Raw genomic sequence first — 234,664 nt, forward strand, 5'->3', positions numbered from 1 at the left:
CTCCTCCGCTGACCGAAAAAAAAAACAAAAACCCCTTCCCCCTCCCCTCCGCCTTTTCTGCTTCGCTTCGAGCTCCCCCCGCTCCTTCTCCTCCTCCTCCTCCTCCTCCTCCTCCCGCCGCGTCCGCCGTCACCAGCGACAACGGCCAATGGGGGCCGAGGGGGCGGGGACAGGGGAGGCCACGCCCACCCGGGGCGGGAGGCCACGCCCCCTCCCCGCCAGGGGAGACCGAGGGCTCGTCTGCATGGACACGCCCCCCGACGGCGGCCACGGCGGGCGAGGGCGCGCGGGGGATGATGGGAGTTGTAGTTCTGAGGGGGGAGAGGGAGGAGGGGAGAGAGGGGAAGGGGGGGGCCGAGAGGGGCACGCGCAAGGCACACCCGATGCACGCGCAATGCACACACAATGCACACACAATGCACGCACAATGCAAGCATAATGCACACCCAATGCACACCCGGTGCACACCCAATGCACAACCAATGCACACGCGGTGCACACCCATTGAACACACAATGCACACACAATGCACACGTAGTGCACACCCAATGCACGCGCAAGGCACACCCAATACACACCAAATGCACACGCGGTGCAGACCCAATGCACGCGCAATGTACACTTGGTGCACACCCAATGCACACCCATTGCACGCGTAATGCACACGTGGTGCACAAGCAATGCAAAAAAATGCACACCCAATGCACACGCATTGTACACCCAATACACTCGTGGTGCACACCCAATGCAACCCATTACACGTGTAATGCACGCGTGCTGCACGAACAATGCAAGAAAATGCACATCCAATGTACACACAGTGCAAGAGCAGTGCACGAGCCCAATGCACCAGCAATGCACACGTGGTGCACACACAATGAACGCGCAATGCACACGCAGTGCACACCCTGTGCACACCCTGTGCACACCCAATGCAGACCCAATGCACACCCAATGCACAGCCAGTGCACATGCAATGCACGCGCAATGCACACGCGGTGCACAACCAATCCACACCCAATGCAGACCCAATGCAGACCCCATGCACGCGCAATGCACACGCGGTGCACACCCAATGCACACGTGGCGCACACCCAATGCATGCGCAATGCACACACAACGCACACGCAACGCACACCCAATGCACACCCAATGCATACCTAATGCACACCTAATGCACTGTTAGTGCACACCCAATGCACACGTGGTGCACACGCAGTGCACACCCAATGCACACAAAATGCATGTGCAATGCACACGCAGTGCACACCCAATGCACGCTCAGTGCGCACGCGGTGCACACCCTATGCACATGCAATGCACACGCAGTGCACACGCAATGCATGTGCAAATCACACACGGTGCACACCCAACGCACGTGCAATCCACACCCAATGCACGCATTATGAACACACGGTGCACGCCCAATGCACACCCAATGCACGTGCAATGCATACCTAATGCACACCCAATGCACAAGTAGTGCACATCCAATGCACACCCAATGCACACGCAGTGCACACCCTATGCACACACAATGCATGCGAGACGCACATGCGGTGCACACCCAAAGCACGCACAATGCACACCCAATGCACACCCAATGCACACATAATGCACGCGCAATGCGCACCCAATGCACGCTCAATGCACACGCAGTGCACACCCAATGCACACCCAATGCACGCGCAATACGCACGCGGTGCACACCCAATGCACACCCAATGCACGTTCAATGCACACACAGTGCACACCCTATGCACATGCAATGCACGCACAGTGCACACGCAATGCACGTGGTCCACACCCAATGCATGCGCAGTGCGCACGTGCTGCACACCCAATGTATGTGCCGTGCACACGCAATGCACTCGCGGTGCACACGCAATGCACGCACAATGCACGCGCAATGCACATCCAACGCACACCCAATGAACGCACAATGCACACGCGGTGTACACGCAATGCACATGCAATGCAAATCAATGCACACGCAGTGCAAATCAATGCACGTGCAATGCACACGCAATGAACACCCAAAGCACATGTGGTGAAAACGCGATGTGCGTGCAATGTGCATGCGGTTCACGTGTGATGCACGTGCAACATACATGTGATGCATGCGTGATGTATGTGCAATGCACACGCAATGCACACGCGATGCAAATCAATGCACACGCAGTGCACGTGCGATACACACGCACACATACAGCACAAGCAGCGCCCACACAGTGCATGCACGGTGCACACGTGATTCACGTGCAATGCCACGCGGTGTGCACTCTATGCACAGGCGGTGCAAGTGTGGAGCAAAAGCACAAGTGGTGCTCGTGCAATGCACTCTCAATGCAGACGCAATGCAAATCAATGCACATGCGGTGCACATGGTGCACACGTACATGCAAGGCACGAGCGGTGCACGCACAATGCACGCACGGTGTACATGCAGTGCACGTGCATTGCACACGTGGGGCACAGGAAACACAGACGCAGTGCACGCACGGTGCACACTCGATGTACACGCAATGCAAACCCAAGCACACACGGTGCACATGCAATGTACGTGCAATGCGAGTGTGATGCACGCACAATGCATACATGGTGCACACGCAATGCACACACAATGCATGTGTGATGCAGGTGTGATGCTCATGCAATGCACACACAGTGCACGTGCAATGCACACGCGATGCAAATCAATGTTCGTGTAACGCACACACGATGCATGCACAATCCAAACCGATGCACACGCAGTGCACACATGATGCACACACAGTGCACACGTGGTGAACACGCAAGGCGGGTGCAATGCACATGCAGTGCACACGCAACGCACATGTGGTGCACGCTGGTTGCACAAGCAATGCACATGCAATGCAAATCAATTCACATGTGGTGCACGTGCAGTGCGCACGCAATGAACAGGCGGTGCACAAGCAATGCAAATCAATCCATGTGCGATGCACACACGATGAACACGGCAGGTACACGACATGCACACGCGATGCATGCAGCGCAGGCAATTCACGCACGACGCACGTGTGATGCACCCGCTGCGCAAAATCCATGATGATGCGATGCACGCACGACGCACGCACGACGCTCACGGAGCGCACACGATGAACACGCCCCGCACACACAATGCACAATGCTGTGTGCACACAGCGAACACGCGATGCACATCCCGTGCACATGGGGTGCACACACATTTAACACACAGGGCACGCACACTGCCCGTGCGATGCACATGCTGTGTGGATGAGATGCACGTGTGAGATGTGTTGAGACCAATGGCTGAGGTTAACGGGGCCAAACACCGGGTCCTGCACTTGGGGATCAACAACCCTGAGCAGCTCCAGAGCAGGGGAAGTCTGGCTGGAAACTGCCTGGAGGAGAAGGACGTGGGGGGTTGGTTGAACAGGAGCCAGCAGGGGCCCAGGTGGCCAAGAAGGCCAAGGGCATCTTGGCTTAGAGCAGACCCGGCGTGGCCAGCAGGTCCAGGAAGGTTCTTCTCCCTCTGGACTCGGCACTGGTGAGACCGCTCCTCGAATCCTGTGTTCAGTTCTGGGTCCCTCACCACAAGAAGGATGTTGAGGCTCTGGAGAGAGTCCAGAGAAGAGCAACGAAGCTGGTGAGGGGGCTGGAGAACACCAGGAGCATGTGAGGAACCTGGGGGTGTTGAGCCTGGAGAAGAGGAGGCTGAGGGGAGACCTCATTGCTCTCTCCAACTACCTGAAAGGAGGTTGTAGAGAGGAGGGAGCTGGCCTCTTCTCCCAAGTGACAGGGGACAGGACGAGAGGGAATGGCCTCAAGCTCCGCCAGGGGAGATTTAGGCTGGACATTAGGAAAAAATTCTTTACAGAAAGGGTCATTGGGCACTGGAACAGGCTGCCCAGGGAGGGGGTTGAGTCACCTTCCCTGGAGGGGTTTAAGGGGCCGGGTGGATGTGATGCTGAGGGACATGGGTTAGTGACTGATGAGAACGGTTCGACCTGATGATCCAGTGTTCATCATGTGCGCTCCGTGAGCGTCGTGCGTCCATCGTGTCGTCATTGATTTTGCGCAGCGGGTGCATCACGCGTGTGTCGTGCGTGAATTGCCTGCGCTGCATGTGTTGCGTGCGCGTGTTGGGCACCTGCCGTGTTCATCACGTGTGCATCGCACATGGATTGATTTGCATTGCGTGTGCACCGCCTGTTCATTGCGTGTGCACTGCACGTGCACCACGTGTGAATTGATTTGCATTGTGTGTGCACTGCTTGTGCAACCGGCGTGCACTGAATGTGCATAGCGCGTGCACTGCATGTGCATTGCACCTGCCTTGAGTGTTTACCACGTGTGCACTGTGTGTGCATCGTGTGTGCACTGCGTGTGCATCGGTTTGGATTGTGCATGCATCGTGTGTGCATTACATGAGCATTGATTTGCATCGCGTGTGCATTGCACGTGCACTGTGTGTGCATTGCACGAGCATCACGCCTGCATCACACATGCATTGTGTGTGCATTGCGTGTGCACCATGTATGCATTGTGCGTGCATCACACTCGCATTGCACGTACATTGCATGTGCACCGCGTGTGCTTGGGTTTGCATTGCGTGTACATCGAGTGTGCACCGTGCGTGCACTGCATCTGCGTTTCCTGTGCCCCACGTGTGCAATGCACGTGCACCGCGTGTACACCGTGCGTGCATTGTGCGTGCACCGCTCGTGCCTTGCATGTACGTGTGCACCATGTGCACCGCATGGGCATTGATTTGCATTGCGTCTGCATTGAGAGTGCATTGCACGTGCACCAGTTGTGCTTTTGCTCCACACTTGCACCGCCTGTGCATAGAGTGTACACCGCGTGTGCATTGCACGTGAATCACGTGTGCACCGTGCATGCACTGTGTGGGCGCTGCTTGTGCCGTATGTGTGTGTGCATCGCACGTGCACTGCGTGTGCATTGATTTGCATCGCGTGTGCATCGCGTGTGCATTGCACATACATCACGCGTGCATCACATGTATGTTGCGCGTGCATCACACGTGAACCGCATGCACATTGCACGCACATCGCGTTTTCACCACACGTGCTTTGGGTGTTCATCATGTGTGCGTTGCACGTGCATTGATTTGCACTGCGTGTGCATTGATTTGCATTGCATGTGCATTGCGTGTACACCGCGTGTGCATTGTGCGTTCATTGGGTGTGCGTTGGATGTGCATTGCGCGTGCATTGTGCGTGCATTGGGTGTGCACTGCGAGTGCATTGCGCGTGCACGGCGCGTACATTGGGTGTGCAGCACGTGTGCACTGCGCATGCATTGGGTGTGGACCACGTGTGCATTGCATGTGCATAGGGTGTGCACCACGTGTGCATTGCACGTGCATTGGGTGTGCATTGGGTGTGCACCGCGTGTGCATTGTGTGTGGACCGCATGTGCATTGCACGTGCATAGGGTGTGCATTGCACGTGCATAGGTTTTGCACCGCGTGTGCATTGCTCGTGCATGGCGTGTGCATTGCTCGTGCATTGGGCGTGGATTTGGTGTGCATTGGATGTGCACCGCGCGTGCATTGTGTGTGCACCGCATGTGCAGTGTGCGTGCAACGCGTGTGCCTTGCGAGTGCATTGCGTGTGCTTTGGGTGCGCACTGCGTGTGCATTGGGTTTGCATTTGGTGTGCACCACATGTGCATTGTATGTTCATTAGGTGTGCATTCTGTGTGCATTGCGAGTGCCTTGGGTGTTCAACGTGTGTGCATTGCATGTGCATTGATTTGCATCGTGCGTGCACTGCGTGTGCTCTGCGTGTGCATTCCATGTGCATCATGCGTCCACTGCGTGTGCATTGATTTGCATTGCGTGAGCATTATGCATGCATTGCGCGTGCGTTGGGTGTGCACCGCGTGTGATTTGCGCGTGCATTGGGTGTGCATTGCGTGTGCATAGGGTGTGCAATGCATGTACACCGTGTGTGCATTGGGTGTGCACTACTTGTGCATTGGGTGTGCATTAGGTATGCATTGCACGTGCATTGGGTGTGCATTGGGCGTGCACCGGGTGTGCATTGCACGTGCGTTGGGTGTGCACCGCGTGTGATTTGCGCGTGCATTGGGTGTGCAACGCGTGAGCATTGCGCGTGCATTGGGTGCACATTGCACGTGCATTGCGTGTGCACCGCGAGTGCATTGGGTGTGCACTAATAGTGCATTGGGTGTGCATTGCGCGTGCATTGGGTGTGCACTACTAGTGCATTGGGTGTGCATTAGGTATACATTGCACGTGCATTGGGTGTGCATTGGGCGTGCACCGTGTGTGCATTATGCGTGCATTGGGTGTGCATTGCACGTGCGTTGGGTGTGCACCGCGTGTGATTTGCGCGTGCATTGCGTGTGCATTGCGTGTGCATAGGGTGTGCACTGCGTGTGCACTGAGCGTGCATTGGGTGTGAATTGGGTGTGCACTGCGTGTGCACCGTGTGTGCATTGGGTGTGCACTAACAGTGCATTGGGTGTGCATTGCGCATGCATTGGGTGTGCACCGCGTGTGCATTGCACGTGCATGGGGTCTGCATTGGGTCTGCATTGGGTGTGGATTGGTTGTGCACCGCGTGTGCATTGCACGTGCATTGGGTGTGCACTGGCTGTGCATTGGGTGTGCATTGGGTGTGCACAGGGTGTGCACTGCGTGTGCACTGCGCGTGCATTGCGCGTTCATTGCCTGTGCACCACGTGTGCATCGCTCGTGCATTGCTGGTGCATTGGGCTCGTGCACTGCTCTTGCACTGCGTGTACATTGGATGTGCATTTTTTTGCATTGCTCGTGCACCACGCATGCATTACACGTGCAATGAATGTGCATTGGGTGTGCACCACGTGTGTATTGGGTGTGCATCGCGTGTGTATTGGGTGTGCAACACGTGTGCATTGGGTGTGCATAGGGTGTTCATCGCGTGTGCATTGCGTGTGCATTTTTTTGCATTGCTTGTGCACCACGTGTGCATTACGCGTGCAATGGGTGTGCATTGGGTGTGCACCAAGTGTACATCGCGCGTGCATTGGGTCTGCACCGCGTGTGCATTTGGTGTGTATTGGGTGTGCCTTGCGCGTGCATTGGGTGTGCACTACGTGTGCATTGTGCGTGCATTGTGTGTTCAATGGGTGTGCACCGCGTGTGCATTGGTTGTGCATTGGGTGTGCACCGGGTGTGCATTGGGTGTGCATTATGCGTGCATTGGGCGTGCATTGGGCGTGCATCGGGTGTGCCTTGCGCGTGCCCCTCGCCCCCCCTCAGAACTACAACTCCCATCATCCCCCGCGCGCCCTCGCCCGCCGTGGCCGCCGTCGGGGGGCGTGTCCATGCAGACGAGCCCTCGGTGTCCCCTGGCGGGGAGGGGGCGTGGCCTCCCGCCCGGGTGGGCGTGGCCTCCCCTGTCCCCGCCCCCTCGGCCCCCATTGGCCGTTGTCGCTGGTGACGGCGGACGCGGCGGCGCCGCGCGCGAGCGATCGCTCCGCTCGCAGCCGGGGGTGGAGGAGGCGGCGGCGGGAGGAGGAGGAGGAGGAGGAGAAGGAGGTGGGGGGAGCTCGAAGCGAAGCAGAAAAGGCGGAGGGGAGGGGGAAGGGTTTTTTTTTTTTTTTTCGGTCACCGGAGGAGCCATGGGAGGCCGAACCGGGACCGGCGCCGCTCCCCAGCGGTGAGGGGACCCGCCGGGAACATGGCGGAGAGGTGAGAGCCGGCCCCGCGGGGGGGGGGGGGGGGCTGAGGGGGGGATGCTCCCCCTGTTTTAAGCGGCCCAGACCCCTCTCAGGACATGAGGGAGGTCTGGGTCCTCGTTTATTCCCCCCCAACCCCTCTTGGGGAGGGGGGGGAGGGGTCCCCACCCTGGTTAGCGGGGGGGGGCGATGGGAAAGGCGGAGGGGGCGGTGGATCCCGTCCTCTTCGCCTTCGGAGGGGCTGGATCCCTCCCTGCTCCCCCCCTGGAAGGGCTGGATCGAGCCCTGGTCCGTGTGGAGGGGCTGGATCCCTCGCTGATGCTTGTGGAAGGGCTGGATCTTACCGTGCACCCCATGGAGAGGGGTTTGGAAGGGCTGGATCCCTCCCTGGTCCCCCTGGAAGGGCTGGATCCCTCCCTGCTCCCCACAGAGTGGGGTTTGGAAGGACTGGATCCCTCCCTGGTCCCCCTGGAAGGGCTGGATCCCTCCCTGCTCCCCATAGAGTGGGGTTTGGAAGGGCTGGATCCCTCCCTGCTCCCCATGATGGAGAGACTGGATCCTTCCCTGCCCCCCCTGGAGTGTCTGGATCCGACCCTGCTCCCGGTGGGGGCTGAGGGGCGGCTGGATGCCTCCCTGCTCCCCATGGAGTGGGGTTTAGGAGGACTGGATGTCACCCTGCTCCCCATGGAAGGGCTGGATCCCTCTCTGCTCCCCCTGAGGGAGGTTTTAGAAGGGCTGGATCCCACCCTGCTCTCCCTTAAGGGGGTTTTGGAGGGGCTAGATCCCACCCTGTTGCCCATGATGGAGGGTTTTGGAAGGGCTGGATCCCACCAAACTCCCCCTGGAAGGGCTGGATCCCACCCTGCTCCTCATGGAAGAGCTGGATCCCACCTTGTTGCCCATGGTGGGGGGTTTGGATAGGCTGGATCCCACCCTGCTCCCCCTGAGGGGGGTTTTGGAGGGTCTGGATCCCACCCTGCTGCCCCTGGAAGGGCTGGATCCCATCCTCTCCCCCTGAGGGGGGTTTTGGAGGGGCTGGATCCCACCCTGCTGCCCCTGGAAGGGCTGGATCCCACCCTGCTCCCTCTGAGGGGGGTTTTGGAGGGGCTGGATCCCACCCTGCTGCCCCTGGAAGGGCTGGATCCCACCCTGCTCCCCCTGAGGGGGGTTTTGGAGGGTCTGGATCCCACCCTGCTGCCCCTGGAAGGGCTGGATCCCACCCTGCTCCCCCTGAGGGGGGTTTTGGAGGGGCTGGATCCCACCCTGCTGCCTCGTGTGGCTACGAAGGGGCTGGATCCCACCCCATCCAGCTCCCTGTGAATGCTGTGCGGGAGATTATGGCTCGGGATGGATCCCTTCCCCTTGGGATGCAGCCAGGGAAGGTATTTTGATGGAGGTGTGAGGTGTGGCACAGCGAAAGGGGGGGACAGGGTGGCGTGCGAGTGGGTGTGGATGCAGGGATGCGGGTTGGGATTCGGGCTGGAGAGGCTGCAGCGTGGAGGGGGGGGATGCGCTGATGTTGGAGATATTGGAGGGAGGGGGACGAAAGGGCCGAGCTGTGGTGTCGATGCTGGACTCGGATGTATTTATTCCGCATCTGCGATGGATGTGGAGCCACCGGTTGGGTTTTCTTCCCCCTCCTGCGTTTTCCCAACCCTGCATTCTCCAGCTGCAAAAAAACCTGCAGGATGGGAGGTTTTCCCCCCCCTCCTTCCTTGGCGATCGCAGTTTAATCAACCCTTGGGTGACCTCTGCGGAGAAACCCGCAGCCGCTCCACTTTGGCACACGAAGACGGTGGGGCTAAAGGGAAAAAAAAAGAAAAAGGCTTTTAAGACTAAAATTAATGGCATTTTGGGAGCGTGGCAGGAGGTGTCGGGTACCTGCAAGCAGCAGGTGTCTTGGGCAGGGCTGTGCCTTGCGTTCGGGTGGATCTGGACGCGGCGTAAGGGAGATGTTCGTGCCACCGGGCCAGCATCCATCGGTGGCCGTGCTGTTGCCATCCCTGGATGGTTGGTTGATCTCCTGCATGGAGCGGGAGCTGCGGCTGAATGTTAATGCACCCCGCGCCGGTTAAAATCCGGCGTGATTGCACCTCGCTGGAAAATCTGTCGCGTTGAGGATGGGTTTCTGCGGTGCTAGGGGGAACCAACACCCTGGCGATTCCGGATTCCAAAGCGACTGGCTCTGGGGAGGAGAAGAGGGAGGCTGGTGGTGCATGGGATTTGGTCCTCACGGATCTGAATTAGTCTGGATGCTCTAGCACGATGCGATCTTCGGTTGGCCGACAAATCTCTCTCATAGTTCTCTTCCCAAGTATCATTCCATGCCGTGTTCCTCTTTTTTGGGGCAAGGGAGAAGCTCTGTGTTCTTTCCCCATCCCCATTCCCCATCCCCATCTCCCATGGGGTTTCTTAGATCTTTGCCCGCTGGTGGCTTCCTCCAGTGTCTCTGGGTGTCTTCACAGCCAAGCATTTGGGTTAATCAAGCTCTCCTGGAGTGGGACTCACTGAGATCCACCATTCCACCCCCTCATTTCTACCTGGGGTGGCTTTCAAGTCCAAATGACTCTTTAATGTTAATCCCAAGGACTTGTGTTATGCAAATACCCTTTAGAAAGGCAATTCCAGTGCTCTTCCTTTGGGAAGAAAAGCAGGGGGTGAGGCCCTTGGTTTCTAGGGAAGCTTTTGCTCTGCTGCTGAGGGAGCCACTGCCAGGGTAAATCAGGGAATCATGGAATGGTTTTGGGCTGGAAAGGACCTTAAAGATCATCCAGTTCCAACCCCCTTGCCATGGGCAGGGTAAATCCATGGTTTCTGTGTTCTCCCTGCTACAAATCAAGCCGAAAGCAAGATCTGGGATGTCTGTGAGCCAGACAGGTCTTCACATAGCTCCCTTCCAAAGGAACTGGAGTTGGTCTAGAGGACCTTTCCAAAGGAGGTTGCTAGCAAGGCATCAGGATTCAGCTTAAAAGGAGGAGAGGGAGGAAACTTGCTGTCCTGGTAAAATGAATATTTACTGATGTCGAGGTGCTGGAAAAGGGCTCGCAGCTGGGTTTCTGTGATTTGAGGAGCTGTCATTCCTAGTTATATATAGTATGGCTTAAATTAGGTCGTTAAGTGTCCTAATAAGAGGAGCAGAAATGCCAGTTTCCTGTAACCTGCAGCTCCAAGGTGCAGTCGGTTGGCCAAGAGCCCGGAGCTTCGCAGCTGAGTCCAAAGTGGGCAAATCAGGAGGATAAACGTGGCTAAATCCAGGATGGGGGCTCCCACCACTGCGTCCTGTGGGACTTCCCTCCAGGCTGGGCTGGTTGGAGCAAGGAAGGGGTCAGAGAATCGTTTAGGTTGGAAAAAGACCCTTAGGGTCATCAAGTCCAATCTGACAAGGTTGGCAGGAGAGGGAGTTGGCTGAAGGTTTTCCAAATCCCACCGTTGTGTTTCATGGAGGGTTTTCCCGATAGCCAGCAGCACCGAGCGTGGGGCTGGTGGGCATGTGTGGTTTGGGTTGGGAATTTTCCTTGGCTGCTGCTGTCCTGGTGGGACAGGAGCCACTTTCTACCCACAAAGTGGTTTTATGGCTGGTCCCAGAGGGCTGCTGCAGCTCTGGAGTTAAGCAGCTGTGCTGGGCTTGCTCTTGAAGAAGATTAATAGGTTGTGCTAATGAACATGGCAACAGGAGAGCCGTGAGGTGCTACAGGTTGAGTGAAGGCTTTTCAGTCTGGTTTAGAGGTCAGACCCTTCCGTCTCGTTCTTCTGAGCCTACATTGGGCATTTTGGACTGATGATTGTGGGTTAAAACTGTAGAGTGGTAACACGGCATTGTCTGACCGGCTGCTTTGCAGAGCTGCTCCTCCATCTCTTCCATACCGAAACCCTGGTAGGATCTGAGTCTCCAAGATCCTTAAGCCAGTCCTGGCAGGATCATGGAATCCCATGGTGGTTTGGGTTGGAAGGGACCTCAAAGCTCATGTGGTTCCAACCCCTTGCCATGGGCAGGGCCACCTCCCACTGGATCAGGTTGCTCCAAGCCCCATCCAACCTGGCCTTGAAAACCTCCAGGGACGGGGCTTCCACGACTTCTCTGGGCAACCTGGGCCAGGGCCTCACCACCTTCACAGGGGAGAACTTCTTCCTAATGTCTCATCCAAATTTCCCCTCTTTCAGCTTAAAACCATTCCCCCTCATGCTATCTCTGTGCTCTCTGATCAAGGGCCCCTCCCCAGCTTTCCTGTAGGCTCCCTTTAAGCACTAGGAGGCTGCTTTAAAGACATCATGGAGCCTTTTCTTCTCCAAGCTGAACAACTCCAACTCTCCCAGCCTGTTGGGGCTTCTCCTTCATCAGTCCAACTGCCCTGACCGTTGTTTCTCCTGGGTCAGGCTGCTCTGACTGTTCAACCTGCATTTAGGTTGGAGAAGTCAGAAATCCAGGTCTGGTTTTTCCAGGCAGGTTTCTATGTACGTTGTAATCAAGGCAGCAGACATCGTGTCTTGGGAGTAGGTGTCTTGGTTCAGGCCAGGCTCAAATCGTAGAATCACGGAATGGGTTGGGTTGGAAGGGACCTTAAAGCTTATCCAGTTCCCACCCCCTTGTCATGGGAAGGGACAACTTGCACTGGATCAGGTTGTTCAAAGTGCCACCCAACCTGGCCTCAAACACCTCCAGGGATGGGGCAGCCACGACTTCTCCTCGAACCATTTTAAGACCGAAGACTTGTGGTGTGGTGTTCCCCTTCTGGAGGGTGAAAGGCTTAGCAGCTCCACTCTAGTAGCTTGGAAATAGGTGTGGGAACGAGATCACTAACCACAACCATGACGTCTCTAGGGCCTGGGCTGACTCCAGGAGAGGAGTTTGTGGATGATCCATCCGGGCTGAGGGGACCCTGAGGAGCCCAGCTCCAGGGCTGCACTGGAGGTAGGAGGTTTAGGCTGGGCTGTCACCACTCTCGCTGCACAGCAGTGGTTTTACCTTTACAAACCGATTCCTTGTCCCTTGCCGTGCTCTCCCTCCTGCTTTTTGCTTCACTGGTTATTTCCTTACATGCTCCAGATAGCGCATTGAACCCAGACCTTCCCTCTTCCCTCTCCATCTCCAAAATAAACACTCCTGCCGCGATGCTCCCTTCACTTTACACCTAATCCAGGCTGGCTATTTTTAATTCCAGTTGCCAAGAAGCGAGCGAAGAATAAATGCGCTCCAGGTGTTGAGAGGGAAGAAGCGGAGCTCTCCCTCGACAGCATCTGTGCTGTGCCCTTGGAATTAGTCCTTACCCTTTGAATTCTTCACAGGAACCCCCAGCGCTGGTTTTCTCGGTTTACCAGCTCCTGGCTAGCAGTGAAAGAACCACATTGTGCTGTTACAATGGGAGGTGCCTTGTTTCCCACATTCTTCATCCCTCACTGTTTCTCCAGCCTTAGTAGATCTGATAATTAGATTTATTTTGCTCCTCTGGCTGCTGGGGTTGCTCCTGCCCTTCAGGCATTCCCAGAAGCAGCTCCGTGAGAGGCGGTCCTCATGGACACCTGTTTGTAAGGAGCCAAATGCATCACTCGGGCTATTGGTGTTGTCCCAGATGGTTGGCAGGCAATGGATAACCTCATCTCCATGCTCTCAGATGATCAGAGATTCATGGAATGCTTTGAGTCAGAAAGGACCTTAAAGCTTATGCAGTTCCAACTCCTCTTCCAATGAATCAGATTGCTGAAAGCCCCATCCCACCCGACCTTGAACGTCTCCAGCTTTTGGGGTATCAAGGACTCCTCTGGACAACATGAATCAGAGATGGTTAGAGGTCCAGAAACACGGTGGAAAGGACTGACTGGATTTTAGGGGCAGTGCTACCATTTGGGGTGCCGTGCTGTCATAAACTCTCTTGCTTGGTCTTACCGGAATATGGATTAATTTTCCATCAGCTCTTGCTCGTGCACCACCACAGGCACCATTGTTCTGTTCCTCAAGTGTGTTACTGTGGTAAATCCATCACTGAGTTTGGGTTGGAGGGGACCTCAAAGCCCATCCAGTTCCAACCCCACTGCTATGGGCAGGGCCATCTTCTGCTAGATCAGGTTGCTCAAAGCCTCATCCAACCTGGTCTTGAGCACCTCTAGAGATGGGGCAGCCTCAACTTCTCAGGGCAACCTGTGCCAGTGACTCCCCACCCTCCCAGGAAAACAATTTTTTCGTTGTAGCTGACCAAAATCTCTCCTCTTTCAGCTTAAAATCATTCCTCCTCATTAAAAGGGACCTTAAAGCCCATCCAGTTCCAACCTCCTGCCATGGGAAAGGGCACCTTCCGCTAGATCAGGTTGCTCAAAGCCTCATCCAACCTGGTTTTGAACAGCTCCAGGTATGGGGCATCCACAGCTTCTCTGAGCAACCTCTTCCAATGCCTCCCCACAAACATAAACCAAAATTTTTTTTTTTCAAGTATTTTAAAACAAGAAATGGGGAGGAGATGGAAATGGGCAGAGGGGGGCTTGTTAACTGTGACGTGGAGGAACCCAAGGGTGCAATTTGGAGAGCAGGAACCACAATTACTGCAGGGAAAGATGTGGAAATTTTTGATCGTTGATTAACATCTCATAAAACTCATAGCAAATGAGCCCTGAAATAGACTGTCAGAGGGAGAAGGATTCGCTCGTGTTTTATGGACAGCGGGATCCTAGCAGGTTTTGTTCCTTGATTGGACGTGGATTGGAAGTTGTGTTTCTGGGACAGAGCAGAGCTTTTTGCCTCCGGGTTAATGTTGAAATTTGTTCTTTACTGCTGATATTAAAAATGGTTTAAGGGGGAAGTAAGCCCCTGTTGGATGGGAATGAGGGGTGGAAAGGATGGAGGGGGTGGTATCTTGGCTTGAATGTGGCATAGGACATTGAGGTCCTGGAGTGGTTCCAGAGAAGAGCAACGAAGCTGGTGAAGGGGCTGGAGAACAAGGGTTCTGAGAGGTGGCTGAGGGACCTGGGTTTGTTTAGCCTGGAGAAAAGGAGGCTGAGGGGAGACCTCATCACTGTCTACAACTGCCTGAAAGGAGATTGTAGAGAGGAGGGGTGCTGGTCTCTTCTCCCAAGTGATAGGTGATAGGACGAGAGGGGATGGTCTCACGTTGCACTAGGGAAGGTTTAGATTGGATATTAGGAGGCATTTCATCACCGTAAGGGTTCTCAGGCACTGACAGAAGCTGCTCTGGGAGGTGGTAGAGTCCCCACCCCGGGAGTATTTAAAAGATGGGGAGATGAAGCGCTTAGGGGTACGATATAGTAGTGGACAGGTACGGTTGGGCTTGTGATCTCAAACATCTTTTCTAACCTAGTGATTCTGTGATTCTATTTTCTGATTCTATAAAGGATGAGTGCGGGTGGCTTGCCGGTGTTCCAGCTGCTGGTGGCTTCTCCAGCCATGGATTGATTGATACTTGGCCTAGCGGAGTCTCGCAGGCTGCTCTGGTGGCCATGGGCAGGGTCACCTCTCACTGGGTCAGGTTGCTCAAAGCCCCATCCAACTCGGCCTTGAACCCTTCCAGGAACGGGGCAGCCCCGACTTCTCTGGGCAACCTGTGCCAGTGGTTTCCCACCTTCACGGGGAAGAATTTCTTGCTAATATCTGATCTGAATCCCCCTTCTTTCAGCTTAAAACCGTTCCCCCTCAACCTGTCTCTATATTCCCTGATCAAGAGCCCCTTCCCAGCTTTCCTGGAGCCCCTTTCCATACTGGAAGCTGCTCTATGGTCTCCCTGGAGCCTTCTCTTCTCTGGGCCAAACACTCGCAACATTGTCCCCATTCTACAGATGGGAAGAGAAAAGACCTTGTTGTGGTGCAATAAAATATTCCTGGAGACAGGGATCACTGCTCTCGGGGTTTGATTGTGGCTGTGGGGTCTCCTTCTTCCTCATGACCAAGAGGGGTAGGAAGATCACCAGGCTACCACTGGGTTCTTCCTTATCGTATAGCTCCTCCAGCACACCAGCCTGGAGAAGAGAAGGCTTTGAGGAGACCTTATAGAGACCTTCCAGTACCTGAAGGGGGCTACAAGAAAGCTGTGGAGGGGCATTTCACAAAGGCATGGAGTGATGGGACAAGGGGGAATGGTTATATCCTGGAGAGCAGCAGATTTAGACTAGACATAAGGAGGAATTTCTTCACTATGAGAGTGGTGAGGCACTGGGGCAGGTTGCCCAGGGAAACTGGGGCTGCCCCGTCCTTGGGGGTGTTCAAGGCCAGGATGGATGAGGCCTTGGCCAACCTTATCTAGTGAGATGTGTCCCTGCCCATCGCAGAGTTTTGGGTCTTTAAGGTCCCTTCCAACCTGAACTGTTCTATGATTCTGTGAAACACACACGTGTCTGGCCCATTTGGACTCTAGTCAGAGGCATGCGGTCCCTGGGCTGCCTCTTCCCGAGGTGCTGACATTTCTCTGTCTGCCTCGTTGCGTTTTTATTGATCTTCCCTCTCTGCTCCTCGCCCTGCTTGAATGTAAATGACTTCCACGGGCGACATGTTTGGAAACCCAAGCTTTTTACTATCCAAAACCGTTACTTACTCTGCGAATCGAAGCCGTAGGATTATGATTTTTATTGATCTTTCCATAGCGTTTCTTCCAAGCTGAAGAGCTCTTCGCTTGTCACTGGGAGAGATGATCACATTAGATGGAAAAGTGCAATCGCTTATCGACTGCGAAGTGGCAGGTGCCTTTCTGGAAGAGAAGGATTGACCGTAGAGTGGAATTCAGGTTACAAGAGTGAACCCACGGTCTGTCTAGGGTGTTTAGTCCCTCTTTGGAAGTCCAAATCCTTTAAAAGACTTCAAATTAAACCGTGTCCTAGGCAGCATGCTGAGATGTGGAGCTACACGTGGACTCGAAAGGGAAAAAACTGCTTCCAAAGAGCTGTTCTTGCTTCTTTTTGGGTCGGGTTTTTTGGTGTCCCTCTTAAATTACTCACATTGAAGACGGCGTCTCAAGCCAACCAAGAGAACACGCACAAGGCTTTGGAGGATACATGGATGTATCCCTGTTTTTATTAGTAATTAAACTATCTCTTAAGTGCTTTCTGAATCCTGTTGGAAGTCAGCTCGCTGCATGCTGTTGTTTCTGCTTCCTAAGCTGCTTTGCTCCCTTTAATCTAACGTGTGCATCTGTGAATCCGCGTCCCCTCAAAGGCGGAATCCTGCGGAGCCTTCTCCGCGTGCCGGGTGCGCGGTGGTGGCTGAGGCCTTAAAAAACCCCAATGTAACAAAAACACAAACAACTCTTCCTCCGAAAACCTTTAATGTGGTCAGGAACATTTGGGATGAATTAGGAAACTCACTGTTTGGAGTGAAGAGTTGAGGGATTTGCGCGTCCGCATCTCTGACCGGATCAGCAGGCTCTCGGCGAGGCTTGTGGTTTTCTTCTGCTTCCCAATCCAAAGGGATTTGGGTGAAGCAAGCACAGAGGAGGTTTTTTTACCGAGGCTGCTGGGCTCTGATTCCCTGCTTTGCATCTGCTTGGCTGAGCGTGACCTCTGCTGCTTGCAGTTTAGGAGTTGGGATCATGTTTCAGCCCGCACTGGAGTTCAATCCAGTTGCTGCGCGGAGAAGGGAGCAGGTTCCTGGCAGCCAGAAGGGGAACATGGGCATGGAGAAGAGGTTGCTCGAGCCGCAGTAGCTACCTCAGGCTCCTGGGGGTTGTCCTCGGGGCTGTGGGCAGTGCTGGTGGCTGGACACCTGAAGGGACCCTTCCCACTGCCAGTGCAGTTTTCCTTTCCGGGGTGGGAAGGAAACTGAGGTCTGGGTGATAGGAAACTCATCCTTTTTGCAACACCCCTGTTGGGTTTCCTGCCTCTCCTCTTCACAGCGATCTATGGAATCATGGAATGGGTTGGGTTGGAAGGGACCTTGAATCCCATCCAGTTCCAAGCCCCTGCCACGGGCCGGGACACCTCAACCTGGATCAGGCTGCTCAAAGCCTCCTCCAACCTGGCCCTGAACACCTCCAGGGATGGGACATCCATGAGTTCTCTGGCAATATGCCCCAGTGCCACAATGCCTCTTTGAAGGCGATGGATGCTTCCTCGACCTCTCCAGTTCCTAAGAAACCTTCCCTTCAACTTCTTGACCTCTACGTAGGGCCTGCTCTGGGAAATAAGAGCAGGCATGATGCAAGATGCCGGGCTACAGCCAGGATTGGAGCACTGGGCCAGGGAGAGCTCTCTGGTTTTGGCTTCTGCCTGCCTTTGGGGAGAGCAGGAGAACACTGCTTTGCTTCCGCTGTGCAGGTCTTGCCCCTTGGAAGGATCTCCCTCCAGAATTACACTGGGACTTGTTATGTAGAATGATGAAGTGGTTTGGGTGAGAAGGGACCTTTCAAGCCCGTCCAGTCCAACTCCCGGCCACGAGGAGGGACATCTCCAACCAGCTCAGGTTGCTCAGAGCCCTGTCTAACCTGACCTTGAGTGTTTCCAGGGGTGGGGCATCTCCCACCTCTCTGGGCCAGGGGTTCACCACCCTCAGCATGAAAAATTCCTTCCTTCTATCCAGCCTGAATCTCCCCTCTTCCCGTTTAAAACCGTTCCCCCTCGTCCTGTCTCTCCAGGCCCTGCTGAAAAGTCCATCCCCATCTTCCTAATCAGCCCCCTTTAACTGCTGAAGGTTCTCCACCTCCGGTTGTGCACTGGGACTGCCTGAGAAGCTCCAGATCTGCCCCTGGAGAAGGCTACAAGCAGATATTCGCTCTCCTTGTGCTCTGAGCTGCTTCAATGATGCTTCAGCTCTGCTATAGGAGTCTTGCAGCACCGATGAGGAGGTGCTGGACCTGGACAGACCTTCCTGATGCTGCCTGTGCTGTGCACGTGCGAGAAACTCTGCTTGCTGAGCCACAGCTGGGGTGGAGGTCTAGCATTGCTGACTTGCAGTCTTCCATGTGGATGATGCAGGAGTGGAGCAGCTTCCATCATGAGTGTGTCCCTAATTAAGCTTGGCTTGGTGGAATCGAGCAAGACCAGGCAGGAGGCTTCTGAATTTTGGATTAAAAGGGTTTTTATTACATGCAGCCCCCCTCCACCCCCCCCAGGGCTGCAGGGAGCATTCAGTTCCCTACTCCCACCTTCCGTGCCGTTTTTCAGATGTCGCTGGAGCTCTCCGAGCTCCCGGCAGTGCTGCTGCAAGAAATAATTGCGAATCACTCCATCAGCGCTGCTTTCCTTCGGAAGCTTTTTCTTTTCCCCTTCTAGTTCTGCATCTCCAGCGTCTCCTTAAATGTCACCTTGAGGAATCTGCACGTGCGGTGGCTCTTTCAGTGCAGGATTTGTGGAAGTTGGTGGAGAATGTGCTCAAAAAACACCCCCTTTTGTAAAAACTTAGAGGTTTAGAGACCCTCAGCACGTTTTCTGGCTTAGACTTCTATTTTTTTTTTTTAATAGGAAGCTCTCTAGGTTTTTATTCAAGGTAAATAACGTGCCCGGAGCTCCAAACCCTGACGAGTGCCTCTGCAGTGATTATTTCCCTGTCAGACCTGAGCTCTTGCTGAAACAGCACTCTGTTCTTCTTCAGCTGGAAGGGAGAAGATGCATGGATAGGGCTTTCTATTAGAAACAGAGGTGGGAATGAGCTCTGTAAGCACACACATGCTCTAAGTGGACTTCTAAAGCCACTTGGCTTGAGGAGATGCAATTCCTGACTCAGAATCCATCCTAAGAATTCAACCACTTGACCCTTATGGCTTTTAAAATGATTTCTTGGTAAATCCTTGCACCTCTGGATCACCATGGCTGGTATTCTCCACCGCTCCTGGTTGTTACCATGCGATGGACTTCCAAGCTGAAGCAAGGCTCCAAACAAACCAGCTCTTCTGGCTGCTCCTGGCTTGGACAGGTGTACTCATCGCTGGGTTCAAAACTGGCTGGATGACCAAGCACAAAGTGTTGTTGTGCATAGAGTTAAATCCAGTGGGCATCTCGTCATGGATTCATAGAATGGTTTGGGTTGGAAGGGACCTTAAAGATCATCCAGTTCCAACCTGCTTCCATGTGCAGGGACACCTCCCGCTGGATCAGGTTGCTCAAAGCCTCATCCAACCTGGCCTTCAGCACCTCCAGCTTCTTGGGGTACCCTGTTCCAGTGTTTCACCACCCTCATGGTGAAGAATTTTTTCCTAATATCTGGTCTAAATCTTCTCCTCTTCAATTTGTAGCCATTATGAAATCACAAGTGGTCTTCCCCAGGTGGGGCTCAGTGGTGGAGTTGGTTCTTTTTAGTATCTTTATCAATGATCTGGACGAGGGGATCGAGTGCTCCTTCAGGGAGTTTGTAGATGACAACAAATTGTGTGGGAGTGTTGATGGGCTTGAGGTTCTGCAGAGGAATCTGCCAGGTTGGATCCATGGGCTGGAGGGCAGGAAGGGTCTGCAGAGGGATCTTCCAGGCTGGATCCACGGGCTGGAGGGCAGGAAGGGTCTGCAGAGGGATCTGGCCAGGCTGGACCTATGGGATGGGGCCAGTGGGGTGGAGTTCAACAAGACCACATGCTGGGTCCTGCACCTGGGTCACAACAACCCCGTGCAGCTCCAGGCTTGGGAAAGATGGAGAAGAACCTGGCGATGTTGGTTAACAACAGCTGAATGTGAGCCAGCAGTAGCCCAGGTGGCCAAAAAGGCCAACAGCATCCAGGCTTGGATCAGCCATGGTGTGGCCAGCAGGACCACAGAAGCGATTGTCCCCTTAGACTTGGTATCGGTAAGGCCGCACCATGAATCTTGGATTCAGTTTTGGACCCCTCACTCCAAGAAACACCTCGGGGGGGCTAGAACTCATCCAGAGAAGGGGAACAGACGTGGGGAACGGTCTGGAGCACAGGGGTTATGGGGAACGGCTGAGGGACTTGGGGTGGTTGAGCCTGGAGAAGAGGAGGCTGAGGGGAGACCTCATTGCCCTCTACAGCTCCCTGAAAGGAGGTTGTAGCAAGATGGATGTTGGTTTCTTCTCCCAAGTAACAAGGATTAGGATGGGAGGAAATGGCTTCAAGTTGTGCCAGGGGATGTTTAGGTTGGATATCAGGAAAAAATCCTTCCTGGAAAGAGTGGTGAAGCCCTGGAAGAGGCTGCCCAGGGCAGTGGTAGAGTCTCCATCCCTAGAGGTGCTCAGGAAACGTGTAACCGTAGCATTTTGGGAGCATGGTGATGTTGGGCTGATGGTTGAACGGCATGATCTTAGAGGTCTCTTCCAACCTTAAGGACTCCATGATTCTGTTATCACTGCAGTGTGTTCTACTCCCATCCCAAGTGAGGCCTTGGGCTTTAGCGTCTCCATGGCAGGAAAGCAGCTGCCACGTAACTACTTTCATCTTGTCTCCAGTCACTCAACCCAATTTCGTGTGGCTGCGGGGATCTTGCCTAGCAGCAGAATCTTCTTTTATAACAAATTCTCTCTCAGCTCTAGAATATTGCTTTTTTTCCCCTTGATTCCTCACTATATTGACAAATTAACACTCAAAGCGCTGATCTACGGTTCTCAATACCAGCACAGGATTTATCCCAAAGTGGTGGGAAACCTAGAATCGTAGAATCGTTAGGTGGGAAAAGACCTTTGAGATCATCAATTCCAACTGTACCTACCCACTCCTTATCCCTAAGGACTTCATCTCCTCATCTCTTAAATACCTCCATGTATGGGGACTCCACCACCTCCCTGCGCAGCCTCTGCCAGTGCCCGAGAACCCTTTCTGTGAAGAAATTTTCCCTAGTGTCCAATCTAAAGTTTCCCTGATGCAGCTTGAGGCCATTCTCTCTTGTCCTATCACCTCTCACTTGGGAGAAGAGATCAATACCCATCCCTCTACAACCTTCTTTTAGATAGTTGTGGAGAGCAATAAGGTCTCCCCTCAGCCTCCTCTTCTCCAGGCTAAGCAACCCCAGTTGCCTCAGCTGCTCCTCATAAGACCTGTTCTCCAGACTCTTCACTGGGAGGGGATTATCATGCTCTACTCTGCTCTTATGGTTGGGCTTCATGATCTCAAAGGTCTTTTCCAGCCTAGTGATTCTATGATTCTGGTGAAACCTCACTTGGAGCCCTGTGTTCCGTTCTGGAGTCCTCAAAACTCATCCAATTCAAGCCCCCCGATGGAAGCAGGGACACCTTCCACTGGATCAGGTTGCTCAAAGCCTCATCCAACCTGGCCTCGAACACCTCCAGGGATGGAGCATCCATGACTTCTCAGGGCAACGTGTGCCAGGGCCTCACCACCATCACAGGGAAGAATTTCTCCCTAAGATCTCATCTCAATCTCCCCTCTTCCAGCTTAAAACCCTTCCCCCTCATCCTATCCCTGATCAAGAGACCCTCCCCAGCTTTCCTGGAGCCCCTTTCTGTATTGGAAGCTGCTCTAAGGTCTCCTCGAAGTCTTCTCCCGGCTGAACAGCCCCAACCATCCCAGCCTGTCCTCATACGGGAGATGCTCCAGCCCTTGGAGCATCTTTGTGGCTCTAATGATTCTGAGCCCTGTGTAGGTAATAAGTAGGGACAAGGTGGTGCGCAGAGAGACTGGGTTGATTGACAAAGTGGAAGTGTGGGAGGAAAACCAGCACAACCGTGGTGTTAATCCTGAGGGACGTAAACTACCGAGCAGAAAAAAGGATGTGAAGGAGGGAGAGGACGCTCCAGGCTACACGTCAGAGTTGTGTGAAACGAGAGGGACATGGAGGCTTTTTGACAGTGCTTAGGGAATGAAGTGGAGTGCGGGCTCGGGGATCACGGTGACGTTCAAGGTAGTCGCGATGAGGATGTGGACAGCACTTCAGCTCTGAAGTGACTGCTGGGTTCCTAAATGATTCTGGTATTTAGTGCCTTGTCTTTGCCTCTGTTGGGCAACCTGGAGAGAAACCTGGAGAGAAACCATTTGGGCAAAAGAGCAAAAGCAGGGAACGTAAAAATATTCCATCAACCTTAATTCAGGGAGAGTGAATGTCTCTTCTGGGGTTTTTTAGCCAACGTTGTCCTGGAAAGTCCTACATTTAGGTATTCAGTTGGCAGTGTGGAAATAGATGAGCTTAAGGATTGCTACCCTGGAGATTTGCCTGAAGTAGTTGGGACTTTCACTCCAAGAAGGACATTGAGGTCCTGGAGCGTGTCCAGAGAAAGGCAATGAAGCTGGTGAAGGGGCTGAAGAACAAGGGTTCTGAGAGGCAGCTGAGGGACCTGTTTTTGTTTAGCCTGGAGAAGAGGAAGCTGAAGGGAGACCTTATCACTGTCTCCAACTACCTAAAAGGGGTTTGCAGAGAGGTGGATGTTGGTCTCTTCTCCCGAGGAACAAGTGAAATGGCCTCAAGTTGCACCAGGGAAGGTTTAGATTGGATATTAGGAGGCATTTCTTCACCAAAAGGGTTATTGGGTGCTGGCAGAGGCTGCCCAGGGAGGTGGTGGAGTCTCCATCCCTTTAGGGATTTTAGATGGGTAGGTGAGGTGCTCATGGATGTGGTTTAGTGGTGGACAGGTACTGTTGAAATCAATGATCTCAAAGGTCTTTTCCAACCAAGCAGTTCTCTTCTATTCTATGATTCTGTGACTAGAGTGGACTGGACAATCTTTGGAATCCCAGAATCCAGGAGCGGAGGGATGGGAAGGGACCTCTGGAGCTCACCCAGTCCAATCCAGTTCCTGGACTCAGGAACTGGATTCAGGCAAGTGTGGATCCTGGATCAGGGGCAATAGGACAGGCAAGATCCATATTTGACTCTGGTCATCAAAGAAGAAGGTTTGATCCTCATGATCCAGGTTGAATGAGGCTTTGAGCAACCTGGCCTAGTGGGAGGTGTCCCTGCCCGTGACAGGGGAGTTGGAACTGGATGGGCTTTAAGGTCCCTTCCAACCCATTCTATGATTCTATGAAACTGCTTCATCGGGTAAAAATGTTTGGAGATAATTTTTTACATCCAACTCAGGATCTTGTATGTCAGCCGGAGACGGAGAAAGAATTGAAAATGTTCAATATTTCATGAGCCGCAGTCCAAGAAAATCTCTAATGCCTCTGTAATATGATTTGGGTTTTAGAGCTCTCTGTATTGATTCGTGATTTAAAGTCTGCTGTGCTCTCTGTCTGTCATAGGAGGAGGGAGGAAGAAGAAAATGCTTTATAAATACATTTCTGAGGACACAGAGGGCATTCAAAGAAAGGGCTGGACGATTGTAGCATTGCCCGTTTGCTCTTACATCGTGTTAATGGTGTGTAAATTATATTCCTGTTTAGAACCACCACAGGTCTTAAGTTTTCATGGTTCAAGTGCAGGAGTGGGCAGGATCTCCTTGGGGCTCCTGATTTAGGGTTTGTCTCACAGAATCACAGAATCACTAGGTTGGAAAAGACCCACTGGATCATCGAGTCCAACCATCGTTGGTTGGTTGGACAACCATAGTCTCAGTGGATTACTGCCTGAATCATAGAATCACAGAATAGTTTGGGTTGGAAGAGACCTCAAAGCCCATCCAGTTCCAACCTTCTGCCATGGAAAGGGAAATCTTCCACTGGATCAGGTTGCTCCAAGCCCCATCTAACTTGGCCTTCAACACCTCCAGGGATGGGGCAGGGATGAGTTCTCTGGGCACCTTGCACCAGTGCCTCACCACCCTCACAGGGAAGAATTTCTTCCTAAGATCTCATCTCAATCTCCCCTCTTTCAGCTTAAAATCATTCCCTTAGTCCTATCTCTGCACTCCCTGATAAAGAGACCCTCCCAGCTTTCCTGGAGTCCATTTCTGTACTGGAAGCTGCTCTATGGTTTCCCCAGAGCCTTCTCTTCTCCAGGCTGAACAAAGCCAACTCTCTCAGGCTGTCCTTCAGTAGGAGTTGCTCCAGCCCTTGGATCATCTCCGTGGCTCCGTCTGGACCCGCTCCAACATTTTCATCTCCTTCTTATGTTGGGGATTCCAGAACAGGACACAGGACTCCAGGTGGGGTCTCACCAGAGCGGAATATAGGAGCAGAATCCTCACCCTCACCCTGCTATTCCCACTGCTTTGGATGCAGTCCAGGGGACAGCTGGCTGCAAGCACACATTGCTGGCTCACGCTGAGCTTCTCATCCACCAGCCCCCTACATCCTTCTCCTCAGAGCTGCCCTCAATCCATTCTCCATCCAGCCTCTACTTGTGCTTGCGGTTGCACCAACCCAGGTGCAGGACTTTGCCTTTGGCCATGTTGAACCTCATTACGCTGATGAAGGGCTTCATGAAGCTTCCCATTTTGCAGCACAAGGTCCAGCCCTTGGATCATCTTCATGGCCTCCTTTAGACTCTCTCCAACGGTTCCATATCCTTCCTGTGCTGAGGCCTCCAGAACTGGACCCAGGACTCCAGGTGGGTCTCACCAGAGCAGAGTAGAGGGGCAGAATTCCCTCCCTCGCGCTGCTGGTCCCACTGCTTTGGTTGCAGCCTACGTTCTGGTTGGCTTTGTGGGCTGTGAGCACACGTTGCTGGCTCATGTTGAGCTTCTCATCCACCAGCATCGCAAGTCCTTTTCTTCAGGGCTGCTCCCAAGCCATTCCAGCCTTCCTTGCGGTGAACGAGCTTGTTTTATCCAAAACCCGGGTCTCACACTCACTTCTGGTTACAGCACTTGGTGCTGGTGTCATTTATCAGCCTACGTAGCGATAAATTATAAATGGACCAGAAACAAACCTTGATGTTTAGGAGGTTTTCTTTCTGTTTTCATGATCTCATCTCATTTTTAGCTACAATTTGGCCTGTGTGACTCTGGCTTTTAAGAGTGCGGGTCATTGACTTTTAGATTGGCAGGCAGGCTCGCTTCCAGCTCTGATGTTGCTTCGAGCAGTTGGTGTCTGGAAAGGCTGAATTGAGAAGATCGGGCGCGTTGGGTGAAGCGTTCGCAGATACCGAGTGGGCTTTGGCTGTGTGGTAGTTGCCTTCAACCCATTTCAAGCGTGTCGGGAACTTCCTATCACACCCTTGTTGCCCAGCCAGCTGGAATAGCCTTTCCTCAGGTCTCAAAACTGATCTTCAGTGGAATTCCAATTCCTGGGGTATCCATCTTTAGACAGAGCTCTTCCATGTGCTTCAAATCCACCAATCTGAGCAGGGACTTGCCTGGTTCTTGATGGGTTTTGACTCTTTTCAGCCAAAGCATTTATGGTATCTTGCTTGTGATGGTGTTGAGGGTCAGGATTAGTTTTCCTTCCCCTCAAAAGCGTGGATTGTGTTGGAATTTCGAGTCCATATATTCCGTGGGGTAGAGGGTCCAAGCAAAATGTCCAACGTGCTTGTAGAAGACCACCAGAGCCATCTGTGCTGTTGTTTAGCAAAGGTGCAAGGTCTGAGGTGTCCAGCTTCTGAAGGCCCATGCCACCCAGTAGCTGAGCTGTGAAGCTTTCGTAGATTCATAGAATGGTTTGGTTGAAAGGGATTTTAAAGCCCATCCTGCCATGGCCAGGGACACCTCCCACTGCATCAGGTTGCTCAAAGCCCTATCCAACCTGACCTTGAACACCTCTAGGAATGGGACATCCATAACCTCTCTGGGTAACCCATGCCAGTGCCTCGCCACCCTCATCATGAACAATATCCTCCTAAGATCTCATCTTGGTCTCCCTCCTTTCAGCTTAAACCCATTCCCTCTCATCCTATCCCTGTGATAAAGAGACCTTCTCCAGCTTTTCTGTAGGCCCCTTTCAGTACTGGAAGGCTGCTAGAAGGTCTCCCCAGAGCATTCTCTTCTCCAGGCTGAACAACCACAACTTTCTCAGCTTGTCCTCCTACAGGAGGTGCTCCAGCCCTCAGATCATCTCCATTGCCTCCTCTGGACTTGCTCCAACAGATCCTGTGCTGAGGACTCCAGAACTGAACGCAGGGTTCCAAGCGAGGTCTCACAAGAGCAGAATTGTCTTTCGTTGCCTTTCTTTTTGGGGTTGCAGATAAAATGCCATTTTCCCCTTTTTCAGGGCACGTGTTTGGTGTTAAGATGTGATGGTGGGAGCATAAAAGTTGTGTTTGGGGAAGCTTTTTCTCTCCTAAATCCAGCCAAGGCATCTCTCTCTTTGTAGGCAGAGGCAGACAGAGGCTGAAAGAGTTGGGCTTGTTCAGCCTGGAGAAGAGAAAGCTTCGAGGAGACCCTAGAGTGACCTTCCAGTACTTGAAGGTGGCCTACAAGAAAGCTGGGGAGGGACTTTTCACAAAGGCTTGGAGTGATAGGATGAGAGGGAATGGCTTTAAATTGGAGAGGAGGTGATTTAGACTAGACCTTAGGAGGAAATTCTCCACAATGAGGGTGCCCAGGCAAGTTGTGGATGCCCCATCCCTAGAAGTGTTCAAGACCAGATTGAGTGGGGCCTCGAGCAGCCTGATCCAGTGGAAAAGACCAGACCGTGGCAGTGGGGTTGGAATTAGATGATCTTTATGGTCTCTTCCAGCTCAAACCATTCTATGATAACTGGTGGCAGAGCTTTCTTTGGAAGGATGACTCTTGGAGGGCGACCTGTAACGAGAGCATCCCTTGGATCGCGGTCTGAGCCGTATCCTGGCATCCATCCTGGCAGCTGCCGACATCCGCGCTATGTCGATGAGGCCAAAGGGAAACTCTCATCGCCCAACACAGAGCCAATCCCTTGAACCAATGGAAAGGCTCTTCATTGATTGACATTGATCTGTCTGGGGCAGCAGAGCCACCACAACCAGGCCAAATCTCCCATCAGGTCTGGGAATGCTCCTGCTTCTGGCTCCTCACCAGCTTTTGGGTCGTAGAATCATTGAACGCTTTGGGTTGGAAGGCACCTTTAAAGCCCACCCAGTCCAACTCCCCTGCCATGAGCAGGGACATCTCCAAAGGGATCAGGATGCTCAGAGCCCCGTCCAACACGGCTTGGAATGTTTCCAGGGATGAAGCATCTCCCACCTCTCTAGGAAACCTCATCCAATATTTCCTCACCTTCAGTATGAACAATTCCTTCCTTCTATCCAGCCTGAATCCCCCTTTGTCCTGTCACTCCAGACCCTGATGAAATGTCCTGGGCATGGAACTCTACCATCAAATTCCCCAGTTTCTGCAGGTTTTTGTCTCTGGCTGCTGCCACTTCTTTAGAACTTGTGTGTTGTCAGCCTGTTGATGACGCTTGGGCTGCGGGTGAAGAGCAGATAACAAGGTTTGCTCTGAACTCAATGCTCAGTTTAATCATAGAATCATGGAATCATGAAGGTTGGAAAAGACCTCTAAGCTCATCCAGTCCAACTGTCAGCCCAACCCCACCATGCCAACTAAACCGTGTCCCCAAGCGCCCCATCTACATGTTTTTTTTAACCCCTCCAGGGATGGGGCCTCCACCACTGCTCTGGGCAGCCTCTTCCAATGCTTCACCACTCTTTGAGTAAAGACATTTTTCCTAATGTCCAATCTAAACCTTTGCTGGCATGACTGGAGGCCATTTCTTCTCATCCTATCACTAGTTCCTCAGGAGAAGACATGAAAACCCACCTCACCTCAACCTCCTTTCCAATTAGAGAGTGACTTGTAGTCCCATTTGTTGTGATCAGCCCTTGTATGTGTGGAGAACCGAGTCAATAACAGGAGCTGAGGGGCTGACCTGAAGGCCCAGGAGGTCCAGGACTTGAAAGAAAACGCACCAGAGCAGAAGGGACTTTTCACTCTGTCATGACTTCAAAGGGTTTTTAGCTGGATTTTTTCCAGAAGAGCCTTTTAGATCTACAGAGTCAAGCTCTTTGCTTTTCAGTGTTGGCAAGCGGCAGCAGATTTTTCATTTGATTGTTTTTCTAAGCTGTGTGTTCTTTGATTGCCTCCGCATGAGATAAACTTCCTCTCAAACATCTCAGAACCGAAACTGTGGCCTTTGCGTGGCCAATGCAAGCTGACCTTCTCCAGAGACACTTCAAATCTTGCTTTACTGACTTGGAGGACATCCAGAGCAGTTCAGACGTTGGAAGTACCGCTGGTTTCTAGTGGGTAAATGTTTCTGCTGAGCTGTGTGAGGGGTGAATGCAAAGAGAACTTTCAGATTGTGGGTTGTGAGCAGTGTGCGAGACAGGCAAAGCGAGTTCTGAAGATGACAATGTCTTGTTCATGCCTAAATAACAACTGTTGTCCCTCAAGAGTAAGGTTCTGTGTCTGGGTCGGCGCAATCCCATGCATAAATCCAAGGTGGGTGGAGAATGGATTGGGATCAGCCCCTGAGGAGAAGGACTTGGGGGTGAGAAGCTCGATATGAGCCAACAAAGTGGACTCGCAACTATTTCCTGGGCTGCAAGCAAAGAAGTGGGACTGGCAGGGTAAGGAAGGGGATTCTCCCCCTCTACTCTGCTCTGGTGAGACCCTACCTGGAGCTCTGTGTCCGTCTCTGGAGACCTCGGCACAGGAAGAACATGGATTTGTTAGAGGGAGTCCAGAGGAGGCCACAAACATGACCCCAGGGCTGCAGCACCTCCCGTGCAAGGGCAGGCTGAGAGAGTTGGGATTGTTCAGCCTGGAGAAGTGAAGGCTCTGGGGAGACCTCAGAGCAGCTTCCAGTACCTAAAGGGGCTCTAGGAAAGCTGGGGAGGGACTTTTCCTCAGGGACTGCAGGGATAGGATGAGAGGGGATGTTTTTAAGCTGAAAGAGGGGAGATTTGCATTAGACGTTAGGAAGAAAATCTTCATGATGAGGGTGGTGAGGCTCTGGCCCAGGTTACCCAGAGAAGTCATGTCTGCCCCATCCCTGGAGGTGTTGAAAACCAGGTTGGACAGGGCTTCGAACGCCCTGATCCAATGGGAGGTCTCTGCCCATGGCAGGGTTTTGGAACTGGACGGGCTTTGAGGTCCCTTCCAACCCAAACCCTTCTATGATTCAATGAACTGGATGATCTTTCAAGTTCTTTCCAACCCAAACCATTCCAGGATTCTATGATTCCATGACTGCATAATTCCATGCACCAGAAAACATGATAGTATCATCCTGAAAGGCAGCAAACAGCCAGGGTTTCATCTCCAAGTGTCTGGGAGATGTTTTGACTGCTTTTCCTGCCGCAGCGCCCTGCTTGAGGGAATCTCATCAGCGAGCAAATTGCAGGTCTGGCTGATCCTGCAGCCCATGCCCTTATCTCACTGTCTTGCCCTTGGGGTTCAAGGGACCTGTTTGGCTTTGTCATTGTAAAGCAAGCTCCCAAACTTCTTTTTGGGTGGATTAAAGGCTTTCCTGTGAGGCTGGTGCACACAATAGCTGCCGGTTTAAGTCGCTGCTCCGTAAAAGCTGCTCTGCAGCAGCGTGAACGCGGGATTTCTGACGGCGGAGCACTGCGACGTTGTTTAGCTGCAGGAAGCTTGTTGGGCTCATTGCATCACCACGGTGGTGCAGTAGAATCATAGAATCACCAGGTTGGAAGAGACCCACCAGATCATCGAGTCCAACCATTCCTATCAAACACTAAACCATGCCCCTCAGCGCCTCGTCCACCCGTCCCTTAAACACCTCCAGGGAAGGTGACTCAACCACCTCCCTGGGCAGCCTGTTCCAGTGACCAATGACTCTTTCCCTGAAAAATTTTTTCCTAATGTTCAGCCTAAACCTCCCCTGGCGGAGCTTGAGGCCATTCCCTCTCATCCTCTCCCCTGTCACTTGGTTGAAGAGGCCAGCTCCCTCCTCTCTACAACCTCCTTTCAGGTAGTTGTAGAGAGCAATGAGGTCTCCCCTCAGCCTCCTCTTCTCCAGGCTAAACAACCCCAGCTCTCTCAGCCGTTCCTCATAAGACCTGCTCTCCAGCCCCTTCCCCAGCTTCGTTGCTCTTCTCTGGACTCGTTCCAGAGCCTCAACATCCTTCTTGTGGTGAGGGGCCCAGAACTGACCCCAGGATTCGAGGAGCGGTCTCACCAGTGCTGAGTCCAGAGGGAGAATAACCTCCCTGGACCTGCTGGTCACGCCGTTTCTGATCCAAGCCAAGATGCCATTGGCCTTCTTGGTAGGCTAAGAGCCTTTTCATGGAGAAGGCCTTGTGACTCCCCCACTGCCTGGTGGCAGCCAGCTTGGCCAGTTTTCCTTGGCCATGTCTTTTGCAAAGATGACACGGATAGAAGAGAAACTATTGCTCTTCCAGAGAGAAAGGAGTCTGATTTCTTCATGTAAAGCATCGCTTGTGTAATCCATCCCTTCCAATCCTTTGTTCCAGGCATCTGTTATTGGAGGAAGAGGATGCTTTAAGTTGCTGAGGACTCTTACAAAGAGCTAGGAAGGTTTGAATAAGAAAGTAGCATGTTCAGAAGGATTTGGAAGCCCGTAGTCTTTGCTTTCTCGCCATGTGGGAGCTGGAACTCAGGTCGTTTGTCCATCCTACGGAGTGAAAATGAATCCTAATTTCTAGCAGTCCTTGGCCGTGTTGTACCAGGATTGCTGTACTGGTTAACAATTTTCGATGCTGTCATTCATAGAATCATGGAACGGGTTGGCTTGGAAGGGACCTTAAAGATCATTCAGTTCATAGAATCATGGGATGGTTTGGGTTGGAAGGGTCCTCAAAACCCATCCTCTTCTGACCCCCCCTACCATGAGCAGGGGCACCTTCCACTGGATCAGGTTGCTCCAAGCCTCATCCAGCCTGGCCTTGAACACCTCCAGGGATGGAGCATCCATGACTTCTCTTGGCAACCTGTCCCAGTGCCTCACCACCCTCACAGGGAAGAATTTCTCCCTAAGATCCCAACTCAATCTCTCCTTTTTCAGCTTAAAACCATTCCCTTTGTCTTGTCCCCGCAGCCCCTGTTAAACAACCCCTCCTTATCTTTCCTGTAGGCCCCAAAATTCCAAAAATGAGAGTAGAGAACATTAATCATTTCCGTAACAATAACTTCTCTGTTTCTCTAGTCCAGAGCTCCATATCTTCATAGATGTGGGCGATGGGTGGGAGTCTTTCAGTTCAACAGTGGCTCCTCTCTGTGTTTGCTCTCTGGAGTCGTGGAACTTTTGCATCTTTGAGCGTTTATTTCGGGACTTTAGACCTTCTGAGAACCTGGAGAAACATGCCAGGAATGACTTTTCCTTAAAATCAAGCTGCTGGCTTTTGGGTTGGGAGTAACTCCATGTTAAATGGCGCAAGGGCGAGGGAGGTGGGCTCTGTAGGAAGCTCATCGGTGAACAAGTTGGCTCTGTAGGAAGCTGATGGGTGGGGAGGTGGTCTCTGTAGAAACCTTATTGCTTTGCTGTGGAGTAGCTCACCACCACCTGGTTTACTAAAAGTGTTTTATCTATTGGATCTTCTTTATGAGCACCTCCAGCTTCTGTGTTGGCCTGGTCTTCCTTCTAAAACCCAACCACCAGTGTTGATGCTGTCTTGACTTTGCTCTCTGTTGGTCCAACTCGATTTTCTGCTCTGATGAGCCACCTTAAAATCTGCTTCGAAGCCTGAAGTCTTAAAAATACCTATTTACATATTCCTTATGCAAAACCAGGTTCCTGGCTTGACTGGTACTGCTGGTATTTCAATGACTACTTTGCCTTGCTCCACAGCTTGGTTATCCCACAGCAGTCTAGCTTCCAACCACAAATCCCAAAGTCTTGAGTCAGCTCCTCATCTCCAGCAGCTCCAGAACATTTCTCCCCGCCATGACTCCTCTTCGCTTGGCTTCCCCACTTGCCAGCGGTGATCGTTACCCACTCTGGCACTGAACAAACAGGAATTACTCATCCTGACAGCTCTGCAATGGCTTCCAGGGCACCTACTCGTAAATGAAATAAGACCGGATCTTATTAAACCGTCAGCCGGTTGGCTGCTCTTCCACCTTTCCTTTCTTGTCCATGTACTCTACTTCTGTCTAATCCATGTGTTTTTCCTGTTGCTGTAGTGTAGAATCGTAGAACCATGGAATGGGTTGGGTTGGAAGGGGCCTTAAAGACCCAATTCCACCCCTCCTGCCATGGGCAGGGACACCTCCCACTGGATCAAGTTGCTCAAAGCCCCATCCAGCCTGGCCTTCAACACCTCCAGGGATGGAACAGCCACGACTTCTCTGGGCAACGTGTGCCAGGGCCTCACAGGAAAGAATTTCTCTCTAAGATCTCATCTCAATCTCCCCTCTTTCACCTTAAAACCATCCCCACACCGCCCCATCCTATCCCTGCACTCCTTGATCAAGAGTCCCTCCCTAGCTTCTCCATAGCTCCCTATCAGTACCGGAAGGTCTCACCAGATCTTTCTCTTCTCCAGGCTGAACACCTCCAGGTATCATAGAATCATGAAATCATTCAGGTTGGAAAAGTCCTCTAAGCTCATCCAGTCCAACCATCGGACCAACCCCACCGTGCTGACTAAACTGTGTCCCAAAGTGCCCCGTCTACATGCATTTTAACATCATTTATTGTCTTTATTCATGATCTGGATGAGGGTATTGAGTGCTCACTCAGTCAGTTTAGAGATGACACCTAGTCAGGTGGGAGTGTTGATCTGCTTGAGGGCAGGAAGGGTCTGCAGAGGGATCTGGCCAGGCTGGATCCATGGGCTGGAGGGCAGGAAGGGTCTGCAGAGGGATCTGGCCAGGCTGGATCCATGGGACAAGGCCAACAGGATGGGGCTCAACAAGGATGAGTGCCAGCTCCTTCTCCTAGGTCACAACAACCCCGTGCAGCTCCAGGCTTGGGGAGGAGTGGCTGGAAAGCTGCCTGGAGGAAAACAACCTGTTGGTGTTGGTCAGAAGTGGCTGAACATGAGCCAGCAGAGGCCCAGGTGGCCAAGAAGGCCAACTCCATCTTGGCTTGGATCAGAAATGGTGTGACCAGCAGGACCAGGGAAATGATTGTGCCCCTGGACTTGGCGCTGGTGAGGCTGCATCTCAAATCCTGGGTTCAGTTTTAGGCCCCTCACTCCAAGAAGGACACTGTGAGGCTGGAATGCGTCCAGAGATGTGCAATGGACATGGCAAAGGGTCTGGACCACAGGATTGTGAGGAGCAGCTGAAGGACCTGAGGCTGTGGAACAGGTCACTCATCAACATCAACAAGGTGTGGAAAATCTCTGATGTCGCATCTGGCTGCCGTGTAGGGTTGCCCTCTTAGGGATACGAGTTTCTGGTGGTGGTTGGCTCAGCCTTGCTCCATCAGGAGGTATCACAAATGCCACCCATGATACATTTCTCTTAAACTCCTTACCATTGCTGGACTCTTTCTCCCTGGAGACCTTGTTCTGCCTCACTAGGTTTGTTTTTTCCCTCTTCATCTCACTCCTTCGGAGACTTTAGCATCCAGCATTCCGTTCCACCTCTCCTCCCTGCTGGTATGTGACCACTAAGCTGGGATTTACTGGATTGTCCCTGTGGTTCCGACAACCCAGTGAGCTTTGAGAAACCTCCTGGGCAGCCTCATAGGCTTTGCTGGAAAATTTACCCCTTTCTGCTTTATTTCTCACTTCTTTCTTCCGCTCCATTTCTACTCGCTTGCATTTTCACACCTTTTCATCGTCCTTCTCAGCTCAAGCAGAAACATCTCAAGTGTTTTCATCTCTGGGTTGAGAGATGTGGGATTCTGGCAGAAAGCTACAGAAACAGCAATAAAATAACACCTTCTGGCTGGTTTTTCTGCATCTGCTGGAGTCCAGTGGCACGTGGAGGGGGGGGAACTTGGTCTGCAGATCATAAAGTCGTAGACTGATGGAATTGGTTCCTGTCAAACATCAAGTCTCCAGCTGTGGAGAGGGCATAATCGTAGAAACATGGAATGGTTTGAGTTGGAAGGGACATGAAAGCACGTGTAGTTCCAACCCCTCAAAGCCTCATCCAGCCTGGTCTTGAACACCTCCAGGGATGGGACATCCACGATGCCCCTGGGCAACCTGGGCCTCACCACCCTCATCATGAAGAATTTCTCCCTAAGATCTCTTCTCAATCTCCCCTCTTTCAGCTTAAAACCGTCCCCCCTCATCCCATCCCTGCACTCCCTGATCAAGAGCCCCTCCCCAGCTTTCCTGGAGCCCCTTTCCATACTGGAAGCTGCTCTAAGATCTCCCTGGAGCCTTCTCTCCTCCAGGCTGAACAACTCCAACTCTCTCAGCCTGTCCTCATATGAGAGGTGCTCCAGCTCTCAGATCATCTTCATGGTCTCCTCTGGCTTTGCTTTACCAGATCCATGTCCTTCCTATGTTGAGGACTCCACAACTGAACACAGGACTTCAAATGAGGTCTCATGAGAGTTGAGTAGAGGGACAGAATTCTCCCCTGGCCCTGCTGGCCACGCTGCTTTGGATGCAGCCCAGGACACAGTTGACTTTCTGGGCTGTGAGCGCAAGCTGAATCCATTCTCCACCCAGCCTGGATTTGTGCTTGTGATTGCCCCAAGCCAGTTGCAAGACCTTGCCCTTGGCCTTGTTGAACCTCATTGAGGCTGATGAAGGGCTTCATGAAGCTTATGCGGCTCGAGGTCCTCTGCCCCGCTCCCTTGGGAACAACCAGCGTTCGTTTTCCTTCCCATCATTTTTTGTTCATTCTCTGTCTTGCATCCTGCTGCAGATGCCTGCACGTCGTTCTTCATGATGCTCTTGGCGGTACTGCTGTCTTCTACCCACGTTGCCATTTCTACTGTTCTCTTCACTTGATTTGTCCCTGACTGTTGAGCTGCTGCTACGCTCACACTTTTTGTCTTTATTCCTTCTTTCTTTTCTCCTGTCCTCCCACCTCTGCTGGCCTCGCTGCCGTTCCTTCAATATCTTGTAGGGAAAAGATGTTTTCACACTTCAGGACCCATGAAATCTTTGATGTTCGCATACGCAAACCTATTTACATCCTTGTTCTGCTGGTACCTCACTGTGTCTTTCAGGTGGTGGCTTGTTGCTGTAGCTCTGCTGTATCCCAGTGGGAATTAACCATCGTAGAATCATGGAATGGTTTGGGTTGGAAGTGACCTTCAAAGTCATCCAGATCCAACTCCCCTATCATGGGCAGGGATGCCTTCTTCTGAAGAAGGTTGCTCAAAGCTACGTCCAACCTGCTTTGAAGGATGAGGACTCCACCACAGCCCTGGGCAGCCTTTTCCAGGGCTTCACCACTCTTTCAGTAAAGAAATTTGTCCTCATGTCCAATCTAAACCTCCCCTGGCACAACTGGAGGCCATTTCCTCTCATCCTATCGCTGGTTCCTTGGAAGAAGAGACCAGAGGCCACCTCACCGCAACCTCTTTCAGGTGGTTGTAGGCAGTGATGAGATCTGTCCTCAGCCTCCTTTTCTCTAGGCTAAACACCCCCAATTCCCTCAGCTGCTCTGCTAAGAATTGTGCTCCAGACCCTTCCCCAGCTCCAATCCCTTCTCCGGACGTGCTCCAGCCCCTCAAGGTCCTTCTTAGAGTGAGGAGCCCAAAACTGAACCCAGGATTCAAAGTGTGGCCTCACCAGTGCCCGGTTCAGGGACACAAACCTTGCCCTGGTCCTGCTGACCTCACCATCTCTGATCCAAGCCATGATGCTGTTGGCCTTCTTGGCCACCTGAGTCACTGCTGGCTCATGTTTAGCTGCTGTTGACCAACAGCCCGAGATCCTTCTCCTCCAGGCAGCTTTCCAACCGCTCTTCCCCAGCTGTGGAGCGCTGGATGGGGTTGTTATGACACAAGAGCAGGACCCAGCATGTGACCTTGTTGAAGCCCATCCCAACTGGAAACTCCAAATAAATAGTATGGAGTTGGAAGAGGCAGATTTTGACGTGGTAGGGAGCAAAGACCAGAGTGAGCTGCTGTGGAGTTGCTTTGAGCCTTGAAGGTAGGAGGACTTTAACCTGGCTTCTTCTGCTGAAGCTGAAGACGAGTGGCCTGTTTGCTCGGGGGGTGTTGATGGGCATCGTTCTTTTGCAGTGCTACCTGCTCTCTTTTTTTGGTGGGATTCTTCAGTATCATGGAGTCATGGAATGGTGTGAGTTGCAAGGGACCTTAAAGATCATCTGGTTCTAACCCCGCTGCCATGGGCAGGGACACCTCCCACTGGATCAGGAACGCCTTCCAACTTGGCCTTGAACACCTCCAGGGATGGGGCAGCCAGAACATCCCTGGGTGACCTCTTCCAGTGTCTCGCCACACTCATTGTGAAGAATTTCTTCTTAATGTCTAATCTAAATCTTTCCCCTTCCAATTTAACCATTCCCCCTCGTCCCATCATTCCATGCCCTTGGGAAAGGTCCCTCCCCAGCTTTCCCGGAGCCTCTTCAGGTGCTGAAAGCTCCTCTAAGGTCTCCCTGGAGCCTTTTTTTCTCCAGGCTGAACAACCCCAACTCTCGGCTTGTCCTCATAGCAGAGGGGCTCCAGCCCTCGGATCATCTTTGTGGCCTCCCCTGGACCCGTTCCAACAGTTCCATATCCTTCTTCTGTTGGGGATTCTGGAACTGGACACAGGACTCCATGAGAGTGGAATAGAGGGGGAGAACCTCACTCTGTTAGTCGTGCTTCTTTTGATGGAGCCCAGGACATGGTTGGCCTGCTGGGTTGTGACCATACAATACCAGCTCCTGTTGACCTTCTCATCAATCAGCAGGTTGATGATTGATAATGGAACTGCACGCCAAGAGGAAAGATTTGGTGCCAAAGTCTTAGGATCATAGAGTGGGGTTGGGTTGGAAGGGACCTTAAAGCTCATCCAGTTCCACCTTCCATGTCATGGGCCAAAATGGGATCGTGCTTGTGATCCCACACGGTCCTGCGTTTCAGGGAGACCACAAACCATGCACAGTGACAGATCCACGCGGAGCGTTTTGAGGTGACCTGAACTCACCCTCGGCGACCGCTCTAGCGGGATTTTCGGCTCGGAAGCAAAACCTGGTTTATGCTCCCACTCCATAGGTACGTTACGAAGCTGATAATGGATCTTAGGGAGCGTTGTGGCAATTAAACACCGCTAATGATGAAGTGTCCTCCCTGGGGATTGCAGAGGGAGGCTTTTGGTGCAGCTCCCTCACGCTGCAGCCATTTCACGAGCATCTTCAAACCCAGTTATGCAGCAATAAAAAGAAATACAATGTGCATATCCGAAGGAGACAGATTGCTGCCTTCATCTGTCTCCCTGATCCGATGCCAGCGCTGCGCTGTGCTGCAGTAACTCCATTCTTTTCCTTTTCCTCTTATATCCCCCCTTTTTTATTGAAATATATCAATCTGCTGGGTGATTTTGACCATCTAGAAAGACTCAGTGCTGCAGGGAGGAACCCAGTTGCTGTCTTGCTGCTGAGCTTGGGAAAACCTCGGGGCGTTCAAGCCCAAAGGTGACCTGCAAAGCAGCAGGAGGACAAGGGAACGGGAAGACTGTGTGCTTGGCTCTGAGAAACCCTGATTTAAAGCAAAAAAAACTTCTGCTTGTTTTCCTGTCATGTTCTTCATCCAAATCTGAATTGTTAATGTTGTTTTCAAAGGTTTCTAAGCAACCCTGTTTGGTTTGACTTGGCGGGATCTCAGCATCTTTTTGGGTTGTCATCAGCCAGGAAGCTTCCTGCTGACTTGAAGTGGTAGGAGATGGCCATTGTAGCATCACAGAATGGTTTGGGTTGCAAGGGATCTTAAAGATCATCCAGTTCTAACCCCTCTACCATCAGCAGGGACACCTCCCACTAGATCAGGCTGCTCAAGGCCCCATCCAACCTGGCCTTGAACGCCTCCAGGGAGGAGGCAGCCACAACTTCCCTGGGCAACCTGTTCCAATGTCTCACCGCCCTCATCGTGAGGAATTTCTTTCTAATGTCTAGTCTAAATCTTCCTCCTTCGAATTTAAAGCCATTCCCCCTCGTCCTTATCACTACGTCCTCCGCTTTGGATGTAGCCAGTTGTGTGGAGGTCTGCATGGTCACGCTGATGTTAAAGGTTCAAGTGGTTGTGTTACCCCTGCAGGTCTGCACAGTAGATATGGGTTCAGGCTCTTCTGAGATGATGTGCAGAGCGTGGTTGGCTGAGCATAACTCCCTTGACCTTGTCAGTGAAGGGCAGTTCACCCGCATCTCCAGCACCATCACCATAGGGATGGGTAGCTGCCATCAATCAACCATCCATAGTGGTGTCTAAATGGTTTCCTCTGCCATCATCTTTTACACGCTGCTGTGGTTTTTTTTTTTCATGTCCCGTATTCAACTGCATCTCCACGGTCCAAATTTTTGAGTGCTTACCTCTGCTTTTTCTCCTTCCTCTTCCTTCCTCCTAGCCTGTTGCAAATCATGAAGTCATGGAATGATTTGGGTTGGAAGGGACCTCAAAGCCCATCCAATTCCAACCCCCCTGACATGGACTGGGACACCTCCCACTGGATCCAGTTGCTCAAAGCCCCATCCAACCTGGCCTGGAACATCTCCAGGGAAGGGACAGCCATGACTTCTCTGGGTAACCTGGGCCAGTGCCTCACCACCCCCACAATAAAGAATTTCATCATTATATTGAAGCTAAATCTCCCCTCTTTCAGCTTAAAACCATCCCCTCCCATCCTATCCCTGCACTCCCTGATGAAGAACCCTTCCTGGCTTTCTTGGAGCCCCCTTGAAGTACTGCAAGGCTTCTCTAAGGTCTCCCTGGAGCCTTCTCTTCTCAAGGCTGAACTTCCTCAGCCTGTCTTTGTACAGGAGGCGCTCCAGCCCTCAGATCATCTCCTTTGGGCTCACTCGAACAGATCTATGTGCTGCGGCCTCCAGAACTGAATGCAGGGCTCCAGATGGGGTCTCACCAAAGTGGAGTAGAGGAGGAGAATCATCTCCTTGCTGGTCCTGCTGCTTTGGGTGTAGCCCAGGACATGGTTTGCTTTCTGGGCTATGAGCACAGATTGCTGGCTCACGTTGAATTTCTCATCCCAAGACCTTCTCCTCAGGGCTGCTCTCAATCCATTCTCCACCCAGCCTGTAGTTGTGCATGGGATTCACCTGACCCAGGGGCAGGACCTCGATGACCTAAATGTCATCATTTGGTGTGGTGCCTTCTCTTCGTTCCTCCTAGCCTATTGCAAATCCAACCTTAAAGAATGAAGATGGAAAACAAGACTTATGGTGGACTGGGTAGCACTTATTTTGGAGATGGACTTCTTTCTGGATCAGTGGACCTTTATTTCTGGCTCTCCTGCTGTTGCACGTGATGCGGAATAGGTTCTGTCCGCACGTAATATCCCAATTCATGTTTGCGTGTCTTCTTAGAAAGGTGACCCTGTGTCACAGCGAATGGTGCAATGTTGTTGTTGTTCCAGCTGTACGCAGCAACCGGAGGAGTTGAGGTGCTCTTCAAGAAGTCGTCTTGTGTAATACAGCATTTAGAGAAACGCAAAGATAATTCATGCCATTGGGAACAGGTATTTAGGTCCTCCACTGGTTCTCAACTTGGTTTCTTAAGCAATTGTCCTAGGTAATAAAAAAAAAAAAAAAAATTGGGGCAAACCCCAGATTGTCCTTCTTTATAGAATCATGGAATGGTTTGGTTTGGAAGGGACCTTAAAGCAGTTCCAACCCTCCTGCCATGGGCACCAACACTTTCCACTGGATCAGGTTCCTCAAAGTCCCATCCAACTTGGCCTTGAAGACCCGCAGGGATGGGGCAGCCACAACTCCTCTGGGCGACCTGGGCCAGGGCGTCCCCACCCTCAGAAGAAAACATTTCTTCCTAAGATCTCGTTTCAATCTTCCCTCTTTCAGCTTAAAACCATTCCTCCTCGTCCTGCCCCTGCACTCCCTGATCGAGAGCCCCTCCCCAGCTTTCCTGGAGGCCCTTTCAGTACTGGAAGCTGCTCTAAGGTCTCCCCAGAGCTTTCTCTTCTCCAGGCTGAACAACCCCAACTCTCTCAGCCTGTCCTCATACAGGAGGTGCTCCAGCCCTCAGGTCATCTCTGTGGCCTCTTCTGGTCTCACTCCAACAGATCCATATTGGTCTTGTGCAAGGATGGCCTTGAGGACATCTGAACAACTGCACGACCTTTCTTATATTTAAAAAGCGGTCCATGGCCAGGGCCACCACGAGATGACAAGCTCCTTCATGCCAAGCAAAGCAGAAGAGCTGCAGTAGGCATCCGGCATAATGGGGATGTTCAACTATTCCTAGCAACTGTCCCCATCGTGGCATATGACCTAACTCTCCAAGCAGAGCTGCCATGGCAACCATAAAGGTCAGGATGCTTCCGAGCTCATATTTAAGGTGGGTGGATGATGGGTTTCTGCCTTGGGCAAATGAGTGTCTCTTTGGTTTGAAGCTTGGGAGAAGAAGCCTGGTCTGGGTTGTCGGAGCTTTTCTTGAACTTACAGGACTCCAGGTGGCCCTGAGAGGAGAGGGGGTTGTTCAGCTGTCGTAATGGATTACTAGGAGATAATTAAAATTGCTCTTCAGCAGCTTGTGATCATCCCTTGCATTTGTTCACTCCTTGAAACACAGTTTGGCTTGGAAGGGACCTCAAAGCCCATCCAGTTCCAACCCCTGTGCCATGAGCAGGGACACCTCTCACTGGGTCAGGTTGCTCCAAGCCCCATCCAACTTGACCTTGAACACCTGCAAGGATAGCAAGACACTGCTTCTCTGGGCAACCTTGGCCAGTGCCTCACCACCCTCACAAGGAAGAAGTTCTTCCTTAGATCTCATCTCAATCTCCCCTTTTTCAGCTTAAAACCATTCCCCATTTGCGTGTCTCTCCACTCCCTGATCCAGAGCTCCTCCCTGGCTTTCCTGGAGACCATCAGACAAAATCAACAGACAGTAGCTGTGAATTTCCAAGTGAGATGAGGTCAGAAAGGGCTCCTGGTGATGAAGAGAATACGAGGAGGGAGGTGACAATCATTAGGCTGCTCTTCTGTTGCCTTGAGGTGACCAGGTGACATGGTAGCTCTCATGGCTGGGTAAAGCCTCTTCTGACAATGCTGAAGGAATGATTGAGGAGGCCTTCGTTGATTCTTCTGGCAAGGGCAGAGGTCTTTGTTATGGACTGTAAGGTGAATCATACAATCATAAGGGATGGAGAAGATCACCAAGTCCAACTGTCAGCCCAACAGCACCGTGCCAACTACATATTTTTTGAGCACCTCCAAGGATGAGGACTCCACCACTGCCCTGAGCAGCCTCTTCCAATGCTTGACCACTCTTTCAGTGAAGAATTTTTTCCCAATATCCAATCTAAACCTTCCCTGGCACAATTTGAGGCCATTTCCTCTCGTCCTATCACTTGGTTCTTGGGAGAGGAGACCAACACCCACCTGTCTCCGGCTTCCTTTCAGGGAGCTGTGGAGAGCAATAAGGTCTCTTCTCAGCCTCCTCTTCTCCAGGCTAAACACCCCGAGGTCCCTCAGCTGCTTCCATAACCCCTGTGCTCCAGACCCTCCCCCATCTCCATTGCCTTGGAAACTCAACTACTGAAGCCAGGTCTGTGCACAAAACACCTGGATGGCTGGTGGCCTCAGCCCTTTGGTCCAAGAAGTTGCATTTCCATTTTTATCCAACACAAATGGAAAGAACATCTCCCAGTACCCTTTTTATGAGGTAGAGGAGCAAATATAAACTGATTTTATTAAATAGAATTAGCAGAGTGAAATCCTAATTAAGAAAGGTTTGCAATAATCTCTTGGAGTAAGTGAAGTCGTGGTGTCCCTGGTTTTTGGGTGGTTTTGTAACATGGCTTTTGTAATTCTGTTTTGTGAAGCGTTTGTGTCTCTTTCTGACTAAGGGTTTACTTACCAAGCTGTCCCTCCCAGAGGATGACCAAGAAACAGGCTGGGGGAGCGTGGTCGGGTAATCTTCTGTTGACTGTTGGGGTGCTGGTTGATGAGAAGCTCGATATGAGCCAGCAACGTGTGCTCATAGTCCAGAAGGTCAACCATATCCTGGGATGCATCAAAAGAAGCGCGGCCAGCGGGGTGAGGGAGGGGGTTCTGCCCCTCTACTCCGTGCTCGTATGACTCCACCTGGAGTCCTGTGTCCAGTTCTGGAATCCCCAACAGAAAAAGGAGGTGGATCTGTTGGAGTGGGACCGGAGGAGGCCACAGAGATGATTCGAGGGCTGGAGTACCTCTGCTATGAAGACAGGCTGAGAGAGTTGAGGTTCCTCAGCCTGGAGAAGATTAGGCTTTGAGGAAACCTTAGAGCAGCTTCCAGTACCTGAAGGGGCTCCAGGAAAGCTGGGAAGGGACCCTTTCCAAGGCCATGGAATGATAGGATGAGGAGGAATGTCTTTCAGTTGGAAGGGGGAAGATTTAGATTAGACATTAGGAAGAAATTCTTCATGCTGAGGATGATGAGGTCCTGGCCCAGGTTGCCCAGAGAAGTTGCTCCATCCCTTTAGGTGTTGAAGGCCTGGTTGGATGAGGCTTTGAGCAACCTGATCCAGTGGGAGGTGTCCCTGCCTATGACAGGGGGTTGGAACTTGGTGATTTAAGGTCCCTTCCAACCCAAACCATTCTATGATTCTATGACTTCTTAGTTAAATATTTTGGTTTGGCTTTTTTGAGTCGCCTATTTTTTTTTTGCTGTAGGTGAAGTCAATGGCACTTTCCCAACCTGAAATCACCACCTTCACTCAGATTAATTCACTCGCGTCATCGGAGAAGTGGTCAGTGAACATCAAAAAGCGACCCAACAGGCTGTTATTGTTGTGGAAGGAGCAGGCTTTGAATGTGAAAGTCATGAATGTAAACTTTAACCTTTTCCCTGCTGTCCTACGCTTTCCCAGAATCAACCGGAGAAGTGGGTTTCCTGCCCTGTCAACCTACAGAGATGAATATTCTCTTTGTTGTGCCATCTTTCTTACCCTGTGACATCCACCCCACAGGGCGATATCGGAGAAGATTAAATGCTACAGGGTAGCCAACCAACATTGTGAAGTTGAGAACAACGGTGGGGAGTTTCACAGCAGTGGAACCAGCAGGGGCCCGGGTGGCCAAGAAGGCCAATGGCATCTTGGCTTTGATCAGAAACGGCGTGACCAGCAGGTCCAGGGAGGTTCTTCTCCTTCTGGACTTGGCACTGGTGAGACCGCTCCTCGAATCCTGGGGTCAGTTGTGGGCCCCTCACCACAAGAAGGATGTTGAGGCTCTGGAGCGAGTCCAGAGAAGAGCAACGAAGATGGGGAAGGGGCTGGAGAACAAGAGGAGTGTGTGAGGAACCTGGGGGTGTTCAGCCTGGAGAAGAGGAGGCTGAGGGGAGACCTCATTGCTCTCTCCAACTCCCTGAGAGGAGGTTGTGGAGAGGAGGGAGCTGGCCTCTTCTCCCCAGTGACAGGGGACAGGATGAGAGGGAATGGCCTCAAGCTCCGCCAGGGGCGGTTTAGGCTGGACATTAGGAAAAAATTCTTCACAGAAAGGGTCATTGGGCACTGGGACAGGCTACCCAGGGAGGTGGTTGAGTCACCTTCCCTGGAGGTGTTTAAGGTGCGGGTGAATGAGGTGCTAAGGGGCATGGTTTAGTGTTTGATAGGAATGATTGGACTCGATGATCTGGTGGGTCTCTTCCAACCTGGTTATTCTATGATTCTATGATTCAATATGTCTTAATATCCATTCTGAACCTCCCCTGGTACAACTTGAGGCCATTCCCTCTTGTCCTATCACTTGTCACTTGGGCAAAGAGACCAGTACCCACCTCTCTACAACCTCCTTTCAGGTAGTTGTAGAGAGCAATGAGGTCTCCCCTCAGCCTCCTCTTCTCCAGGCCAAACAACCCCTGTTCCCTCAGCTGCTCCTCACAAGACTTGTTCTCCAGCCCCTTCATCAGCTTTGTTTCCATTCTCTGGATGCACTCCATGACCTCAATGTCCTTCTTAGAGTGAGGAGCCCAAAACTCAACCCAGGATTCAAGGTGCGGCCACACCAGGGCTGGGTACAGAGGCAGAATCACTTCCCTGGTCCTGCTGGCCGTGCTGTTTCTGATAAATGGTGAGTTGAGATGTTTTTGATACAAGCCGAGATGTGAAGGTGAGAGGCTTTGAAGGACAACGGGAATCTGAGAGTGCTCTTGTGGTGTGATTGCCGGTTAGCATAGAATCATGGAATAGTTGTGCTGGAAGGAACCTCAAAGCCCATCCAGTTCCAACCCTCTGTGGTGGAAAGGGACACCTTCCACTGCATCAGGTTGCTCAAAGCCCTGTCCAACCTGGCCTTCAACATCTCTAGGGACGGAGCATCCATGACCTCTCTGGGCAACCTCTTTCACCCTCACAGTAAATAATTTCTTCCTAGTATCTCATCTCAATTTCCCCTCTTTCAGCTTAAAACTGTTCCCCCTCGTCCTATCCCACCACTCCTTGATCAAGAGCCCCTCCCCAGCTTTCCTGGAGCTCCATTTAATACTGAAAGGTTGTTATAAAGTCTTCTCAGAGATTTCTCTTCTCCAGGCTGAACAACCCTAACTCTCTCAATCCTCATAGCAGAGGTTCTCCAGCCCTCAGATCATCTCCATGGCCTCCTCTGGACTCGCTTTAACAGATCCATGTTGTAGCAGTGCCGAGGGCTCCAGAACCGGACTCAGGGCTCCAGGTGAGGTCTCCCCAGAGCAGAGCAAAGAGGCAGAATGCCCTTCCTGGCCCTGCTGGTCTCCATCTTTGACTGCAGCCCAGGACAAGTTTGGCTTTGTGGGCTGCGAGCACACGTTGCTGGCTCATGTTGAGCTTCTCATCCTCCAGCACCCCAAGGCCTTCTCTTCAAGGTTGCACTCAATTTCTGTCCAGTCTGTATTTGTGCTTGAGGTTGCCCTGACCCAGGAGGAACCTTTCTCCTCAGGAGGAACCTTTCTCCTCAAACCCACTCAGTGCTTCATGGCCTCCTCTGGACTCACGCTAACAGATCCATGCCCTGGAGTACATGTCCTTATTCTTCTGTAGCATCTGATTAGTGTTTGATAGGAATGGTTGGATTTGGTGATCTGGTGGGTCTTTCACAACCTGGTGATTCTGTGATTCTATATGTTTTAGAGACTGATTCTTTGAAGAGCGTATTTCCATGATAAAGTACAGTCCAACATCTTGGTAGTTCTGACAAGCACCGTAGGAAGAATTAAGCAATGAGATCTTCATGAACATGTTGTCCTAGACATGCGAGAACAGGAAGGAAACTTAAGTTGCCTTTCTAGAAGGATGAGCGTGAATCACTCGGGTTTGTGTCCTTTGTGAGTAATGCTGTAAATCTGTGGTGCTTGCAGTGATGCTTTCACAACCCGCCCATGCCACGCTGCGTGCACACAGCCTTCTGTGGAGCAGCATCTCTTAGCTGTGCCTCCAGCTGGGTCAACTAAAGTTTAAAATAGAGTTTCAAAGAAGTCTTGATGTCCTCGTGCTTTCTAAAAATACGAGCACGCTTCCCTGTATGTGGTACTTGCATGGTTAAACTCTCATCGTTGGCATCATGAGGAGCCAGGCAGGAACATGTTTGGAAGAGGATTTGTCATAGCGTCATGGAATGGGTTGGGTTGGAAGAGACCTTAAAGCCCATCCAGTTCCAACCCTCCTGTCATGGGCAGGGACACTTCCCACTGGATCAGGTTGCTCAAAGCCCCATCTAACCTGGCCTTGAACACCTCCAGAGGTGGGGCATCCACAACTTCTCTGGACAACCTGTGCCAGGACCTCCCCAGCCTCCCAGGGACGAATTCCTTCCTAAGATCTCATCTCAATCGCTCTTCTTTCAGCTTAAAACATTCCTCCTCATCCTGTTCCTGCACTCTGTAATAAAGAGTCCTTCCCCAGTCCTTCACTCCAAGAAAGACCTGGAGGGGCTGGAGCATGTCCAGGGTAGGGGAACGGAGCTATGGAAGGGGCTGGAGCACGAGTATTGTGGGGAGCAGCCAAGGGCCCTGGGGTTTTATAGTCTGGAGAAGAGCAGGCCAAAGGAAGACCTCATCAGTCTCTACAGCTCCCTGAAAGGAGGTTGGAGTGGGGTGGGTGTTGGTCTCTGCTCTCAAGTAACAAGTGATAGGATGAGAGGAAATGACCTCAAGTTGAGCCATGGGAGGTTTTGATTGGATATTAGGAAAAAATTCTTTACTGGAAGAGTGTAGAATCATTGGAAGAGGCTTCCCAGGAAAGTGGAGGAGTCTTCATCCATGGACGAGCTCAGAAAACGTGTAGAAGTGGTATTTTGGGACGTGGTATAGTAAGCATGGTGGTGTTGTGTTGATAGTTGTACTGAATGAGCTAAGACGTCTCTTCCAACTTTAACAATTCTGTGATTCTATGATTCTATGAACCTTCTTTCCACCCTTGCTGGCTTGCAATGATGCTCAGTGTCAAGGACCTTGTTGAATGAGCCCAGGTAAATCCTGAGGATCGGTAGTGGTAGAGGGTTCATGGATTTCTCAGTGACGTAGCCTCATCTCACTCTTTTGGTGTTGAAATTAATTGTTCTTGAAAGCCAAAACCTGCTCTTGTGAACAGATTGATTTGCCTTATTTGTCCTCTCCTTGCTCCTGGCGTGCTGTGGAGCTCCAAGGTGGTCCTGGTTGTGGTGTGGAATAGCAGAAACCATCCCATGTGGGTTTATTATTATCCTTCCTGTTCCACCTCGGTGCTCTAAAGTGGTGTGGGAGCGCTGCTTGCTGGATGGAGCCCGGGTGCTTCACCAGTGATCTGCCAAGATGATGTCACGGTGCGAGGCAGCTGGTATTTAGAGTCAGCAAGCTGGAAGGAGAGAGGAATCCTTTGGAGAGACGAGGAGACCTCTCAAGTGGTGACTTGTGCTCGGCCCTGGCATCGCTAAACCCTGCTGCTCCAGATCCCTGGCCCAAGGACACGCAATGCAGTTTGACCTTGGGTTTAGTGACTAAGCCTCACTCTTGGGTATTTACGGCGTGCGGGCGTGTTCTGCGGCTCTCGGATATAGTAGAAATGGAAAGGAATTGAACAGATGTCCTAACTAATGATCCCTGCATCCTAGGTTCTAAAGAAATGTGGCCAGCAAGGTGAGGGAAGGGATTCTGCCCCTCTTCTCCACTTTGGTGAGACCTCCCCTGGAGCCCCGTGTCCAGTTCTGGAGTCCTCAGCACAGGAAGGACATGGATCTGTTGGAACAGGTCCAGGGGATGCCACAAAGATGATCCAAATGCTGGAGCACCTCCCATATGAGGACACGCTTGGGGTTGTTCAACCTGGAGAAAAGAAGGCTGCAGGGAGACCTTACAGTGGAGAAGCACTGGAAGAGGCTTCTGAGGGCAGTGGTGGAGTCCCCATCCCTAGAGGTTCAAAAAATGCGTAGGGTTGGCACTTCAGGACATGATTTAGCTGACACGGTGGTGTTGAGGTGACGGTACGACTGGATGAGCTGCGAGGTCATTTCCAACCGTAGTGATTCCATGATTCTATGAATTTGGAAGGATATTCTCACTGCTGCTGGAGGTGGGTGAAATTGGAGAGCACCATGCCGCTTAAATTCCACCCATCAATGTGTCCAAACAAAGGTCTAAATGAGTTTATCTCAAAACAAAGAGGTGGTGTCAAGCAGCAGTGGTAACTCCAGCCCCCGTGTGCCCACGGTGCGGCTCTCCTTTCATGGAACGGGTATTTTCCAGCTGGTGGAGAGAAGACACCACACTGGCTTCTTTTACCCGTGTGGTGATGATTAACAGCACACGGTGACAGGAGGGAGGAGACAAAAGGCCCTCCTGGATATTTGATTCCTCGTCCTTTAAACTGAAAGGTTAGGTGGAGATCAAAACCAAATAGAATCACAGAATTGTGAAGGTTGAGAAAGACCTCTAAGCTCAGCCAGTCCAACCATCAGCCCAACACCACTGTGCCTCCTAAACCATGTCCAGAGGTGCCATGGCCACACATTTTCTGAACCCCTCCAGAGATGGGGACTTCACCACTCACCTGGGCAGCTTCTTCCAATGCTTCTCTACTCTTTCAGTGAAGAAGCTTTCCCAATATCCAATCTAAACCTCCCCTGGCACAACTAGAGGCCGTTTTCTCTCATCTTATCACTTATTACTTGGGAGAAGAGATGAAAACCCACCTCCCCACAACCTCCTTTCCAGGAGTTGTGGAGAGTGGTGAGGTCTCCCCTCAGCCTCCTTTTCTCCAGGCAAAAGAACCCCAGGTCCCTCAGCTGCTCCCCATAACCCTTGTGCTCCAGACCCTTCCCCATCTCAGCTGCTCTTTTCAGGACTTGCTCCAGCTGCAATACTTGAGAGCTTCTCCAGCCCTCTGGGAGGCACTGTGGAAAGGTTAAAATCTGCAGCTGAAATGTTAGCTGTGAGCTCGCTGGAGCGAGCGTCTCCAAATATATCTCGCGTCTTGTGAAATGAAAGCTTAGACGCCTTTCTGAGATGAGAGGCAGCGGGGCTGAAGGACACTGCGACCGAGGAACCTCTACGGTATTGCCTCACCCCCTTGGAATGGCTCGTCATGCAGCCTGGACCGCAGAGCATGATGTGGCGGGTGAAACAAGGGGGTTATTGAAGGAGTGGGTGCCCAGCCAGATGTTTTCAGGGTCCTTCACAATAGGTCTTTCATTTCCTACGCCTGAGATCCTGTCAAAATCCACTGTGGCTTTGCCAGGAGGGAGGTTTATTGTGGTAGGTGTTGCTGCCATCTGGGACGAGAGGTTTGTCAGTGGAGGGAATGTCCCAGGAAAGGATAAAAGAAGGTGGACAGAGGCTGTTTCTGAACTATGGAACCACTCTGGAAGGGGGAAACGGCATCCTGGATCTGTCACAAATGCAAAGTGGAGATGAGAAGAAAGGAAAGACAGTTCTGACTTGTTATCTCTGGGGGCTCGAGGGGAAATGCTCCATGGGTTGGAATTCTGAGACCCTTAAATTTGATGTTTGTATCAAATGCTTCGTACCAAGCCTGGTCTTGGGTTTTTTTAGTTAAATTGATGTCATAAATTTGGTCCAGCTTTTGGAGATCTACACCTGTTAAAGTGCTACACGTGGAGGTGTTTAAGGCACGGGTGGACGAGGTGCTAAGGGACATGGTTTAGTGTTTGATAGGAATGGTTGGACGTGATGATCCGGTGGGTCTCTTCCAACCTGGTTATTCTATGATTCTATGATCTCCTTCCCAGAAACCTAAAAAACTTGTCTTGAAGGTCTCTGTGAAGCTGTTACGGGCACTTTAAAGCTTAAGGTTGCAGATATGGAGTTACATAATCCTCATCCGTGTTATCCATCGGTGGAGAAACACGTGGAAGGTTTAGAATCATGGAATGGTTTAGGCTGGAAGGGACCTTAAAGCCCATCTAGTTCCAAACCCCTTCCATGGGCAGGGACGCCTCCCACTGGATCATGTGGCTCAAGTCCCTTCCAGCCTGGCCTTCAACACCTTGAGGGATGGGGCAGCCACAGCTTCTCTGGGCAACTGGGCCAGGGCCTCCCCACCGTCATCGTGAAGAATTTCTTTCTAATGCCCCTTCTAAATCTTCTCCCTTCCAATTTAAAGCCATTCCGCCTCATCCTATCACTCCATGGCCTTGGAAAAAGTCCCTCCTCAGCTTTCCTGGAGCCCCTTCAGGTACTGGAAGCTACTCTAAGGTCTCCCTGGAGCCTTCTCTTCTCAAGGCTGAACAACCCTAACTCTCCCAAGTCTTCAGTAGGTGACTCCATCTCATCCCATCCGGTATCTTTGGCGAGATCTGCTTCCAAAAGGGAAAAGAACAATGCTGAGGATCTATTTGAATGTTCTCCTGAGAACCATTTGAGTATTTCCTTCAAGCTCCAAGCAGGGATTTGAAGGTAACGCTGACAATAAAGTAATTGGCTTGGAGGCTGGTGATGTTTTGAGTTCCGGATGAAATGCGTTGTGGAGCTGCAGGTGGTAGAGCCGGAATATCCTTGTCTACCTCGGGATTGATCTGAATTCTTATTCATAGCATTCAAGGAGCTGCAGGGGAAGGCGTTTGATGTTAACTGTGTCAGCGAAGGATGTGTCTGGCAGTGGAGCGTGTACAATTTTGTAGAGCAACTGATGCATCCTGCTCTGAAGAACCGGCTGCTTGAATGGAGAGGGTCAAGAAAGTGGGGATAAACTAAGCAAAATTGCAGTTATTGTGTTTTCTGGGATGCTCACCTTGTAGAATTGTTGAATGGATTGGGTTGGAAGGGACCTTAAACATCACCCAGGTCATAGAATCACAGAATCATGGAATGGTTTGGATTGGAAAGGACCGCAAAGCCCACCCAGTTCCAACCCCCTGCCATGGGCAGGGACTCCTCCCTCTAGATCACGTTGCTCTAAGCCTCATCCAACCTGGCCTTGAACACCTTGAGGGATGGGGCAGCCACAACACCTCTGGGCAACCTGGTCCAATGTGTCACCACCCTCACAGGGAATAATTTCGTCATTACATCTGACCTAAATCTCCCCTCTTTCAACTTCAAACCATTCCCCTTTGTCCTGTCTCCTCACTCCCTGATCAAGAGCCCCTCCTTAGCTTTCCTGGAGCCCCTTTCAGTACTGGAAGCTGCTCTAAGGTCTCGCTGGAGCCTTCTCTTCTCCAGCCAATTCTCTCAGCCTCATAGCAGCCCTCAGATCATCTCCATGGCCTCCTCAGGACTTGCTTTAACAGATCCATGTTCTATCAGTGCTGAGGGCTCCAGAACTGGACACAGAGCTCCAGGCGAGGTCTTATTCTGTCCTCATACAGGAGGTTCTCCAGCCCTCAGATCATTTTCGTGGCCTCCTCTGGACTTGCTCCAACAGATCCATGACCTTCCTGTGCTGAGGACTCCAGAACTGGACGTAGCGCTCTGGATAAAGAATATTTGTCTTAATAAATCTACCTGAAGGAAGAGGAAATGATGGGAGAGAGGGTTTAGTGTGGGTAGAGGAAGCGTATTCAAAGCAGCAGTCGGCTCTCTAAAGCCAAAGGCAAGACTCTCAATGCAGTTCTTGTGGCTGGTCCAACCGGCTGGAGTTTCTGGGTGGCTTCTCTCTTTTCCGAGAGCTCTGTGATAGTGTGGGACAGCAGCGCTGTGTGTGGGTGGAGGTGGCGTGCGCTGGGAATGGAGGTGATGCTATGGAAGATACAGGAGGATAAAACCATAACTGGAGTTGGAAACATGCAGGATCGTGGCCCTTAAGGTTGTGCTGGGTAGAAAGCTGTTCAAGATTTTAAGATTTTGATGATCTTAAAGGTTTTCTCCAAATTAAATGATTCCATGGTTTCTATGTTTTGTTTTTTTTTTTTGTTCCAGCTCGATGGTCACAGCAAAAATCCAACTTTTGGTAGCAAGCTCCCAACTACTTCATATAGGGACCTCCAGGAAAGCTGGGGAGGGGCTCTTTATCAGGGAGTGCAGGGATGGCATGAGAGGGAATGGTTTTAAGGTGAAAGAGGGGAGATTTAAATGAGATCTTAGTCAGAAATTATTCACTATGAGGGTGGTGAGGCACTGGACCAGGTTGCCCAGGGAAGTTGTGGCTGCCCCATCCCTGGAGATGTTCAAGGCCAGGTTGGATGGAGCTTAGAGCCCCTGATCCAATGGAAAATGTCCCAGTCCGTGGAACAGTGGTGGAACTGGATGGGCTTTGAGGTCCTTTCCAATCCAAACCATTCCGTGATTCCATGATTCTGTGCCTTTTTTCAGAATGGTGGGTCTTGGAAGGGGCCTCTGGGGATCACCCAGTCCAGCCCCCCTGCTGAAGCATGACGCACTTCAGTCTTTGGTGGTTGTGGAGCATCTTTCCCTGCAGAAGTTCTGAGGAAGAACTGTATTCACAGATGACGCAGCCCCTGAGGAAATCAATCTTTTATTAACACCCATCTCAGCATCACTGAGCACATCTTTTAAGTTTTAATATGCAAAAATGCCTCATACTCAAACACCACAGGGGTTTGGCTTCTCCATGGCAGAGTTTACCGGTTTCATAACCCTATTTCCAATTTAGAAACGAGAATTAAACACATTCTCTATGAATTAGAAAGACAAAATGTTGATAGGAAGCAGGTTTTAGAGGAATTAAAGCAGTAACTAAGCACTAGGCCTGAGGAACCCCAACTTTCTTCTGCATCCTAAGGGAGCTCCAGCTTCATTGAGGGACATGAAGAGGTAGAAAATCATTCCAGCCATGCTCCTGACAGAGGCTGTTCCAGTAGATGGTTGAGTCCCCATCCTTAGAGGGACATAGACAGGTGGATGAGGTGCTCAGGGACAGCTTAGTAGTGGACAGGTATGGTTGGACTTCATGGACTTCAAGGTACCTCCAGTTGTGAATGGCAGCTGCTCTGCTATTCCAGCAGGTCCTGGTGCTATCTGGGATTGAAATATCTACAGAGGGTTTGGCGATCCTGATTTCTTTCCTAGAATCATTTAATTGGAAAAGTCTTCCAAGATCATCAAGCTCAACCGTACTTTCTCCAGCTCTGGAGCACAAGTGTTGTGAGTGTGGCTGAGGGACCTGGGATCTTTTAGTCTGGAGAAGAGAAAGCTGAGAGGAGACCTCATTGCATGCTACATCTCCGTGAAAAGAGGTTAGAGAGGCAGGTGTTTGTCTCTTCTCCCAATTTACACATGTTAGGATGAGAGGAAGTGGCTTCAAGTTGTGCCAGGTGAGGTTTAGGTTGGATATTAGGAAAAATATTTTCTCTGAAAGAGTGGTGAAGCATTGGAAGAGGCTGCCCAGTTGAGTAGTGGAGTCCCCATCCCTGGAGGGGTTCAGAAAATGTGTGGCCATGGCACTTTTGGACATGGTTTAGGAGACACAGTGGTGTTGAGCTGATGGTTGGACTGGCTGAGCTTCAAGGTCTTTTCCAACCTTAGTGATTCTACGGTGGTTACATGAACGCGACTCCAGGTTTAGCTTCTTGCAGGGCCTGGTGAGGAGCTCAAAAAGAGCTCTTTGTGATGACAGCCAGTGGAGGAGCTGGTCATATCTCATTATGCCAGCAAAAGCGCTCCATAAAAAAAAAAAGAACCAAGCTGATGCCATCAAGCTATCAGGTATTCAAGGTGAACTGATGTCAGGACAACGAACTGGAGGTGTCATCACATCGTCTCAATCTCTCTTTCGGGAGGTGATTATCAAACCCAAAGCTGCCAGACAGGAACTAACTGCTGGTTCCAGTCCTGGTGAGGAGGCAGGGAGGTCTAAAACAACCCCGTCCCATTTTCTAGTGGCTCAGCAGGTCATTCATTACCAATCCAGGTCCAGAAGAGCGGCAGTTCTGGTGCTGCAGTAAAGCCGCAGACTTGTTTTGATGCGATAAATCCCTTGAATGAAAGAAAAAACAACTTTGGCTGGGAACTAATCTGCTTTGATAAGAATCAGCGTGGGAACTGGAAGCTCCAGTAATAACTAGGCGAAGTCTATTTATACAAGAGATCCCCGCCAGGGATCTGACGTTGGAAAGAGTGCACAGAGAAGATCTCCACTAATGAATTCATCTCAGGAAATGAAAAGCTGGAAAACACAGTTTCAACTCCATGAGCCACTATCTAGAAACTGTTCCCTCAAACCAGTCCAAACCAGGGAGACCTTAGAACAACCTTCCAGTACTGAGAAGGGGCCTACAGGAAAGCTGGAGAAGGTCTCTTTATCACGGAGATAGGACAAGGGGTAGCAGTTTTAAGCTGAAATGCAGGAGATTGAGATGAGAACTAAGGAAGAAATTCTTCCCTGTGAGGGTGGGGAGGCACTGGCCCAGGTTGCCCAGAGAGGTTGTAGATGCCCCATCCCTGGAGGTGTTGAAGGCCAAGTTGGATGGAGCTTGGAGCAACCTGATCCAGTGGAAGGTATTGGTGCCCATGGATGGGGCGTTGGAACTGGATGGGCTTTGAGGTCCCTTCCAACCCCAACCATTCTGTGATTCTATGAATTTCTCATTGAACTAAGACTTCCAGATCACAATGGGCTTAGTGTCAGGGAGGCCAAAATCTGTACCTGGCACTAGTGAGGTGACACCTCAAATCCTGGATTCAGTTTTGAGCCCCTCATCCTAAGAAAGACATGGAGGGGCTGGAGTGCATCCCGAGAAGGGAACGGAGCTGGGGAAGGGTCTGGAGCACAGAGCTTCTTGGAGTGGCTGTGGGACCTGGGGTTGTTTGGGCTGGAGAATAGGAGGCTGAGAGGAGACTTCATCACCTTCTACAGTTCCCTGAAAGGAGGTTGGAGCAAGGTGAGTGTTGGTCTCTTCTCCCAAGGAACAAGTGATAGGATGAGAGGAAATGACCTCAAGTTGTGCCAGGGGAGGGTTAGATTGGATATTGGGAAAAATTTCTTTCCTGAAAGAGTGGTGAAACACTGCCCACATCAGTGGTGGCATCCTCATCCCTGGAGGGGTTCAAAAAATGTGTCTACATGGCGCTTCAGGACATGCTTTAGTTGGCGCAGTGATGTTGGGCTGACGGTTGGACTGAGTGATCTTAGAAGTCTTTTCCAACCTTAATAATTCCATAATTCTATGATTCTTTGATCTCATTATTCAGAAACAGGACGAGTTTCACAGCCAAGTCCAGGTCTCGTGCTGGGCTTCCATCCAAGGCTTTGTCGTCACCTTTGGATGCACTCCAGGCACTCGCTCACTGCTTCACGCTCAGTTCCTCACCTGTAGACCAATGCCACCCACCTTCCCACCATGTTTCAGAGAGAAGGTCCAGTTGGAAACAAAAATGGTCCAGCCCTTCAAATTAAAACCAAAGGTAGAAGAGGACTTAGCAGCAATTGAATGTCAGAACCCTCTTAGTTGGCTCATTTAGGAGACAATACCAGCAGGAGCGAGGATAAGCATCTTTGACTCAGTTAATTAGGTACAGGGTTGGAGGTTGACCATTTAAATGGAGAAACAGAGACAGGTTTGAGTTTCTACATGGAATCATGGAAATATTGGGGTTGGAAGGAACCTCAAAGCTCATCCAGTTCCAACCCCCTTGCCAAGGGCAGAGACTCCTCCCACTGGATCAGGTTGCTCCAAGCCCCATCCAACCTGGCCTTGAACACCTCCAGGGATGGGGCATCTACCAGCCTTTTGGGAAACCTGGGCCAGGGTTTCACCACCATCGCAGTGAAGAATTTCTTCCCAAGATCCCATCTAAATTTCCCCTCTTTCAGCTCAAAACCCTTCCCCCTCGTCCTATCCCTGTGCCCTATGATCAAGAGCCCCTCCCCAGCTTTTCTGGAGACCCTTTCAGTACTGGAACCTGCTCTAAGGTCTCCCTGGAGCCTTCTCTCCTCCAGGCTGAACAACCGCAACTCTCTCAGCCTGTCCTCATATAGAAGGTGCTCCAGCCCTCACATCATCTTCATGGCCTCCTCTGGGCTTGCTCTACCAGATCCTTTCTGTGTTGAGGACTCCACAACTGAACGCAGGACTTCAAATGAGGTCTCATGAGAGTGGAGTAGAGGGACAGATTTCCCCTCTGGCCCTGCTGGCCACGCTGCTTTGGATGCAGCCCAGGACACAGTTGACTTTCTGGGCTGTGAGCATGTGTTGACAGCTCATGTTGAGCTTCTCCTCCCCCAGCACCCTAAGTCCTTCTCCTCAGGGCTGCTCTCAAACCGTGTCCATGCTCTGCTGAGGACTCCAGAACTGGATGCAGAGCTCCAGATGAGATCTCAGGACCTACTGAGATCCTGGCGTCCTCCAGTAAACTGTTCATGCCATCCAGTCCTTGACTGGAGAACGGTGAACAGTTGGGAGAGATTTAATCCCGTTATCTCTCGCTCGCATGTGCTCAGGGAGCTGCAATAAAAGCTCAGGAAATTACAAAGCGCTGACCCCATCTTGCAGTGCAGAATCCTTTTGGTGTCCTCATGGTTTGAGCTTCTGAGGGTGAAGGATGATGCTTCAGACTGAATAACACAAAAGAGCGATGCGGAAAGCAGCCGTTGCGAGCAAATATAGCCCTGTTCGTCAAAGGGAAAGTCAGCTGCCTGCAGCTAATTACAGAGATGTCAGGGAGGTTTGGATTTGTCAGCTGAATTTAAGGTGGTAGAACATTGCTTGGCGAAGCAATTGTCTCTATTGAAAACAAAGAACAATCTCTCAAAGAACAAGGATTTCTGGGGTTCTGGCCCGTGATTTTATTCCGGTGGCTGTGCCGGAAGCTGCTGAGGGAATTATGAAGGGACAGCGGGTGGTGGAAGGGTGAGCAGTAGGTCAAGGAGCTTCAAGGCAGCAAGTGCCCAGCTTGGCAAGAGCTCCATGATCAGCTAGTGGCCACTTCCCTGGTCAAGAGCAGAATCGTTACCCATCCTTGAAGTCTCCAGTGCTGACACTGTGGCTCATCACAGGCTCTGTAAAGGTGGGTGGAATCTACCAGGTGTATTTGAGACCCCTCCTGGAGCCTTACGTCCAAATCTGGGGTCCTCAGCACAGGAAAGACGTGAAGCTGTTGGGATGAGGCTAGAGGAGAGCATGGAAATGGTCTGAGGGGTGGAGCAGCTGTGCTGGGAGTTGAGCTTCTTCAGCTTGGAGAAGAGAAGGCTCTGGGGAGACCTGGGAGCAGCTTCCAGTATGGAAAGGGGCTCCAGGAAAGCTGGGGAGGGATCAGGGAGTGCAGGAATAGGATGAGAGAGAATGGTTTTGGGCTGAAACAGGGGAAATTTAGATGAGATCTTGGGAAGAAATTCTTTCCTGTGAGGGTGGTAAAAGCCTGGCCTAGGTTGCCAGAGGCGTGGTGGATGCCCCATCCCTAGAGGTGTTGAAGGCCAGGTTGGATGAGGCCTTGAGTAACACGATCCAGTGGGAGGTGTCCCTGCCCATGGAAGGGTCGTTGGAACTGGATGGGCTTTAAGGTGTCTTCCAAACCAAACCATTCCATCATTTTATGATTCTATGAATGCAAGTTGAAACAGGATGCCTCAAATCTTCCCTCTTGTTTGGAACCTTTTCCCCCCGCCCCATGGATTTGTCAGCAGACGCTGGGCAGATGTTCAGCGCAGTGAACTTTCCAAGTCACGAGAACGTGCACTTGCCACCGTTCCCTAGAGCGAGGTCAGTCTGTAACATCATTACGTGGGCACCAGTGACGAGCCGGCGGCTTTGGCTCAGCCTTTGTCTCTGTGGAGAAGGTCCAGCCCTGAAACCGAACGCCATCGTTACGTGGGAACAATCAGCCCTTTTTCCAGAGGGAGAGACGCCTTCCCAGTGTGGACAGTGGAGGGCTCAGCCATCCAGCGTGTGGGACAAGGAGGAGAGGTAGCGATAGCGAGCTGCAAGCCTCAGCCACTGCCCTGGGTGGTGGAGGAGATGGAGCAAAACTCAATCTCAGTGCAGTGTGCGAGCAGGCTCAGTTCCGCTCTTGAGAAATGAGCAGAAACACAGAATGACTAGGTTGGAAAAGACCCACTGGATCATCGAGTCCAACCATTCCTATCAAACACTAAACCATGTCCCTCAGCACAGCATCCACCCATCCTTTAAACACCTTCAGGGATGGTGACTCAACCACCTCCCCGGGCAGCCTGTTCCAGTGACCAATGACCCTTTCCGTGAAATATTTGTTCCTGATGTCAAGCCTGAACCTCCCCTAGACGAGCTTGAGGCCATTCCCTCTCATCCTGTCCCCTGTCACTTGGGAGAAGAGCCCAGCTCCCTCCTTTCAGGTAGTTGTAGAGAGCAATGAGGTCTCCCCTCCGCCTCCTCTTCTCCAGGCTAAACAACCCCAGCGCTCTCAGCCACTCCTCATGAAGGACCTCATGAAGTCCTACACTGTTGTAGGACCAGGGTTTTATTGAGCACAAATTCATTTCTGATCGTTAGTTGTGATTGGTTTGGACTGGTGATCCTTGTAGGTCACTTTCAACTGAAAATGTCCCGTCCCATCCCGTCCCATCCCATCCCATCCCATCCCATCCCATCCCATCCCATCCCATCCCATCCCATCCCATCCCATCCCATCCCATCCCATCCCTACTTTCAATACTTAATGGAGGCTGGTAAGAGAGATGAGGACAAGCTCTTCATCATAGCCTGTGATGAAAAGCTTTGGACTCCTCAGCACAGGAAAGACATGGACCTGTTGGGGCAGGGCTAGAGGAGGGCACAGAAATGGTCCAAGGGCTGGAACTGCTCTTCTGTGAGGAAAAAGTGAGAGAGTTGGACTTATTCAACCTAGAGAAGAAAAGGCTCCAGGGAGACCTGACTGGGTCCTTTCAGTGCCCAAAGGAGGCTGATAAGAAAGGTGGAGATGAAATTCTCAGCGTAGCCTGGAGTAACAGGACAAAGGGGGATGGTTTTAAACTGGAAGAGGGGAGATTCAGGCTGGGTAGAAGGAAGTTCATGATGAGGATGGTGAAACCCTGGCCCAGGTTACCCAGAGAGGTGGGAGATACCCATCCCTGGAAACACTCAAGGGCAGGATGAATGGGTCTCTGAACAACCTGATCCGGTTGGAGATGTCCCTGCTCACGGCAGGAGAGTTGGACTGGATGGACTTTAAAGATCCTTTCCAACCAAATGAGGTGTCTGGAGCACAAGTCTTACGAAGAGCAGCTGAGGGGCTTGGAGCTGTTTAGTCCGGAGGAGACTGAGAGGAGACCTCATCCCACTCTACTAGTCCCTGAAAGGAGTGTGGAGCAAGGTTGGCGTCAGTCTCTTCTTCCAAGGAACAAGCAGCAGGATGAGAGGAAATTGCCTCAAGTTGTGCCAGGGGAGGGTTAGATTGGATATTGGGAAAAATTTCTTTCCTGAAAGGGCGGTGAAGCACTGAAAGAGGCTGCCCAGGGCTGTGGCGGAGTCCCCATCCCTGGAGGGGTTCAGAAAATGTGTAGATGTGACATTTTAGGACATGGTTCATTTAGCACGGTGTTGTTGGGCTGACAGTTGGACTTTTCTTACCCTGAGATGGTCTGCTGTGCTCACGCCCTCTTCATGGCAGCTCCTTATTTAGGGCACTTGAAGGTTGTCTGGATGCTTCAACTATTTTTACGTGTAGAAACACCATCTAGATGATCTTTAAGGCCCCTCCCAACCCAAATCATTCGATGATTCTGTGAGGAGAGGAGAGGCGTGAGGGTCCACCTCCATTTCCCAACATGGTTCAATTCAGGATCTGTGACCTTCATCTGAAAAAAACAACCACTTTCTTCTACTTTTGGGCCACGTTGGCTGGTAAATCCTCATCTTCTTTCTCCTACAGGTTGCAGTAGGAGCCTCTTTCCTTCAGAGCCTTCTCCTTGTTGGCAAAGCTCATTTTGGCAACCATCAAAGCACGATGTAAAGTTTGTTTGATTTGGCTTTTGGGCAAATTAATAGAGAGATTTTGGCTTACAGGGAAAATTCTGATAAGTAGCTTTCAAGCTGTCCCTCTGGTGCTCTGTTAATGACTTTGTGGAGTTCCCTCCTCTCCAGTGCCTCGCGTTTGAGTTGTCTTAAATCATTAAAAAAGGGGGGAAAAAAAGCACTGGCTCTTCACACTGTTGCCAAGTAGGTCAGGGTTTTCCCAGTTGTACAGTTTGGGAAATGAAGACATTATTCAGAGTGACTTTCTCCAAGCTGAAGACAATTAGAACCACAATAGTGGGTTCCGGCGTTGGTTCAAGACGCGTCTTTGAGTGATAATGAGTCATTTGGCCTCATCAGAGCCCGGTTCAAATAAATCTTGGTGAAACCTGGCAAAATAAATGGGAGATTCTTGAATTCTGAGGTGCTGGAGAAGCTGTGGGAGCTGAAGCGTGGTCCTAAGGAAGTCCTAGAGAAGAGGGGGTGAGGGGAGACCTCATTGCCCTCTACAACTCCATGAAAGGAGGTTGTAGGAAGGTGGGTATTGGGTTCTTCTCCCAAGGAACAAGTGATGGGATGAGAGAAAGTGGCCCCCAGTTGTGCCAGGGAAAGTCTAGGTTGGAGAGTAGGAAAAATGTCTTTACTGGAAAGGTGGTGAAGCATTGGAAGAGGCTGCCCAGGTCAGTGGTGGAGTCCCCATCCCTGGAAAGGTTCAAAAAACATGTAGACACTTTAGGACACGCTTTGTAATCACAGTGGTGTTGGGCTGATGGTTGGACTGGATGAACTTAGAGGTCTTTTCCAACTCCAGTGATTCCGTGATTCTATAATTCCATTATTCTAAGTAAAGATGGACAATTGGTGCTACCTGAAATGAGACAAACTGACTTCCATGCTTTTCAAGCTGGTCAAAAAGCCACCTGATTCTTCCCATAGGAGAAAATAAGCCAAAAAGCCATAGTGGTTGTCCCACCAGTGCTGGGTTGCAGGTTTTTTGTCTGATCACAGTGGAAAACACAGCAAGTCGGGAGTATTCCCATGGTATCACTGTGATCTCCAACTTTAGACTCAAGAGTTGATAAACTGCTGTCTACAGAGTTAAATTATGGATTGATGGTGCGTGGAGATCATAGAATCCTTCACAGGGTAGGACAAGATAGAATCATGGAATCATCTCGGTTGGAAAGGACCTTTAAAGCCCATCAATTCCAACTGCCTTGCCATGGGAAGGAACATCTCCAACCGGATCAGGGTGCTCAGAGCCCAGTTCTACCTCCACCTGACCTTGAGGGTTTCCAGGGATGGGGCATCTCACACCTCTCTGGGCAACCTGGGCCAGTGTCCCACCACCTTCAGTGTGAAGAATTCATTCCTTATATCTTCATGCGTCTGCCTCGAGAGGAGAAAAGAACCTCTTTCAGCAGCCCCAAAGCCATCAGGAGAAGATATCTCATTTATGGAATGGGCACTTCTAGCTGGGAGAATCATTTCACTCTGAACTCCTCCTCTGTTTTACTTCGGTAATAAACTACTCAGGATAAATTGTTGCTCAGGAAACATTTTAGGCAGAAAATGACATCAGGGAGAAGACTCAAGAGCATTAAAAATGGATTATACAGTGTCATTTCTGGACTGCTTGCCCGAGACATTAAATATGTAGGATTTAAAGCTCAGATCTTGTGCTGATTACAGCATCTCAGGCTGTTTAGGTCTCCTCCGAGCTGCTTCTGCCTGGGCAAAACGGGGTTCGGTCTTGTCCAGAGTTCAGCTTCTGGCTTGAGAGAAGGAACTCTTCCTGCGTCGGGTCTCTTTTTCTCTTCCTTTTATACTCGAGGACCATTGTTCATCCCCTTTGCAAGCCATCTGCTGCAGCTGCGAGGTCAAAACTAATGGGTGGTGAGGTCAGGCTGCTTTATTTTATTTAAATTCCCCTTTTTTTCAAAGAATGCAGCAGATCTGAGGCCAGCCCTGTTGTCCTAAAGCATCCGGATTAGGGAAATCATAGAATCATGGAATGGGTTGGGTTGGAAGGGACCTTAAAGCAGTTCCACCCCCCTGCTATGGGCAGGGGCACCTCCCACTGGATCAGGTTGCTCAAAGCTTCATCCAATCTGGCCTTGAACACCTCCAGGGATGGGGTAGCCACAATTGCTCTGGGCAACCTGGTCTACCCATCTTTTAAACACCTCCAGGGATGGAGACTCCAGCCTGGGCAGCTCTTCCAGTTCTTGATAACCCTTTCAGTGAAGAAGTTTTTCCTGATGTCCCATCTGAACCTCTACTGGCTCAGCTTGAGACAATTTCCTCTCCTCCTATCACCTATTTACTTGAGCAAAGAGACCAACACCCAGTTCTCTGGGCAACGTCATCCAGTGCCTCAATACCCTGACAGGAAAACCTTTCTCCCTAAGATCTCATCTCAATCTCCCATCTTTCAGCTTCAAACCCTTCCCCCTCGTCCTGTCCTGGGACTCCCTGTGTCAGTGTCTGTTGCTAGAAATGATAACGCTTAAAATTTATGATTATTACCAAAGTAACGAGGCATTGGAATGCAGAAAGGCCACTGGTTGCATTTGTCCTTCTGGAGGTGAAGGTCAACATCAAGTTGATGGAACGTTGTAAGTAAAAGAGGTGGAAAAGGTTGGCACCTGCAGGAAGGAGCGGCCAGGACAGGGGACCCAAAACTGACTAACAGAATATTCCATCCCATACGCGTCACGTATCCCAGGAGGATTGACCCTTGCGTTCCCTCAGGGTTGGTATAAATAGAATCGCGGAATGGTTTGGGTTGGAAGGGACCTCAAAGCTCATCCAGTTCCAACCCCCCTGCCATGGATCCAACACCTCCCACTGGATCAGGTTGCTCAAAGCCTCATCCAGCCTGGCTTTGAACACCTCCAGGGATGGGTATCCACAACTACTCTGTGCAACCTGTGCCAGTGGGTCATCACCCTCACAGGAAAGAGTTTCTTCCTAAGATCTCATCTCAATCTCCTCTCTTCCAGCTCAAACCCATTCCCCTTCGTCCTCTCCCTGCACTCCCTGATAAACAACTCGTAGGGCTGCTGGGCAGGCTCCTCCTGTTTATAATCGCTTCATTCGAGTTCTCGGAGCAGCCGAATTATCATGAATGGGCTCTGAAGTAGGTTGGTTGCCAACTTTCTGAAACAAGAAATGCCCAAACTGAAAAAAAAAGCAAAAAAAAAAAAAGCAACCCCTTGTTTCCCGTCACGTCTTTAGGAGCCCAACTAATTAAGCTCTTCTGAAAGAGCCGTCTGGCTCCAGCAGACAGCTCCTCTGTGGTTCTTTTCTGTTGCAAAACCCCGGGGGAGGCTGGGTTGGAAGGGCAGTGCCGTCACCCACACGGCTTGGGAGGGGAGGGCGCTCTGCCAAGCCCTCTGGAGCTCACCAGCCCGCTCGCTCTCCTCGAGGAGGCACGTAACGACTCGCTTTCGCAGCCTTGTTGGAGAAGCACCCCAAATTAGACCCCTTTGGGTGGATGTGTCCTCAACCAAAAAGAAGAAGGAGGTGGCCCTGAAGCCTCGTCTCTTGAACAGCCTGGAGGGATGCAGCGAGATGGCAGATGAGGGGATGACGGGACGTCCTTGTGGAAGGAGGTGGGCACGGGGCTTATGGATACGACGGCTTTTACGTCGCTGGTGGCTCTAATAGCAGGTTTGGATTGAACGCGGTTCGTGGAGGTGACTTTGCTTCACTGGGTTCGGTCACAATTCTGGATGCGAAAACGTAGGTAATAAAATATCCTCCTGAAACTCATCTTCTCTTGGCTTCATGCTGTCCCAAAGGCTACTTGGTGCCACGCTGCTTGCAGCAAGAGCAGGTTGAGGGGCCTACAGGAAAGCTGAGGGGATCCTATCAGTGGTAGGATGGGGGGGAGTGGTTTTAAGCTGAAAGAGGGGAGATTGAGATGAGATTTTAGGAAGAAATGTTTTCCTGTGACGGGGGGAGGCGCTGGCCCAGGTTGCCCAGGGAAATCGTGGCTGCCCCATCCCTGGAGGTGTTGAAGTCAGGTTGATGGGGCTTGGAGCAACCAGATCTAGTGAAAGGTGTCCCTGCCTCGGGCATGGGGGTTGGAACCGGATGAACTTTAAGATCCCTTCCAACGCAAACCATTCCATGATTCTATGATTCACCAGCTTCCCTCTGTGAAGCTGTCAACAACCGAGCACTAAAGCCCTGGGGAGAGCAGCGACGATGGAGTGAGGGGATGTCCGGAGCCTCTTTTTCCAGGCAGATGAAGATCTCACAGCATTTTTGACAGTGGAGGCTGATAGACTTCTGGACTGAGCTTTGCTGCAGAGCTTAAACTCTTGCAGAGCAGAAGTCGCCTGCTGTTGCTGATTCTTTGCCTTGCGTGGGGGTTTCAGTGTTTTCTTTAGGCATTTGTGCTTAAAGGGATGTAACACAACATCACATTCTCCTCCAAACACCTTGCTGCTCATTAAATAGAATGATAGAGTGATTTGAGTTGGAAGGGATCTTAAATTTATCCAGTTCCAACTCCCTGACATGGGCAGGGGCACCTTCTGCTGGATCAGGTTGCTCAAAGCCTCATCCAGCCTGGCTTTGAACACCTCCAGAGATGGGGCAGCCACAACTTCTCTGGGCAGCCTGGGATGGTTTCTGGATGCCTTTTTGAAGGAATGAAATGACAGCAGATAGAGAGAAAGCTGAATCATAGAAAGGTTTGGGTTGGAAGGGATCTTAAAGCTCATCCAGTTCCCTCCTGCCATGGGCAGGGACACCTCCTACTTGATCATGTTGCTCGAAGCCCCATCCAACCTGGCCTTCAACACCTCTAGGGATGGGGCAGCCACGTCTTCTTGAGCAACCTGGTCCTGTGCCTCACCACCCTCACAAGAGAACATTTCTTCCTAAGATCTCCTCTCAATCTCCCCTCTTTCAGCTTAAAGCTTAAAAAATACTCGCGTTGATGTGGTCACCTCCTCTGTACGGTCGCTGTCGACAGCTTCAGGAGTCGTTATGGTCTATTGGGAGCGAGCATTCCCTGGCAGCGGGACAGCCTTGCCCTTTAGTGCTTTTTTCCATCCTCACTTGCTGCGACTGCCCTCAAAAGGGCTCGGCAAAACACTGCCTGCTCTGTTTCCATCCCGTGTCCTGCGTAGACGGCGGATGCGGTCAAGGGCCGTGGTCTATGCAGGCGCGGGGCATTCGGGACGGTCCTGGAGGCGTTGTGCCACGGAAGCCCGTCACACGTGATCTTCTCAAAAGGGCTTTACAGCTCTGTCCAGCTATTGTAGCGCAGCCTGCACCATCCAGAGCTGCCCCAGGTCCTCCACGGCACTGCTAAATCTGCTAATTTATCCTAACGAGGCGAGCTTTTGTCTCATATCCCATCTCTGCCAGGGCTGAGCGTATGTCATCATCTGGGACCAGGCATCCTTCGCTTCAGATAGAAATGTTTTCTCAGTGAACTGCTCTGCTTCAGGACTCGAGGAATGAGCTTTTTTGTGCTCTAATTTCAGAGTCGATGGGGTTTTGTACTCTAATCAACGGGGTTTGATGCCGTAATTAAAAACACGGACTTAATGAATGGGCATTCTGCGGAATGTAAATTCACGGGAAAAACACAAGTCCAACTTTCGAGACCAAAGCACTTTTGCGCTCGCTTAGTCTATTGTAATTAGGGGTGCGGCACTTAAGGAATATTAATTAGCCCCTGTGGGTGAGACTGGGGAGCCAGAAAAATGCTGCCTCCACCCATGTTCCCCATGGAAGTTTAGGTGAGTCTCATCCTCACCCCCCATGAGAGCGGGATGCTGAGCTAAGCATGGAGACGGCAACCCTTGTTGGGGGAGGAAGGGCATCCCTCAACCTCCTTCTTCCAAAACAAACCAAAATCGACCAAAGCACTTTCAGCGGTTGGGCAGAACTTTCTTTAGGAGCTGGTTTTGCCAAACGAGTTTGAGTCTCCGCCATCGTTCCCTGAGGGCAGCGATTGCTGCTTGAATTGCAAGAGTAAATTTAGAAACGTGGATGGGTTTGGGTTGGAAGGGACGTCAAAGCCCATCTAGTTCCAGCCCACTTGCTATGGGCGGGGACACCTCCCACCGGATCAGGTTGCTCCAAGCCCCATCCCACCTGGCCTTCAACACCTCCAGGGATGGGACACCCGTGATGTCTCTGGGCAACCTGGGCTTCACCACCCTCATAGAGAAGAATATCTTCCTAAGATCTCATCTAAATCTCTCTTTCAGCTCAAAACTGTTCCCCCTTATTGTATCCCTGCACTCCCCAATCAAGAGCCCCTCCCCAGCTTTCCTGGAGCCCCTTTCAGGACTGGAAGGCTGCACTAAGATCTCAGAGCCTTCTCTTCTCTGGGCTGAACAACCCCAACTCTCTCAGCCTGTCCTCATATGGGAGGTGCTCCAGCCTTTGAATCACCTTCATGCTTAAATATGACTTGTAGCAAATGTTGGGAAGGGGTTTGGTTAATCCGAGTTAATCTATAGATGGGCAAGTGTCCTAACGAAGTGTTTACTTCTCAGTCTTCTGTGGGATTCGGAGCCTTGGAAGAAACCTGTCCTATCCAGAGCATGCAGGCAAATGTCTTCTATTGCCACATCCCCAAGGATGTGCCAAAATGCATCTTGTTATCCTTCGAATATCTAAATTAGAGCTAAATGTGTCCCTGGGAATCCTGTAAGACTTCCTCTGGCTGGATAATGAGGCAGGAACCGATCAGTTAATGAGTAGTTGCTTGGGTGCCAGTGACCCAGAGCTACTTGGGTGTTTCACAGAATCGTGGAATGGTTTGGGTTGGAAGGGACCTCAAAGCCCATCCAGTTCCAACCCTTCTGCCATGGCCAGGGCCACCTCCCACTGGATCAGGTTCCTCAAGGCGCCATCCAACCTGGCCTTGAACACCTAGAGGGATGGGGCAGCCACAACTTCTCTGGGCAGCGTGGGCCAGAGCCTCATCACCCTCAGCATGAAGAATTTCTTCCTAATGTCCAATCTAAATCTCCCCCTCTCCAATTTAAAGCTGTTCCCCTTCATCCTATCACTCCACGCCCTTGAAAAAAGTCCCTCCCCAGCTTTCCTGGAGCTACTTCAGGTTGTGGCAGCTGCTCTAAGATCTCCTTGGAGCCTTCTCCAGGCTGAACAACCCCAACTTTCTCAAGCTGTCCTCATACCAGAGGTGCTCCAGCCCTCAAATCATCTCCATGGCCACCTCTGGACCTATTCATAGAATCATAGAATCATAGAATAACCAGGTTGGAAGAGACCCACCGGATCATCGAGTCCAACCATTCCAACAGTTCCATGTCCTTCTTCTGTTGGGGATTCCAGAACTGGGTGAGGGCTCCGGGTGGGGTCTCAGAAGAGTGGAGTAGAGGGGCAGAATCACCTCCCTCAACATGCTGGGCTCAGTATTTTGTAAACAAGGCCAACAGGCAGCAGGTTGGGTTTCGGTTGGGCGACTGTGACAGTTGGAGCAGAAAAATGGGTTTAAATCTTTAAAAGACAAGGCTGCGACAGAAAAAAAAAAAAACCACCCTGAAAAAAGAAGAAGGAAAAGAGCCGTGTTAATTATGTAGCGGTCAGGAAGATGGGAAAAAATGATAGGGCAGATTTATCTCTTACGTACTGAGTCAGAAGATGAAAATGGCCAAGGGAGAAATTAGTGCTGAAGAGCCGGCGATGTGGCCTGACTGCGCGTGGAGAACTTGGTCTTCACAGTTGTATGTGATTGATATTCGATCCAAGGGATGGTCTTGTCGGAAAAGCTGTGCTTGCAGCCCGGAAAATCAACCGTGTCCTGGGCTGCATCCAAAGCAGAGCCAGGAAAGGGATTCTGCTCCTCTCTGGTGAGACCTCGCCTGGATTTCTGCATCCAGTTCTGCGTCCTCAGCCCAGGAAGGACATGGAGCTGTTGGAGCAAGTCCAGAGGAGGCCACGGAGATGATCTGAGGGCTGGAGCACCTCCCGTACGAGGACAATCTGAGAGGGTTGGAGTTGTTCAGCCTGGAGAGGAGCAGGCTGCAGGGAGACCTTAGAGCAGCTTCTGGTCCTGAAAGGGGCTCCAGGAAAGCTGGGGAGGGAATTTTGATCAGGGAGTGCAGGGATAGGATGAGAGGGAATGGTTTTAAGCTGAAAGAGGGGAGATTGAGATGAGATGAAGAAGAAATGCTTTACTGTGAGGGTGGAGGAGGTTGCTCAGAGGAGTCGTGGTTGCCCCATCCCTGGAGGTGTTCAAGGCCAGGTTGGACAGGGCTTGGAGCAACCAGATCCAATGGGAGGTGTCCCTGCCCATGGCAGTGGGTTTGGAACTGGATGGGCTCTAAGGTCACCTCCCCAGCTTTCCCGGAGCCCCATTTAAGTACTGGAAGCTGCTCTGAGGTCTCCACGGAGCCTCCTCTCCTCCAGGCTGAACAACCCCAACTCTCTCAGCCTGTCCTCATACGGGAGGTGCCCCAGCCCTCAGATCATCTCTGTGGTCTCCTCTGGCCGCACTCCAACAGATCCAGGCCCTTCTTGTGCTGAGGACTCGAGAGCTGGACACAGGGCTCCAGGTGAGGTCCACAGGAGCAGAGTAGAGGGTCAGAATCCCCTCCTTCAACCTGCTGGTCACTAATTTGACAACCTAAGATATCCGAAAGGTCAGAGAAATAGGTTTTACATTTTTCCGGTTATGCCACGTGAGATGACTCTTCTTTCAAACGATTCATTTCCCCAGCAGCTGCTCGCTCTTTTCCTTTGAGATCTGGTTAACCCAGTTTCTCCTCCTGCAGTGTCTGCAGTAATGAGATAAACGTCAGGCTGGTACCGGGCACGTTGCTGCGACATGTGGTGTTGGGGCTTCCTTACAGGACTGGTGAGAAATCATGGAAGGGAACCAGGGGAACAGGAGATGTACATGCTGCTGCCACTGTGTCTCTCCTCAGCTCACTGGTTCCTGCACTAGATCTAAATTTGGCTGCGACGTCTCCTGCCTCACAGCATCTGAGGTTCATGGCTTGAGCCTGGACCTCTGCCATGCTTGGTGCTGTGCAGACACGGTGGTTTTAGTCTGTTTAGATAGAGCAGAGGAGATCAGAGAATCATGGAGTGGTTTGGGTTGGAAGGGATCTCAAAGCCCATCCAGTTCCAACCCCCCCTGCCACGGGCAGGGACACCTCCCACTGGATCAGGTTGCTCAAAGCCTCATCCAACTTGGCCTTGAACACCTAGAGGGATGGGGCAGCCACAACTTCTCTGGGCAACCTGAGCCAGAGCCTCACCACTCTCACAGGAATGAGTTTTTTCCTAAGATCTCATCTCAATCTCCCATCTTTCAGCTTAAAGCTTAAAAAATACTCTTGTTGACGTGGCCTCAGCACTGGTAGAACATGGAGCTGTTGGAGCAAGTCCAGAGGAGGCCACAGAGATGATCTGAGGGCTGGAGCACTTCCCATATGAGGACAGGATGAGGGAGAGAAGGCTTTTGGGGGACCTTACAGCAGCTTCCAGTACTTAAAGGGACTCCAGAAAAGCTGGGGAGGGTGTCTTGATCAGAGAATGCAGGGATAGGAGAAGGGAAATGCGTTTGAGGTAAAAGAGGGGAGGTTGAGATGAGAACTTAGGAGGAGATTGTTTCGCGTGAGGGTGGTGAAGCCCTGGCCTAGGTTGCTCAGAACAGTCATGACTGTCCCATCCCTGGAAGTGTTGAAGACCAGGTTGGATGAGGCTTTAAGCGTTTTCATCCAGGGGGAGGTGTCCCTGCCCATTGCAGGGGAGTTGGAACTGGATGAGCTTTGAGGTCCCTTCCAACCCAAACCATTCCACGATTCAATGAAAGTGCCCTGAGAACCTCAAGCAGCGTCAAACACAATTAAACGAAGCAGGAAAGCTACATGGGAACGGGAAGTGGTGCCTTAAGGCATGCTGAGATCCTTTAATAGGTCTCCTCCGAAGTATAGTTCTGCGCTAATGGACGTCATCCCACTAATGGAGAGAAGCGAAGAACAGGTATTGGCTCTTCTGAGTTACAGCAAGGACTCAATTTTCCTGGTAGCAGCTTCTTTCGGATGAGAGGAAATGGTCTCAAGTTGCACCAAGGGAGGTTTAAATTAGATATTGGGAAAAATATCTTTACCGAAAGAGTGGTGAAGCCTTGGAAGAAGCTTCCTGGGGCAGTGGTGGAGTCCCCATCCCTGTAAGAGTTCAGAAAATATATGTCCGTGTCACTTCAGGACATGATTTAGTCAGCATGGTGGTGCTAGGCTGATGGTTGGACTCTGTGATCGTAGAGGTCTTTTCCAACTTTAATGATTCCGTGATTTAATGCGGGAGGATGTATCTTATACCTGGGCTTGACCAAGAAGTGACTTTCCATGGCCATGGAGCTGACAGATAGCGGGGAAGGAGCTGGATCAGGTCTTCACTACGCTTCCTGCCTTCTTCTGGAATGGCTAAACCACAAAAAGGAGAAGGAAACGGAGGCAGAAAGGAAGTGTTTTGCATGTGGTTGCACAATGAACCTGGAGAGGATTAGGGATTAAAGAACACTGAGAGATCTGGGAGTTTCCAAGGGTTCCTATAATCCAAAGGCTCTAGAAATTGTTCTGGTAACACTGGTTACCGTAACACACTATAGCGTGTCGTAGCACTCAACACTTCCAGTTCAGAGGCTCCTTCCTAGAGACAGATCATACCTTCTTCTGGACCATGTTTCCCAGAGAAATTGTGGCTACCCCATCCCTGGAGGTGTTGAAGGCCAGGTTGGATGGGGCTTGGAGCAACCTGATCCAGTGGGAGACGTCCCTGCCCATGGCTTGGACTAGATGATCTTTGAGATCCCTTCCAACCCAAACCATTCTATGGTTCTCCAATTCCTTGCCCTCAACCCTTCCTGCTAGAACATTGTCGTCACCTCCAGGTGCTGCCGGGATCTCCTGTTGTCCTGTGTGGTGGCTCGTGTCCCCTTCCAACAACTTCCTAAATGTGGTGTGCTCAGATTTGGACTGGGTAGAAAGAAGGAATTATTCACTCTGAGGATGGTGAAACCCTGGCCTGGGCTGTCTAGAGAGAATCTGAGGGAAAACGCTTTGGGTCTCAACATTTCATGTTGCTTTGCCGGAAAGACCCATCCAAAAGGCAGCTGCATCCCTGCTCCCACACTCAACCATGGGATTCCTAAAGCGTTGAAAAGAACTGGAAGAGCGCAGCTTTGACGTGGTGGCAAAGAGCGTGCATAAATTGTGGGGGAAGCTGAATGACTCGCTACGAGATGCTGGGAACAGGCAGTAGGACACCATGTTTCAAGCTCCTTGGACCACCTGCCTGCTGGGCACGGGCTGAGCTCATGCCGGGAGCTGTGCCTGGCTGCAAATAGCTCCGGAGGTTGGGAACATCCAGAGCTTCGGGAGCTCTGGCTCTTCTCACGGTGACCGAGAGCGGGTGTTCAGCCAGATCTTGTCGTGTTGATCATCTCCTCACTTGACGTCCTCGATTCGATGAGAGGAACAGGACTCCAGTTGCACCAGGAGAGGTTTAGATTGGATATTTGGAAAATTTGCTTTGCTAAAAGAGTGGTGAAGCACAGGAAGAGGCTGCCCAGGGCAGTGGTGGAGTCCCCATCTCTGGAGAGGTTTAAAAAACATGTAGGTGTGGCACTTCAGGACATGGTTTAGTGGGCACGGTTGTGTTGGGCTGATAGATGGACTGGATGAGCTTAGAGGTCTTTTCCAACCTTAATGATTCCATGATTCTATGATTCTCTGCAGAAGCTGCAGAAGAAGCATTCTTCCACGTTCCCACCCCAAAGAGCTGTGCTCTGTATCCAAATACTCGGAGAAATGGATTAAATACCAGGAATATGAGCATAATTCAGCTCTTACAGTGCTATCGGAGCAATTTATCTTGCTAATTTTAGCAAAATGTGTTATTAAATGGATTAAGGTAATTAAACACTGTCATAATTAATAGCTCGCCTGATAACGTGTCCTGCCACAGGGCTCTTCTTATCTGTGACCTCACTGTAACAAATCAGGGCTCACCAAAGATGATGATTATCATTGTAGAGGCTTTGTGACACAGTTTTTAAGCCATTTTGTGCGACAGAAGGAATAAATCTCCAGGTTTTCTACTCCAGAAGTACTTGGCTTTAATGTTGTAGCACGGATTCAGGACTTCGTAGTGGTTTTGCACACTTTGGGTGAACGTGGTTCACCAAGTGATGGTGAGATGTCATAGACTTGAGGAGATGAGGAGTAGACGACAATAATTTCATAGCATAGAGTCATAGAATCATGGAATAGTTTGGGTTGGAAGGGACTTCGAAGCCCTTCCAACCCAATCCAGTTATGACAAGATGGATGGATGGACAACAAAACTGGTGAAGGGGCTGGAGAACAAGTCTTATGAAGAGTGGCTGAGAGAATTGGGGTTGTTGAGGCTGAGAGGAGAACTTGTCACTGTCTACAGTTGGATGTTGGTCTCTTCTCCCGAGTAACAAGTGATAGGACAAGAGGAAATGGCCTCAGGGATGGCTTAGATCGGATATTAGGAAAAATTCCTTTATTGACAGAGCGGTGAAGCATTGGAAGACGCTGCCCAGGGCAGTGGTGGAGTCTCCATTGCTGCTGGGGTTCAAAACACATATATAAGTGGTGCTCAGGGACATGTTTTAGGAGGCGCTGGGGTGTTGTGTTGATGGCTGGACTTGGACTTCTTGAGACAGGCTGCTGAGGGAAATGGTTGAGTCTCCATCCCTGGAGGGATTTAAAATAACGGTAGATGAGGTGCTCAGAGATCTGGTTTGGTAGTGGACAGGTGTGGTTGGACTCAATGATCTCACAGATCCTTTCCAACCAAACGATTCTAAGATCTTAGAGGTCTTTTCCAACCTTAACGATCCTGTGATTCTAAGAAAACCAGGAGCAGTTCTTGTGCAGCCAGGACAGGGGCAGGAGTTCCACCAGGAGATGTGATAGCATGGGAAGATGTTCTCCCACACCATTCACAGAGAGCCAGAGCGCTAATTTTCAGGGCCGTGGGGATGTAGGCATCAATTTTGCTTGGTAGAACATGAGCAGGGCTGTTCTCCAAGGGTGCCCAGCGTGCTGAAACCCTTGAACAGATCAAGCTGAATGAAAACGCTGGGAGGTTTGAGACTCCTCTATTATTTTTGCCTTTTGTTTTAGTACCGAATTAGCAAACGGTGCTCTTTTATTTCTAGGCACGACTGGAACGCCTCTAGAATTTGGGGGAGGAGGAGGAACAAAAGTGAGCTGAGAGGAATATATCATTTGGAAAGCAGTATGTGGCTGTTGTCAACTAGGCATGTAGTTATGGTAATCCACAGCCCACCTTCCGACCCCAGAGAATGGGATTTAATGGCAGGTTTCGGTGCTTTCCCCCCGTTGAAATTCGCTCGGTGAGTCCTCTGTAGAATTCTGATCCTTGGAGCTGTCAAATGCTAAATGTTTTACGTGCCCTGGCGATTCAGACGACCCTTTTTATTGGGATGAACACAAAATCTCCATAAATGGCATCAACGGCTGGCGTTGAGGGCACAGTTCTTGTGAAACACCTTCTTCTGTGCTTACCCAAGGAGGCTGCAGGCATCTCCTTGGGCCTTGGGCTCCAAGGAGACCTTCTAACAGCCTTCTAGTACTGAAAGTTAGAAGTGGGGTTCCCCAGGGCTCAGTGCTGGGTCCAGCCCTGTTCAATGTCTTTATCAACGACCTGGATGAAGGCATCGAGTGCACCCTTAGCAAGTTTGGGGATGACACTAAGCTGGGTGGAAGTGTCGATCTGCTGGAGGGTCGGGAGGCTCTGCAAAGGGATCTGAACAGGCTGGACCGCTGGGCAGAGACCAGTGGCATGAGGTTTAACAAGGCCAAGTGCCGGGTCCTGCACTTGGGGCACAACAACCCTGTGCAGTGCTACAGACTAGGAGAAGTCTGTCTAGAAAGCTGCCTGGAGGAGAGGGACCTGGGGGTGTTGGTTGACAGCGACTGAACATGAGCCAGCAGTGGCCCAGGTGGCCAAGAAGGCCAATGGCATCTTGGCTTGGATCAGAAACGGCGTGACCAGTAGGTCCAGGGAGGTTATCCTCCCTCTGTACTCGGCACTGGTGAGGCCGCTCCTCGAATCCTGTGTTCAGTTCTGGGCCCCTCACCACAAGAAGGATGTTGAGGCTCTGGAACGAGTCCAGAGAAGAGCAACGAAGCTGGTGAAGGGGCTGGAGAGCAGGTCTTACGAGAAGCGGCTGAGAGAGCTGGGGGTGTTCAGCCTGGAGAAGAGGAGGCTGAGGGGAGACCTCATTGCTCTCTACAACTACCTGAAAGGAGGTTGTGGAGAGGAAGGTGCTGGACTCTTCTCCCAAGTGACAGGGGACAGGACAAGAGGGAATGGCCTCAAGCTCCGCCAGGGGAGGTTTAGGCTGGACGTTAGGAAAAAATTCTTTACAGAAAGGGTCATTGGGCACTGGAACAGGCTGCCCAGGGAGGTGGTTGAGTCCCCTTCCCTGGAGGTGTTTAAGGCACGGGTGGACGAGGTGCTGAGGGATATCGTTTAGTGTTTGATAGGAATGGTTGGACTCAATGATCCGGTGGGTCTCTTCCAACCTGGTTATTCTATGATTCTATGATTCTATGAAAGGGGCTTCAGGAAAGCTGGGGAGGGGCTCTTGATCAGGAGGTGCAGGGACAGGCTGGGGGGATGGTTTTAAGTGGAAAGAGGGGAGATTTAGGTCAGATATTGTGAAGAAATTCTTCACTGTGAAGGTGGTGAAGCACTGGACCAGCTTGCCCGGAGAAGTCATGGATGACCCATCCCTGGAGGCTGGATGGGACTTGGGTCAACCTGATCCAGTGGGAGGTGTCCGTGCTCATGGCAGGAGCTTGGAAGTGGGTGGGCTTTGAGGTCCCTTCCAACCCAAACCATTCCATGATTCCATGAAACCAAGAGTGTGAAGGGTGCTGGAGGTATTTGTGTGTTTGATCAGGCTTCCTGTGCCACACCACGCGTTGTGCAATCCGGTTGCTTTCCAAGTGAAGTGCTGGTTTTTCCTTCCTTCTCTCTCTGCCGGGGTGGGATGGGACAAAGTCAGTCCATATGGATGTCTTCGGATAGCAGAGTCCTTTGTGGTCCTACTGGTTCTTAACAAATATAGAGCAGAAAGGTTCCTGTGGTCCTTGGAAGAGAAAACCAATGAGGTCTTTGAGATCTTCTGGCTTCCACTGGAAAGCATTGTCATGCGCAAGCGGAGCTTTACCCCTCCACCATGTCTGGTTCCGAACAGATGGTGCCACAGCCCGATCATTCCATGAATGTCATCCCAACTATTGGATAATCAATGTGGGGGAACATCTTCTTCCTCGCTGAGGAGCAGATGGATCTGCTGCCACGTCATAGAGGGTGTTGTGTTGGTAGGAGAGTTTAATGAGAGCTGGGCTTCTTCAGCCTGGAGAGGAGGCTGAGGAGATCCAACTGTCACCTTCATCTGCCGGATGAGGTGATAGGGAAGATGGAAGCTGAGTCTTCCATGGATGGCATACGGGGGAAAGGTGGGAGGTGATGCACAGCTGGAGGGCTCTCAATTTTGTCAACTGCAAGGTCTTCACACAAGTGTGGTCATCTAGAGAGGCCGTGACAAATCTCAGAGTGGTCACCTCAAGAGGCTCTGAGCTGCGATGGAGTCCCCATCCATGAAGGTGTTTGGAAAACATGTAGATGTGGCACTTCAGGACATGGTTTAGTCGGCACGGTGGTGTTGGGCTGATGGTTGAACTGAATGAGCTTGGAGGTGTTTTCCACCCTTAATGATTCCACGATTCTATTACTGAGACCTTGAGAAGTCGGGGGGCTGCTCTGGGGGTTTTATTTTGGGGTTGTTTGGGAAGCTACATGTGGTTTTCCCTAGTTCCAGAGAACTTGCTTCATTCTCATCTTCAGTTTCATCCTCCTCTTCTTCTGCTCCAGGTGAGGCACAAAGGTTTCCTTTTCTCTTGTATGTAGGGACCTCTGGGAAGCTCCTGTAATGTGAGTGCCTTAGACTGATGGTGGGGAGCAGCGTTCCTCATCCTGGAAGACCATCCAGGCCAAGTTTTGAGGTCCATCCTGTAGTGGTCATGTTCACCAAAGGGCGTGAGCCGCAGGAGTCCTCTGCCTCTGCCAGAAGAGTCTCGAGCAAACAGCAAATGCTCTCACACCTGCCAAGTCATTCTCTCGTGGTGGGTTTTTCTGGTTGGGATGATCTTGGTTCCAAAGAGTGGGAAACATGAAAGCATCTCATTTCATTGCATCCATTTAATGTGATTCGTGTCTAAAAGTCTCTGGTTTGGAATCATAGAAAGGTTTGGTTTGGAAGGGACCTTAAAGATCATCCAGTTCCAGTCCCACTGCTGTCAGCAGGGGCACCTCCCACTGGATCAGGTTGCTCCAAGCCTCATCCAACCTGGCCTTGAACATCTCCCCTGGGGCCGTCAGACACAGTTTCCTTGGACAACCTGGACCAGGGCCTCACCACCCTCATCATGAAGAATTTCTTCCTAATGTCCAGTCTGAATCTTCCCCTTCCAATTTAAAGCCGCTCCCCCCTCATCCCATCACTCCATGTCCTTGGAAAAAGTCCCTTTCCAGCTTTCCTGGAGCCCCTTCAGGTACCAGAAGCTGCTCTAAGGTCTCCCCGGAGCCTCCTCTTCTCCAGGCTGAGCAAGCTCAACCCTCCCACATCATCCCCCAACCTGTATCGAAACCGATGATTGCCCGAGTCCCAGGTGTAGGACCTTGTCCTTGCCCTTGTTGAACCTCATGAGATTCACCCAGCCCCACTTCTCCGGCTTGTCCAGGTCCCTCTGGACACCATCCCATTCTTCTGGTGTGACAACTGCACCACTCAGCTTGGTGTCACCTGTAAACTTGCTGAGGGTGCCCTCGATCTCTCTGCCGTTATCATCAATGAAAATATTAACCAGCGCTGATCCTATTTTTAGGTGAAATCGTATTTCTTGACATCCCCGATTTGTTTCTTTAAGTAAAACATCCAACCTTTACTCCATGAACCAGAAAAATAAATGTATTCTTGGCATCTTTTTTTTCCATTTCAAGGTTATCCAGGCTTTTACTGCAGTTTTTCAATTTGTCCTTAAGGTCAGCTGGTTTTTTTCCCCCAAGAGAGAGAAAAAAGAATGTGTTTTTGCTGCATACGCATCGTAAAAATTGTCTTTGTCATCTCATCTAAGAGCATTTGTGAAAAGTCCCTGCTCTGCTTTGCTCTGGGACTTTTTTTGGAGTAGTTTACGTCATACTTTTCCCTGTGGGGGTGGTGAGGCCCTGGCCCAGGTTGCCCAGAGAAGTCGTGGATGCTCCATCCCTGGAGATGTTGAAGGCCACGTTGGATGAGGCTTTGAACAACCTGATCCAGTGGGAGGTGTCCCTGTTGGAACTGGATGGGCTTTGAGGTCCCTTCCCATCCAAACCATTCCATGATTCGATGGTTCTGTGATCTTTAAGGTCCATTCCAACCCAAGCCGTTCCATGATTCTATTTTTCTGTGATCTCTAAAGTCTCTTCCAACCCAACCCGTTCCATGATTCTATGATCTTTAAGGTCCCTTCCAACCCAACCCATTCCATGATTCTATGACCTTTAAGGTCTCTTCCAACCCAACCCATTCCATGATTCTATGGTCTTTAAGGTCTCTTCCAACCCAACCCATTCCATGATTCTATATAAAAGCCTAGTGACTGCACAAGGTGTAGACAGAAAAGGGTAGAAGCTTGAGAAACACGGTGTAGAAGAGGATTCCAGCTTTTCTGCTTGTTGTATAAGCAATAAAATAGTTTCCTTGGGACATGGTTTAGTGGGCACAGTGGTGTTGGGCTGATGGATGGACTGGATGAGCTTCGAGGTCTTTTCCAACCTTAATGATTCCATCATTCTATGATTCTGTGTTGGGTCTGCTGTGTTCCTCTCATGCCTCCACGACCATCAGAGATGTCTTTCTTCTTGCCATCTGGGCTTTTCTGCCTTGTGTAGCATGGATCTCCTCGATTTTGAGGTGCCCTTATGCTGCTGCATTAATTCCAAGTGGCATAATGATGGCCTGGAGGACAAGCCGATCTCCTGAGGTGTCTCCAAGAGGTCACGAAATGTCTGCAACCACCAGGAGAACTTTAAATTAAACTCCTGAAGTGCAAGGACATCCCCTCAGGAGCAGGAATGGAGCTGGAGGAGGGGAAATCGTGGTTGGATGCTCAGGCTCCCCCAGGAAGGTGCAGACTCGTTTTTCTCCTAGACAGGGAGAAGGTTTGGAGGAAGGAGGACGTGGGGAGCAACCTGCTTTTCTACCTCCCTTTTAAATCATCCTGGCAGCCCGAATGACAGATTTCACACCAACTGTGATTGGATTGTGCGCCCGGACGTGATTTATAACAGCGGAACATATGGCCAGGTTTCTGTGCGGGAAGCAGGCGTTTCCCTTCCGTTTTCCCTCTACTTTTTGTCCACCTTGGTATTTGAAGGAGTGATGGAGGCTTTTTGTTTCCTCTAGTAGCGAAACACGGTGCGTGGAGGGTAGGGAAAGGGCTTAGGATGGCGAGGAGCAGGGGCACCAGCTGTCACGCAGATCCAGTGCACGATTATAAATTGGCTCCTGCCTTTCCGCTGAGGACAGAGGGATTAGGAGCAGCCCTGAGGAGAAGGACTTGGGGGTGTTGGGGGGGTGAGGTGCTCAACATGAGCTGGCAACGTGTGCTTGCAGACTAGAAACCACCCGTGTCCTGCGTTTCACCCAAAGCAGTGGGACCAGTAGGGTGAGAGAGGGGGTTCTGCCCCTCTGCTCGGCTCTGGTGAGACCCCACCTGGAGCCCCGTGTCCAGTTCTGGAGTCCTCAACACAGGAAGGACATGGAGCTGTTGGAGCAAGTCCAGAGGAGGTCACAGAGATGATCCAAGGGCTGGAGCATCGCTGCTTTGAGGACAGGCTGAGAGAGTTTGGATTGTTCAGCCTGGAGAAGAGAAGGTTCTGGAGAGATCTTAGAGCAACTTCCAATATGGAAAGGGGCTCCGGGGAAGCTGGGGAGGGGCTCTTGATGAGGGAGTGCTGGGATATGATGAGGGGGAATGATTTTAAGCTAAAAGAGGTGAGATTTAGACAACATCTTAGGAAGAAATTCTTCACGATGAGGGTGATGAGGCCCTGGCTCAGGTTGCCTAGATAAGTGGTGGCTGCCTCATCCCTGGAGGTGTTGATGGCCACGTTGGATGAGGCTTTGAGCATCCTGATCCACAGGGAGGTGTCTCTGACCACGGCAGGGGAGTTGGAACCTGATGGGGCTCCGAGCAACCTGATCCGGGCTCTGAGCAACCTGATCCAGTGGGACGTGTCCCTGCCCGTGGCAGGGGGGTTGGAACTGGATGATCTTTAAGGTCGCTTCCAACCCAACCCATTCTACGATTCTTTGAGGCTGTGTTCCAAAAGCTTCTCCCCGCTTTGCTGCTGGTGGGGGAGGTTTCTTTTGCTAAATGAGATTTGCTGTCTTGCTGCTTGGAAGCGCCGAGCACTTTGTGTTTTCCAGCGTTATCTCCTCATCCTATAAATATCACGGCGTCGCTGTCGGGAAGAGGGGGAGCGCCGCTTCTGAGTGCTTTCCTCCTATCAGCGTAGGACCGAGAAGGTTATCTGATATTTTGGAGGGAGCAGGCTCCTGCTGACAATCTCTCTGCCGCGTGGTTCGGAAAGGTCATCTTGTCTTACAGGCTCTAATTGCTCCAGTCATCGCAGGGATTTGTAGGGTTGAACTCTGCCTTTACGGGATGCGGCAACTGCAACGGTTAAATTCCCGTCCTGGGAACAAGGAATTCCTTGTTTGCATCCCAAGTCATGGTCCTTGCCTCCAATTCCCCCTGTTGTCCCACAGCCCAGCCGCGACGGGAAATCAAACCACGTCAAGACTGTGACAAGTGGCTTCTTTTTGGCCCCAAAACGGGGGCCAATCACCTGTTCTCTTGGCAGCTGCTGCTTCCAACCCTGCTCCGACGCTGGGGAGGCTCGTGCAGGAGCTGGGACAAGGTCATCCAATCGTGGAATGATTTGAATCCTAGAATCACAGAATCCTAGAATCATAGAATCACCAGGTTGGAAAAGACCCACCGGGTCATCAGGTCCTATCCAACCGTTCCTATCAAATACTAAACCCTGCCCCTCAGCACCTCAAAATTTGGGTTGGAAGGGACCTTTGAAAGTCATCTGACACAGAATTATAGAATGGTTTGAGTTGGAAGGGACCTCAAAGCCCATCCAATTCCAACCTCTTGCCGTGAGCAGGGACACCTCCCACTGGATCAGCTCGTTCAGAGCCTCATCAACCATGACCTTGAACACCTCCAGGGCTGGGGCAACCACCACCTCTCTGTGCAACCTGGATCAGGCCACCCTCATCGTACCAAATTCCTTCCTTATATCCAGTCTGAACTCACCCTCTTCCAGTTTAAACCTTTAAACAAGCAGAATCTGTTCCTTTTCAACACCAGCCGTACATTTAAAGAGCTTTGTGATCCTTTGTCCTGCTGAATGGGGGGTTCTTCAAGGCATCTCATAGAATGGTTTGGGTTGGAAGGGACCTCAAAGATCTCAGCTCAAGAGCCTCTCCCCAGCTTTCCTGTAGGTCCTTCTGCTTTGCCCTCCACAGAAACACCCCAAAGACCCTGCTTGGGATTTGCGAGGCAGGCGCTTGACCCCAGCCGAGCCGTGCCGATGTTTAATCTCTTTCTGGCAAGCCCACAGCAAGGACGCATATTTTTCTCCGGATGTCAGATCCGGTGTCTGTCGTTCCCCAAAGTCCATTTGTCGCGGACTTCTTGCTTCTTCAATATATCCCAGTTCAGAAGCACAGGGCGTGCTTTCAGACTCACTTTCCACAACAAGCAAATCCATGAAAACAACCTTTTCCGGACAACCCTGCAATGCCAACGATAAAATTAATTTATTATGGGTTTTTTCGCCTTCTCTGGCACTGTCAAATCTCCTTTTCCTCCCAGGACAGGCTTGGCACCAGGGACCTACCTGGGAGACCCCAGCTGGGAGTTAAATACGTCAGGGTGGGTGTGTTTACAATCCTATGCTGTAAACTGCTTTAAGTTCCCCGTGTTCCATCTGGTGAACGATATTAACCTCCCCTGCTCCGATACCGCTTGAGTTCACAAAGGGAAAGTGGCAAATTTTACAGCTTTGGTGGAATTTTCATTCTTTTCCTGCTGCCTTCAGCCCCCCCGTGAGTTTGCAGTGAGGCTTTACAGCGCCAGGCAGCTCACGGAGATAAATTCCCTGCGGATTTAAGGGCTTGGATATTCTTCCCTTCCCTTCCCTTCCCTTCCCTTCCCTTCCCTTCCCTTCCCTTCCTTCCCTTCCCTTCCCTTCCCTTCCCTTCCCTTCCCTTCCCTTCCCTTCCCTTCCCTTCCCTTCCCTTCCCTTCCCTTCCCTTCCCTTCCCTTCCCTTCCCTTCCCTTCCCTTCCCTTCCCTTCCCTTCCCTTCCCTTCCCTTCCCTTCCCTTCCCTTCCCTTCCCTTCCCTTCCCTCTCCTTTTCCCTCTCCTTTTCCCTCTCCTTTTCCCTCTCCTTCTCTCCTTTTGTCTCCTTTTTCCTCCCCTTCTCTCCTTTTGTCTCCTTTTTCCTCTTCTTTTCCCTCTCCTTCTTCCTCTCCTTTTCCCTCTTTTTCCTCTCCTTTTTCCTCTCCTTTTTCCTCTCCTTTACTCTCCTTTTTCCTCTTCTTCCCTCTCCTTTTTCCCCTTCTTTTTCCTCTCCTTTCCTCTCCTTTTTCCTCTCCTTTTTTCTCTCCTTTTTCCTCTCCTTTTTATCTCCTTTTTCCTCTCCTTTCCTCTCCTTTTTCCTCTTTGTTCCTCTCCTTTTTCCTCTCCTTCTTCCCCTCCTTTTTTCTCTCCCTTTTCCTCTCCTTTTTCCTCTCCTTTTTCCTCTCCTTTACTCTCCCTTTTCCTCTCCTTTCCTCTCCTTTTTCCTCTTCTTTCCTCTCCTTTTTCCTCTCCTTTTTTCTCTCCTTATTCCTCTCCTTTTTCCTCTCCTTTTTCCTCTCCTTTCCTCTCCTTTTTCCTCTCCTTTTTATCTCCTTTTTCCTCTCCTTTTTCCTCTCCTTTCCTCTCCTTTTTCCTCTCCTTTTTATCTCCTTTTTCCTCTCCTTTCCTCTCCTTTTTCCTCTTCGTTCCTCTCCTTTTCCTCTCCTTCTTCCCCTCCTTTTTTCTCTCCTTTTTCTTCTCCTTCTTCCCCTCTTTTTTCTCTCCTTTTTCCTCTCCTTTCCTCTCCTTTTTCCGCTAATTTCTCTCCTTTTTCCTCTCCTTCGTCTCCTCCTTTTCCCTCTCCTTTCCTCTCCTTTTTCCTCTCCTTTGTTCTCCTTTTTCTTCTCCCTTTCTCTCCTTTACTCTCCTTTTTCCTCTCTTCTTTCTTCTCCTTTTTCCTCTCTTTTTTATTCTCCTTTTCCCTCTCCTTTCCTCTCCTTTTCTCTCCTTTTCTCTCCTTTTTCCTCTCCCTTCTCCTCTCCTTTTTCCTCTCCTTTCATCTTTCTCCCTCAGGATTGGGTCAAACTCAACTCCTAGCTGCAGCCACATGAATTTTTCCTTCTGCAGGGAGTTAACGAATTCATAGTCCTCGGCAGGAGCTCCAAGGACACGTGGTGGGGAGGGTTGGGATTCAGCAGCTGCCGACCCTGCTGGAATGCTCCTCGCTCTCGTTGCCAGGCGGGACCTCATCTACTTCCCCCAATTTGGCTTTGGTTGCCCTCAAATATGATCAGCCTCCGCCCTGAGGGATGTGGATCCTTCTGTCCCCAGAGCTGCCACCAGCATCTGTGCTCAAGGATCATGGAATGGTTCGGATTGGAAGGGACGTTTCAAAGTCAACGAATCATGGAAATAGAATCATGGAATGGGTTGGGTTGGAAAGGACCTTAAAGCCGTTACCCCCTCATCCCATCACTCCACACCCTTGGAAAAAGTCCCTTCCCAGCTTTCCTGAAGCCCCTTCAGATACTTGGAAGCTGCTCTAAGATCTCCTTGGAGCCTTCTATTCTCCAGACTGAACAACCCGAATTCCCTCAGCCTGTCTTCATGTGGGAGGTGCTCCAGCCCTTGGATCATCTCCGTGGCCTCCTCTGGACTTGCTCCAGCAGCTCCATGTCCTTCCTCTGTTGAGAACTCCAGAACTGGAGACAGGACTCCGGGTGGAGTCTAACGTAGAGCGGAGTAGAGGCAGAGAATCCACTCGCTCATCCTGGTGGTCACAATTCTTTGGATGCCACCCAGGACACCGTTGGCTTTCTGGCCTGTGAGCACCCGTTGCCAGCTCATGTTGAGCTTCTCATCCACCAAATTTGCAGAATTCCTTTTTGCAGAAGGTCTTTTTTTTTTTGAGGGGGAATAATTTTCTGCCTTGAATTCCAGTCATTCCTGATTTTTCTTGAGTTGCTCCAGGTTGTTCATAGGCTTTGGGAAAATGACTTAAATTTCAAAGCGTTCCACTCGCTATTTCACACTTCCAATATTCCACGGAGATCGTTACTATTAATAGCTCTTTAATCATCTTTCTTCTGAAGGTTTTGGTTGGAAAAGCAAAATAAGCTTTCTTTCTTTTTAAAGAAGCTTTAGAGTTGGTGTTGGCACCTCGCAGCGCTCCGGTGATCTTCAGGCTGGCTTTTGGAAGCTTCAGCGCTGGGAATTTGGGTTTGTGACTACAACACTGACACTGAAGTTGTGCTCGCGTCTAGACCTGATTTGGGGAGACACATATGGCGTCTTCTTCGAGTGCCAGCACAGATGAAGCCACCATCCAAAATGATCCATCTTCAAGGTGGAAACCATCTGCTACCTTCACAGAATCATAGAATCCTAGAACGGTTTGGGTTGGAAGGGACCTTAAGTCCAGTTCCACCCCCTGCCATGAGAGGGACACCTCCCACTGGATCAGGTTGCTCAAAGCCTCGTCCAACGTGGCCTTCAGCACCTCCAGAATGGGGCAGCCACGATTTCTCTGAGAGACCTGTGCCAAGGCCTCACCACCCTCACAATAAAGAATTCCTTCCTGAGATCTCATCTCAATCTCCCTTCTTTCAGCTTCAAACCATCCCCTTTGTCCTGTCCCTGCACTCCCTGATCCAGAGCCCCTCCCGAGCTTTCCCGGAGCCCCTTTTCATACTGGAAGCTGCTCTAAGGTCTTCCCACAGTCTTCTCCAGGCTGATCAACCCCAACTCTCTCAGCCTTTCCTCGTATGGGAGGTGCTCCAGCCCTTGGATCATCTCCATGGCCTCTTCTGGACTCGTTCTAACAGATCCCTCTCCTTCCGATGCTGAAGATTCCAGAACTGGACACAGGGGTCCAGGTGAGGTCTCACCCCTTCTCTGAGAACTGTGCTTGCTGTTCCCCTCCCTGGTCCATCCCGTGGTAGCCTCCATCCCTCTCTACCACCCTTTTTGTAGAGACAAGGGCAGCAACGACTCAGCTGGCTCAGTTTAGTATTTGATGGGAATGGTTGGACTTGATGATCCCGTGGGTCTTTTCCAACCTGGTGAGTCTATGATTCTATGATTCTCTTGGGCTGAGCTCTCTGGTCTTCAGCAAAAGCACCATTTGTGTCCTTCTGTCCTCAATCATCCTCTTTTCCTTCGAAACAAAACTTCTTAGAGGCTGATCTCCTCAAGACCTTGACCTCCCTAAATTGGCAAGGAGCTAAGAGAGTTATTAGTTGGTGTATGGAGAGATACGGGATCACAGAAGCCTCCGGCTAAAAATGCTGGAGCTGCTTTGAGAAGCTTGAGGTCAGCCTGGTGAATTTGCTGCTTTCATGCAGATCCTTGATTCATCTCCGCCTGTTTGTGTTATCTCCTCTCTGGCAGCTTCCGAGACTCCTTTATTTTGAGAGTTGAAAGGAGATCATGCGGAGCTGACGCTCAACGCTGTGAAGCTTGGATTGGAAGTGTTGCTACCCACCAGAAAGCAGTCGAACTTGCTCCGATAAGAAGGCACCGGCTTCATCCTCTCCTGTTTCTGAGCCGTCCTTTGAAGCTGTGGGGATTTATCTCTGCAAGCTGGTGTCTTCTTATCCCAGTGTCCTCTAGGCCAGAAGGGAGGCAATGATACCAAAGTCATCCGTGCAAACTGGGACGTTGGACAACGGGACGGGTGAAAAAGCTTCGTAGAATGGTTTGGGTTGGAAGGGACCTTAAAGATCATCCAGTTCCAACCTCACTGCCGTGGTCACCTCCCACTGGATCAGGGTGCTCAAAGCCTCCTCCAGCCTGGCCTTGAACACCTCCAGGGCTGGGACAGCCAGAGCTTCTCTGGGCAACCTGTTCCAATATCTCAGTGCCTTTTTGGAGGAGTGAAAAGACAGCAAGGACAGGGAGAACTGAATCATAGACTGGTTTGAGTTGGAAGGGACCTCCAAACTCATCCAGTTCCAACCATTCTGCCACGGACAGGGACACCTCCCACTGGATCGGGGTGTTCAAAGCCTCATCCAAGCTGGCCTTGACCCCTCCAGGGTTGGGACAGCCAGAGGTTCTCTGGGCAACCTATTCCAGTGCCTCCCCACCCTCATAGGGAAGAATTTCTTCCTAAGTTCTCATCTCCGTTTCCTATATTTCAGCTTAAACCTGTTCCCCATTGTCCTATCTCCATGATCAAGAGACCTTCTCCAGCTTTCCCTTAGGCCCCCTCAACCCTGCTCTTGCTGCACGGGTGGAAAAGCTTCATCGAATGGTTTGGGTTGGAAGGAACCTTAAAGATATCCAGTTCCAAACTGCTGCCATGGGCGAGGACACCTCCCACTGGATCAGATTGCTCAAAGCCCCACTCAACCTGGCCTTCAGCACCTCCAGGGATGGGACATCCGTGAGTTTGCACAGCTTCAACTCCGCTCTCCGTGCAGAGATTTCCTTAGAAAGAGGAAAAATGTCTGGGGCAGAGCGAGGTGATCCTTCCCCATCCAGTAATTTGCTGCTTCTGGCGATTCCCCAACCTCGTAACATCGGATTTCATAGCTACCGATGGGTTTGTCCTCCTTGAACTCATCTTAATTCTCCTTTGAACCGATTTATGGGCTTTGGCTCCATTGCTGAACGCATTCCACAACATAATTATGTGCTAGGAAAAGTAATTTCCTTTGGCTCCCGTTGAAACCTACTGCGGAGCAACCGGTTAAACACATCCTGAAAAACGTGAGTCATCGTTTCCCAGTCATCTTCTCCTCGTTGCTTTTTAGGTATAAGGTGAAACTGGATTTTCAGCAACGTCTCTGCTGATCTAAAATAATCTTCGAGTGTGTTTTAGGCTCTTTTGGGACCGTTGCGTTCCAGATTTTCTTGGCTACCCTTATATATGGATTTTTCATTACTACAACTCAATGCGAGATGTGAGCGCTTCTTGGTAGACCTGGTGATGTGGGCGGCATCAAAATCAGCGCGGCCAGCAGGGCAAGGGAGGGGATTGTGCCACTCAACTCTGCTCTGGTGAGACCCCACCTGGAGCCCTGTGCTCAGTTCTGGAATCCTCATCGTCTGAAGGACATGGAGCTGTTGGAGCAAGTCCAGAGGACGTCGCAGAGGTGCTCTGAGGGCTGGAGCACCTCTGCTCTTGAGGACAAGCTGAGAGAGTTGGAGTTGTTCACCCTGGAGGCTCAGGGGAGACCTTAGAGCAGCTTCCAGTATGGAAAAGGTCTCCAGGAAGGCTGGGGAGTGGCTCTTGATCAGGGAGTGAAGGGACTGGACAAGGCAGAATGAATTTCAGCTGAAAGAGGGGAGGTTGAGATGAGATCTTAGGAGGAAATTCTTCCCTGTGAGGGTCAGGAGGCCCTGGCCCAGGTTGCCCAGAGATGTTGTGGCTGCTCCATCCCTGGAAGTGTGGAAGGCCAAGTTGGGTGAGGCTTTGAGCAGCCTGGTCCAGTGGAGGGTCTCCCTTCCCACAGCAGGGGGGTGGAACTAGATGTTCTTTAAGGTCCCTTCCAACCCAATCCATTCCATGATTCTATGTGGTCTCTCTCCTGTTTAATCCTTCCCAGTAGCTCCTGACAGCCAGGATAGGGAAGATGACACATGACAGCTCTTCTGGATCCCCCTGGGATCCCTGCTGGCCCTCAGCCCCGTCTTCCACCACTGAGGCGTGGAGACCCCAGACCCATGACCAGACATCGTCTCGTTACGGTTCGTTTCATTTGTGACATCTCCGTATGACATCGTTTATTCATACGGTTTTATCCTCAAATAAGAAAGACTTCAGTGTGAAAGCTCCCCTCGTATTTGAATTCAATCTTCCTTCTCTGGCTTTATTTTTGGTTCCTTTTCTCTCCTTGCTTATCTACACCGTTGGACCATGCCAGTTCCTTGTAGATTCCTTTATTGACGCTTTAATTTTCTTTTGCCGTCTCCATTTCAGTTGAGTTTCTATGGGAACGGAGACAAAGATGGAAATGGAAACTTCCCACTCGCGTCTTCCTACTGGGATGCCTGTTTTGTACCTCCAGCTGTGAGAGGCTGAGGTTCACGAGACTACTTGGCTTCATCCAACAGCTCCTTGTGCAAGCGAGCGGTGGGGTGAGATCAAGCTGTGGGTTTTGTGCTCCTTTGTCCACACTCGGAGGCAAAAACGTCTGGAAAACCTCCGTGGGAGCTGCCCGGAGAAGTGGTGGCTGCCCCATCCCTGGAGGTGTTGAAGGCCACATTGGATGAAGCTTTGAGCAACCACGAGGTTTCTCTCCCTGCTTGCACATGATCATAGAATCATGGAATGGTTTGGGCTGGAAGGGACCTCGAAGCCCATCCAGTTCCAACCCAATGCCATGGAACCCACCTCCCACTGCATCAGGTCGCTCAAAGCCTCATCCAACATGGCCTTGAACACCTCCAGGGATGGAGCATCCACAGCTTCTCTGAGGAACGTGTAGCAGGGCCTCCTCAACCTCAATGGAAAACATTTCTTCCTAAGATCTCATCTCAGTCTCCCCTCTTTCAGCTTAAAATTGTTCCTCCTCGTCCTATCCCTGCACTCCCTGATCAAGAGCCCCTCCCCAGCTTTCTTGGAGCCCTTTCCATACTGGAAGGCCGCTCTAAGGTCTTTCCACAGTCTTCTCCAGGCTGAACTATCCCAACTCTCTCAGCCTGTCCTTGTATGAGAGGTGCTCCAGCCTTTGGATCATCTCCATGGCCTCCTCTTGCCTTGCTCCAAGAGCTCCATCTCCTTCCTCTCCTGAGGATCCAAGAACTGGACACAGGGCTCCAGGTGAGGTCTCACCAGAGCAGAACAGAGCCCTGCTGGTCCCACTGCTTTGGGGTCATCTCCATGGCTTCCTCTGGACCCGTCCCAACAGATCCATATCTTTCCTGTGCTGAATTAGGGAACGATTAGGGGAGGCACATCACATTTTTCCTCATCCTTTCTTACTTGAGACCTTGGCTAAGAAGCAAACGATTATGCAAGGTCTCCACAGTTCCCATAGCGATTATAATATTAATAATTAAATGCGACATTCCAGGTTATCCAGGAATCTCTTCCTTCCGAAAAGAAAGGAGCTGTCAAGAGCTGGAGGGCTGAGCCTTATGCAAAACTTACTCCTCCGTGGTTTGGCTTCCAGAAGTGCTGAGGAAGAGCTTGGTTACCCAGGAGCAAGTGGCCCGGGAGCTTTCTCAGGAAACCTTCCAAGAGAACTGCTTGCGGGGATCTGAATACGCGTTGTCCCAGTTTAACTGGGGCCGGGAATGACTTTGTGTCTGTAATTTCCATTGCGAATTACTCCACGGTTGTAAATCTCACGTTCATATCTCGCATTCGATACCGGCTGGGGGATGATCATAGAATCGTAGACTCACCAGGTTGGAAAAGACCCACTGGATCATCGAGATGGCTGCCCCATCCCTGGAGGTGTTGAAGGCCAGGTTGGATGGAGTTTGGAGCAACCTGATCTGGTGGGAGGTGTCCCTGCCCAGGCAGAAGGGTTGGAACTGTCAGAGCGTTGAGGTCCCTTCCAACCCAAACCATTCTATGATTCTATGAAACAGGGATCCGGTGCCGTTAAACTGAAAATCACTTTTCCAGTCTTGCTTCCGTGGTCGTATCTCATCTTCTCCCTTCACTTGGGCTCTTAACTCTACGCAAGATGCTGTTGAAGTGTGTCCAGAGGAGGACAATGAAGCTGGTGAAGGGTCTGGAGCACAAGTCCCTTGAGGAGCAGCTGAGGGACCTGGGGCTATTTAGCCTGGAGTTGAGGAGGCCAAGGATTGACCTTATTGCTCTCTACAACTCCCTGAAAGGAGGTTGTAGTGAGGTGGGTGTTGGTCTCTTCTCCCAACAAACAAGTGATAGGATGAGAGGAAATGTCCTCAAGTTGTGCCAGGGGAGGTTTAGACTGGATATTAGGAAAAATTCTTTACTGGAAGAGTGGTGAAGCCCTGGAAGAGGCTGCCCAGGGCAGTGGTGGAGTCCTCATCCCTGCAGGGATTCAGAAAATGTGTAGCTGTGGCGCTTCGGGACATGGTTTAGTTGTGTTGATGGTTGGACTTGATGATCTTAGAGGTCTTTTCCAACCTTCATGATTCTATGATTTTATGCCTCCCTTCTTTCCAGCCCTGGAGCTGCTCACGGTGCTGGAGACCACGAAGGAGACAAAGCCCAGTCTTGCCAGGATCACTGATTTATACTCCTTTTCCCACTCCTTTCCCTGGTGCGGCTGCAATCACGTGGCCACGGTGGGAAAAAAAGAGCTTTTCCCCCTATTTTTTTTTACATTTCTGGATGGAGTAGGTGGGTTTTGTGCATCTCGGAGAAGTTATTTATACATTTCAGTCCTCTGTCTCTATCTCGCAGGGAGCTTTTCTCCTCCAGCGCGGCCGTGGGAGGAGAACAGCAGCTCCATTTCATCGTGGGGTTTTTTTTTGTTCACTATATTACCAGACACAAAAAGCTGGAGGTACCGAATCAGCCTTAAAACCCTGGAGGCAAGAGTTTCTTCTTCTCTTTCGCGTCTTTCCAAGACATTGATCATTCTGACTTTGGACTCAAAAATAGCTTCGAGGACAGTCATTTTTCAGCAGGGGTTTGCGACGTAGGAGATCTGGGGGTTGTGGAGGTTGGCACGCGAAGCGATGTTATCCGTGGCTTCCTGCTGCTCAAGGAACGCGGTCTCCATGCAAACAATCCCCAAACCCTGTAGGTGGGATGGGGACTTGCTGCGTCACGTTCGTTAACGAGCTGCTGTGGTGGCACTAATTGCTTCTCCTGAAGTGGAGGGTGTGCGTGCAGAGGGGTTTCTTGGTATAAATCCTGGAGCCCTTCCAAAGGCAACAAAGAATTTTGGGTAGTTTGGGTGCGGTGGTTGGGAGACTGAAGAGGACAATTCCAGTGGAAGAGCATGATGCCCTGGAGAGCCAGAGCTTCTCGGAGAATCCAGTAATTAAATATTTCAGGACACGTCGGGTGCCCAGTGTAGTTTATATCTAACTTGGAAAAATAGAATCGTAGAATCATGGACTGGGTTGGGTTGGAAGAGACCTTGAATCCCACCCAGTTCCACCTCCTGCCATGGGCAGGGACCCTTCTGCTGGATCAGATTGCTTCAAGCTCCAACCAACCTGGCCTCTTTTTCCCATGGTTCCTTTCCATCCTGCCTGCTCAGATAACTAAAAAATGGATTTCCAAGGAAAAGAATGAACCCAGAGAAGGTGTAAGAGGTCAGTAAAGCTTGAAGACTTGGCAGTGGATGAAAAGAGATTTTGAGATTTACTGATTATGGAGAACTTAGAGCAGCCTTCCGGTATGGAAAGGGGCTCCAGGAAAGCTGGGGAGGGGCTTTTGATCGGAGAGCGCGGGGACTAGACAAGGGGAATTGTTTTAAGCTGAAAGAAGGGAGATTGAGATGGGATCTGAAAAAAAAAATCCTTCCTTGTGCCCTGGTTGCCCTGAGAAGTCATAGTTGCCCCATCCCTGGAGGTGCTGAAGGCCAGGTTGGATGGGGCTTTGAGGAACCTGATCCAGTGGGAGGTATCCCTGCCATGGGGGTTGAAATTGGATGGTCTTTAAGGTCCTTTCCAACCTAAACCATTCCATGATTCCACATTCAGAACATTGATGTGAAAAAGTGACTTTGGTTCTTTGAGGGTCATCTCCAGGGTGCCAAGGCTGTAAGTTTAGGAATCAGTTTCTATATAATTGATAGGTTTAAAACATAAATCAGACCTCTAAAGCAGTGGCTTGATTCCACTTATTCCAATGCGCGTGGCTTTTGGTCTCATTCGATGCGTAAAGCAGGTCAGGTGAGATCATCAGCGCCAGCAGCACTTCCCACCGCTCCTGCATCTCATCAGACTTCAGCCTGTGGGTTGTGCTGCTGCCTTCTGAACAGGTGAGGAGCTCTGGATACATCAAACATGTCTTAGTCTGCCCAGGGAACCATCAAATGGGTTGGAAGGGGTCTTTAAAGCCCATCCAGCCCAACTGCCTCCACCTGGACCAGCTTAAGAGCTTCATCCACCCAGGCCTTGCATGTTTCCAGGTTTGGAGCATCTCCCACCTCTCTGGGCAACCTGGTCCAGGCTTTCACCACCCTTAGCATGAAAAATTCCTTCCTTCGATCCAGCCTGAGCCTCCCCTCTTCCAGATTAAAACCATTTCCCCCTGTCCTGTCACTCCAGGCCATGCTAAAAAGTCCATCTCCATCTTTCCTCTAAGTATTTTAAGTATCGAAAGACGAAAATAAGGTCTCTTGGAGCCTTCTCTTCTCCAGACTGAACAACCTCAACTCTCTCAGCCTGTCCTCACAGCCGAACCGTCCCAACCCTCGGGCCATTTCCATGCCCTCCTCTGATGTTGCTCCAACAGATCCAGGTCCTTCCTGCGCTGAGGACTCCAGAACTGGACCCAGGGCTCCAGGTGAGGTCTCACCAGAGCAGAGTAGAGGGGCAGAATCCCTTCTCTTGCCCTACTGGCCACACTGCTTGGGATGCATCCTGGGATACGGTTGGATTTCCAGGCTTTAAGCTCACATTGAATCATAGAATCATAGATTCTATGCTGGCTGATGTCCTATTTTTCATCTATCTCCACGAGGAGAAGAGGGGAATGTCACGCAAAATCAGAGCTGAGGATACTCCAGCAGCCCCTGGCCTTGACCCGTAACTACATAAATACCCCAAACCTTGCAGCTTGTCAGGATTCGGAAGGAAATCCAGGCCATGAGTGCCAGCAGCTCTGCATCCCCTGCCAGGCGATGCTATTTCAGGAAGAAACGACCTCTGCTCCATCCTGATGTGGATCCGCAGCGATTCCAGCATCGAAGAAATTGCTGACAACGCAGAGCGTGAACTCTGAAGCCACCTTAGGAAATAATAAACTCTTCTATCAAAGCGAATCAGTCGTACGTCGGTCAGAGTCTTTGCTCAAGCCTTTCAAGTAGGATTAAAAAAAAAAAAAAAGGGGAAATGCTGCTCTGGCAGGGAAGAGCCGTCGGCCGCGTGTGTTCACGCCGCGTTGCTTTGATGGAGAAGGGATCTGACTTGCTTTGCAATGTCAGGAGAAGGTTACGAGGCTGAGGAGGTGAAGATGAGAGGCGATGGAACAGTCATAGCACCAGGCAGTGGCAGAAATAAACAGAGGGACCTGGTCGCATCCCGAGGGACCTGGACAGGCTGGAGAAATGAGGCTGTGAGAACCTCCTGAGGTTCAACATGGCCAAGGAGCTGTTGGAACAGGTCCAGAGGAGGGCTACAAGGATGATCCGAGGGCTGGAGCACCTTCCATGGGAGGACAGGCTGAGAGAGTTGGGGTTGTTCAGGCTGGAGAAGAGAAAGCTCCAAGGAGACCTTAAAGCAACCTTCTAGTACATGAAGGGGGCTACAAGAAAGCTGGGGAGGGACTTCTTACAAAGGTTTGGAGTGAGAGGATGAGGGGGGTTGGCGTTAAATTGGAGAAGGGAAGATTCAGACTGGACATTAGGTTGGATGGGGCTTGGAGCAACCTGATCCAGTGGGAGGTGTCCCTCTCCATGGGAGGGGGTTGGACCTGGATGAGCTTTGAAGTCCCTTTCAACACAAACTGTTCCATGATTCCATGATTCTAACCTGCTGTCAACCAGAACCCCCAGATCCCACCGCTGGAGGTGTTCAAGGCTATGTTGGATGAGGCTTTGAGCAACCTGATCCAGTGGGAGGTGTCGCTCTTCGTGGAACTGGATGAGCTTTGAGGTCCCTTCCAGCCCCAACCCATTCCATGATTCTATTATCTCCACTTCTCCAAGAGCTTTTAGTCTCGGTTCTGAAAGATGAGGCTTAACCGTATCTCTCTGTGCCTAGAAGACGTGGGGAAGGGAAGACAAGGCATGGCAAGACCTTATTCAACTGTGAGCCTCTGGCACCCCCAAAAATCCCTCTTGTTTCCAATCCAGTGGTTTCAATCGAGTTGGAAGACGCTCTGGACCCGCCAAAGGGCTTGGGTCGGGGCTGTCAGCATCTCCACTTGCCGGGGGCAGGTTAACTGCCCCCCCCTCCCCCCCCAGGTCTTTGTTCCTCAAGTGCTTGAGCAAATTGGTCATTTCTGCAAAGCCCCCAGGGGACTCGCTCCCCAGTCCAAGGCTGCAAGATGTGATCTGTCGCTTGTCTGACTCCGTGGATGTGTCGGCTTTAAATGCCGCCTGGTTGGATCCGCTCCGCTCGGCACGCCGGGGGCTGTTTTATTCCTTCTCTATTTCTATCCCTTCCTTAACAGGCTTGTAAATGCAGACGAGGACAAATTCCAAGACATTTCAGTTAATACGAACATCCCTTGTATCCTTTTTTCTTTTTTTTTTTTTTAATATAAGCCCCCACAAAAATGAAGCGTTTGAATAAAATGCAGCTGCCTCTAAGCCTCCAGGATTAGGGAAAAGGTGGTACCTGCAGCGTTCGGGATAATCTGAAAAAGCAGTTCAATTGTCTGTTCGTTGGGATTACAACTTCTTTTAATCCTCTTTTGCTTTTCTAATCTCCAGTTGCTGCTTTATTATTTCAATCATAACCTTTAGTGGGAGCGTAGGGAGGCACTGGAAGAGGTTACCCAGAGAACCTGTGGCTGCCCCATCCCTGGAGATGTTCAAGGCCAGGTTGGATGGGGCTTTGAGCAACCTGATCCAGTGGGAGGTGTCCCTGCCCACAGCAGGGGATTGGAACTGGATGGGCTTTAAGGTGCCTTCACACCCAAACCATTCCATGATTTTATGATGAGAACCCCCTTTGCTGTGTTTCTGAGGGGGCTGGGATGGGCTGATGGTGCCTGGTCCTGGGCTGAGCAGGGATGAGGCAACAGGAGGAAGGTTAAACCTCATTTTTTGCTCTATATCTTCGTAGAATCGTAGAATCACCAGGTTGGAAAGACCCACCGGATCATTAAGTCCAACCGTTTCTATCAATCACTAAACCATGTCCCTCAGCGTCTTGTCCACCCGTCCCTTAAACACCTCCAGGGGAGGTGACTCCACCACCTCCCTGGGCAGCCGGTTCCAGTGATGAGGTCCATACTCTATCCAGAAACCAACGTGAAACCATCCCCTAATTCAGCAAATGTACGTGGGCAGGCATCAAGCAGGATCTGGCTGGGCTCTTCTCTTCTCTTCTCTTCTCTTCTCTTCTCTTCTCTTCTCTTCTCTTCTCTTCTCTTCTCTTCTCTTCTCTTCTCTTCTCTTCTCTTCTCTTCTCTTCTCTTCTCTTCTCTTCTCTTCTCTTCTCTTCTCTTCTCTTCTCTTCTCTTCTCTTCTCTTCTCTTCTCTTCTCTTCTCTTCTCTTCTCTTCTCTTCTCTTCTCTTCTCTTCTCTTCTCCTCCATCTTCTCTCCTCTCCCAAGGAACAAGTGATAGGATGAGAGGAAGTGGCCTCAAGTTGCATCACAGGAGGTTTAGACTGGATATTGGGAAAATTTCTTTCCTGGGAGAGTGGTGGAACATTGGAAGAAGCTGCCCAGGGCAGTGGTGGAGTCCTCGTCCTTGGAGGAGCTCAAAAAGTCTGTGGTTGTGGCACTTTGAGACATGATTTAGTAGACACGGTGCTGCTGGGCTGGTGGTTGGACTGGATGAGCTTAGAGGTCTTTTCCAACCATTCCATGATTCAGTGAGTTCCCCTGGGAGCTGAAGATCTTCATGGACCTTTGGACATGCAATATTTAGTGCAGATAGTGCTGCTGGACCCAGCACCAATGAGGAAAGAAGAAAGGGTTGTTGTCCTCACCCAAGCCACCCTTCTTCTCTATCCTGCCTCCCCCAGCGCTTGCTGCGAGCCTTAAATCATGGAATCCTGAGATGGTTTGGGTTGGATGGGACCTTTAAAGACCATCCAGTTGACGTCTGTCTCTCTCTCTCTTTGTTCTCCAGGCTGGAATGGGTGGAAATCATCGAGCCTCGAACCCGGGAGCGCATGTACGCCAACCTCATCACGGGGGAGTGCGTGTGGGACCCTCCGGCCGGGGTGCGGATCAAACGGACCAACGAAAACCAGTGGTGGGAGCTCTTTGACCCCAACACCTCCCGTTTCTACTACTACAATGCCACCACGCAGAGGACGGTGTGGCACCGGCCACAGAACTGCGATATCATCCCCCTGGCCAAGCTGCAGACCCTGAAGCAGAACACGGAATCACCGAGGGCTTCCACGGAAAACAGCCCTGGGAGGAGCAGCAATGTCAGCAGGGAGGGCAGCACCAGCTCCTCCTTGGAGCAGGAGCTGGAGGGCAGCGAGAAGGTTCAGGAGCAGAGGATGAGCCGGCAGTCGTCCCAGTACGCGGTCGTGAAGGAAGAAACGGAAAGGTAAAAGCAAGGCTGGCACATGCGGGTGGGTTGGTGAAATGAAATTGCGAGGTCTTATGTCCTGGTGCTCTTCCAGAGTGGTGGAAGAGCAGAGCCCTTCGGGTGACCTGGTGTTCTTCAAGTGCTGTGGAAGAGCAGAGCCCTTGGGATGGCCTGGTGCTCTTCCAGGGCTGTGGAAGAGTAGAACCCTTGGGATGTCCTGGTGCTCTTCCTGGGCTGTGGAAGAGCAGAGCCCTTCAGGTATCCTAGTGTTCTTCAAGTGCTGTGGAAGAGCAGAGTCCTTTGGATGTCCTGGTGCTCTTCCAGTGCTGTGGAAGAGTAGAACCCTTGGGATGTCCTGGTGCTCACCCAGCACTGTGGAAGAGCCCTTGGGTTGACCTGGTGTTCTTCAAGTGCTGTAGAAGAGCAGAGCCCTTTGGATGTCCTGGTGCTCTTCCAGCACTGTGGAAGAGTAGAAACCTTGGGATGTCCTGGTGCTCTTCCAGCGCTGTGGAAGAGTAGAACCCTTGGGATGTCTTGGTGCTCTTCCAGCACTGTGGAAGAGTAGAACCCTTGGGATGTCTTGGTGCTCTTCCAGGGCTGTGGAAGAGTAGAAACCTTGGGATGTCTTGGTGCTCTTCCAGGGCTTGTCACTGGCTGTTGCCAGTGACAAGTGGGGTTCCCCAGGGCTCAGTGCTGGGTCCAGCCCTGTTCAATGTCTTCATCAATGATCTGGATGAAGGCATCGAGTGCACCCTGAGCAAGTTTGCGGATGACACTAAGCTGGGTGGAAGTGTCGATCTGCTGGAGGGTCGGGAGGCTCTGCAAAGGGATCTGAACAGGCTGGACCGCTGGGCAGAGTCCAATGGCATGAGGTTTAACAAGGCCAAATGCCGGGTCCTGCACTTGGGGCACAACAACCCTATGCAGAGCTACAGACTGGGAGAGGTCTGTCTAGAAAGCTGCCTGGAGGAGAGGGACCTGGGGGTGTTGGTTGACAGTGACTGAACATGAGCCAGCAGTGGCCCAGGTGGCCAAGAAGGCCAATGGCATCTTGGCTTGGATCAGAAACGGCGTGACCAGCAGGTCCAGGGAGGTTATCCTCCCTCTGTACTCGGCACTGGTGAGACCGCTCCTCGAATCCTGTGTTCAGTTCTGGGCCCCTCACCACAAGAAGGATGTTGAGGCTCTGGAGAGAGTCCAGAGAAGAGCAACAAAGCTGGTGAAGGGGCTGGAGAACAGGCCTTATGAGGAACGGCTGAGAGAGCTGGGGGTGTTTAGCCTGGAGAAGAGGAGGCTGAGGGGTGACCTCGTTGCTCTCTACAACTACCTGAGAGGAGGTTGTAGAGAGGAGAGTGCTGGCCTCTTCTCCCAAGTGACAGGGGACAGGACAAGAGGGAATGGCCTCAAGCTCCGACAGGGGAGGTTTAGGCTGGACATTAGGAAAAAATTCTTTACAGAAAGGGTCATTGGGCACTGGCAGAGGCTGCCCAGGGAGGTGGTTGAGTCCCCTTCCCTGGAGGTGTTTAAGGCACGGGTGGACAAGGTGCTGAGGGATATGGTTTAGTGTTTGGTAGGAACGGTTGGACTCGGTGATCCTGTGGGTCTCTTCCAACCTGGTTATTCTGTGATTCTGTGATTCTGTGAAGAGTAGAACCCTTGGAATGCCCTGGTGCTCTTCCAGCACTGTGGAAGAGTAGAACCCTTGGGATGCCCTGGTGCTCTTCCAGCGCTGTGGAAGAGCAGAGAGCAGAACCCTTGTCCTGCAGCTCTTTCTTTCCATTGTGTGGAGGTGTTTCATGGATGACTCCTCCAGCTCATGCGCACCAAGTCTTCGAAAGTGCGTTTGCTCCTCTGTAAAACAGTCACAGGAGGAAGAGATGCAAGCACCTGGGAAAGGTGGTTCTCCTTGTTAGGAACTTAGATGTTCCTTCTGGAAAAGTACCTGGGAGAAATAATTTCTTGTCCTCTGAAATAAATGGTTTTAGGGAGTGTTGTGGGTTTAGGTGATTGACCTGGATGAGATCTACCATGTTGCAGCCATGGGTTGTCCCACTGCAGACCTCCCAGGAAAGATGGTTTCGTTCATAAAGGAGAAGTGTGACAGTGAGTGGAAAGGTTTGGGTCAGAAGGAACCTTAAAGCCCATCCAGTTCCAAGCCCCGCCATGGGCAGAGACACCTCCCACTGGATCAGGTTGCTCAAAACCTCATCCAACCTGGCCTTCAGTATCTCTAGGGATGGGGCAGCCACGACTTCTCTGGGCAACCTGGGCCAGGGCTTCCCCACCGTCATCATGAAGAATTTCTTCCTAAGATCTCATCTCAATCTCCCCTCTTTCAGCTTCAAACCGTTCCCCTTGTCCTCTCCCTGCACTCCCTGATGAAGAGTCCCTCCCTGGCTTCTCTGGAGCTTCTTTCCGTACTGGAAGTCCGTTCTAAGGTCTCCCTGGAGCTTTCTCTTCTCCAGGCTGAACAACCCCAACTCTCTTAGCCTGTCGTCATGTGGGAGGGGCTCCAGCCCTTGGATCATCTCCGTGGCCTCCTCTGGACTTGCTCCAACAGCTTCATGTCCTTCCTGGGCTGAGGACTCCGGAGCTGGACACAGGACTCCAGATGAGGTCTCACCAGAGCAGAGTAGAGAGGGAGAATCTGCTTCCTCGCCCTGCAGGTCCCACCACTTTGGATGCAGCCCAGGACACAGCTGGCTTTCTGAACACGTTGTGAGCTCATCTTGACCTTCTTGTCCACCAACATCATCAAGTCCTTCTTCTCAGGGCTGCTCCCAATCCGTTCCAAATAGATTCCAAATTCCAATCAGGTTGTTCGTTACTTCATATGTTTGGATTCTCTTCATCGGTGCCTCTTCCAGTGTCAACAACCCATCCATTGGGTGCTGTGTGTAGACACATCTGCTCGTGGTGGCCACGTCCAGTTGGGTCTGTTCAGGGAATGCTCATGGCTGTTTCATCCAATCTTTGATTGCTCATCTCCAAAGTCTCTTCCAACCCAAACCAGTCTGTGGTTCTATGATCTCAAGATCTTCTGTCTCTCCCATCTCCTCCCTCCCAACACCAAATGCTTTCCTTGCCCAGATCTTTAATACCGCCCAACGCCTCCACCCGTCTCACCTTCCCACCACCCTCCAGGTTGACTGGCTTCTTCTTCCATCCAGCTCAATGCTGCTGAGCTGCAGGGTCTTCACTGCCTTCCTGCATGTGCCCTGTCCCACCACAAGCCTTGCAGATGATGCTGAGCACCACAAGATGCTCCCTGCATCATGCCCAGAGGGATTCCCAGCACTTCTCCTCTCCTGGAGGGATCCCATCTCCCATGCTTGAGTTTGAAGGGGCATGGGAAGTCATCCTGGGCACAGGGAACTGGGGCGACCACTCTTGGAACCTATTTTGGGGTGTGTAGACCAGAATCCTTGGGGTTTGTTTCTAGCCATGAAGTTGCTGTTTCATAACGTGCTCCACTGAGGAGAACACGTTGCAGCTGGCTGGGTTCAGGGACTCCATTTCTTCTCACTATTTACTCCTGCAGCTCTGTTTTTCATGCACTGAGAACCTGGGATGGACTTTCCACCTCTCACCCGTGGGGACAACCAACAGCTCATCTCACAGCTGGTAAACGAGTTGTTGGATACGTCCGAGCAGGGACCGGATCCCAGTTCTTGGGCTGAACTGGTCCCAGGAGCCCATGGGAACATGGTTTTCTCTCTCTTTTTTCAAACTCCCCATCACTAAGTCTTCTCCAGACCTCACAGCAACTCCAGGAGGAATCTGGAGGTTGGTGAAACCCTTGGTCCTCAGCACTCCCATTGCACCCGCCTCCAGAGCTTTGTGAATCATCAAATGGTTTGGATGGGAAAGGACCTTTAAATCCTGTCCAGTCCAACCCCTCCAGATGTTCCAGCAGGAACATCTCCAGCTGGATCAGGGTGCTCAGAGCCCTGTGCAACCTGGCCTTGAACATCTCCAAGGATGGGGCATCCAGAACCTCTCTGGGCAACCTGGGACAGTGTCCCACCACCCTCAGCCTTAGCAATTCCTTCTTTCTATCCGGCCTGGATCTCCCGTCTTCCAGTTTGAAACCGTTCCCTCCTTATCCTGTCGCTCCAGGTCCTGCTGAAAAGTTCATCCCTGTCTTTCTCATCAACCCCATTTCTATATTGGAAGGACACAAGTTCTCCCCACAGCCTCTTCTTCTCCAAGCTGGACAACCCAAATTCCCTCAACCTGTCCTCATATGGGAGGTTCTCCAGCCCTTGGATCGTCTTGGTGGCCTCCTCTGGACTCACCCCAACGGATCCATGTCCTTCCTGTGCCGAGGACTCCAGAACTGGACACGAGGGTCTCACCAGAGCAGAGTAGGGGGGCAGAACCTCTTTCTTCACCCTGCTGGCCACGTTGCTTGGGACTCAGCCCGAGACGTGGTTGGTGAAGGAGGAGCTTGTTCCTCAAGCGGTGGGAAGGGTTAACAAGAGTGGAGTGGGTGGGTTTGAATCTCCTTGGGCTTTGCTGCTGGATCAGTGGCTTCCCAGGAGAAGGTCCATTCATGCTCCACCACAGCAGCCAGTGTGGATGCTACAGGTCACTAACCCTCTGTGTCCTCCACCCACATGTTCTCTCTCCTTTTCGAGTGCTTGGGCAAGAGTATTATGGGATGCAAAGCTGCTGGGTAGGGTGGGAGGAAGGAGGATGGCACCAAATAGAAAGGCTTAATCCGTGGAAACCTTCTGCCAGTGGAGAAGACCAAGCCAGCCATGGCTTGGATTTGCTCAGGAGGGTTCCTCTGTCCTTTCAGCCCCAGGAATGAGGGCGATGAGACACTGGCAGGGGTTGCCCGGAGAAGTTGTGGATGCCCCATCCCCTGGAGGTGTTCAAGGTGAGGTTGGATGGAGCTCTGAGCAACCTGATCCAGTGGGAGGACTCCATGCCCTTGGCAGGGAGTTGAAACTGGATGAGCTTTAAGGTCCCTTCCAACCCAACTCATTCCATGGTTCTATGAAATCCACGGTTGTGTCATTGCCAAGTCCAGCAAGCAAGAGCAGGTACCAGTTCTCCTGGCTTGAAAAATAAAACCCACATGCCACTAGAGGGAGGAGATCTTCTTGCTCCATGGACAGCTTCCACCTGGAGGTGACACAACAGCGTTGTCCCTACAGCTCAGCTAAACCAGGGCAACATCTCATTCTGGTGGAAGCACCCTAGAGTCCCTTGATCCCCGTGTCATCTTCATCCATGACTGGGCATGCTGGAAAGCCTGGAAAGCTTTGGTGGTGCCTCAAGGTCACAAGGTTCCAGTTGAGCCTAGGAGGTGAAGTTGAGCCTGGGAGACGAGGTTGAGACTGAAGATGGGGTTGAACCTGGGAGATGGAGGTTGAGCCTGGGAGATGGGGTTGAGCCTGGGAGATGGGGTCGAGCCCCTGGGAGATAGGGTTGAGACTGGGAGATGGGACCAAGTCTGGGAGATGAGGTGGAGCCTGGGAGACGTGGTTGAACCTAGGAGACAAGGTTGAGCCTCGTAGATGGACTTCAGTCTGGGAGGTGGGGTTGAGCTTAGGAGATGGAGTTGACCCTGGAAGATGGAGTTGGCCCTGGGAGTTGGAGCTGATCCCCTGGGAGTTGGGGCTGAACCTGAGAGATGTTGTTGAACCTGAGAGATGAGGTTGAGCATGGAAGACACGGTTGAGCCTGGGAGGTGCACCACTTCCAGTAGGTACGAGGTGGATGGAAGAAGCAGAAACATCAGTGTCGCGCCAGCGTAGCGCGGGCAGCTGAGTGATTAAATAGTTGGAAGCACGGCCGTGTCACCTCAACTCTGTGAGTCTGGGCATCTTCAGGATCTCAATGACAGGTTGGTCTTGGTGGTCACCAAAGGTAGAGTCCATCTGAGCAGGAAGGTCTTGCTCGGGCTGTCTTGCTTGTCTTTAAGTGGTGCCTCTTCTACCAAGCATGACATGATAGCTATGAAACCTCCAAGTAGGCTGGAGCTGGTGAACTCCTAGGGTTTGGGTTGGGTCGTTGGCTTTTTCTGGACAGCCTGGAAGTGTCTGTGGTTATTGGTCCATGGAGAGTCTTCCCCTTCTTTGGAATCACAGAATCGTGGAATGGTTTGGGTTGGAAGAGACCTCAAAGTTCATCTAGTCCCAACCCCCTGACATGGGTAGGGATGCCTTCTACTGGATCGGGTTGCTCCAAGCCTCATCCAGCCTGGCCTTGAACATCTCCAGGGATGGGACATCCATCTGGGCAACCTAGGCCAGGGCCTCTCCACCCTTACAGGGAAGAATTTCTTCCCAAGATCTCATCTCAATCTTCCCTCTTGGAGATAAAAACCCTTCCCCCTCATCCTATCCCTGAACATCCTGATGAAGAGCCCCTCTCCAGCTTTCCTGGAGGCCCTTTCAGTACTGGAAGCTGCTCTAAGGTCTCCCTAGAGCCTCCTCTCCTCCAGGCTGAACAACCCCAACTCTCTCAGCCTGTCCTCATATGGAAGGTTCTTCAGCCCTTGGATCATCTCTGTCTTATGAAAGGATTCATGTCCTCGGGAGCTGGGATAATCCACCATCCAAGTGAGATGGGTCTCAAACCCCTTTCTACTACCATGTAGCCCATTTCGAACACTCGAATCCACCACAGCTGAGATGTTTTGAAAGGTTTTGGTTTAATGATCACCAGGCAGCCTCTTGGCTTCACGACCTTCTGCTTCCAGGAGACCCTAAAGTTCACAAACCACGCGAATTGGAACCATCAGGGTCAGGAGGAGCCAAGAAGCTTCATGTGCAATGTGGGAGGAATGAGCTTCCAGGCTGTAATTAAAGCCAGGAGCTCTCATCAGGAAATCACTTTCCAGGTCACGTGTGTTTCCCCATTGCCACCAGGAGATTGCACATCACATGGAGCCTCCACATGGAGCCGAGCTCCTAAATTCCTCACATGGAGCCTCCACATGGATCTGAGCTCCTAAATTCCTCACATGGAGCCTCCACATGGATCTGAGCTCCTAAATTCATCACATGGAGCCTTCACATGGAGCCGAGCTCCTAAATTCATCATCACATGGAGCCTCCACATGGATCTGAGCTCCTAAATTCATCATCACATGGAGCCTCCACATGGAGCCAAGCTCCTAAATTCATCTTCACATGGAGCCAAGCTCCTAAATTCCTCACATGGAGCCTCCACATGGATCTGAGCTCCTAAATTCCTCACATGGAGCCTCCACGTGGATCTGAGCTCCTAAATTCATCATCACATGGAGCCTCCACATGGAGCCAAGCTCCGAAATTCATCATCACATGGAGCCTCCACATGGATCTGAGCTCCTAAATTCCTCACATGGAGCCTCCACATGGATCTGAGCTCCTAAATTCCTCACATGGAGCCTCCACATGGAGCCGAGCTCCTAAATTCATCATCACATGGAGCCTCCACGTGGATCTGAGCTCCTAAATTCATCATCACATGGAGCCTCCACATGGAGCCAAGCTCCTAAATTCATCTTCACATGGAGCCAAGCTCCTAAATTCCTCACATGGAGCCTCCACATGGATCTGAGCTCCTAAATTCCTCACATGGAGCCTCCACGTGGATCTGAGCTCCTAAATTCCTCACATGGAGCCTCCACATGGAGCCGAGCTCCTAAATTCATCATCACATGGAGCCTCCACGTGGATCTGAGCTCCTAAATTCATCATCACATGGAGCCTCCACATGGAGCCAAGCTCCTAAATTCATCTTCACATGGAGCCAAGCTCCTAAATTCCTCACATGGAGCCTCCACATGGATCTGAGCTCCTAAATTCCTCACATGGAGCCTCCACGTGGATCTGAGCTCCTAAATTCATCATCACATGGAGCCTCCACATGGAGCCAAGCTCCTAAATTCATCATCACATGGAGCCTCCACATGGATCTGAGCTCCTAAATTCCTCACATGGAGCCTCCACATGGATCTGAGCTCCTAAATTCCTCACATGGAGCCTCCACATGGAGCCAAGCTCCTAAATTCATCATCACATGGAGCCTCCACATGGATCTGAGCTCCTAAATTCCTCACATGGAGCCTCCACATGGATCTGAGCTCCTAAATTCCTCACATGGAGCCTCCACATGGAGCCGAGCTCCTAAATTCATCATCACATGGAGCCTCCACGTGGATCTGAGCTCCTAAATTCATCATCACATGGAGCCAAGCTCCTAAATTCATCATCACATGGAGCCTCCACATGGAGCCGAGCTCCTTAATTCATCATCACATGGAGCCTCCACATGGATCTGAGCTCCTAAATTCCTCATCACATGGAGCCTCCACATGGATCTGAGCTCCTAAATTCCTCACATGGAGCCTTCACATGGAGCCGAGCTCCTAAATTCACAGTCTTCCAAGGTCTTATTATCTCATTTTGTCCCTGTTATTGGTCATTCCCACCCATAACATGACAAAAGCCACGTGAGATCCTTATCTGCTGGTGCTTGGCATCACCATGGGTTGATGACCAAAGAGTAGGTAGCTCAGTTGGCTTCGATGATTGTTGTCAACACCTTCCAACAGAACCATTCCAATCTATTCAATGGGGTTGGAACTGGATGATCTTTAAGGTCCCTTCTCTCGCAAACCGTTCCATGGTTCTTTTCTTGCCTTTATTGACGTGTCTCACAGCACCTCCAAGAAGATCATGAGGATCAGTCCGGGTGAAGCCATATTTCTGCTGCTGGGTGGATGTGGGATGAGTGACCTCTTGTGATCACCTGCTGTATGTCACCAACAGTTGCCGTCTTCTCTTAAGTGTCGAGAGAAGATCTCATGGTTTCATGGATGCTTCTCACCTTGTTAAGAGAAACTCAAGTACTGAACTGCTTCTGGGTGGCCTTCATGGTCCCTATTGGCTCCTCTGGCCAGGGGTCTGGAGAACTTCATGGAATTGCAGGATCACAGATTGATTTGCGTTGGAAAGGACCTTTGAAGTCCATCCAGATCAGTCCCCTGCAATGAGTAGAGGCATCTCCAACCAGATCAGGTCGCTCGGGGCCCCATCCAACCTCACGGGGTTGTCCTCTCCTGCATCCTGCTGGTCCCGCTTCTTTGGATGCAGCTTGGATGGGGCTTGGACCAACCGGATCCAGTGGGAATTGTCCTCTGCCCATGGATGGAACTGGACAGGCTTTGAAGTCCCTTCCAACCCACCCCATTCCATGACTTGAGGAGATCAAGGATGAAATCTTCATCCTTTTCCTTGAATTCCTTGCCTTCTCCCCTCCAAAGCCACCCTTGGGATTTGATGGAGCTTCATCCAACGTGACCAAGTGCTGACGTTGAGCAACCCAAAACGTCATTTACATAACGACGAAGAAGCCATCGTTTAGGTTTGATCTGGGGCCAGGGCTCTAATTAAGAGCTGGGCTCCGTGCAGGCTAACGAGGGCGGGGGATTAGGAGCCGGGATTGCGTTTCTATTCCGGGAGTCGCTTTCCCTTCCTTTATAGATAAAAGCAATGGAAGCCAGAGCTGAACTGGGGGCAACTGGGAACGCGTGAGGGCAAGCTGGGGTGTACTGGGAGTGACTGGGAATGCCTAAGGGCAAGCCAGAACTGTACTGGGAGTGACTGGGAACGCCTGAAGGCAACACTGACTGTACTGGGAGTGACTGGGAACACCTGAGGGCAATGCAGACCTGTACTGGGAGTAACTGGGGGTAACTGGGAATGCCTGAGGGCAACCCAGAATGGTGCTGGGAGTAACTGGGAGCACCTGAAGGCAACCCAGAGTGTACTGGGAGTGACTGGGAACACCTGAGGGCAAAGTAGACCTGTACTGGGAGTAACTGGGGGTAACTGGGAACACCTGAGAGCAAGCCTAGGTGTACTGGGAGTAACTGGGAATACTTAAGGGCAACCTAGAACTGTACTGGGAGCAACTGGGAGCATCTGAAGGCAACACTGGCTGTACTGGGATTAACTGGGAACACCAGAGGGCAATGCAGACCTGTACGGGGAGTAACTGAGAGTAACTGGAAACACCTGAGAGCAAACTGGAGTATACTGGGAGTGACTGGGAACCCCTAAGGGCAACCCAGAACAGTGCTGAGGGTAACTGGGAGCACCTGAGGGCAAGCTAGAGTATACTGGGAGTGACTGGGAACCTCCTAAGTGCATGATGGTGGGATTGGGCTGGTGGTTGGTCTTTTCCAACCTTAACGATTCCATGATCTTCAAGCTGGTGATGGTCAAAATAGCAACGTGGAAAGACCAACCTGCATCTCAGGTGCTTCTTTCCATGTTTCTCCAGCGAGAGCTCTCAGGTAAGGTGGCTCCTGGAGCAGCTCGGTACCTGTTGGTGACCATCTCCATCTTCTGGAAATGAGGGCTTAGATATAATTAACTGCGATGTGGTAGATGAAAATGTGCCAAAAAGAGTTTTTTTCCTGCGGTTGATGATCTCAGACCATCTGAGATGAGCAAGGAGCAAGAGCGATGCTCAAGGCACGGGAAAGGGACCGTTGGTGGGACAAAGCTATGAGATGTTTAGAGTCCAGGCACGTCTGCAGCCGTTCTTCACAAACAAGCACGTTTTGAAGGAGAACGTGGTGTTTGGAATGAAGCAGAAGACGACCACCATGGAGGGCTTGGTTGTCATCTCCTAAACAACCGATTAAGGACTCAAAGCCTGGTGGGAGATGGTGGGAGTAGGTCCTAAGTGCAGAGCTCAGGCGGGTAGGGAGCAAGAACCCGTCTTCATTAATCCTGAAGCGAGGGAGACGTTGATTAGGGCATGAGCGTCACAGGTCACCATTGGTAACTCCTTGTCCCCTGTTCCTTTGTTGCAGTTCGTCGCCTTCCGGAGTCTTTGAGAAAGAATATGACATTTATCGGGATTACAGTGCGGAAGGTCAACTCCTCCACTACAGGTAGCCAACATTTCCCTCCAGTATCGGGGTTGGGGGTCTACAACGTGGCCTTGGTGGCGAGGTGGGCGCGTGGGACAGGTCCTGTGCCACCAGCTGACCTGCAGGGATGGGGCAGCGAGCAACACTGTTTATTTCTTTGTGGTCTTCTGATCCTCCTCCCCATCCCCTTCCCTTCGTGCCGTGGGTTTTAGCTTTACTACCACCCTTAAATGGACATCTAGCTGTATTTTGATGGTTCTTTGGAGCAGGAACCATCCATCCTCTTTACGTGGGTGTCCTCATCTGAGTGGCTCCTACCCATGACCAGAAATTCGAGGAGGACAGGAGGAACCATCCATCCTCTTTACTTGGATGCCCTCATCTGAGGGGCTCCTACCCATAACCAGAAGCTGGATCAGGACAAGAGGAACCATCCATCCTCTTTACATGAACATCCTCGTTTGAGTGGCTCCTATCCATGACCAGAAAGCGGAGCAGGACAGGAGGGACTTCCAGAAGTCAAAAGGCTTTCTCTGTAACAAGATTTTCATCCCAATTCCTACTTTTAAGATGGGACCTGGGAGTGTTGAGCCAGTAGGGTGGCCAGGTGGCCAACAACATCCTGGCTTGGATCAGATACGGTGTGGCTGGTAGGAGAAAGGATGGAATTATCCCCCTGGACTAGGCAGTGGTGAGGCCACACCTCAAATCCTGGGTTCGGTTCTGGGCTCTTCACTCCAAGAAAGACCTGGAGGGTCTGGAGCGAGTCCAGAGAAGGGAACAGAGCTGGGGAAGGGTCTGGAGAACAAGGGTTCTGAGGAGCAGCTGAGGGATCTGGGGTGGTTTAGCCTGGAGAAGAGAAGGCTGAGAGGAGACCTCATCGCTGTCTGCAGCTCCCTGAAAGGAGGTTGTGGTGAGGTAGGTGTTGGTCTCTTCTCCCAAGGAACACGTGACAGGATGAGAGGAGATGGCCTGAGGTTGCACCAGGGGAGGGTTAGATGGGAGAGTAGGAAAAATTTCTTTACTGAAAGAGTGGTGAAGCCTTAGAAGAGGCTGCCTAGGACAGTGGTGGAGTCTCCATTGCTGAAGGGGTTAAAAACCACGTAGACATGGTCCTTCAGGACATGGTTTAGTGGACACGGTGGTGTTGGTCTGGTGGTTGGACTGGATGAGCTTGGAGGTCTCTTCCAACCTTGATGATTCCATGATTCTATGACACCAGGTCTATAGACCATGGTCAGATCTGGGGGCTTTCGGAATTGATGCCTGCCTGGTTGCTCTGGTCTTCAACGAACACCTCCAATTTCTGTGTTCTTCTGGAGATGCAGGTGAGTTGAAGCACCTGTAGGTCTTGCTTACTTTCCATCCCAGCACCAGTAGCAGAGACCACGAGGGTTTGATGTTCTACATTCCCTTCACTGGGATGATCTACGTTCCCTTCCCTGCTGCTCCGTGACAAGTAAGTCCCTCCCCAGCTTTCCTGGAGCCTCTTCAGGTAGTGGAAGCTGCTCTAAGGTCATCCCAGAGCCTTCTCCAGGCTGAACAACCCCAACTCTCTCAGCCTGTCCTCGTACGGAAGGTTCTCTAGCCCTTGGATCATCTCCATGGCCTCCCCTGGACCTGTTCCAACAGTTCCATCTCCTTCTCCTGTTGGGGATCCCAGAACTGGGCACAGGACTCCAGGTGGGGTCTCACCAGAGTGGAGCAGAGGTGGAGAATCCCCTCGCTGACCCTGCTGGCTACGCTGCTTTGGATGCAGCCCAGGACATGGGGTGGTTTCTGGGCTGTGAACGCAACATTCCTGGTTCATTTTGAGCTTCTTCTCCTCCAGCACCCCAAGTCCTTCTCCTGAGGGCTTCAAGCATCCCTTCTGCTCCATCCGTAGGAGCATTCCCTGCTCTCCTGGAGGCAGGAGAAGGGAGGAAGGATGGCCTGGAGTGTGGTTTCAAAGGGTTGGATCCACTTTTTGGTTCAGAACAGGGTTCGAAAGTGGCTCCTCTTGTGTCCTGCAAGTTGAGCACCAAGCGAGCCGTGGTTGGAACTGGCAGCAGGAGCTGAGCCTGCAGCCAGGGACACAGCCAAGGGACACGGAGCGGTGACAGGGACGTGGAGCAGTTACGGGAAGATGGAGAGGTGGTGGGGACGTGGAGCGGTGATGGGGACATGGAGTAGTGATGGGGACGCGGAGCAGTTGCAGGAAGATGGAGAGGTGGAGGGGACACGGAGCAGAGATGGGGACCCATAGTGGTGACAGGGACACGGAGAGTTAATGGGGACAGGGAGTGGTGGCAGGGACACGGAGCAGTGAGAGGGACATGGAGCTGTGATGGGACATGGTGATGGGGACACAGAGTGGAGATGGGGAACTGGAGTGGTGACAGGGACACAAAGAGTTAATGGGGAGATGGAGCTGTGATGGGACATGGAGTTGGGGACACAGAGTGGTGACAGGGACACAGAGGGTTAACGGGGACATGGAGCTGTGACAGTGACACGAAGCGGTGATGGGGACATGGAGGGGTGATGAGGACATGGAGCAGTGATGGGGACGGGGAGCGGTGATGAGGACATGGAGCGGTGACATTGACCCAGAACGGTGATGGGAACATGGAAGAGGGACACAGAGCAGTGACAGGGACATGGAGCCGTGATGGGACATGGTGACGGGGACACGGAGTGGAGATGGGGAACTGGAGTGGTGACAGGGACACAGGTGACAGGGACATGGAGATAGAAACACAGAGTGGTGACAGGGACACAGAGGGTTAACGGAGACATGGAGCAGTGATGGGGACAGGGCGCAGTGACGTTGACCCAGCATGGTGACCGGAACGTGGAATGGGGACACAGAGGGGTGACATTGACATGGAATGGGGACACAGAGAGGTGACAGGGGCACAGATGAGGGCGATGGGGAGATGGAGCAGTGATGGGATCTGGAGTGGGGACAGGGACAGGGAGCGGTGATGGGGACACGGAGCGGCGAGGGGGACGTGGTGATGGAGACCCACCAGACACGAGCCACCATGGTGACAAGGGACAATGCAGGTTTGGGGACTCAGCACCCACGACCACCCAAACAACGAAGAGAAGTCGTTTCACCACGATTCTCACACGTGACCTGGTTGCATCAGCATCTGCTTTGCTGCAGGAGATGCCTCCATCTTTCCAACCCCAACTTCACCCCCCCGTAAAACCCCACGGAGAACCCTTCCTGCCCTCCTCCCAGTGCCTTCCAGCCAGGCAGCTAATTAGCAGCTTTGCTTAATTAGCTGAGAGTAGACGGCCTTCTGCAAGACCTGGTTTCAAGTGCCCTCTGTCTGAGGGCTGCCAAGCGAGAAGGAAAGAGGAGCTGAGATGGAGATTGGAGCTGGCACAGCCTGGGGTGGGTTTTTTAACCATGTCCGTGCCACGTGGATGTGGTTCTGGTGTCCTAAGAGCTGGAATCGAAGCTCCCCAGACCTGCAGTGTCACAGCCGGGATCCTGGAATCATAGAATGGGTTGGGTTGGGTTGGAAGGCACCTAGAGATCATCCAATTCCAACCCCCACTGGCCCTCAGATGGTTTTTTATTGAGGTGGATCTGTGAGAACCTCATGAGGTTCAACAAGGCCAAGGTTCTCCACCTGGATCAGGTGAATCCCAAGCACAAATCCAGGCTGGGTGAAGGATGGACTGGGAACAGCCTTGAGGAGAAGGACTTGAAGGTGCTGATGAAGGAGAAGCTCCATGTGAGCTGGCAACGTGTGCTTGGAGCCCAGAAACCAACCGTGTCCTGGGTTGCATCCAAAGTGGTGGGACCAGCAGGGCAAGGAGGGGATTCTCCATCTCTGCTCTACTCTGGTGAGACCCCACCTGGAGTCCTGGGTCCTCATGGGAGTCCTCAACAAGGACATGGAGCTATTGGAACAGGTCCAGAGGAGGCCATGGAGATGATCCATGGGCTGGAGCACCTTCTGCATGAGGACAGGCTGAGAGAGTTGGGGTTTTTCAGCCTGGAGAAGGCTCCAGGATGACCGTAGAGCAGCTTCCAGAACCTCCAGGGGCTCCAGGAAAGCTGGAGAGGGGCTCTTGATCCAGGAGTGTAGAGTTGGGATGGTTCTAAGTTGAAAGAGGGAAAATTTAGGTCCTATATAATGAAGAAATTCTTCGCACTGAGGGTGAGGAGGCCTTGGCCCAGGTTGCCCAGAGAAGTCGTGGCTGCCCCATCCCTGGAGGTGCTCAAGGCCAGCTTGGATGAGCGACCTGATCCAGTAGGAAGCGTCCCTGCCCATGGTGGTGGGATTGGACCTGGATGGGCTTTGAGGTCCCTTCCAACCCAAACCATTCCGTGATTCTATGAATTTTAAGAAGAAGGATGCACAGCACGTTCTGAGAATCACCCTGCATAAAGACGTCTCAGCTTCATCTTCAGAGCATCGTTAGAAGCTCTTCCTTGGATGAACCAAGGCTAGAAGGTCCCAAAGGGCATTGCTGGGTGATATGATGATGGGCACCTCCCATGGGTTGAAGAAGGCTCCTTGGAGGCCTGATATCTCCCTCTAGATGAGTCAGGATGCACGTGTGGTCTCTGGTGGGAATAGGAAGACCCTTGAGGTATTTCTGAAGCTCAATATCTCCCCTTTGGATGACTCAGAATGCATGTATGGTCCCTGGTGGGAATGAGAAGACCCTTGAGGTGAGTCTGAAGCCCCATATCTCCTCCTGGATGAGTCAGAATGCACGTGTGGTCCCTGGAGGGAGTAGGAAGACCCTTGAGGTACGTCTGAAGTGGCCAAGATATGGATCAGGGAAGTTCATGATTCCATGTATGGACAAAGTGTGGGAGCAGGGTGGCTTGTGAGGAGACAGCTGCCCTCACATCAAAGCTGACTATGGAGAGGCAGGAGGTTGGCCGGTGGAGGACAGTCCTGAGGGGTTCAGCTAGGAGACCGCCAAGGCGTCGTCTTCCCCAAGCGCAGCTTTGAGGTTCAGCTGCCTTGGTTCCCCACGAGGAGCTCCAGCAGCATCTTCAGGAACAGGCAGAGTTTGGTTCCTCTTCCTTGGCTTGGTGCTCCCGGCCAACAATTGCTGGGAGAGCTTTTCAACTCTAATGAAGATTAGCGGGGGTCGTTAAGAGGATGATGTCTTGCTCCATCTGTCTAGAAGGCATTTGTTGGAAAGCCTCACATCCAAATCCCGTTAAGACAGGCAATTACAGTAACGATCCTTAACCCCTTCCTCTTTATTCCTTCTGCTTGGTGGCGCGTGGAGCTCAGGTGCCCAATGTCCTCCTTGTTCCTCCTTTGAGAAGGTTGAACTTTGTGGTTGTTTTTGTCAAGTTTGCTTGTGGGACAAATCATAGAATGGTTTGGGTCGGAAGGGACCTTAAAGACCATCCAGTTCCAACACTCCTCATGCCAGGGGCACCTCCCACCAGATCAAGATGCTCAAAGACCCATCCAACTTGGCCTTCAACACCTCCAGGGATGGAGCAACCTGTGGGTTGGAACTGCGTGATCTTTAAAGTCTCTTCCAACCCAAATCATTCTATGAATCTACCATCTTTAAGATCCCTTCCAACCCAACCCATTCCATGGTTCTGTGATCCCATGATTTAATCTCTTGGTTCTCCAAGGAATCGTTGGTACCAGGTCACGAATTTATCTTTAAGTACCAGGGCACGTTGGAGCCTTCAGCTCTGGTCTTAATTCGCAGCCGTAGATGAAGGAGCCTGAGTAGAAGGAGTCAGTGGATAAATGGAGCAGCTGGCAGCAACACGTGTCCATGCCCGGGACAGCTGGGACAGCCACCACGCCCCTTCTGCTGGGCAGGTGTCTCCTCAGCCAGCAGGTGTCTGCGGGACCACGTGAGCCGAGCATCTTTGGCATCGTCGGAAGAGGAATGAATGGGGTCTTGCAGCTGCCTTGGCTGAAATCAACACCAGCGGTGAAGGGAACCTCAGCCCAGAGATGCTGAGCTCCTGTCCTCAAGATGACCCCGGGGTATGGGCTTCCTCAGGAAGCTTGGGTGGAATCAGAGGTTGGAGCCAGAAGGGGTTGGAGATCCTTTAGTCTGGAGAAGAGGAGGCTGAGAGAAGACCTTCTCACCCTTTACAACTGCCTGAAAGGACTTTGTGGTGAGGTGGGTAGAGCTGAAGGAAGTGCCTGAGACCCTGGTCAATGAGGCAGCAGAGATCTGCTGGTGGTTGGAGAGCTGGAGAAGGTGGCACCAGGCTGCAGACTGAGCCTGGGGGTGTTCCTAGCAGGGTTGAGTGATTCAGGTTGGAAACTGCAAGAGGATGAGTGGCTTCAGCTTCACAAACTTCACTCCAGGGCGTGTGAAACCTTCTCGAGATAGGCAAGAGCTAGAGATCACCATGGTAGGAACACATTGTCACGCTTCAAGGAAGCCCATCCCCTCTTGATCTGCTATTTAAGGAAATGTCACTCCTGGTCTCTTTGTTTCACTGCTAATCCCTCCTGACAATGAAGGTTCCTCTGTGCTCCCTTCTCCTCCTTCTCAGAAGAACCTTCTCTTCTTGCAGTGACATTTGGGTTTCAGAGAAGAGGCTGTTTCGGGTGGTTGGTTTAATCATCTGAGATGGGGCGAGCAGCTCTGACTGTCTCCTGGGCACCTGGTGTTCCACTTCTCAGAGGCGTCCGTGTCCTCTCCGTGTGGCACCAGGCGCCCTGTGCCTTCCTCAGATGTCAGGACACGGTTCTACTGAGGGTAGAAAAGACCTCTAAGGTCATCCAGTCCGAACTTCAACCACTGCACCCACTAAACCGTCTCCCAGAGTTCCGCACCTACATGTTTTCTGAATCTCTCCAAGGATGGTGACTCCACCACTGCTCTGGGAAGTGCTTCAACACTCTTCCAGTAAAGAAATTGTTCCTGATGTCCAGTCTGAACTTGTCCTGGTACAACTTGAGGCCATCTCCTCTTCTCCTACCATTTGTTCCTTGGCAGAAGAGACCAGCACCCACCTCCCCACATCCTCCTGTAGAGAGTGATAAGGTCTGTCCTCAGCCTTTTCTTCTCCAGATTAAATAGTCCCTCAGCTCCCTCCCTGGTTCTCCAGCCCCTTCCCCAGCTCCGTTCCCTTCTCCAGCCCCTCAATGTCCTTCTTGGAGTGAAGAACTCAAAATTGAACCCAGGTTCTTCCACGCTTCCCATCTTCGCTTATGTTTGATGGGAGGGGTTTGTGTTGCCACCACGGTGTTGGGCACCGTGCCGGGCACAGGATGTTCTCCTGCTCCTCACCGACCCCGAGCTTCCCAGCAGGATGCGCTCGGCGCGGTGCTTGCCCGTCGCCGGCTGTGCCGGTGGGAACCCAGCTGGGAGGAGGAGAGGAGGGAGCGAGCGTTGCATTCCTCAGCCCCTTCCTCAGGGAACGTGGTCCAGTTGGGCGCCGCGGAGGAGAACGTGAAGGAATTAAACCCCAGAAAGGGTGGAAGAGCCACGGGGAGGAGACGCGTCCAGCTCCCATGGACGGGGGAGGAAGGTGAGGGGCAACAGGGATGGTGGGGATGGACTTGGACTTGGTTGTGTGGTCGTATGGTGGTGGAGAGCCGTGATTTTCTGGTGGATACAAACACCAGCGCGTTCACAGGATAGCGGGAACCGATGCATTTTAATTAATCATTCCAATTAAAATGAAACCTCATTTAATCCTGGCGCTGAATTGTAGTCTCCATCTGCAACGTCTTCAGCCTGGAGAAGGTTCCAGGGAGACCTTAGAGCAGCTTCCAGTAGGGAAAGGGGCTCTAGGAAAGCTGAGGTGGGACTCTCAATCCCAGAGCGCAGGGATGGGATGAGGGGAAGGGGTTTGAGCTGAAAGAGGGGAGGTTGAGATGAGATCTTAGGAAGAAATTCTTCACGATGAGGGTGGTGAAGCCCTGGCCCAGGTTGCCCAGAGAGGTGATGGTTTCCCCATCCCTGGAGGTGTTGAAGGTGAGGTTGGATGGAGCTCTGAGCAACCTGATCCAGTGGGAGGTGTCGCTGCCCGGGGCAAGGGGATGGAACTAGATGGGCTTTGAGGTCCCTTCCACCTCAAACCATTCTACGACTCTATGAATAAGGACTGGCCGGTGGTTTCTAGTCCCTCCTTGCCCCCTGGCCTCTTGCTGCCACCGGACTCACTGCCCGAGGGGGAAGAAACTGGGGTCCTCAGTGCTCTCCATGTCTGATCTATCTTCTCATCTCACCCATCGTTAAAACCTGCTGGTGCTGGGCAGCACAGCCAAGAGGTTCTTGATGTTCCTGACCTCCCAAGGCTTTCCCCAGCACCCTGTGCCGATAGTTTGTGCTGCTCACGTCACGTTCCTAGAGTCGTGGAGAAAGTTTTGGTGTCCAGAAGGGCTTGTTGAGTGGCTGAGATCCAAAAAACCAGTTTGGAAGGACTAGAAGGGACCCAAATTCCATGGCAAGAAGCTGGTAGGAGGCTCAAGTCCTCCAGAGGCTGCTCTGCAAAAGGAGGGAAGAAATGTTCCTCGCATCTCCTGGAGCGAGGACAATGTCGTGGGCGCACAGGGTGCTTGGAGATGGTGGGGTTTGTGCGGAGAGATAATTCACATGCCTCTTTGTGGTGATTTTTCTTCAAAACTCATTAATTGGACTCATCCACCTTCTTCTGAAGGGCAGAAAGGACAAGTGGCTGTGAAAAAACAGAGGGAGGAATGAGCTGGGAGAGCAGCCTGGGCTCCCAGACGGTGCTGACGGTGCCAGCGTGGGACTTGGTGAGGAATCGATAACACAATGTCCTTCTCTGTGCTTTGGAGATGGCAGCAAGCTCTGGATCCCTCCTGTGATGACGCCGTCACCTCCTTAAAACCCACCTCTGCTCTTCCCTTGCCTGGATGGCACCTCCCAAGGACTTGAAACATGGATTTAGTGGATGAAAACCCTCTGGTGGTTGGCATGGGGCCACCTCAATGTGCTGGGTTGTGCAAGGACAGAAGAGCTTCTTCTTGCAGGCCCCCAACCACCAGTAGCCGTGAAATCTTTTGGACAAGGTGGAAACAGCTGAAGAGCGACAGGGATAGCAAAGAGGGAAACCAAATTGTGGTCTGAAGGAGGTAGAAGTGGGGAAAGCAACATGAGGTGGCCAGAGCTGCTAGTCCTGCTGCCTTCTTGAAGAAACAAGGAGCCACCTTCCACCTTCAGGACATGGTGCAGAAGATCTCAGTGTAGCCGTGGCTCCACAGAGCCATTTGTTCTTGATTCATGTGGTACCTACAGAGGGATCTGGACAGGCTGGATCAATGGTCCCGGGTAGACTTTACGAGGTTGAGGTGGTCAAGGAGGCCAACAGCGTCCTGGCTTGGATCAGCCACGGTGTGGCCAGCAGGACCAGGGCAGGGATTGTGCCCCTGGACTCGGCATGGATTATTAATTAAGAGAGAAAAACCTCTTTGATTCATTTCAAATTGCAATTAGGGTTGAATTGGGGAGAAGCTGCTGGACCATCGGTGACGGACGACGCAGCTTTGTGACACGTGTCATCATTTATAGGATCACAGACTCGCAGAATGGGTTGGGTTGGAAGGGACCTTAAAGCTCATCCAGTTCCAATCCCATGGGCAGGGACACCTCCCACGGGATCAGGTTGCTCAGACCTCCATCCAACCTCACCTTCAACACCTCCAGGTAGGGGGCAGCCATGACTTCTGTGGACAGTAAAGAACTTCTCCAAGCTTTATTGACTTGTGGATGAGTCGATCTCCACTGAGCCCGTCTGAGATGAGCTCGTGGTGTGCTCAGAACATCTCCCAGCTGAGCTTTCACCCGTGCTCCAAGCTTTTTTGACTTGTGGATGAGTTGGTCTCCAGTGGCTCCTTCTGAGATGAGCTCGTGGTGTGCTCAGAACATCTCCCAGCTGAGCTTTCATCTCTACTCACACCAGAGCTGCTGCAGAAGTTGCCTGTTGGGTCGCCATTTGGCTGCGATTATTCACATCTCCAATTTAAGAAGGTCCTTGGTGCTTGTCCGATCATGCATGGTGAAAAAATGAGCTCCACCAGGGCATTTCCATCGTGATGCCACGTGGGTTTGGGGGTCTTTGCGAGTCCCTCAGCCTCAAGATGCTGTAGGATGTTCCACCTTGAAAGACGTTCAGTGGAAGCGCATGGGATGTCATCACACGGGTTGCAACGTGGTTGAGGGATGCAATGATGAGCTTTGAGCATCCAGAAAAAGAAGCTGTGAGCATCCACCACCACCGCTTGCCTCTCCATGGGCATCACACGCATTCTTGCGGCCCTGCCGAGGTCCTCATTCCATCCAGAGCTGGTCCTGGAGGTTCTTTCAGTGTTGAGGGCAGCTGCTGCTCTCACCTCCTGTGGAGCTTGTGCTCCATCCTTCTGGAGACCAAGGTGTCCATGCGCCATGTGGGTTTAGGTGATTGGCTAAGAGATCCTTCCCCTCGTTGTCCAGGCGTATCCGTACTCCAGAAGTAGCTTGAGGTACACGGAGGTTCAAGTTTCATGGAGCTGGGTCTTCTCCATGCAGGCTGGGGTTGTGTTTTCAAGGTTTTTGCCTTCGATGATGCTTGGGGGCAATAATTTCTCCTCATTTTAATGTGACCCAGGTCCAGCTGGGTTCATCTTGAGCAGAGGAGACGAGGTGGCTTCATGCTGGGTGCTGCAAGGAATGGGAAGCAAGAAGAGGTGGGACAGAATGGGTTCTGCGTCCCACCTCACCATGGGATGGGAGATCCCAGCGAGGGGCCAGTCCCAGGTGGGGAGCGTGGTGGGCTCTGTCCCCGATTCCTGCAAGGATTGAGCACCCAAACACCCATGAACTATCTCAAATGTCCGTTTTCCTCAAGACTTGCCCCCACCAGGTGGCTTTGCTCACTCCTCCATCGCCTTTCAGCTCCAAGAGCTCCAAGTCAAATGGGATGAGGTTCAACAAGGCCAAACGCCGGGTCCTGCACTTGAGGCACAACAACCCTGATCAGCTCCAGACTAGGAGAAGTCTGGCTGGAAAGGTGCCTGGGGGAGATGGACCTGAGGGGGTTGGTTCAACGTGAGCCAGCAGGGGCCCAGGTGGCCAAGAAGGCCAAGGGCATCTTGGCTTGGAGCAGAAACAGCGTGGCCAGCAGGTCAGGGAGGTTCTTCTCCCTCTGGACTTGGCCCTGGTGAGAGCACTCCTCGAATCCTGTGTTCAGTTCTGGTCCCCTCACCACAAGAAGGATGTTGAGGCTGTGGAACGAGTCCAGAGAAGAGCAACGAAGCTGGGGAAGGGGCTGGAGAACACGAGGAGCCTGTGAGGAACCTGGAGGTGTTCAGCCTGGAGAAGAGGAGGCTGAGGGGAGACCTCATTGCTCTCTCCAACTCCCTGAGAGGAGGTTGTGGAGAGGAGGGAGCTGGGCTCTTCTCCCAAGGGACAGGAGGGAACGGCCTCAAGCTCCACCAGGGGAGGTTCAGGCTGGACATTAGGAAAAAATTTTTCACGGAAAGGGTCATTGGGCACTGGCAGAGGCTCCAGGGAGGGGGTTGAGTCACCTTCCCTGGAGGGGTTTAAGGGCCGGGTGGACGAGGCGCTGAGGGACATGGTTTAGTGATTGATGGGAATGGTTGGACTCGATGATCCGGTGGGTCTCTTCCAACCTGGTGATTCTCTGTTTCTCCCCACAGGACGTCCTCCCTGCGCTGGAACGCCGGCACCAAGGAACGGATGCTGATCAAGGTGACCGACCGCGAGCCGAGCTTCCTCATGCACCAAGGCAACGGCTACAGCCACGAGAACCAGCCGGGCTCCCGCTCGCGGCGCCCTTCGGGAGGCCAACAGTCGCCCAACCTCCAGACCTTCTCCTCCGACGCCGACAACTCCGTTTTCTTCCCGGAGAGGAAGCAATCGCCCTTCTTGAAGCGAGCCGAGCACGTGGGCAGCTGCTCGCCGCTGCTTGGCCGCGGCGACTCCTTCTGCTCCCCTCTCCAAGCCCAACACCGCAAGCACTCCAGCGAGTCCCAACCCTCCTCGCCCCGCTACGCCTACGAGCCCCCCCTCTACGAGGAACCTCCCATGGAATACCAAGCGCCCATCTACGACGAACCCCCCGTGGACATGCAGTACGAAGCCAGCGGGAGCTACAAAGCCGGCTCGCCGCAGAAGTCACCCGTCCGCAAACCTCACCCCTTCCTCCAGTCGCCCAAGCAAGGTTCTAATTCGCCCTACCAGCAGCTGGTCCTCACCAAGCAGAAGTGTCCCGACCGCTTCATGAGCTTGGAGTACAGCCCCGCCGGCAAGGAGTACGTCCGGCAGCTGGTCTACGTGGAGCAATCGGGCTCCAGCCCCAAGATGAAGACGGCCTTGAGGCACAAATATTCCCCCAATCCCATCGGGGGGTCCTACTCGCTGCAGCACAGCCCGTGCCTGGTGCGGGACACGCGCTTGGAGATCAAATCGGGCGACTACAGCAGCATGGAGGGACCCGAGTTCTGTCCTGCTTCGACGGGTGGCCAAGTGGCCCAAGGAGAGGACTCCATGTCGTGGTCCAGCCAGCAGGACACCTTGTCCTCTACCGGTTACTCGCCCTCCACCAGAAAGAGGAAAAGCCGGAAACCTTCCGTGTGCCACGACCCCAACGCCTCCTCCACGGATGGTTCCGGGGACCGGGAGGTGTTGAGCGAGCAGATGTTGGGTGAGGAACGAGCCGCTGCGGGACCCAACAGGTCACCCATGAACCGTACGGAGAGCAAAGCGGCCGAAGCGGAGGTGGCGCGGGGCTTCCCCGAGCCCTTCTTGGCCCAAGCCCGCCTGGCTTGGGAAGCCCAACAAGCCCATTATCACATGAAGCAACGGAGCAGTTGGGATTCCCAAAAGGACGGGTCGGGCTACGAGAGCGACGGTGCCCTCCCTCTACCCATGCCGGGCCCGGTGGTGCGAGCCTTCAGCGAGGATGAGGCGTTGGCGCAGCAGGAGAACAAGCACTGGAAGAGGAACACCTTCGAGAAGCTGGGCTTCCCTCAGATCCTGCTGGAGAAGAGCGTCTCGGTGCAGACCAACCTGGCCTCCCCCGAGCCCTACCTGCATCCATCTCAGGTAACGTCCTCGGGGACGTCCCCACCGTCGGGGAGCTTCGCTGCGTGCCCTGTGCCACCAAGGGTGGCATCTCCTCAGGTGCCAAGCCAGGCTGGGCAGGTCCCACCATGGGGCAGCACAAGCGTCGTAGAATCAGAGAATCACCAGGTTGGAAGAGACCCACTGGATCATTGAGTCCAACCATTCCCATCAATCACTAAACCATGTCCCTCAGCACCTCGTCCACCTGTCCCTTAAATATCTTCAGGGAAGGTGATTCAACCACCTCCCTGGAGCCTCTTCCAGTGCCCAATGACCCTTTCCATGAAGACGTTCTTCCTGATGTCCAGCCTGAACCTCCCCTGGTGGAGCTTGAGGCCATTCCCTCTCCTCCTGTCCCTTGGGAGAAGAGGCCATCACCCTCCTCTCCACAACCTCCTTTCAGGGAGTTGGAGAGAGCAATGAGGTCTCCCCTCAGCCTCCTCTTCTCCAGGCTGAACACCCCCAGGTTCCTCACACGCTCCTCGTGTTCTCCAGCCCCTTCCCCGGCTTCGTTGCTCTTCTCTGGACTCGCTCCAGCCCCTCAAGGTCCTTCTTGGAGCGAGAAACCCAGAACTGACCCCAGGATTCGAGGAGCGGTCTCACCAGAGCCGAGTCCAGAGGGAGAAGAACCTCCCTGGGCCTACTGGTCACTCCATTTCTGCTCCAAGCCAAGATGCCCTTGGCCTTCTTGGCCACCTGGGCCCCTGCTGGCTCATGTTCAACCAACCCCCCCAGGTCCTTCTCCTCCAGGCAGCTTTCCAGCCAGACTTCTTCTGGTCTGGAGCTGCTCAGGGTTGTTGTGCCCCAAGTGCAGGACCCGGCGTTTGGCCTTGTTGAACCTCAGGCCGTTGGTCTCAGCCCAGTGGTCCAGCCTGTTCAGGTCCCTTTGAAGAACCTCAGACCCCTCCAGCAGATCCACGCTTAGCTTAGAGTCACCCACAAACTTGCTCAGGGTGCCCTCGATGCCTTCATCCAGGTCATTGATAAAGACATTGAACAGGGCTGGACCCACCACTGAGCCCTGGGGAACCCCACTTGGAACTGGATCCCCACCACCCTCCTGATTCAAGATCCTTCTTGTAAAGCCAGTTTAGATCCAACGAGATGGTCCTCAGGGCAATCCCAGGTCTTCGTTCCCAGCACGGGCACCTCGGCTCTGTGGCAGCCTCAGCCCTGCACCCCAGGGCCTCTCAGCCACCTCTCGTAGCTGTTGTTCTCCAGATCTTTCACCAGCTTGGTTGCTCTTCTCTGGACGCGCTCCAGCCCCTCAGTGTCCTTCTTAGAGTGAGGGGCCCAAAACTGAACCCAGGATTCGAGATGGAGCTTCACCAAGGCTGAGTCCAGGTGGACAATCCCTTCCCCTTCTCCTGCTGATCCAAGCCAAGATGCTCTTGGCCTTCTTGGCCACCTGGGCCGCCACTGGCTCATGTTCAGATGGTGTCAACCAGCACCCCCGGGTCCTTCTCCATGGGGCAGCTCTCCAGCCGCCCTTTCCCAAGCCTGGAGCTGCTCGGGTTGTTGTGACCCAAGAGCAGGACCCACCACTTGGCCTTGTTGGTCTCCACCCATGGGTCCAGCCTGGCCAGATCCCTCCGTAGAACCTTCTGCCCTCCAGTAGATCAGCACTTCCACCCATCTTAGTCTTATCTCCAAACTGACTTTCTCCAGGTCGTGGATGACAATATTGAGCAGAACTGGACCCAGCTCTGAGCAAAATGCCTCATCTGGTCCCCATCTGCTTGGAGAAGACACGTGAGCAGGGATGTCCTCTCTGCAGAGCAGGTGGAGATGGCCAGAGCGGCTTGAGAGCATGGGGAAAACCATCCCCTTTTCTCCTGTTTTGCTTTTCAACGAGGTCTTCTGCTAGAAATGAGGGTTTGCTTCTCGGGTTCTTCCCAACTGGAGAGATTCAAGGAGCTGGAGCTCAGTGGCTTTCACAGGGAGCAGGAATGGGCAGCTCCGCGTTGGAGTTGGGGTCTTGACCCACCATCCCAGCTCCAGCCGTCCAGGTGGTGGCTGAACCCACCACCAGACAAAGAAGTTGGTCCTTAGCAAGCTGGTCCCTCAAAGAAGGAGCTTCATAGCAAGCTGGTCCCTCAAATAAGATGCTTCATCGCAAGCTGGTCCCTCAAAGAAGGTCCTTAGCAAGCTGGTCCCTCAAAGAAGGGTCTCCATAGCAAGCTGGTCCCTCAAATAAGATGCTTCATAGCAAGCTGGTCCCTCAAAACCTGGTCCCTCAAAGAAGGGTCTCCATAGCAAGCTGGTCCCTCAAATAAGATGCTTCATAGCAAGCTGGTCCCTCAAAAACTGGTCCCTCAGAGTTAGTCCCTCTCTAAAGCCCAGCCCCAAGGCCATTGAGGTCACCTTATGCACCATCTCCACTTGTGGCCACCAACGTGATGCCCTTGCAGGTGGTGGGGATGACAGCGTCATCTTCTACCATGTCGTAGGAGGTTGCTGGTCTGCTGAGGTCCTTCCTCTGGGTGCTCTTCAGGTGAGGTGAGATCCTGGGCAGCTTCTGTTCCTCTCCATCCATTTTGATGGTTGTTTGGAGGAGCCACCAACCTCCTCCTGGGCACGAGAACCAGGCTTGAACGTGGGTTTTGGTGGCTGGTGCCAGGTCAGCTCCACTCACCTATGATGGGACTTGAGGAGCAGCTCCTTGGAGAGGATGTGGCTTGGATAGACCTCTTAATGCTGCAACACTGGATGTTTGAGTGGTTGAGCAGTTGGTTGGTTGGTTCTCTGGTTGATTGAGTTGTTCACTGGTTGATTGGATTGTTGGTTGGTTTGTTGGTTGATTAGATGTTGTTTTCATTGGTTTCTTGGTTGGTTGATTCCATGGTTTTTTCATTTGTTGGTTGGTTGATTTGGTGGTTGGTCGGATGGTTTGTTGGTGGGTTGATTGGTTCATTGGTTGGTTGGTCGATTGGTTGATTAGATGTTTTTTTCATTGATTGGTTGGTTGATTAGATGTTTTCATTGGATCTTGGTTGGTTGATTAGATGTTTTTTTCATTGGTTGGTTGGTTGATTTGGTGGTTGGTCAGATCGTTTGTTGGTGGGTTGATTGGTTGGTTGGTTGATTAGTTTGTTGGTTGACTTGTTCATTAGTTGATCGGGTTGTTGGTTGGTTTGTGGGTTGATTTGTTGATTGGTTGGTTGGTTGGATGGTGGATTGGTTGACTAGTTAGTTCATTGGATGATTGGACTGTTGGCTGGTCGGTGTGGTTGGTTATATGGATGGTTGATTAATTTTTTGATTGATTGGTTGGTTGGCTGGTTGGTTTGATTAATTGGTTGGTTGGTTTGTTGATTGGTTGACTGGTTGATTAGTTGGTTTAATTGATTGGTTTGTTGGTTGGTTGAATGGTTGGTTGGTTTGATTAAATGGTTGTTTCATTGACTGATTTGTTGGTTGGGTGTTTTGTTGATTGGTCGGTTGGTTGATTGGATTGACGGTTGGTTGGTTGACTAGTTGGTTGGTTTGTTGGTTAGTCATTTGGTTTGTTGCTGGGCTGGTTGGCTGGTTGATGGGATTCTTGGTTGGTTGATTGATTAGTTGGTTGATTTGTTGGTTGGTCATTTGGTTTGTTGCTGGGTTGGTTGGCTGGTTGGTTGGTTAGTGGGATTCTTGGTTGGTTGATGGGTTGATGGGATTCTTAGTTGGCTGGTTGGTTGGTTGATGGGATTCTTGGTTGGTTGGTTGGTTGGTTGATGGGATTCTTGGTTGGTTGGTTGATGGGATTCTTGGTTGGTTGGCTGGTTGCTTGCTTGCTTGATGGGATTCTTGGTTGGTTGGTTGATGGGATTCTTGGTTGGTTGATGGGATTCTTGGTTGGTTGATCATTTGGTTTGTTGCTGGATTGGTTGGTTGATGGGATTCTTGGTTGGTTAGTCATTTGGTTTGTTGCTGGGTTGTTTGGTTGATTGGATTGTTGGTTGGTTGGTCATTTGATTTGTTGGTGGGTTGGTTGTCTGGTTGGTTGGTTGATGGGATTCTTAGTTGGCTGGTTGGTTGGTTGATGGGATTCTTGGTTGGTTGGTTGGTTGATGAGATTCTTGGTTGGTTGGCTGGTTGCTTGCTTGCTTGATGGGATTCTTGGTTGGTTGGTTGATGGGATTCTTGGTTGGTTGGTTGGTTGGTTGATGGGATTCTTGGTTGGCTGGTTGGTTGGTTGATGGCATTCTTGGTTGGTTGGTTGGTTGATGGGATTCTTGGTTGGTTGGTTGATGGGATTCTTGGTTGGTTGGTTGGTTGGTTGATGGGATTCTTGGTTGGCTGGTTGGTTGGTTGATGGCATTCTTGGTTGGTTGGTTGGTTGATGGGATTCTTGGTTGGTTGGTTGATGGGATTCTTGGTTGGTTGGTTGGTTGGTTGATGGGATTCTTGGTTGGCTGGTTGGTTGGTTGATGGGATTCTTGGTTGGCTGGTTGGTTGGTTGATGGGATTCTTGGTTGGTTGGTTGGTTGGTTGATGGGATTCTTGGTTGGCTGGTTGGTTGGTTGATGGGATTCTTGGTTGGTTGGTTGGTTGATGGGATTCTTGGTTGCTTGCTTGCTCATTTGACCCGCCGGGCCGTTGTCTCCTAGTCCGAGGACCTCGGTGCCTGCGCCCAGTTCGAGAACAGCCGACAGAGCAGGAACATGATGCCCAGCGCCAGCTGCGTCTTCCCCACCTTCAACCTGCGGAAGCCCTCCTCGGAGACGGACATTGAGAACTGGGCCTCCAAGCACTTCAACAAGCACACGCAGGGGCTCTTCCGCAGGAAGGTCTCCATCGCCAACATGCTGGCCTGGAGCAGCGAATCCATCAAGAAACCCATGATCATGACCAACGACCGCAACGTCAAGAAGGAAGCGTGCGAGATATTTAAACTCATTCAGATGTACATGGGCGACCGGCGGGCCAAGACGGACCAACTCAACGTGGCTTTGGAGATCGCCACCAAAGGGTGGAGCATGCAGGGTCTCCGAGACGAGCTCTACATCCAGCTGTGCCGCCAAACCACCGAGAACTTCCGATACGAGAGCCTGGCCCGAGGCTGGGAGCTCATGGCCATTTGCTTGGCCTTCTTCCCACCCACTCCCAAATTCCATTCCTACCTTGAAGGCTACATCTACAGGCACATGGATCCCGTGAATGATACTAAAGGTAAGAGGGAAACCGCTCGCCCTGTGGCTTTCGCCCAGGCTGATGTCGCAACTTTATTGCTTTGTTCCTTTCCTCTTGGCGTTCCGGAGTCTCCTTGTTGGAAGGTGGACAAGGAACTCGTCCAAGAGACCTTCTAGAGGTGCCATGAGCGCGACGGTGGCTTCATCCTTTCCTCCTTGGCGCGTGGGAATCCAACACAAGCTAAACTTCAAGCTTTGCTTCCTAAGCAAGAGGTCTCAGAACTTCTCCTGGCCTACGTGAACACCATTAGAGGTCCCTTCCAACCCAACCCGTTCCATAATTCCACCGTCTCCAGATGTTTCTGGCTTCTCAAATAGCTTCGGACCCCCCCAAAAAAGCCACAGTGGAAGGGGAGCCAGCTTGCTTCTCAGCTCCTGCAATGGATTTTATAGAATCGTGGAACGATTTGGGTTGAGAGGGACCTCAGAACCTCGAAGTTCCACCCCTCCCATAGGGTCACGGTGCTCAAAACCTCATCCAGCTTGGCCTCGAACCCCTCCGATTACGGGTTGTGGCAGGTAGAAGAGAGATAAATTCGAGCTATTTGACCCCAAATAGTTGTAGGACCTTCTCTCCAACCCCAGGCTTGGCCATCCCTGCTGCTTCCCCACTGGTGACGTCTCATGGTACAATGAGGATCTACCAGGTCTTTCCCAAACCTACCTCCAACCTCCTGCCTGGAGACCTGGGCGTCCCGTGGGTTGGTTCCATCTCACAATGGGTGGGGGATGAGGTGGACATAAGGGATCTCAGGGACATCCTGGCTCTTTGCCACCTTGGGAGATGGAGTCGCTTGGTTTCCTGGTGCCCGTCGGCTCCGTAGGGACCTTCCATGAGGTCCCGGAGCCCTGAAGCCATGGTGGATCTCACCAGCTTGGCAACCAGAGGAACCCAATGGACGTGTCCACCAAGAAAGATTCTCAAGAGCTTTATGTACAAGAGCTTCTCCGAGGGTGGTGGGACAGGACGGGGAACCAGACGGAGAACGTGGGTGGGTAGGAGACCCCACCTTGACCGTCAACATCCAGGCTCCACCAGGAAAGGTCCCACCAACCTCTCCCCACAGCCCCTGCTCCAGCCCCACTGGGATCCAACCATCATCTCCAGTTCCACCTCCAGCTTGAGTTTCAGTTTCCGTGTTGGTTCGTTGCCATCGTGGTTCCATTAAATCGTTGTCATAATTGCATTGATTTTCGTTTTCATTTCCCGTTTTTATGTTCGTTTTCTGTTAATTAATATTTAATTTAAGTTTTAGTTTCATTTTATTTGCATTTTTATTGTCTTTTCATATTTATTTTCATTTTCTTTCTTATACATGTTACATTTTCAGGTTTATTTTCATTTTCATGTCTATTTTATTTAAATTTTTACATCTATTTTCACGTCTTATATTTTATTTTTACTTTCAGGTTTATTTTCACATCTATTTTATTTAATTTTATGCTCATTTCTATTTTTTTCCTTTATATTTTCAGATTTATTTTTCTATTTAATTTTCGTTTTCATATCTATTTTATTTAAACCTTTATTTTTCGTTTCCATTTATTTCTCTCGTATTTTTATTCTCATCTTTTTATTTTTATATCGATTTCATTTTTTATTTTCACCTAGAGTTTTCCTTTAATTTTTATTTCACCTTCCAGTTTTATTTTCACTTTTACATCAATTTCATTTATTTTTTCATTTAATTTTCACTTATTTTTCTTTTATTTCATTTTTCCTTTCAGTTTTATGTTCACTCCTATTTTATTTTTTTTGTTTTCAATCTCATTTCTTTAGTTTTCTTTTCATTATAATTACTGTTTCCCTTCTCCTCTTCCTCCTCCTCCTCTTCCTCCTCCTCCTCCTCGTCGTCCTCCTCCTCATCCTCTTCCTCATCCTCCTTGTCCTCATCCTCCTGCTCCTTGTCCTCGTCCTGCTCCTCGTCCTCGTCCTCCTCGTCCTCCTCGTCCTCCTCGTCCTCCTCGTCCTCCTCCTCCTCCTCCTCCTCCTCCTCCTCCTCCTCCTCCTCCTCCTCCTCCTCCTCCTCCTCCTCATCCTCCTCGTCCTCCTTGTCCTCGTCCTCCTCGTCCTCCTCGTCCTCGTCCTCCTTGTCCTCGTCCTCCTTGTCCTCCTCCTCCTTGTCCTCCTCCTCCTCGTCCTCCTCCTCGTCCTCCTCGTCCTCATCCTCCTCCTCTTCCTCATCCTCCTTGTCCTCGTCCTCCTGCTCCTTGTCCTCGTCCTCCTCATCATCATCCTCGTCCTCCTCCTCGCCCTTGTCCTCGTCCTCCTCATCATCCTCCTCCTCATCCTTCTCCTTCTCTTCTCCTCCTCCTTCTCCTTTTCTCCCTCTTCCTCCTCCTCCTCCTTTTCTCCTCCTTCCTTCTTCTCCTCCTCCTCCTTCCTCTCCTTCTTCTCCCTCTCCTTCTTTCTCCTTTTCCTTCTTTCTCCTTCTCCCTCTCCTCCTCCCTCTCCTTCATGGTCCTTTCTCCTCCTCCTCCTTTTCTCCTTCTCCTCCTCCTTTTCTCCTTCTCTTTTGCTCCTTCTCCTTTTCTCCCTCTTCCTCCTTCTCCTCCTCCTCCTTCTTCTCCATCTCCTTCTCCTTCGCCATCTTTCTCCTTATCCTTCTCCTTCTTTCTCCTTCCTCTTTCTCTTTTTCCTTATTTCTCTTTCTCCTTATTTCTCCTTTTCCCTCTCCTTCTCCTTTCTCCTCCTCCTCTTTTCCTCCTCCTCCTCCTCTTTTCCTCCTCCTCCTCCTCTTTTCCTCCTCCTCCTCCTCTTTTCCTCCTCCTCCTCCTCTCCTCCTCCTCTTTTCCTCCTCCTCCTCTTTTCCTCCTCCTCCTCTTTTCCTCCTCTTGTCCTTCTCCGCATCCTCGTCCTCCTCCTCGTCCTCCTCGTCCTCCTCGTCCTCCTCGTCCTCTTCCTCCTCGTCCTCTTCCTCCTCGTCCTCTTCCTCCTCGTCCTCTTCCTCCTCGTCCTCTTCCTCCTCGTCCTCTTCCTCCTCGTCCTCCTTCTCCTCGTCCTCCTTCTCCTCCTTTTCTCCCTCTTCCTCCTCCTCCTCCTTTCTTCTTTATTTCTTTTTTTTTTCCACGTTATTTTATATTATTTTATGGTTTTTAGGTACTTTATTCCCATTATCATTTTCATCTCCCCTGTTTTCCCTTTGTTGCCCCTCGTTAACCCCTCGGCCGCCGCGTCCGTCTCCGTCCCCCAGTGACCCAGCACCTCTCCGAGCTCCTGGCCAGGACCCACAAGAAGAAACCCAAACTGAGAAAGAAGCCCAAGCCCCCGGTGGAGGAGCGTCAGGGTAGGGGCCCCGCGCCAGCCTCGCATCTCAAAGGGGTTGAGAGCTTCACCACCTCGAGATCCGAGCAGGAGGGAGGGCGTGGGCAGAGAGCGTGGGACACGGACCACGAGAGGTGGAGGGGACATGGAGCCCAGGAGGTGTGGATGGGACGTGGAGCCCAGGAGGTGTGGATGGGACGTGGAGCCCAGGAGAATGGATGGGATGTGGAGCCCAGGAGAATGGATGGGATGCAGAGCAGGAGAGGTGGACGGGACACAGAGCAGGAGAAGAGGACTGGACATGGATCTCAGGAGAGGTGGAGGGGACATGGACCAGAAAAGTGAGTGGGACATGGATCCCAGGAGAGGTGGAGGAGATATGGATCCCAGGAGAGGTGGAGGGGATGTGGACCAGGAGAAGTGGAGGAGACATGGATCCCAGGAGAGGTGGAGGGGACATGGACCAGAAGAAGTGAGTGGGACATGGATCCCAGTAGAGGTGGAGGGGACGTGGACCAGGAGAAGTGGAGGGGACATGGATCCCAGAAGAGGTGGAGGGGACGTGGACCAGAAGAAGTGAGTGGGACATGGATCTCGGGGGAGGTGGAGGAGTCGTGGACCAAGAGAAGTGGGCAGGACATGGATCCCAGGAGAGGTGGAGGGGACGTGGACCAGGAGAAGTGGACAGGACATAGATCTCAGGAGAGGTGGACGGAGACATGGACCAAGAGAAGTTGATGGGACATGGATCCCAGGAGACGTGGAGGAGTCATGGGTCCCAGGAGAGGTGGATGGAGACATGGACCAGGAGAGGTGGATGGGATGCAGACCAAGAGAAGTGGAGGGGACATGGATCCCAGGAGAGGTGGAGGCGACGTGGACCAAGAGAAGTTGATGGGACATGGATCCCAGGAGAGGTGGACGGGACATGGATAGGTCCAGCTAGAGCGACAGGCTTATAGGATCCGTTACTAGAGCAGAGTAGAAGACAATCAATCTAATGCCATGGAATATAACATGGTCTCATGATATGACATTACATTATATAAAATGATATAATGTAATAGAATAGAATATGACATGAGGTAATAATGTATAGAATGAATTAATATTGTATATACAACATTGTGTGATATGATATGATGTTATATGATATGAAAACACAATAACATATCACATTGCATCATATCTTTATATGATATATTATATATTATATGATATATGTATAATGTGATATAATATTATATGTACATAACATTGTGTGATATATGACATTATATGTTGTGTTTTCATGTCATAAATCACATCATATCATACAATATTATATGATAACGTACCTTATCTTATTATATCATGTCATATTCTATCACATTATATCGTATTATATAATGTAAGTCATGTAATGCAATATCAAATCATTTAATGTAATAAAATATAATATCGTATAAGGTAATTCAGTGTAACATTACATAGGATATAGTATAACGTGATATGATATGAGATATGATATATTGATAAAACATGGCATGACATGGCATAATATAATATAATATAATATAATATAATATAATATAATATAATATAATATAATATAATATAATATAATATAATATAATATAATATAATATAATATAATATAATATAATATATAACATAACATAACACACCACAACATATGTAATATACATGATGTATATTAAATATCATTTTATTTGATATTACACATATAATATACTGTAGCTGCATATATTATCTGTGAATAACATATAATGTGAATTAGCCTCTATATTACTTTAAATAATATAATGTTAATTAATACTATATAAAGATATATAATATATATTTTCCTAATATTTATATCTCTATATATTTTATATGATGTGACATGGTATGGTATGATATGATATATGATATGATATGATATGATATATGAGCCGATATGATATGATATGATTCAATATGACTCAATATATTATACGATACGAGAAGGTACAATATGATATTATGTTATATATTATCATATCCTATTACATTATATGATATGATATCATGATATATGATATATATCTATGATATATCATGATATCATGTCATATAATGTAATAGGATATGATAATATATAACATAATGATATATAACATAATGATATCGTGATATATCATATCACATCATATCATATCCCATATTGTATGGCGTCCTATTATATCATACTAACCTATAATATTAATCTTATTATATTATTCATAAATTAAACATTATTTATATCTTATTATCCTCTTTTACCATCTATTTCCCATAATTCTATAGAACGCACATTATATGTGATATCGTACAACATCCTATAATATTATATATCATATATGATATCCCATTATTTAAATAACATCATATATCTTATTGATTTTTCTATATTATTAGAAATAATATTATTTCCTCTAATATTTCTATACTTGTAGTTAATTATCATATAGAATCACTAGGTTGGAAAGGACCCACTGGATCATGGAGTCCAACTATATATCATATCATATCATATCATATATCATATCATATATCATATCATATATCATATCATTTCTCCCCCCCCCATGGAATTTCTCTCCGATTCTTCGAGATAAGAACCAGGTTCTTATCAAGAATTGACTTGAATCCTAACGAACCAGCAGGGTGAGGTGGGTTTTCACGGAGAGGAGCCTCTAGGATGGTGCTGCTGGGCTTCCTCGGTGTTCGTGGCCATCCCCGTGGTGGCCACGAGCTCCCCAGGTGGGGTGGGGGACGTGGGATGGTCCCATTTCTCCAGAAGCCCTTGGAGCCACCAACCAGAGCGGTGAGGAACCAAGGTGAGGAACCTCAACCTGGAGCCCCAGCAATGGAGCCGAGCTGGGAGGTGAAGACACCTCCAAGAATGGCTTGAACAGCTTGATTAAGGCTGATGGTTAAGATCTTTGTCAACTATCCAAAGGAGCAACCTGACCCAGTTGGAGACAACCCTGATGACCCTCCAAGGTTGCTTCCAACCCAAACCATTCCATGATTCAACGAACGGCCACCAGGTTTGAGGTCATCTGCTCCTGGACATCCCCCAAGCCCCATCATTTGAGCCCCTCCAGAGCTTTTCCTGCGCTGCAAACCCATCAGGGAAGCTCTTTGAAGGCAACAATGTCCAGGATGGAGATGATCGCAAGTGTCCAAGTGTCTTCTTGGGGAAGTTTATGGGGGAGCCAGTATCTTCTGGGATGGTCTAGAAGGTGCCACCAGGTCCCCAGAGCTCTTCGTTGGATGGATGGAGCAGAGAGGGATGAGGTGGATCCGGAGGCATCAGGAGAGGGTGGATGGAGCAGAGAGGGATGAGGTGGACCCGGTGGCATCAGGAGAAGAAAGGGAAAAGATGGAGCCAAGTGGGCTCCAGGACTCCACGTTAAGTGTCTTCTCCAAAGTCTGAAGCTCTTGGGGAGCAGGTTGAGTTCTGGGGAGGCTTCTCCAAGGTGTTAGACTGGGAGGGGACATCCTCCTCCACCACCTCCACCTCAGGATGTGATGATGGAGCAGCACCAGCCCTGCCCCACATCTCAAGGAGGTGACCTTGACGCCCTGGTGGAGCTGGGATGAGCTTCACGTCTCCACGGGAGGGGACAGGAACCCCTCCATGATGCCACCACCAGCTGGAGGTGACCCCCCGGCTGTGTCTTCTCTTGCAGGGGTGGCCATAAGCACTTACGCCAAGTACTGCTACAACAAACTCCAGAAGGCGGCGTTGACGGGCGCCAAGAAGGTACCTTCCAACTCTTGGGGGTGGGGAGGGTGGTGGAGGGTGGTCTTCTCCAAGGTTGGGGGCTGCCAGGGCTTGGGATGGGGTCTGGAGGAGGGACGAAGCTGGAGAGTGGTGGAAATGGCTCCAGGGCCTTCCCAAAGCTACCCGTCCCTGCATCCCTTCTGGAGAGCTTCTGGGGACCTTCTGGAGAGCTTCTGGGGACCTTGTGGAGTCCACGAGGTCCTTCCCAAGGTGGTGGGTGGAGGAACCAAGGTGGTGGGTGGAGGAACCAAGGTGGTGGGTGGTGGAACCAAGATGTTTGGAGGAACCGTGATGGTGGGTGGAGGAACCAAGATGGTGGGTGGAGGAACCAAGATGGTGGGTGGAGGAACCAAGATGTTTGGAGGATCCAAGATGTTTAGTGGAGGATCCAAGGTGGCGGGTGGAGGAACCAAGGTGGTGGGTGGAGGAACCAAGGTGGTGGGTGGAGGAACCAAGATGTATGGAGGAACCAAGATGGTGGGTGGAGGAACCAAGATATAGAGTGGAGGAACCAAGATATAGAGTGGAGGAACCAAGATGGTGGGAGGAGGAACCAAGATGGTGGGAGGAGGAACCAAGATGTAGGTGGAGGAACCAAGATGGTGGGTGGAGGAACCAAGATGTTTGGAGGAACCAAGATGGCGGGTGGAGGAACCAAGATGGTGGGTGGAGGAACCAAGATGTTGGGTGGAGGAACCAAGATATTTGGAGCAACCAAGATGTTTGGAGGAACCGAGATGTTGAGTGGAGGAACCGAAATGGTGGGTGGAGGAACCAAGATGGTGGGTGGAGGAACCAAGATGTTGGATGGAGGAACCGAGATGTTTGGAGGAACCAAGATGGTGGGTGGAGGAACCAAGATGTTTGGAGGAACCAAGATGGTGGGAGGAGGAACCAAGATGTAGGTGGAGGAACCAAGGTGGTGGGTGGAGGAACCAAGATGGTGGGTGGAGGAACCAAGATGTTTGGAGGAACTGAGATGGTGGGTGGAGGAACCAAGATGGTGGGTGGAGGATCCAAGATGTTGGGTGGAGGAACCAAGATGTTGGGTGGAGGAACCAAGATATTTGGAGCAACCAAGATGTTTGGAGGAACCAGCATGCTGGGTGGAGGAACCATGATGTTGGCTGGAGGCATCTACCCACCCTCAGCGTTTTGAGCTTCTGGCCTGTGGCCGCCTTGGTGGCTTCTCTTGTCTCTCGCAGGGCCTGAAGAAGCCGAACATCGAGGAGATCCGTCACGCCAAGAACGCCGTCTTCAACCCTTCCATGTTCGGCAGCTCCCTCCAGGACATCATCAACATGCAGAAGGAGCGGTACCCCGAGCGGCAGCTGCCCTGGGTGCAGACCCGCCTCTCCGAGGAGGTCCTGGCCCTCAACGGCGACCAGACCGAGGGCATCTTCAGGTAGATCCGAGAAGGATGGAATCCTTAAGCTTGGAAAACTCCTCCAAGCTCCTCCGCTCCGACCATCCGCCGTGTCTCCAGGTGGCACGGCTCCGCCTTCTTTGAAACCCTCTGGAGATGCCACCACTGCTCTCGTGTCCAACCAAACCCTCCCCTGGAGCATCTTGAGGTCGTTTCCTCTTGTCCCAACTCTTCTTCGTTGGGAGAAGAGACCAGGTCCCGCCTCACCACAACCTCCGTCCAGGTGGTTGTAGACCAGGATGAGGTCCCACCTTGAGCTTCCAGGCTAAGCAGCCCCAGGTCCTTCAGAACCTCTGGGCTCCAGACCCATCACCAACCCTCTTCTTCTCCAGATGCCCTCTGGGTCTTTCTTGGAGCGAGGGACCCGAAACCGAACCTGGAATTTGAGGTGGGACCTCAGCAGAACCGAGACCAGGTGGACCATCCCTTCCCTGCTCCCGGTGGCCACCCCAGGGCTGATCCTCGGCCTTCTGGGCCACCTGGGCCGCTCGCGTTCAGCTACTGATCCTCTTCTGCAAGGATGGTGGCACCTGGGACCTTCTGATGGGGGAAACCAGATTGAGTCACCTCATTCTGGGGCAGCTGCCGCCCTCCCCACGTCCTTCTGGGGTGTCCTTCTCCTCCCATGGAGCAGAGAGCGGCTCCTCAACTTCTCCTCGTTCCTCCTTTCTCCGTTTTCTGGTGCCCAACAGAGTCACGTTGGGTTCTTGAGGTCTTCACGGCCCAACCCCGCGTGGCAGCAGGGTGACACGTCCCCAAGGAGCAGCCACCAGGTCCACCAATGGGTCCATCTCCATCCATCTCCATCCCCTCTTGGCTTTCCTTCAGCCCTCAAAAAGCAGAGAAGGTGTCAGGCAGGTGGATCTCCATCTCCTGCTCCGTGACCGCCGTCTCTTCCCCTTGCAGAGTCCCCGGTGACATCGACGAGGTCAACGCTCTCAAGCTTCAGGTGGACCAGTGGAAGATCCCCACGGGCTTGGAGGATCCTCATGTTCCCGGTAGGACCTTGGGGTGGAATCAAGGAGAACCAAGTTCTCCATCCATCAGGTGTCACATCTTCTCGTTTTTTTTCTTCTCAGCCTCCCTGCTGAAGCTCTGGTACCGGGAGCTGGAGGAACCGTTGATCCCTCACGAGTTCTACGAGCAGAGCATCAGCCACTACGAGAACCCCGAGGCGGCCATCGCCGTCGTCCACTCCTTGCCCAGGATCAACAAAATGGTGCTGTGCTACCTCATCCGCTTCCTGCAGGTACGGCTGGAGTCCCACCAGGGCCACCTCCAAGCCGGCTTAGAATCAATCATGGAATTGTTGAGGTTGGAAAAGATCTCAAAGAGCATCCAACCTGCTCAGATCCCTCTGGAGACCCTTCCTTCCATCCATCCCATGGATCCAGCCTGGCCAGATCCCTCTGCAGACCCTTCCTTCCATCCATCCCATGGATCCAGCCTGGTCAGATCCCTCTGCAGACCCTTCCTTCCATCCATCCCATGGATCCAGCCTGGTCAGATCCCTCTGCAGACCCTTCCTTCCATCCATCCCATGGATCCAACCTGGTCAGATCCCTCTGCAGACCCTTCCTTCCATCTATCCCATGGATCCAATCAGTCAGATCCCTCTGGAGACCCTTCCTTCCATCCATCCCATGGATCCAATCAGTCAGATCCCTCTGCAGACCCTTCCTTCCATCCATCCCATGGATCCAACCTGCTCAGATCCCTCTGCAGACCCTTCCTTCCATCCATCCATGGATCCAACCTGGTCAGATCCCTCTGCAGACCCTTCCTGCCATCCATCCCATGGATCCAGCCTGGCCAGATCCCTCTGTGGATCCTTCCTACCCATGGATCCAAGGGGGATGGTTCCTCACGGTTCTTCTCCTCCTCCGTGTCCCACCACCTTCTTTCTCGCGCAGGTCTTCGTGCAGCCGGCCAACGTGGCCGTCACCAAGATGGACGTCAATAACCTGGCCATGGTGATGGCCCCCAACTGCCTGCGCTGCCAGTCGGACGACCCGCGCGTCATCTTCGAGAACACCCGCAAGGAGATGTCCTTCCTCCGCGTCCTCATCCAGCACCTCGACACCAGCTTCATGGAGGGCGTCCTATAGCAGCCGCCCTTGAGGTCCCACCACCACCACCACCACCACCACCACCATGATGAGACCCCTTCCTTCCAACCCTGCTCACCCCAGGAGCTCCAGTTGGACCCCGCCGAAGGAGGCCGCTTGGTGGCACCTTCTCCGTCTCCGTCCCCTTCTTCTCCTCCTGCTGTGGGACCGTTCCCCGTGTCCCCATCTCCACCTTCCGGCCACCTCACCGCCCTCCTCTTCACCAAACCGGAGGGTTTGGCCGCTCTGGGCTTCTCCAAGGACTTCAGAGCCCGTGGAGAAGGCGAGGAGCATCCTGGCTCCATCTGGGGGTCCAACGTGGTGGGGGGTGGGCAGGGGTGGAGGACGTCAGATGGATTCCCACCACGTCTCCGTAGGGATTGGGTCAGGCTGAGGCTGAGAGCAGAGCTTGGGGGGCATCTGTGGGGCGTAGAGGACCTCCAGGGCTGGGAGAAGCCACCGGGGCTGAGCTGGACGGGCCTGGAGCACCTGGAGAACATCAAGAACCAGAGTGACAACCATCCCGGTGCCAGGAGAGGTGGGAAGGAGACCAGGGGCATCTCACAGGGAAGCCAGGTGGAGGTGGAGGAACCTTTGGGAGCTCCTGTGGGACCAGGAGGACCTCGTTGTGGCCACCTCTAGGGTGCTGGAGGAGAAGGTTGGTGCCCACGCGCATCGTGGGGCTCATCCTGGACCCATCTCACCACACGTCAGCACCACCAGGTCCCAAAGGACCTGTCGGCACCCGCTGTGTCTCCTTGGCCCTGGTGGACACATCTTGGCACCCATGATCTTCTCATGGTCCTACCAAGCTCCTCTCCACACCCATTGTCTCAGCTTGGCTCTGGTGGACACATCTTGGTGCCCATCAGCTCCTTCTTCTCCATCCATCTTGGTGCCCATCATCTTCTTCCTCTCCTACATCCATCTTGGTACCTATCATGTTCTTCTCCATCCATCTTGGTGCCCATCAGCTCCTTCTACACCCATCTTGGTGCCCATCATCTTCTCCTTCTTCTCCATCCATCTTGGTGCCCATCAGCTCCTTCTCCGACATCCATCTTGGTGGCCATCAGCTCCTTCTTCTCCATCCATCTTGGTGCCCATCAGCTCCTTCTTCTCCATCCATCTTGGTGCCCATCAGCTCCTTCTTCTACACCCATCTTGGTGCCCATCAGCTCCTTCTCCGACATCCATCTTGGTGCCCATCAGCTCCTTCTCCACCCATCTTGGTGCCCATCATGTTCTCCTTCTTCTCCATCCATCTTGGTGCCCATCAGCTCCTTCTCCTACATCCCTCTTGGTGCCCATCATCTTCTCCTTCTTCTCCATCCATCTTGGTGCCCATCATCTTCTCCTTCTTCTCCATCCATCTTGGTGCCCATCAGCTCCTTCTCCTACATCCATCTTGGTGCCCATCATCTTCTCCTTCTTCTCCATCCATCTTGGTGCCCATCAGCTCCTTCTTCTCCATCCATCTTGGTGCCCATCATCTTCTCCTTCTTCTCCATCCATCTTGGTGCCCATCAGCTCCTTCTTCTCCATCCATCTTGGTGCCCATCATGTTCTCCTTCTTCTCCATCCATCTTGGTGCCCATCATCTTCTCTTTCTTCTCCATCCATCTTGGTGCCCATCAGCTCCTTCTTCTCCATCCATCTTGGTGCCCATCATCTTCTTCTTCTCCATCCATCTGGGTGCCCATCAGCTCCTTCTACATCCATCTTGGTGCCCATCAGCTTCTTCTCCTCCTACATCCACCTTGGTCCCTGTTATCTCCTCCTGGTCCTCCCCAAACTCATCTTGGTGCCACCATCTCCTCCAGGACCCCCCAGCACCCTCACCCCCTTGGTGGCCCCCCAAGTGCCTTCAGCTCCATGTGGGGCGAAGCAGGACCATGGGGGTCACCCCAGGGGTGGGATGGGGTGGTGGGTCCCCATCAGCATGTCCAGCTCTTAATTAGAGCCCCCTAATTAGTGACCCCCATGTAATAGTCTCAAGGGGTGGGGGAGGTCCTCAAGTGGATGGTCCCCAATTTGGGGTGTCCTCAAGGTCAGGGGTCTCCATGGTTTGGGGTTCCCATGGTGTGGGGTCACCAAGTTGGGGGTCACCATGGTGGAGAGGTCCTCAAGTTGAGGGGTCCCCAAGGATTGGGGTCACCATGATGTGAGGTCTCCACATAGGGGGGTTCCCAAGGTCTCCATGGGGGTCTCCATGGTGTGGGGCCACCAGGATGGGGGGTGGAAGGTCCCCAGGGTCAAGGGTCTCCAAGGTTTGGGGTCGCCAGGATGGGGGGTCCCCAAGGATGAAGGTCACCATAGTGTCTGGGGGGTCACCGAGGATGGGGAGGTCCTCAAGTTGGGGGTCACCACAGTGTGGGGTCACCAGGATGGAGGGGACCCCAAGATGGAGGTCACCAAGGATGGGGGTCACCAAGGATGGGAGTCACCATGGTGGGGGTCACCATGGTGGGGGTCACCAAGGCTGGGGGTCCCCAGGATGGAGGTCATCAAGGATGGGGGTCACCATGGTGGGGGGTCACCAAGGATGGAGCTCACCAAGGATGGGGGGGTCACCAGGATGGAGGGGTCCCCAAGGATGGAGGTCATCAAGGGTGGAGAGGTCCCCAGGGTGGGGATTCCTCAATTTGAGGGGTCCCCAAGGCTGGAGGGGTCCCCAAGGCTGGAGGTCACCAAGGATGGGGGTCACCATGGTGAGGGGATCCCCAAGGATGGAGCTCACCAAGGATTTGGAGCCACCAAGGATGGGGGTCACCAAGGATGGAGGGGGTCCCCAAGGATGGAGGTCACCAAGTCTGGGGGTCACCACGGTGGGGATCTCCAGGATAGAGGGGTCCCCAAGGTCAGGGGTCACCAAGGATGGGGGTCACCAAGGATGGAGGGGTCCCCATGGTGAGGGTTCTTCAACTTGAGGGGTCCTCAAGGATGGGGGTCACCAGGATGGAGGTCACCAAGGATGGGGGTGTCACCAGGATGGAGGGGTCCCAAGGATGGAGAGGTCCCCAGGGTGGGGATTCTTCAATTTGAGGGGTCACCAAAGGGGGAGGGGTCCCCAGGATGGAGGGGTCCCCAAGGATGGGGGTCACCATAGTGGGGGGGGATCTCCAGGATGGAGGGGTCCCCAAGGGTGGAGGTCACCAAGTCTGGGGGTCACCACGGTGGGGATCTCCAGGATAGAGGGGTCCCCAAGGTCAGGGGTCCCCAAGGATGGTGGTCACCAAGGATGGGAGTCACCATGGAGAGGGTTCTTCAACTTGAGGGGTCCCCAAGGATGGGGGTCCCCAGGATGGAGAGGTCATCAAGGATGGGAGTCACCAGGATGGGGGTCACCAAGGATTGAGGGGTCCCATAGTGGGGGTTCTTCAACTTGAGGGGTCCCCAAGGGTGGGGGTCACCAGGATGGAGGTCACCAAGGATTGACGGGTCACCAGGATGGGGGTCCCCAAGGATTGAGGGGTCCCATAGTGGGGGTTCTTCAACTTGAGGGGTCCCCAAGGCTGGGGGGTCACTATGGAGGGTCCAAGGGGGGGGTCCCAGCGCCACCTCCCAGCTCCGCTCACTGCCAGGCGCCGGGAAACACGGGGGACACGGGGGGTGGGGAGGGGTCCCCCACTCCCCAAAATCTCATGAAATTCCTTCCCGCCCCCCCCCCAAATTTATGGATTTTGGGGTCGGTTGTTTGGTTTTTTTTTTCAGTTCTTCCCCCATTTTTTGTGTTTTTTTAGCTTTTATTTATTATCAAAAAAAAAAAAACCCAGAAAACGCGGAAAAACAGGAAAAAAAAGGGACAAAATTCCCACCCCACCCCCCCTCGGTGGATTTTTTGGGGGGGGGGGGGTCCCCAAACTCTGTCCTTGGGGGCGCCACCCCCTTTCCTGGTGTGAATAAAGGAACAGCTGGAGCGGGGTGTTCACTCTGGAGCGGATCAATGGCTGTGGGGGGTGCCTATAGGGTATCTATAGGGTATCTATAGGGTACCTATAGGGTACCTATAGGGTATCTGTTTTCTATAGGGGGGTTTATATTGTTTTTAGGGGGTGCCTGTGTGTGTATAGCCGGTCTGTAGGGTATCTATACGGGTCTATATGGGGAATCTATAGGGTGTTTATGGGGTGCCTATAGGGGTTCTACGTGAGTGTCTATAAGGGGGTCTCTAGGGGTGCCCATAGGGGTATGTATGGTGGGTCTATAGAGGGTCTATAGGGGGTCTATAGGACTGGATAGAGGTGGGTATGGTGGGTCTATAGACGGCCCACCGGGGTGTCTATGGAGGGCCTATAGGGGTGCCTATAGAGTGTCTCTAGGGGTGCTTATAGGGGTGCGTATAGTGGGTCTATAGACGGCCCATAGGGGTGCCTATACAGGGTCTCGGGGTGCGTATAGTGGGTCTATAGATGGCCCATAGGGGTGCCTATACAGGGTCTATAGGGGTGCGTATAGTGGGTCTATAGATGGCCCATAGGGGTGCCTATACGGGGTCTATAGGGGTGCCTATAGTGGGTCTATAGTCCATTCTTGGGGGTGCCTATAGAGGGTCTCTAGGGGTGTGTATAGTGGGTCCGTAGAGGGCCTATAGGGGTGCCTATAGTGGTTCCACTGAGGTCTTATAAGGGTGCCTATAGTAGGTCTATAGACGGTCTCTAGGGGTGCCTATAGAGGTGAGTATAGTGGTTCCATGGACTGTCCATAGGGGTGCCTATAGAGGGTCTAAGGGGGGGTCTCTAGGGGTGCGTATAGTGGGTCTATAGAGCGCCCATAGAGGTGCCTATAGAGGGTCTATAGAGGTGCCTATAGGGGTTCTATAGACTGTCCATAGGGGTGCCTATAGAGGGTCTACAGAGGGTCCTTAGGGGTGCCTATATGGGTGTGTATAGTGGGTCTGTGGAGGGCCTATAGGGGTGCCAATAGTGGATCTATAGAGGGTCTCTAGGGGTGCCTATAGAGGTGAGTATAGTGGGTCTATAGACAGTCTGTAGGGGTGCCTATAGTGGGCCCATAGAGTGCCTATAGGGGTGCCTATAAGGAGTCTATGTAGGGCCTATAGGGGTGCCTATAGGGGGTCTCTAGGGGTGCCTATAGTGGATCCATAGAGTGCCTATAGGGGTGCTTATAGTGGATCTCCAGAGGGTCTCTGGGGGTGCCTATAGAGGGTCTATAGGAGTGCCTATAATGGGTCCATAGAGTGCCTATAGGGGTGCCTATAGGGCATCTATGTAGGGCCTATAGGGGTGCCTATAGAGGGTCTATAGGGGTGCCTATAGGGAGTCTATGTAGGGCCTATAGGAGTGCCTATAGAGGGCCTATAGGGGTGCCTATAGGGGTGCTTATAGTGGATCTCTAGAGGGTCTCTAGGGGTGAGTATAGTTGGTCTATATACTGTGCATAGGGGTGCCTAAAGTGGATCTCTAGAGAGCCTATAGGGGTGCCTATAAAGGGTCTATAGGAGTGCCTATAGTGGGCCCATAGAGTGCCTATAGGGAGTCTATGTAGGGCCTATAGGGGTGCCTATAGAGGGTCTCTAGGGGTGCCTATAGGGGTGCCTATGGGGAGTCTATGTGGGGCCTATAGGGGCGCCTATAGTGGGTCCATAGAGTACTTATAGAGGTGCTTACAGTGGATCTCTAGAGGGCCTCTAGGGGTGCCTATAGTGGGTCCATAGAGTGCCTATAGGGGTACCTATAGGGGGTCTACGTAGGGCCTATAGGGGCGCTCCCTAGGCACCTCCAGGCGCGTCCTCAGCTTCCGCACGGAGCGGTGCAACCGTCGGACCGTCCCGGGCGGCTCCCGCATTTCCGGTTCCGGTCCCGGTGTTGTTGTTGTTTGAGGCGGGGGTGGGGGGGGCGGCGATGCGGGTGGCGGCGGCGGCGCTGAGGGCGGCGGGGGGGGGCCGGGGGGGCCCGGTACCAGCAGGGCCAGCGGCCCGAGCCCCGGACCCGGGAGTATTTCTATTACCTCGATCACCAGGGGCAGGTACCGGGGGGGAACCGGGGAACCGGGAGGGGTTGGAGGTGGGGGGGGGGGGGGTCCAGTTCCGAGCGGGGCCCGTTCAACGTCTCCATCGAGGACCTGGGGTGAAGGCCTCGGGGGCGCCCTGAGGGAGTCTGGGGGGGACGCGAAGCTGAGGGTGGAGCTGCTGGAGGGGGTTGAGGGGCTCCAGAGGGATCTCGACAGGCTGGAGCCGTGGGATGAGGTTTAACGAGGCCCAAACGCCGGGTCCTGCACTTAGAATCGTGGAGTCACCAGGTTGGAAAGGACCCACCCGATCATCGAGTCCAACCATCCCCATCAATCACTGACCCGTGTCCCTCAGCACCTCGGCCACCCGGCCCTTAAACCCCTCCAGGGAACGGGACTCAACCCCCTCCCTGGAGCCTCTTCCAGTGCCCAATGACCCTTTCCATGAAGAAGTTCTTCCTGAGGTCTTCCTGACCCTCTCCTGGTGGAGCTTGAGGCCGTTCCCTCCTGGCCCTTGGGAGAAGAGCCCAGCTCCCTCCTCTCCACACCCTCCTCTCAGGGAGTTGGAGAGACCAACGAGTCTCCCCTCAGCCTCCTCTTCTCCAGGCTGAACACCCCCAGGTTCCTCACAGGCTCCTCGTGTTCTCCAGCCCCTTCCCCAGCTTCGTTGCTCTTCTCTGGACTCGCTCCAGAGCCTCAAGGTCCTTCCTGGAGCGAGGAACCCAAAACTGAAAAGACGGGTGGATGAGGCGCTGAGGGACACGGGTCAGTGGTTGGTGGGAACGGTTGGACTCGATGATCCAGTGGGTCCTCTCCAACCTGGTGGTTCGGTGATTCTAGGAACGGGACCAGGGGGAAAGGGACTGGGGGGAGGGGACCGTAGCGGGGAAACCAGGACCTCCAGGGGACTTGGAGGGGATGGGATCGGGATCGGGATCAGGACCGGGAGGGATGGGGATGGGGAACCAGGACTGGGAGCGATGGAGCAGGAGAACCGGGACCGTAGTGGGGAAACTGGTACCGGGGTCTTGAGGGGGGATGGGGTGGGACCGGGAGGGATGGGGTGGGATGGAGATGGGGATGGAGATGGGGATGGAGATGGGGATGGAGATGGGGATGGAGATGGGGATGGAGATGGGGATGGAGATGGGGAGGGAGAACCAGGACCAGGAGGGATGGGGAGGGAGAACTGGGACCGAGGGAGAACTGGGACCGAGGGGGATGGGGTGGGATGGGGTGGAGGGAGAACTGGGATGGAGGGAGAACTGGGATGGAGGGAGAACTGGGATGGAGGGAGAACTGGGATGGAGGGGGATGAGATGGGATGGGATGGGAGAACTGGGACCGAGGGAGAACTGGGACCGAGGGGGATGGGATGGGATGGGAGAACTGGGACCGAGGGAGAACCGGGACCGAGGGGGTTGGGGAGGGAGAACTGGGACCGTAGCAGGGAAACTGGTACCAAGGGAGATGGAGGGAATGGGATCGGGAGAGATGGGGGGGGGGAACCGGGAGCAGGAGGGATGGGATGGGGATGGGGATGGAGATGGGGATGGAGATGGGGATGGAGATGGGGATGGAGATGGAGGATGGAGATGGAGGATGGAGATGGAGGATGGAGATGGAGGATGGAGATGGAGGATGGAGATGGAGGATGGAGATGGAGGATGGAGATGGAGGATGGAGATGGAGGATGGAGATGGAGGATGGAGATGGAGGATGGAGATGGAGGATGGAGATGGAGGATGGAGATGGAGGATGGAGATGGAGGATGGAGATGGAGGATGGAGATGGAGGATGGAGATGGAGGATGGAGATGGAGGATGGAGATGGAGAATGGAGGATGGAGGATGGAGGATGGAGGATGGGGATGGAGGATGGAGGATGGAGGATGGAGGATGGGGATGGAGGATGGGGATGGAGGATGGGGATGGAGGATGGGAGAACGGGGACCAGGGAGAGGGAGATGGAACAGGGGAACCGGGAAGAGAAGAAGGAACCAGGACCGGGGTGGGGATGGGGAGGGAGAACCGAGACCAGGACCGAGGGGGATGCGGGCTGGGGAGGGGATGGGATCGGTACCGGGACCGGGAGAACCAGGAAGGGAAGAAGGGACTGGGAGGGATGTGGAGGGAGAGATGGGACTGGGACCAGTACCGGGACTGGGAGGGGTGGGGCAGGAGAACCGGGACCGTAGCGAGGAAACCGGTACTGGGGGAAATGGGATTGGGACCAGTACCGGGAAGGATGGGAGAACCGGGACTGGGGGGGATGGGATCGGTGCCGGGGGATCCAGGGGACCGGTACTGGGAAAACTGGGAAAACTGGGAGGGGGTGGGACAGGGAACTGGTACAATGGAGCTGGTGGGGGGGACGCAGGTTCTGGGACCAGAGGTGGGAATGGGATGAGGGGGGCACCAGTATGAGGACTGGGAGAGAGCAGGAGGTGGGGACTGGGAGGGCAGCACCAGTCCTGGGGGGAGCTGGGACCAGTATGGAGGGCGGGGGGAGCAGGACGGGGACTGGGATGAGGAGAATAGAGGCACCGGGACTCATACTGGGAGTGGGAACGGGACGGGGGGGGACACAACCAGGACTGGGACTGGGAGGACTGGAGGGGAACCAGTAGTGGGAACAGGGGGAGAGACGGGGGGTGGGGGCACCCACAGTACTGGGGGAACTGGGAGGACTGGGAACGGGGGGGAGGGGAACAGGAGGCACGGATCCTGCATGGATCCAGACGGGAATCCCATATGGACCTTGGATGGATCCCGGGTAGATCCCAGAAATCCTCAGGATCCGCTGGAGTCTTTGGGATTTTGAGAGGTTTTTTTTTTCCTGCTTCTCCCCAGCTTTTCCTGGATGACACCAAGGTTAAAAACTTCATCACCTGCTTCAAAGGTACCACGGCCCCAAATCCTCCCCAGAATCCACACAAATCGTCCCCGAAATCCTCCCAGTCCAACCCAAAGCTCCTCAAATATCGCAAATCCAACCCAAAACTCCTCAAATCCACCGAAACCCACCCAGATCTCCCCAAACCTCCTCAAATCCCACCCCAAACTCCTCAAATCCCACCCAAATCCACCCCAAAACTCCTCAAAATCCACCAAAACCCACCCTGATCTCCCCAAAACTCCTCAAATCCCACCCCAAACTCCTCAAATCCACCCAAATCCACCCCAAAACTCCTCAAAATCCACCCCAAAACTCCTCAAAATCCACCCCAAAACTCCTCAAAATCCAACCAATTGAACCCAAAACTCCTCAAATCCACCGAAACCCACCCTGATCTCCCCAAAACTCCTCAAATCCCACCCAAAACTCCTCAAATCCCACCCAAATCCACCCAAAACTCCTCAAAATCCACCCAAAACTCCTCAAAATCCACCCAATACAACCCAAAATGCCTCAAATACCCACAATCCAACCCAAAACACCTCAAATCCACCGAAACCCACCCCGATCTCCCCAAAACTCCTCAAATCCCACCCAAAACTCCTCAAATCCCACCCAAATCCCCCCCAAAACTCCTCAAAATCCCCCCCAAAACTCCTCAAAATCTACCCAATCCAACCCAAAACTCCTCAAATCCACCCCAAAACTCCTCAAAATCTACCCAATCCAACCCAAAACTCCTCAAATATCCCAAATCCACCCCAAAACTCCTCAAAATCCAATCCAAAACTCCTCAAAATACACCCAATCCAACCTAAAACTCGTCAAATGTGCCAAATCCAACCCAAAACTCCTCAAATCCACCGAAACCCACCCAGATCTCCCCAAAACTCCTCAAATCCCACCCGAAACTCCTCAAATCCCACCCGAAACTCCTCAAATCCCACCCGAAATCCACCCCAAACTCCTCAAATCCGCCCAAAACTCCTCAAAATCCACCCAAAACTCCTCAAAATCCACCCCAAACTCCTCAAAATCCACCCAATCCAACCCAAAACTCCTCAAATCTCCCCAAAATTGACCCAAATCTCCCCAAAATCCATCCAAAACATCCCAAAATTTCCCAAAATTCCCCAAATCCACCCAAAATTTCATCAAAAAACCCCCACAAATCCCACCAAAAACCCCAAATCTCCCTCAAATCCCAGCCTTGGCTGCTCAGCTGTCCCCCACCATCCTTAATTGGGCCCCAGTCCTTAATTGGGGTCTCATCCTTAATTGGAATCCGATCCTTAATGGGGGTCTCATCATTAATTAGGATGCGATCCTTAATTGGGGTCCAGTCCTTAACAGGGGTCTCATCCCCTAATCAGGTGCTGATCCTTAATTGGGATCCCATCCTTAATCAGGAGCTGCTCCTCAACGGGGTTCTCACCCTTAATTAGGATCCGATCCTTAATTGGGATCCAGTCCTTAATTGGGCTCTCATCCTTAATTGGATTCCGATCCTAAACGGGAGTCTCATCCTTAATTAATCCTTAATCAGGAGCTGATCCTTGATGGGGTCTCATCTAGAACAGGTTGGGGGATACCCCCCACCTCCAGAGCTTTTGTGTGTGCCACCAGGCGCTATTTACATATTAATTACCTTATTAATTAATCAGCATCTGCTATTAATTACTCCACTCGAGCTTCCTAGCACGGCAATTCCCACCAAGCCAGTGGCTCCTCCGTATGGATCCCATATAGATCCCACTCCTGAATCCATTCACAACAAGCCCTGAGCCCACAGCTAATTAACCCGTGGGGCTAATTAACCCCTGGTGTTAATTAGCATCCATCCATCCTTGCTAGCAGCGTTCCTCACCTTCTTCTTCAAGAATGGAACCGGAGCGGGAGCTCCGAGATGGAATTCCCGTTCCTCTTGTGTGGTTGGGAGACCCTCCAGCACCTTTAAGCTGCCACCAGGCACTATTTGCATCTTAATTACCTTCTTAATTAAGCATCTTCCTTCCTAATTATTCATCTCCCTTCTTAATTAAGCATCTCCCGCTACTAATCGCTCCTATTTGCACTTCCCGGCGCAGCAATTCCCACCCAATCCGGATCCAAGGATCCCACTCCTGAATCCATTCACCAAGAGCCCCAAACCCAAGGATAATTAACCCCTGGGGCTAATTAACCCCTGGTGTTAATTAGCATCCATCCATCGTTGCTTTCAGACGTCGCGTTCCTCGCCTTCTTCTTCAAGCAGCTGGAACGGAACCGGAGCGGGAGCTCCGAGACGGAATTCCCGTTCCTCTTGTGTGGTTGGGAGACCCCCTCGCTCTCCAGAACCTTTAACCTGTCACCAGGCACTATTTGCATCTTAATTACCTTCTTAATTAAGCATCTTCCTTCTTAATTGAGCATCTTCCTTCTTAATTAAGCTTCTCCCGCTACTAATCGCTCCTATTTTCCCTTCCCGGCGCAGCAATTCCCACCCAATCCGGATCCACCAAGGATCCCACTCCTGAATCCATTCACCAAGAGCCCCGAGCCCAAGGATAATTAACCCCTGGGACTAATTAATCCCTGGTGTTAATTAGCATCCATCCATCGTTGCTTTCAGACGTCGCGTTCCTCGCCTTCTTCTTCAAGCAGCTGGAACGGAACCGGAGCGGGAGCTCCGAGATGGAATTCCCGTTCCTCTTGTGTGGTTGGGAGACCCCCTCCCACTCCAGAACCTTTAAGCTGCCACCAGGCGCTATTTGCACCTTAATTACCTTCTTAATTAAGCATCTCCCTTCCTAATTATTCATCTTCCTTCTTAATTAAGCATCTCCCGCTACTAATCGCTCCTATTTGCACTTCCCGGCGCAGCAATTCCCACCCAATCCGGATCCGCCAAGGATCCCACTCCTGAATCCATTCACCAAGAGCCCCGAGCCCAAGGATAATTAACCCCTGGGGCTAATTAATCCCTGGTGTTAATTAGCATCCATCCATCGTTGCTTTCAGACGTCGCGTTCCTCGCCTTCTTCTTCAAGCAGCTGGAACGGAACCGGAGCGGGAGCTCCGAGATGGAATTCCCGTTCCTCTTGTGTGGTTGGGAGACCCCCTCCCACTCCAGAACCTTTAAGCTGCCACCAAGTGCTGTTTGCATCTTAATGACCTTCTTAATTAAGCATCTCCCTTCCTAATTATTCATTTTCCTTCTTAATTAAGCATCTCCCGCTACTAATCGCTCCTATTTTCCCTTCCCGGCGCAGCAATTCCCACCCAATCCGGATCCGCCAAGGATCCCACTCCTGAATCCATTCACCAAGAGCCCTGAGCCCAAGGATAATTAACCCCTGATGTTAATTAGCATCCATCCATCGTTGCTTTCAGACGTCGCGTTCCTCGCCTTCTTCTTCAAGCAGCTGGAACGGAACCGGAGCGGCCGCTACGAGGCGGAATTCCCGTTCCTTTCTCCGTGCGGCCGGGAGCGGAATTTCCTCCGTTGCGACGACCTCCCCATCGTTTTCACCCACCTCCTTCCGGGCTCCGGAAAAAACCGTCTCCTTTCTTTCTGCGGCGCCGGCGAACGCCTGGTGGTGCCTTTCCAACCGGAAAAATTGGTGGTGAGGCCGGAAAACGGGAGGCTCTACCATCCGGCACCGGCTAAAGCCGGCGGCGTCGGGTTGGTGCGCTCGGCGTTGGCTTCGGAGTTGAGCTCCGGCTTCGACTACGGCGAAGACGCGGCGCAACAGCTGACTCATTTCCGTTGGGAAGGGCGGCGTTACCGGCTCACCGAGGAGCTGCTGCCGTTGTTACGCGCCGGAAAAGCGGGAGGCGAGGAGGAATCGCCGGATGTCACCGCGGGACGAGGTTGAGTCCTGGACGTTGCCGGCGTCTCCGCCGGCGCCTTGGGAAGCAACAAAGAGGTTGAACCGCGCGGTTGTGCCGTGGTGATTCCGAGGGAAATGGGATTGCGGGGAGCGCGGCGGCCGGGATTCTGCTCCCTCGGTTGGTTAATTAGGCTCTTGGTGGTAATTAATTGGTGCGCGTGGTGGTGGGAACGTGGTCCCGGCGATGCCGAGCGCGGCTGGGGGTGGCCACGGCATCGGATTCCCAACCAGCGGCACCGGATTTCTCGGCTGCGGGTGATGCCGGGGACGCTCGAAAGGGAAACGGGGCCAGGAAAGCAGCAGGAAGGGGAGAAAAAGGGGGATTTGGGGGAGGAAACGCTGGATTTGGGGGGAAAAAGGGGGATTTGGGGGAGGAAACGCTGGATTTGGGGAGAAAAAGGGGGATTTGGGGGAGGAAACGCTGGATTTGGGGAGAAAAAGGGGGATTTGGGGGAGGAAACGCTGGATTTGGGGGGAAAAAGGGGGATTTGGGGGAGGAAACGCTGGATTTGGGGGGAAAAAGGGGGATTTGGGGGAGGAAACGCTGGATTTGGGGAGAAAAAGGGGGATTTGGGGGAGGAAACACTGGATTTGGGGGGAAAAAGGGGGATTTGGGGGAGGAAACGCTGGATTTGGGGAGAAAAAGGGGGATTTGGGGGAGGAAACGCTGGATTTGGGGAGAAAAAGGGGGATTTGGGGGAGGAAACGCTGGATTTGGGGAGAAAAAGGGGGATTTAGAGAGAAAAGAAAAAAAATAAGGGATTTTTGGGAAGAAACATGGAATTTGGGGGAGGAAACACAGAATTTGGGAAGGGAACGATGAATTTTGGGAAGGAAGTGCTGAATTTTGGGAGAAAACACCAGATCTGGGGGAGGAAACGGTGGATTTTGGAGTAGAAACATTGAATTTTAGAGAGAAAAGAGAAAAATAAGGGAGGAAACACAGAATTTGGGAAGGAAATGATGAATTTTGGGAAGGAAATGCTGGATTTTAGGAGAAAACACCAGATTTGGGGGAGGAAATGGTGGATTTTGCAGTAGAAATGTTAAATTTTAGGGAGAAAAGAGAAAAACAAGGGAGGAGACACAGAATTTGGGGAAGAAACACGGAATTTGGGGGAGAAAACACAGAATTTTGGGAGGAAACGCCAAGTTTTGGGAAGCAAATGTGGAATTTTGGGAAGGAAATGCTGAATTTTGGGAGAAAACACCAGATCTGGGGGAGGAAACGGGGGGTTTTGGAGAAGAAATAGTGGATTTTAGAGAGAAAAGAGAAAAATAAGGGAGGAAACACGGGATTTTTGGGAAGAAACAGGGAATTTTGGGGAGGAAACACAGAATTTGGGAAGGAAACGATGAATTTTGGGAAGGAAATGCTGAATTTTGGGAGAAAACACCAGATCTGGGGGAGGAAACGGTGGATTTTGGAGTAGAAACATTGAATTTTAGAGAGAAAAGAGAAAAATAAGGGAGGAAACACAGAATTTGGGAAGGAAATGATGAATTTTGGGAAGGAAATGCTGGATTTTAGGAGAAAACACCAGATTTGGGGGAGGAAATGGTGGATTTTGCAGTAGAAATGTTAAATTTTAGCGAGAAAAGAGAAAAACAAGGGAGGAGACACAGAATTTGGGGAAGAAACACGGAATTTGGGGGAGAAAACACAGAATTTTGGGAGGAAACGCCAAGTTTTGGGAAGGAAATGCTGAATTTTGGGAGAAAACACCAGATCTGGGGGAGGAAACGGGGGGTTTTGGAGAAGAAATAGTGGATTTTAGAGAGAAAAGAAAAAAATAAGGGAGGAAACACAGAATTTGGGGGAGGAAACACAGAATTTGGGAAGGAAACAATGAATTTTGGAAAGGAAATGCTGAATTTTGAGAGGAAACGTTGGTATTTGAAAAGGAAATGCTGGATTTGGGGAGAAAACACCAGATTTGGGGGAGGAAAAGGCAGATTTTGGAGAAGAAACACTGAATTTTAGGGAGAAAAGAGAAAAATAAGGGAGAAAACATGGAATCCGGGGGAAGGAACACCGGGTTTTTGGGAAGAAACACCAAATTTGGGGGAGGAAGCATGGAGTTTGGGGAGGAAACGCCAAGTTTTGGGAAGGAAACATGGAATTTTTGGGAAGAAATGACAAATTTAGGGGAGGAAACTTGGAATACTGAGGAGGAACCACAGAATTTGGAGAGAATCATCCCATTTTTAGAGGAAACATGGAATTTTGAGGGGAACTTCCAAAGTCTGGGATAGGAACGCTCGATCTTGGGGAGGAGCCACCACGTTTTGGAAGGAAACTTGGAATTTAGAGGAGGAAACTTGGGATTTGGGGCAAGAAACTTGGAATTTGTTGGAGGAAACTTGGAATACTGAAGAGGAACCACAGAATTTGGAGAGAATCATCCCATTTTTAGAGGAAACATGGAATTTTGAGGGGAATTTCCAAAGTCTGGGATAGGAACGCTCGATCTTGGGGAGGAACCACCACGTTTTGGAAGGAAACTTGGAATTTAGAGGAGGAAACTTGGGATTTGGGGCAAGAAACTTGGAATTTGTTGGAGGAAACTTGGAATACTGAAGAGGAACCACAGAATTTGGAGAGAATCATCCCATTTTTAGAGGAAACATGGAATTTTGAGGGGAATTTCCAAAGTTTGGGACAGGAACCCCCGATCTTGGGGAGGAACCACCACGTTTTGGGAGGAAACTTGGAATTCAGAGGAGGAAACTTGGGATTTGTTGGAGGAAGCTTGGAATTTGGGGGAGGAAACTTGGAATACTGAGGAGGAACCACAAAATTTGGAGAAGATCATCACATTTTTAGAGGAAACATGGAATCTGGGGAGGAAGGAGGACTCGATCTACAAGGAGAAGCAGTCGAGGGCTCCGTGCCGGCAGAGGCTGGTGGTCCATACGGCATCAGCTCTTCCGGAGCTCCCCAACCTCTGCTCCAGCTCGGTCCTGACGGCAGCGAAACGTTCCTCATCCAAGACCTCCTCGTTGAAGAAGCCGACGGCACCGGGTGCCTCCGGGACGTAGCAGTCGGTGGGATAAGGATAAACCACCAGGCGTAAATCCCGAAGAACCAGGGTTTTCCGGACCAAGGTCCAGAGTCCCGACGTGGAGAAGAAGTTCCCGAAAAGTCCAAGGCAGCGGAGGTGGGAGCAGCGGCAAAGAGCCGGGAGGAGAACCTCCAAGCGCGAGTCCGTCAAGCGGCATTCCATGAGGTCCAGGTGGAGAAGGGAGGGCGAGGTCTCCTCCAGGAGATGTTGGAGGGGTTGGAGAAGGTGCTCGGAGAAGTCGTGGCCGCTCAAATCCAGCTTCTTGAGCGCCGGAGCGTGGAGGCTTCGGGAAAGGAAAGCGAAGTCGCCGGGAAGGAGGGAGCAGAAGGGAAGCTCCAGGCTCTCCAGGGGAGTCCGTAGGTCGCTGCCAGAAGGAGAAGAACCTTGAAGCTTCCAAGATGGGGATGGAGCCACCACCAGAAGCTTCACGTTCCCATACGATGATCCAAGGGCTGGAGCCCTCGGCTCTGAGGACGGGATGAGAGTTGGGGTTGTTCAACCTGGAGGAGGCTCCAAGGAGACCTTAGAGGAGCTTCCAGCACCTGAAGGGGCTCCAGGAAAGGTGGGGAAGGACCTTTTCCAAGGACCTGGAGTGATGGGATGAGGGGGAACGGCTTTAAATTGGAAAGGGGACAATTTAGACTGGCCATTAGGAGGAAATTCTTCACGAGGAGGGTGGAGAGACACTGGGAGAGGTGCCTATGGACACGGTGGCTCCCTGGAGGTGTTGAAGATGGGGCTTGGAGCAACCTGATCCAGCAGGAGGTGCTTGGAACTGGATGGGCTTGGAGGTCCCTTCCAACCCAACCCATCCCACGATTCTCCCCCCACCAAACTCACCCGAGGAGTTGCCTCAGGTGCCCTGAAAGCCGAGAAGACCCCAAGTTGAGCTCCTTGAGGCTTGGGAGATTCCCCAACTGCGCCGCGAGGCTCCGGAAACCGGGCTCCGTCCCCCCGACCAGGCGCCTGACGTCGACGTTGCTGTAAGGAAGTTTGAGGCTGAGAAGATGCGGGAACCTCGCCAGATGAGGGAAGACGGCGCCGAGTCCGGCCAAGCCGAGGTTGTTGAAGCGTAACTCCACGCGTCGCACGCCGGTGGGTTCCAAGGACTCCAACAAACTCACGGTGCTGGCGGCCGAGAGCTCCTCGGCGTGGAAATCGCGGCATTTGAGGCGTAGGGGGCCAACGGTTTGAAGAGCGTCGCGGAGGATCCCAAAGGAGGTGCCGTTGACGAAGAGGTCGGCGCGGATCTCCACGCCGAGGAGCTGAGGAGCCGCCGAGGTGCCGCAAGGGCCTTTGCGGCGCTTGGAGCCGCGTTTGAGGAATTCGCTTTGGGATTTGGAGACCTCCAAACAGGCTTTGGCCAACGCAACCGTCCCGGACCACAGGCTCATCCCTTCCAGGCCACGCTCGGTGGTGGCATCCTGGAGATCCGTCAGGTCCACCACGCGGAGGCGGCACCGGCTCCTGCTGGAAGGAGATGAGGAAGAGGAGAATGAGGAGCAACGAAGAGAAAAAAGTCACTTTCGCACCAATCAGTGTCTTCTTCTGCCACGTCCAGAGCTCCCGAGGTGAGCACCAGGACCTGGAGAAGGGAACGGAGCTGGGAAGGGGCTGGAGAACAAGGATTATGAGAAACGGCTGAGGGACCTGGGGGCGTTTAGCCTGGAGGAGGCTGAGAGGAGACCTCATGGACAGGGATGGTTGGATTTGATCTCAAAGGTCTAGGGATGGTTGGATTTGACCTCAAAGGTCTAGGGATGGTTGGATTTGATCTCAAAGGTCTAGGGATGGTTGGATTTGATCTCAAAGGTCTAGGGATGGTTGGATTTGATCTCAAAGGTCTAGGGATGGTTGGATTTGACCTCAAAGGTCTAGGGATGGTTGGATTTGACCTCAAAGGTCTAGGGATGGTTGGATTCGATCTCAAAGGTCTAGGGATGGTTCAGTAGTGGACAGGGATGATTGGATTTGATCTCAAAGGTCTAGGGATGGTTGGACTCGATCTCAAAGGTCTAGGGATGGTTGGATTGGATCTCAAAGGTCTAGGGATGGTTGGATTTGATCTCAAAGGTCTAGGGATGGTTTAGTAGTGGACAGGGATGGTTGGATTCGACCTCAAAGGTCTAAGGATGGTTGGATTCGACCTCAAAGGTCTAGGGACGGTTGGACTCGATCTCAAAGGTCTAGGGATGGTTGGATTTGACCTCAAAGGTCTAGGGATGGTTCAATAGTGGACAGGGATAGTTGGATTTGATCTCAAAGGTCTAGAGAAGGTTTAGTAGTGGACAGGGATGGTTGGATTCCATCTCAAAGGTCTAGGGACGGTTTAGTAGTGGACAGGGATGGTTGGATTCCATCTCAAAGGTCTAGGGATGGTTGGATTCGATCTCAAAGGTCTAGGGATGGTTGAGTTTGACCTCAAAGGTCTAGGGATGGTTTAGTAGTGGACAGGGATGGTTGGGTTAGATGTCAAAGGTCTAGGGATGGTTTAGTATTGGACAGGGATGGTTGGATTCCATCTCAAAGGTCTAGGGATGGTTTAGTAGTGGATAGGGATGGTTGGATTCGATCTCAAAGGTCTAGGGATGGTTCAGTAGTGGACAGGGATGGTTGGATTCGACCTCAAAGGTCTAGGGATGGTTGGGTTTGACCTCAAAGGTCTAGGGACGGTTTAGTAGTGGACAGGGATGGTTGGATTCCATCTCCAAAGTCTTTCCCAACCAAACCATTCTACGATCCTGGTCTTGGGAGCCCAGCACCCACCTTGTCCCCCCCCGAGGCTCTTCCAGCTCCCTGCGGAGATGAGCCACGACGGCCAGGAGAACGGCTTGGACGCAGAACTTGCTGGATCTGTCGGGCGGCAACCGGTGAGGGCCCCGGCGGCCGAGGAGGCGCCGAAGGCTGAGGACAGGGAAGGGCCAAGCGGCCACCAGGTCCCTGAGGGCCAGCAGGCGGCCGTCCAGGAAGGCGGCGCGGAAGAGGACGGGGTAGAGCTCGGAGGGGACGACGCGGAGGACGCGGTGGGAGCCGGGGGAGAGGGTGACGAGGCGGCGGGCGCAGAGGAAGAGGAGGGAGTGCATGGCGGGGGGGGGGGGGCTGCGGAGAGAGAGGGGGGGAAAGGAGGTTGGGAGGGGGCTCAGAGCCCCCCCACATCACAGGGACCCCCCCCCCCAGCACTGGGAACCCCCTCAACCCAGCTCCCCCCATCAAAAGGACCACCCCCAGCACCCCCAAACTCACCCTCCCATCACAAGGACCCCTCCAGACCCCCCCCAACCCAGACCCACTATCATAAGGACCCCCCCCAGCACCCCCAAACTCAGCCCCCCCATCACAGGGACCCCTCCAGACCCCCCCCAACCCAGACCCACTATCACAAGGACCCTCCCCAGCACCCCCAAACTCAGCCCCCCCAACACAAGGACCCCACAGCCCCCCCTAACCGAGCCCCCCCATCACTGGGAACCCCCTCAACCCAGCTCCCCCCATCACAAGGAGCCTCCCCAGCACCCCCAAACTCAGCCCCCCCAGCACAAGGACCCTCCCCAGCACCCCCAAACTCAGCCCCCCCCAGCACAAGGAGCCTCCCCAGCAATCCCAAACTCAGCCCCCCCCATCACAAGGACCCTCCCCAGCACCCCCAAACTCAGCCCCCCCATCACAGGGACCCTCCCCAGCACCCCCAAACTCAGCCCCCCCATCACAAGGACCCTCCCCAGCACCCCCAAACTCAGCCCCCCCATCACAAGGACCCCTCCAGACCCCCCCCAACCCAGACCCACTATCACAAGGACCCTCCCCAGCACCCCCAAACTCAGCCCCCCCAGCACAGGGACCCTCCCCAACACCCCCAAACTCAGCCCCCCCAGCACAAGGACCCCCCCCAGCACCCCCAAACTCAGCCCCCCCCATCAGAAGGACCCTCCCCAGCACCCCCAAACTCAGCCCCCCCATCACAGGGACCCCTCCAGACCCCCCCCAACCCAGACCCACTATCATAAGGACCCCCCCCAGCACCCCCAAACTCAAACCCCCCATCACGAGGACCCCCCCAGCACCCCCAAACTCAGCCCCCCCATCACAAGGACCCCACAGCCCCCCCTAACCGAGCCCCCCCCATCACTGGGAACCCCCTAGCACCCCCTAACCCAGCCCCCCCATCACAGGGACCCCCCTAGCGCCCCCTAACCCAGCCCCCCCATCACAGGGACCCCCCCCAGCCCCCCTAAACCAGCCCCTCCCCCATCTCAGGGACCCCCCCCCATCCCAGGAACTCCTCAGTCCCCGCAAACCAGACCCCCCCCAATCCCAGGGACACCCCCCAACCCAGCCCCCCCCATCCCAGGGATCCCCAGCCCCTCAAACCAGCCCTCCCCCCCCCCCCCCCCCCACTTCCAGGGACCCCCCCAACCTCTCCGCTCCCGCAGCGCTTCCGGGTCCGCGCGCTGCCTCCCCCCTCCCACCCGCCTTCCCCGCAGCCAGTCACAGCCACGGCCCCGCCCTCTCTCTCCTCCCATTGGTCTCTGTCGCCTGCAGGCCCCGCCTCTCTCGCTCTCATTGGCTCCCCGGGCTGTCAGTCACGTGTCCCGCGCTCCCCATTGGTCGCGGCGCGGAGAGGGCGGGAGCTTCTCGCGCGGCCCCCCGCTTTGATTGGCTCTTCCCGCCGTCAGTCACGTGCCCCGCGCTCCCATTGGCCGCCGCTTGGCGGGAGCGGGGTTTTCGCGCGCTGCCCCGCACGCCGGGGCCTCCCCCGGGTCCTACAGCTCCCCCCCCACCCCGGGTCCCCCCTGAACCCCTACAGCACCCCCCCCCCGACCCGGGTCCCCCCTGAACCCCCTCGGGGCCATGGAGCGGCGGCGGGAGCTGAGGGCGATGCTCAAGGGCTGGGAGGAAGCGTTCCTGAGGCAGTGGAGGAGGAAACCGGGGAAGGTGAGGACGTGAGGGACCCCTAATTCCCCCTCCATCACTGTGACCCCCCCCAACCAGCTCCCCCCATCACAGGGACCCCCCTAGCACCCCCTATCCCAGCCCCCCCATCACAGGGACCCCCCTAGCGCCCCCCAACCCAGCCCCCCCATCACAGGGACCCCCCTAGCGCCCCCCAACCCAGCCCCCCCATCACAAGGACCCCCCTAGCACCCCCTAACCCAGCCCCCCCATCACAAGGACCCCCCTAGCACCCCCTAACCCAGTCACCCCATCACAGGGACCCCCCAGCACCCCCCAACCCAGCCCCCCCATCACAGAGACCCCCCTAGCACCCCCTAACCCAGCCCCCCCATCACAGGGACCCCTCAGCACCCCCTAACCTAGCCCCCCCATCACAGGGACCCCCCTAGCACCCCCTAACCCACCCCCCCATCACAGGGACCCCCCTAGCACCCCCTAACCCAGTCCCCCCATCACAGGGACCCCCCTAGCGCCCCCCAACCCAGCCCCCCCATCACAGGGACCCCCCTAGCACCCCCCAACCCAGCCCCCCCATCACAGGGACCCCATCTAGCACCCCATATCCAAGCTCCCCCCTTCACAGGGACCCCCCTAGCGCCCCCTAAGCCAGCCCCACGAATCACAGGGACCCCGCAGCACCCCCCCAACCCAGCCCTCCCATCACAGGGACCCCCCCTAGCACCCCCTAACCCAGCCCCCCCCATCACAGGGACCCCCCCAGCACCCCCTAACCCAGCCCCCCCCATCACAGGGACCCCCCTAGCGCCCCCCAACCCAGCCCCCCCATCACAGGGACCCCCCTAGCACCCCATATCCCAGCTCCCCCCTTCACAGGGACCCCCCCAGCACCCCCCAACCCAGCCCCCCCATCACAGGGACCCCCCTAGTGCCCCCCAACCCAGCCCCCCCATCACAGGGACCCCCCTAGTGCCCCCTAACCCAGCCCCCCCATCACATGGACCCCCCCAGCACCCCCTAACCCAGCCCCCCCATCACAGGGACCCCCCTAGCACCCCCTAACCCAGCCCCCCCCATCACAGGGACCCCCCTAGCGCCCCCTAACCCAGCCCCCCCATCACAGGGACCCCCCAGCACCCCCTAACCCGGCCCCCCCATCCCAGGGACCCCCCCTAGCACCCCCTAACCCAGCCCCCCCCATCACAGGGACCCCATCTAGCACCCCATATCCAAGCTCCCCCCTTCACAGGGACCCCCCTAGCGCCCCCTAACCCAGCCCCACGAATCACAGGGACCCCGCAGCACCCCCCAACCCAGCCCCCCCATCACATGGACCCCCCTCAGCACCCCCTAACCCAGCCCCCCCATCACAGGCACCCCCCTAGCGCCCCCTAACCCAGCCCCCCCCATCACAGGGACCCCTCAGCACCCCCTAACCCAGCCCCCCCCATCACAGGGACCCCTCAGCACCCCCTAACCCAGCCCCCCCAATCACAGGGGACCCCTCCAGCCCCCCAAACCCGGTCACCCCCATCCAAGGGACCCCCCAATTCCCCCCTAACTCCTCATCCTCCATCCCAGGGACCCCTCAGCCCCCCCAAACCCAGTCCCCCCATCCAAGGGACCCCCCCCATTCCCCCCCAACTCCTCATCCTCCATCCCAGGGACCCCGCAGCCCCCCCAAACCCGGTCACCCCCATCCAAGGGACCCCCCAATTCCCCCCTAACTCCTCATCCTCCACCCCAGGGACCCCTCAGCCCCCCCAAACCCGGTCACCCCCATCCAAGGGACCCCCCAATTCCCCCCTAACTCCTCATCCTCCATCCCAGGGACCCCTCAGCCCCCCCAAACCCGGTCACCCCCATCCAAGGGACCCCCCAATTCCCCCCTAACTCCTCATCCTCCACCCCAGGGACCCCTCAGCCCCCCCAAACCCGGTCACCCCCATCCAAGGGACCCCCCAATTCCCCCCTAACTCCTCATCCTCCATCCCAGGGACCCCTCAGCCCCCCCAAACCCGGTCACCCCCATCCAAGGGACCCCCCAATTCCCCCCTAACTCCTCATCCTCCATCCCAGGGACCCCTCCAGCCCCCCCCAACCCAGTCCCCCCTCTCCCCTCGTTAACTGGGGGGTGATAATTAGGCCCACCCCCCTGCCCCAGCCTGGAGTGACGCTCTCCTTGCTTTGCAGGCTGACGTGGAGGCGGCTCCGGAGGAGACCAGGAGTGAGTGGCCACCACGTCTCCCACCTCCCAGGGGGGGTTTTGGGGGGTCTTGGGAGCCTCAATGAAGGTCCCAGAGCTGGAGGGGGGGAGTTTGGGGTGGGGGGGGTCATCCCCGAGCTGGACTCACACCCAGAGTCCTGAGCTCGATCTTCATGGAACCATGAAATGGGTTGGAAGGGATCTCAAAGCCCCCCCAGATCCATGGGCAGGGACACCTCCCACTGGATGTGGTTGCTCCAAGCCTCATCCAACGAGATGAGAGGATCCGAAGCCATGAAGTCAGAAGAAGGATCCAAAGCCACGAGACCAGAAGCATCCAAAACCAAGAGACCAGAAGGATCTGAAGGCACAAGATCAAAAGGTTCGGAAGCCGTGAGGCGAGAAGGATCGGAAGCCTCATGACGAGAAGGATCGGAAGGCGCCAGATGAGAAGGATCCGAAGCCACGAGACAAGAAGGATTGGGAGCCCCAAGACGAGAAGGATCCGAAGCCCCGAGACCAGAAGGATCCAAAGCCACAAGACCAGAAGGATCTGAAGGCACGAGATCAAAAGGATCCGAAGCCCCGAGTCGAGAGGGATCCGAAGCCACGAGACAAGAAGGATCCAAAGCCACGAGACGAGAAGGATCCAAAGCCACAAGACGAGAAGGATCCGAAGCCCCGAGACGAGAAGGATCCGAAGCCCCGAGACGAGAAGGATCCGAAGCCCCGAGACGAGAAGGATCCGAAGCCGTGAGACGAGAAGGATCCGAAGCCGCGAGACGAGAAGGATCCGAAGCCGCGAGACGAGAAGGATCCGAAGCCGCGAGACGAGAAGGATCTGAAGCCACAAGACCAGAAGGATCTGAAGGCGCAAGATCAAAAGTATCCGAAGCCCCGAGACGAGAAGCATCCGCAGCCCCGAGACGAGAAGCATCCGAAGCCCCGAGATGAGAAGCATCCGAAGCCCCGAGATGAGAAGTATCCAAAGGCGCGAGACCAGAAGGATCCGAAGCCCCGAGACCAGAAGGATCCGAAGGCGCAAGACGAGAAGGATCCGAAGGCGCAAGACGAGAAGGATCCGAAGGCACGAGACGAGAAGGATCCGAAGCCACGAGACCAGAAGGATCTGAAGGCACGAGATCAAAAGGTTCGGAAGCCGCGAGACGAGAGGGGTCAGAAGCCCCGAGACAAGAAGGATCCGAAGGCACGAGACGAGAAGGATCCGAAGGCGCGAGACGAGGAGGATCTGAAGCCCCGAGACGAGGAGGATCTGAAGCCCCGAGACGAGGAGGATCCGAAGCCCCGAGACGAGGAGGATCCGAAGCCCCGAGACGAGGAGGATCCGAAGCCCCGAGACGAGGAGGATCTGAAGCCCCGAGACGCGAAGGATCCGAAGCCAAGAGACGAGAAGGATCCGAGGCCCCGAAACCAGAAGGATCCGAAGGCACGAGACCAGAAGGATCCGAAGGCGCGAGACCAGAAGGATCCGAAGGCACAAGATCAAAAGGATCCAAAGCCTCAAGAGGAGAAGGATCCAAGCCCCCAAGATGAGAAGGATCCAAAGGCGCGAGACCAGAAGGATCCGAAGCCCCGAGACCAGAAGGATCCAAAGCCCCGAGACCAGAAGGATCCGAAGCCACAAGACCAGAAGGATCCGAAGCCACAAGACCAGGAAGATCTGAAGGCACAAGATCAAAAGGATCCGAAGCTCCGAGACCAGAAGCCTCCGAAGCTCCGAGACGAGAAGCATCCGAAGCCCCGAGACAAGAAGGATCCAAAGGGAACATCTGGAGGTTGAACACCAGGAGAAGGTTGTTCACCCAGAGGCTGGTGGAGCACTGGAAGAGGCTCCATGGGAAGCAATCCTGGAGCCGATATTCCAGAAGAGTTCGTCCAACTCCCTCCTGGTGGGAACGTTGGAGTCCCCGGGAGCTGGACTCGATGGTCCTTGTTGGGGTCCTTCCAGCTCAGGATGTTCTGGGGGTCCATCCAAGTTCTGGGTGGTTGGAATCCAATCCCGGCCTCTCCCGCAGGGCTCTACCGGGAATACCGGGAGCTCAAACGGCACCAGGAGGAGCAGGAGTCGGCCCAGCTCGGCCCCGCGGCGGCCGTGGAGACCCCGACTGCGGAGCAGGTACCAGGGACCCCCCCAAACCCAGCTCCCCCATCCCAGAGACCCCCCCAAACCCAGCCCGCTCGTACCAGGGACCCCCCCAAACCCAGCCCCCCCATCCCAGAGACCCCCTCTAACCCAGCCACCCCATCCCAGGGACCCCCCCAAGTCACCCACCCATCCCAGGGACCCCCCCAAACCCAGACCCCAATCCCAGAGACCCCCCAAACCCAGCCCGCTCGTACCAGGGACCCCCCCAAACCCAGCCCCCCCATCCCAGAGACCCCCCCAAACCCAGACCCCAATCCCAGAGACCCCCCCAACTCAGCCCCCCCATAGCAGGGACCCTCCCAAGTCACCCACCCATCCCAGAGATCCCCCCAAACCCCAATCCCAGGGACACCCCCAAACCCAGACCCCCCATCCCAGAGACCCCCCCAAACCCAACCCCTCATCCCAGAGACCCCCCCAAACCCAGACCCCAATCCCAGGGACCCCCCCCCAAACCCAGACCCCAATCCCAGAGACCCCCTTTAACCCAGCCCCCCCATCCCAGGGATCCCCCTCAACTCAACCCCCCCATCCCAGGGACCCCCCCCAAACCCAGACCCCAATCCCAGGGACCCCCCCAAACCCAGCCCCCCCATCCCAGAGACCCCCCCAAACCTAGACCCCAATCCCAGGGACCCCCCCAAACCCAGACCCCAATCCCAGGGACACCCCCAAGCCCAGACCCCAATCCCAGAGACCCCCCCAAACCCAGCCCCCCCATCCCAGAGACCCCCCCCAAAACCCAGACCCCAATCCCAGGGACACCCCCAAACCCAGACCCCAATCCCAGAGACCCCCCCCAAACCCAGCCCCCCCATCCCAGAGACCCCCCCAAAACCCAGACCCCCCATCCCAGAGACCCCCCCAAACCTAGACCCCAATCCCAGGGACCCCTCCCAAACCCAGCCCCCCCATCCCAGGGACCCCCCCAAACCCAGACCCCCATCCCAGAGACCCCCTCTAACCCAGCCCCCCCGTACCAGGGACCCCCTTTAACCCAGCCCCCCCGTACCAGGGACCCCCCCAAACCCAGACCCCCATCCCAGAGACCCCCCCAAACCCAGCCTCCTCATCCCAGGGACCCCTCAGCCCCCCTAACCCAGCCCCCCCATCCCAAAACACCCCCCCCCCCCCAAAACCCAGGGCCCATACTAGGGACCCCCCATCCCAGGGACCCCCCCTAACCCAGCCCCCCTATCCAAGGAACCCCCCAAAACCCAGCCCCCCCCATCCCAGGGACCCACCCCAACCCATCACCCCTATCCCAGGGACCCCTCAGCCCCCCCGTAACCCAGCCCCCCCATCCCAGGGACCCTCCAGTTTCCCCCTAACCCAGCCCCCCCATCCCAGGGACCCCCTCTAACCCAGCCCCCCCATCCCAGGGACCCCCCCAAACCCAGACCCCAATCCCAGGGACACCCCCAAACCCAGACTCCAATCCCAGAGACCCCCCCCAAACCCAGCCCCCCCATCCCAGAGACCCCCCCAAAACCCAGACCCCAATCCCAGGGACCCCCCCAACCCCTCATCCCCCATCCCAGAGACCCCCCCCAAACCCAGACCCCAATCCCAGAGACCCCCTTTAACCCAGCCCCCCCAATCCCAGGGACCCCCCCCAAAACCCAGACCCCCATCCCAGAGACCCCCTCTAACCCAGCCCCCCCGTACCAGGGACCCCCCCAAACCCAGCCCCCCAATCCCAGAGACCCCCCAAAACCCAGACCCCAATCCCAGGGACCCCCCCAAAACCCAGCCCCCCCATCCCAGAGACCCCCCCAAACCCAGACCCCAATCCCAGGGACCCCCTCTAACCCAGCCCCCCCATCCCAGGGACCCCCCTCAACTCAGCCCCCCCATCCCAGAGACCCCCCCAAACCCAGACCCCCAATCTCAGAGACCACCCCCAAACCCAGGGACCCCCCCAACCCCTCCTCCCCCATCCCAGGGACACCCCCCCCCCCAACCCCTAGGTGAGCAATTTTTGACTTCAAATATTGGGGGGATTTGTGGGTTTTTGGGGTTCCAGAGGTGGATTCTCCGGTGTCTCCTCAGGTGCCGGATTCCGGATGTTGGGGTTCCCACCTCAACCGGCAGCCGAGACCCCCCAAAACGAGCCGCGCCGGCCCCGAGCCCTCGGCACAGCTCTACGGGATGAGGCTGAGGGCCAAGCTGGGAGCGGCCGGCAAGGTCAGAGCCCCCCAAAATCCCAACACCCCCAAATCGCAGCCCCCCCAAAATCCCAGCCCCCTCCTGCCTGAGCCCCCCAAATCCCAGCTCCCCAAATCGCAGCCCTTTCCCAGCAGAGCCCCCTAAAATCCCAGCCCCCCCCCAACCAAAATCCCAGCTCCCTTGGGCCAGAGCCCCCCAAAATTGCAGCCTTCCAAGATCTCAGCCCCCAAATCCCACCCCCCTCCTCCCAGAGCCCCCCAAAATCCCAGCTTCCTTGTGCCAGAGCCCCCCAAAATCCCAGCTCCCTCCTCCCAGAGCCCCCCAAAATCGGAGCCCTCCAAGATCTCAGCCCCAAAATCCCACCCCACTCCTACCAGAGCCCCCCAAAATCCCACCCCCCTCCTCCCAGAGCCCCCCAAAATCGGAGCCCTCCAAGATCTCAGCCCCCAAATCCCACCCCCCTCCTCCCAGAGCCCCCCAAAATCCCAGTTTCCTTGAGCCAGAGCCCCCCAAAATCCCAGCCCTCTCCTCCCAGAGCCCCCCAAAATTGGAGCCCTCCGAGATTTCAGCCCCTAAGTCCCAGCCCCCTCCTCCCAGAGCCCCCAAAATCCCTGCTTCCTCCACCAGAGCCCCCCAAAATCCCAGCCTCTCCCACCAGAGCCCCCCAAAATCCCACCCGTTCCACCAGAGCCCCCCAAAATCCCAGCTCCCTCCTCCCAGAGCCCCCCAAAATCGGAGCTCTCCAAGATCTGCACCCCTAAATCCCAGCCCCCTCCCACCAGAGCCCCCCAAAATCCCACCCCCTCCTCCCAGAGCCCCCCAAAATCCCAGCTCCCTCCACCAGAGCCCCCCAAAATCAGAGCTCTCCAAGATCTCAGCCCCCAAATCCCAGCTCCCTCCTCCCAGAACCCCCCAAAATCCCAGCTCCCTTGTGCCAGAGCCCCCCAAATCCCACCCCCCTCCTACCACAGCCCCCCAAAATCCCAGCCCCCTCCACCAGAGCCCCCCAAAATCCCACCCCCCTCCTCAAAGAGCCCCCAAAAATCGGAGCCCTCCAAGATCTCAGCCCCCAAATCCCACCCCCCTCCTCCCAGAGCCCCCCAAAATCCCAGTTTCCTTGAGCCAGAGCCCCCCAAAATCCCAGCCCTCTCCTCCCAGAGCCCCCCAAAATTGGAGCCCTCCGAGATTTCAGCCCCTAAGTCCCAGCCCCCTCCTCCCAGAGCCCCCAAAATCCCTGCTTCCTCCACCAGAGCCCCCCAAAATCCCAGCCTCTCCCACCAGAGCCCCCCAAAATCCCACCCGTTCCACCAGAGCCCCCCAAAATCCCAGCTCCCTCCTCCCAGAGCCCCCCAAAATCGGAGCTCTCCAAGATCTCCACCCCTAAATCCCAGCCCCCTCCCACCAGAGCCCCCCAAAATCCCACCCCGTCCTCCCAGAGCCCCCCAAAATCCCAGCTCCCTCCACCAGAGCCCCCCAAAATCAGAGCTCTCCAAGATCTCAGCCCCCAAATCCCAGCTCACTCCTCCCAGAACCCCCCAAAATCCCAGCTCCCTTGTGCCAGAGCCCCCCAAATCCCACCCCCCTCCTACCACAGCCCCCCAAAATCCCAGCCCCCTCCACCAGAGCCCCCCAAAATCCCAGCCCCCTCCACCAGAGCCCCCCAAAATCAGAGCTCTCCAAGATCTCAGCCCCCAAATCCCACCCCCCTCCTCCCAGAACCCCCCCAAATCCCACCCCCCTCCTACCACAGCCCCCCAAAATCCCAGCCCCCTCCACCAGAGCCCCCCAAAATCCCAGCCCCCTCCTCACAGAGCCCCCCAAAATCGGAGCCCTCCAAGATCTCAGCCCCCAAATCCCACCTCCCTCCTCCCAGAGCCCCCCAAAATCCCAGTTTCCTTGAGCCAGAGCCCCCCAAAATCCCAGCCCTCTCCTCCCAGAGCCCCCCAAAATTGGAACCCTCTGAGATTTCAGCCCCTAAGTCCCAGCCCCCTCCTCCCAGAGCCCCCCAAACCCCCCCCCCTCCTCCCAGAGCCCCCCAAAAGGGATGGCGAAGGACAATGGGCGCCCCAGATGCCCCCCCAAACCCCCCCCAGACCCTCCCAAAGGTCCCTTTCGATTCAGAGGTCCCCGAGGCCGCCCTCCCCCCTTCCCCTCCTGTCCATGTGTCCTTCTCCCTCATCTCCTCCCACCCCCAGGAGCCCCCCCTGACGCCGAGGTGGACCCCAACTCCTAAGAGAACCCCGATTCCCAAGAAGACTCCGACTCCCTTCGAGCTTCCAACCAATCCAGGAGAGGAAACCTCGTGGCCTCCACCGGTTGAGGCTTCGTGGAGCGCTGGAAGCGAGCGTGAAGCCCTCATCCTTCCTCCTTCCATCTCCAACTTGGCCCCCGTCATCCTCACCGCCAGCTCCAAGCCCCCCGCGACGCCGCTTCCCGAGAAATTCCAGAAGATCCGGATGACGGTGGCAAAGAGAATGGGATCGCTCGATCCCGCCTGGCTCCGGAGGTGCCAGGAGGTGCCTGAGGATGGAGGGACAAGGCTGGATGGGCCGCAAGGGATGGGTGGAGGAACCTCCCTGGAGCTGGACACGGAGGTGAGAAGGTTGGGGGGAGATTCCAGGAGGAAAAGGCCACGTGGAGGAGCCGGTGGAGCTGCTGGAGGAGAAGCTGGAAGAGGAGCTGGAGGAGAATGTGGAGGAGGAGCTGGAGGAGAAGCTAGAGGAGAAGCTGGAAGAGGAGCTGGAGGAGAAGCTGGAAGAGGAGCTGGAGGAGAAGCTGGAAGAGGAGCTGGAGGAGAATTTGGAGGAGGAGCTGGAGGAGAAGCTGGAGGAGAAGCTGGAAGAGGAGCTGGAAGAGGAGCTGGAAGAGGAGCTGGAAGAGGAGCTGGAGGAAAAGCTGGAAGAGGAGCTGGAGGAGAAGCTGGAAGAGGAGCTGGAAGAGGAGCTGGAGGAGAAGCTGGAAGAGGAGCTGGAGGAGAAGCTGGAAGAGGAGCTGGAAGAGGAGCTGGAAGAGGAGCTCAAGGAGGAGCTGGAAGAGGAGCTGGAGGAGAAGCTGGAGAAGCTGGAAGAGGAGAAGCTGGAGGAGAAGCTGGAAGAAGAGCTGGAAGAGAATCTGGAGAAGGAGCTGGAGGAGAAGCTGGAAGAGGAGCTGGAGGAGAAGCTGGAGAAGCTGGAAGAGGAGAAGCTGGAGGAGAAGCTGGAAGAAGAGCTGGAAGAGAATCTGGAGAAGGAGCTGGAGGAGAAGCTGGAAGAGGAGCTGGAGGAGAAGCTGGAGAAGCTGGAAGAGGAGAAGCTGGAGGAGAAGCTGGAAGAAGAGCTGGAAGAGAATCTGGAGAAGGAGCTGGAGGAGAAGCTGGAAGAGGAGCTGGAGGAGAAGCTGGAAGAGGAGCTGGAGGAGAAGCTGGAAGAGGAGCTGGAAGAGAATCTGGAGAAGGAGCTGGAGGAGGAGATGGAGGAGAATCTGGAAGAGGAGAATCTGAAAGAGGAGATGGAGGAGCTGGAGGAGAATCTAGAGGAGGAGCTGGAGGAGAAGCTGGAAGAGGAGCTGGAGGAGAATCTAGAGGAGGAGCTGGAAGAGGAGCTGGAGGAGAAGCTGCAGATGCCACGGAGGCTCCTGCCAAGCCCAGACGAGGCTCGGCCAAGGGAGCTCTTGGAGCTGCCGTGAACCAGCGTGAGGAGGAGGAGGAGAAGGAGGAAGAGCACGTGGCAGCCCCGAAGAAGAGAAGGAAGGTGTCGAAACCTTTGGAAAACGTCCTGGGGGACCTGGAGGAGGAGGAGAAGCCCAGACCCACCCGGAGAGCCGTGGCTGCCAGGTACGATCCAACGGGGGTCGTAGGGTTGTAGAGTGAAGCTCCCCATCCTGATCCCACCTCGTTCTCCGCCTTGTTCTCCGTCCCGTCCCACCTCGTTCTCCATCCCACCTCGTTCTCCATCCCACCTCGTTCTCCATCCCATCCCACCTCGTTCTCCATCCCACCTCGTTCTCCATCCCACCTCGTTCTCCATCCCATCCCACCTCGTTCTCCATCCCACCTCGTTCTCCATCCCACCTCGTTCTCCATCCCATCCCACCTCGTTCTCCATCCCACCTCGTTCTCCATCCCATCCCACCTCGTTCTCCATCCCATCCCACCTCGTTCTCCATCCCATCCCACCTCGTTCTCCATCCCACCTCGTTCTCCATCCCATCCCACCTCGTTCTCCATCCCATCCCACCTCGTTCTCCATCCCATCCCACCTCGTTCTCCATCCCACCTCGTTCTCCATCCCACCTCGTTCTCCATCCCACCTCGTTCTCCATCCCACCTCGTTCTCCATCCCACCTTGTTCTCCATCCCACCTCGTTCTCCATCCCATCCCACCTCGTTCTCCATCCCATCCCACCTCGTTCTCCATCCCACCTCGTTCTCCATCCCACCCCACCTCGTTCTCCATCCCACCCCACCTCGTTCTCCATCCCACCTCGTTCTCCATCCCACCTCGTTCTCCATCCCACCCCACCTCGTTCTCCATCCCATCCCACCTCTATCTCCATCCCACCCCACCTCTTTCCCTCAGGACGCGTCCGCACGGAGGCGGCAACTTCATCCGCCTCAACCTCAAGAGAAAATCCCACGTCCGCGGTTCCGCCCTGCGGGGAAGTCGCCTTCGGAAGCAGGTGAGATCCCACCTTGGCCTCATCAACCTCACCAAAAACCTCTGGAGACCAACCTCATTCCCAGCCCAATTCCAATTCCTCCATTCCAGGATGGATTTAAAACATTTTTCCTCGTCCTCATCTCCAGATTTTTCCTCCCATTTTAATATTTTCCTTTTTTTATTCCGTTTTTCCGTATTTTTTTCCTTCCCACCCTTTTCCGCTTCGGCTCCGCGCCAAAAAACTTGGATTTTTTTCATCTTTCCCTATTAATTAACACAAAATCCTCTAGGAGCATCAACTAGAAGAGAATTTTTTTCTTTTTAAAGCTTGGAATGTTCGGATAGAGCAAAAAACACCTTCAGGAAGGAAAAAAAATAAGGAAAATACGGAAAATATAATAATAAAAAGTCTAAAAGTGACGGGAATTGATGTTGCTCCACAGGTTTGGAAGCAAAAGTGGAAGAAGAAAGCCGAGAACTTCAGTGGAGGTGGCGGATCTTCCCAAATCCGAAGCTCCGGCGCCTGTTTCCGATGCGGCTCGATGGGACATTGGGCGGCGGCGTGTTGGAGCCGAGGTTGGAAAACGGGTCGGGGTGGGATCTTCTTGGAGATCAGGAAGCAACCGTTGGGCTTTTCCCACCTTCTCGTCGTTGGGTTGAGGATTTTTTGGGATGAGTTTTGACTTCCGCACGGTTTCTCTGCTGGGAAACTGTCGCTTTCTGGACTTCGCAGGCTGCTGGGTTGGAAGATGTTTGGATGGAGGGTCCGGAGTGGTGGGAAATGGAGTTAACTCCAGCTGGAGGCCAGTTCCAAGTGGTGTCCCCAGGGCTTGGTGGGGCCAATCTTGCTCAATGTCTTCATCCATGACCTGGATGAAGGCGTTGAGGGCACCCTTAGCGAGTTTGTGGATGACGCTAAGCTGAGTGTGGAGCTGCTGGAGGGGTTTGAGGGTCTCCAGAGGGATCTGGACAGGCTGAGAGCGGTGGGATGAGGTTTAACGAGGCCAAACGCCGGGTCCTGCACTTGGATCTCAACCCTGAGCAGCTCCAGACTAGGAGAAGTCTGGCTGGAAAGGTCCCTGGAGGAGAAGGACCTGGCGGGGTTGGTTGAACATGAGCCAGCAGGGGCCCAGGTGGCTGAGAAGGCCAAGGGCATCTTGGCTTGGAGCAGAAATGGAGTGACCAGCAGGTCAGGGAGGTTCTTCTCCCTCTGGACTCGGCCCTGGTGAGGCCGCTCCTCGAATCCTGGGGTCGGTTGTGGGTTCCTCGCTCCAAGAAGGATGTTGAGGCTCTGGAGCGAGTCCAGAGAAGAGCAACGAAGCTGGTGAGGGGGCTGGAGAACACGAGGAGCCTGTGAGGAACCTGGGGGTGTTCAGCCTGGAGAAGAGGAGGCTGAGGGGAGACCTCGTTGCTCTCTCCAACTCCCTGAGAGGAGGGTGTGGAGAGGAGGGAGCTGGGCTCTTCTCCCAAGGGACAACCAGCTCCACCAGGAGAGGTTGAAGAAGACCTCAGGAAGAACTTCTTCACGGAAAGGGTCACTGGGCACTGGAAGAGGCTCCAGGGAGGGGGTTGAGTCACCTTCCCTGGAGGGGTTTAGGAGACGGGTGGACGAGGCGCTGAGGGACACGGGTCAGTGATTGATGGGAATGGTTGGACTCGCTGATCCAGGAGGTCTTCTCCACCCTGGCGATTCCATGATACCTCATGGCAAGGTGGTTTCTTTAAGCTTGTTTTCCACCTGTAGGGAAGGCGGCGGCTCCACCACCGGAGGAGGAGAACGGCCTTTCCAAGGAGGAAGAAGAAGAGGAGGAGGCCCCGCTGCCCACGCTGGAAGAGGTGGCTCGTCGGACCAACACCATCTGCTCTGAGCTTTCTGGTGAGGACCCAGGGCTCTGAGATGGATTCCTGGAACCATGAAATCCTTTCCTTTTTCCCCATGAGAAGTTTGAGTTCTCCAGGACCTGAAGGTTTGGACAACCTTAGAATCATGGAATGGGTTGGGTTGGAAGGGACCTCAAAACCCACCTAGATCCGTGGGCAGGGACACCTCCCACCAGCTCAGGTTGCTCCAAGCCCCATCCGACGTGGCCTTCAACACCTCCAGGGATGGAGCATCCGCAGCTTCTCTGAGGAACCTCTTCCAGTTCCTCCCCACCCTCCTCGTGAAGAATTTCTCCCTAATGTCCCACCTAAATCTTCCCCTTTCCGATCTAAAGCCGTTCCCACCTCGTCCCACCACTCCAGCTCCTTGGAAAAAGTCCCTCCTTGGCTTTCCTGGAGGCCCTTGAAGTCCTGAAAGCTGCTCTCGGGTCTCCCTGGAGCTTTCTCTTCTCCGGGGTGGACAACTCTCTCAACCTGTCTTCGTAGCGGAGGTTCTCCAGCCCTCAGATCATCTCCGTGTCCTCTAATAGTTCCATCTCCTTCTTTTGGTGACTCCAGAGCTGGACCCAGGACTCCAGGGTCTCACCAGAGCGGAGCAGAGGAGCAGAATCCCCTCCCTGAGCTTGTTCTCCTGGAAGTGTCACCTTGCCCGGTGCTGGTGGGTCCCACCTGCTGCTTTATTCCCTCAGGGAGCAGAAGCAGCGAGCAGGAAGCATCTGAGAAGCTTCCAGAGGCGCCGCCGTTCCTGGATGTGTGGAGACCGGCGTACGAGCCACCTTCTCCTCCACCACCCGTGGAGCCGCTCTACAGCCTGGGACCCGATGAGAAGGTGCAAGGTAGGAGCCAAAGCGATGCCAGGGGTGGTTCCACCTCCATCGCTCCCTTCCTGACCTCATCCCTCGTCCCAGCAGAGACCCCAGAGGAGGTGTTTGAAGCCCTGAAGATGTTGGGATACAGCTCCTTCCGGCCTGGCCAGGAGGTGGCCGTCATGCGGATCCTCTCCGGTGGGTTTGTGTCCTCCACAACCTTCTTTTCTCCATGGAGTTTGGGTTCTTCTACCTTCCCTATGGAGCAACCAGATTGTCCTCCATGGAGTTTGGGTTCTTCCATATGGAGCAATCGGATTGTCCTCCATGGGGTTTAGGTTCTTCTTCCATATGGAGCAAGCGGATTGTCCTCCATGGGGTTTGGGTTCTTCCATATGGAGCAACCGGATTGTCCTCCATGGGCTTTGGGTTCTTCTTCCATATGGAGCAACCAGATTGTCCTCTATGGGGTTTGGTTCTTCCATATGGAGCAAGCGGATTGTCCTCCATGGGCTTTGGGTTCTTCCATATGGAGCAACCGGATTGTCCTCCATGGGGTTTGGGTTCTTCTTCCACATGGAGCAACCGGATTGTCCTCCATGGGCTTTGGGTTCTTCCATATGGAGCAACCGGATTGTCCTCCAGGAGTTTGGGTTCTTCTTACATATGGAGCAACCAGATTGTCCTCCATGGGGTTTCAGTTCTTCCATATGGAGCAACTGGATTGTCCTCCATGGGGTTTGGGTTCTTCTTCCCTATGGAGCATCCGGATTGTCCTCCATGGGCTTTGGGTTCTTCCATATGGAGCAACCGGATTGTCCTCCAGGAGTTTGGGTTCTTCTTCCATATGGAGCAACCGGATTGTCCTCCAGGAGTTTGGGTTCTTCTTACATATGGAGCAACCAGATTGTCCTCCATGAAGTTTCAGTTCTTCCATATGGAGCAACCGGATTGTTCTCCATGGAGTTTCGGTTCTTCCCTATGGAGCAACCGGATTCTCCTCCATGGGCTTTGGGTTCTTCTCCATCCCCTTCCACGTGGAGCATCCGGATTGTCCCTCACCGATGTCCCTCCCTCCTTGTCCTTCCAGGTCTCTCCACGCTGCTGGTGTTGCCCACGGGGATGGGGAAGTCCCTGTGCTACCAGCTTCCCGCGTTCCTCTACCACAAACGTTCCAAGTGCATCACCCTGGTGGTGTCCCCTCTGGTGTCCCTGATGAACGACCAGGTATCTCCCCCACATCCACCTTCTCCCACCTCAAACCCTGCTTAGATCCCGCTGGACGCGGCCGTTGAAGCTTCTCGCGTCTCCGAACCGGAGAAGTTGGTATCCGAGAAGGTCCAACCGGTGATTCCGGGATTGATTTCCAGGTCTCAGGGCTCCCACCGTGCTTGAAGGCCGCGTGTGTCCACTCCAACATGACCAAAACCCAACGGGAAGCGGTGATGGAGAAGGTGAGAAGATGGGGGGCTCCAAGCTCTACACGGAGATCATGGAATTCTGGAATGGGGCGGGGGTTGGAATGGACCTCAAAGCCCACCCAGTTCTCCCACTGGATCAGGTTGCTCCAAGCTTCATCCTCCGTGGCCTTCAACACCTCCAGGGGTGGGACAACCTCTTCCAGGCCCTCCCCACCCTCAGCATGAAGAATTTCTTCCTCGTGTCCAATCTAAGTCTTCCCTCTTCCAATTTCAAGCCGTTCCTCCTCGTCCCATCGCTTCAGGCTCTTGGAGAAGGTCCCTCTCCAGCTTTCCTGGAGCTCCTTCAGGTGCTGGAAGCTGCTCTAAGGTCTCCTTGGAGCCTTCTCCAGGCTGAACAAGCCCAACTCTCAGCCCGTCCTCAGAGCCGAGGTTCTCCAGCCCTCGGATCATCTCCGTGGCCTCCTCTGGACCCGTTCCAACAGCTCCATCTCCTCGGGGCTCCTTTCAATCATCCCCCATCCTGGATTGAAACCGTGGATCATCCCAACCCAAGCGTAGGACCTTGTTGAACCTCCTGAGGTTCCTCCAGCCCCACTTCTCCACCTTGTCCAGGTCCCTCTGGATCTCATCCCATCCTTGTGGTCTTCTGGGTTCAGTTTTGGGTCCCTCACTCCAAGAAGGACATTGAGGGGTCTGGAGAAGGGAATCTGCTGGTGGAGAAGCTGGAGAACCAGGTTGTGAGGAGCAGCTGTGGGACCTGGGGTTCTTCATCCTGGAGGAGGCTGAAGGGAAGACCTCATCGTGGTCTCCAACGGCCTGGAAGGAGGTTGTGGTGGGTCTTTTCTCCCGAGGAACCAGTGATGGGACGAGGAAATGACCTCGAGATGCACCAGAGGAGGTTTAGATTGGACATTGAGGAAGAATATCTTCATGGAAAGAGCGGTGAAGGCCACCAGGCCCGTGAACTCATGTCCTGATGGTGGCACCAGCCCGTTCCACTTGGAGAACCTCGTTAAGAAGCCCTCGTATCGCTCTCCTCCCTCATCCCGGCTCTGATGTTTCTGGTGTAGGTGAGACGGGGCGAGGTGCAGGTCCTCCTGTTGTCTCCCGAAGCCCTGGTTGGCGGCGGCGGCGGTGGCTTGGGCTGGAGCTGCTTGTCTTCTCCTGAGCGCCTGCCCCCCGTGGCCTTCGCCTGCATCGACGAAGCTCATTGCGTCTCCGAGTGGTCCCACAACTTCCGTCCTTGCTACCTGCGGCTCTGCAAGGTGGGAAAAGCCCCGTCCTGGCTGGTGGGAACCCATGATGACCACGAAGGACACCAAGTTCCTCTTCGTTCTTCTTCTTCTTCTTCTTCTTCTCCACAGGTTCTTCGGGATCACCTGGGCGTTCGCTGCTTCCTGGGCTTGACGGCGACGGCCACCTTGGCCACGGCGAGGGACGTGGCCCAGCACCTCGGAATCCCACCGGAGGAAGGGATCGCGGTGCGAGCGGCCACCGTGCCCCCCAACCTCTGCCTCACCGTCTCCATGGACCGAGAGAGGGATGAGGTGAGGGACACCGTGGGTGACACCAAGCTGGGAGGAGATGGGGATCTTCTGGAGGGTCTGCAGAGGGATCTGACCAGGTTGGATCCATGGGATGGATGGATGGAAGGGTCTGCAGAGGGATCTGACTGATTGGATCCATGGGATGGATGGAAGGAAGGGTCTGCAGAGGGATCTGACCAGGCTGGATCCATGGGATGGAAGGAAGGAAGGGTCTACAGAGGGATCTGACCAGGTTGGATCCATGGGATGGATGGAAGGAAGGGTCTGCAGAGGGATCTGAGCAGGTTGGATCCATGGGATGGATGGAAGGAAGGGTCTGCAGAGGGATCTGACTGATTGGATCCATGGGATGGATGGAAGGAAGGGTCTGCAGAGGGATCTGGCCAGGCTGGATCCATGGGATGGATGGAAGGAAGGGTCTGCAGAGGGATCTGGCCAGGCTGGATCCATGGGATGGATGGAAGGAAGGGTCTGCAGAGGGATCTGGCCAGGCTGGACCCATGGGATGGATGGAAGGAAGGGTCTGCAGAGGGATCTGACCAGGCTGGATCCATGGGATGGATGGAAGGAAGGGTCTGCAGAGGGATCTGGCCAGGTTGGATCCATGGGATGGATGGAAGGAAGGGTCTGCAGAGGGATCTGACTGATTGGATCCATGGGATGGATGGAAGGAAGGGTCTACAGAGGGATCTGACCAGGTTGGATCCATGGGATGGATGGAAGGAAGGGTCTGCAGAGGGATCTGACCAGGCTGGATCCATGGGATGGATGGAAGGAAGGGTCTGCAGAGGGATCTGACCAGGCTGGATCCATGGATGGATGGAAGGAAGGGTCTGCAGAGGGATCTGGCCAGGCTGGATCCATGGGATGGATGGAAGGAAGGGTCTGCAGAGGGATCTGACCAGGCTGGATCCATGGATGGATGGAAGGAAGGGTCTGCAGAGGGATCTGACCAGGCTGGATCCATGGATGGATGGAAGGAAGGGTCTGCAGAGGGATCTGGCCAGGCCGGATCCATGGGATGGATGGAAGGAAGGTGTTTCCCACCCCTTTTTTGAGGACCCTCCTTTCTCCATCCCCAGGCCCTCATTTCCCTGCTGCGAGGAGAACGTTTCGGATGCTTGGATTCCATCATCGTCTACTGCACGCGGCGCGAGGAGACCACTCGCATCGCCGCGCTCATCCGGACTTGTCTTCAAGGAGTTCTCCTCAAGGATCCACCCAGAGCCTCAGGAGCTGCCGAGAAGAAGAAGACAAAGGGTAGGTGACGCAATCTTGGTCTCCAGAAGGAGCTCAAAACATCCCATGTGGAGAATCCACTCCAGAATGGAGAATCCTTAGGGAATGAACCACGCTTTGGTGGCTCCTAGAAGGTTCCTGACCCTCAAGTCTCTAGAAATCGGTGGGATTTCCCTTCCAAACCTCCCAGGTTGGACTTTAGGAATCTTCATCCTCCCTCAAAATCCATAAATGGATGGGTGGCCGAGCTCTGTCTCGTGAGAGCTTGGAAACCTTCGGTTCCCGGGATGGTTGCCCTCAGCTCCTTTGTTTGCCGAAGGCAGGAGAGCTCGGGTCACCTCGCTCCCAAAGCCACCAGGGCTTGACGACTTCTGGCACCTAACGAGGAGCTCTGGGGAGCAGCAGCTCTGGTCCAGGAAGAGTTGGCTGCTTGTTTCCATCCCTGATTTAATCATAGAATCCCGAGGCTGGAGAAGAACTTTGGGATCATCAAGCCTGTAGACCCTTCCTTCCATCCATCCCATGGATCCAGCCTGGTCAGATCCCTCTGCAGACCCTTCCTTCCATCCATCCCATGGATCCAACCTGGTCAGATCCCTCTGGAGACCCTTCCTTCCATCCATCCCATGGATCCAGCCTGGTCAGATCCCTCTGCAGACCCTTCCTTCCATCCATCCCATGGATCCAACCTGGTCAGATCCCTCTGGAGACCCTTCCTTCCATCCATCCCATGGATCCAGCCTGGTCAGATCCCTCTGTAGACCCTTCCTTCCATCCATCCCATGGATCCAACCTGGCCAGATCCCTCTGCAGACCCTTCCTTCCATCCATCCCATGGATCCAATCAGTCAGATCCCTCTGCAGACCCTTCCTTCCATCCATCCCATGGATCCAACCTGGTCAGATCCCTCTGCAGACCCTTCCTTCCATCCATCCCATGGATCCAGCCTGGCCAGATCCCTCTGTAGACCCTTCCTTCCATCCATCCCATGGATCCAGCCTGGTCAGATCACTCTGTAGACCCTTCCTTCCATCCATCCCATGGATCCAATCAGTCAGATCCCTCTGTAGATCCTTCCATCCATCCCATGGATCCAGCTTGGTCTGTAGATCCTTCCTACCTCTTTCTCCTCTTCCTTCCAGCACCGAAGAGCGTCCACCACCCGTTGAAGTGGATCGCGGACGCCTACCACGCCGGCCTCTCCGCCTCCGAGCGCCGCCGCGTCCAGAACCATTTCATGAGCGGCCAACTCCGCGTGGTGGTGGCCACGGTGGCCTTCGGCATGGGCTTGGACAAACCCGACGTCCGCGGCGTGGTCCATTACAACATGCCCAAGAACTTTGAGAGTTACGTCCAGGAGATCGGCCGAGCGGGACGAGATGGACAACCCGCTCAGTGCCACCTCTTCCTAGACCCGGAGGTGACGCTTCTTGGTGGGGCTGATGGATTTTCTTCCTTGTTTCTTGGGTTCTTCGTTAAGGTCCCTCATCGTTTCCACAGGGCGCGGATCTTCACGAGCTGCGGCGTCACATTTATGGGGACACGGTGGATTTCTTCACCATCCAGAGGTTGGTCCAGAAGGTTTTCTCGCCCTGCAGGTGCCTGGAGCTTCATCGGAAACACCAGGATGTGGTCAAGGTAAGGAGAAAAACCCATTTCTGCAGCTTTCCCGCCTTCTTAAGTCGTTAAGGAATGAGATAACGAGGTAGAATCATAGAATCGTGGAACCCCCGTGGTTGAGGTTCTGGGATGTCCCAGCATGGAGCTTCAATTCCATCTTGGAACCCCCGTGGTGGAGGTTCTGGATAGTCCCAGGATGGAGCTTCTGGTCCCAGCATGGAGCTTCAATTCCATCTTGGAACCCCCGTGGTGGAGGTTCTGGATAGTCCCAGGATGGAGCTTCTGGTCCCAGCATGGAGCTTCAATTCTATCTTGGAACCCCTGTGGTGGAGGTTCTGGATGGTCCCAGCATGGAGCTTCAATTCCACCTCAGGAACCCCTGTGGTGGAGGTTCTGGGTGGTCCCAGCATGGAGCTTCTGGTCCCTGCATGGAGCTTCAATTCCATCTTGGAACCCCCGTGGTGGAGGTTCTGGATGGTTCCAGCATGGAGCTTCTGGTCCCAGCATGGAGCTTCAATTCCACCTTGGGAACCCCTGGGGTGGAGGTTCTGGGATGTCCCAGCATGGAGCTTCTGGTCCCAGCATGGAGCTTCAATTCCATCTTGGAACCCCTGTGGTGGAGGTTCTGGATGGTCCCAGCATGGAGCTTCAATTCCACCTCAGGAACCCCTGTGGTGGAGGTTCTGGGTGGTCCCAGCATGGAGCTTCTGGTCCCAGCATGGAGCTTCAATTCCATCTTGGAACCCCTGTGGTGGAGGTTCTGGATAGTCCCAGGATGGAGCTTCTGGTCCCAGCATGGAGCTTCAATTCCATCTTGGAACCCCCATGGTGGAGGTTCTGAATGGTCCCAGCATGGAGCTTCAATTCCACCTCAGGAACCCCTGTGGTGGAGGTTCTGGGTGGTCCCAGCATGGAGCTTCTGGTCCCTGCATGGAGCTTCAATTCCATCTTGGAACCCCCGTGGTGGAGGTTCTGGATGGTCCCAGCATGGAGCTTCTGGTCCCAGCATGGAGCTTCAATTCCATCTTGGAACCCCCGTGGTGGAGGTTCTGGATAGTCCCAGCATGGAGCTTCTGGTCCCTGCATGGAGCTTCAATTCCATCTTGGAAGCCCCGTGGTGGAGGTTCTGGGATGTCCCAGCATGGAGCTTCTGGTCCCAGCATGGAGCTTCAATTCCATCTTGGAAGCCCCGTGGTGGAGGTTCTGGGATGTCCCAGCATGGAGCTTCTGGTCCCAGCATGGAGCTTCAATTCCATCTTGGAACCCCCGTGGTGGAGGTTCTGGATGGTCCCAGCATGGAGCTTCAATTCCATCCTGGGAACCCCCGTGGTGGAAGTTCTGGATGGTCCCAGCATGGAGCTTCAATTCCATCTTGGAACCCCCGTGGTGGAGGTTCTGGATGGTCCCAGCATGGAGCTTCAATTCCATCTTGGAACCCCTGAGGTGGAGGTTCTGGCCAGGAGAAGGACTGGGATGTCCTAGGAGGAAGATGGGAGCTGGTCCGTCCTTTAATCCGTGACGTTATGGTTCCTCACAGGATGGGGAGGTGGAGGACTCCGAGATGGCCGAGGTCTTGGAGGAGGAGGAGGAGAAGGAGGAGAAGAAGGGGAAGGAGGAGGAGGACGGCAGCGAGATGAGGCAGAGAGGACCTCGTGTGTGCTACAAGCACGAACGAGCCGTTCCCATCCAAGAAACCGTGGAGTCCTTGGATCTCCGGGAGGAAGGTGAGGGGGAAATCGGATCCAAACGGAGATCCTGGAGGTGGGGATCTACCCCAGCTTCACGTTCTCCTGCAGCCTTCAACCAGGGGAGTGGGATGGGGAGAGGGGTGAGGGATGGAGACCAGGGGTTGAGGGGTTGGAGACTTCGGAGCATACTGAGCTCGGGATGAGGGACTGGAGGTGGAGCCCGGGATGAGGGATGGAGCCCTTGGAGCGTGATGAGAAGGGGAGTTGGGGATGGAGCCCTTGAAGCCTGGTGAGAACGGGAATTGGGAATGGAACTTGGGATGAGGGATGGAGCCCTTGGAGCATGTTGAGAAGGGGAATTGGGAATGGAGCCTGGGATGAGGGATGGAGCCCTTGGATCAAGAACAGGAATTGAGGATGGAGCCCTGGATGAGGGATGGAGCCCTTGGAGCATGTTGAGAACGGGAATTAGGGATGGAACCTGGGATGAGGGTTGGAGCCCTTGGAGCAAGAACGGGAATTGGGGATGGAGCCCGGGATGAGGGATGGAGCCCTTGGAGCGTGATGAGAACGGGAATTGGGAATGGAACCTGGGATGAGGGATGGAGCCCTTGGAGCGTGATGAGAAGGGGAATTGGGGATGGAGCCCGGGATGAGGGATGGAGCCCTTGGAGCATGTTGGGAACGGGAATTGGGGATGGAACCTGGGATGAGGGATGGAGCCCTTGGAGCACGATGAGAATGGGAATTGCGAATGGAACCTGGGATGAGGGATGGAGCCCTTGGAGCATGATGAGAACGGGAATTGGGGATGGAACCTGGGATGAGGGATGGAGCCCTTGGAGCATGTTGGGAACAGGAATTGAGGATGGAGCCCTGGATGAGGGATGGAGCCCTTGGAGCATGTTGAGAATGGGAATTGAGGATGGAGCCTGGGATGAGGGATGGAGCCCTTGGAACAAGAAGGGGAATTGGGGATGGAACCCTGGATGAGGGGTGGAGCCCTTGGAACAAGAAGGGGAATTGGGGATGGAGCTCGGGATGAGGGATGGAGCCCTTGCAGCATGATGAGAAGGGGAATTGGGGATGGAGCCCTTGGAGCAAGAACGGGAATTGAAGATGGAGCCCAGGATGAGGGATGGAGCACTTGGAGCAAGAACGGGAATTGAGGGTGGAGTCCGGGATGAGGGATGGAGCCCTTGGAGCATGATGAGAACGGGAACTGGGGATGGAGACCAGGATGAGGGATGGAGCCCTTGGAGCATGATGAGAAGGGGAATTGGGGATGGAGCCCTTGGAGTGTGAAGAGAACGGGAATTGAGGATGGAGCCATGGATGAGGGATGGAGCCCTTGGAGCAAGAACGGGAATTGGGGATGGAGCCCTTGATGAGGGATGGAGCCCTTGGAGCATGTTGAGAATGGGAATTGGGAATGGAACCTGGGATGAGGGTTGGAGCACTTGGAGCAAGAACGGGAATTGAAGGTGGAGCCTGGGATGAGGGATGGAGCCCTTGGATCAAGAATGGGAATTGAGGATGGAGCCCGGGATGAGGGATGGAGCCCTTGGAGCATGATGAGAAGGGGAATTGGGAATGGAGCCTGGGATGAGGGATGGAGCCCTTGGAGCATGATGAGAAGGGGAATTGGGGATGGAACCTGGGATGAGGGATGGAGCCCTTGGAGCAAGAACGGGAATTGGGAATGGAGCCTGGGATGAGGGATGGAGCCCTTGGAGCGTGATGGGAACGGGAATTGGGGATGGAACCTGGGATGAGGGATGGAGCCCTTGGAGCATGATGAGAACGGGAATTGGGAATGGAGCTCTGGATGAGGGATGGAGCCCTCGGAGCAAGAACAGGAACTGGGGATGGAGCCCGGGATGAGGGATGGAGCCCTTGGAGCATGTTGGAGATGGAGCCCGGGATGAGGGATGGAGCCCTTGGGGCGTGATGAAAAGGGGAGTTGGGGATGGAGCCCGGGATGAGGGATGGAGCTGAGGATCAGGGCTGGGATCTGGGCTCTTGTCCTGCAGGCATCGAGACGCTCCTGTGCTACCTGGAGCTTCACCCGCAGCGCTGGCTGGAGCTTCTTCCTCCCACCTACTCCTCCTGCCGCCTCGTCTGCTACGGAGGATCCCGGCAGCTCCGGGCTGCGGCGCGGAGGTCAGAGCTGGAGCCCCGGCCTCGTTCCCGGTGGTTGGGAACCTCCTGGCGGCGCCGGGATCTGCCGGAGGAGGAATTTTCAAGCTCCGAGCAGGAGGAACAACCGGATTTGTGGTCTCCTTCACCCTCAGTTCTCCACCCGTCGCCGTCTTCCTGGCCCAGGAACGCCTGGCGGGGAGGGATCGGAGCCACGGCAGCTCCGTGGAATTCGACGTGGTCTCCTTGAGCGATTCCATGGGTTGGGAAGCGGCTCTGGTGAAACGCGCTCTGCGCCAGCTCCAGTGGGATCCGCGTCTCCGAGGAGGTACCAGCGTCCCCGATGCTTCATGGGACGAGGGAGGAAAATCCTCGGATCTCAGTAGGTTCCGGATCTCCTGGCTCTTGGGGCTTTCAGATGGTGGGAACGGCGAGAGGAAAAACGGGATCCTGGTGGAGTTTGGAGACTTGTCCTTCCACTTCCGCGCCTACGGAGACCTCTCCGACCAGGAGCTGGACTCCATCTGCGACTTCCTCCACCAGAGGGTGGTGGCCCGGGAGAAAGCGGCTCTTGGTCAACTCCGTGCCTGCTTCCAGGCCTTCCAGAGGTGAGCGTGGGTGGAAAAGCCCCTTCCAAGTCCTTCAACCTCCTCCCCGTGGTGGCCTCGTGCTTCCCAGTCTCCCAGTTTGGTTTGGGAACGGGAGGAGGTTGACAGCGGAGCACAGCGTGGCTTTCCAGAGCTACGGATCCCACCCGGAGGAGGAGGAGGAGGAGCGGAGTTCCCGGCTGAAGGCTCTGCTCGGAGCCTACTTCCAGGAGGAACCCAACGGAGAACGTGGCCACGAAGAAGAAGAGGAAGATCTCGGAGCTCCTAAAGTGAGAAAATCGAATTTTATTGGGAGTTGCTTCCGGCTTTGCCCATCGGCTGGTGTTCCTGGTGCAAGGAACCTCCAGTTGGGTTGGGTTTGGATGGGTCGGAGGTGGATTTGGGGGGGTCGGAGGTGGATTTGGGGGGGCCGGAGGTGGATTTGGATGGGTCGGAGGTGGATTTGGGGGGGTCGGAGGTGGATTTGGATGGGTCGGAGGTGGATTTGGATGGGTCGGAGGTGGATTTGGGGGGGTCGGAGGTGGATTTGGATGGGTCGGAGGTGGATTTGGGGGGGTCGGAGGTGGATTTGGATGGGTCGGAGGTGGATTTGGGGGGGTCGGAGGTGGACTTGGATGGGTCGGAGGTGGATTTGGGGGGGTCGGAGGTGGATTTGGGGGGGTCGGAGGTGGATTTGGATGGGTCGGAGATGGATTTGGATGGGTCGGGGATGGATTTGGGGGGGTCGGAGGTGGATTTGGGGGGGTCGGAGGTGGATTTGGATGGGTCGGAGGTGGATTTGGGGGGGTCGGAGGTGGACTTGGATGGGTCGGAGGTGGATTTGGATGGATCGGAGGTGGATTTGGATGGATCGGAGGTGGATTTGGGGGGGTCAGAGGTGGATTTGGATGGGTCGGAGGTGGATTTGGGGGGGTCGGAGGTGGATTTGGGGGGGTCGGAGGTGGATTTGGGGGGGTCGGAGGTGGATTTGGATGGGTCGGAGGTGGATTTGGGGGGGTCGGAGGTGGATTTGGGGGGGTCGGAGGTGGACTTGGATGGGTCGGGGATGGATTTGGGGGGGTCGGGGATGGATTCGGTCGGGTCAGAGATGGATTCGGTCAGGTCGGAGATGGATTTGGGGGCTTGGAGATGGATTTGGGGGGGTCAGAGATGGGATCGGTCAGGTTGGAGATGGATTTGGGGGCTTGGAGATGGATTTGGGGGGGTCAGAGATGGATTCGTTCGGGTTGGAGATGGTTTTTTGGGTCGGAGGTGGATTTGGGGGGGTCGGAGGTGGATTTGGGGGGGTTGGAGATGGATTTTTGGGTCGGAGGTGGATTTGGGGGGGTCGGAGGTGGATTTTTGGGTTGGAGGTGGGTTGGATTTTTGGGTTGAGACGTTGGGTTGGAGATGATGGGTTGAGGTGATGGGTCGGAGATGATGGGTCGGAGGTGATGGGTTGGATTTGGGTTGACATGATGGGTTGAGATGATGGGTTTGAGATGGGTTGGATTTGGGTTGAGATGAGGGGTTGGATTAGGGTTGAGATGATGGGTTGGATTGGGGTTGAGATGATGGGTTGGATTTTTGGTTTGAGGTGGGTTGGATTTTCGAGTCAAGATGATAGGTTGGATTTAGGTTGAGATGATGGCTTGGAGCTTTGGGTTGGAGTTGATGGGTTGGAGTTTGGCTTCAGAGATGGGTTGAGATGATGGGTTGGAGCTTTGGGTTCGGAGATGGGTTGGAGCTTTGGGTTGGAGATGATGGGTTGGAGTTTGGGTTCGGAGACGGGTTGAGATGATGGGTTGGAGCTTTGGGTTGGAGATGATGGGCTGGAGATGATGGGTTGGAGCTTTGGGTTCAGAGATGGGTTGAGATGATGGGTCAGAGCTTTGGGTCGGAGATGATGGGTTGGAGATGATGGGTTGGAGTTTGGGTTTGGAGATGGGTTGAGATGATGGGTTGGAGTTTGGGTTTGGAGATGGGTTGAGATGGTGGGTTGGAGTTTGGGTTCAGAGATGGGTTGAGATGATGGGTTGGAGCTTTGGGTTTGGAGATGATGGGTTGGAGACGATGGGTTAGAGTTTGGGTTTGCAGATGGGTTGAGATGATGGGTTGGAGTTTGGGTTCGGAGATGGGTTGAGATGATGGGTTGGAGCTTTGGGTTCGGAGATGGGTTGGAGCTTTGGGTCGGAGATGATGGGTTGGAGATGATGGGTTGGAGTTTGGGTTCGGAGATGGGTTGAGATGATGGGTTGGAGATGATGGGTTGGAGTTGGCGAGTTGGAATTTGGGTTCGGAGATGGGTTGAGATGATGGGTTGGAGCTTTGGGTTCGGAGATGAGTTGAGATGATGGGTCAGAGCTTTGGGTTGGAGATGATGGGTTGGAGTTTGGGTTCGGAGATGGGTTGAGATGCTGGCTTGGAGCTTTGGGTTCGGAGATGATGGGTTGGAGTTGACGAGTTGGAATTTGGGTTCAGAGATGGGTTGAGATGATGGGTTGGAGCTTTGGGTTCGGAGATGGGTAGATTTAGATGGACGGATGGATTTTTAGAGTGAGGAAGAGTAGGAATACGACTTCTCCTTGCCGTGTCCTTTCCTCCGCAGCTCTTGGAGTGGGAGAACCAGCTCCGCTCCGACATCCGCCACTTCCTCGCCATCCGCCCGGACGAGAAGTTTTCCGGCCGGGCCGTAGCCAGGATCTTTCACGGCATCGGTAGGAGAAGGGAGAGGCACCGATTGGGATGGGGTGGGGTGGGATGGACCTAACCAGGAGCTTCCCTGGCCTCTCCCGGCAGGCAGCCCCTGTTTCCCGGCTCAGCTCTACGGCCGCGATCGCCGTTTCTGGAGGAAACATCTCTCCTTCCCCTTCCACCGCCTGGTCCGCTTGGCCACGGAGGAGATCCTGGCCGCCCGGTGAAGCCCCGGAGCCACCTGGAGCTCCAAGAATTCTCCGAGTCCTGTTTCCCCGCTTCCAATCCCATCCTGGAGGGAGCTGAGGAGGCTCCGGGACGTGGGGTTTAACGAGCAAGGACCTCGTTTAGCGCTTGTCCCTGCTCCAAGTGGTTCCCACTCGCCACAGGGAATTTTTATATGGATTTTATCACGGAATTAATAAAAGGCGGAGACCTTTGCGCCCGGGCTCTGGGCACCATCCCTTTTCCATCCCAAATCCCATTTTCTTCCCATTCCTTCCACTTTTCCATCCCAAATCCCATTTTCTTACCCATTCCCTACTCCTTTTCCACACAAAATCTTGTGTTTTCTTCCCATTCCTTCCACTTTTCCATCCAAAATCCCATTTTCTTCCCATTCCTTCCACTTTCCCATCCAAAATCCTGCATTCTTCCCATTCCCAACCCCTTTTCCAGCCAAAATCCCGTGTTCTTCCCACTCCCTTCCCATTCCCTCCCCTTTTTCCATCCAAAATCCCATTTTCTTCCCATTCCCTCCCACTTTTCCATCCAAAATCCCACGTTCTTCCCATTCCTTCCACTTTTCCATCCAAAATCTTGTATTTTCTTCCCATTCCCTCCTCCTTTTCCATCCAAAATCCCACGTTCTTCTCATTCCCTTTTCCTTTTCCATCCAAAATCCCATTTTCTTTCGATTCCCAACCTCTTTTCCATCCAAAATCTTGTATTTTCTTCTCATTCCCTTCTCCTTTTCTATCCAAAATCCCACGTTCTTCCCATTCCTTCCACTTTTCCATCCAAAATCCCATTTCCTTCCCATTCCCTCCTCCTTTTCCATCCAAAATCCCACATTCTTCCCATTCCCAACCCCTTTTCCGTCCAAAATCCCATTTTCTTCACATTCCCAACCCCTTTTCCATCCAAAATCTTGTATTTTCTTCCCATTCCTTCCACTTTTCCATCCAAAATCCCGTGTTCTTCTCATTCCCTTTTCCTTTTCCATCCAAAATCCCATTTTCTTTCGATTCCCAACCTCTTTTCCATCCAAAATCTTGTATTTTCTTCTCATTCCCTTCTCCTTTTCCGTCCAAAATCCCATGTTCTTCTCATTCCCTACTCCTTTTCCATCCAAAATCCCACATTCTTCCCATTCCCAACCTCTTTTCCATCCAAAATCTTGTGTTTTCTTCCCATTCTTTCCACTTTTCCATCCAAAATCCCATTTTCTTCCCATTCCTTCCACTTTTCCATCCCAAATCCCATTTTCTTCCCATTCCCACCCCCTTTTCCATCCAAAATCCCATTTTCTTCCCATTCCTTCCACTTTTCCATCCAAAATCTTGTATTTTCTTCCCATTCCCTTCCACTTTTCCATCCAAAATCCCATTTTCTTCCATTCCCAACCCCTTTTCCATCCAAAATCCTGCGTTCTTCCCATTCCCTCCTCCTTTTCCATCCAAAATCCCATTTTCTTCCATTCCCTCCCCCTTTTCCATCCAAAATCCCATTTTCTTCCCATTCCCTTCTCCTTTTCCATCCAAAATCCCATTTTCTTCCCATTCCCTCCTCCTTTTCCATCCAAAATCCCATTTTCTTCCCATTCCTTCCACTTTTCCATCCAAAATCTTGTATTTTCTTCCCATTCCCTTCCACTTTTCCATCCAAAATCCCATTTTCTTCCATTCCCAACCCCTTTTCCATCCAAAATCCCATTTTCTTCCCATTCCCTCCTCCTTTTCCATCCCAAATCCCATTTTCTTCCCATTCCTTCCTCTTTTTCCATCCCAAATCCCACGATCTTCCCATTCCCAACCCCTTTTCCATCCAAAATCCCGAGTTCTTCCCATTCTCTACTCCTTTTCCATCCCAAATCCCATTTCCTTCCCATTCCCTTCTCCTTTTCCATCCAAAATCCCTTCCCTCCCCCACTCCCTGACGGATTTGACCCCCAGGAACGTTCGGAAAACCCGTCTCCTTCCTTCCAAGCTTGGAATCTCCTTCCCAACCTGGAGAACTTCACGCCCCAGGGCTTCCCCGTCCTTCCCGGCTCGGGAAGCTCCCGCCGGAGCAGCTCCGGTCGCCGTTGCCAAAATCCTATTAAATATTAACAATCGGAGTCGGGCGCCGGCTCCGAAGGCGACCGGCACCTCCTCCTCCTCCTTCTTCTTCTTCTCCTCCGGTCCTGGAGGTTTTCGTGGTGTTGTGGTGGAGCTGGGAGGTGGGGAGGGGGAGACGGGGGCTGGAGAAGCCGGAGAAGGGACTTGGAAGAGCATCCGGGGTGAGTGCTGGTGGGAAGAGCCGTGGGTGAGGAGGTCCAGGGATGAGATCTAGGGAGGGGGAGAGTGGTGGGTGAGGAGATCCAGGGATGAGGAGATCCAGGGATGGGGAAAGAGGTGGGTGAGGAGATCCAGGGGTGAGATCTAAGGATGAGGAGAGTGGTGGGTGAGGAGATCCAGGGATGAGGAGATCCAGGGATGGGGAAAGAGGGGGGTGAGGAGATCCAGGGATGGGGAAAGAGGTGGATGAGGAGATCCAGGGATGAGGAGAGCAGTGGAGGTGAGGAGATTAATGGATGAGGAGGAGATCCAGGGATGGGGAAAGAGGTGGATGAGGAGATCCAGGGATGAGGAGAGCAGTGGGGGTGAGGAGATTAATGGATGAGGAGATCCAGGGATGAGGAGATCCAGGGATGGGGAGAGTGGTGGGTGAGGAGATCCAGGGATGGAGGAAGAGGTGGGTGAGGAGATTCATGGATGAGGAGATCCAGGGGTGGAGAAAGAGGTGGGTGAGGAGATCCAGGGATGAGGAGAGTGGTGGGTGAGGAGATCCAGGGATGAGGAGATCCAGGGTTGGGGAAAGAGGGGGGTGAGGAGGTCCAGGGATGAGGAGATCCAGGGATGGGGAAAGAGGTGGATGAGGGGATCCAGGGATGGGGAGAGTTGTGGGTGAGGAGATCCAGGGATGGGGAGATCTATGGATGGGGAAAGAAGTGGATGAGGAGATCCAGGGATGGGGAGAGTGGTGGGTGAGGAGATCCAGGGATGAGATCTAGGGAGGGGGAGAGTGGATGAGGGGATCCAGGGATGGGGAAAGCAGTGGATGAGGAGATCCAGAGATGGGGAGATCTATGGATGAGGAGATCTGTGGGATGGGGAAAGCAGTGGATGAGGAGATCCAGGGATGGGGAGATCTATGGATGAGGAGATCTGTGAGATGGGTAGATCAGTGGATGAGGAGCTCCATGAGGAGCTCCATGGGATGGGGAGATGTATGGATGAGGAGATCCATCAGGAGAACCATGGATGGGGAGATCTATGGATGGGGAGATCTGGGAAATAGGGAGATCTATGGATGAGGAGATCCATGGGATGGGGAGATGTATGGATGAGGAGATCCATCAGGATAACCATGGATGAGGAGATCCATGGATGAGGAGATCCATCAGGTGAACCATGGATGGGGAGATCTATAGATGGGGAGATCAGTGGATGAGGAGATCCACGAGGAGATCCATGGGATTGGGAGATCCATGGATGAGGAGATCCATCAGGTGAACCATGGATGGGGAGATCCATCAGGTGAACCATGGATGGGGAGATCTATGGATGGGGAGATCCATGAGATGGGGAGATCAGTGGATGAGGAGGTCCATGAGGAGATCCATGGGATGGGGAGATGTATGGATGAGGAGATCCATCAGGATAAACATGGATGGGGAGATCTGTGAAATAGGGAGATCTATGGATGAGGAGATCCATGGGATGGGGAGATGTATGGATGAGGAGATCCATCAGGATAACCATGGATGGGGAGATCCATGAGGAGATCCATGGGATGGGGAGATCTATGGATGGCGAGATCCGTGAGATGGGGAGATCCGTGGCCAGGGAGCTCCACGTGCAGACCCCCGGCGGGACCCTTCCCACGGGCCGTGTCCCCCCGTTCCTCCGCAGGCGCCATGTCCCTGCCCCGGGCTCTGCTTCTCCTCGCCGAGCTCCTGGCGCAGGACGCGGCCGCTCAGAGCTGCCTCTTCCCACCCGCCGGTGAGTCCCGACCCTTCCCCACCGCTGGGAACGTCCTGAGGGTTGTGGTGTCCCTGAGCCCACCTGGAGATGAGCCGGGACCTCTGGAAAAGCAGGGAACGTGGAGGCCGTGGGGTGGGGGACGGCGATGTCACCTGCATCCCCGAGCTGGTGGCACCTTGTGCTACAGGGACAACTGGGAGGGTGATTCCCAGCTCCAGCTCCATGAGCATCCGGAGCCGGCATCACCATCCCATGGGGTCTCCAGGGCTGGGAACCATCGCTCCATCTCCTCCTTCCAACCGGAGAAGGAGCGGCGGTGGCTGGTGGAGCCGGGTCAGAGCCACGTGGTGGTGGGATCGAGCCTCTCCGGGACATCCTGGACTTCAGCAAAGCCTTTGACACAGTTTCTCCCAGCATTCTGCTTCGGAAACTGTCACCTCTGGATGGGACAGGGGCACATTCTCCTGGGTGGAAAACTGGTTGGATGGAGGGCCCAGAGAGTGGTGGGAAATGGAGTTAACTCCAGCTGGAGGCCAGTTCCAAGTGGGGTTCCCCAGGGCTTGGTGGGTCCAGCCCTCTTCAATGTCTTCATCAATGACCTGGATGAAGGCATCGAGGGCACCCTGAGCAAGTTTGGGGGTGACACTAAGCTAAGTGTGGATCTACTGGAGGGATCTGAACAGGCTGGACCGCTGGGCTGAGACCGGTGGCAGGAGGTTTAACAAGGCCAAGTGCCGGGTCCTGCACTTGGATCTCAACCCTGAGCAGCTCCAGACTAGGAGAAGTCTGGCTGGAAAGGTCCCTGGGGGAGAGGGACCTGGGGGTGTTGGTTGACAGCGACTGAACATGAGCCAGCAGGGGCCCAGGTGGCCAAGAAGGCCAATGGCATCTTGGCTTGGAGCAGAAACGGCGTGACCAGCAGGTCCAGGGAGGTTCTTCTCCCTCTGGACTCGGCACTGGTGAGACCGCTCCTCGAATCCTGTGTTCAGTTCTGGGCCCCTCACCACAAGAAGGATGTTGAGGCTCTGGAGAGAGTCCAGAGAAGAGCAACAAAGCTGGTGAGGGGGCTGGAGAACACGAGGAGCCTGTGAGCAACCTGGGGGTGTTCAGCCTGGAGAAGAGGAGGCTGAGGGGAGACCTCATTGCTCTCTCCAACTACCTGAAAGGAGGTTGTGGAGAGGAGGGTGCTGGCCTCTTCTCCCAAGTGACAGGGGACAGGACAAGAGGGAATGGCCTCAAGCTCCACCAGGGGAGGTTCAGGCTGGACATTAGGAAAATAATTCTTCACGGAAAGGGTCATTGGGCACTGGAACAGGCTGCCCAGGGAGGGGGTTGAGTCACCTTCCCTGGAGGTGTTTAAGGCACGGGTGGACGAGGTGCTGAGGGACACGGTTTAGTGTTTGGTAGGAATGGTTGGACTCGGTGATCCGGTGGGTCTCTTCCAACCTGGTTATTCTATGATTCTATGGTTCTATGATCCCTTCTTCTTCCAGGTTACAACGCGGCCTTGGGGCGTCCGGCCGGTCAATCGTCCGTCTTCTCAAACCTCAGCATCGCGGCCAACGCGGTGGACGGGAACCGCGACGGCGTCTGGCTCCACGGTTCCTGCTCCCGGACGCGGACGGAGAGGGAGCCCTGGTGGAACGTGGATCTGGGCGGACGTCGCGCCGTGGCCGCCGTGGTGGTCAAGAACCGTCAGGATTGCTGCTGGCAGCGGCTACGAGGAGCCCAGGTCCACGTCGGAGACGCCCCGGCCGAGCGCGGCAAGGAGAACGCCATGTGAGCCACGATTTGGGACCTGAGGTGGCATCACCACCCCTGTTTGGTGCCACCATCTCCTGATCTTTCTCGGTTGGAGAGAGACGGATGTGACGAGCAGACTGTTGGGTGGACAAGAAGTTCGTTAGATGGTTGGATTCAGAGAGTAGCCGTCAATGGCTCCACATCCAGATGGAGATCTGGAAGAAGTGGTGGCCTCCAGGGATCCACCCTGGTCTAGAACAAGTGGTAGCCCTCAGGGGTCCATGAAAAGTGGTGGCCTCCAGGGATCCATCCTGGTCCAGGACAAGTGGTGGCCCTCAGGGGTCCATCCTGGGACCAAAGCTGTTGAATGTCTTCATCAAAGACACAGACAGCGAGGTCGAGGGCACCCTGAGCATGTTTGGAGGTGACACCGAGCTGAGGGGTGAGGTTGTCACACCAGAAGGATGGGATGGTGTCCAGAGGGACCTGGACAAGCTGGAGAAGTGGGGCTGGGAGAACCTCAGGATGTTCTACAAGGCCAAGGGCAAGGTCCTACACTTGGTTTGGGATGATCCATGGTTTTAGTACAGGATGATGGGATTGGGAGCAGCCCTGAGGAGAAGGACTTGGGGTGCTGGAGAAGGAGGGAGGTGATTCTCCACCTCTGCTTCTCTCTGGTGAGACCTCACGTAGAATCCTGTGTCCAGTTCTGGAATCCCCAACGGAAGGAGGAGATGGAGCTGTTGGAACAGGTCTAGAGGAGCCTACAAGGATGACGCGAGGGCTGGAGCATCTTCCATACGAGGATAGGCTGAGAGTTGGGGTTGTTCAGCCTGGAGAAGGCTCCAGGGTGACCTTAGAGGAGCTTCCAGTACGTCAAGGGGCTCCAGGAAAGCTGGAGAGGGACTTCATCCAAGGGCTTGGAGTGATGGGACCAGGAGAAATGGCTCCAAACTGGAGAGGGTCAGACGTAGACTAGACACGAGGAGGAATTTCTTCACCCTGAGGTTGAAGAGGTCCTGGAAGAGGTTGCTCAGGGCCGTTGTGGCTGCTCCACCCTTGGAGGTGTTGAAGGCCAGGTTGGCTGAGGCTTGGAGCAACCAGCTCTGGCGGATGGTGCTGGAACCGGATGGGCTTTGAGGTCCCTTCCAACCCAACCCATTCCATGATCTCCATCTCTTCCTTCCCGGCAGCTGCGGGGTCATCACCGACGCGGGGCCCGGCTCTCTCAGCACCATCTGCTGCCACGGGTTGACGGGTCGTTACGTCTCCGTCCTCATTCCCGGCCGGGTGGACGCGCTGGTGCTCTGCGAGGTGGAGGTGACGCTGCAGGGCTGCCCGGCGCCGCCTGGAGGTGAGCGAGGAGCTCGCGGTGGAGGCCAACGCGGCCTCAACCGGAGCCGGAATCCACCCACCACGTTCCCCGTGGCTCTTCCAGCTCCCAACGTGGCTCGCGGCCGCCCCGTCAGCCAATCCTCGACCTTCAACGGCATCAGCGCGGCGGCCAACGCCGTGGACGGGGACCACCACGCCGACTGGCTCCGCGGCTCCTGTTCCCACACCTTGGAGGAGCCGGAGCCGTGGTGGCGCGTGGATCTCGGCCACCGACAGGTCGTCTACGCCGTCACCATCACCAACCGGCGCGATTGCTGCTGGGAGAGCCTCCGCGGAGCCCAAATCCACGTCGGAGACTCCTTGGTTGACCACGGCAAACGCAACCCCATGTAAGTTGGATCCGTGGAAGCTGGAGGCCAGTTCCAAGTGGGGTTCCCCAGGGCTTGGTGGGGCCAGTCTTGCTCAATGTCTTCATCAATGACCTGGATGAAGGCGTCGAGGGCTCCCTTAGCGAGTTTGCGAGTGACACTAAGCTGAGTGTGGATCTACTGGAGGGGTTTGAGGTTCTCCAGAGGGATCTGAACAGGCTGAGAGTGGTGGGATGAGGTTCAACAAGGCCAAATGCCGGGTCCTGCACTTGGATCTCAACCCTGAGCAGCTCCAGAGCAGGAGAAGTCTGGCTGGAAAGGTCCCTGGAGGAGAAGGACCTGGGGGGGTTGGTTGAACATGAGCCAGCAGGGGCCCAGGTGGCCAAGAAGGCCAAGGGCATCTTGGCTTGGAGCAGAAACGGCGTGGCCAGCAGGTCAGGGAGGTTCTTCTCCCTCTGGACTCGGCCCTGGTGAGGCCGCTCCTCAAATCCTGGGGTCAGTTGTGGGTTCCTCGCTCCAAGAAGGACGTTGAGGCTCTGGAACGAGTCCAGAGAAGAGCAACGAAGGTGGGGAAGGGGCTGGAGAACACGAGGAGCCTGTGAGGAACCTGGGGGTGTTCAGCCTGGAGAAGAGGAGGCTGAGGGGAGACCTCGTTGCTCTCTCCAACTCCTTGAAAGGAGGGTGTGGAGAGGAGGGAGCTGGGCTCTTCTCCCAAGGGAGAAGGTACGAGGTTCTCCACCGGCTGCACCCGTAACCGTTCCTTCCCGGCAGCTGCGGCTCCATCCTGGACACGGGTCCCGGCTCCACCAGCACCGTCTGCTGCAACGGGCTTCCCGGGCGCTACGTCTCCATCGTCATTCCGGGCCGGGAGGACCTCCTGGTTCTCTGCGAGGTGGAGGTGACGACGCAGAGCTGCGTCCCCCCACCTGGTGGTAAGGACGGAACGATCCCTCGAGTGGTGAGTTGGCACGAGGTGGGTTTGGTGGCTACCAGCACACGCTGGTGTCCCCAAGCCCACCTGGAGGTGATCCGGTGCCTGTGGAGAGTAGGGAATGTGACCAACACCATCCTCCTGGGGTTCAGCCTGGAGAAGAGGAGGCTGAGGGGAGACCTCGTTGCTCTCTACAACTACCTGGAAGGAGGTTGTGGAGAGGAGGGAGCTGGGATCTTCTCCCAAGGGACAGGAGGGAACGGCCTCAAGCTCCACTGGGGAGGGTCAGGCTGGACATCAGGAAGACGTTTTCCATGGAAAGGGTCATTGGGCACTGGAAGAGGCTCCAGGGAGGGGGTTGAGTCACCAACCCTGGAGGGGTTTAAGGGCTGAGCGGATGAGATGTTGAGGGACGCGGGTTAGTGCTTGATGGGACTGGTTGGACTCGATGATCCGCTGGGTCTTTTCCAACCTGGTGATTCCACGATTCTCCGGTTCTCCTGGCGTCTTCCAAGCCCAGAACGTGGCTCTGCGCCGCCCGGCGACTCAATCGTCCACGAGCGCCCGTTCCGGCGGCGCCCTCAGCGCCGTGGACGGAAACAGGGACGGCAACTGGCGCTCCGGCTCCTGCTCCCAGACGGAGACGGAGCGGGAGCCGTGGTGGACGGTGGATCTCGGTCGGCCTCGCGCCGTGGCCGCCGTGGTGGTTCGGAACCGTCTGGATTGCTGCTGGCACCGCCTGAAAGGCGCCCGCGTCCACGTCGGAGATTCCCTCGCCGGCCACGGCACCACCAACCCCATGTGAGCACCACCATTCCGGCTTCGTGGTGTTCCGGATGCTTTTCTCCTCGTTTATCCTCATCCTCCTCTTGGATTCCGTAGCTGCGGGACCATCACGGACACCAGTCCCGGCTCCACCAGCACCATCTGCTGCCGAGGGCTCCGTGGTCGCTACGTCACCATCAGCGTTCCCGGCCGGGAGGAGAAGCTGAGCTTGTGTGAGGTGGAGGTGGTGGAACACGGTTGTGCCGTGCTACCCGGGGGTGAGTGGAGCCGGAACGGGACGCCGGGATGGGAATTTGGCCCCGTGGCATCTCCATCCCGTCCATCCAGCTGGAGGCCAGTTCCAAGTGGGGTTCCCAGGGCTCAGCGCTGGGTCCAGCCCTGGTCAAGGTCTCCATCAATGACCTGGATGAAGGCATCGAGGGCACCCTGAGCAAATTTGGGGGTGACACTAAGCTGAGTGTGGAGCTGCTGGAGGGGTTTGAGGATCTCCAGAGGGATCTGGACAGGCTGAGAGCGGTGGGATGAGGTTTAACGAGGCCAAACACCGGGTCCTGCTCTTGGATCTCAACCCTGAGCAGCTCCAGACTAGGAGAAGTCTGGCTGGAAAGGTCCCTGGAGGAGAAGGACCTGGGGGGGTTGGTTGAACATGAGCCAGCAGGGGCCAGGTGGCCAAGAAGGCCAAGGGCATCTTGGCTTGGAGCAGAAATGGGGTGACCAGCAGGTCAGGGAGGTTCTTCTCCCTCTGGATTCGGCCCTGGGGAGGCCGCTCCTTGAATCCTGGGGTCAGTTGTGGGTTCCTCACTCCAAGAAGGACCTTGAGGCTCTGGAGTGAGTCCAGAGAAGAGCAACCAAGCTGGGGAAGGGGCTGGAGAACACGAGGAGCCTGTGAGGAACCTGGGGGTGTTCAGCCTGGAGAAGAGGAGGCTGAGGGGAGACCTCGTTGCTCTCTCCAACTCCCTGAGAGGAGGTTGTGGAGAGGAGGGAGCTGGGCTCTTCTCCCAAGGAACAGGAGGGAACGGCCTCAAGCTCCACCAGGAGAGGGTCAGGAAGACCTCAGGAAGAACTTCTTCATGGAAAGGGTCATTGGGCACTGGAAGAGGCTCCAGGGAGGGGGTTGAGTCCCCTTCCCTGGAGGGGTTTAAGGGCCGGGTGGACGAGGTGCTGAGGGACACGGGTCAGTGATTGATGGGAATGGTTGGACCTGATGATCCAGAGGGTCTCTTCCAACCTGGTGATTCCACGATCCTCTGATTCTCTCCCCCCAGCCCAGAACGTGGCCCTCGGCCGCCCGGCCGCTCAGTCCTCGCTGTTGGACGCCGGCAGCGGCGCCTCCAACGCCGTCGACGGCAATCGGGACGGCGACTGGCGACGCGGCTCTTGCTCCCACACCCTGGAGGAGCCGGAGCCGTGGTGGCGCGTGGACCTGGGCCGCCGCCACGCCGTCTACGCCGTGGTGCTCAAGAACCGCCACGACTGCTGCTGGGAGAGCCTGAAGGGCGCCCAGATCCACGTCGGAGACTCCTTGGTTGACCGCGGTCGGCACAACCCCGTGTGAGCTCTGGAGCCGTCACCGTCCCCGACGCCGGGACGACGCCACCACCGGCTCATCCTCCTCTTCTCTCTCTCTCTCTCCTGGCAGCTGCGGCATCGTCACCGACGCGTCTCCTGGGTCCCTCAGCACCATCTGCTGCCACGGCCTTCGCGGTCGCTACGTCTCCATCGTCGTTGCCCACCGGGAGGCCGCGCTGGCGCTCTGCGAGGTGGAGGTGATCCGGCAAGGCTGCGCTCCTCTGCCTGGAGGTGAGAGGCCGGCAAAGCCCTCGGAGGAACCGGGAATCGTTGGAGGGATCGAGGTTTCCGTGGTCAGATGGAGATGTGGGAGAAGTGGTGGACCTCAGGGATCCATCCTGGGACCAGAGCTGTCGAACGTCTTCATCAAAGACACAGACAATGAGATTGAGGGCATCATCACCCTCTTGGTGCCACCATCATCACCCTCTTGGTGCCACCATCATCACCCTCTTGGTGCCACCATCTCCTGATCTTTCTCAGTTGGAGAGAGACGGATGTGATGAGCGGGACTGTTGGGTGGACAAGAAGTTGGTTGGATGGTTGGATGGTTGGATTCAGAGAGTAGCCGTCAACGGCTCCACGTCCACATGGAGATCTGGAAGAAGTTGTAGCCTCCAGGGATCCATCCTGGTCTAGAACAAGTGGTGGCCCTCAGGGATCCATGAAAAGTGGTGGCCCCCAAGGGTCCATCCTGGTCCAGGACAAGTGGTGGCTCTCAGGGGTCCATCCTGGGACCAAAGCTGTTTAGCATCTTCATCAAAGACACAGACAACGAGGTCAAGGGCACCCTCAGCACGTTTGGAGGTGACACCAAGTTGAGGGTTGAAGTTGTTTCACCAGAAGGATGGGATGGCGTCCAGAGGGACCTGGACAAGCTGGAGAAGTGGGGCTGGGAGAACCTCAGGAGGTTCTACAAGGCCAAGGTCCTACACCCGGGTTGGGATGGTCCCTGGGTTGGGATGGTCCCTTCCAACCCAACCCATTCCAGCTTGGATCTAGATGGGCTTTGAGGTCCCTTCCAACTCAAACCATTCCAGCTTGGATCTGGATGGGCTTTGAGGTCCCTTCCACCCAAAGCATTCCAGCTTGGATCTGGATGGGCTTTGAGGTCCCTTCCAACTCAGACCGTTCCAGCTTGGATCTGGATGAGCTTTGAGGTCCCTTCCAACTCAACTCATTCCAGCTTGGATCTGGATGGGCTTTGAGGTCCCTTCCAACTCGGACCGTTCCAGCTTGGATCTGGATGGGCTTTGAGGTCCCTTCCAACCCATTCCAGCTTGGATCTGGATGGGCTTTGAGGTCCCTTCCAACTCAGACTGTTCCAGCTTGGATCTGGATGGGCTTTGAGGTCCCATTCCATGTTTTTTTCAGCTCCCAACGTGGCTCGGGACCAGCGGGCGACTCAATCCTCCACCTCTGCCGCCGCCGGCATCGCATCCAAGGCCGTGGACGGGAACCGCGATGGCATCTGGCACCACGGCTCCTGCAGCCACACGCGGCGGGAGCGGGAGCCCTGGTGGAACGTGGATCTGGGCGGACGTCGCGCCGTGGCCGCCGTGGTGGTCAAGAACCGTCAGGATTGCTGCTGGCAGCGGCTACGAGGAGCCCAGGTCCACGTCGGAGACGCCCCGGCCGAGCGCGGCAAGGAGAACGCCGTGTGAGCCGCGATTTGGGATCTGAGGTGGCATCACCACCCCTGTTTGGTGCCACCATCTCCTGATCTCCATCTCTTCCTTCCCGGCAGCTGCGGGGTCATCACCGACGCGGGTCCTGGCTCGCTCAGCACCATCTGCTGCCACGGGTTGACCGGTCGCTACGTCTCCATCACCATTCCTGACCGGGAGGAGCAGCTGACGCTCTGCGAGGTCGAGGTCTACAGCACCGGCCTGGAATTCTGAGAGGTCCTCGGGGGGTGGAGCTGCTCCCTGGGCCACCACCGTGGGCCTCAGCATCATCCCATGGGATCTGGTCGCTTCTCCACAGCCTCCTCCAGCTCCATGGGTGGGGGGCGTCACAGATCCTGCTCCCATCCCATGATGGAGCCGTAGGGTTGTCTACATGGATGTCCCTATGGATGTCCCATCAATGTCCCATGGGTGTCCTCTGTGGATGTCCCATGAGTGTCCTATGGGTGTCCCATCAGTGTCCATATGGATGTCCCATGGGTGTTCCTTATGGATGTCCCATGAATGTCCATTATAGGTGTCCCATGGGTGTCCATATGGATGTCCTCATGGGTGTCCCCTATGGATGTTCCATGAGTATCCATAGGGATGTCCCATGAATGTCCATTATAGGTGTCCCATGGGTGTCCATATGGATGTCCTCACGGGTGTCCCCTATGGATGTTCCATGAGTATCCATAGGGATGTCCCATGAATGTCCCTTATAGATGTCCCATGGGTGTCCCTATGGTTGTCCCATATGGATGTCCCATGAATGTCCCCCATGGATGTCCCACCAGTGTCCATATGGATGTCCCATGGGTGTCCATATGGATGCTCCATGATTGTTCCATGGGTGTCTCCTATGGGTGTCCCTACAGATGTCCCATCAGGATCCATATGGATGTCCATGAATATCCATAGGGATGTCCCATCAGTGTCCCCTACAGATGTCTGATGGGTGTCCCCTAGGGATGTCCCATCAGTGTCCATATGGATGTCCTATCAATGTCCCCTATAGATGTCCCATGGGTGTTCCTGTGGATGTTCCATGAGTATCCATATGGATGTCCCGTCAGTGTCCATATGGATGTCCCATGAGTATCCACAGGGATGTCCCATCGGTGTCCCCTACAGATGTCCATGGGTGTTCCTATGGATGTCCCATCAGTGTCCCTATGGATGTCCCATGGGTGTCCATATGGATGCCTCATGATTGTCCCATGGGTGTCTCCTATGGGTGTCCCTACAGATGTCCCATCAGTATCCATATGGACGTCCCATGAATGTCCCCTATAGATGTCCCATGCTGTCCATATGGATGTCCCATGAGTATCCATATGGATGTCCCATGAGTATCCATAGGGATGTCCCATGAACGTCCCCTATAGATGTCCCATGGGTGTTCCTATGGATGTCCCATCAGTATCCATATGGATGTCCCATCAGTGTCCATATGGATGTCCCATGAATGTCCCCTATAGATGTTCCATGAGTATTCATATGGATGTCCCGTGAATGTCCCTATGGATGTCCCATGGGTGTCCCATGGATGTCCCTACAGATGTCCCATGGGTGTTCCTATGGATGTCCCATCAGTGTCCCTATGGATGTCCCATGGGTGTCCCTATGGATGTCCCATCAGTGTCCCTATGGATGTCCCATGGGTGTCCCTATGGATGTCCCATCAGTGTCCCTATGGATGTCCCATGGGTGTCCCTATGGATGTCCCATCAGTGTCCCTATGGATGTCCCATGGGTGTCCCTATGGATGTCCCATGAGTATCCATATGGATGTCTCATGTATGTCCCCTATAGATGCCCCCTATGGATGCCCCACCAGTGTCCATGTGGATGTCCCCATGGGTGTCCCCAGCACCTAGGGGACAGGATCCCTGCCCTTGGCCCATCCCATGGGATAAGGATGTGGTCCAAAGCCGCCCCACGTCACCAGCATGCTCCATCTGCTCCCTCCATCCCCTCCCATCACCTTTTCCACCATGGACCTTCTCCATGGGGCAGGATCTGACCACCTGAGGGGGACTTCTCCACATGGGATGGAGTCTCCGTGGCACCAGCCACCCCTCGGAGCTCCCCGGATCTCAATAAATGCTTCCACGGCTCCTGGATTTGCGTTTCCTTGGGTTCCGCGGTCACAGCTCGGCCACGTCCACCCCAAACCCCACATTCCATGGAGTGGAGCTCGGTGGAGAAGGGACATCAGGAGAAGCGGAGCAGGAAGGCGGCGTGGAAGCGGGTGAGGGCCAGGAGGATCTGGGTCAGCTTTCCGGGCGGTGGGAGCAAGGAGATCCTGGGGGGGAAGAGGGAGCAGGACGTGAGCCACCATCCCTGGTGGGACCACATGGGGGTGAGATGGAACGGGTGGGGGTGGAGATGGGATGGAATAAGGATAGAGATGAGGATGGTAGTGAAAATGGGATGGGGGTGAAGATGGGTGGGGACAGGGGTTGAGATGGGATGGAATAAGGATGGAGATGATGGAGATGGGGAAAGGATGGAAATGGAGATGGGGATGAAGATGGGATGGGGATGAAGATGAGGTGGGGGTGAAGATGAGGTGGGGGTGAAGATGAGGTGGGGATGAAGATGAGGTGGGGATGAAGATGGGTGGGGATGAAGATGGGATGGGGATGAAGATGAGGTGGGGGTGAAGATGAGGTGGGGATGAAGATGGGATGGGGATGAAGATGGGGTGGGGATGAAGATGGGGTGGGGATGAAGATGAGGTGGGGGTGAAGATGAGGTGGGGATGAAGATGAGGTGGGGATGAAGATGAGGTGGGGGTGAAGATGAGGTGGGGATGAAGATGAGGTGGGGATGAAGATGGGTGGGGGTGAAGATGGGTGGGGGTGAAGATGGGTGGGGGTGAAGATGGGGAAAGGATGGAAATGGAGATGGGGATGAAGATGGGATGGGGATGAAGATGGGTGGGGATGAAGATGAGGTGGGGGTGAAGATGAGGTGGGGGTGAAGATGAGGTGGGGGTGAAGATGGGTGGGGGTGAAGATGAGGTGGGGGTGAAGATGAGGTGGGGGTGAAGATGAGGTGGGGATGAAGATTGGTGGGGGTGAAGATGGGTGGGGGTGAAGATGGGTGGGGGTGAAGATGAGGTGGGGACAGGGGTGGAGATGGGATGGAATAAGGATGGAGATGGGGATGGAGAAAGGATGGAGATGAGGATGAAGATGGGAAAAGGATGGAAATGGAGATAGGGATGAAGATGAGTGGGGATGAAGATGGATGGGAACAGGGGGGAGGTGGGATGGAAGAAGGAGGGAGATGATGAGGATGTGGAAAGGATGGAGATGGGGATGAAGATGGGATGGGGATGGGGATGGGGATGGAGATGGAGATGGAGATGGAGATGGAGATGGAGATGGAGATAAGGATGGGATGGGGATGGAGATGGAGATGGGATGGGGTGGAGGTGAGGATGGGAGATGGAGATGGAGATGGGATGGAATAGGGATGGGGTTGGGAACAGGATGGATGGGGTTGGAGATAGGTTGGAGACAAGGTGGAGAGAGGGATAAGATCTGTACAGGCACAAGGATGGGACAGGACAGGGATGGGGAAGGGGACCTCAGGGCAGCTCAAGGCAACCTGAACCAGATCCCATCAGTCAACCTCAACCTCTTAACCCCGAGAAGATCCCAACCCCAAGAAGATTCCAACCTCTCAACCTCAACCTCTCAACCCCGAGAAGATCCCAACCCCAGCCCGATCCCAACCCAACCCAGCTCCCGTCACCCAACCCCAACCAGACCCACCACCAACCACCATCCAAGCCAACCACCCACCCAGCTCCTCTCGTGACCCTCCACCCTCCCCGTACCCCACGTGGTGGGTCCCCTCCGGTTGTCCAAACTCGCTCCCCGGGGCCAGCGCGATCCCGGTCGCCTCCAGCAGCTCCCGGCAGAAGAAGACATCGGGCTCCAGGCCCAGCTCCTGCGGGACAAGGGACGGGGGAGGTCCCCAGGGTGTCTCCAGGACCTCCAGGACAGCCCCACACACTGTTCCGGCAAGGGCTCCTGCCCCACGGTTGCTCCAGGAGGTCCCGTGGTCCCTGGATGGTTGATGTCCCGTCTCCCGTGGTGTCCCATGTCCCTCAGATGTCCCATGTCCCCAGGGTGCCCCACACTCTCATGGTGACCCACGTTCTCAGGAGGGCTCGTGTCCCACATCCCAGGGCATCCCATGTCCTCAAGATGTCCCATGTCCCCAGGAAAACCCATGTCCCCATGATGCCCCAAGTCCAAGGACACCCCATGTCCCCAAGATGTCCCATGTCCAAGGACACCTCAAGTCACCAGGACATCTCATGTCCCCATGATGCCCGAAGTCCAAGGACACCCCATGTCCCAAGACACCTTATGGCCCCAGGACACCTCATGTCCCCAAAATGTCCCATGTCCAAGGACTCCCCATGTCCCCAAGATGCCCCATGTCCAAGGACACCCCATGTCCCCAGGATGTCCCATGTCCCCAAGATGTCCCATGTCCCCAGGACACCCAATGTCCCAGGACACTCCATGTCTCCAAGATGCCTCGTGTCCCCAGGACTCCACATGTCCCCAAGATGTCCCGTGTCCCCAGGACACCCCAAGTCCCAGGACATCCCATGTCCCCATGACACCCCATGTCCAAGGACACCCCATGTCTCCAAGATACCCCACGTCCCCATAACACCCCACGTCCCCATAACACCCCATGTCCCCAAGATGTCCCATGTCCCCACGACACTACAAGTCCCAGGACACTCCATGTCCCCAAGACACCCCATGTCCCCTCATGTCCCCAAGATGCCCCATGTCCCAGGACACCCCTTATCCCCAGGACACCCCTTATCCCCAGGACACCCCAAGTCCCGGGACACCCCCTGTCCCCAAGATGCCCCACGGCCCCAGGGGTCCCCACCCTCCCTCGCTGTCCCACGTCCCCGGGTGGGCTCCTGTCCCCAGGACACCCCCCGTCCCAGGGTTCCCCACCCCGCGGTGTCCCCCGTGTCCCCCGCGGGGTCACCTGGGCCCGGCGCAGGGCGCGGGGCGGGAGCTGGATGCGGGGGAAGGCGCGGGAGCCGCCCTGCACGGGGTGGCAGCAGATGCCGGGCGCCCGGCCCAGGAGCTCCTGGAGCAGCCGGGAGTTGTGGGCCAGGGAGTGGAGAAGAACCTGGCGGTGCTGGGGGACACGGAGGTGGGAATGGGGGAGGCCGAGGGGGAGACGGGGATGGAGATGGTGGGGATGGAGATGGTGGGGATGGAGATGGTGGGGATGGAGATGGTGGGGATGGAGATGGTGGGGATGGAGATGGTGGGGATGGGGATGGAGATGGGGATGGGGATGGTGGGGATGGAGATGGTGGGGATGGGGATGGTGGGGATGGAGATGGTGGGGATGGGGATGGAGATGGGGATGGGGATGGTGGGGATGGAGATGGTGGGGATGGGGATGGTGGGGATGGTGGGGATGGAGATGGTGGGGATGGAGATGGTGGGGATGGAGATGGTGGGGATGGAGATGGTGGGGATGGGGATGGTGGGGATGGGGATGGTGGGGATGGGGATGGGGATGGGGATGGTGGGGATGGAGATGATGGGGATGGAGATGATGGGGATGGAGATGATGGGGATGGAGATGATGGGGATGGAGATGGGGGGGATGGAGATGGGGGGGATGGAGATGGGGGGGATGGATGGAGATGGGGGGGATGGATGGAGATGGTGGGGATGGATGGAGATGGTGGGGATGGAGGTGGTGGGGATGGAGGTGGTGGGGATGGGGATGGTGGGGATGGGGAGGGTGGGGATGGAGATGGTGGGGATGGAGATGGTGGGGATGGAGATGGTGGGGATGGGGATGGTGGGGATGGGGATGGTGGGGATGGGGATGGTGGGGATGGGGATGGGGGATGATGGAGGTGGGGGATGATGGAGGTGGGGGATGATGGAGGAAGATGGGGATGATGGGGATGGAGATGGGGATGGAGATGGGGATGGGGATGGGGATGGGGATGGGGATGGAGATGGGGATGGGGACAGAGAGGAGTTGGAGATGGAGACGATAGACATGGTGATGATGGGAATAATTGGGATGGAGAAGGAAAGAGGGCAGGGATGATGGAGATGGGAATGGAGATGATGGGAATGGGGATGGGATGGGATGGAGATGTGATGGAATGGGATGGGATGGGATGGGATGGGATGGGATGGGATGGGATGGGATGGGGTGGGATGGGGTGGGATGGGGTGGGATGGGGTGGAGATCCTTATGCGTGATGGAGATTTGGATGGGAATGGGGATGGTCACGGGGAAGGGAACAGCGTGGGATGCGGATAGAGATGGGGATGGGATGGAGATCGAGATGGTAGAAGGATGGGGACAAGACAGTCTGGAGATGACAGAGGGATGAGATGGAGATGGCAGAGGGATGGGGATGGGACTCATAGACCACCACCCACCTCCTCCAGCGCCTGCTGGACGGGGTCCCCCTCCTCCGGGGGGTCCATGAGGAGGTCGAGCAGGATGCGCCCCAGGACGCAGGGTCTGGGGATGGACTGCGCCACGTGGAAAGGCAACACGACGCCCTCCTCCACGTTCACCAGCTCCAGGAACCCCGCGCGGAAACCGCTCCTGGTGGGACACGGAGCTGCTCCTCAACCTCCCGAGACCCCACGCCCCCCACCCCGGCTCAGCCCCAACCTCCCAACGGGAACTCACTCGCCGGCAACGCTCTTGGAGAGGGAGTAGAAGGACACGAGCTGGACGGTGGAGACCAGCGGGGGGCCCATCTCCCACAGCACCCGCTTGAAGGAGAGGAAGGGGCGGTCGCGGAGGAAGGCTCGTTCCTGCTGCACCTACGGCACCGAGGGTTGAGGGGACACCAGCATGAGGGACACCAGCATGAGGGACACCAGGATGAGGGACACGGACCCACCAGCCCCACCCAGCACCCACCTCGTCCGCCAGCAGCAGGAGGTTCTCCTCGGCCACCAGCCGGATGATGCTCTCCATGCTCTCCCGGCTCAGCACGTGCCCTGCCCCGAGGAGACCACGCGTGTCCCACCAGGCCTGGAGGCACCACCCGCGTCTCCTCGGGAGGGGAAACTGAGTCCCGGCGGGTGTCGCGTGTGTCCCCCCCCGCACCTCCAACTCACCCGTGGGGTCCCCGGGGTTGACGACGCAGAGGACCTTGGGGTGGCCTCGCGCCCGCGCCTCCCGCAGCGCCCACCGTACGGTGTCCCCGTCCACGTCCCAGCCGCGCTCCTCGGCCAGCGGGTACGGCACAACCGCGGCTCCCGCCAGCTCCGCCGCCGCCACCAGGAGACGGGGACCCGGCACCGGCACCAGCACGGCCGTCGGCAGAGCCGCCGACTCATCCACCACCAGGGAGAAGACGAACTGGGGCGGAGATGGAGATCACGGAGATGGAGATCATGGAGATGGAGATCATGGAGATGGAGATCATGGAGATGGAGATGGAGATGGGGATGGAGATGGGGATGGAGATGGAGGATGGAGATGGAGGATGGAGATGGAGGATGGAGATGGAGGATGGAGATGGAGATGTGGATGGAGATGTGGATGGGGATGGAGATGGCGATGGAGGATGGGGATGGAGGATGATGGAAGATGGAGGATGGAGGATGAGGATGGAGGATGGAGGATTGGGATGGAGATTATGGGGATGGAGATGGGGATGGAGATGGAGGATGGGGATGGAGGATGATGGAAGATGGAGGATGGAGGATGAGGATGGAGGATTGGGATGGAGATGGGGATGGGGATGGGGATGGAGATGGAGATGGGGATGGAGATGGAGATGGGGATGGAGATGGAGATCATGGGGGTGGGGATGGGGATGGAGATGGGGATGGAGGATGGAGGATGATGGAAGATGGAGGATGGAGGTTGAGGATGGAGGATTGGGATGGAGATGGGGATGGGGATGGAGATGGAGGATGAGGATGGAGGATGATGGAAGATGGAGGATGGAGGATGAGGATGGAGGATGGAGGATTGGGATGGAGATTATGGGGATGGGGATGGGGATGGAGATGGAGGATGGGGATGGAGGATGATGGAAGATGGGGGATGGGGATGGAGATTATGGGGATGGGGATGGGGATGGGGATGGGGATGAGGATGGAGGATGGGGATGGGGATGGAGGATGGAGGATGAGGATGGGATGTTGCTCACTGGGAGGATGCTGGCGGTGCCGCTGCACACGATGATGTTTCGGGGGTCGCTGGGGACGCCCCCATCGCGGCGCTCGAGGAAACGGGCGACCCTGGCCGGGACAAGCAGCGACCGGTGCTCGTGGTTGTAGCCACCTGGGAGCAGGGATGGACCCACAACGCATCATGGGGGCACCTACAGGTTCTGGGGGGCACCCTAGGGGTCTGGGAACCTCATACACCTTTCCTGGAGCACCCTACGGGTCTGGGTACCCCATAGACCCTGTAGGCACCCATGGGCTCTATGGGGTACCCTATGGGTCTGAGCACTCCATAGATCTTTCCTGGAGTTCCCTATGGGTCTGGGAACCCCATAGATCCTATAGGCACCTATGGGATCTGTTGAGGCACCCTATGGGTCTGGGAACCCCATAGATCTTTCCTGGAGCCCCCTACGGGTCTGAGCACCCCATAGATCCTGCAGGACCCCATGGGTTCTATGGGGAATCCTATGGGTCTGGGAACCCCATAGATCTTTCCTGGAGCACCCTATGGGTCTGAGCACCCCATAGATCCTGCAGGACCCCATGGGCTCTATGGGGAATCCTATGGGTCTGGGAACCCCATAGATCCTATAGGCACCCATGGGATCTGTTGAGGCACCCTATGGGTCTGGAAACCCCATAGATCTCTGCTGGAGCTCCCTATGGGTCTGAGCACTCCATAGATCTTTCCTGGAGCTCCCTATGGGTCTGAGCACCCCATAGATCCTGCAGGACCCCATGGGCTCTATGGGGAATCCTATGGGCCTGGGCATCCCATACACCTTTCCTGGAGCACCCTATGGGTCTGAGCACCCCATAGATCTTTCCTGGAGCCCCCTATGGGTCTGGGAACCCCATAGATCTTTCCTGGAGCTCCCTATGGCTCTGAGCACCCCATAGATCTTTCCTGGAGCCCCCTATGGGTCTGAGCACCCCATAGATCTTTCCTGGTGCCCCCTATGGGTCTGAGCACCCCATAGATCTTTCCTGGAGCTCCCTATGGGTCTGGGAACCCCATAGATCTTTCCTGGAGCCCCCTATGGGTCTGGGCACCCCATAGATCTTTCCTGGAGACCCCATGGTCTCTCTGGGGCACCCTAGATTCCTTACCCCCTCCTCACTCTTTGCACCCCCCAGGCAGCCCCTAATCCATTCTATGGGCGATACCACCACCCTGCCCGCTGCCGTGGGGCACCCCACAACCTCCACCCCACCCCTCCACCCCACACCTGCGCCCCACACCTGCACCCCACACCTGCGCCCCATACCGATGTTTCCTGCATCCATCTCCCTCAGGACCCTCCTGGCGCGGCGCTGAGCCCCCTCGGGGAGGTCGAGGCCCCCCAGGAGCTCAGGGTAGACGCAGGCGGCCACCACCTATGGGGCAGGACGTGGGGCTCAGCCCCTCTCTCTATGGGGCAGGACGAGGGGCTCAGCCCCCTCTCTCCATGGGGCAGGATGAGGAGCTCAGCCCCCTCTCTCTATGGCGCAGGACGTGGGGCTGAGCCCCCCACTCTCTATGGGGCTGAGCCCTCTGTCTCTATGGGGCTGAGCCCCCTCTCTCTATGGGGCTGAACCCCCTCTCTCTATGGGGCTGAACCCCCTCTCTCTATGGGGCTGAAACCCCCCTCTCTCTATGGGGCTGGACCACCTCTCTCTATGGGGCTGAACCCCCTCTCTCTCTATGGGGCTGAGCCCCCCGCTCTCTATGGGGCTGAACCCCCTCTCTCTATGGGGCTGACCCCCTCTCTCTCTATGGGGCTGAGCACCCCCTCTCTCTCTATGGGGCTGAGCCCCCTCTCTCTATGGGGCTGAACCCCCTTTCTCTATGGGGCTGAGCACCCCCCTCTTTATGGGGCTGAACCCCTCTCTCTATGGGGCTGAGCCCCCCTCTCTCTATGGGGGTGAACCCCCTCTCTCTATGGGGCTGAGCACCCCCTCTCTCTCTATAGGGCTGAGCCCCCTCTCTCTATGGGGCTGAGCCCCCCCTCTCTCTATGGGGCCGAACCCCCTCTCTCTATGGGGCTGAGCCCCCTCTCTCTATGGGGCTGAGCCCCCCCTCTCTCTATGGGGCCGAACCCCCTCTCTCTATGGGGCTGAGCCCCCTCTCTCTCTATGGGGCTGAACCCCTCTCTCTATGGGGCTGAGCCCTCCCCCATGGGGCTGAGCCCCCCCTTACTGTATTGGGCTGAGACCCCCTCTCTCTATGGGGCTGAGCCCCCCCTCTCTATGGGGCTGAACCCCCTCTCTCTCTATGGGGCTGAGCCCCCCCTCTCTCTATGGGGCTCAGCCCCCTCTCTCTATGGGGCTGAACCCCCTCTCTCTATGGGGCTGAGCCCCCCCTCTCTCCATGGGGCTGAGCCCCCCCTCTCTCTATGGGGCTGAACCCCCTTCTCTCTCTATGGGGCTGATCCCCCCCTCTCTCTATGGGGCTGAGCCCCCTCTCTCTATGAGGCTGAGCCCCCCCTCTCTCTATGGGGTTCACCCCCTCTCTCTATGGGGCTGAACCCCCTCTCTCTATGGGGCTGAGCCCCCCCTCTCTCTATGGGGCTGAGCCCGCCCTCTCTCTATGGGGCTGAGCCCCCCTCTCTCTATGGGGTGAACCCCCTCTCTCTATGGGGCTGAGCCCCCCCTCTCTCTATGGGGCTGAGACCCCTCTCTCTATGGGGCTGAGCCCCCCCTCTCTCTATGGGGCTGAGCCCGCCCTCTCTCTATGGGGCTGAGCCCCCTCTCTCTATGGGGTGAACCCCCTCTCTCTATGGGGCTGAGCCCCCCCTCTCTCCATGGGGCTGAGCCCCCCTCTCTCTATGGGGCTGAACCCCCTCTCTCTATGGGGCTGAGACCCCTCTCTCTATGGGGCTGAACCCCCTCTCTCTATGGGGCTGAGCCCCCCCTCTCTATGGGGCCGAACCCCCTTCTCTCTCTATAGGGCTGAGCCCCCCTCTCTCTATGGGACTGAACCCCCTCTCTCCATGGGGCTGAGCCCCCTCTCTCTATGGGACTGAACCCCCTCTCTCCATGGGGCTGAGCCCCCTCTCTCTATGGCGCTGAGCCCCCCCCCTCTATGGGGTGAACCCCCTCTCTCTATGGGGCTGAACCCCCTCTCTCTATGGGGCTGAGCCCCCCTCTCTCTATGGGGCTGAACCCCCCCTCTCTCCATGGGGCTGAACCCCCTTTCTCTATGGGGCTGAGCCCCCCCTCTCTCTATGGGGCTGAACCCCCTCTCTCTATGGGGCTGAGCCCCCCCTCTCTCTATGGGGCTGAGCCCCCCGTCTCCCTATGGGGCTGAGCCCCCCCTCTCTCTATGGGGCTGAGCCCCCTCTCTCTATGGGGTTCACCCCCTCTCTCTATGGGGCTGAACCCCCTCTCTCTATGGGGCTGAACCCCCCCTCTCTCTATGGGGCTGAGCCCCCTCTCTCTATGGGGCTGAACCCCCTCTCTCTATGGGGCTGAACCCCCCCTCTCTCTATGGGGCTGAGCCCCCTCTCTCTATGGGGCTGAACCCCCTCTCTCTATGGGGCTGAGCCCCCCCTCTCTCTATGGGGCTGAGCCCCCCGTCTCCCTATGGGGCTGAGCCCCCCCTCTCTCTATGGGGCTGAGCCCCCTCTCTCTATGGGGTTCACCCCCTCTCTCTATGGGGCTGAACCCCCTCTCTCTATGGGGCTGAACCCCCCCTCTCTCTATGGGGCTGAGCCCCCTCTCTCTATGGGGCTGAACCCCCTCTCTCTATGGGGCTGAACCCCCCCTCTCTCTATGGGGCTGAGCCCCCTCTCTCTATGGGGCTGAGCCCCCCCTCTCTCTATGGGGCTGAGCCCCCTCTCTCTCTATGGGGCTGAACCCCTCTCTCTATGGGGCTGAACCCCCCCTCTCTCTATGGGGCTGAACCCCCTCTCTCTATGGGGCTGAGCCCCCTCTCTCTCTATGGGGCTGAACCCCCTCTCTCTATGGGGCTGAACCCCCCCTCTCTCTATGGGGTGAACCCCCTCTCTCTATGGGGCTGAGCCCCCCTCTCTCTATGGGGTGAACCCCCTCTCTCTATGGGGCTGAACCCCCTCTCTCTCTATGGGGCTGAGCCCCCCCTCTCTTTATGGGGCTGAGACCCCTCTCCCTCTATGGGGCTGAGCCCCCCCTCTCTTTATGGGGCTGAGACCCCCTCTTTCTATGGGGCTGAGCCCCCCCTCTCTCTATGGAGTTGAGCCCCCTCTCTCTATGGGGCTGAGCCCCCCCTCTCTTTATGGGGCTGAGCCCCCCCTCTCTCTATGGGGCTGAGCCCCCTCTCTCTATGGGGCTGAACCCCCCCTCTATGGGGCTGAGCCCCCCCCCCCATGGGGCTGAACCCCCTCTCTCTATGGGGCTGAGCCCCCCCTCTCTCTATGGGGTGAACCCCGTCTCTCTATGGGGCTGAGCCCCCCTCTCTCTATGGGGCTGAACCCCCTCTCTCTATGGGGCTGAGCCCCCCTCTCTCTATGGGGCTGAACCCCCCCTCTCTCTATGGGGCTGAGCCCCCCCTCTCTCTATGGGGCTGAACCCCCTCTCTCTCTATGGGGCTGAGCCCCCCCTCTCTCTATGGGGCTGAACCCCCTCTCTCTATGGGGCTGAACCCCCCCTCTCTCTATGGGGCTGAGCCCCCTCTCTCTATGGGGCTGAGCCCCCCCTCTCTCTATGGGGCTGAACCCCCTCTATCTATGGGGCTGAGCCCGCCCTCTCTCTATGGGGCTGAGCCCCCCCTCTCTCTATGGGGTTAACCCCCTCTCTCTATGGGGCTGAGCCCCCCCTCTCTCTATGGGGTGAACCCCCTCTCTCTATGGGGCTGAGCCCCCCCTCTCTCTATGGGGTGAACCCCCTCTCTCTATGGGGCTGAGCCCCCTCTCTCTCTATGGGGCTGAGCCCCCCCTCTCTATGGGGCTGAGCCCCCCCTCTCTCTATGGGGCTGAGCCCCCTCTCTCTCTATGGGGCTGAGACCCCCCTCTCTCTATGGGGCTGAGAAACCCCTCTCTCTATGGGGCTGAGCCCCCCCTCTGTCTATGGGGTGAACCCCTCTCTCTATGGGGCTGAACCCCCTCTCTCTATGGGGCTGAGCCCCCCCTCTCTCTATGGGGCTGAGACCCCCCTCTCTCTATGGGGCTGAGACCCCTCTCTCTATGGGGCTGAACCCCCTCTCTCTATGGGGCTGAGCCCCCTCTCTCTCTATGGGGCTGACCCCCCCTCTCTCTATGGGGCTGAGCCCCCCCTCTCTCTATGGGGCTGACCCCCTCTCTCTCTATGGGGCTGAGCCCCCTCTCTCTCCATGGGGCTGGGCCCCCCCTCTCTCTATGAGGCTGAACCCCCTCTCTCTATGGGGCTAAACCACCTCTTTCTCTATGGGGCTGAGCCCCCCCTCTCTCTATGGGGTGAACCCCCCCTCTCTCTATGGGGCTGAGCCCCCTCTCTCTCTATGGGGCTGAACCACCTATCTCTATGGGGCTGAGCCCCCCCTCTCTCTATGGGGCTGAACCCCCTCTCTCTATGGGGCTGAGACCCCCCCTCTCTATGGGGCTGAGCCCCCTCTCTCTCTATGGAGTTGAGCCCCCTCTCTCTATGGGGCTGAGCCCCCCCTCTCTTTATGGGGCTGAGACGCCTCTCTCTATGGGGCTGAGACCCCCCTCTCCCTATGGGGCTGAGCCCCCTCTCTCTCTATGGGGCTGAGACCCCCTCTCTCTATGGGGCTGAGACCCCCCTCTCTCTACGGGGCTGAACCCCCTCTCTCTACGGGGCTGAGACCCCTCTCTCTATGGGGCTGAGCCCCCCCTCTCTCTATGGGGCTGAACCCCCTCTCTCTATGGGGCTGAGCCCCCCCTCTCTGTATGGGGCTGAGCCCCCCCTCTATGGGGTGAGCCCCCTCTCTATGGGGCTGAGCCCCCCCCCCCTCTATGGGGTGAACCCCCTCTCTATGGGGCTGAGCCCCCTCTTTTTGGGGTTCACCCCCTCTCTATGGGGCAGGCCGTGGGGCCCAGCGGTACCTGGCGGAGGACGCCACACGGCTCGTGCCCCACGGCTTGAGCGTCATCGTCCTCGGGGACAACTCGAGCTGGTGGCATCGAGGCCCCCTGGGCCATGGGGGCCGCTAACCAGGGGTTAACCAGGCGGGTAACCAGGTAACGAGATGGTTAAGGAGAGGAGTAACCAAGCGGGTTGGTGGGAGGCGATTGGGTGAGGGAGGGGGTGGCGACGGGGCGGGTGAAGGGGCGGGTGGGTGAGTTAGCGGGTTGGTTAATGGAGGCGGGTAACGGGGCGGGTAACGAGGCAGTTAAAGGAGTAACAGGGTGGGTAACGAGTTGGGCCACGGGGCTGGGAATGGGGTGGGTGATGGGTTGGTTAAGAGGGTGGGTGATGGGTTGGTTGACGGGGTGAGTGATGGGTTGGTTAAGAGGGCATTAAACAGGGTGGTTAACTGGTTGAGGAGCAAAGCATGTAATGGGGTTGGTGATGGGATGGGTAACAGGCTGGTTAAGGGGGTGGTTAATGGGGTGGTTAACTGGTTGAAGAGCAAGGTGGGTAATGGGGTTGGTGATGGGATAAGTAACAGGGCGGTTAAGGGGGTGGTTAATGGGGTGGTTAACTGGTTGAGGAGCAAGGCGGGTAATGGGGTTGGTGATGGGATGGGTAACAGGCTGGTTAAGGGGGTGGTTAATGGTGAAGGTGATGGGGTGGATAATGGGATGGGTAACGGGTAATGAGGTGAGTAACGAGGCTGCTAATGGAATGGGCAACAGGTAATGGGGTGGGTAACCGGGTGGGTCACCGGACTGGTTAACAGAGCAGGTAATGGGGTGGTTAATGGGGTGGGTAACGGGGTTGGTCACAGGGTATTAACCAGGGCGGGTAAGGGGATGGGTAACGAGGTGGGTAACGGGGTGGTTAGCTGGTTAAATAACAGGGTGGGTGATGGGATGGGTAACGGGTGCGGTTAACGAGGCAGGTGACGAGGTAGGTACCGAGGTGGTTAATGGGATGGGTAACGGGGCGGGTTCTTGAGGCGATTGGGTGAGTGAGGGGGTGGTAACGGGGCGGGTAATTGGGTTAATGGGTTCATTAATGGGGCGGGTAACGGGGCAGTTCAATGAGTAACAGGGTGGGTAACGGGTTAGTTAATGGGGTGGTTAATGGGGTGGTTAAGGGGGCCAGTAATGAATTGATAGGGGTGGTCACAGGGTAGTTCCCAGGGGTTGGTTAACGATGTGGTTAAGAGGGCGGGTTAATTAATTAATGCCCTGCGCCACAGGGCTGGTAACCATTAACCAGGGCCCTTCCTGCCCCATGGTGGAGATCGGGGACCACCTCACCCCACTGGAGAGCCTGCTGGAGCGGGCTAGTGCCATCGAGGGGCAGCTGGCCCAGGTGAGAGCCCCGCGGCCACCTAGGGACCCCCGGGGGACCCCCAGGTCCCCACGGCCACCAGGAGCTCCGTGGGGACCAACAAGGAGCCCCCAGGTCCCCATGGCCACCAGGAGCTCCATGGGGAGCCATAGGGAACCCCCAGGTCCCCACGGACACCAGGAGCTCCATGGGGACCCACAGGGAACCCCCAGGTCCCCACGGCCACCAGGAGCTCCATGGGGACCAACAAGGAACCCCCAGGTCCCCACGGCCACCAGGAGCTCCATGGGGACCAACAGGGAACTCCCAGGTCCCCAAGGCACCCAGGAGCTCCATGGGGACCCACAGGGAACCCCCAGGTCCCCACAGCCATCAGGAGCTCCATGGGGACCCACAGGGAACCCCCAGGTCCCCACGGCCACCAGGAGCTCCATGGGGACCCACAGGGAACCCCCAGGTCCCCACGGCCACCAGGAGCTCCGTGGGGACCCACAGGGAACCCCCAGGTCCCCACGGCCACCAGGAGCTCCGTGGGGACCCACAGGGAACCCCCAGGTCCCCACGGCCACCAGGAGCTCCATGAGGACCCACAGGGAACCCCCAGGTCCCCACGGCCACCAGGAGCTCCGTGGGGACCCACAGGGAACCCCCAGGTCCCCACGGCCACCAGGAGCTCCGTGGGGACCAACAGGGAACCCCCAGGTCCCCACGGCCACCAGGAGCTCCGTGGGGACCCACAGGGAACCCCCAGGTCCCCACGGCCACCAGGAGCTCCATGGGGACCAACAAGGAACCCCCAGGTCCCCACGGCCACCAGGAGCTCCGTGGGGACCAACAGGGAACCCCCAGGTCCCCACGGCCACCAGGAGCTCCGTGGGGACCCACAGGGAACCCCCAGGTCCCCACGGCCACCAGGAGCTCCGTGGGGACCCACAGGGAACCCCCAGGTCCCCACGGCCACCAGGAGCTCCGTGGGGACCCACAGGGAACCCCCAGGTCCCCACGGCCACCAGGAGCTCTGTGGGGACCCACAGGGAACCCCCAGGTCCCCACGGCCACCAGGAGCTCTGTGGGGACCCACAGGGAACCCCCAGGTCCCCTCGGCCACCAGGAGCTCCGTGGGGACCCACAGGGAGCCCCCAGGTCCCCACGGCCACCAGCAGCTCCATGGGGACCCACAGGGAACCCCCAGGTCCCCACGGCCACCAGGAGCTCCATGGGGACCAACAGGGCCACTCACAGGTCCCCACGGCCACCAGGAGCTCCATGGGGACCCACAGGTCACCCATGGGTCCCCACGACCTCCCAGGTCCCCAAAGCCACCACACCCCATGGCCCCACATCCCTAGGGGATGGATCCCACCATGGGTGTCCCCCTCTCCTGGGTCACCCTGGGGTGCTCCGTGTCCCCACGTCTTCTCCCACCCCTCCATCCATGTCCCCACATCTTCTCCCACCCCTCCGTCCGTGTCCCCTGGGACGTGGGAAGGGGAACAACACGGAATGGTGGCCCCACTGAGCCACCTCCTGTCCCTAAGGGTGAGGAGAAGCCCTTCACGGAGGTCACTCATGGCCACACGGGAGATGCCGTTGCCGCCGGCCACCAACCCCTCAAATTCCTCCGCCAGGTAACGGGGAACCCCAAGACTGGAGACCCTGTCACCCAACCCCAACCAGACCCCGTCAACCAACCCCAACCAGATCCCATCACCAAACCCCAACCAGACCAATCAACCAACCCCAACCAGACCCCATCACCGAACCCCAACCAGACCCATCACCCAACCCCAACCAGACCCCATCACCCAACACAACCAGACCCATCACCCAACCCCAACCAGACCCCGTCACCCAACCCCAACCAGACCCATCAACCATCACCCAACCCCAACCAGACCCCATCAACCAACCCCAACCAGACCAATCAACCAACCCAACCAGACCCCATCGCCCAACCCCAACCAGACCCATCAACCAACCCCAACCAGACCCCATCAACCAACCCCAACCAGACCCCATCAACCAACCCCAACCAGACCCGTCACCCAACCCCAACCAGACCCGTCACCCAACCCCAACCAGACCCGTCACCCAACCCCAACCAGACCCCGTCACCCAACCCCAACCAGACCCCGTCACCCAACCCCAACCAGACCCGTCACCCAACCCCAACCAGACCCATCACCCAACCCCAACCAGACCCCGTTGCCCAACCCCAACCAGACCCTTCAACCAACCCCAACCAGACCCCGTCACCCAACCCCAACCAGATGCCATCACCCAACCCCAACCAGACCCATCAACCAACCCCAACCAGACCCATCAACCATCAACCAACCCCAACCAGACCCCGTCACCCAACCCCAACCAGATCCCACCACCCAACCCCAACCAGATGCCATCACCCAACCCCAACCAGATGCCATCACCCAACCCCAACCAGAGCCCATCAAACAAGCCCAACCAGACCCGTTAACCAACCCCAACCAGACCCATCACCCAACCCCAACCAGACCCATCAACCAACTCCAACCAGACCCCGTCACCCAACCCCAACCAGACCCCGTCACCCAACCCCAACCAGACCCATCAACCAACTCCAACCAGACCCCGTCACCCAACCCCAACCAGACCCCGTCACCCAACCCAACCCAGTCATCCCACCCCCCAACCACCAAACCAGGTGTTGGGCTGCAGATGGGTCCAAGCTCCTCAGCCCCCTGGGGCCGTGGTGTGTGGTCAGTGTAGGAGGGGTTGTCACCATGGGGTGGTTGGATCCCCGCAGGTGGCAGCCATCTGCGCCTACCCCGAGCTGCTGGATGCTGAGCAGATGCCAGCAGATGCCAAGGATCGCGCCGGCCGCATCCTGAAGGTCCTTCATGGTGGCAGCGCAGGTACGAGATCGATGGACAGGGGGTGGACCTCCCCCTGGGTGGGTTGGGTGGATTCGGTGACGTCGTTTGTGTCCCCAGGGGCCTACAACCTGGAGTACGTGACCAACACGGTGACCAAGAAGGTGGCCCGGTACCTGGAGCGAAGGGACGGTGGCATCGCCAGCGACGCCCGCTGCATCGTCCCCGTCAGTGGCACCGCGGCCGCCGTGGTGGTGAGTGCGGCCAGGGGAGCGGTGGTGGCATCTCTGCGGCCGTGGGGACATCGAGGACGCTGCAGTTAACACAAAGCTGATCCCAGCACCAAGTCCCAACCCGATCCTATCGCCCGACCCCATCAACCAACCCCAACCAGATGCCATCACCCAGCACCAACCTCTGAACCCAACCCAGATCCCATCACCCAACCCCGACCTCCCAACCCAACCTAGAACCCAACCCCATCACCCAACCCCAACCAAATTCCATCACCCAACCCCATCAACCAACCCCAACCAAATTCCATCACCCAACCCCATCAACCAAGCCCAAACAGGTCCTATCGCTCAACCTCAATCTCCCAACCCCAGCCAGAGCCCGACATCCAACCCCAACCTCAACCAGATCTCAACCTCCCAACCCCATCAACCAACCCCAAACAGATCCCATCACCCAACCCCAACCTCCCAACCTAGATCCCATCACCCAACCCAGACCTCATCACCCAACCCCAACATCCCAACCCAACCTAGATCCCCTCACCCAACCTCAACCTCCCAACCCAATCTAGATCCCACCACCTACCCCATCACCCAACCCCGACTCAACCTTGATCCCCTGACCCAACCCCAACCTCCCAACCCCATCAACAAACCCCAGATCCCTTCACCCAACCCCATCCTCCCAACCCCAACCAGATCTCAACCTCCCAACCCCATCAACCCAACCCCAACCAGATCCCCTCACCCAGCCCCAACCTCCCAACCCAACCAGATTCCATCACCCAAGCCCATCAACCCAACCCCAAACAGATCCCATCATGCAACCTCAACCTCCCAATCCCAACCAGATTCCATCACCCAACCCCAACCTCCCAATCCCAACTAGATTCCATCACCCAACCCCAACCAGATCCCAACATCCAACCCCAACCCAACCCAGACCTCATCATCTAAACTCAACCTCCCACCCCAACCAGATCCTCTCACCCAGCCCCAACCTCCCAACCCAACCAGATCCCAACCTCCCAACCCCATCAACCCAACCCCAACCAGATCCCATCACCCAACCCCAACCTCCCAACCCCAACCAGATCCCAACATCCAACCCCAACCCAACCCAGACCTCATCATCTAACGTCAACCTCCCACCCCAACCTAGATCCCTTCACCCAACCCCAACTTCTCAACCCAACCTAGATCCCATAACCCAGCCCCAACCTCCCAACCCCAACCAGACCCCGTCACCCAACCCAGTGGCTCTTCCCACCAGGACATGATCTCCCTGGTGGTGGATGAGACGGCGGCTCTGCCGACGGCCGTGCTGGTGCCGGTGCCGGGTCCCCGTCTCCTGGTGGCGGCGGCGGAGCTGGCGGGAGCCGCGGTTGTGCCGTACCCGCTGGCCGAGGAGCGCGGCTGGGACGTGGACGGGGACACCGTACGGCGGGCGCTGCGGGAGGCGCGGGCGCGAGGCCACCCCAAGGTCCTCTGCGTCGTCAACCCCGGGGACCCCACGGGTGAGTTGGAGTGGGGGGGGGGGGGGGGGACACGCGACACCCGCCGGGACTCAGTTTCCCCTCCCGAGGAGACGCGGGTGGTGCCTCCAGGCCTGGTGGGACACGCGTGGTCTCCTCGGGGCAGGGCACGTGCTGAGCCGGGAGAGCATGGAGAGCATCATCCGGCTGGTGGCCGAGGAGAACCTCCTGCTGCTGGCGGACGAGGTGGGTGCTGGGTGGGGCTGGTGGGTCCGTGTCCCTCATGCTGGTGTCCCTCATGCTGGTGTCCCTCATGCTGGTGTCCCCTCAACCCTCGGTGCCGTAGGTGCAGCAGGAACGAGCCTTCCTCCGCGACCGCCCCTTCCTCTCCTTCAAGCGGGTGCTGTGGGAGATGGGCCCCCCGCTGGTCTCCACCGTCCAGCTCGTGTCCCTCTACTCCCTCTCCAAGAGCTTTGGGGGGTGAGTAGCCACCCCTGGAACCCCCAGGTCCCCCCCCCCTTCTCCAGCCCCCTCCACCCCGCTGCTCCCCCAGGGGAGGCTTCCGAGCAGGTTTCTTGGAGCTGGTGAACATCGAGCCGAGTCTCCTCAAGTGCTTCTACACGTGGGGGTTGTCCATCTACCCCTCCATCCTGGGACAGGCCATGCTGGATGCGGCCATGGAGCTCCCCTTGCCCCACGAACCCTCCTACCAGGCCGTGGAGGAGGTGGGTGGTGCCGGGTGTCCTTCCCACAGCCCGGGGTTGCGGGACCTCTTGGGCCTGCTGGTGGCACGGGGAGGATGTGCCCATCTCCATCCCCATCTCCATCTCCATCTCCCTCATCTCCATCTCCCTCATCCCCATCTCCCTCATCCCCATCTCCCTCATCCCCATCTCCCTCCATCATCCCCCACCTCCATCCCCATCATCTCCATCCCCATCATCTCCATCCCCATCATCTCCCTCATCTCCATCTCCATCTCCCCCATCTCCATCATCTCCATCCCCATCATCTCCCTCATCTCCATCTCCATCTCCCTCATCTCCATCTCCCTCCATCATCCCCCATCTCCATCATCCCTCATCTCCCTCATCTCCCTCATCTCCTCCATCTCCATCTCCATCTCCCTCATCCCCCATCTCCATCTCCATCTCCCTCATCCCCCATCTCCATCTCCATCCCCACCATCTCCATCCCCACCATCTCCATCCCCATCATCTCCCTCATCTCCCTCATCTCCATCTCCCTCATCTCCATCTCCCTCATCTCCATCTCCCTCCATCATACCCCGTCTCCCTCATCTCCATCCCCATCATCTCCCTCATCTCCATCCCCATCATCTCCCTCATCTCCATCCCCATCATCTCCCTCATCTCCATCTCCATCTCCCTCATCTCCATCTCCATCTCCCTCATCTCCATCTCCCTCCATCATCCCCCATCTCCATCATCCCTCATCTCCCTCATCTCCCTCATCTCCTCCATCTCCATCTCCATCTCCCTCATCCCCCATCTCCATCTCCATCCCCACCATCTCCATCCCCACCATCTCCATCCCCACCATCTCCATCCCCACCATCTCCATCTCCCTCATCTCCATCTCCCTCATCTCCATCTCCCTCATCTCCATCTCCCTCATCTCCATCTCCCTCCATCATACCCCGTCTCCCTCATCTCCATCCCCATCATCTCCCTCATCTCCATCCCCATCATCTCCCTCATCTCCATCTCCATCTCCCTCATCTCCATCTCCCTCATCTCCATCTCCCTCATCTCCATCTCCCTCATCTCCATCTCCCTCATCTCCATCTCCCTCATCTCCATCTCCCTCATCATCCCCCATCCCCATCATCTCCATCCCCATCATCTCCATCCCCATCATCTCCATCCCCATCATCTCCCTCATCTCCATCTCCCTCATCTCCATCTCCCTCCATCATCCCCCATCTCCATCATCCCCCATCTCCATCATCCCCCATCTCCATCATCCCCCATCTCCATCATCCCCATCTCCATCCCCATCTCCATCCCCATCATCTCCCTCATCTCCATCTCCATCTCCCTCATCTCCATCTCCCTCATCATCCCCCATCTCCATCATCTCCATCCCCATCATCTCCCTCATCTCCATCTCCCTCATCTCCATCTCCCTCATCTCCATCTCCCTCATCTCCATCTCCCTCATCATCCCCCATCTCCATCATCTCCATCCCCATCATCTCCCCCATCTCCATCATCCCCCATCTCCATCATCCCCCATCTCCATCATCCCCCATCTCCATCATCCCCCATCTCCATCAATCATCCCCCATCTCCATCTCCATCCCCACCATCTCCATCCCCACCATCTCCATCCCCACCATCTCCATCCCCACCATCCCCATCCCCATCTCCATCTCCATCCATCCCCATCATCCCCATCATCTCCATCTCCATCCCCACCATCTCCATCCCCACCATCTCCATCCCCACCATCTCCATCCCCACCATCTCCATCCCCACCATCTCCATCCCCACCATCTCCATCCCCATCATCTCCATCCCCATCATCCCCATCCCCATCTCCATCTCCCTCATCCCCATCCCCATCTCCATCTCCATCCATCCCCATCATCTCCATCCCCATCTCCATCTCCATCCATCCCCACCACCTCCATCCCCACCACCTCCATCCCCACCACCTCCATCCCCACCACCTCCATCCCCACCATCTCCATCCCCACCATCTCCATCCCCACCATCTCCATCCCCACCATCTCCATCCCCACCATCTCCATCCCCACCATCCCCATCCCCGTCTCCCCCTCGGCCTCCCCCATTCCCACCTCCGTGTCCCCCAGCACCGCCAGGTTCTTCTCCACTCCCTGGCCCACAACTCCCGGCTGCTCCAGGAGCTCCTGGGCCGGGCGCCCGGCATCTGCTGCCACCCCGTGCAGGGCGGCTCCCGCGCCTTCCCCCGCATCCAGCTCCCGCCCCGCGCCCTGCGCCGGGCCCAGGTGACCCCGCGGGGGACACGGGGGACACCGCGGGGTGGGGAACCCTGGGACGGGGGGTGTCCTGGGGACAGGAGCCCACCCGGGGACGTGGGACAGCGAGGGAGGGTGGGGAACCCTGGGGCCGTGGGGCATCTTGGGGACAGGGGGTGTCCTGGGGATAAGGGGTGTCCTGGGACATGGGGCATCCTGGGGACATGAGGGGACATGGGGTGTCTTGGGGACACGGAGTGTCCTGGGACCTGTAGTGTCGTGGGGACATGGGACATCTTGGGGACATGGGGCATCCTGGGGACATGGGGTGTTATGGGGACGTGGGGTGTCTTGGAGACATGGGGTGTCCTGGGACATGGGGCATCCTGGGGACACAGGACATCTTGGGGACAGGGGGTGTCATGGGGACATGGGATGTCCTGGGACTTCGGATGTCCTGGGGACATTGGACATCTTGGGGACATGTGGAGTCCTGGGGACACGAGGCATCTTGGAGACATGGAGTGTCCTGGGACATGGGGCGTCCTGGGGACATGGGACATCTTGGGGACCTGGGGCGTCCTGGGGACATGGGGTGTCCTGGGGAAATAAGGTGTCTTGGGACATGGGGTGTCCTTGGACATGGGACATCTTGGGGACGTGGGATGTCCTGGTGACTTGGAGTGTCCTTAGGCATGCAACATCCTGGGGACATTGGGTGTCCTGGGACATGGGGTGTCATGGGGACATGGGACATCTTGGGGACACGGGGTGTCCTTGGACATGGGGCATCTTGGGGACATGGAGTGTCCTGAGACATGGGGGATCTTGGGGACATGAGGGGACATGGAGTGTCCTGGGACTTGTAGTGTCCTGGGGACATGGGACATCCTGGGGACATGGGGCATCCTGGGGACATGGGGTGTCCTGGGGACATGGGGCATCCTGGGGACATGGGCGTCCTTGGACATGGGGCATCTTGGGGACACGGGGAGTCCTGGGGACATGGGACATCTTGGGGACACGGGACATCTTGGGGACACTTAATGTCCTGGGGACATGAGGTGTCCTGGGGCCATAAGGTGTCTTGGGACATGGGGTGTCCTGGGACTTGGGGCGTCCTGGGGACATGAGATGTCCTGGTGACTTGAGGTGTCCTTGGACATGGGACATCTTGGGGACATGGGGTGTCCTGGGACTTGGGGCATCATGGGGACATGGGTTGACCTGGGGACATGGGACATCTTGAGGACATGGGATGCCCTGGGATGTGGGACAGGAGCCCTCCTGAGAACGTGGGTCACCATGAGAGTATGGGGCACCCTGGGGACGTGGGACATCTGAGGGACATGGGACACCACGGGAGATGGGACATCAACCATCCAGGGACCACGGGACCTCCTGGAGCAACTGTGGGGCAGGAGCCCTTGCCGGGACAGCGTGTGGGGCTGTCCTGGAGGTCCTGGAGACACCCTGGGGACCTCCCCCGTCCCTTGTCCCGCAGGAGCTGGGCCTGGAGCCCAATGTCTTCTTCTGCCGGGAGCTGCTGGAGGCGACCGGGATCGCGCTGGCCCCGGGGAGCGAGTTTGGACAACCGGAGGGGACCCACCACGTGGGGTACGGGGAGGGTGGAGGGTCACGAGAGGAGCTGGGTGGGTGGTTGGCTTGGATGGTGGTTGGTGGTGGGTCTGGTTGGGGTTGGGTGACGGGGGCTGGGTTGGGTTGGGATCTGGCTGGGGTTGGGATCTTCTCGGGGTTGAGAGGTTGAGGTTGGGAGGTTGGAATCTTCTTGGGGTTGGGATCTTCTTGGGGTTGGAATCTTCTTGGGGTTGGAATCTTCTTGGGGCTGGGATCTTCTTGGGGTTGGAATCTTCTTGGGGTTGGGATCTTGGGGTTGGAAGGTTGGGATTCAGCAATGGGAGATGGTTCAGGTTGGGAGGTTGGGATCTGGCTGGGGTTGGAATCTTCTCAGGGTTGAGAGGTTGAGGTTGAACAATGGGATCTGGTTCAGGTTGGGAGGTTGGGATCTTCTTGGGGTTGGGATCTTCTTGGGGTTGGAATCTTCTTGGGGCTGGAATCTTCTTGGGGTTGGGATCTTGGGGTTGGAAGGTTGGGATTCAGCAATAGGAGCTGGTTCGGGTTGGAAGGTTGGGATCTGGCTGGGGTCGGGATCTCCTCGAGGTGGAGACATCAGCGTTGGGACCTTGGGTTTGGAGTTGAGGATCATCAAGGTTGGATAACGAGGGCTGGTTGGGGCTGCGAACTGGCCTGGTCATGGGGGGCAACTCCAGCTTTTGAGGGGTTGAACTTGGCCAACGGGGACGTCCTGGATGGTGGGATCCACCACGTCCCTTCCAGGTTGTCCCTCCTGCTTCCGGCCGCGACGCTGGAGCGGGTGCTCCTCACCTTCACCGGCTTCTACTCCTCCTTCCTGCGCGACTTCTCCTGACGTGGGGGTCCCCCTGGACCCCTGTCCCTCTTCCAACCTCATTAAAGCCCCCCTAGATGCCACCACGTCTCTTCTTGCCCCCCACGGGGAGCCCTGAGGGCTTCGTGTCCACCAGCTCAACCCGTGGTGGCCCCCGTGGGTCTCGGAGAGGACGCGTCTCCACCTGGCTGGTCACTACCCTTTTATTGGAGGGGTCTCCAAGGTGGGGACCATCCCATCCCACCATGGCGGTGCCGTCCCCACCAAGGGACACGGGGACCAGCCCCGGGACACTGGGAACCCTTGTGTCCCCGCCTTGAGAAGGCACCAAGAGGTTGAAGGCACTTGGAGGAGAGGCCACCAAGACCATCCGGGACCGGTGGGGAGTGCGGGGTGGTTGGTGCCGGGAGGTCCCAGGGTTGGGGGACGTCGGCGTTAGGAGTAATCCTGGACGAACTTGGTGTAGAAGGCGCTGAGCTTCTCCAGGAGGAGCTGAAGCTTCTCGGTGGGAGGCAGGATGGTCATCCTGGGGTGGAGAGGGGACCTTGGCACCGGGGAGGGCGGTGTGGGGCCACCCCACAGCATCCAAACCCCACCTCTGGACCCACCACAAGACGTCCACCACCCTCCACCCAACCAAGACTCCTTCTCCTGCCATCTTCTCAAGGTCCCGTGGTGGAACCTCATCATTTCCTCCAACCCTGACCCCCAACAAGTCCCTCAATGTCCTCCAACCAACCCATCAATCACCCAAGACCCCTTCTCTTGCCACCTTCTCAAGGTCTTGTGGTGGAACCTCATCCTTTCCTCCAACCCTGACACCCAACAAGACCCTCACCACCCTCCACCAACCCAAGATCCCTTCTCCTTCCACCTTCTCAAGGTCCCGTGGTGGAACCTCATCCCTTCCTCCAACCCTGACCCCCAACAAGTCCCTCATTGTCCTCCAACCAACCCATAAACCACCCAAGATCCTTCCTCCTGCCACCTTCTCAAGGTCCCGTGGTGGAACCTCATCCCTTCCTCCAACCCTGACTCCCAACCAGACCCTCAATGTCCTCCAACCAACCCATAAACCACCCAAGATCCTTTCTCCTGCCACCTTCTCAAGGTCCTGTGGTGGAACCTCATCCCTTCCTCCCACCCTGGACCTCCAAGACTCACCGGAAGTGGAAGGTCCCTTGCCGTTGTCCGAAGCCACTGCCGGGCACCACGCAGATCCCGGTCTCCTCCAGGAGTTTGATGCAGAAGAACATGTCTGGGGCCTGACCCTGGGCCTGGAGACACCCCTGGGGCTCAGCACCACGACCCCGAGGGCTCAGCCCCACAGGTCACCTCAAACACCGCTGGGACCGTGGATGGTTGGAGGACACCTCAAAGAACCCACAGCCCATCTCTGACCCCCAAGAAGCCCCTCAGCGCCCTCCACCCAACCCATCAACCGCCTAAGACACCTCCTCCTGCCACCTTCTCAAGGTCCCATGGTGGAACTTCATCCCTTCCTCCAACCCTGACCCTCAACAAGCCTCCTTAAGACCCCTTCTCCTTCCATCCACCACCCCACAACTGGGAAGAGGGGTCTTGGGTGAAGGATCCAGTCCTGTGGTGGAACCTCATCCCTTCCTTCCCCTGAAACCTCCATCTCTGACCCCCAACAAGCTCCTCATTGTCCTCCAACCAACCCATAAACCACCCAAGACCCCTTCTCCTGCCACCTTCTCAAGGTCCTGTGATGGAACCTCATCCCTTCCTTCAACCCTGATCCCCAACAAGCCTCCACTCAACCCATTACCCACCCAAGACCCCTTCTCCTGCCACCTTCTCAAGGTCCCGTGATGGAACTTCATCCCTTCCTCCCACCCTGACCCCCAACAAGCCTCCACTCAACCCATCAACCACCCAAGACCCCTTCTCCTACCACCTTCTCAAGGTCCTGTGATAGAACCTCATCCCTTCCTTCAACCCTGACCCCCAACAAGCCTCCACTCAACCCATTACCCACCCAAGACCCCTTCTCCTTCTATCTTCTCAAGGCCCCATGGTGGAACCTCATCCCTTCCTCCCACCCTGACCCCCAACAAGATCCTCATTGTCCTCCACCCAACCCATCAACCCCTTCTCCTGCCACCTTCTCAAGGTCCCGTGGTGGAACCTCATCCCTTCCTCCCACCCCGGCTCCCAACAAGACCCTCACCACCCCCTCAACCCCTTCTCCTGCCACCTTCTCAAGGTCCCGTGGTGGAACCTCATCCCTTCCTTCCCCTGAAACCTCCATCTCTGACCCCCAACAAGCTCCTCATTGTCCTCCAACCAACCCATAAACCACCCAAGACCCCTTCTCCTGCCACCTTCTCAAGGTCCTGTGATGGAACTTCATCCCTTCCTCCCACCCTGACCCCCAACAAGCCTCCACACAACCCATCAACCACTCAAGACCCCTTCTCCTACCACCTTCTCAAGGTCCTGTGATAGAACTTCATCCCTTCCTTCAACCCTGACCCCCAACAAGCCTCCACTCAATCCATTACCCACCCAAGACCCCTTCTCCTACCACCTTCTCAAGGTCCTGTGATGGAACTTCATCCCTTCCTTCAACCCTGACCCCCAACAAGCCTCCACTCAACCCATTACCCACCCAAGACCCCTTCTCCTTCTATCTTCTCAAGGCCCCATGGTGGAAACTCATCCCTTCCTCCCACCCTGACCCCCAACAAGATCCTCATTGTCCTCCACCCAGCCCATCAACCCCTTCTCCTGTCACCTTCTCAAGGTCCCGTGGTGGAACCTCATCCCTTCCTCCCACCCCGACTCCCAACAAGACCCTCACCACCCCCTCAACCCCTTCTCCTGCCACCTTCTCAAGGTCCCATGGTGGAACCTCATCCCTTCCTTCCCCTGAAACCTCCATCCCTGCCCCTCAACCAGCCCCTCAGCACCCTCCACCCGACCCCTGGACCACCAAGGACCTCGGCGGCGGCCACGGCGCGTGGTGGGAGGTGGATGCGGGGGAAGGAGTACATGGCGCCCTGCACGGGGTTGCAGCGGATGCCGGGCGTGCGGTTGAAGATCTCCTGGGTGAGGCGGGCCCTGTGGGCCAGGGCGCTGAGCACCTCCTGCTTCTCCTGAGGGGACACACGGGGTGGGGATGTGTCTCCATCCCTTCCCATCTCCATCTCCATCCCCATCTTTATCCCCATCTCCACCTTCATCCCAATCTCCATCCCCATCCCCATCTCCATCTCCATCTCCATCCCCATCCCCATCCCCATCCCCATCCCCATCCCCATCCCCATCTCCATCCCCATCCCCATCTCCATCTCCATCCCCATCTCCATCTCCATCCCCATCCCCATCTCCATCTCCATCTCCATCTCCATCCCCATCTCCATCTCCATCCCCATCTCCATCTCCATCCCCATCTCCATCTCCATCCCCATCCCCATCTTTATCCCCATCCCCATCTCCATCCCCATCCCCATCCCCATCCCCATCTCCATCTCCATCTCCATCCCCATCCCCATCTCCATCCCCATCCCCATCTCCATCTCCATCTCCATCTCCATCTCCATCTCCATCCCCATCCCCATCCCACCTCCATCCCCATCCCACCCCGCACCTTCATGAAGAGCTCGTAGGAAGGTTCTCCAGGCTGTGGAGGGTTAATGACCGTGTCCAGCAGGATCTGCCCGGGCACGGGTGGACACAGCCTCACGGACACCAGCTTGGACAACTGCTGCTTCACCTCAGGGTCCATGTTCACCACCTCCACGTAGCCGCTGCGGAAGCCGCACCTGGAATGACGTGACCCATGGCAGATCCCACCAGGACATGGTGGGAGAAGCCAGAGGGACCCCACGGGGTGGTGGCATCTCCATCTCCACCTCAGGGGATCCAGGGGGTGGTGGCATCACCATCTCCACCTCAGGGGATCCATGGGGTGGTGGCATCACCATCTCCACCTCAGGGGATCCATGGGGTGGTGGCATCACCATCTCCACCTCAGGGGATCCACGGGGTGGTGGCATCACCATCTCCACCTCAGGGGATCCATGGGACGGTGGCATCACCATCTCCACCTCAGGGGATCCACGGGGTGGTGGCATCACCATCTCCACCTCAGGGGATCCACGGGGTGGTGGCATCACCATCTCCACCTCAGGGGATCCATGGGGTGGTGGCATCACCATCTCCACCTCAGGGGATCCATGGGGTGGTGGCATCTCCATCTCCACCTCAGCAGCTCCATGGAATGGTGGCACCACCATCTCTACCCTTGGACACGTGTCCCCATCCCAAATCCGTGACATCCCTTGGAGCCAGGGGACCACGACCACCCACAGGGGGGACAGTGACCAGGGGTTGGAGGGGAGCCGGGTGGTGGGACTCACTCTCCCATGAAGCCCTTGGAGACGGAGTGGAAGGAGGCCAGCTCCACCGCCTCGGAGTAGGGCGGCCCCATCTCCATCAGCACCTTCTTGAAGGAGTGGAAAGCCGAGCCCTCGGCGTAGACGTTGTCCTGGTAGACCTGAGGGGTGGCCAGCGGGGGGTCAGCCAGATGTTGGGGTTCTCCCAAGGTTGGGGGCCACCCCACAGGTCCCACTGACCTCGTCGGCCATGAGGAAGAGCTTCTCCTCAAAGGCGAACTTGATGACGTCCTCGATGCACTGACGGCTCTGGACCTGCCCTGGGGGACACGGCGGGAGGGGACATCACGGTCCCAGCGGTGGGTTGGGTTGAGGAGCTCCCAGAGGGCCCAGTCCAGAGGTCCCAGTCCAGTCTTGGGGACCTAGTCCAGTCTTGGGGTCCCACTAGTCCAAGCCCAGTCCTGGGGTCCCAGCTCAGTCCAGGACGTCCCAGTCCTGGTGTCCCAGCCCAGTCCAGGAGGTCCCAGTCCTGGTGTCCCAGCCCAATCCAGGAGGTCCCAGTCCTGGTGTCCCAGCCCAATCCAGGAGGTCCCATTCCTGGTGTCCCAACCCAGGAGGTCCCAGTCCTGGTGTCCCAGCCCAATCCAGGAGGTCCCAGTCCTGGTGTCCCAGCCCAGTCCAGGAGGTCCCAGTCTTGGTGTCCCAACCCAACCCAGGAGGTCCCATTCCTGGTGTCCCAGCCCAACCCAGGAGGTCCCAGTCCTGGTGTCCCAACCCAGGAGGTCCCAGTCCTGGTGTCCCAACCCAACCCAGAAGGTCCCAGTCCTGGTGTCCCTGCCCAGTCCAGGACATCCCAGTCCTGGTGTCCCAGCCCAACCCAGAAGGTCCCAGTCCTGGTGTCCCAGCCCAACCCAGGAGGTCCCAGTCCTGGTGTCCCAGCCCAGTCCAGGAGATCCCAGTCCTGGTGTCCCAGCCCAACCCAGGAGATCTCATTCCTGGTGTCCCAACCCAACCCAGGAGATCCCATTCCTGGTGTCCCAGCCCAACCCAGGAGGTCCCAGTCCTGGTGTCCCAGCCCAACCCAGGAGGTCCCATTCCTGGTGTCCCAACCCAGGAGATCCCATTCCTGGTGTCCCAACCCAACCCAGGAGATCCCATTCCTGGTGTCCCAACCCAACCCAGGAGGTCCCAGTCCTGGTGTCCCAGCCCAACCCAGGAGGTCCCAGTCCTGGTGTCCCAACCCAGGAGATCCCATTCCTGGTGTCCCAACCCAACCCAGGAGATCCCATTCCTGGTGTCCCAGCCCAACCCAGGAGATCCCATTCCTGGTGTCCCAACCCAACCCAGGAGATCCCATTCCTGGTGTCCCAGCCCAACCCAGGAGGTCCCATTCCTGGTGTCCCAACCCAGGAGGTCCCATTCCTGGTGTCCCAACCCAACCCAGGAGATCCCATTCCTGGTGTCCCAGCCCAACCCAGGAGGTCCCATTCCTGGTGTCCCAGCCCAACCCAGGAGGTCCCATTCCTGGTGTCCCAGCCCAACCCAGAAGGTCCCAGTCCTGGTGTCCCAGCCCAACCCAGGAGGTCCCAGTCCTGGTGTCCCAACCCAATCCAGGAGGTCCCAGTCCTGGTGTCCCAACCCAGGAGATCCCATTCCTGGTGTCCCAACCCAACCCAGGAGGTCCCAGTCCTGGTGTCCCAGCCCAACCCAGGAGATCCCAGTCCTGGTGTCCCAGCCCAACCCAGGAGATCTCATTCCTGGTGTCCCAACCCAACCCAGGAGATCCCATTCCTGGTGTCCCAGCCCAACCCAGGAGGTCCCAGTCCTGGTGTCCCAACCCAACCCAGGAGGTCCCATTCCTGGTGTCCCAACCCAGGAGATCCCATTCCTGGTGTCCCAGCCCAACCCAGGAGGTCCCATTCCTGGTGTCCCAGCCCAACCCAGGAGATCCCAGTCCTGGTGTCCCAACCCAGGAGATCCCATTCCTGGTGTCCCAACCCAACCCAGGAGATCCCATTCCTGGTGTCCCAGCCCAACCCAGGAGGTCCCAGTCCTGGTGTCCCAGCCCAGTCCAGGAGATCCCATTCCTGGTGTCCCAACCCAGGAGATCCCATTCCTGGTGTCCCAGCCCAACCCAGGAGATCCCATTCCTGGTGTCCCAACCCAGGAGATCCCATTCCTGGTGTCCCAACCCAGGAGATCCCATTCCTGGTGTCCCAACCCAACCCAGGAGATCCCATTCCTGGTGTCCCAGCCCAACCCAGGAGATCCCAGTCCTGGTGTCCCAACCCAGGAGATCCCATTCCTGGTGTCCCAACCCAACCCAGGAGATCCCAGTCCTGGTGTCCCAACCCAACCCAGGAGATCCCATTCCTGGTGTCCCAACCCAGGAGGTCCCATTCCTGGTGTCCCAACCCAACCCAGGAGGTCCCAGTCCTGGTGTCCCAGCCCAACCCAGGAGGTCCCAGTCCTGGTGTCCCAACCCAACCCAGGAGGTCCCAGTCCTGGTGTCCCAGCCCAGGAGGTCCCAGTCCTGGTGTCCCAGCCCAGCCGTACCGGTGGGGTTTCCGGGGTTGATGATGCAGAGGACGCGGGGGCAGCAGTGTCTCCGTCCCTCGGTGACCGCGCGGCGCAGCTCGGCCACGTCCAGGGCCCAGCACTTCTCCTCGTCCAGGTAGTAGTTGAGCTGGACGGCGCTGAGCTCGGCGATGGCGGCCGAGTAGAGCGGGTACTGGGGGATGGGGATCAGCACCCCCGTGCGCGTCCCCCCCGAGCCCGACACCAGCAGCTTCAGGATGGACTGCGGGGAGAGAGGACGGTGAGGAACAGGGGGTGGTGGAGATGGAGATCATGGGAGGGGGAGGAACAGGGTTATGGAGATGGAGATCATGGGATGGTGAGGAACAGGGTTATGGAGATGGAGAACGTGGGAGGGTGAGGAACAGGATTGTGGAGATCATGGGAGGGTGAGGAACAGGGTTATGGAGATGGAGATCATGGGAGGGTGAGGAACAGGGTTATGGAGATGGAGAACGTGGGAGGGTGAGGAACAGGGTTGTGGAGATCATGGGAGGGTGAGGAACAGGGTTATGGAGATGGAGATCATGGGAGGGTGAGGAACAGGGTTATGGAGATGGAGAACATGGGAGGGTGAAGAACATGGTTATAGAAATCATGGGGATGGTGAGGAACAGGGTTGTGGAGATCATGGGATGGTGAGGAACAGGGTTGTGGAGATCATGGGATGGTGAGGAACAGAGTTATGGAGATCATGGGATGGTGAGGAACAGGGTTATGGAGATCACGGGATGGTGAGGAACAGGGTTATGGAGATGGAGAACATGGGAGGGTGAGGAACAGGGTTATGGAGATGGAGATAGAGATCATGGGATGGTGAGGAACAGGGTTATGGAGATCATGGGGATGGTGAGGGACAGGGTTATGGAGATGGAGAACGTGGGGATGGTGAGGAACAGGGTTGTGGAGATCATGGGGTGGTGAGGAACAGGGTTGTGGAGATGGAGAACATGGGGACAGCATGGGGACAGGGTGGGGCTTGGGACACCTTGAGGACAGGGATGATGGGGGCACTGGGACAGCATGGGGACACCAAGGGGACTCCGTGGGGACACCATTGGGCCACCAAGGGGACGGGGAGGATGGGGGCACTGGGACACCACGGGGACACCATGGGGACAGGGTGGGGACAGGGATGATGGGGACACCATGGGGACACCATGGGGACACCATGGGGACACCAAGGGGACACCATGGGGACAGGGATGATGGGGGCATTGGGACACCACGGGGACACCATGGGGACAGGGAGGATGGGGGCATTGGGACACCACGGGGACACCACGGGGACAGGGTGGGGACAGGGATGATGGGGACACCATGGGGACACCATGGGGACAGGGTGGGGACAGGGAGGATGGGGGCACTGGGACACCATGGGGACACCAAGGGGACAGGGAGGATGGGGGCATTGGGACACCATGGGGACACCAAGGGGACAGAGAGGATGGGGGCACCAGGCCACCACGGGGCCACCACGGGGACCCCATGGGGACCCCATGGGGACACCAAGGGGACAGGGAGCATGGGGCCACCGGGATGGCATGGGGACACCATGGGGCCACCAAGGGGACAGGGATGATGGGGGCACCGGGCCACCACAAGGCCACCACAGGGACCCCATGGGGCCACCAAGGGGCTGGGGCCAGCGAGGGAAGAGCCTGTTCCCGGTGCCGCTGGGGGCTGGCACTTGTCCCCGAGCCGTGGGGACAGCAGGGACACATCGTCCCCGATGCCACCGCCACCACCCCCTCCATCTTGGCAGCTCGGCGGTGGCACCGGTGCCAACGCCGGCGGCACAAAGGTGGCTTTGTGGTCACCGGCCGTGGGAAGGAGCCAGCAGGGGCCCCAAGGGAGGTGACATTGGGGGGGGTGACACACATAAATGATGTCCCCCGCCATGTCCTCGTACCACGATGGCGTCGCTGGCGCCGGTGGAGAGGAAGATGTCTCGGGGGTCGGCGTCGAGGCCGTCGCGGCGGAGGAGGAACCGAGCCACGTCCTGGCGAACCAGCTCGATGCCGGGGCTGGCGCTGTAGGCGCCTGGTGGAGGGGACAGCGACGGGGGTGACACCACGGGGCACGAGGGGGGACACGAGGCTGGCCGGCCCGGTGCCATCCCGTGCGGAGGGAGGTTATGGGGACACGGAGCGGGCGGTGGGGGCGCCGGGGAGGGCGTGGGGACATGGAAGGGAGAGGAAAGGGACACCAAGGGGACGCCAAGGGGACAACAAGGGGACAGGGAGGATGGGGGCGCTGGGACACCATGGGGACATCAAGGGGACACCATGGGGATAGGGAGGATGGGGGCACTGGGACACTAAGGGGACATCATGGGGACACCACGGGGACACCAAGGGGACACCAAGGGGACAGGGAGGATGGGGGCACTGGGACACCAAGGGGACACCAAGGGGACATCAAGGGGACACCATGGGGATAGGGAGGATGGGGACACTGGGACACTAAGGGGACACCACAGGGACACCATGGGGAAACCATGGGGACACCAAGGGGACAGGGAGGATGGGGGCACTGGGACACTAAGGGGACAGCATGGGGACACCAAGGGGACAGGGAGGATGGGAGCACTGGGACACCAAGGGGACACCATGGGGACACCAAGGGGACAGGGAGGATGGGGGCACTGGGACACCAAGGGGACACCAAGGGGACACCAAGGGGACAGGGATGATGGGAGCACTGGGACAGCATGGGGACACCATGGGGACAGGGATGATGGGGGCACTGGGACGCTAAGGGGACACAATGGGGACACCATGGGGACACCAAGGGGACATCAAGGGGACAGGGAGGATGGGGGCACTGGGACACAATGGGGACACCAAGGGGACACCAAGGGGACAGGGAGGATGGGGGCACTGGGACACCAAGGGGACACCATGGGGACACCAAGGGGACATCAAGGGGACAGGGAGGATGGGGGCGCTGGGACACTAAGGGGACACCATTGGGACACCAAGGGGACACCAAGGGGACAGGGATGATGGGGGCACTGGGACACCATGGGGACACCATGGGGACACCAAGGGGACAGGGAGGATGGGGCCACCATGGGGTCACCATGGGGACACCAAGGGGACACCAAGGGGACACCAAGGGGACAGGGATGATGGGGGCACTGGGACACCATGGGGACACCAAGGGGACACCAAGGGGATAGAGATGATGGGGACACTGGGACACCATGGGGACACCATGGGGACACCAAAGGGGACACCAAGGGGACAGGGATGATGGGGGCACTGGGACACTACAGGGACATCAAGGGGACATCAAGGGGACACCATGGGGATAGGGAGGATGGGGGCACTGGGACACCAAGGGGACACCATGGGGACAGGGATGATGGGGGCACTGGGACGCTAAGGGGACACCAAGGGGACACCAAGGGGACAAGGATGATGGGAGCACTGGGACAGCATGGGGACACCATGGGGACAGGGATGATGGGGGCACTGGGACGCTAAGGGGACACAATGGGGACACCATGGGGACACCAAGGGGACACCAAGGGGACAGGGAAGATGGGGACACTGGGACACCAAGGGGACACCATGGGGACACCAAGGGGACATCAAGGGGACAGGGAGGATGGGGGCACTGGGACACCATGGGGACACCAAGGGGACACCAAGGGGACAGGGAGGATGGGGCCACCATGGGGTCACCATGGGGACACCAAGGGGACACCAAGGGGACACCAAGGGGACAGGGAGGATGGGGACACTGGGACACCATGGGGACACCAAGGGGACACCAAGGGGACAGGGAGGATGGGGCCACCATGGGGTCACCATGGGGACACCAAGGGGACACCAAGGGGACACCAAGGGGACAGGGAGGATGGGGACACTGGGACACCATGGGGACACCAAGGGGACACCAAGGGGATAGAGATGATGGGGTCACTGGGACACTACAGGGATATCAAGGGGACATCACGGGGACACCAAGGGGACAGGGATGATGGGGGCACTGGGACACTACAGGGACACCAAGGGGACACCATGGGGACACCATGGGGACCCCAAGGGGACCCCAAGGGGACAGGGGTGACGTCCCCACCCACCGGCGCTGTGACCGGCGCAGGCGTCCAGCAGGCGTCGAGCGCGGCTCTTGGCGTCCTCGGGGATGGAGGGTTCGGACAGGAGCTCCGGGTAGAGGCAGAGCGCGGTGACCTTGGGGACACGCGGTTAGCACCCCCGGGGGTCACCCGGTGTCCCCAAGATGGTGTCACCAAGACGGTGTCACCCCCACTCCCCCTGGTGTCCCCCCGGTACCTGGCGGAGGAAGGTGATGGGTTTCTGTCCCATGGCGTGGGCATCGCCGATGTTGGCCTTGATGACCTCGGAGAAGGGCTTGGGGACACCCTGAGGGGACATCGGGGGTGGGGACAGGGGACAGGGCAGGGGAGAGGGGCAGGGATGGGGACAGCGGTGGGGACAAGGGACGGGGACAGGGATGGAATCAGAGATGGGGACAGGGATGGGGACAAGGGGCAGGGACAAGGATGGAATCAGAGATGGGGACAGGGACAGGGATGGGGACAAGGGTGGGGACAAGGGACAGTGATGGAATCGGAGATGGGAACAGGGATGGGGACAGGTGACAGTGACAGGGATGGGGACAGGGGACAGAAACGGGGTCAGGGATGGGGACAAGGGACAGGAATGGAATCAGAGATGGGGACAGTGACAGGGATGGGACAAGGACAGGGATGGAATCAGAGACAGGGATGGGGACAGGGATGGGGACAAGGGACAGGGACAAGGATGGAATCAGAGATGGGGACAGGGACAGGGATGGGGACAAGGGACAAGGACAGGGATGGAATCAGAGATGGGGACAGGGATGGGGACAAGGGACAGGGAGAGTGATGGAATCAGAGATGGGGACAGGGACAGCGATAGGGACAAGGGACAGTGACACGGATGGGGACAGGGGACAGAAACAGGGACAGGGATGGGGACAAGGGGCAGGGACAGGGACGGAATCAGAGATGGGGACAGGGACAGCGACAGGGACAAGGGACAGTGACAGGGATGGGCACAGGGGACAGAAACAGGGAGGGGGACAGTGACAGGGAAGGGGACAGGGGACAGAAACAGGGTCAGGAATGGGGACAATGATGGGGACAGGGACAGGGATGGGGACAAGGGGCAGGAACAAGGATGGAATCAGAGATGGGGACAGGGACAGGGATGGGGACAAGGGACAGAAACAGGGTCAGGGACAGGGACAAGGATGAGGACAGGGCACAGGGACAGGGATGGGGACAGGGGTGGGGTGGGGACACGGGACAGGGGCAGGGATGGGGACAGTGACAGGGATGGGGACAAGGGACAGGGTCAGGGATGGGGACAGGGATGGGGACAGGGGACAGAAACAGGGTCAGGGATGGGGACAGGGACAGGGACGGGGACAGGGTCAGGGACAGGGACGGCATCAGAGGTTGGGACAGGGACAAGGACAAGGTTTGGGATGACGATGGGGACAGGAATTGGGGGCAGGGGTGGGGACAGGGGACAGAGATGGGGACAGGGACAAGGATGGGGACAGCTGAGGTCAGGATCTGGCCGGCAATGTCACCGCTGATGTCACCGTCGGTGGCATCACCCCAGTGTCCCCTGTCCTGGGGTCTGGCTGGGTGTGGGGACAATGGGGACGTGGGGACAGTGGGGACATGGAAACCCCAAAGCGGGTGGCTGGGACTTGGGGACACTGGGACAAGGGGACATGGGGACCCCAGAGGAGAGGGCTGGGACATGGGGACATTGGGACATGGGGAGGGTGAAGGGGACATGGGGGGACCCTGGGGACCCTGGGGACAGAGGGACATGGGGACCTCAGGAAGGTGAAGGGGACTGCGGGGGACCCTGGGGACACTGGGGACAGTGGGACATGGGGACCTCAGGAGGGTGAAGGGGACAGTGGGGACCCTGGGGACATGGGGACATGGGGACCCTGGGCGGGGACAGTGGGGACACCGGGGACACTGGGACATGGGGACCTCAGGAGGGTGAAGGGGACAGTGGGGACCCTGGGGACACTGGGGACACGGGGACATGGGGGGGGGCAGTGGGGACCCTGAGGACACTGGGACATGGGGGCCCTGGGGGGGACAGTGGGGACACCGGGACATGGGGACATGCAGACATGGGGACCTCGGGGGGGGGTGGGGACAGCGGGGACCCTGGGGACATTGGGGACACTGGGACATGGGGACCCTGGGGGGGACAGTGAGGACCCCGGGACATGGGGACAGAGGGACACGGGGACCTCAGGAGGGGGGTGGGGACAGCGGGGACCCTGGGGACAGAGGGACATGGGGATCTCAGGAGGGTGAAGGGGACAGTGGGGACCCTGGGGACCCTGGGGACAGAGGGACATGGGGACCTCAAGAGGGTGAAGGGGACAGTGGGAACCCTGGGAACATCGGGGACACTGGGACACGGGGACCCTGGGGGGGGGACAGTGGGGACACCGGGACATGGGGACACAGGGACCTCAGGAGGGGGGGTGGGGACAGTGGGGACCCTGGGGACCCTGGGGACAGAGGGACATGGGGACCCCAGGTAGGGGGGTGGCTGGAACATGGGGACACTGGGACATGGGGACATGGGGACCTCAGGAGGGGGGGGGGTGGGGACAGCGGGGACCTTGGGGACACTGGGACAGGGGGACCCTGGAGGGGAAACATGGGGACAGTGGGGACACGGGGACTGCGGACATTGGAACACGGGGACCTTGGGGACACGGGGACCTTGGGGACAACCCAAGCCCCACCCCCCCACCCCCCCCCGCCTCGTGCCAGGCCACCAGCCCTGG

General features: G+C 54.9%; 8 protein-coding genes across 14 annotated transcripts; 5 read left to right on the forward strand and 3 right to left on the reverse strand.

Moving 5' to 3' along the window:
* Positions 1–7,578: 7,578 nt before the first annotated feature.
* ARHGAP39 (Rho GTPase activating protein 39) lies at positions 7,579–135,264 on the forward strand. Of its 5 annotated transcripts, none has more exons than XM_069854818.1 (11): positions 7,579–7,711; positions 95,035–95,466; positions 106,277–106,357; positions 117,958–119,365; positions 123,979–124,540; positions 127,755–127,847; positions 131,524–131,597; positions 132,824–133,023; positions 133,951–134,042; positions 134,124–134,293; positions 134,958–135,251. In XM_069854818.1, exons 1-11 carry the CDS (start codon positions 7,701–7,703, stop codon positions 135,150–135,152), a joined length of 3,318 nt encoding a protein of 1,105 aa, XP_069710919.1. In that variant the 5' UTR covers positions 7,579–7,700; the 3' UTR covers positions 135,153–135,251. The 5 variants fall into 5 exon arrangements, with proteins under 5 accessions (XP_069710919.1, XP_069710921.1, XP_069710917.1 ...); XM_069854816.1 differs by lacking the exon at positions 7,579–7,711 and adding an exon at positions 62,949–63,297 and having other exon boundaries at positions 134,958–135,259; XM_069854817.1 differs by lacking the exon at positions 7,579–7,711 and adding an exon at positions 63,403–63,431 and having other exon boundaries at positions 134,958–135,258.
* Positions 135,265–139,343: 4,079 nt separating this feature from the next.
* Positions 139,344–147,942, forward strand: C3H8orf82 (chromosome 3 C8orf82 homolog). Its single transcript, XM_069853217.1, has 5 exons — positions 139,344–139,350; positions 140,888–140,965; positions 141,043–141,140; positions 143,978–144,026; positions 147,396–147,942. Exons 1-5 carry the CDS (start codon positions 139,344–139,346, stop codon positions 147,878–147,880), a joined length of 717 nt encoding a protein of 238 aa, XP_069709318.1. The 3' UTR covers positions 147,881–147,942.
* Positions 147,943–149,805: 1,863 nt separating this feature from the next.
* On the reverse strand, positions 149,806–154,047 carry LRRC14 (leucine rich repeat containing 14). Its single transcript, XM_069854812.1, has 3 exons — positions 153,727–154,047; positions 151,801–152,430; positions 149,806–151,324 (listed from the first exon to the last, which is right to left on the reverse strand). The coding sequence occupies exons 1-3, from the start codon at positions 154,041–154,043 to the stop codon at positions 150,760–150,762; spliced, it is 1,512 nt and encodes a 503-aa protein (XP_069710913.1). The 5' UTR covers positions 154,044–154,047; the 3' UTR covers positions 149,806–150,759.
* Positions 154,048–155,384: 1,337 nt separating this feature from the next.
* RECQL4 (RecQ like helicase 4) lies at positions 155,385–183,152 on the forward strand. Of its 3 annotated transcripts, XM_069854813.1 has the most exons (24): positions 155,388–155,892; positions 158,065–158,098; positions 160,114–160,214; positions 162,297–162,431; positions 164,609–166,224; positions 166,970–167,069; positions 167,494–167,626; positions 168,795–168,926; positions 169,621–169,767; positions 169,843–169,935; positions 170,828–170,964; positions 171,108–171,191; positions 172,229–172,423; positions 172,523–172,705; positions 173,788–173,965; positions 175,088–175,365; positions 175,446–175,583; positions 177,103–177,289; positions 179,287–179,416; positions 179,548–179,720; positions 179,811–180,000; positions 180,119–180,269; positions 182,588–182,696; positions 182,779–183,152. In XM_069854813.1, the coding sequence occupies exons 1-24, from the start codon at positions 155,809–155,811 to the stop codon at positions 182,898–182,900; spliced, it is 4,830 nt and encodes a 1,609-aa protein (XP_069710914.1). In that variant the 5' UTR covers positions 155,388–155,808; the 3' UTR covers positions 182,901–183,152. The 3 variants fall into 3 exon arrangements, with proteins under 3 accessions (XP_069710916.1, XP_069710914.1, XP_069710915.1); XM_069854814.1 differs by lacking the exon at positions 162,297–162,431; XM_069854815.1 differs by lacking the exons at positions 182,588–182,696; positions 182,779–183,152 and having other exon boundaries at positions 155,385–155,892; positions 180,132–180,263.
* A 3,701-nt stretch (positions 183,153–186,853) lies between these two features.
* Positions 186,854–195,553, forward strand: LOC138718717 (uncharacterized). Its single transcript, XM_069853218.1, has 11 exons — positions 186,854–186,938; positions 188,414–188,699; positions 189,857–190,017; positions 190,102–190,387; positions 191,138–191,298; positions 191,813–192,098; positions 192,180–192,340; positions 193,349–193,634; positions 193,723–193,883; positions 195,027–195,312; positions 195,400–195,553. The coding sequence occupies exons 1-11, from the start codon at positions 186,854–186,856 to the stop codon at positions 195,551–195,553; spliced, it is 2,313 nt and encodes a 770-aa protein (XP_069709319.1).
* Positions 195,554–197,447: 1,894 nt separating this feature from the next.
* On the reverse strand, positions 197,448–209,654 carry LOC138718718 (alanine aminotransferase 1-like). The gene is made up of 10 exons (XM_069853219.1): positions 209,559–209,654; positions 204,828–204,936; positions 203,538–203,671; positions 202,495–202,738; positions 202,295–202,374; positions 202,058–202,194; positions 201,799–201,970; positions 200,363–200,518; positions 199,176–199,288; positions 197,448–197,630 (listed from the first exon to the last, which is right to left on the reverse strand). The coding sequence occupies exons 1-10, from the start codon at positions 209,652–209,654 to the stop codon at positions 197,540–197,542; spliced, it is 1,332 nt and encodes a 443-aa protein (XP_069709320.1). The 3' UTR covers positions 197,448–197,539.
* Positions 209,655–210,836: 1,182 nt separating this feature from the next.
* Positions 210,837–220,950, forward strand: LOC138718664 (alanine aminotransferase 1-like). Its single transcript, XM_069853165.1, has 11 exons — positions 210,837–210,936; positions 212,454–212,543; positions 213,701–213,809; positions 213,888–214,021; positions 215,277–215,520; positions 215,645–215,724; positions 215,825–215,958; positions 216,032–216,203; positions 218,318–218,473; positions 219,948–220,060; positions 220,802–220,950. Exons 1-11 carry the CDS (start codon positions 210,856–210,858, stop codon positions 220,890–220,892), a joined length of 1,404 nt encoding a protein of 467 aa, XP_069709266.1. The 5' UTR covers positions 210,837–210,855; the 3' UTR covers positions 220,893–220,950.
* A 110-nt stretch (positions 220,951–221,060) lies between these two features.
* LOC138719471 (alanine aminotransferase 2-like) lies at positions 221,061–232,234 on the reverse strand. Its single transcript, XM_069854822.1, has 10 exons — positions 232,117–232,234; positions 231,906–232,014; positions 229,725–229,855; positions 227,792–228,035; positions 225,476–225,555; positions 225,260–225,396; positions 224,488–224,662; positions 223,838–223,993; positions 222,036–222,148; positions 221,061–221,397 (listed from the first exon to the last, which is right to left on the reverse strand). The coding sequence occupies exons 1-10, from the start codon at positions 232,216–232,218 to the stop codon at positions 221,307–221,309; spliced, it is 1,338 nt and encodes a 445-aa protein (XP_069710923.1). The 5' UTR covers positions 232,219–232,234; the 3' UTR covers positions 221,061–221,306.
* Between the last annotated feature and the right edge of the window lie 2,430 nt (positions 232,235–234,664).

The sequence above is a fragment of the Phaenicophaeus curvirostris genome, chromosome 3 (assembly GCF_032191515.1).
Source record: "Phaenicophaeus curvirostris isolate KB17595 chromosome 3, BPBGC_Pcur_1.0, whole genome shotgun sequence".
In the NCBI taxonomy this organism is placed as follows: domain Eukaryota; kingdom Metazoa; phylum Chordata; class Aves; order Cuculiformes; family Cuculidae; genus Phaenicophaeus; species Phaenicophaeus curvirostris.

Coding starts and splice junctions, on each gene's coding strand:
- LOC138718718 (XM_069853219.1), bottom strand. CDS start 209,654: ATGGCCCAGGGGGCCTCGATGCCACCAGCTCGAGTTGTCCCCGAGGAC. Junction 203,672..204,827: donor GATGGATGCAGGAAACATCG/GTATGGGGCGCA, acceptor CCCTGCTCCCAG/GTGGCTACAACCACGAGCAC. Junction 199,289..200,362: donor GCGCCCTGCGCCGGGCCCAG/GTGACCCCGCGG, acceptor CTTGTCCCGCAG/GAGCTGGGCCTGGAGCCCGA.
- LOC138719471 (XM_069854822.1), bottom strand. CDS start 232,218: ATGTCCCCTCAGGGTGTCCCCAAGCCCTTCTCCGAGGTCATCAAGGCC. Junction 229,856..231,905: donor CTGCGCCGGTCACAGCGCCG/GTGGGTGGGGAC, acceptor CCCCTCCACCAG/GCGCCTACAGCGCCAGCCCC. Junction 225,556..227,791: donor CAACCCCGGAAACCCCACCG/GTACGGCTGGGC, acceptor CGTGTCCCCCAG/GGCAGGTCCAGAGCCGTCAG.
- LOC138718664 (XM_069853165.1), top strand. CDS start 210,856: ATGGTGGAGATCGGGGACCACCTCACCCCACTGGAGAGCCTGCTGGAG. Junction 214,022..215,276: donor GCACCGCGGCCGCCGTGGTG/GTGAGTGCGGCC, acceptor TCTTCCCACCAG/GACATGATCTCCCTGGTGGT. Junction 215,725..215,824: donor TCCTGCTGCTGGCGGACGAG/GTGGGTGCTGGG, acceptor TCGGTGCCGTAG/GTGCAGCAGGAACGAGCCTT.
- LRRC14 (XM_069854812.1), bottom strand. CDS start 154,043: ATGCACTCCCTCCTCTTCCTCTGCGCCCGCCGCCTCGTCACCCTCTCC. Junction 152,431..153,726: donor GAGCCTCGGGGGGGGACAAG/GTGGGTGCTGGG, acceptor ATCTCCTTCCAG/CAGGAGCCGGTGCCGCCTCC. Junction 151,325..151,800: donor CACCTGAGGCAACTCCTCGG/GTGAGTTTGGTG, acceptor TCCTTCTGGCAG/CGACCTACGGACTCCCCTGG.
- ARHGAP39 (XM_069854816.1), top strand. CDS start 63,257: ATGGCAGATGAGGGGATGACGGGACGTCCTTGTGGAAGGAG. Junction 63,298..95,034: donor GGACGTCCTTGTGGAAGGAG/GTGGGCACGGGG, acceptor TTTGTTCTCCAG/GCTGGAATGGGTGGAAATCA. Junction 127,848..131,523: donor CCCGGTGGAGGAGCGTCAGG/GTAGGGGCCCCG, acceptor CTTCTCTTGCAG/GGGTGGCCATAAGCACTTAC.
- C3H8orf82 (XM_069853217.1), top strand. Junction 141,141..143,977: donor ACCTCGATCACCAGGGGCAG/GTACCGGGGGGG, acceptor GCTTCTCCCCAG/CTTTTCCTGGATGACACCAA. Junction 144,027..147,395: donor CTTCATCACCTGCTTCAAAG/GTACCACGGCCC, acceptor CGTTGCTTTCAG/ACGTCGCGTTCCTCGCCTTC.
- RECQL4 (XM_069854813.1), top strand. CDS start 155,809: ATGGAGCGGCGGCGGGAGCTGAGGGCGATGCTCAAGGGCTGGGAGGAA. Junction 155,893..158,064: donor GGAGGAGGAAACCGGGGAAG/GTGAGGACGTGA, acceptor CTTGCTTTGCAG/GCTGACGTGGAGGCGGCTCC. Junction 158,099..160,113: donor GGCTCCGGAGGAGACCAGGA/GTGAGTGGCCAC, acceptor CCTCTCCCGCAG/GGCTCTACCGGGAATACCGG.
- LOC138718717 (XM_069853218.1), top strand. CDS start 186,854: ATGTCCCTGCCCCGGGCTCTGCTTCTCCTCGCCGAGCTCCTGGCGCAG. Junction 191,299..191,812: donor CTGCGTCCCCCCACCTGGTG/GTAAGGACGGAA, acceptor GCGTCTTCCAAG/CCCAGAACGTGGCTCTGCGC. Junction 193,884..195,026: donor CTGCGCTCCTCTGCCTGGAG/GTGAGAGGCCGG, acceptor TGTTTTTTTCAG/CTCCCAACGTGGCTCGGGAC.